Source organism: Pyxicephalus adspersus, chromosome 6 (assembly GCF_032062135.1).
Source record: "Pyxicephalus adspersus chromosome 6, UCB_Pads_2.0, whole genome shotgun sequence".
Lineage (NCBI taxonomy): Eukaryota > Metazoa > Chordata > Amphibia > Anura > Pyxicephalidae > Pyxicephalus > Pyxicephalus adspersus.
The window spans coordinates 88,672,056-88,928,322 of NC_092863.1; the positions used below are offsets into that span (position 1 = coordinate 88,672,056).

The following is a 256,267-nucleotide window of genomic DNA, read 5'->3' on the forward strand; positions in this document are numbered from 1 at the left end:
TTGTTGATTCAGAGTTATTGCTCAAGAATATGTAGGTAGCTAGTGAAGGAAGAACTAATGATCTGCATATCAGTTCTGCTACTGTGATTGAAGAAGTATTGGAACCAGAATGCATAAAAATCCTAAATAAAGCAGTAAAATATGAATGTGATGTACTGGGCCATTGATCCTTCTTGTGCCAGCTTGGGCACTGATTGGGCAATAGTACCTATGTACCTAAAGTTGACTTTTGATTGAAATCCCTTTATTGGAAATCTGTACTGTAGCCCTTGGAAAAGCTGGTAACAATACAACTGATAACATTCAGTGAGGCAGAAAACAAAGTTATCAGCTGACGAGATTTCCTGCAGTATCAATTTGCCAATTTGCACTTGCAGGTATAACAAAACAATTTCAATGGTATGTGCAAGGCTAGGTACACACGTGCAATTGTTCTCGTCTGATAATTGGCTCAGGGCTGATATCGGACGGGATACCGCGCTTGTCATCAAGTGCTTGGATGTTATGCAATGTGACTTTGTAATCCTCATTATTGTCAGTTTCATCTGTTGCTGCAATGTTTTTGTGCCTGGTCTGTAATGCCAGTTTGGGTAGTTTATGGTAATGTGTGTGCCATTAGAAAGAATGTTTGGTTAGGGGAACAGTGATTTTTAATGCAAGCTCGCCAGTGTAAAGCTGCCGGAGATGCGCGGCTCCGGCCGCGAGCTTTTTCAGTTGCTGAATAGCGCGACGGCGTACGATTTCGGATCGCGAATACGAATGCGCAAGCGATCATCCGATTCTGCTTGATGAATCAGGGGCAATATATTTACATATAAATAGACAAGGTGACAGGGACTCTTAAAAAAAATAATGAATAACCTTTATTAACCCTAATTATTTATTTAAAACTATTTAAGTCCAGTAAATAAACTGAGCCTTTGAGTTGCACATTTACATATTTGCTCATTGTTTCTTTTTGCCTTTCCTTGCAAAATCAGCTGTTAATGTATCTATAGGTTCTCAATCATAAAACTTGTATTTTATTTATTTATTTTTTTTAAGGTGGGAGAAAAATCCTCACTGAACATTAGATAATCTCCGACCCACCAGCAGGTAATACGGCTGCTTTGTAGAATGACGGTTATATAAACACAGAAACTGTGACATTTTCGAAGGTCATTCTGCCCTCTGTTTCTCCACTAATCAGCCAGGCCAGTTTGTATGGATTCCAGAACTCAGTGCTAGGCAGAGCCGGACACTAACAGATTTCATACAAGGTTTCTTTATTTCAGATTACTGGAAACTAAAGCCAACATTCTGATTTATAGTGCATTTTCATTTGCTCTTCATTTTTTAAAGTTATAAAATATGTAGTTTACTAATAATAAATTATATTGAATCATAAATTAATAACTAAATTTATAACAATTTATTAAGAATGAATAAATTATAGAAACTAAGAATTTTTTTTTAATTTCAAAAGCAATACAAAGGAGAGCAGTCTTGCAAGCACACTAGGCCCTTGCCTATATGGCCTGTTTCTACTAAATAATTGTGCCCCTATACTTTCCAAGGCGTTTTATTACTGTATGCACATTATTGTGCAGTATTTTTTATATTAGCATGCCTTGTATTAAAGCAGAACTAAATCCGAAAATTAAGAAATTGTGACCAGGCAGGTCTTTTATTGCAGGAGGGACAGACATCACTGGCACCGCCATCATTTTCCTGCATTGGCACTTTGGCCATCTTAAATGGATGAATTGCGTGTAAGAGCACAGGAATTCATTCAGTCCCAGCAGCCACAGGGGTAGTCAGAATGCACGGGGGTTTTGACAGATTAGGACAGTAATCAGACAAGTAAAAATGTTTATTGCAAAAGGGTAATCTCTATCTCTTTTTGCTTTGCTTTAAGGCATCAATACTCTAGAATGTTCAGGGGAGGGAATTGTCCCTGGGGAAATGGTCAGACCAACAAAAGTTCTATTTGTGTGACCTACAAAGAGAATGCCAATAAAATTTTATTTCACTGGTACCACACCCCTGTGGTCCTTCATAGGCTCTTTTCTGCAGTGGATTCATCGTGCTGGCGGTGTGGGGCCGACAGGGGTACCTTGGAGCACATCTTTTGGGATTGCCCACTGATACATGGAAGTACTGTTTGATTGGGCTGCCAAGTGGCAAATGATATTTAATATAAATACATGTAAAGTTTTAAAGGGCTAACAACATGCATGCTTCATACTGTCTAGGGGGAATACATTTGGGGGAGTAAGAAATGGAAAAGGATCTGGGGTTCTGGTAGATCATAGACTTAATAACAGCATGTAATGCCAAGCTGCAATATCTAAAGCTAGCAAAGTACTTTCTTGTATTAAAATAGGTATATACTGCAGAGATGGAGACATAACCCTGCCCCTGTACAAAGCATTGGTCAGACCACATCTGGAATATGCAGTCCAGTTTTAGTACCATTTCACAAAAAGGACATTGTGGAATTGGAGAGAGTGCAGAGAAGAGCAACTAAACTAATAAAAGGAATGGAGGAGCTCAGCTATGAGGAGAGATTAGCTGAACTGAATCTATTCTCCCTTGAGAAGAGATGTATAAGGGGGGATATGATCACCCTGTATAAATATATAAATGGTCCATATAGAGAACTCTCTTCCCAATTATTCACTTTGAGATCAATACGAAGAACAAGAGGGCACTCTTTGCGTTTGGAGGAAAAGAAGTTTAAGCTCCGGATAAGGAAGGGATTCTTCACTGTAAGGTCTGTGAAAATGTGGAATCGGCTCCCTCAGGAAGTGGTTTCAGCAACTAATATAGATTATCTTATATCTGGGATATGTTAACTTCCCTAGCGGTTTAACTTGATGGACTTACATCTTTTTTCAACCTAACCTACTATGTAACTATGTAACATGGTTTCTGGACACAGGTAGAGAGGCTTATTGTGCATGTTACTTCCCTGGATTTCCCTATTGAAAAAGTGATTCACCTACTGGGTTTGCCTATATCCCAAGCCCCACCTGGTCCACACAAACTAATCTCTCACATATTGTTGGCAGCTGGCTCCCTGACAGCCTTTCATTGGAAAGCCACAGTACCCCCTTCCAGAGAAGCATTATATAACAGGATTCAGGATATCCATTTAATGGAATACCTTACTGCCATGATACATAATAGATTGACCACATTTCAGAAAGTCTGGGATGATTGGGATGTTTACTATGCTACCCTTACCTCTTAACCGGTCACAAGAGTTGCCCTCCCCCTTTCACCATCTTGTTCCTTCTTCCCCCTTTATTGACTGGTAACTATATATAATGGTATTTTACAAGGGCTGCCCTTTGCTAGGGCAGCCTTGCTTGACAGATGTTTGGACATTCACTAGGATTGAACTGTGTGAGACACAAGAACCTTGCTGTTGTACCGATGTTTGTATTGATACCCCTCCATCGCTGTATTTCTGCACAATTGTTGTTTGGCAAAATGTTCCCCCCTCCCTACCCTACCCCCTACCTAAAAAATTAAAGTAAGTAGATTAGGTAGCACCTATGTTGCATTATGGGGCTAGCTGATTCTTCTCCTACAACCTCAAGCTAAGACATGACCAAGAAAATAAAGCTTTACCTCTCAGCATGCATATGTGACTTGGAGATATCATAAAATGTCATTTATTTTTCCAAGAAGTTTTTTTTTAAGACTGAAAACAGTCACTTTATCCATCCAATTTGGATCTGTAGAGTTACATATGGCAAGGAACATGCTTTCAAGAGGACAATGTGTTCTTTGGTGGGCAAAAGGATGACCTTCATCTTTTGTTGTACTATCCATCTATGTCCAATCACAGTCTGGGAGCCTAGTTTTTGTTAATTTGCTAAAGTAGAATAAAATGTTAGCTCACCAAACTAGTTCTGATGTCTGGAGGAGATATCAAAATCGCTGGATTGGATGAACAGAAATACGAACCATTTGATAGGTAAAGTTTATTTTTTTCTGCTGTATATTATTCTGTTTTCCTAAAGTACTAAAGTAATAAATGAGAAGCCAGGGATTTCCTTTATGTCACAATAGATAAAATTCCCCACATGTTCACTTCACTGGTCTATTTTTGTCCTTATGGGCCAAGGCTTGGCACGAGCTGGCACATGATGAAACATTTTGAGCTTTGGCTGAGATGTACAATGCGTACCTGGCTTTTACAAGGCAATTGTTTTTTGACAGTAACGTCCTGTTCCTGTTTCAGATATGCTCTTGAGTTGAGTGTTGTAGTCATTTTAAATTTTGAAGAGCTTCAATAGAAGACCAAACCTAGCTTGATGCAATGTTTCTAGAGTCAGCACTGTTGTTACAGAGACAGAGGAATGGGGGAGCAAAATTGTACCACAGACCTCCACATTGCTTTGTAGGTGTGTTCCTGTCCACCTTGCAGTCTCACTCCTACTGTTATAATCAGAGTGTCCCCAAATACTGCATAATTTATCATATAAATTACATTAAATATTCAGCAAGGGTTTGGACTCCCATGTATCTGGCATGACAATAATGTAAACCTGGGAACACTCAAATCATTAAAAAATGACTTTAACCCCCCTAGTGTTTCCAATTCTGTCTGTATTTTCATGCAAAAAGCGTTACTTTTTTTCGCATGAAAATTAATTTTTCATTGTAGGCTTATTTTATAATTGTTAGGCATAATTCACTGAAATATGTCCACAATTTATTCAATTTAAAAATAAACTTAAAAATAAAAATAAAAAAAACACAAAAATCTGTTAAAAAATTAAATAAAAAAATAATAATAATAAGTAATGAAACATGTACTATAACTGTACAGTAGCATGTATTATATATATATAATATAATTATAAATATAATGTAAAGATTTCTTTGTATTGGACTCAATACAGTTATTTTGTATTGAATCCAATACAAAATTATTTGAATTTCCTACTGCGCCTCTCGCACGAACCTACGCATGCACCGACATCACCGGGAAATCCCGGAGCACGTCTCTACACAGGCCGGGAGAAGAACGAAGAAGGGGGGTGCCGCCGAAGGACCTGCAGGGACGAAAAGGAAGCCAAAGAAACAAGGTAATTTTTTTTTTATTGTTTTTTAGCAACCCCGAGTGTTGCTAAAAAATGGGATTACTGCTTTTTGCATGGAAAATCCACCCCGAGTCACACTTGGGATTACCGCTTGGAGGGTTAAAAGGGTTTTGGGAGAGGTATCAGCCAACCAGCACTTCCACCGACCTGCACATCATTAGAAGGCTCTTCACAACTATGGTGTGGGATCACGCGATTTGCAGCTCCTGAGTTCACAGCAAACTACTCAAATTTAACAACCGCGCCACTAAAAGCAACATGTCTGCCGCAGCTGTGTGCAAAAAATGGTTCCCAACCTCTCTCATTGGCCCTAATTTATTAAAGCTCTCCAGCGCTGGAGAGGATACACTTTCATCAGTGAAGCTGGGCAATGCCGCAAACCTGGAAAAGATCTGGTCCAGGATTCAAAACATTTGCTAGAAAATAGCAAATTACTTTGAAGAAATCCATTTTCTGACAACCCAGCTTCACTGATGAAAGTGTATTCTCTTCAGCCTTGGAGAGCTTTAATAAATCAGGGACATTACCTTGGGAGCTCACAATAGAAGGGATTGGTCTGAAATGGTTACTTAAAAAAAGTCTGAAAAGCTCCTGAATAGTAATGATATCTTGCAAAAACAACATTTATTTGACCGTGGACTTGTGTTAAGTGTTTAATTACTGCTGGTGAACAGCTTTACCCATGGCATGTTGTTGATCACAAAAATTTGGCAGGATAAAAAATTCCAAATGTATTTTGTCATTGTTGTGAACTATTCGTCGCTGTGTGTTGAATCTGACATCGGGGATGAAACATCACCAGCAAATGTGCAGGATTGAACAGGGGACATGAAACTTGGATATGTCACTCATTGCACTATTTCACTTGGCTGTTTGTGATGTGTTGTATGAGATGATTTTATAGAAGTCTTTATGGCTTAGATGTTCATCAACTCTGTAGGGATTACTATTGTTCGTCTTCATCGTCCGCGGATCCGCCAGGACGGTCATTTGGACGATGGATGACGGGTGCTGTACACACTTCAGATTTCCGTCCGATATCGGCCCTGCACCGATTATTGGGCGAGAACCATTGGAAGTGTGTACGTAGCTTACGTCCTCTTTCATTGTTTGCTTTGCATCAGTTATTACTGCCAATCTTTGTACATTGTTGCACCTGCAGCAGAAAAACAGTGATGAGTTGATGTTGGAGCTGAGCTTGAGTGGAGAGGTTTAGTCCTCAATTTATATGTCACTGACAGCGACCTCTCACTGCAGGTGACATGAAAGTTTGAAAAATTGATAACCACAGTAACTTACATTGTATGGCTGAATATTTGTGTAGGTATCTTTTTTAGGAGTCCCAAATGGATGCAGTAGACATAAGTTCTGTAAACACAACTAATGGTGATTGTCTTTGCTTAGCTGTCTGGGTCGAAGATAAGAACAGGTTCTTTTTAAAGAGAATATTGTATATATTTATGAATATAATTAGGCACATTCAAGCCTTTAATGGCACAATCAGAGCTGTCCTGTGTCTTCTGTACACTTCCTATGGTCTTACATGGACAACAGAATGATCAGTCTTTTTTGTTGTAGAGATCTGAGAGCGGGAGTGGTTGAGGAATTTAGCAAAAGACAAAGGCTTGCAACCATTCCACAAATCTACAAAAATTGTTGTGTATTGTCAGCTCCAAAAATAGCTAAAAAGCCGAGTGTATTTCTGACAGATCAACAGGTAATTTTCTGAACTTGTGGGGTCCTGGTTGAAAAGATAAAATACAGGGAAATGTGCATGCATTGCAAAGATATCTTTTTTATTTTGCCTATTTTTTAAATGCATATGTTTATAGCACACTGTCTGTTAGAGTGGAGATATACTAAACTGGAAATGAATACTTTCCAAGCATGTTGTTATTTATGCAGAATGGAAAGCGGACGGAAGGTTAATTTGATGTGGAATGCTGTTTGCAGTAAATGAACGAATTGCATACAGTGACATATATAGTTGTGTAAATATCAGGATTTAAGTCAGTGAAAAGCAATCAGGGGGTCATTAGCAATGTCTATCAACAAATACCACTTTGAAGCAGATATAAATTCTGAGTCATGTAATTTATGTTAGCCATAATTTAACGATCTGTTTGACTGGTTCTGCCAGGCTGAGCTGTTTTTTTCTAATCTATATAGTAGATATGAATAAACAATAGTAGAAAAAGGTCATCAGGGCCAGTGCATACGTAACAGCTGCCTCAATTTAATCATACAATATGGGATTAAAAGCAGTAGAATATTCTGGTAGCCATGACTTGACTACCATTTTAATTAATTTGGTTGTCTTTAAATATCAATTTGTGTGCTGCACCTGAATAAAATTTCCATGAAGATGTAATTCCTCCAACAACAGATTAGCTACTGAACTTTACATACCTGCTGCGAAGAACTTTTGCACATTTCCAGTAGTTATCTGTGGCAAGTTTACTAAAATATATGAACTAGGGCTGGACATATTATATATATAAACTGTACACTGCACAAGGGCCCTATAAGACACAGTAGGACACATTTATACCAGACACGTTCTTGTGGTTACTTCTGGGCACTTTCAGCTGTGCAGGATTTGGGGTAGGATGAGAAGCTGAAAAACAAAGCTTACCGTTCAGGAACCATAAAGCCATTTCTATTCCCTCTACTGGTCAACATATAGCCTTTAGTATATCTTTTAAGAAGGGTTTGCCCTGTCATATCTAAATTTTTTAAGTGAAGTTTCTTCTCCAATACTTTAGTGAGGACAATTGGTCCATGAGTAGGGAGTATCAATGTGCACCGTCTTCAGTTTGGTTACATGTGTATACTAATAGACTACACGGTCTAGTAAGCATTATACCTACCGATTGTCAATCACACTCCCAGGCGGCATTCTTTTATGGTTCGAAGAATATCAGTAGGTGAGTTACACAACTGAGCAACTTGTAATTAGCAGAGCTGACGTAATGACGTAAAGTAATGCTGAACCTAGACCTGACCAACTGAAGCACCCCAAATCACAACACTGCTCCCACAAGTTTGGAGACTGTGTTTGTCCAGGCAGTATATATTTCCATCCTTCAGCATCCCAGACAAGAAGGAAACTTTCAGCTTTTATAGCAGCCTTTCCCAATGCATTTTACATAGGGGAACACTTGAAATAACTTTCAGGTCTTAGGGAACCCCTGCTATATTTACAGGTAGTCCCGAGTTAAGGACATCCGACATATGGACAACTCCTAGGTATAAATGGGGCTTTCCTGCTTGTTCGTGTGCAGAAGAAGTCCTTCGCTGTTCTGCAAGCTCTTGTAACTCTTTAATGACCAAGACAAACTCTGCAGTTGTTTGTTTTTGCATATCAAAGCACAGCTTGCTCCAGAAGTTAATCATGTGTCTAGGCACCAAATTTTTTTTTTTTTTTGCTTTGTTCGTGAATAACTCACAGTGAGGATTTTATACAGTAACTGACACCACGCTCACGCTGCCTAATAAAATGTTGAGACAAACATTTGTCCTAATTGCATTTATTAAAATAATGTACCTGTTCCGACTTACATACAAATTCAACTTAAGAACAAACCTACAGTCCCTATCTGGTATGTAACCCGGTACTACCTGTACTAAATCCACAGCTTACAGTACATTAGTATGGTGTTCAGTAGGAAGAAAGTTTCTTACATTGCTGTCCAGTAGGTAGAATGTCACCCTTACAGATAGCCAAAAAGATCACTGGTTTTATACTAACCTGGGAGGCACAAATATGCTCATTGCTCAAGGAAATCCTAGCAACCTATACCACAAAACCCTGGTTGAGAAACCCTGATCTATAAGGACATTTTAGCCTAAAACCGAACTGACATTTTTGCTATGACAGGGAGAGACTACAACTAAATAATAAACCTGAAAAGTGACACTGCCCCTGATTCATCATTTTAATGCATGATCGCCAGTAAAAAGCTGTCGGATAAGCGCGGCTCCGTGCGCGAGCTTTTCCGGTTGTTGAATAGCGCGATCGCGCGCGATTCCGCATCGCTAATACGAATGCGCGACCGATAATCCGATTTTGCTTGATGAATCAGGGGCACTGTGTTATCATAGCAACCTAATGCTGGGCCCTGGGCAGATAAAAATTGCACAAATAAATGCAGCTCTGTATATAGTAATACATCACTGATAGGCTCGCTTATAAGTAAGCAATGATCATATACCAGATTAGTGTAATTTTGTTTTCCATTTTTGGAAATCTGATCTAGCCATTAATAGTGCTAAGCAGGCCAAACCCTTTCCTTGCAGTGAAAATAGAGATCAGGGAGCTTAAAACAAACACAACTGACCTACATTGGGGCCTCTGATGTTCACCACTTCCAAATGATATCTGGTAATTTATAAAGTGGCCCCTAGCAAACACCAGCTAAGAGGAAAGCGGGCATGCACAATGATCCTGGCGAGATTCAGCCCTAAGTGAGATTTTAGTGAATGAGTTTGAATTTACTGTAATGGAGAATCTAAAGCTGCGTACACATATGCAATAATATTTAGAACGACTAACAACCATTCTTCCGATAATCGTTAACAAAAAAAGTGCACAACGACGCCAATGAATGAGGATCGTCGCTGGAAACGAATGACCTTCTCGGAGGATCTGATTGGGTGGCGATTGTTCGCAATCTATTGTGTGCACGGTCGTTCAGTGATCGTGGATGGTTTTGCAGTACACTTTCTCCTTCACATGTCACTTCCTGCATCATTCAAACAGTTGTATTTAGCGTGTGTACACTATTGGTGGATTATATTTGAACTAATAAAATATTTTAAATAATCGTGCATAATCGTTGATCTGTCGTTAGTCGTTTGTTTTCAAACAACAATTATTGCACGTGTGTACCTAGCCTAACTCATGCTGATGCCAATCCCTGATCAGTCCTCTTTGTGTAACAGTGCTTTATGTGTTCTAATGATGAAATGATTGAACCCTAATTAGGTTTGAAGGTGACATTCAGGTTTTCCAGACAGCACTTGCCCTCATTTTGGCCATCAGTTCTTCTGTGGATGAGAAGCAGATGTACTGAAGATTAAACAGCAATAAACAATGGTTAGAACATGAGGATTGCCATTGACCAAAGAAAGAATGTAAACTATAATTTCATTTTGTACATTTATCTCTTTGTCTTCAAATCTCTATTTGTTTGATCTGGAAATCATGAATACTGTGTCAAGGAACTTCGGTTTTTACACCAGTCTGGCTAAGAACAATAACTTTGGGTAATTAAACATCCCCACACTTTATAAAACAAAACTTTCTTACAGGAGGAGCTATGAATGCTACAACACAGCAGGAACTATTAATGCAACGGGACTGATTGGCTAAATATGTTAAGACTGTTCCCTTAGCAAAGGGAATTTTCACTGCAATGAAATTTTACTTAGCTTAGGGAATGAGCTCTGCAGACTTCAAACATCCAATCATATGCAAGCAAAAATCAAAGCAACATATTTACATAATTCAAAGTGTTTTATTTTCTCACATTCAATAAATAAGTGGATAATTCTTTGCAATGTTGTAATTCACTACTAGATGAACAACACCTTTGGTTAACCAACCCCATCAGCCTGAAGTGCTGGAAAACTGCCACAGCAAAGTTTTGGTGCAGAGCTTCCTGGGATGGGAGCCATGACACACCCTCATTTCTCTCTCACATTATCCCTCCCCATAACCCTAAGGCTCTGTACAAATATTAGATGATTAACGCCCAAGATGAATGGTTGTGCTAATCTTGGGTAAGAATCTGACGTGTACTGCAGTTGCCCCGACGTCTTTCATGGATTAGTGAGGATGGATCCATAGATGGGCAATCAGGAACAATCGCTATACAAGTCAAAGGAGGAGAGCACAATGGGGTGCCACTCTCTTATCCTCCCTCATCTCCTCTCCGTTAAACTGAACAGGTGCTATGTGTGTGAAAGATTGATTCCAGCAACAAAAATCTACTTTTTGTACACAGTCTGACACTAACTATAACATTCGCAATAACTCTAAAGGCCAGCCTTAAGTGGAACTACATCCGCATGGCTCACCTATCCACGTTCCATCGCTGGGCATCAGCATCTTCCGTTTCCATTTCCTTTCTCTGAATGATCTTTGGCCATCTTGATTGGACATCTTCTGGCAAGTACGTGGCAGTTCATTTATCCTGGCACATGCAAAGGAAGCTAGGATTGCTGGGTTTCCCTTGCAGCCAAAGCTGGTGCTGCGCATGTGCAGTTCAGGTTTGATGTCAGAAACCCAAAATGATCAGGCAGGTAAGACATAATATTACAGAAAGGACATCACCTGTCACATTCTGCAATAAGGACCTGCCTGGTCATGTGACCCTAAAAGTGGAACATTAGTTTCCTTATAACTCAGACTTTCACACTGAATTCTCCATCATGCAAGCCTTGTTTGTATATTCAACTACCCTGCACTGGAATGCCAACTGGGATCCTAACTAAGGCCAGGTACACATGTGCCATCAACGATTATTCATGATTATTTTGAACAGTCGTTTTGTGCACAGTTCTGTACATGCTGTAACGATACGATCGTTCAAATTTAATCCACCAATAATGTACACACTAGATACGATCGCTCGAACGATGCAGGAAGAGACATGGAAAGGAGAAAGTGTATCACAGAACCGTCCACGATCATTGAATGACCATACACACAATAGATTACGAACGATCGTCGCCCAATCAGATCCGCCAGGACAGTCTTTCGTTTCCAGCGAGATTCCACATTCGTCGGCGTCGTTGACAATTTGTTGAGCACTTTTTTTCTTAACAATTATCGAATGATCTGTCGTGGATCGTTTGTTTCCAACTACAATTATTGTACATGTGTACGCAGCCTAAGACTAATCTCTTTCACCCAAAGGTGGCTTCTTATAGTTCAAAAATTAAAATGTTTTCTATGGAAGAAAAGTCACAGTTAGTATTTGAATGAGCAAGCTATATTAATGAATTCAGTCCGTTGGGCTTTTGTCATCTTGAAGATAATGGGGAGAAAGAATAAATGCTGAAATGCTAAAAGTTATCATTTTACGTTTGAGCAAAGTTGGAAAAAATGTTTGTTTTTCTGGAAGTAGTTGGAAAGGTTTCTTTGTCAGTAATCTGGCAGTGGACAGTAACCGGTCTCACTGTATGTAGAATATCTAATCTGTAAAGGACAGCTATTTTGTGTTTTCTAGTAATCCAGGCGGTGTGGCCATGTGTTCTACAATGACAAAAAGTTCTGTATAAGCTCTGGAATTCATCCGAGGCATATTTTACAGCGTCTGTTTCTATTTTTTTTAAACATATTGTTTCTTGCATGCATATTATTTTTATAGTTTGTGCTTCAACTGTGGATTGGCCTGCCAAGTTGGTCCTCTGCACCGTTAAACTGGTGTAGCTCAGCAGCTCTATTTACGCACAATAGAAACAAGCCGCCTCAAGCTGGAGTTAATGGGCATCTGGAGATTGTAACATCTGTTGGCAAAGCTTTGGCTTAAAGTAGCTCCTTAACCGGTAACTAAAATGCATGCAAGCATTAAAGACACACGGGTACTTTGCCTTTTTAGGGCAAAATGACAGAATGGCAAGATGAGGTGCAAGCAGGATTCAGAGATGTAAATACACCTACCTGCATGATTCAATGTCAGATCTGCAGAGGGGGAAGGAGATAGTTACCTGAATCCTTCATGCTCCGGTGTGAGCCCTGCAGCGCCCCGGCATGGTCAAATGTACACTCTGCAACGGGGGTTAGGGAGATTTTGGGCATCATGGTAATCATGATTCTGGGCACATCTCTTGGGGCAAATAGCATAGCTACATCAATGCTCTACTCAAAACTAAAATAAAAACATTTTGGTAAATACTTGAAAGCTGAAAAAATCCTGAAAGTAAAATCAATTGTAAGCTGGCAGGTTGTAAAATCATGATTGCAATCATTTGTATAATGTACACTGGACCGCACATTCACAGTTTAGTGTACGATCCCAGGAAATGAGTCAACTGAGTGAATGAGTTACATCATTCCTGCCCGGCCAGTCAAGGTGACTGAAGACATCATCTGTCCCTTCTGCAAATAAAGAAGTGTCATAATGAAAATGTGTTAACACAATTCTGTGTCGCTGTGTGTTGTGGAGTACTTCAATGTATGTACACCAAAGCAATAAAATACAGGTACAGGTATAGTAACACAATACTATATATATTGATAAATCTGAATAGACTCTAATAGATTTCAATTTAATTTATTTTACTGTCTTTTCTTTTTTTTTTTATTGTTAATAAATATATTTTTGTTTTTTTAATAATAAAATACCAAGACATACAGAAATGCCAATACAACATAGAAGACAGGAGATGGGATAGGAGAGATTATGGAAAAGAAAATGTCATATAACCTACAGCAAACAAACTTAAACAAATACAATAAAACCAAAAAGTAAAAAGATAAACCTACAGAAAAATGGGGGACATAAATATTTTTCTTTCTTTTATTTACTTTTTGTATGCCAGATCCAATCGTGAATGTGGAGTTGCAGAGCACTCATGCAGAAACTGTCCCCCCCCCCTTCGCATTTAGGCTATGTACACGTGTCAAATGATTTTCGCCCAATCAAAAAATGGTGTTGTGTATACAGCATTCATTCCTTTTTTTTCAATCTTTTCATTTTTTCCAAGGACATTAGTTAAGCCGGTGTACGCAGCCTTAAGCTGCGTACACATGTGCAATAAATATCGTTGTAAAACGAACGTTTAACGACCGTTCCTCCGATAATCTTTAACAAAAAAAGTGCACAACGACGCAGAAGAACGTGGATTGTCGCTGGAAACGAACGACCGTCTCGGCCAATCTGATTGGGCGACGATTGTTCACAATCTATTGTGTGTACAATCGTTCAGTGATTGTGGATGGTTCTGCAGTATACTTTTTCCTTTACATGTCACTTCCTGCATGGTTCAAACGATCGTATCTAGCGTGTGTACACTATTGGTGGATTATATTTGAACGATCATATTGTTACAGCATGTACAGAATTGTGCACAATACGATCGTTCAAAATAATCGTTAGTCGTTCGTTTTATAACGACAAATATTGCACGTGTGTACCTAGCTTTAGACTTCTGACTGATTCATTACTGTGACTAAAGCTAAATACACATGTGTAATATGTGTCGTTGGAAAGGATCTTTCAGGACCCAGCGACTAAGGACTGCACAATGCATGAATTCTTGGACGTGTGTACGTAGCCTTAGTTTCAGCATGAGCTATTGAGCTCTATATAAACAATGGTTGGTTTTGGTTTTCTTTTTCGAAATTAGGCAGTAAATTAATGAAGTAAACATAAAAACATTACAAGAACTTGTTAAGAACTAAGAACCAATTATTACAAATATTAGAAAAAATACAAAACACAGAAATAAAAAAAATCTAATATTATCCTGACTATAATAAAGAAAATATGCATGATATACTTTACTATTTACTAGCACCATAGTCACAGAAAAAGCAACTTTTATTTGTTGTCATAGTTGCATGATGATGTTAAAAATAAGAAGCAATTAAAATGTATGTGAATCGTGACCTCAGATGTTCTCGACTGAACATGTGGGTGTTGGTTGTGGTTCTGTGTGAATCTTCCCTCCCTCGGTAGAATGCCTCCAGCACAGAATAATATAGTACATTGCTTCTCCACACCTTAGCACATGGCACAGCCAAGGTAATAGTTCTGAGAAGCATCTTGCCTTAACATGTAATTACCTATATCACATAAATTAATAACATTCCATAATAAAAACAGGAATAGCTGGAAATCATGAAATCTATTACTAGCCAGACACAGTTTACACCTCAGTCATAGCAGTAGTTAGAGATTACAGCTCTGTCACTTCTCTGCAGGCTGATTAAGCAACAAAGGTTAATCAACTCGCTGATTGAGTCATTGTTGAACTTTTCAGTGGCTTAAGTGCAGAGTCAGCCTGACAACTCAATGTGATGGAGCCTGATTATCTGTATGATGATAGGACATGCAGATCTTTATTATAAAGACAGAATTATTAGTTTAATGATCACATCCTAAATGAAGGTATATATAATAAGGTAAACTAAAAAAATTAACAAAAATGTAAGTAATTTATTATTATTATTATTATTATTAATAAACAGTATTTATATAGCTCCAACATATTACCAAGCGCTGTAAATTAAATAGGGGTTGCAAATGACCGACAGATATAGACAGTGACACAGGAGGAGGAGTGGATGCCGCCCAAAAGACCATTCCAGAGAGGGGCAGCCGTTCCATTGGGGCAGCCGTGGAAAAGTCTTGGAGCTGTGCGTGTGATGAGGTTATGAGTGAGGAAGTCATTAGTAGGTCATTGGAGGAGCAGAGAGAGCGGCTGGGGGATTATTTTTTTACCAGGTCAGAAAAGTAAGTGGGACAAGAATTGTGGAGGGATTTGAAGGCAAAGCACAGGAGCTTGAATTTGATTCTAAGGTGAAATGGAAGCCAACAGAGAGAACTGCAAAGAGATGCAGCAGAAGAGGAGCGGAGGGAAGAATGGATGAGTTTGGCTGCAGCGTTCATAATAGATTGTAGAGGAGAGAGTCGGGTTAGTGGAATACCAGAGAGGAGGAGGTTACAGTAGTCCAGACGAGAGATGATAAGAGCATGTACAAGGAGTTTGGTGGTCTCAGGGCACAGGTAGGGGCAGATTTTGGAGATGTTGCGCAGGTGAAAGTAACAGGACCTGGAAATGTTCTGAATATGGGGGGTAAATGAGAGGGCAGAGTCTAGGTGACACCAAGACAACGTGCCTGAGGGGAGGGTCGAATAACAGTGTTGTTAACAGAAATTTGTCAGGGGGAGATTTGGAATTTGAGAGGGGGGGGGGGGGGGTGATAAGTTCTGTTTTATCCAGGTTGAGATTCAGAAACTTGTTAGCCGTCCATGATGAGATTAGTTAGTATCTTCAGAGTAGAAGTAAGTAAGAATGAGGAATGAAAGTAAAACCCCAGACAAAAGTTGGATTGACTGGGGAAGGCTTAAGCCTTTTACACATCTTCAATGGATGTCAGAGGATTGTCACTGTAAATTATTTTTTGTGATCATTTCCAGTTACTGAAGAACGAACAAATGCTATGCACACAGAGCCCTTCTGTTCTATGGAGGAGGGAGAATGGGTGATCAGTACAGGCTGTTCCCGGGTTAAGGACATTCAACATACAGACACCTCCTAGATATGAATGGGGCTTCCCTGTTCACTGGTGTGCAGGATGGAGGTTTGAAGGGGGAGGGGCAGTTTGAATGACTTGCAGAAGAAATCTTTTGCTAAACACAGCGGTTGGTAGGGATCCCTTTCTGAAGCCTTTTGTAACTCTTGCATGACCAAGATTTTTTTTCAGTCCTTCTATGGACCAGGCTGACCCTGCTTGTAAATGATACTGATTTACAACAGAGAAGCTGTGTAAATCTCAAAACTAGATATTCATAAATATAAATCATTTGTCTAGTGAAAAAAAACTTTAATGTGTATTTATTATATGAAAGAATACAAAAATGGCAGCTGTTTTATGTCACATGTCTGAACAACTCAGTGATTTCCATTGTTTTCTCTGGAAACAGCCAGTGATTGGCCACCCGATATAGATAAATTGCTGCTTGGAAATTCCAAGACAGCTGCGGTTGTATTGGAATAAAGTGCACACCTCCTGGGCTTGATACAAACCCATCACATGACTGAATAGTTCGTCTTATCTCAGGAATGGGTTTGATCCCTGGACTTTGGTACCTGGTGTCAGGCTCTGGTTGGCTCAATAAGTCAAACATTACCAGCAACCCTAAAGTAAACCTGTTATGAAAGAAATATGAAGGCTGCCATTTCTGAACACCAACAGTAAGCCCTTTCAAGGTTTGGACAAATAAACATTAACAAAGGGGTATCATGCAAAGTGTGCCATTGTGCTTCTATGATTGTAAGGCATGGTGAAACCTGTATGTTTCTAAGGCACTTTTTTTTGTTTTACACAATTTAGCATGAACTTCTTCACTTTTCAGCATTCAGTTATATGATTGCAGAATTAAGGTGCGTACACACTTCCAATTTTTATCGTTCAAAACGAACGACGAACGAACGACGAACGATCGATTGGGCAAAAATCGTTCGTAAAAAAAGTAACCAACGACGCCGACGAACGAGGAAAGTCGTTGGAAACGAACGACCGGACCGGCGGATCGGATTGGACGACGATCGTAGAACATCGTTTGTGTGTACGATCGTTCGTTGATCGTCCATGGTCTGAGCAACGTTCGTTCACTTTCCTGTCGTGCACATAGTTCCTCTATCGCTCAAACGATCGTATCTATTGTGTGTACAATATCTACGAACGATCGTGTCGTTATCTCTATGTGCAGGATCGGTGCTATACGATCGTTCGTAGATATCGTGCAGGATCGTTCGCCGTTCGTTTTCCAACGATAATAATTGGAAGTGTGTACGTAGCTTTACAAAGGAAGTTGATACTGAAAGACTTGCCAGATGATGTACCATATGTACTCGAGTATAAACCAAGATTTTTGTTTCTCCTAAAATGTCATAAAAAACAAAAAAGTTTATGTTTGTTTTTTTTATTTCACACCGGTAGATTGTGTTGTATCGTTACGTATCCTTACAGTCAGAAACCTAAGTTTGTTACACACTTTACACAAGGACACTACTGTGTTACTAATGGGAGTCAACAATAATGCACAAAATATCAATTATGAGCAGGTGATTCAGCTCAAAAGTACAAAACTTTTTAACCTGTAAATAAGATTTACAGACTGAGCCCAATTTATTTTTTCCCCCTTTAAAGAAATGTTTTAAAAAATAACACAGGTTCATTGTATTAGCATTTCTGTTGATTACTGTTTTTGATTGTTAGCAATGACAAACACATTTTTTCCCCTAGGTTTAAACTTGAGTCCAAGCATTTTCTTTTATTTTCAAGTAAAATTAAGCATTGAACTGGTTTATATTCTAGTATATATGGTAAGCTGAGCTCTAAATGTAGATTGTGTCTCTCATTGTGATTGTTTGGAGCATCTCAGCTCATGGCCACCAACCCAACCCAACCCAAGCTATTTTACGTTTCAAAGAAATTTTGTGTTTTGGATTCTTTGTTTTGGCCTCTTCTGTCCATTCCATTCTAAATAAAGTGTAATTTAATAAAAAGAGCCTCTTCGTTGGAGGGGTGGAATCTAATCAACAATGTAAAATGTTTTTTTAGCCACTGTTTAGAGTAGCAATGATAAACGCCTTGCTCCCCTGGTACACCTAACACCCGGTACTTCCACCCAAAAAATACCCATTTAGGAGTGAAAGGTATAAAATTCAGTAAGTTCCTATGTATATAGTTGATCACCTGGTGCCAAAGCGTCTATTAACTGGGCGTTCCAATTAATTGTGGTAAAGTGTTGCTGGCGGGGTCCCACATTTAAAACACGTATCTCGATCTAAGAGTCCCGTGTAATGGGCTCTTTGTGGAGAAATGTAGTTTCTGTGAAAAAGGCGAAAAAATGTTTCCTGGTACTGTACCGCTGGCATAGCCTTCCATGTAAAATTTTTGTAATGGGCAACTTAGGGAACAGTTTCTGCCATTTCGCCATGCTCATCTTAGCGGCAGAATAATCCAAATCAGTTCCTAGAAAATCATGTAGTTTTGAAATCGCTTTTAAAGAGGTACGGGGAGCTAGCAACATCTTAGCCAAGGGGTTATACCAGTCTCTTGAAGCGTAGACCCATACCTGAATCAGCAAAAAAAAAATACTATCTGTCATGAAGGGAAATCTCCTCTTCAGCTCTGGAAATGAGTAGACTTTATGGTTCTTAGCATTCGCACAGAGGTAAAACCCTCGGCAGCCCAATCAATTAACAATGGAGATGAAAACCCGGGGGAAAATTCACCATTACCTGATAATGGAAGGTATAAGGAGGTATGAGCAATAAGTGATTCTTTTTATTTCAAAAAATGCCATAGTTGCCATTGCGAGAAAATCAAAGGGTTATCCTGAATCTCCTCAGATAACATTTCCTTATGGGTATGAAGAACAGCTAGGGGATTCCAGGGGGGATATAGTGAGAAGTCTATTTCTACATTTGTGTAAAATGATGTTCCATCAATCCAATCTTTAAATTTACGTATTAGTGCGGCCTGATTATACAAGGCTACATCTGGCAAATTCAACCCACCATTCTTTGTAGTTTGTTGCAGGATCAAGTGACTTTTAAAAATATTTAATATTTCTTAGCAAATGTTTTCAATCCTCGACCAGATCCATTCCAGATTTTTGGATCACTCAGGTTTACTTAAAAAAGTGTATCCTCTCCAGCCATGGAGAGCTTTATTAAATCAGGCCCATATTGTGAGTTTTTTTGGGTGTCTCTAGTTTAATTATTACTTTATTAGCTCGGTTGTAATTATCCAGCCTGAGCTTTGTTTACCTTTTTTTCTTTTCTACTAGTTTCCCCTAAACTCAGGGATTGATCACATGCCCTGTTGCTATGGAGATGTTTCCAACAAATACAGTGGCAAAAACAAATCATTATTATTACATTGTTATAGATATTAGTCTGACATAGTTGGTAAATGAGGGTGTTACTGAGTGGTGTAAGCTGTGCGGAATGATAAACCTTGTGAAAAAAATAGTCTATGGAGGGTCAGGGCCAGTCCCCTGAGTCTTGGGCCTTGTGGTCCCCCTGCCCTATTCCGGGCCCTAATATGAGATGACAACAATGGGTTGTCTGAAGGAGAGCTGGGAAGAAGCTGCTCCTGTGCATTGACTCCCGGCTTCCGGATTCAGGTGTTAGACATATTGTGATTAAGGAAGGGCTGTAAAGTTGCTGTACAGATAAAGTACTTTCAGGGGGTTGCTTTGCTCAGGGCTATTACTAATAAGCCAACTACTACAGTCACAGTCAGGCTAAAGCCATTTCAGAAGGAGTTATTATTGCAATCTTTCTGGGTATCCTGCACCGTTGATCCTTCTTTCTTCTTCTTCCTAATATTAATATTATTAATATTATTATTAATAACAATAAACAGGACTTATATAGAGCCAACATATTACGCAGTGTTGTACAATGAATAGGGGTTGCAAATGACACACGAATACAGACAGGGACACAGAAGTCTTACAGGAATAAGATTCTTTCTTACAATATTCCATTAAATCGACGACATAGGGGTTGTGATCAGACCCTGCCCACCACATGGAGAGATAAAAATATGTTTAGAAGGTGATTTTGAAAAAAAATGTTGTTAAAGGTGAATGTTAGGATAGCATTATATGTACTTTCAAACAATGCCATTGGATGACAAATCTCTTTTTTTCTTGTACAATCATCCCTGCTCAAAGTCTTTTGCTAAACTACTTAAAGAAGAACTAAACTGAAAAGTGCCTAAAACAAAAAAAAAATACATTTACCTTCAATCCTGCAGCTATGTTGATTGGTCCGGAGGTCTCTTCCATCGGGTCCCACATCGTCCCGGTATCCATCTCCGAGCTGGCATGCCGGGCGGCGCCATCTTCGCCTCTACTTCCGGGTCCATCATCCTCATTCTTAATCTGCAAGTTTTTTTCCAACCTACGTCAACCGATCTTGCGCCTGGGTTGGGTGTTGTAGCTTTGAAAAAAACTTGCTGAGATCCTCAGGGATGTGCAGAAGGAGCACCCAAGAGCTTCCCAGGATGCGTGATGTAGATATCCCGGGAGGCTTTGCGCTCCCAGTCATTCTCGATCGCTTGGGGGACGGTGCTGCACCATTTTTTTTTTTTTTTAAAGGGTGTTGCACTTTTGAATTTTTACTTACCATAAAAGGGTTTTCTACCCTTTTAGGTAAAGTGAAATTTCTGAGTTTAGGTAAGCTTCAACTACTCCAAGTCTCAGCTCTCTACAACAGACACAAATAATTATCTAGTCCCAAAGAAAGAACTAGATGAGCTAAATAGTGGAGAACGCAGGACAGCTGTGAATTATTTATTAACAGATATAATAAAACACTTCCAGATGTACACTGAACCAAGTAAAAAGAGCAAATAGTAATAGATCATTGGTCCACTTTATGTTACAACATTGTATATTTGTCTCTTCCCACTCACATCGCTAGGTGTCGCTGTTGCCCCAGCAAAGTCAATGTGCATTATTATTTTTCCCACCTAAAGGAGGAAATAGGGATTGTATTTGTTGTGTGTGTGTAGGATGTGTTTACCGAAACAACTGGATACACAATTGCAGAGTATGCATGGCTGAGTGATCTGCTTTGCTAGATTGTATCACTGATCTTCCATTGTCATCCCAGGCTGCTGCTATAGCATAGGAGAGATTGGAGAGAAGTTGGGGACCCTCCATGATCAGAGGCTGCCAAATGCTGGACAACCGAACCCTGCAGCAGCAGAAGTGGCTGCCCTGCTCATTGGGTGCAATGCATGCTCTCCACGCCTCTCCTAGGCTGGGGCAGCCTCCTGCCTGCTGATTGCAATAAGCCCTGTGCAGGGCAGGAAGGGTTCTCTGTAGTCACTCCCCTTCCATCAGGCTCAGGATTGTGTGAGAGCTGAATCACAGGCTGCTGCCCAGGCACACAGGACTTGCCACATTCATCACTTTTTTGGGGGTGCTGCTGGAGACAAATAACCCCCAGAAGACTCAGTTCTTCCATTGCTTCCTTCCTGATTCACTTCTGCTTCCTAAAGGCGCCACCACCTGATTATTGCTCCCCCTTCTTTGCACCCCTCTCTGGATCTAGGATCCCCCCACTTCTATTGATGATCAGGGGCTGCTGACCCACATTTACAGACCCCCCATGGCGACTGTGGTTGAGCCGATCTATGGACTTTCTGAAGATGAAGTAAGTACAAGTTCCTGTTTTACCTCCATCTGTTTGTGTCATGGTGAAAGTCCACTGTGTTATGAGTGCTGCTGGAGTGGAGGGAACACAATTGTGCCATGGCATGGGGGAAATGATTTTATGTCTGCTAGGTGGGGGTATTATGGAGGATGGGTACTGGCCTGTTTGATGGCAGCTGTCATTATGTTTTAGGATTGGCATCTTGCTGGTGATCAATAGGCAAGACATAGGGACAGTTCTGGTATACAGCATTCCTGTAGTTGCTGCCTAAGTTTTTATGATGATTAGAGGGAGCTGTGATATTGTCTGTGGATGTGACTTGAGATGTGTACTGACCTTCTTGATGGATTGATCTAAAGTCATCAGTACTGTGCATGCAGAATATATATATATATATATTGCCATACAACACATGTAAATTGGAAGGCTAAATAATTCAATAATTTTTGCAGGTAAAATCATATTGAGAGTGTATTTGTATGTGTTTATATAAATGTATATGTAAGCATAGCAGCCATTCTCAATTGGGGTTCTCTGGGGGTAAAAAGGGGCTCCATGATCTGTGGCGATTTACCTCCTGATGGCACATGCATAGTTCTGGGGCCAACACCACTTGGCAGAGCCAGCTCCTTGGCACTAATGATCTTTTTAGCTGTCTGTAAGGGAGGCATTGTGGCCACTGGCTACCAAAGTAAGGGGCGTGATTCTTATTTAGCACCAATGTCATGTATTTTGTTTTCACTGGTGACCAAAGTAAGGGGCATTTTCCCAGCTGGCTTCCGAAGTAATGTTTTTTTTTCCCAATGACAACCAAAGAGTTTTTTTTTTGTTGGTCAACTGCAATCAGAGTAAGGGGCATTTCCCCACTGGCTACCAGAGTTATTATTATTATTAAACAGGATTTATATAGCACCAACATATTACGCAGCGCTGTACATAAAACAGGGGTTTGCTAATGACAGACTAATACAGACAGTGATACAGGAGGAGAGGACCTGGCCCCCAAGAGCTTACAATCTAGTAGGTGGGGGAATTTACACACAATAGGAGAGTCAGGGGCGCTTCCCCACTGGCTACCCGAGTCAGGGGCGCTTCCCCACTGGCTACCCGAGTCAGGGGCGCTTCCCCACTGGCTACCCGAGTCCCCACTGGCTACCCGAGTCAGGGGCGCTTCCCCACTGGCTACCCGAGTCAGGGGCGCTTCCCCACTGGCTACCCGAGTCAGGGGCGCTTCCCCACGTACTTGTTTTAGCAAGGGTTCCTCAAGATCTGGACAACATATTCTAGCACCAGCTACTTTCTGAGAAATGAACAACCTGTGTCAATCCAAGGATTGGCTTTCCCTAAAACTATTGATATCCACAATGCTTCAGTAAAAAATTTAACCACAATCAGCAGTTGGTATCAAATACTATCAAATGCATTATCTCAACCCTTTAACTGCTGCCATGTATAATCTGATGTAGGTAGGTTACCATGATTCGTTGCATTCTTAATACAGTTGACAACTAGTTGAAATTGGCAAAATATTGCAAGGGTGATAGGTTGGTGTAAACATTGACCAATTTTTAATCTTTTACAGTGAAAGGTTTTACAACTGCCATAGATTCATGGAACTATTGTCCTCCTAAAGGGTGGATGGGTTGCGTAGATCTTAAAGCATGCATATACCAGAGCAGTGGAGTGTTTTTGGTAAACATTAGTTACTTTTCCCTATTAAGTCTAACAAATACTAATTATAACTATAATGTTCAGAAATGGTAATATAAAGCAGGGGCTGGTCCCTTCAGTTGCTGAGGAACTAAAAGTTCCAGCTTTCCCTTCCAGTGTTCCCAATCCTACTGTCTGTTTGCACCAGCAATGCATCTGGAGAATAAATAAAACATTCACAACATTCCCTGCCACATCCTAATATTCCAGCAATGACCACAAGACTATACTCGTGAGACGAGAGCTTTTGGATAGAAATCAATATGTGCGGAGAGAACATCTTTGCCAATTCCACACTCTTATTAGGAAAACATACAGAGAGTGTGGCATAAATTCACAAGCACAATGCTGGAAGACCACAGTGCACCCAGAGGATACTCATAGGGGCATGCAGGGATGTCTTTACTTACCCTTCCCTTATCATTATACATATTGGTAGCTGTATGCCATGCAGCCTTAAAAATTCATATAGGGTTACCTTGTATTCAATCTATGAGCTTTGTCAACCAGCAGCTGGCAGGGGAGGAGGAAGAGGAATTGCCTGCTATGAGCATTTTTCAGCAAGCTGAATAATTTTTTTGCACAAGCTTTCAAAAAAATTAACTCGATAGGTATTATTTGCTTTTTTATTAGTAGTAGTTGTCCTGGGATGTCCCAATCCATAATACAACTAATATATAATGCTTGCCTGGTGAGGTTTGGTGAAAAGGCTTGTTATGGCAGCACGGCAGTTTGTGGACATGATTTACGGGAGTAGGGGAGTGTCCCCTTTACCTCTTCCTGTGGTAGCAGACAGGGTGTGAGCTGTCACCTGGGGATTACACATCTATGTTCTCCACATACCTTGCTATATCACTGGGCTTAGGTTAGGTATTATATAGGTTTAACCTCTGGTCTTTGATACCAACAGAAAGGTTGCTGTGCAGTAGTATTTTCCAAAGTAGGTTCCTTGGCAAGATTCAAGAGGTGCTTCCTGAGTGTATTGGGTGGTTATTGCACAGGTTCTGATCCAAATCCCATTCCTTTCCCAGATCATGTGCACTGCCATGACTCTTCGAAGTCACATATGCCCTATGAACATGTAATTATTGCAACACATGATCATCACGTCAGTGACTGATAAAACAGGCGACTGTAACCACCCAGCACACTCCTTTGCATTGGCATGGGGAGCAGTGGGCACAAACAGTGGTATTGTAATTAGCACTATAGAGAAACTGGGTGGCCAATTTTGACCACTCTCAGGGTGCTTTGAATTGGAAAATGTGGGATTTACTGGTATACAGTTATATGAATACCAGCATTAACTTTGGTTTAGTTGAGTGGATTTCCAAAACTGAGATGTACCAGTGAACCTAATCTGTTGTTGAAAAGTTGGTGGCTTTAGAGATGCTACTGTTAATTTAGTTGACCATTGGAGGTCATGCTTCATACTCACATGTACCAATGTCCATTTCTTAAACCTCAGGCTTGTTCCAGTGCCTAGGCTGTCTGAAGAATCTTCACATTTAACACTTCTGGGAGTATCTGATGTCTGTGGCCCTTGCTGTGCTCTGTGATTTCTTCCTTTGACCCCTACCTCACCAATGTGTCCAGTGGTGACTTAGGGGTCAGTAGAAGGAATCATACCATGTAGCAGGGGACCAGGCATCCAACACATCAAAACACATGTTGGATTTGAAGAGCTTGTAGCTCATCCACATAAGGAAGACTGGTAAAGCAGATGATGGTAGACGTGTGGTTATAAAGCCTTTTTTTTTTTTTGCAGTTTTTGCTTGTTTAAATTGTTTTTAGTTCATTGAATTCTTTGGATGATTCCTTTTATGACTGGAGTATGTAGTCTGATGTTGCTGTCCTCCCTTGTTTCTGTGTTCTCCAGCACTGTTATCGGGTACAGGGTTGGGAGAACTTGGATGAGTTCAGTTCTGCAAACTAAAGAAACAAATGTTTTTATTTCAACCACGTGCCTGTATTTTTCAAATCTCATTAAACTAGCTTAGAACTTTTTTTTTAGAGGTTTTTTTTAAATTGGATCCTTGTCCTGGTGTGTTGGCTTGGAGTGCTGCTTTTATTAGTAAAGACTGTGATGTAGTTGCATTCTTTTGTCACTTAGCTGACAAGGATAGGAATACAGGCTCCTAAAACAGGGCTAAATTTACAAGGAATCAGGCTGTGATTGGATGCCATATGTTACCCAGTGCATTTTATCTACAGCTCAGGGCCAGAGAGGTAAAAGTTTCTAATAATGAGAAGAGAGTTCTCATGAAAATTAAAAAAAATCTTTCTTTAAAGAGTTTTCTGTAAAATGCAACTCTGCCGAAACATTGAAATCTATTACATGGGACACTGAACACAGGATAATTGAAAAACGAATGCAGCTGTATAAACGGAAGGAACAAAATGGTTTTAGCATAAAAAAATTACCTCTTCTAGTGACCCTCTCTCCTTGTGCCTATTTGGATACAGCCACTGTTTAGTGCCAATGCTGCACTTTGGTGCTCCAGCAATGAGAATGGCAGCTTTATTCACTAATGCCCCTTCACCAATCACAGGGCGCCTTGTATTCGGCGAACAACCAGCAACTGGCCTAGAAAGGAAAAGCTAGTACAAAGCTCAGGTCCGTTTTAGGTAAACTAGATGCTACTCACAGTGCTGAAAGTACAGCTCGGTGTACTATGTGTCAGCACTAAATGATCCAGCTTTGGTACCAGTGGCTCAGTCTTGCCCTCACATGGTGGGAGGTTATGATGGTGATGTTGCTTTTCTGGTACAAAGTATGACCCCTATGAGCTCCATGCTTGTAATAAGTTTGGTAAAAAGTCCACATTTTACCAGATATGTCAGTAAAACACCGGACAGTGACAACTCTATGTCAAATTAATAGGTAAATGCCAAGTTGCACAGCTTGAATCCTCAAGAACTTCTTGACGTGGTCATGCACACGTTACAGGTGTATAACGTAGTTCAGTGTTTCAGGTCTGTGGAATGTTCACATTATTAATAAAGTTTGGAAGTTTCTTTGGATCTGTTCTGTGCGGCTTGGCATTTTCCTGTTTTGGAGACTGGACTGGAAGATGACGTTGCCTGGAGAGATCCTGCATCCATTGCTGGATTCGTGGGCTGATGAAAGGCACAGAGGAGCGGTGTTGGGGATATCATTCTGTGGCAATGTTAGCTGAAGGACAGTGGTTGTTTTCCATTTTAAAGAAAACATTTTTCCACAACCCTTGTTTTTTTCTTTGTCATTTAAAAGATACAGTTATCATCTTTTTACCCTGTTTTCTTGTCAGTGCTGTAGATTTTGATCAGCCATTTTCTGTCCACATGTTCGTTCCAGTGTTGCACATCATTTGAGCTCTCCAATGGGTGCACATGACCGGATAACAACTTGGGTGCCCTATTTAGAGATCTTGTAACTTCATAACAGGGCTTGATTAGGCATTTCCCATCATGGGGTTTAAAACGTTTCATTACATATTAAGATGCTAATACACCTATGGTGAATGGGTTTAGATCAATTTTCAAAAACCAACATCCAGCTTATGTTCACATTTTTCGTGCTCCTAAAATGCATATATTTCCCTTCAGAACATTCCTCATCCTGCGCTTGCTGTGCCCACTCACTGCCTGACAGTATAATTGGCTTTAAGGCTATAAGGCTCATTTATACCTTGATGGATCTAATACAAGAACATTGTTAAGCTCACAGTATGGTCTTCCCGCCGTGTATAGGGTCCAAGGCTTTTTTTTTAATTTCATTAGTCAGTGTTCATAAATGAAATATGTCTGTTTGCCATATTTTTCCTTTGGATTATTAATTTGGCTTCTGGCCTAATAAATAAAACAGCACATGTTTTGCAAAATACAATAACCCCACCACAATGTATCTTATATTGATCTGATGCCTATAATTAAAATGATAGTACACACACCTAATTATTGTTGGTGGAAATGACCACTGTGATCCACCTATAGTAACAATGGAGACGCTCCATTATGTAAATAGTAGCAGTCTGCAGCACATAGCACATGCAATCACTAAATGATATCCCGGTATACCAATGCTAGATATTCACCTGAGACTATCATGAACAATCACTTTGGGTGATGACATCCAGTGTCATCCAGGTTTTAAAGAAGAGGTTCTACTAAAATGCATTGGTCGAACTTTGCTCCCCCACCTGTTTTCTTAACCACCTATTCTTAGTAGGTAAAAATGTATCCCCCCCCAGATTATTAATCACCACAATATAAGGAGCTCACAGAGACCAAACTAGGCATGTCTGGGACTTATGCTCACTAGGACAGGCTAAATATGGTTTCCAGGCTTTCCTGAGGCCTAGGAGACTAGTTCTTGGTCTCATAATGCTCACCATAACGAACCAACCACTACTTTATACAGAATGGTATATTAGAAATATAAAGATTATTAATAAATGAGTTTTAAAATACAGCTCAAAGTTCAGAGACACTGTGTCTAGCCCCATCTGAATCCTTTAAATCTTGCAGACACAAAAACCAGGCAGTCACAGCAAGTGTTATAACTAGGGGGTCAGGAAGGACCCTGGTTGTCAGATAAAGAAATACCTGATAAGGGAAAAATTTATAACCCTAGTCTGCTAGAGGGAGAATTTACAGACAAAGGCATTTAAAAAGGACATTTTTATATTTAAAGGAATTATTACTGCAAACCCAAGTAGGCAATCCTGCCCCTGCCAGCATGCTGCACTGTGTGAGGAAGCAGTGACAAAGGTCTGACATACCCCCCCGGATTCTAAGCTAGAGTTGTCTATTCAGAGGGGAGAATTAGCTTTACTAATTGTACAACTATAGGTCAAACACAGTGAGGAGGGGCCTGTGGGACCTCTGCACTGATACCCCTGCTTCCCCATAGTGTACTAGGGTTATTTTTCAGCATACTGGCAATCTACTTCGATTGTGGCTGCTTTAGAATGTAAAACATTGAACAGCTTTTTATTGTGATGCACCTAGATATTATTTTTAGCTGATTTCAAACCATCATAAAAAACAAAACAAAAAAAAGAACAATAATATCAAAACTACAGTGTCATTGAAAATGACCTCTTTATTAGTCTGCAGCCACTTAGATTTTCCGAGACTTCCCATGGGTTTAAATGTTACTTTTTGTAACTAAGGCAACTGAAGTTGTGCGCTGGTTCACGCCATGTAGAAGCATTATAATGAGGGCTTCAATATTCCAATCAGTGAGAGTAATATTTCTCCACAAGCTGGAAAATCTCTTCCAAAAATTAACTTTTTTTAAAGAAAATAGAACAAGAAGGATCACAATTGCATCAAATCCTGAAAGGTCAAGTGCTCTTTGAGTACAGCCCTGTGTCCTATTGCTTTCCTTTATTACGTAATGTGTGTACACCTGGCTCCCTGAAAGCTACATTTTAGACAATTGGTGTAATGCACAAAATAAATACATTGTAGGGATCTTTTTTTACCTTCAAAAAAGATTTTTTTTCTCCATTCGGTCCTTTCTGGCAGGGTAGGAAACCAGATTTTTGTCTCCTGTAGTTATAGCAGACCTAGCACTCATTTTAATAATCCAACGCATCCCCCCTTCCTTTCTAAAAAAATCTGTAGGGAGAGAAATAAAATATAATAGTAGTGCATGGGGTGACTTCATACTTGTGCTGATGAGATCCCAATGGAACTCCAAATCTCCATTTAAAATGCAAACCTTGCAATTTAGCTGCAAGATCCACTTTAAGTAACATGGATCTCTATCCCCTTTCCCATAGGACAGGGTACAGAGAAGCAGCAGACTGATTAGGTCATCCCTCTTATGATTTGCTTATGAGCATTTTGGTACAACTGTCTGACTGCTTCCTGGCTACTTCTGCCTCTCACAATGTAAATTCTGCTGTACCGAGAATGTAAAAGGCTAATACCAGGTTCCATTTTGAAAAAAAATACAATAAAACTCATCTTGTATCTCATTAATGCCCATATAGTTACCTGAACCATCTATGTCCCAAAGTAATGTTATCTGTGTAAAAAAACAAACAAAAGTACCCCTATGCCACAGTACAGTAGTGTTAGGAGCAGCCATTGTTAGGTCATAACCTGTACAGAGGAAGCTATCGGCTGATTGACACTTAATAAATGTCCTCCGTAGTCCACTAACATGCTGCGTTCTCATGCCACAACAGGACTTAGACTATGTACACACATGCAATAATTGTCATTGGGAATCACAATCCTTTCCATGACTGCACGATGCATGAACGAGCGATGTACATACAGCATCGTTATGCTCTACGGAGAGGGGAGGGAGAGAACGACAGAGCAACACTTTTATTACACCTTTACTTTCACTACGATCATTCGCAAGGACGGATCCATGAATGATGATGAGCGCTGTACACATGCCAGATTCTTGTCCAGTACTAGCCCTGAGGTGATTATCGGATGATGTGTGTACGTAGCCTTAGGCTGGGGAACACATGGGCAGATTTTCTGCCATTTTTGCACATAACCATCCTATCAATTTCCCAATCATTATGATGCCCCGAAATACTACACACACTGGTACAACATTCTGCCCTCTTGATCTTTCCAGTGTCAGTTGAATGAATGAGCTTTGTACACACAGCACCGTTCTGCTTAATGGAGAGGGAACACAAGTGAGGGGCACCCTGTGCATGTCTATGGAATGCCCATCGGTCGTTCATAAATCTGCTGTGTTGGATATTCTTATTGACATAAAACTTGCTGACAACTTGTCTCGTGGTTCCCATTGGAGTTTGTGTACATTTAATTTTGTACCTTCAAAGCCCAATTAAACTGGCACAGAGTGTTCTGCTATGGTGGTGTTCTAAAAAGACCAGAATCTGGAAGAACCGCTTTTAGTCCGGGGCTCCCCATCTCGGCATTGCCGGTTTTGCTTGGTTTGAAAGCCAGTAATAGAAAAATTACTGTTACTTGACACACTCGTTGTTGTTTTGTATAGTTAAGGTTGAGGGGGCCGGTGATTCACTGAGCAGGGTTCCCAGCATAAATCTGCCGGAGAAAATTGCTTGAATTCATTAGCAGGGAATCTGCGGCTCTGCAATGAATGCAGCGTACGACAAATGAAATGTTTCTCAGATGCCGAAGCTTACAAAAGGAAAAGTAAAAGTCTGACAATGCTATCGCATACAGCTTGTGAATTGCTTTTAAAAGAAACCAATTTTTTGTAAAGAGAGAAGTCAGCTTTGTTTAATGCTCTTTTCCTGGCTGTCATGCTGATCCTCTGTCTTCAGTAATTTCAGCCACCAACCCAGAACAAGAAGATGAGGATCCTGACTTTTCCATATATGCTGTCTGGCCAAAACATTTTTTAGTGGGAAAGGGTTAGAATCTTTGTGTATTTACTGTTATCTATCAGCTCCATTAGATTGCCCACGGCACAGGTAAGTATTTGAAGAAGACCCACTACAATGGAACGTTCTCTTACACTCTTTGCCTTCGTTCCCTTTCCTAATTCATTTAAGGGAGGGAGCAAGTAATCTTGCACAGTGCCCAGTGGGGCCATTGAACCACTCGCTGCCGCCGCCATTTATTTTCTATTTGGCTGATACTGGTAAACTCTACATATAACATCTCCATAGGAACATAAGTTCACTGGCATGAGGAAACAGTAACCACACCACAACCTAACCGCCAGTCTGAGCAGCCATATTCTTAGTACGTGGAAAAACCTAATATATAATGGAAATAGCACTTTTTGCCCCTGGTACCTAGGCATGGGGGACGTCACTATCCATGGAAAGATCCCTTTGGAATGCAGAGCATCAGAAATCTCAGAGAAGATGGAATGGACTTGAAACATCTTCTTTCTTTCAACTGCTCTACTGTTCCCATGAACTTAATGGAAGGACGGTGACGTCAGGCCCCATGGTTCAGAAGAAAGGGATAAAGTAGATTTGAATCCATTTTTTTTTTCCGGTGCATTTTTCACCTGGATAGGAAAGGGTGGTGGGCCAGGGGAGTGTAATCAGACCATCCTTCCCTTTAAGTGGAACAATAGGGTCACATAAAGTTCTTCTGGTGGTCATGTTTATTCAGACAGTTGATGAGTTTATGTGCTGATAGACATATCTGCTCTTTATAGCCTGGACATTACACAAGTGTTGACAGATGTTTCCAAACATCTCATCCCCATCTCTTTTGTAGAATTATTTTGCCTCCTGTGGCCATACAGATTCACTCAGATCCAACAAACTCTAGGATGCTGCACCTGCCATGTTTCGATTTATACCCATACTTTCATACTTTTATAAAGCTTTGGCATTGCTGGTGTCGGATCTTCCTCCTAGGGTCCCTTCCCAATGACATTTCTCATGACATTCCAGTAAATTAGACTAGGGTCACCTCCCAGGTGAAAAGATTAATAGCCATGAGAATGAAGAACAACTTTTGAAACTGACATTTCCTAATGAATGTGGCAAAGATCAAGACTTCTAAAAGAGGTTATATACACAACCATGCAGGGTTAGGGTAAAGCTTATGTGCTTAGTGCAAATGTATAGATTGCCTGCAGTTTCAAATTGGTTATTTTAAAAGATTCTGTAGTGCTTGATAAAAATTTTTATATATTCTATGGAAAATCAACAAGAGTAACAATGACACACTAGGTTTGAATTTACAATTCAGCTGTGTTACATGAAACTCAGGTTAGGGTAACTTAGATGAACTCCATAACTTTGGACTATTCCAGGCTTGCTGTTAACCAAACCATTGTACCGTGGCTCAACCGCAACCCTTACTGTTCCCATTTACCCAAATAGGAGGTATTGGGAACCATTTTGTGCACATGGTTGCCTTGCATTTGTGGCAGGGTTATGTTGCATTTCCTGGAACAGATTTGTCGCTTTTGGCTGTAAGGTTGCTTTTCCTACTTTGGAGGAAGAACAAATGCAGCAACAACTGATACAAACACATTGATCTTTGGTGTGGTTTGCTACTCCTGGGCATAAAGCAGCTGCTTTCTATGCGCCTTGGAGCGGCTAACTGTGCAGTTTTCCACTGAAAGATTGGATGAAGCCTTATAATGTTTCTTGCTTGGCATTAACAAATTACTTGTTGCATCTTTATTATTTCGTTTATCTACCATTTTAGATACCATGAAGACATCATAATTATTGTATGTACCTGTTGCAGCCTGTCTTACTAATTCGATTTCCTTTACCCTTTTATTTCAAATATAAAGAAGCTAGATCTAAGGAGTCTTTTCTATGTGCTGTTTCCATAACTCCTTTGCTGTAGGAGAGAGGAGCGACACATAATCAATATTACCGATGTAAAAGGCAGCACACGTTTCACAAGCATCTTGAAAATTCCTGAGGCATCAAACTGTCTGTATCAGGCACTAGTCACTTCATAGACTGAAATATAGACCTTATTTTCTGTTCTCATTCTGCACTTTTTTTTCCTGTCTGCTCTGTATTTTTTAATTACTTTGTTCTCTGAAAATCAATTCATTTCCAATGTTGTTTTAACCCTTGGCTGACTGCATTCTGTCTAATAAGATTTTAAGACATGGTTCCCAGGACAATGAGAACAATAATTAACAATATTTTAATGGACACGTTTTTAGTTCTGTCACTAAGCTTAAAACTGCAGGTCTCTGATCAACCATTGAATGTAAATTATCATGGTTCCTGATCATGTGGTCACTAAGGCCTCAATTGTGGTTATCAATAGAAGTTTGCAGTTTTGACTTCAACTAAGTATTGAGACAGTGTTATATTGTTACAATATCAGTGTTTCCAAATAATGGTGTAAAAAATTTAAATTGGGCTGGGAATCTAGGCTTGAAGTTTAACAAATCATTAGGACATTAAGATGGAGGACTCATTCTCATCGGCCTTCCATGTTGAAGTTTGTTATAGCATGTGCATTACCATGCAGTTTTCCACATACACATTTTGCAGTGGCAATCATTTTAAATGGGCTGCTAACCCACCAAAATACCTGTTTTATTTGTTCTTATAGAATATATTAGAATTGGTCCTAAGCAAAGATAAACTGAATAGATGTATGGAGCTTATTGGTGAAAGATTGGCCTATGCAGCATTGGACACAGCCATTTATCCTCCATCCTATCTCTCATATATTACACCGGGCAGTGTCCAGTTCTCCATTATTCTGCAGATTCCACCAAAGCTATAGTGGTATATAGGAGGTATATACTTATGTTTATGCATATGGAGAGGGTGCAGAACTCTCAGCGAACGAAATGGATGTCTCTGGGCAGTTGTACTTTGAAAGATTGAACTAAAGGTTTGCTTTCACAGCTTATTATTATCATTAAATTATCAGCTATTTCCTATTTAATAGACTAAAGGTTTTACAAAGGATTACTTTTACAATGGTTTAAATGTACCTTCCATACCACCTCTTCTATTATCTGATGCTGCAACCTAGAGTAAGGTCTAGTACACATGAGCAGGTTTGTTGCCAATTTTGCTCTTGAATAACTGATCAATTTGTTACTTTGATCAAGTCACAGAACACTGCACACAAAGGTTTACAAGATTATGCTATTATGATCTTTATTTCTTGAATTGAATTACTATTTCCCAAATCTTATCTATTCAAAACTTATCTGATCTGCAAAACTGTTCTCCTTTCACCAGTCAGCTGCTACATTTATTTCAGATTCGCTGTTGATCCGATCATTTTATGTTTGATTGACAGTAAAAAATCTAAACTGTACTAGAACTTAAAAAACGGTTTCCAGGTATTATGAGACAGCCTACATAGTGGCTGGAAAATGAACATCAGGCCTGGAATCTTTCTCATGAGAGCAAGGGCAAGACCTTGCATATCCTATGTAATGTTTGACTAAATTGAAACTTTAGGATTAGGTTAGGGGTGCAAGAAGATTAACAAATTCTGACATTGTCTTGTATTAAGAATAGGTATTTTTGAATAGGAGTGATGGGCTATGGATTTTAGGCAGAAATGCTTTAACAGCAATACTGTCTCCTATGGCATTAAAGAAGTGAACTTCACAGAAGGACCATACTCTAAAGTGAAAAACCTTGCAATTAAGATTGGATTATTTCAATTGCTGAATTTCTTGTTGCCAGCATCTTTGGAGATGAGGAGTTTCCTTTGGTAATCTGCTGCACACGCAGGCTGTTGTGGAGGTTGTGATTCATGGCGTTCCAAATGCAAATAATTTACTGACACCCACAGCTCAGAAAAAAAGAATTTAGAACACAATCACTGAGCAGCAACGGATAAGATTACATCATTTGTTGTATGGATTCATTGGAGCTGGATTCTTCACTTTTCAATGACTTGGTGATCATCTTTTTACACGGGTATACAGGAGATCGTATTGACTCTTGAAAATGTTATTTCAAATTGGCTTACCTTTGTGCTACTGGCCTTTCAATGTCCGGATTCAATGGCTGCCTGCCAAGAAATGTTGAATGCAGTCATCCAGCTACCTGCCTAAAGCTTAAAAATACTTTACAATTTGTTTTTAAATGCTTTTGAAATGTACAAGTGATGCTTCATGTCAAAACACCAGGGCTGTAAGGAATACCTTAAGGTGGCCATGCACCTGTCAATCAGCTCACATTTGCCCCTACTTACAGGTCAATGTAAAATTAGTGGGAAGCACTCATAACACCCAGCAGCCAATGAGGGCGCTCCCTGCTGTTTATTATAAAAATCGGCAGAGCTGTGTTGGTATTGAGAGTAAAGCACTATAGTTGGTGCTGTACACCCACTGATTTATATTAACCTGCTGAAGTGGGGATATTGCAGATTAGTGTGGCACTCAATTTGAATGGGCATTTTTGATCAAAATTCAACAGAACACCCTAGCTTTGATTAGATTTGCATTAGAATCAATGTACTTCTAACATCTAATCCAGTGTTTCTATATAATTATAATTATTTACAATATAATTACTATATCCACAACTCATAGTATGTTAGCATAGTGATTAATAGAAAGAACGGCTCTTACATTACTGGCCAGTGGGAAGAGTGCGACCCTCATGGATATTCAGCAAATAATGATAGGAATGACATAGCCTTGTATGCTCATGTGTGCAGTGTCCTGGAAATGGATCAGAATATCAAATTGTGTCAGGGGTAACCTACCTGAGAGGCACAAAATTGTCATTGCTCAAGGACCTCCTAGCAACCTCAGACAGAAACCCTGGGGTTCTTTGTCGAGAAATCAAAAGATAGCAATTGTTAGGTTTAACTTCATATGTGGGTAGATAGGAGCAGAGGATCTGAAAGCATTATTTCATATATATATATATATATATTATACATTATACATTAAAACAGCAAATCATAAACCCATAAGATAGCTGCCCGTAAGGTAGATTTGTTTTGTTTTTGTGCAATGAAAGCATAAAACGCAGGTGCAGTTACTGTCACTGTTACTAAAATGTCATCTGACAATACATCAAAAAGATTTCTTTGCTTTCATCTCAGATTTAATAATGCAGATAATTCAAGAATATTGCTTTCTGTTGGAGGTAAATTTCTTCTTCAAATTAAAGGCTTAGCAAAACAGCCAACTGCATCCATATTGCTTTTATGATGGGCCAACTTTAAATTAGTCAATGTTTTGCTTGTTTTTTTACCTCATTCAGGGGAGATTGGAAGAGATGACTTTAAGAGAAAGGGGGCAGCTATTATTCAAGTTAAAATACGTCCTAATCATTATTACACACACATCTTCCCTCTGTCCATAACAACCAGCAATTACCTGCACTGCCAAGTGTTTGTGGCTGTGGCTGGCTTTAAGGTGACAAAGGAAAGTAGAATTGTAGTTACACTTATCCTTTTTTTAGCTTTAGGCATCTTAAATGGCAGCAGATTGGGTCACATGATCCTTTCCATTCTTTCCTTCTCTGCAGATTGGCTGTCGACGATGGAGGTGAATATTACTCGCATGTTCTTTCCATGAAGCACGTCTAAAAATGGCATAATCCTCATCCACATCAATAGGGATGACAAACGTACATTTTTAATGAGACCGCTAAACCTTTATGTAAAAGATATTCTATTTCACAGGTTGTGCAGTACAGTTGTAGAACTCTAGCCAACTACAATATCTGCCCTCCCTTCTGGGGTTTAAACTTTGAGTCCCTGTAGAATTATCACCTAGGGGGAATAAGATTTGCAGTGAAACAAAAAACCTTTTGTATAATATGTATTTTTGTTCATATTTTTTAGCTTAAAAAGTAGTATAAATAACTATATCTTTTCTTATTTTTTTAAAGGTAGAAAATTTTGGTTGTAGCATTAGTTATGATGATGATACCCGATCTACAGGTCTTACCAGCAAAACCAGCAGTCTCTGTGACAGCCTGATAAATTAAAGTTCAAGCCTTAGGACTTCAGAAAACAAAGTGATGGAAGAATGTAACTCAGAGATTGTTGGCGTCATCCATTAAATTTTTTAAAGTTTTTTTCTGAGAGATCAAATGGGCTTTGGGCTATCATGAAAGACTCTTGGTCACTGCTGCTCTCTTAAAAAATTCTGTTGTCTGACACTTAACACATTCTTTGTGAATGGAGCTGGATGTAGCATCAACTGTCGTGTCACCCTTAGGTAGAAGAAGGAAAATTATAAAAATGTGCACTATAATGTTCATTGGCTCGTTATATTTTGTGGTGCAGGCTTGGTGCAAAGTGCATGGTTTCTTTGTTTTAAGAAAAGATCTTTGTATTCTGAAATAATTCCCCACAATACATATTTTGTTAGCAAAAAAAAAGATAATACATTCATTTTCATGAAGCATGCAGATTTGTAAGGTCAAGGGATCCAGCAATAAAACAAGAGGGTCAAGCTCATAGCCAGGCAGAAGACGACCATAGATCTCCTTACTCAATATTGACAAAAGTCTGTCACCACACCTGACACCTGATCTTCACACCTGTTTGTTTGTTGGTCATTCAATTCCAATGGGCATTAAAGTGCAGTTGTCCCTCTATATGTGGACAATTATCTGCAAAGGATTTCCACAAGATTTTGGAGTATGTCTGTGGTAACATATACCACAAAAAGTTTATTTCTGAGGTCAGATATTCATATTGCAGAATACTTGGTCCAAAATGCTATTCCAAGCTGAAATGTGTTTAGGACAGTTGAGTATGTACAGATCACTGAAATTCTACCACACCAAACTTATCAAGTCATGTCTTCTCGGAGATGGCTGTAAAAAGTCTTTGTATTAACAGTACCTTTCACTAGATAAACATACTCTTGGCTTTGTATATTGCAGAAGGCTTCTCAAGATTTAGGAACTAACCCTATGCAGGTCCAGGGTGACTTTTCTAATTTACATGCATGTCATAGATAAATAGCTTTAGTATACAGTGCAGAGGCTTGCCAACTTTTATTTTTGATGACATAGGCGGTGACATTGTTTGGTGAATTATCCTCTTTACAGATGTCATGAATATATTTCATATTTTACAATCCTGACTCCAGTTTGTGAGGTTCCATTCAATGTGCCCGTATGTATTTCATGTACAGATAAACATAGAAGGCCTGTCCTGTTTAAAAGACAACCAAACTTGAAATACAAGTTGATCCATTAAAATTAGTTATCTCGTAACATTCTAAACTTTAGCCCAGTTAGTAAAAGGAATTTTTTACTCTTTGCGGGAATTAGCCCCAAGGGAAATATAAAAATTAGCGGCCTGGCTTTTATTAGTGAAGACAGACATTTCAAGGCTGCTGGCTATATCTATAACTCAGTTAACTATGGTTGTGTAACAAGACAAGCAGTAGAGAAACGTGGTCTGTAACTTTATTGGTGGAAAGGATAACTTGTGACAAAAGCTACAAGTATGGCTAAGCTGATTGGTCACCGTTTTCCATTTGTGTAACTAGTTCTTGCTTTGATCAGGCTCCACCTTTCCCCATGCCATCTAACCCAAAGGACTATGACAACATTTTCTAGGCTTTTAATTATTTCTATGGGTGGTCACTTCCCTGGGCAAATCATACCTTCACGTCATACCTTCATATCACAAACAGTTTCAATTGTAATAATAGATGAAGAAAAAATGCCAAGTTTAGCTTTAAACCTCCTCATGCCAGTCAATGCTTACCTTGAAACCAGCTGGGAACTCAACTTCAGCTGGTTTGCTATGGAAGGTGAAAGTTAATGTGAATTGGTTGTTTTGGATAGAGTGTTGAAAATTTAGAACTTCTGTCAATCTTCTAAAGCTGTTGTGTCCTAATAGCTAAATTGATGTAAAACTCGTAACAACTACATCTTTGTCTTCTTTGAGGAAACTTTTTGGATGGCTGTCACCAATAATTGGATGCAGTTATTGAAGACTTTTTTTGTATTGAAGGCATTGTAATTGAAACTGAAGTAATCGTAATTCAATACATAAAAATAGTGACTTAGCCCTAACTAAAAGCAAATGTAGCATAACATAATTCTGGTGTAGGTCCTGGAGATTTATTAAACCCAAATGCACAATAGGCGTGTTTTTAGTAGTAAAGAATGGGAAGTTCAAAAATGTTCCTTTGGTTTTAGGAAAGCATGAAATTGAAACAAGTAGGATTAGAGACCTTAAAAGATCTCTGAATTAAAAAAAATATGGAGCCATGTGATGTCCCAGAATGTTGCATATTATCGTCTGTGGGGATGTGGGTTCCAATAAAGCTCCCACTAAGAAGATGGTCTTCTAGAAAGATTTTTGACATTACAGCACCTGGTATTTTCATATCTGTTGCATATGATATGCTATGTTGATATTTTTTCAAACTCCATTAATTAAATTTTCCTTTTTTTTTTGCTATCTTGTTTTATCGGTATGGGAAGGGTGGAGTAAAGGGTAATATTTTATAACAGTGTAAAAATAATTACAGATTTTTCTTACTCTTTAGTTCATTATAAACCAGTAGAGAGTGCCTTTAGTCAATTAGCAATAATTCTACTTTCCTTTTTAACAAATGTTAATATCAGACTTTGCTTACACAAGGGATGCATTTTTTTCAATGGCTCAGCCAAAACATTTGCATTTCAAAAATAGGCATTAAAGCCCAACCATTGTGTAACTGCATAACAGAAGGCAGAGTCTAGACATGTAATGTATAAATATAGGTGCCTATAACGATTAAAAAAATTGCTTTCTTTACCATGGAACCTTCAGAACTATGTTAAGAAAACAATCTCCACAACACTTTGACTAGTGCTTGAATTTTTATATGATTGTCCATTAGTACTGCAAGGTGTTGTATATTTGGCAGGTTAAAAGCTTCTCCACCTTTCCTGGCAAAACTTACTTAGCCTTGGAAGATATTAAATTGAACACTATGAACAAACACTGTTAGCATTCTTAAAATAGCTGCTTTAACTCTTGCAACATAATAGGATGTCCACATAGCAGATTGCCTAAAATTAAATGGTGCATTCTCTAAAGAAAAAAAGTAAAATCATTTCCATTTATACCTATAATATATATATATATATATATATATATATATATATATATATATATATATATATATATATAATTACTTTAGGGTCCAGTCTATTCAAAAAAATTCTTGTGTAAGTTTCAGAGTGCTATTAACTAGAAAGGTCTCCAGTTTCACCAGATGGCATTAAAGGGGAGCTTTGCTCGATTTCAAGAGATTCACAACAGTAGCTGACAAGTGTCTGGCTGTAACAAAATACCAATTCTGGATGGACTGATTCCTTAACTTTCTTCAATGAGATATATAGTTCACTAAATACAGTTAGCTATTTTTTTTTTTTTAACTATTCCAATTATTTCTGACCCTGGGTTAGCTTTGCATCGAAAGCCGCTGGCCTGCAGTATAGATAAAACTGAATGCTGTTGAGAGATTTATTCCAAACTGTATACAACTGTTTTAGACTAGTCATTGGTGCACAGAACCAAGGCTTGTATGGAATAGGGCTTGACAAACTTAAGCTGTGTACACACGGCAAATTTTTCTCGCCCGATAATCGGTATCGGCCAATTATCGGGCGAAAATCTGCCGTGTGTACAGTCGGTCGTCGTCCATCGTCCGACGACCGTCCTGGCGGATCCATGGACGATGGACGACGACCGATCCTAATGAAAGGGAAGGTGCTGTATGTACAGCACCGTTCATGCATCGTGTAGTCCTTTGTCGTTGGAAAGGATCGTGAAAGATCCTTTCCAACGACAAACATTGCACGTGTGTACGCAGCTTAACTCTATGTGGGCTATAGGACGAATGGGGTAGGTACAGAAAGTTTGTACTTATCAAGTACTAACCAAAATAATCTCTATGTTAAGACTCGGGAAATGGTTTAAAAACTGTACAGTGTTTGGTTGTTTTCTGGCTTTTCTGTGTTGAGATTTTCTTTCTGTTTGATGGACAAATAAAGAAGCCAGGGAACAGCCCCTTAATGGAGGTTCAAATAACTGTAAAAATTTTGTAGACTGGTAAATGGTTAGAACTTCTGCCATGGTTTTATTGCTTCATGTTTCTGCTCAGCTCAGAAAAATGTGACAGCTGGGTGACGATCAGGCAGGTAAGAACAGTTATTACAGAAAAGACATCACCTGTCCCTTTCTGCAATAAAAACCTGCCTGGTCGTCATTTGATCAAAGCGAGAATCCATTCTACTTTAATACTTTCAGGTCATTTATTCAGCAGTATACAAAGTATTTAGCACTTGTATGTGCTGTTTAAAAAAATATTTTTTCAGTATGCAGATTAGCTGATTAAACAACCCATTTTTTTTAATGTTCCCAGATTTAATCGGGGATATGTAAATTTTCAAAGATCTGTTTGTGTGAAAAATATTATTTTGTATGCTCAAGGTTATTCTAGGATAAGCCTGAGTTTATTTGTGGATGCATCTATTTGCATTTAGTAGGTGTATTATATTTTATGTCTAAACATGTTTAGAAGAAAGTATGTGTGGGTTCTTTCAAACTTGGGAGCTATACAGCAAAACTAAACGGTTAACTCTTGAGATTTATACAGGGAGTGAACTCTTCATGCTACATAGTGGAAGTTTGATTTAGGCATCGTTGTAATACACGCCACTCCCTATTTTCTGTAAATGATTTGGGGACTGGGAATCTGCTGGTTATGTTGGAAGAGTTTTTTTGTGCTTCTCATCTATAGCCTGAGGGTAAAACGGTGGCAATATTTAGAAGTCTCTGAGAGGTGCTGAACACATTTAAATCTGCCTGGGAAGTTCAACTACATTGAAAAAAAATATTAGCCCAAAATCAAAAAGCATGTTTTACTGCAATATTTACAACCAGCAATCTGGGCTAATTATTTAAATGACAAATTATAAGTTAAATGACAACTCACATCATTCACCCAACCAGGCTTTCATTGACCCACCCCAGAGGTCCTTGGGTATTATTAATAATAAAAAAACAGGATTTATATAGCACCAACATATTATGTAGCGCTGTACATTAAATAGGGGTTGCAAATGACCGATAGATACAGACAGTGACACAGGCGGAGAAGAGGACCCTGCCCTGAGGAGCTTACAATCTAGGAGGATTCGCAGTACTATTTTACAGAACAGAGTTCTCGTGGCAGTAACGCTCAATGCAGCGATAGGGGTCACCTGCTGCCACCTCAGAAGAAGTACATGTTACATTGTAGGACTAAACTTGCCTCCTACTTTCTTGCACAGCCATCTTTACCTGCTCTATTTCCGGGTTTGGGATCTTTGGCCCTGTTAATTCATTTCATGTTATGCCAGGAATGTACACGAAGTATGCAGAGCTTAGTCTACATCCTAGAGAAGATTGTAAAAACAGGTAAAGTTGTCTTAGTGTCTATAAGTGCAAATATTTAAAGGTTATGTTTTTGTTTTACCTGAATTTGAAAGCTTTTCCTTAGATTAGGCTGGTGGTTTTAATTCTTGTATATGGCCGAAAACGCTTTTTTATCCTTAAACACAACACAGATACAACATCGAAGAATTTATACAGTGAATTACCGTTGTACAATATTTTTACCATTTAGCCTCCTCAGAACACCTTGAAAGGTTTGTTGTGTAAGCAGTCATTGGATTTTGGGTATGACATCAACATCTTAACTTTCGCACTTTTCTGAACGATCTATATAACCCAAACTAAGCCCTGCAGATGCTAAGCTGTAGCATTCGTCTGGAAGCCTGAACTGCTGGGAGCCGCATCTCTCACCGGGGAAATTTGTAAACCTCAAAATGACGTAATGTAAGCCTGAAGACTCCTCTAGGGAATCTATGAAAAGCTTGTCACAGAAGGCCTCTGGGGAATGATGGAATTAGGGTAATCTGGATGAAGTTTATGATCTCTGCATAGTAGCAGTGTTTATACTGTAGCTGTTTCGAGTCATTCTTTAAAGTAAGTCTGTGCAAGCTTGGGCAATTCAGGATGAGCAAAGAAATACAAAATCTGAGGTTACCATCAATTAAAAACCTTGTGTTATCAGATAATCCAGAATTATAGGTAATGGATCTGTAGTAAAACATTTAGTTTCTAAAAGATAACCTTATTAATCAGAAGATTCTCTTCACATTATAAGAGTATAGAGGCTTGGAGAGCAGAATAGGTAATATGGTATGTTCCCTACCCATTGTCTTTTTAAATAAAGTAGATATGTGGGCAAAATGCAAATCTATATTATCTAATATAAAATATGAAGTATATTTTTGAACTTTTTCTGAGGCTCCTTATAAAAATTCTTTAGTGTTCTCGCCTCTCTACACCCCTAGTATGAAGCCTATGAGCAATGATAACAAATTGTCCTTCCTCATGGCACTTGGTGCTTCCTTCTCGGGAACCTGTAGCTCATCAGACTATCCGCCAGACACATTTAGATGGAAACTACCCTTCCACTTACACTGCATAGTGTGAATGTTTGAGTATCACAGCAATCCACTTAACTGCTGCTGCCATGTTGAGACAATTGCAGAAAATAATGTTGACTGCTTTGGCTAAAACCTGGCCTGCCTGTAATAGATTTTCATCCACCTGTCGTGTTTTTACATCGAGGGCTAGGTAATCAGAGATATAAGTTGCGAGAGTTGAATCTTCTATTCCCAAAGGTGAAAATAAATTCAGGGAAATTGGAAACGCTTTAAGCACAATTTGTATTCATGCATGGGAAATTGAGGAATTGGTTGGCTAATGTCACTCCAGCTATTTTAACTTTCTGCTTGAGTGGGAGCTGTAAAGATTCAAATTTTAACATAGAGTTTGCATGGGACCTAACCACTTGCATGCATAGAGAAATAAAAAAATACAAGTATAACCTTTCTTGCGTAATTAGCTTATATAGAAGTGGAGGTGCTCAAAAAAGTGCACGTTAGTTGTAATAAATCTGTCTCAACCCACTCTATGGTCTTTGGCATTTAGAGAATGCTGTACTGTGACAACAGAGTTCCGGTAGAGATCCTGGTGTGCTGGTCATGTGATGTCACCAGGGCTGCAGCACATTTTACAAGACTACAAGGGGTAGGAGGGCACAAAAGTTCACAAAGTAAATGTTCTAAATTAAAGATGACTTCATTTATATTACAATAAATAAATATGATTTTTTAATTTAAAAAATATATTTAATTGTGTAAAAGACACATAATGGTCCTTTCCATAGCTGTATAATAATTATTTGAAATGTATCATTTACATTTAGTGTTTTTTATCTTTAGATATTTTCATAATGTAAGGCCTTCTTTGGTGTGCATTTTTTTTTCTAAGGCAGTAGAAACAAACATATCTGCAGTGCTACAGCAATGAAACCCCATTTACCATGAAAAAACTGCAATATTAAGTCATCCCTAAGGTGACTGCATATGTCAGTGTGCATTTAAACCCAAGAATAAAACTAGAAGTGACAACATAGCCACAATGCGATAACATTGACTCTCTATACTATATCCATTTGGTAGCAGAAAGTCACCTACCAACAAAGACAAAGGCGTTCTCTAATCCTAACACTTCCTGATATCATTTTATCTAATGTTGCAGAGGGCAACAGACAAAACATGGCACTGGATATCTGGCACTTCCAACAATTAATAAAAACACTTTATGACAGCAAAAAAGAGAAGTGCATTGTTGAGATTTAGATATACTCTGCGGGTTGGTAGCATGCCCGTGCTTTACTCGCTTTGAGCTCTGCTTGCAGCAGGACATCATCATCATTAATCTGGCTCTGCTCATGACATTTCATAAAGTGTAAAGCCAAACTTTTCTTTTTTTATTTGCCTTGGAAGCACGTGTTCCTTCCTGTGCCTCCAAAGGTCCAATGCTGGCCATCTAGTGGTTTATATATCGGTGAGACTTAACATTCCATTCATTTTAAACATTTAATATAATGCAAATCTATTATAAAATGAGGAATTCTCAATGATGTTCGATGATCAATATTCAATTCAATGTTAATTGCGAATTCTTGTGTTTGTGCTTCTCGTTAAATGTCGATTTATTTGCCTGATATATTAAAGCTCTGCAAGACTGGGAAAGATAGACTATCATGGGGGAATTTGGGTGATCCAACAGACCTGGAATAAATTTCCTAAAATCATTTGCTATTGGTTGGCATATGTTTTTAGTTCTGGACCTGATCCATTCAAAGTTTTCTGGAGCACCCCGGTTGGAGACCTTAAATTACCCCCTGTGAGTTTACCGGCACTAAAAACAATGCACCCGTGTGAATGATATCCTCTTAAAAAAAAAAAAAAAAAAAAGTGGTAGGCAGGAAGGCTGTACTAGTTTGTAAATATTCTTAATCCCTTGTGTTTCCACTAAATTCAACTAATGAAAATATGAATGAATAAATGAAGAAAAAACAGCATATACAGAACACTAAATCCACTGATGATCCAGAGAAAGGCAAAAAGCATTAAAGTGTGCTCCAACAGAAAGAAATTCCTTCTATTAAATATGAATCACATCCAGCAGTTACAAATCCTGCGAGCAACTGTGTTTCCTAGTGATAGCTGCATGAACTTTGCCACCAATAAATAAAAAAATATGGTGGTGTATGGTGGCACTTTTTGCTGTGTAAATTGCATGTGTGGGTGGGTTACACAGCACTGACAATATATTATTCTGTTAAAACTGAATCTGTCACTTTGCCCATTTCCTACTCAATTCCCACAAGAAAATGGTTTTATATATATTTTAAATCAGAATTCCAACCAAAAATAACACGATAAAGATAAATAGCTCATAAATATACAACAAAAAAACATTTCCTGCAATATTTACCTTACTCCCACACTTCTTTTTTTTTTTTTTTGCCCTCAGTCTAAGTAAGGTTCAGCGTTATTTACCCTACCTCCTCCGAGCCCAGGTCATCCTGGACCCTTAGCTGGACCGTGTTAGTGGAGGCAGCACATTGACAGACTATTAGCATACTTTTTGACCTCACATGAACCGAGTGGCTTTTTGTGCTGTTTTCTCCTCTGCCACCCCAGCCCAGATATACAGGGTCTGCTGGAGGCTGATATCGAGTTAACTTCCAACACTACTTGCAATAAAACCTAGGGTTTATATATTATAAAGACTTTGTCATCAATTAAAAAATTGCAGGTAAATGCACAGAAAATTCAAATATTTTAAGAAATGTCTCCTCCTATGTACCTGTTGGAAGAGCCGCAAGGAGACATTCTATAGAAAGTCATTTAAGTGACAACCCTGGGTCTGCTGACATCACTTTCAGTATTGCAGGACCCAGCAACAGTCTCAGAGATTTTGGATATCTTCACAAGAAATCTTTAGAGGTAAATAACCCTCATTGCACGTTATATTTTGGGAAGAATTTTGTTGAAATAAATGGTTTGGCTGCAGGGTTTCGTTAAACACAGTGCATTTATTTCTCTATAGCTGCTGCTGACACGACGGTGACCTTGTATGGGAGACGCTCCTCAATGCTTCTATTCACTAGCTGCTTCTTTTCTATTACGATTTTTGGTGAAAGCTGTAATTTTTTTGTTGCGGCTTCATGGAAAAAAAGAATGAACTTTTCATAAACCCCCGGCAGCTTGGATGAGGAAATGTGACCATTGTTCTTCCCGAATGCTCCACCTTATCATGCTGAGAATTCTAAGTAACAGAACATTTACATTCACATACGAGTATCAGTAGAACATAGGAAACATGTCATTTCATATTGCCTTTTGCTTTTTCTTCCTCCCTACTATTTTAATATGTTTTTCTATTTTTAGTTATATTAAGAGACCTTGTCACCTATTCCAGGGGAAGTGACTGTGTTTTTTAAGGCCTTGATGTATGGCCCTGGTCCAGTGATCAAATACCAGGCCCAATGTGGCATGGTGGAGGAGTTGATGTCATCTTGGAAGCTCCTGCCAAATGAAGGAAATATAGGGTATTATTGTGAAGGTGGCAATTAGTAGTTAGCTCCTGTTGGATAAATCCTATATGTCCTAGAGTAATGTAGCAGCTGGTGGAAAGAACCACACTGCCCAACCTACCTAGAAGTGTTGGGTATCAACAATACCCAGAGCTCCTCCAAAGATTGCAAACCATCTACTGGAAAGTTTGAAGCTTTTTCTTTTACTGGGTACCAGTGGTTTGAAAATGCAACAATGGAGTAGCTTCAAGAGACATCCACAGATGAACTGAACCAAGGGTTACAGGAAATATGGTACAGTTAGGAAATGTCATAAAAAGGAACAAATGTAGTTAATAGCTGTGTAAATGTCACATTTCAGTTTACCAACTTCATTGTTTACAGAGAATTTTTATTATTTACTAGATAAACCTATCACAGTTTAATGAAAAGTGGTATGGGTTTAAAGTATTTTTTCAGTAAATACCAGCCATTCTGATTTAAACTATTCTAGATTACCCATCCACTTCAGTTCAGCTACTTGGTTATATTGGTAAGACAGTTGCAACCTGTAAGGAGCTGTGGCAGAGCTTGAATCCTCCATACTATTACATACTGCGTGGCGAGCCCATGTTGATTTGTGTAGGGCTATCTCCCAAGTGTCTCCAGACCTCTCTTGATTCATAAAACACACCACTGTAGTTTGCATTTTGTAACACAAAGGAAAAGATTCATGATACCAACCCTGAGAGATATGACACCTGCTCTCAAGAGTGGGTTGGAAGTAATACTGCAATGATTTACAAGCAGAAATAGGTTAAAATTTAATTGGAAATTCTTCTTGATGTCCCAGTTAAAGTTTAAGGATCCACAGGTGTAGATCTCACCTGGTCTTAGTCGTTATAATTATTACATATCATTTATATAGCGCTGACACGGAGCGCTTTACAAAGTCCATAGTAATGTCTCTAAAAGAGGGTCACAATCTAATGTCCCTACGATAGTCATATGTTTTTAAAACAGTCTGTCAATTTTGGGGGGAGCCAATTACCTAACTGCATGTTTTTGGAATATGGGACAGATTGAGATTCAAACCTGAGACCTAGCACTGCAAAGACCAGAGTGCTAACCTTTGAGCCAACGTGTGGCCTTAGTTGAGTCATTACTGAAACATATGATTACATTTCTACCTGCTTCTAGAAGGAGTCATCATTACATGACCAGAATGACACATTCCAAAGGGCTACGTTATCTGGCAGGATATCCTTGAGGCAGTACTGGATAAAAACCCCTCCCTTTTGTCATTTGCATTCTACTGTGAAGATTTCCATTATCTTCCTGACCTGTAGACACAACAGGAGATAAAAGGATATAATTCCAAACTTAAGCTGCGTACACACTTCCAATTTTTGTCGTTGGAAAGGATCTTTCACGATCCTTTCCAACGACAAGGGACTGCACGATGCATGAACGGTGCTGTACATACAGCACCGTTCATGCTCTATGGAGAGGGGAGGGGGAGAGCGACGGAGCGGCACCCTGCTGCGCGCTCTCCCCTTCCCTTTCATTAGGATCGGCTGTCATCCATTGTCCGTGGATCCGGCAGGTCGGTCGTCCGGACGATGGACGACACCGACACGACACCGACTGTACACACGGCAGATTTTCGCCCGATAATTGGCTGATGCCGATTATCGGGCGATAAAAAACTGACGTGTGTACGTAGCTTAAGGGAAATCCACTCTTACACAATTGTAAATTATACTTCTTTGGACGTTTACACCTCTCTTCCCTTGTTCTTTTTCCTTTCACTATCCCAGTGACAGTGATCACCAGAACCATTAAAAGTGAATCTCCCCAATAAGCCTTATTTTGGCTGTTGTGTTCTCTGTTGTGTGGAGACAATTTGATTTAATAGGATTAAAAGCATGTGCAGTATAGTAGTCCTCCTATGTGGATTTACAAAATATGAAATTCTCCTAAGAGAGGTAATCTTGATCCTGTTGTATTGTACCTACATTGTCCATTGACCGTTTTGGATCAAGTACTTTGAAAGTTCTCCATACTGCCCTCTCTTATTTCATATTCACTGACTAATTACCATTCCTAAGGAGCAGTTTAAAGATGTTGTCCCCCACTCCAACTTCCAAGTGTCATTTGGGGCTCACTTGTAGTATATCTGTAATCAGAGTAATCTGTTAAATATAAAGCCTTTCTCCTTTAATGAGGCGGCCACAAATTTCACAGGAATAATAGGAAATCATCCAACTCTTAGGTTTGTTCTGGTGACAACTAAATTGGACGGGAATTTCCCTCTTGTTGGAGTGACCTTCTCCTATTTCCTGCTCCATTTCTAGCACAGGCAGTGAGTGGGAAATCTCTCTGAAAGGACACTTTCAGACACTGTCAGAATAATAAAGAAACTGTCAGGGGTCATAACTGTTCCCCACTCTGTCCAAACTAAAAAAAAATGGCTTTGCATAAACTTAGTCTATTATGATTGTCTTTATTTTTCTCTTGGTAAAAGTAGAAGTAATCCCCTGCATGTTATCAGGTATTCTGCATCTAAAAACCAAGTTTGTAGTCTCGGTTTACAGTCTCTTCGTAAATGTAATCTCTTTTCTTAAACTGTTGGCTAAACCTATTTTTTACAAGCAGTAATTGACCTGGACAGCCATGCTGGCAGATTTGGATGACCATTGTTTCGCCATCTGGAAATGTTAAAGGGCATAATCTGTCATGGTTTGCTGGGAATATGCAGTTGGCTGTGGCATTTGGTAATTACCATATGTTTGATTGGCCATCTGAATCTAAGGTTATCTCTTTAGATTTTTTTTTAAATGTAGTGAGTTAAACTTATATTTTGTAAATCAGTTATTTGTTTTGCACATTGGTTTACAGGATCATGTGAAGCAGGACCTGGTTAAAGCCCAACTAACACAACAAAAATAGGGCTAATAGGAAATACATTTAATAGAAAAAGTGTATGGAAAAATATGCATTGCAATACACTGCATTACAGCTACATCTCTAAATTCAGCCATATAGAGAGTCAAACAGATGTTACTATGCGACACTTAAAGTGGAAGGAACAATAGATTCCAGAAAATATTTGGTAAGGATGTAATTGAGAAAGAAATCCTTATTAAGAAAGTCAGGACTTCTGGTAATTACTGAACAGTTTTATGGTAAATTATGACCTTGCTCTGTTATCTGTGGTTATCTGTGTTCCTTTGATTAAGGATTTGATACCAAGAGTACATGGGTGACATTGCAGTTGGCAAATGAATGGAAAGGGATGGGCGATGGACCATATAGTTCTGGAGGAGAAGACGACGTAAAGTGGAAGTAAACCCGCAATATTCACCTCTCCCTGTTCTCTCGCAGGTTGCCACCATCTTCCCTTTTTTTTCCTGTAGACTATCTTCGGCCTTCTTGACTGTCCTTGCTTGATCAGCAAAATTTGAAGCTGGGTGGTGATCAGGCAGGTAAGAACAGTTATTGCAAAAGGGACATTGTCTGTCCCTTTCTGCAATAACTAACTGCTTGAATCACTAACGTTCAAAGTCCCTTTAATCCCACATGTAATCCATTAGTTTTTGAAATTGAATGGGATCAGAAAAGCTGCTCTAGCCTCCATGGCTTGCTTTGTGAAATGCTATGTGGAAGGGAAAACTAAATGATTTTTGAACAGCAGAGGATTCCAAGTAAACCAAAAGTAAGGTATGACAATAGTTGTTACCAGGTGGTCGAAGGTAATTCAATGTGGTGGATCACTAAAATCAGATGTCGGGGGACATCTGTAAACACCCCATATTTTTACCAGAGACCATTATGGATGGTGTAGAATCCTTATAGCTGGAGATGAGCTTTGCCTGTATTTTCAAATGCCTCACGTGTAAATACTTCAATTTGTCTTGTAAATTGATCTTCTATGTTCCCCTGTAAAAAAGAACTCAGACTAAGGTGGGTTGCAGCATTAGAAGCTAGTTAGGCTTCTCAGTATATACATTAGGTGGAAGTAGAATTGGCAAATCGAACTAGGAAGTGGGTGACCCAACTACATTGCTTAACTACAGCAGAGAGTAGTGAGGTCACGAAACTGGCTGAGGTTTCTAAATGTCAGGACCAAATAGGCAAACTTACATATCTTATCAGAGTAAACAGTTGCAATTTGTGTATGTGAAAACATTACTTAGCTGTTCACCTGAGGTTAAGCTTTTGAAAAATGCCCTTTCATGTAAAATAAGATTTATTGAGAATATTCTTACAATCTTATACCTTCACTTGAGCTACTTCTCATTTTCTTTTAAGCACTCCTCATCTTCAGAGATTACCTGACTTTTTTAGGTCTGTTTTGCAATAATTCTTCATGCGGGCAATGTTTTTTCCTTTCTTGAATGTTTTTTTTCTTTTCTCTTCTGCTTGTTCTTTCTGGGTAAACTGATCCTGACAGCTGTACCTCTTGAGATCTTGTTATTAGTCTGTTTAGGCAGCTTCCAGTCCAAAAAGATCATAATCTGCTCAATTATAAACGTTTATTTTCTGAATTGTTAGCAATAAATAACACTTGAGGAGGATCGTTACTGATATTTCAGCTATGAGCATTTTGCTGCATATGTTGTGCTCACCGCACAGGCAGCTATTCCAAAAAGCGAGTTTATTTTAAACTTTCATGTTTATAATAACGTTTCACCATAACAGATTGAATTATTTACTTTTTTTAACCACTGAAGTCTGCTGGACACCATTATAACAGTCTGTCACTTACTTGACAGTAATGGGTAATAAAACAAAACCTGGCAATGCCATGTGTAAACATAAAGGTTTGATTGCTACCAAATGTTAATGATCATCTACTAGAAGCTCATAAATTCGGCTGATGCATTCTACCATGACTATGGTTGTCCGTAAGATCCTAGACACCTCAACAACACATGATGTATTGAAGGGCACTTGATTAGAAAAGCCGCAAGTATTGGATGGACCTGAATATATTCAGCTTGTACATTCATGCAGCTCATGAATTGGAGGCCCCAGAACGGAACACCAGATTGTTACCAGTAAGGTCAAGAAAGCAGGCAGCTGATGATGCATACTTGTTTCTGAGAGTGCAAGATTTTAATCTGTCACCCTCAGTTTAACTTTCATTATTCAGTGACCAACTGGAGTAGAATAGGTATTCAGAAAATCAAGCTTCAGAAGCTTCTTGCTTGTTCCAGGATGTCAAATAATGATTTGAGAATGGGGGTAAATGCTTACATCTTCCAAAATAAGGTCAACAATGGCAGCCCCCCTAACTTTATGGTAAGGGGTGCCTTTGTCTGCCATGCCGACCCAGAGTTCCATGGAACCCTAAAAAGTTACATAGTGAACTACACATTGATCCACAAGTCCTCTAAAGTTCATGAGGGATTCTTTTGGTAGTAGCCCAGTGATCTGAATGGCAATAACCATGAGGTTCTGGTGCAGATGTTTCTATACTGGCCACCCATGTAACCCTTTTTTTTCCCTTTAATGTATTGTTACTAATACAAGCTGAAGCCCTTTATACCAAATAAGGGTTCTGACAATCATACCTCTTACGCATCCTCCAACTTTCTCAGAACTAGATATTTCATATCAGCAAGGTTACTTAGGTTCCACTTAGTGGGGATCTTCCAAAATCCCAAATGTAATTGTTGATGGATGTCCAGTTGGGCTTTAAAGATCATACATACCTACTATGAGCTCCTATTTCAGCGGTTCCCCAAGGGTAGTAATATTATTAATGTTTATTTATAGCATGAGGAGTCTGGTGCACCAATGGTATTTGGCATTAGATGGAATATAATATAAAAGATAACAATATTAGGTAAAATGTTTGAAGAACCAAGTGTCCCATTCGGTATTCCTTAGTGGAGGTATGAGACATTGCTACTTTAATTATCAACACATGACTAGCTAAAAATGGGGTGATCATAAGTGCTGCTAGAGGGAACTCATTCTTTGTAGACTGCCTGGAATCTGGGCGAATAGTGAGCAGTGAACCAGCAGTTGCATGCAACAGTTTCCAAAATTTATGGGCAAGGTATGATAGTTGCTCTTTGACCTTCTCATCCAGGCAGAAGAGCTCAGTGCTAGTGCTTTTCACATTACACAATGCAACATTCATCTGGAGTTTTTTATGTCCTGCTGATGTGTCACAAGTTTTCGGGCCACACATTGTCAACAACTCAAAACTGTACGTTAGGTTTGGAGGATTTTCTAGGGGTTAAGGTTAGGATAGATCCAGGATGAGTATCAATCAGCTGTTTTATTTTTGCTAGGGTTTTTTTTTTTAAAAAAAGGATTCCTTTTTATTATCTTTTCATATCTGCTTATCAGCCACCTTGCTTTTCATTACGACTATTTGAGTGGCTGGAGACCTTGAATTAGGCCCTCTAACAATGACTGGAGGTGACCGGACATCCCTTATAAGGAAAAGCAGAAATTTAATTTGTGTTTATCAGCATGAAGTCACAACTGGGCTGCAATCCAAACTTTTCTGGGGATTTTTTTTACACTACAGTTAATAAATCTTGGTATTAAGTGTTTTTCCTGCATATACACTACAAGTGGTTGTGTCATTCTATATTTCATTTGTTGTGTGACGGTTTTGGCAGACTGCAAATTGTAGCAGTAAATGTATATGTTGATATTGTACAAAAGGAATGTCTGTAGGCTTTGTTGAGTTGAAAAAGATTAATATGAATTTTTCTAAAGTAAAGAAAAGCTCTCTGAAGCTGATTTCACTTTTAAAGGGGAACATAACCCTGCTTTATATACCTGTCCCCTTTCCCTTGAAGGGCGTGCCATCTACCATCTTCTTTATTTTTAGGATGATGTAACTCCTGCAGCAGCGTGTAGGAGTTCATTAATTCCCAGCATGCGCAAAGGAAGCCGGGAATGCTGGTTATCCTGGATGCTGCTTGCATGCGCATCTTAAGTTTTTCACCCGGATCTCCAAACTATCAGGCAGATAGGAAGGATTTTTGAAGAAAGAACATCACCTCTGCAATATTAACTTGCCTGATCATGGGTTCTTAAAAGTATAACTTCTGTGGAAGTTCTTCTTTAAGGGTTTGACTTCTCTGACTTTAGGACTTTATAAGGACCACTTGCCTTTCCCCTGCACGATGAGATTACCTTAGTGGTTAGTACTGGGAAATTGATAAAGAAATAGTGCAATCAATTTATATTTTTATTTTACTGTTAATACTATGGAAAACCACACGGAATGAAACAGTCTATGAAAATATAATTTGCACCTAGTTGATCATTTATATATGATGCGTTTATGTGTATATATTTATATTTTTATATATAATCTCCATATCCCTTGAGACAAGGAAACTCTTCACTGATGGAGTGAAAGTAAACATTTTCAGTAGACTTCACCTCTTTGTATAACAGATTTAATGCATGCAACAAAGGCTTCCTCCAAAGGGAGCCTCAGGCAGGAATAATCCTATTAAAAGGAGAAGAGAGGGATTTCAGAAAGCAGGGTCATGAAGTACATCTGACGGAAACTAAAAATGTTCACTGAAAACTAAAGGAAAACCCCTCTGTATACAGTTAGTGGTAAATGTGCTGAATATATTTATTACTGAAATGTGTATTCAACCATACAAACTAGTTTCCTCAGCTAACCGCTGGTCACAGATCAGAACACTGGTAAATATTTGATGCAGAATTCCAAAAATCATGGTTTATACCCTTGGTATCCCCTTGGCAGATTGCCATGCATTGTATTCTTCAACGGCAACTCTTACAGAGGGATTATTGATAAGGTTAATTGTATACCATGCTTGCATATTATATAGTGGGACACCTACTTGCTGTTGCCTTTAAAATCCTTGTGATGTAGTGACAATGAGGGAGCACAAATGGAAGACAGAAGAGGTTTAAATTAGAAGGTTCCTTAAAAACAACAGGGCATCAGGGCAGGTTTACCAGGTATTATTTTAAAGAAAGCTGCAGATTCCCTTTAATATATAAAATTTACAGTTACATGGTAAAGTTTACCATATATGAGATTTCATAATAATCTTGTTCACATTTTGATCACATTCACTTTTTTTTTTTTTTTAATAAAAAAGGACAAATCTTTAAAAAGATGTATCTAAAAAAAATAAAAATGTCTTAGAACTGGAATGACAGTGCAGGTTAATCATCGCCGCACACAGACACATCCTGCAATGAACCGGAAATAGACCTTCGCTCCAATTCACTGAACATTAATACGGATCTTCTGACACAAATCCCGGGAAAATGCTTAATGCTAGTGTCTCACTGTTTGAGATCTGTGCATTTATCTGAGCCAAGAGCAAACACAGAGGAAATTTAATCTTAAAAATGAATCTACATGTATAAAATTACATTAATTTATGCTAGGATTAGTTTTCCAAATGGTTTTCTTGCTTGAAAGTAGTCAGTGAGCGTTGGATAATATGTGCCAGAGTTACACGGGCTTTATTTATAATATTGTTAAAGTAGTTATAATCCCACAAAGTTTTTTGTTTTTTTATTACTGAGACAGCTGGGAATGTGTGGTCTTTTCAGATGTGGTAAGGTATATGAAAACCCAATAAAAATCTCATATGAGAGTTTAAGCATGTTAATAAAGTTTTAAAGTAAATTCTAATTTTATTTTAAATCCATAGCTTTTAATAAAGAACCTTCTGTTAAACAGGCTAGGCCTTTGTTCAGACACTTACTGGTATAAGGTGACAACACCATCTTGGCTTTTGTGTTGTTCTTCTGTCACATGGTCATTGTACAGAGACTATACATCATGCAAACCTGGTCCACCTTTTTCATCAGCAGGCAAACCATGGTGAGAAATGCCATGCAGACATTGCTACAGTGCATGTGGTAAAGAAAAGGCTGCAAGAGGGCTTGGATTAATCAATATTTGTGCTTTGCTGTTTCTTCTCACAATGAAAGTCTATGAGTCATCAGTCTCATTAAACTTCATGTGTGCCTTACACTTCATTTTAACGTTTGTGAAAAGAACATTTACTACTTTAATACCACCACCACCTCTCCTTCCATGATTGCAGCCTCTCTTGCTGAGTACGTACTATCTTCAAGTGGAACTAAACCTAAAAAAAGAAAAATTAGGTTACCAGGATTTTGGCAAAGGAGACATCAAAGTCTCATTTGCTAAAAAAAAAAATCCCTGGCTCCTGGTGGGTTTTTGTTATATGCTTACACTTAATGGAATATGCACCAATACTTGTAAAGCCCAGCTATATATATTGCACCACCAAGTATAGACCCAGATGATGGCACAGTGTAACTCCTGGACATGCAGAAACTATGAATGTGATTTTTTTTTTTAGTCATCCAAGAAGATGGCCTTGAACTTGGAACACACCACAGTGAGGATAGCAGCTTCAGGGGTTGCAGCAGGAGACAAGTTTCTGGACCTCTCATCACTATGGGCTGCCAACAAAAAAAAAGTCTGTGCAATAATTGTATTGCATACTTAATGATTATGGCCAAAGCATACTCACAGGAGTGCCAATTTATTTTCAGCTTTAATATGGCCCTGTTGCCACCTGAAGAATAAAGGCTTGCTTATAAAGGCCACCTACTCCTATTCTTAGTGCGCATGTGCTCCACAACCCCATTTGTTTCCGTCCGTGAGTTCTAACTGGCTTTGCTTTTATGCAAACTGAATCTTGTATGTACAAAGCCTAATTTTAGTTTCTATCAATTAAAATAAACTTAAGATAAAAAAAATTGAAAATGTGTTTGTTAGTAATGGATTACCTAGTAATGATATTTCTGCAATTTCAATGCTTAGTTATCCAGCCACTGGACTTGAGACTATCCTATGGTGGAAAGTTGAGCACTGTCTTTGTGATGTGTCTGTGAACATTTGTGTGCAGTCTGTAACTTTTTCGGGGGACGGTTTTCTCAGAATTAGTTTTGGATTGCCTACATTTTTTTTGGTTGGTTTGTACAAACAATTGTTTTGGTAGCTGAAAAATAATTAGCATGGCCTCTCAAATCCCAAGGTGCCTGCGGTCTCTATGTGAGCAGGTAAACAGTTTAAATAAAGCAGAGCTGCACACCTGCCAACTCAGGTTACATAATTATTCAATAACAATTACAGCTAATCTACCTTCAATATTCATGCTTCTCTCCAGGATGACCTTTGTCCCCAGCAAAGTGTCGGACCCGTGACTGCTCGCAGATAAATGACGGACTACCATTAGTACTAATACACAGTTGATAATTAACTCTCAAACCTATTATGTGACAGAGTTATTAAGCTGCCGCTGGCCTGGCTATTGTGGCCCAGTGTAGAGAGCAGCAGGTGATCAGCTGTCCTACAACCAGGCTACGGCATTGACAATGACACGTGGGAGTTTCTATCATATAGAAATGTACATTGGATCCTTCAGGGAGACTTTACAATTTTCGTATTATAACTGGAATAAAGTATCCGGGTTGACCGACGGACATTGGTGAATTTAGGCAACAGTTTATTTAGGGCTCCTTTCTGTGTTGGGGCATGCCATAGAGAGCAGAAATAGTCATACATTACATGCTTTTATTTCCTGCTCCACTTTGCCTAGCCACTTTCCTTTTTTATAGCAAAAATGTTAGCAATTTACAACTAAATTACATGTTTCCTGATTTACTAGTCAAGAGATTTTTAATACTGTGCTGTCAGTTTTTTGGTTTACATGCATTTTCTGAAATGGCCAGAAAGATAACACACAAAGAACCTGATTTATAAAACAAATACTACAAGAATGGAGAAGATTGACTATCATGGAAGAACCTGACTGATCCAACAAACCTTGAAAGGATTTCTTAATTATTTACTATTAGTTGGCAAATGTTTTAGTCCTGGACCAGATCGGTTCCAGGTGTGCCGGATCAGCCAGGTTCTTCCATGTTGATCTTTCTTCTCCAGTCTTTGAGAGCTTCAATAAATCAATCCCATAAAGTCATCTTCCTGGTTTAGCAGTCCAGCTCCTGTGTCACCTCTACAATGAGTTGGGACCTGGAAAGCATGTTTTTCCCTGCTAGGGACACAAGTGTACTAAAACAAATGGCTAGGTAAAATTAGATAGGCTTTAGCAGTTTTTAATACATGTGTCTGAACTGTGTATTTTGTAGTTAGTCGTAGTTAGTGTAGACTTGAGATGATTGAATCCTGTTCAGGAATCAGAAAGACAGGCAGAAATCTTGTTGTACTTTTCTGGGAGGAACGTTAATTGGAGAGGTTGGAAAACTTGTTCGACCACGTTTGTTTTCTATTAATATAAGCTGTGATGATAGTTTATATCTGCTGCTCACACCCTTCCATTCTTTATTTCCTTAAAACACAAACTTTCGGGGAACCCCCAATAATACATAGGTTGCAAAAATTAAATAAAGTTTAACTACGGATATCAAACTGCTACAAAACAAAACCTTAATATGTATTGGCATTTACAATACTTGGATTTTTTTTTAAAGTTTTGAGCACCTTTAAAGGGAACCTATAAGACTGGGATCACATGAGCGGTGGGAACAGTGGTTCATGTGTTATTCAGGTCGACGGCTCCGACCCCCATGCTCGTTCAACGTGACTGAACAGTTGTGCTGTTTGGATAGGCAGTGAGCAAGTATTAGTAAACTGGCCCTATTCATTCCTTTTGGGTGGCTGAAAACGAGATGCCACAAGGAGCGTGTTGATGTTAGGCACGGTTATCTGTGGTAAGGAAGTAGTAACCACCATTCTTCGCAATGGCCAACAACTCGAAGGTTATTTCAAGGGTTCCTCCATGTTGAAAAGGTTGGGGGAGGCTGTATTGGAGTGTATGACATATTTGTGCAGTGTATATACCAAACCATTATATATTTCCTTTGGTACTGGAATATATGGGAAGCTTGGGTTGATTGGGAAGATTAGGCGTTTTAATATTTAGACTTTAAAGTTGTCCAGGTGCAGAAGAAGACTGCTAGCAGAAGGTAACAGACACTTTGCAGTAAGGCTGTGCCCTCCAGACAATGTAAAAGAAGAATCGATGTGTTTTAATGGAGTGTCTCAGTAATATTGGAGAAATCCCTTTGAATCTTACCACCAACACTGTAAACTTGGTATATGAAAGCCTTTTTCTAGGTTCTCATGTATTCCCCTGGTACAAGCTGTTACCATAGAAACCTGCGTTCTTTCCTGTAAATGCTGGACTTATTCAGAACCAACATCCAGCAGCTTTACAACTTGTCTTCAAGAATGTAATAATGCTGGTTTATCTAATGAAGAGTGACAGTGTACAATAGGGCTTTGTTGTTGGCAGAGGAATGAAGCTTTGTTCTGGCTCTATTAGTATCCAGGAACCAACGGCATTGATAATGCCTCAAGAATGGCAGCCGATCATGAGCCTGGCACTCTCCTATTACACATAAACCCCTGCCATTCTTCGTATCCACCAAGCTTCTTTCATTCCACTAATGGGTTCAGCTTAGTAGTATTTGTAGTTGGCCCCGGTCACTTTTTTTGTTTTTTTTTACAATTTCAGAATTTATTTTAGGAAGTTTTAACAAGAGCCGCAATAAAAGCCAAATAATAGGGCGAATTCAAAGCTATATGAACAAAAAATTAGTTAGCTTCTTGAGCCCACAGTCAAACTTTGAGGGTTACAAGAGAGCCAAGTGGAAGAGTGCTGTACAAAGTATGATTTACCCTTTTAAAGTGAACCTGTCACAAGCAAAAATTGGTAAAGTTGGTTGAGGTTATATGCAAATTATAATTTTCCTATAAAAGTCAATATTAGCGTCATTATTCCATTTCCCATAATAGTCAATGTTGGTCTCCTTTGGTTCCTTATTGATCACTGATCCTCACATTAAATATCAGATTGGGTTAGACCCAATGCTAGGTTTTTTATTGCTATGTCCCTATTAGAAAGATCCAGCCCTCCCTTTCTCCCCATGATGATTGGTATACATCTGCATGTGGGAGAAGATATAAGATAAAAAGAATAAAGGAAAATCTTTTAAGGTTAACATTTGTTCTAGTGATGACTGAATGATATATTAGAAATTTTCCTCTTATGTCCTGTTGTGTCTACAGGTTAGGAATTGAAGGGACAGAATATGAGTGGTAGAATAAATACCAGACAGTGATTCTAATCTTTTGCTTATTTTTTCCAAAATGTAAAAGTTTTGTTTTTAGGTGAACTCAAATGAGAAGAAAAAACTGTTCTATGATGTAAAAAGAGCAACGGCTAACATGAGGTTCCCTGACTCATTGTTCTTGGAGTCCCTGGTTAGAGCAGATGGATGGGACGTGGTAGTCAGAGGTTTGTGGGATCTGTCTGGCATACTTGCTATTCTGGAAGGATCTTATGTATGCTGGAAGAGTCTCTGAGACAGGAAAAATATGCTGACAACATTCAGCTGACAATGAAGTTATTTCCCAACTGAACTGTATAGACAATGAATCCGGATGACTGCAGGAAAGACTTGCCTTGAATTTTGTTGAACGAAAAGTGGGCAGATAATAATTGCTAGTACAGGGTGTCTGTGCCAGAAAGAAATTGGGAAAACTTTTTCTTCTTCTAGCAAGTATAAAACTACTGCAGACAAGAAAACCCAGTCTGAAAACAACTATTTCTAATTAGGAAAGAAAGTGCTAAAGACTAAAAGTCTACTCTTGACACGGTCTAATCTGTTAAGGTATATCAAAAAATTGAAACCTTGTACACCAAAACACATTTTTTTGTATTTATTTCCCAAATTTGAGGTTTAAAATGCAGTTACACTAATATTACATGGCATAGATACTTGCAACTGTAACACATTCTACAGGTTTTCTGCTTTCTGAAAATATTTGTGTGTAGGTGGGGGCATTTAGTACTTTTCATGTTCTACTATGTGTGTCCAATGACTTCAGTCTAGTGCTTTTAGCAGGAATTCTCTTCATGCTATACCAGGTTTATTTTAACCTAAAAATCAATGAAACACTTTGCTTGAAAATAATGAATAATTTGTAGATATTGACACGTTAAAAACCTTTCCTTTTATTTTCCCTATATTCTGGTTTGTTGAAGGCCAGTTTTTAGTTGTTGATGCTAAACTCTGGAGGTAGCCGCAAGAGCACAACCATTCTATCTCACCATTGTCCTACTCTATGGAAACATGATGAGCTACGCTTAAGTGAATGGGTATGGCTATTCCTAATAATAGATCCTATTGGGTTATCGGGCAAGCTTGGAGCAATTTAAAGGCAACCATGAATACAATTTGCAGGATGTCATTGCTGAGCTTTTCTTAAAAATTTATGGTGATCTTCAGGTTTCAGTAATTTAAGTAATTGATCTAAAATAAATGCTTGTTCTGGGTACACATCTTATAAAGGGTGTCCTTTAAAGTAGTACCTAAAGAAACTCCGTGATTTTGCCCATGTAGGGCAAAATGACAATATGCCTGCCAAGGCCCCCATACTCAAATCAATCTTGAGAAACCATTGATGTCGCTTTGCCAGTCATGTATTAGTACTTAGGCCTAGTAATTGGTTAGTAGACTCCAGTAGTGTCTCAGGGAAAAGGGTCAGCCAGGTAATATGGCGGATGTAATTAAAAGAAGAATGGCTTGGGATTTAGGAAGGAGATGCTCTAATGTGCATGGGCAGGGTGAGTCCCTTTTTAAAGCTAAACTACATGCAAACCCCTAATTACATAGTACAATACACATTAAAACTGTTTGATCTTCCAAAAGATTGGCAAATGTGGCCACTATAGTCATTCATACACCATTATCAAATCCAATATGTCCACACCATTTGATATTGAAGAGCTATAAACATCCTTATGACTTCACCCCTGAGCTGTCTGTTCTCATCAGCCTGCTAGCTTGATGTACAATGCTGTAAGATCCACTCTTTCCTTTCCTAATTCTATTTCTTCTGAGCTTGAAGCTTCAATAGACCAATATAAAGGCAATCTGCAGTGCTAGTCAAACAAATACATATCTGATAAAAATAAGATAATTTTATATCTAATACTTTTTTGCTTTAGGATTAATTTATACAAAACAGCCCTATATGTCATTTTTATTTGTATCTTCCACCCATGAATCCATCTATCACTGTTCTACAGCACAATATATATTTAAAACATTTCCTGACTCATAGAGCCAGCAGGATTAAAACCCATTTATTTGGGCTGGGTTATAAAAAAAAAAAAAAATCATTGTTCAGGTATGAAAATTGTTCGAGAACTTCCTATCGATATCCTAGAAAACCCTATGAGGGGACTCGCACCAAAACTTGTGCTGCTCAGGAATTCTCTCCTTTTTATATTTTAATTAGGAAGGCGATCAGATACACATATAGGAAAAAATTGTAAAATCCATTAAACAGAAAAGAAATTTGATTTGTTTTGTATTTAAGAAAAACAAAGTGTTTTCTTTGCTTTCAACAACCATATGCTCGTCATTATTGGGCTTTCTTTCTTCCCACACTTTCTCAATGTGTTTTTAAACAAAAATTAGCCTGATTGGAGAGTAATGCAGCTAAAACAGCTTTCCTCCCGTTATTCTACATCTGTGAGTTGCCTCTCCCCTGGCATCATTCCTGATGATGATTGATGGTTTACTGCAAAATTGATATCAATATTTAAACAGACAATGTGGTTTGCCTTAAGGTTATTTAATGGCTGTTTCAACCCTGCAGTGCTTATTGGTAACCTTTAATGCCCATTTTCCCCTTCTTGATGCCTTTATTTTAACCCCTTTCTTCTTAGTGCCCAACTTAATTTCTTGTTCCCTATGAACTGCCAGCCAATGGGAATTCTCCCATTCATTTACACTGTTAACTGGCATAGCTATGTTGCTTAAACTGCAGATGGCGATCCCACTGGTAAGGGAGTTCTTCTTTCTGCCTATTTATTAAACAAAGAACAGGAATTCCTTCACTCGATACATTGATCAAGAATACCCTCACTTTAAAGAGATGAGCGTTAATCTAATGGCTAATCAATTAAAGATATCTTGAGGTGTATGGCCACCATAAGACTTCAGATGTCTTTTAGGCTCGGGGATGGAGATGGTTGCTTTGTGCCCTGCATAGTGTTGTGAAATTTGTTGGCATTTTATTAGTAAACACACAAGTAATCAGGCAAAACAATGACTACTATCTCCGTATCGGTTATTTTAAATGGCTTGAACCTGAGAAGTTTCTATGTAGATTACCTGGGCAATCGAGATAATTTTATTCAGCTGCATTTGCTGACTTTTTCCAGAACGGCTTGGCAGGGAAAAGTTAGCATCATGTGAAGAATTGAAAATTGGCCGAAAGGTTCTTCCTATGAAAATGAATTCTGATAAAAACGTCTTTCTGGCGCACTGTGCAGGATTTTCATCAGAATGCAGCTTGTATTCTGCAAGCACCATGAACATTAAAATGTATTTTATTTTGGAGTGGTTCTGGCTATTTCAAATAGAATCTACTCTAAAGGACGTTTTGTTCTGTGCATTATTGTCTGGCATAATCTGAAAAAAAAATACTCTCTCAACTCCTTATTGCCTCTGCAGGTATTCTACTTTGCCCAAAGTTATGACATCAGGGGAAAAAAAAGCTCTAGATCCAGCCATGTTGCCTGGTTAGATCATACCCTGTTCAGAGGGAAATCTGTGTATGTCAGAAGAAAAGGCATTTGTCACCTGTCACCACAGTCTTCCTGGTATGTTGGTAATTCAATTAGAGGCTTACCATCTTCTCTTACTGCATAAAAAAAAGATTTCTTCTTACAACAGTTACAATTCTTATTCATTTGCTTTTTCCCGCCAATCTAAGGAGCCCCTTTTTCCATTAAACCCTTTTTCCACTGTCTAACTATATAGGAGGTCCCTTCTCTCAATGTCCACCCATATAGGAGGACCCTTCTCCCACTGCCCACCCATCCAGGAGGACCCTTCTCCCACTGCCCACCCATCCAGGAGGACCCTTCTCCCACTGTCCACCCAATTAGGAGGACCCTTCTCCCATTGCCCACCCATATTGGAGGATCCCTCACCCACTGTGCACCCATATTGGAGGACCCTTCTCCCACTGATCACTCATTCAAGAGGACCCTTCCCCCACTGATCACTTATGTAAGGGAACTCTACCTTTACTGACCTTCTATTTAGCAGTTCTGAATTAACATGCTGCACTGCTATATACACTTTCATGCTTCTGGCAGGGCCAGCTGTGTCAAGATTACTCTATTGTGGAAATGATGAATAATTATTTACCTAAAGCGTATTTATTTGACACACACTGCCTATATTGGGTTGGCAGACACAGTTGGTTGAGAGCTACAGACACTTATAGTCACCTATTTGGATTTAGGTACAGACATCCCTCTTTTTTTTCTACTGCTTACCAACCTAATGAGACCCTTTTTTCACTGACCACCAACTTAAGGTATAAAGTGTAAATTTATGGGGAGCTGAATCTGCTGGAGACTTGGTTGAGGCTCAAGTATTGTAGAAGGAAGACCCAATCAGCATCTGCGACAAATCTGCCATGGTGGCCGTCTGACTCACGGAGGTGCTCAGTCACTTTGGATGTTATTTTTGGATTTCACATGAAAAAAAGAAAAATGTTTTCTGATTCCTGTTTCCATATTTACGTCTTCTGGCTTAGTGCATGTCTCTGTGTGAACAGGATCCTGCCGTGTACTGCATTGCTAAGGCTGAATGATGTAATTGCTATTGTCACACATTATGTGCACGAGAGGTTCTGAATAAGAGAACGTCGGGGGACAATTAAAGGAACCATCAAAATAAACACATCTTCAGGAAATAACCCCGGATCAAGGCAGTACTTGGCACTGGCATCCAAGGCGAGCCCAAACAACACATAGGAAAGCTAACATAAAGAACCCTAATGCCAACACATGCCAATGCCAACATGCATTTGGAAATGCAGTTTTCCAAGAATCCGAAGCTGTACTAATAATTGCTTTAATTTTACAGAAATGGGGCTGTTAAAATGCATTCCAAATTCATACGTTGGAGGTAACTTTCCCTGCAGTTCCTATTCATTTATCAAACGTAAAATTCCACATGTTGATGCATGGTGAACCTTATTAAAGTTTCCTACTTGCTGTAAATGAGTAGACATGTCTGTTCAGTAAAGAAAAGCCTAATTGAAAGGTTTTATTACATGACTCTTATAGGAGAATAACTACACCTCAGCATGATCTTAACACCCTCCAGTATACGGCTCTCACAGTTCAGGGATTGCACTGTGCTGTCATTATGCAATGCTGTTGACATGTTTAGTGGAATAAAAGCAGAAATACACTTTAGAGGATAACCGTTTTAGCAGAGCTCTCTTTTTAAGCTTTACATATTTCCTTTGGAAATTAAATTTTTTTTTTAATTTAAAGCAACCCAGTGTAAGTGCCTAAATTTGACTTGGCTCAAGCCCTTTGCAGACCCTGTACATTAGGAGAATGGGAAAAAAAGCTCAGCTCAAGAAGCTGCCCACAGGAGGAGCCAGCAGAGTAAGAGGAGATGAGTTCACAGTCACTGGCTGTTTGGGTCAATTACAGCATAGAATGTGTGCCTCTAGTGGTAGAAAAGAATTACTGCATGGGGCAGCCCTGATTGAAGTTCAGTTTACTTGAATTTTGCTTTAACTGACCTCCTCCAACCCAGTAGCTAAAGGCTTGTTTACTTGCATGCTAAGGATTTGTATCCTGCTCTGCAGTTGTGCTTTTGTTCTCCTCCTCACAATAAATGTCTGAGTCAGATAACTAGAAAACAGCTGAACACTTGAGACCATTGACCCAGCAAGATTTACTTCAGTAGCACAAACCTGAATCAGCATTGTGAAATTCGAATTAATAATTTAGGATAAACTCCACAATAATAGCATTGCATTCACTTTATCCTTTATTGTTATTGGCCGTTGATGGACGTTGCTTCTCTCATTCTGCCTTTCATTCTCTGTAAATGTTGGAATTATCCGCGTCTGTTCAATTTGGAAAAACTTTAGCTGTTGCTTTCCTAAATTTTCAGCATTCTACAAGTTCTGACAGCTGCTGGAAAGTGGCAATGAAAATGTTGTAATGTGAGAACAGTGCGATTAATTAATTGAATTAGAATATGTTGGTAAAGCAAAAAAAAGTACTTTTATGTAGGTCAATTAAAATATATTTTAATTCATTCACTGAAACTCAATTTATTCTTAACATGTTAATGTGATTTCAAAAGCAAACCTGTCCTAAGAAATTTAATGCGGTCATTGTCAGAGCACATGTAGGCAAAAAGTATTTTCTAAATGGCAGTTGATGCTTTTCTGCATGTTGGCCAACTCTCATGCAGTAAATCTTTGCGTTGTGTATGAAGCTACACAGCCGCAGACCATTCTGAGTGCCCATAATGTCCCCTGCCACCCGCTCACTGCTGAAAGGTCTACAATGTACATATGGGCATCAGAAATGGACTATGGTCAAGTTAAGAAGGTGACCTGGTCCTGCTGAATCTAAAAGAAGAAATGGCTGCAGGGTACTTTGTGGGAATGAAGCAGGCCAGCAGAAAAGACTATTATAGGAGAACCTGGGTGATCCAGCAAACCTAGATTTGATTGAAAAACTATTTGTTAGCAAATATTTTTAATCTTGGACCAGATCTATGCTAGGTTTGGATCACCCAAGTTCACTGATGAAAATGTATCCCCTCCAGCCTTGGAGAGCTTTAATAAATCAGGCCTCATGGAGTCAGCGCTGTATTGGTGGAGAAAATATTAGTCAGGTGGTTTTTATCATTTTGGCTCATTGGTATATAATAAAGAACAATGTGATTATATAACTATATAATATGTATTATCAACATACCAGTTATTGTACGAAGTATTACTACATAATCAGCTTTGACCCGGGCAAGTTCAGAGCATTCCAAAGAGCTGTGTGCAGAGCACTTAAAAAATGTGTATTGAACATAATGAACTATTTATTATTTAACAGTCAAACACTAAATACACACTAAAACTTTAGCGTCAAAGGTCTACCTTGGGTCTCTTTTCAACTGCATTGCACTTCCTGGGATGTGAGGGTGCCCAGGAATCCAGTACTTAGAGCCCAATAAGTGTATATATGCAGGGTGAGATCTAAGACAATGCTGCCTCTGGTAGTTGGACACCTTTAATACTTGTGGCTGCAATCTGCACGGTAAGCTGCTCCAAGGGGCAAAACAATCTACTGCTAAGTGCTCAAGAGCAGCAAAAGATAAAAAGGTTTGCATGCATTTTATTTAATTTGTAGTGGCAGTGCAGTTATTCAGCCAGAAGCTTCCAGGGACCATGCTGCAATCCACTGCAACTGCATGCGCAAAGTGGTTCCCAACCACTCCCATACAGTTCAACAGGAGTAGCTGGGAGCTTGGTGGAGAATGCGGTTCAACGCTGCAATTGACTGCAATCTTAAATGGGCCGTAGTCTCATGAAATTTGGAATAGGATTGAATGATGTCTCTACCATGCCAATTCTTGTTCTCCATGCTGGAGGCTCTGACAGGAGTAGAGGTTCTTGTAACCGAAAAATTCAATCAGAACGATTCTGGTTGAAATGGACAAGAAACTTGACAGTTAAAGTTCATATTTAAAAAAAAAAAAAAGGTTTATGTGTCCTGGATTTAGTCTTTTTTAAACCTTTTAGGACAGTGGTAATGACATATGCCCAGGGGTTATAGCACTCTGGCCTTTGCAGTGCTAGGTCCTGGGTTCCAATCATGGCCAGGACACTATCTGCATGGAGTTTGCAGGCTCTCCCCGTGTTTGTGTGGGTTTCCTCCAGGTACTCTGGTTTACTTCTACATCCCAAAAACATGTATTTAGGGTAATTGGCTTCCCCCAAAAATGTACCTTATCCTGTGATAATATATGACTATAGTGGGGCTTTGGATTGTGAGCCCCTTTAAGGGACAGCCAGTGACATTATTATGGACTTTGTAAAGCGCTGCATAATATGTCAGCACATTATAAATACTGTGTAATAATAATAATAGTCATACACTACATCTGTCAATGACAAGTATGATATAAGTCAGTGGCTGCCAGCTGGATTGCTTGAGCCATTTACTTGTCATTGGCAGATATCATTGGCCCAGCCAGACAATCCAGTTGTGATGTGGGTGGTACTGCTGGGACACAATCAGGAAACAAGGACTGAGCATTGTCCGCTATAATATGAGCTTCCTTAATAAGGACCCTTGTTGAAGGATCATCACATAATATTTTTATGACAGCTGCTGATTATAAAATATTAACAATTGCTTTTGAATTTCTAATAACGCGTTAAAGCTTATGTGAGATTTTAGTAATTGGGGTTATACAAAAAGTAGTGACTCTGCAAGTACAGAGTATTTCAGGAGGTGCATGTAAATATTCATTGATTGGTGTAATGATTGTGATAGGACAGGGCAATAGGTAGGGAAGTGGGAAAGAAAATTGACATTGTATGCATTTTAAACTTTTCTGCCTTCTCCTCCTCCTCCTGTATCGATGTTTGTATCTGTCTGTCATTTGTAACCCCTATTTATTGTACAGTGTTGTTTAAAATAAATACTGTTTATTATAATAATAATAATAATAATAACAACAACAATAAGACTGTGCAGTGTAGTTGTGTCTTTTATACAATGGAGTTGATTGCACTAAGTGTATGTTACAGTGCCACCTTGTGGTAGTTTACAGTGTTACAGAGGAATTAGCAAGTGCACTTGTAGTGCTATTGGTATTGATCTTCAATAAATATTGACTTCAACACAATCAATGGCTACATTACAAACGTTTAAGCACTCTTCAAATGGCAGTCTTCTCATGTATATTTAACCTTAAACTTGGTGTAAAAAGACAGGCACCATTCAATTTAGTGTGCTTGAAACATAAACTAGTTTATTGAACATGACAATATAACAAGGAGGGTGAGGTGCACAATCAGAAAACTTGGATGGTCTTAAAGACCAGAATTTATTATTTTCTGAATTTTTCCCAGTATTTTCTAAACAAAGAACGTGACAGTGACACTCTACAGACCCAATTCCCCAAAATTTTGGTATGATCCTTCCATTGGTACCGAAGGGTTACCAGGTGGCCTGGTCGGTAAATATGGGGCATGCTAAAAATTTTAGTAAAAGGAAAGAGATCTTGAGATCATTCTTTTAGAAGAGGAGACAACATGTAAGGCATGTGGGTGCATGCAGTGTATTTTTTTTCTTCATTGGCACAGATGGGCGTACAGTGTTTCTGGCACATAGTGGCGGATCATGTGATTATTTTTGGCATACCCTTCCTCCCTCTCAGCTATCATTTATTGTAAGCATACTGGAGCAGATTTTATAACCTATAGGAAAACAAAATGTCATGGAAATATTTCATGTTTATAGGATTGGGCACAATTGGAGCGTCTTCATAAAAGCAGGTAAAACCATGCCCCTGGCCATATTCACTGCTGTATTATCATTTTATACCCACTGTTAGGTATAATAAATGTTAAAACCGTGGATTTTTTATTTTACTCATGGACAATTCATTTTAGAATTTAGCAGTCAGTCTGCTCAATGCAGGCAGTTTTGTAGTCACGGGGAACAGGGGATTTCTTGACGGCTGCAGAGAACCATATTAGCTACCTGACATGTGACAGCATGCATTTATTTGATGGGTTATCACCTAGTCATGTCTTTATAACCCATCAACCTGGATGACTACTAGGGATGAGCGAGTGAGATTTTTAAAGTCGATCTCGTGTCGAATTCGTCCGTTCTCGCTTACCGAAATTGTAAGCGAGAACGGTCAATGTAAATTCGCTGATCGAGATCGAATTTTCCTTCAGGAAAATTTTCATTCAAGTGCCGGGAATCACACACTGACAGGAGGATTCCACTGTGATCCCCGGGCACTAGGAATTAATTAACCTCTTGTGCCCGGAGATCGCACACAGGAGGTTTCCCAGGGCTGCATGAATGAATGCAGCCCTGGGAATCCTCCTGTAATGATTTCCTGGAACTTCCGATGGGTCTGTGAAATCGGTTCGCCGAAATCTTGCAGACCCATCGGAAGTTCGATGAAATTTTAGCGAGAATGCCGGACGCATTCTCGCTCATCCCTAGTGACTACTTTCAGAATCAAACAAATGGGTCTTTAATACTCCACTGTGTGTCTGATGGGGGGTTGGATTTTCCCCAGGCAATATTTCACAGGTTATGTACATATGGCTACCAGCACATCTGAACAAAATGCCTATTGGGGGATTGGGACAGCTTTACATGCCTAATGGTAAAATATGTATTATTTTTAGTGTTCTGAAAAAGTCATGAAAGCTGTGCAATGGGAGGTGGTAAAGTCTGCAGATGACCTCTATTCAAGACTTCTTATGCCATTTTCTGCATTGTTGCTCCAAATAGATGTTGCAATCTTGCCAGAGTCAGGGCTTTGCTTTCTTTTGTCATAGTTGCCCCCCTAATGATTCGATGACTGGTGAGTATAATAATGAAGAAACAAAGCTAAAGCAAGGAAATTCGTGCACTGCAGATCTTCAGGTACAGCTTCCTTGCCAGGTAGGCAGAGACTGGGAACTGTGGAGCAGGGGATCTCCCTGCTTTCAGCAAAGAGTCACAGCAAATCCTTGGGCAATTCAGTCCACCGCTATGTGACCAAAATTGAAATCCCTAATTTATTATTATATATTCTTTAATACTCTGGCACTGTGCCCTGTTTGTTTTTAAATTTTTTATTTCAAAATGGAAAAATACTTGCAGGACTTTAAAGACGTCACAATTAATTACAAACAATACTCATAATTTATTAAAAATAATAATTTGGGGAAAAAAATATGCTTTTATGAGTATTGGATGTCATTAATTGTGGTGCCTTTAAAGTATTTTTCCATTTTAGAATAGGGAATTAAATAATAACCAGGAAGAAATGCTTCCACCATTTACAAATCATAGTTATTATTTTGTTATCTCCTTTCTTGGCCAAACAATAGTTTATAGAATATTTAGTAAAGTTAGCCCACAGAAAGAATAATGAACGGTACGTTTCAGTGGGAAGAACTAATGTGTCAATAATAAGAAGAAATGCATAATTTCTATATCTGCAAGGAAAAATTCAAGCTCTATAAAATCTAGCCAGATTGTATGCTGCATTGCATCAGCATGACATTTATTCTGCTAGAATGGTGTGTATAATATATTGCCGGAATCAATAGACGCTGACTCTGCCAGGACTGAGCCCATCTTTACCATTTTCAGGTTCTATAGTCAGATCGAAGATGCTGCATGCATTGTAGTGTGCATGGTGTACGTGTCCACCATTGCATCTTATGGGAGGCCGGTTGAATTTTGCATGGAGCTGTTCTGATTTATTAAAGAGCCTTCTGTTGTGCTTTCTAAACAAGGAGGCCTTTAATTACATGTCTCTTTAAAGTTTTGTTATAAATGGAGCATAATTATGGTTTATGCAGATTCTTGAGCTGATTAAGCTATGCTTTGCTACTAGTACTACTTCTAATTAGAGCTTCTGTGATTTTGTATGTATTTGGAATACTTGGAGACAGTAATTTGGACTCAGGCTTGTTAGTAGAAGACTCCTAAATTGTCCACACTTTTCATTGGTTTGCAAGATCAGTTAGCCATCACTTCCTATCCCAGTGGCAATATTTCACTAAGACCAAGGGCAAAAAAATTAATTGAGGTCTCACCCAAATCTCTGGGAGCAGTCTTTTAAAGTGTGCTGTCTGTGTGGCATAATTGACTTAGTGGCTAGCTATCTCACCTTCCAGCATTGGGCCCTATGGTTCGCATCTCAACCAGGACCCAATCTGCATGGAGTGAAGCTGCATACACATATGCAATTAGCACTGCATGATGCATGAACGAGTGTTGTACATACAGCACCGTTCTACTTTATGGAGAGGGGAGGGGGAGAACGATGAAGCGGCACCCTGCTGCGTGCTCTCCCCCTTCCCTTGCATTAGGATAGTTCGTCGTCCATCGTCCGTGGATCTGCCAGGACAGTCATTCGGGCGATAAACTACGGGTGCTGTACACATGCCAGATTTCCGTCCGATATCAGCCCTGAGCCGATTATCGGACGAGAACCATTGGACATGTGTACGTAGCTTTACGTATGCATTTCTCCAATCCTAAAAACAAGCTAGTAGGTATTTTAACATATCTTCCAAAATTGTTCTTGGACTGTGTTACTGACCTGACTATGATAACGACTATGGTAGGGACATTAGATTGTGAGCCCCTTTAAGGGACAGCTAGTGACATGACTATGGACTTTGTAAAGTGCTGCTAATATGTTGCTGCTATATAAATACCGTGTAATATTAATAATATCAGGCGCCAATGTGCTGCACATTTTAATCTGCAGTTTATTTTCCTAAAATAATTCACAAGAGCTTTAAAATGAGTACAGTCGGAGGAAATGGTCATCAATTTGGGGACAGTATCTTATAATTATATGGAAGATTCAGATCTGCAGACACATACGTACTGATTGAGTGTGTGAGACAGCGTAATTCTTTTCTTTTTTTTTCCTTAATGAAAATTTGACACTGTGTGCCAGTAAATACATTATATTTTCTCGCTGAGTCAGTGGTCAGCAGTTCTAATGCATATTTCTAATGATAAAATAGGACCCAAATGGTGCAGTATTGTATCTCATTCTGACACATTGTGGTCTGTTTAATGTTTTTCCTGAATATTTGCTCTTGTTTATGTTCATTCTTCCAAGGCAAAGTTCATTTGGTGTCAGGAAACATTCCTTCCTGTTATGTCATATGAGATGCGGCATGACTGGCGCTGGGCACAGAGATAAAACCTCCTCCAGGCTCACCCACTGCCCAGATAATAGGCAATGTGACACAACTACGGGAAGGTGGGGGGTGAACGTTAAAGAGACTCAGCCACTATCTTGTAGCTGAACCAAACTGAAAAACAAATACAGAAAAATACAATATAAAAAACAAATTATCTGGCTCCTGATGACTTTTTGTTTCAGCTCTAAACTGCATGCCGCATTCTTCTTGTAGCTTAGAGCTTGGCTTTGTGTGCGGCATCATATCATCCACCAAGAACTGTTCTCCCTTTTCCCTAAAAGTCCCTTTTAGCCGGGCGTACCACCCAGCACTTTTCAGTAGCCACTTTTTGGGTGGTTACTGGAAAGTTGGGTCCAAAACAGGGGGCCACCACCCACCTACAGCTTCTTCCCACCCATCTTAAAACATTTCTGGGGAGAATATTAGCCAGGGATAAAGTAACCCCTGCGAACGCACAGCGGTTACATTATCCAATGGGAGAAGAGGGTTGCCCTCTTCACAAAAGTCTGCTGTGGAGCTCATGGTGAAGATGGCGCTTTTCTAGGATGCAGCAATGGCAGGTCCTTGACCCGTCATCACGCCAGGATGACTGCACACAGGTGTGTATGTGCCATAATCGGCAGGTATGCTTTTCTCCGGAGTTTATTCTCTAGCACAGTGACCTCCTTCCTTCAAGTCATAGCCTTTTCCTCTTATGAAAGTGTCTTATTATTGTCAGTGCTGACCTAGCTGCTCTGTCCATTCCTTCATGTCTCTATGTAACGTTTAATGTAGCTACCAGGAGAAGAGTGCAAAGAAATGCTATAGAGTGTTTGTTGATTGACAGCTCTGAGCCTTCTGGGAATGCTGACATTGTATCCAACAGCAATTTCAGGGCTTTTAGATGTCTACACATGGGAGGCTTTTACAGGTAATTAATATACATAAATTCATTAAATGCACATAAAATCTTATGAGAAGACTCTTGATGAAATTAAAAATCTGGTAACAAAGTCTCTTTAAATGGACAGTATGCTCTTGTTCCTGGTTTCATTCAATAAATGTGTTAAATTCCAAATGTACAATAGTGCTTAGGAAAAAAAATGTGTCAAAAAGTATAAAAAAATTGTGACACACAGCAAGGGGCAACTGTATGCTAAGATTAGGGAAAGAGGCTAATGGTTGGGGATAGCCTGATGCTATGATGGAGAAGGGGTTGTAATACTGGGCAAGGGGAGTAATGGTAAGTGGAGCCCAATGATGAAGAGGGGATTGTAATACGGGGGAAGGGGACTTATGGTGAGTGAAGCCCAATGTTGGAGAAGGGTTGTAATACTGGGAAGGGGACTTATGGTGGGTGGAACCCAATGATGGAGGGGGGGGGGGGTGTAATACTGGGGAAGGGGACTAATATTGAGTGGAGCCCAATGATGGAGGGGGGTGTAATACTGGGGAAGGGAACTAATGGTGAGTAAAGCCCAATGATGGAGAGGGGATTATAATACTGGGAAGGGGACTTATGGTGAGTGGAATCCAATGATGGGGAGGGGATTGTATTACTGGGAAAGGGGGGTGGGTTACTGGTGGGTAGAGTCCAATGCTGGTGAAGGGTTGTAACACTGGGAGAGTGGTTTCAATCTGTACCGAGAGCTCAAAGCTGGGAAAGATATCCAGTACTAGATAAAAGGTTTTTAAAACCAGTATTAGGCCAAAGCTGATGAAGGGAGTCTAGTTTCGTTGGAGGGGTCTAACACTAGCGGGAAAACCATTGCTGGGAAAGGGGGTAATAGGGATGGGGAGGAATCCAATCCTGAAGGAGTCTAGTGCTGTGACTCAGTGCTAGGTAAGGGGTTTAAATTTAAACAGGGAGCCCAATACTAAAAAAGATGTTCAGTGCTAACTAAAGGGTCTAATGCTTGAAGGGTGCCAAAGATGCTGAGTGGAGCCTAATGTTGCCATAAGGTGTAACTTTAGGGAACTGTAGGCCATGGTGGGGAAAGGGGTATGTCCAATGCTGAAAAAGGGTGGTTATAGGGATTAGGGGAAAAATCGAATGCTGGTGAAAAAGCCTAATGCTGGGAGGATACTCCGTGCCGGAGAAGGGATTGTAATGCTGGGGAAGTAGTTTATATCTGAACAGGGAGCCCAGTACTGGAAGGTGTTGCATGCTAAGTAAAGTGTTGAATGCTAGAAGGGAGCTAAAGCTAAGTGCTAAGAACCATTGCTGTTAATGGGGGTTGCCCGAATGGAGGGGTTTAGGTATGGGGAAGGGCTCAATGCTCGGGAAACGGGTCTAATGTGGAGATGGGGCTTCCCAGTGCTGGTTTCAGGTTCAATTCTGAAGTTTTTACATTTTACACATATAGACCTAATAAATAAAGTAAAATGCTGTTTTGAAATTAAATATATCAACTCACATAATACAAGAGATTGAGCTTAACAACGTTTAGTTGGGGCTCTGCCCATCGGAAGTTTTCCCCATAATTCTTGTCTTGATGACATTTTGGGTTTTCCATTACTTACCATCCTTGTGATTGTAGTACAGGACAAAAAGTGAATTTTCCTGGCAACATCCCAGAAAAACCTGACCAGGGGCCAAAACTTTTTTCTGTATCCAAAACCCTCAATATACTTTACACACTTTTATAGATCACAGGGTTGTAATGCTACCTAATGATTATTCACCCTGGAAGAACACTTCTGAAGCTTCAATACCTGCAGTCATGAAAGGGGTTAAAGCTGTGTTTTTATCTTTTATTTCTATTTACCAAGTGTTTTTCGTCATCTAAATGCTTCAATTAGCAGATCTCTCAGAGCCTGTTCAGTGACCAGTGAAATGTATATTGTAGCTGTCAGTATCTATTACCTCCTTCTTCTGCTTGTTCCGAGGGTTTGCGGCCCGTTTGCTTGAGTTATCGATCTTGTGAAGTACAAACCTTTCTGGAATGTAAATCTTAGTTAGTCACTTTGCCAGAAAAGCCATTAGTCTAATTTATTTATTTATTGTTGAGCTTGGGGAGAAAAATCAGGTGATAGAGCTCTCAACAGGTCCGTAAAATGGACAGATCCAAATATTTGTGCAGTGTCATAAACACTTAAGTGGAGCTTTTCTCCAAACCGCTGAACTGCAGGTGCCAAAATTAAAATTTATTTTAATTTGCCTCCCTCCAGGGTCCCCTGAGGTCCTTTAGAGTAGAGAACTACTAACCAGATTTTTTTCACTCCTTTGGTAACTGGCACATTTTTTCTTGTCTAGGTTTAAGACTTGGCCATCAATGTCCTCACATACAATGTAGGACTCAATATATATATTTGAGTTCTGGTGTTTTCAGCAAAGGGCATGGTAATACTATGGAATACAAATACCTTTTGTACATTCCCAGCCTTATGACAGCAGTATGCCAAAGGTTCCAATATACACTATAAGGTTCCATTCTGTTCCAATATACACTATAAGGTTCCATTCTGTTCCAATATACACTATAAGGTTCCATTCTGTTCCAATATACACTATAAGGTTCTCATAAACAAAGGTTCCATTCTGTTCCAATATAACTGTGTCCCTCTGTATAAAGCCAACTCTATAAGGACATGGTTAGATGATCTGGTATAGAACAGACTTTCTTAACTTTCTTAACTTTTCAACATGGGGGATCTCTTTGAAAAAATCTTTAGGTTTTCAGGGTACCCCTGCTATAATTGCTAAATGTGCATTAACATGGGTGTCAGTAGGAAGCATACCTCCTAAATTCCTGGCCATTGGGAAGAATGTCACCCTTACATATAACCAAAAAGATCATTGGTGTCACTTAAAGTGACCTGAGAGGCACAAATTGCTCATGGAACCACTACCTACCTCTGGAGGAACCCTGGAGTTCCACAGAAGACTGGTTGAGAAACACTGTTGTGGAAGAACCTGTATGGCCTTTACAGAACACTGACCTTGAACCTACTTAACACTACTGGGATTAATTGGAATTCTGATTGAGAGCCGGGTCTTGTCATCCAACATTAGTACCCAAACCTACAAGTGCACTTTTAATGAATGGGTGCAGATTCCCCCAGACTCATTCCAAACTTTTTTGAAAAAGTAGGGGTTATTATAGAAAAGGAGGTGGCTCCAAAATAATGCCCATGTTTTGGAATATGTTCCCTAACAAATTTATTGTGGCGTTAAGGCCTGGTGTTAACAAGGTCATTTATTGTAATAATTTGACGAATGTACCATCATTTATAACATGACAAGGGATTTTCAAAGCACTGTGTGTCAACTAAAAGGACATTAGAAAAACTTCCATACATGCTATGAAAATTAGCACCACCAGGTGGCCCTGTACTCGCAGGATCTGTTCGTATTGTATCCTGTGTTTTCCAGTAGCAATATGGGCGCAGCTCATCTAGTAATGTGATAATGTGCTTTTCAAAAAGAATTGGTTGTGCAGTTTTACTTGGAGAAACTCTACAAAGTGATACAAATAATTTTCCTGTACTATTAAAATAATGTAGTCCATTGGTGCAATACACACACTTACCGAATTTGTATACCTTTATAAAACCTTGCAAAAGGATAGCTATACCTTCTGATCTGCCAGAAATCCCCCAACTCCTAAATGTAATATGGTCTGACAACACACAGGATTTACATGGAAAGACAGTTGTCAGCCCTGCCTAATTGTCTTTTCCTAAACAACAAACAGCCTGCTGCAATCTATAATCTCATAACAAAATTACAATGTGAATCTGATCACCGGGGGAAAGAAGACTAAAGAAATGCATCTTCTGGTCTGCAGCAAACCAATGACATCATCTCCGTCCAGTCGAAGTCTCTTGATTAGAGATTAAGAGGGGCTTTTCTGAATAATGATGGAACATTTTTAAGAAAAAAAAAATATATATTACTGTTGTGTCAGTAATGTCTATATGCAGACTTGTAAAGTTACTATAGAAGGTGCTTAATTTACTACTGTATATACATAGACAATAAATGGCCATTATGTTCTGTACAGAAGACTGGGGTGGTTTATATAGTACTGTACAAACACCATATACATTTCATCTGTGAACATCCTGTTCTGTACCAGCATATTCTACTGCTGTGTTATCTCTAGGAGTTATCTAAACATTCTGGTTATATGTTTCCTGTTTCCTCCTGTTTACATTTACTGGGGTATTATAGGTCCTAAATATATATATATGTACGTACATGTATGCAGTAGTAGCAAAACATTACCTGCTACCGGTCCCAACTGTACACAGGCTTTCTGCCCTAAAGGGAACACTTATGATTTATATCTATTTTCATGGGAAAACCAACAAAATAATTAATTATATATATATATATATATATATATATATATATATATATATATGCACTCACACACAAGCTTGTACCTTGCTCGATGCTGCATTTAGTGTCTGGCCTATAGAGGGCACACAAGAATTTTTGGGGGCATTTAATGACTTCTGCCCACAAACTACCCACAGCTTGGGAAACCTTGCTTTAGCCAATGACTACTCACCCTCATACCTACATATATTATACCTAAGTATTTACATACTGCATTTAAAAATTGTCAATTTGATTGCACGTATGGTTCCAATTTGTGAATTGTGATGTACTGAAACGCGCCATAAAATATGCATAGGGGTGCCATTCATGATGCATATTTTACTGTGAGTTATCACAGTGCATAGGTATTATTCCATTCTAAATAAATGTATAGCTGGATTAAATGGTGATTTTCTGATATCTGTCCGGAGTTATAGTACAAAAATAAACAAGTACAATCTAAACAAGTCACAAATTAAGTTACAATGTTATGCACAAGGGTCATAAAGTGAAATAAAGACTTCCTTTACCTCCTTCATTTGTGTCTCCTATGTTCCCCTCTCTGCAGACACTGTGGGAGGATTTGAGTAGTACAGTCAGTGCTGTCAATCTAAAAAGCAGTAGATGGGAGTGGGTGTGGCCAGATGATGATTGACAGGTTACAGTCTACTTGTGAGTGGCAACTCTGCTTTGAGATAAATGAGTGCAGCATTATTGCCACCCTATCAAATGTAACTGCTTTAGATGGCAGGGCAAACATAAGTGCAGATTTACCAAGGGATGGAATGAATATTCTCTCATTTTTTTTTTTTTAATGGGAGACAATAGTTCCACTACATAGAGAATATTAAAATTCATTATGTTCCCCTCATATATATCCGGATACACAAGACACTTTCTAAGACTTGTAATCTCCACACTTCCTTTTTTATTCCCGCTTTTATGAATTACATGTGTTATTATGTATTGTGGAGGATACCTAATAATAATAGCGCTTTAATTAGACTGTGATACATAAATTGATTCAGTGCTTGGCTCCATTTTCCTTCATCCTCTTTCTCTTCTTAGACACAAGACTGATTAGAATTGAAAAGGTGCGGTGTGTAATTAAAGGGATTGTCCTACAGATTCATTGCAGTAATATTATAAAAAGGATTTTGGGTTTAAGTAAAAATCTAAATACAAATAGAGCAGCTTTGTCAGGTCTGTATATATAAAAGTTATTTGTAACTGTATGACAGTATGAAAGCCTGTCTTAAAGTGGACCTGTCACTTACTAAAGGGAAAGTACAGTTATTGCACTTATGAGCTCACATATTGGGTTTTTGGGTTTAACAATTTTCATATCCTATAAATTACATTTAATAAATTAAATGTATTTATTATTTACATTTTCCATGGATTTTTGCAATTAAAACAGTTGGATGTGCATGTTTGTCACTAGAGGGAGCTCTCTGGGATTCAGTACAATTCAGCCACATAAGGACTGCATGGTTTTCTGTGAGACAGTTGACTTATTGACTTTCATTGTGAAATAAGTTGGGTTTTTGTTCCATACTTTCTCCTATCAACCGCTTTACTTGCCTAAATGCACCTAAATGCAGCTCCCTTGCTTTCTAAGATATGTGTTTTCTGTGTATACTCTTGTCCTGTGCTGTGATTTGACTTGGGAATAATTAAAATTTTGCTTGGAAGTGATTTAAAATACCTCCTGTTTTCTGCATGCTTCTCCCGTTCTCTGTACTGACATAGCTGAGTAATGGCCAAACTCCTCCCACAACTGTCCTTACATAATACAATAAAAGTGGAGGGACCAATTCGGATCCGAGAGCCCTAGGTCCAACTTTAGTGCTGTACAACAAATGTAACAGAGCAATAAAAATTGTCCTGCAGTACAATAGGCCTGATATATCAAATCTCTCGAAGACTGGAAAAGATGGACTATCATAGGTAAACCATGATGACCAACAAACTTATAATGGATCTGGTCCGGGATTGAAAACATTTGCCAAATAACAAAAAATCATTTTAAGAAAATCCCTTCCAGGTTTGCTGGATCACCCAGATTCTTCTATGATAGTGTATCTTCTCCACTCATGGAGAGCTTTAATAAATCAGGACCCTTATCTATCTTACTAAAACTTCTTTGATTTCTTTTGGGTTTTAATGTTCACCCATCACAAGCCAATTACATTGGGCTGCCATGGTGGTCATCCTTTTGGCTGGTTGCAGGCCACTTACCTTTCCAGTAATATGGTGCATTGATATCAGACTGGTAATTACACCAATGTGCTTGCAGGTTCCCGGCAAGTTCTGTGCTGTTAGTTGAATATCTAGACTGGCTTTATGTAGAAAGCGCAAAATAGTAAATAGTTTTGTTTTTGTCATAAAAGTGTGTTCTACTCCTTTACGACAAGTCATCTGTGGAATGTCATCAAGTACAGGAGCGTACAGTGAAAAGTTACCCAACTCCTCCAATATCTTTATTAACAATCACAGAATCTCTATCATCTTTATAAAACACAATGGCTTTTACCCTGGTGAGCTCAGAGAAAACCTCAAACAACATTCCAGTTAACCGTCCCCTGACCTTATTCTACACGGAGTGGAAATCTACTGATCCTACTGTATGACTTCCGTATGTCGCCTATAATCCATTTAATACAGTGACGGGGCAGCAGATATTCATCTCATAACTCGCTGAAACTGGCCGTGTACCTGTCCAAAGATCACGTATCCTCTGGATAGGGTAAGACTTTATTTTGGGATTTTTTCACCTTGCGCAAATATTCTTTCTGCATGGGGCATGTTTAAATGAAAGCTTAGAATATGGCTAAACCCCATTTATGAATACTTGCTTAGGATACCCAGGTATTGCTGTAGCTTTCAGTAAAATGCCTGTGCTAACCCCCTTCACCGTGCCGTGCATTTGACTGTAGATGGTAGGCTGCTCTTATTTCAGAGACCTGTTGTATTTCCCCAAGGCACACATGGGAAAAAGAAGGGGTGAAAGCTGTATTTAGTGTATCACCAAAAAGTTTCTTTTTGCTTTGGATAGCATAGGGAAAGGTCATATTCCCCCTGACGGTCTATTTTTTGAGTACCATTGGAAACATTTACCATTCACTCCCTATCGTAAAGCGCAACAGAAAGATCAAATTTCTCAATAGATGTCCCTATCAAGATTTCCAACTATCTATTGTTGGTGACCACTTTTGGATTCCCCTCTTATCTTTTTTGTGCCTATGGTACAATGAGTAGAAGGAGAAGGGGAAATCTTTCCAGTGGGGGCAAAGAGCAAAACTTCACAAAGTACTTCTAACCTTTTCTCACTTAATGGGGAACACGCAGATTCATTTCCATTGCAAGTCTTTAATTTTTAGCAATGGTTATTTTTTGGTCAAATTAGTGTGTCAAGACAAAAGGTTATAATGTATAATTTCACAAAGACTTGCTATAGTCTGCTGGTATATTCCAAACCCGGAAAAAACAAGCGAGACTAATATTCAAGTTCATTGTTTTGATACATACTTCATGGAAGTTTTGATAATACATCATAGAAATTAATAATTTTACTGCAATGGATAAATATCCAACAATATGTCAAAAATATGTTAAAATCAGTCAGTCAGGCATCTAAAATTTTCTTGCATAATGTAAATTGAAGGAGGGATGATGGGAACCCCCTGATAATGGTCAGAGGAGGTGTAAAAACCCCAGAAAATGTGTTATCTCTTTAGCATCTGGTTTAGTTTAGTTCAGTACGATGTACAGACTGTTTACATAGTAATTGTATTTGCCATGTTATAGAAACTATTTTTTCCAAAATTTCCAAAATTTGCCATTCTCCTGCAGTCTTAGCAGCCAAGGTAATGTTGCCTTATTTACTCAGATCTCAGTATTGCCTGATGTCACAGTGAAATTGATACTTACCCGCTCCCTTTATTCATTGGAAGAATTCCAAGTTGTAGAATTCCAGTCTACTGGACTGGATCCAAAATGATGGAAACTTTATACATATGTAATAAAAACCTTTATAAACTTTATTGCCATATTATGGTTAAGTGTTTCTTAGCTGCAGTCCTCAAGTGCCCCGTAGGTCATATTGTCAGGTCTGTCCAGTCTACAATCCATAATGAAAAATATGGAGGAAGGTAAAACCCAATTTCATTCAGGTTTGTTCACCATGTCCTGAAGAAAGTAAAATGCACAGAAGTCTGTGTGTCACAGTTCCATATTTGTATACTTTTGTTGAGTCAGTGGCTTTGAGAATATTGATGCCATTAGATTAGTATGACAGCCTGGGAAGCAGTATGTCTAAAAGGAAAGGTAATCGTCCATAATTCTCCTCTGACAGGTGTCCTTTAATGGACATCCTTAGTTTGTACAACCTTTGCTGAAAAAAGGATTTTCCAGCTCTTGCTTTACATTGCAGCATTTGGCTCTTAAACTGGCCTAAACCATTTTCCTCTGCATGGCTGTGAGCTGCTATAAATCTGCTAGGAATAAATTTCTTGAGTGGAGCTCATGGGCTGTAGGAACTGGAGGCTCCTAGAACTACTTTCTGCAAAGGCTGGGTGACCCCATATTTTGGCAAACTCAGATACAGGGCTGATGGTAAGTATATCGCAAACAGACCTTATTTGTATTATTGTATTTGTATTCCTTTACCATTAGAGAAATATTTAATCCAGAAAAGCTGGGTGGGAAAAAATTGTAGGTGGGTGGCAGCACCTGTATTGTGACTCAACTCATCAATACCCAAAAACAGCTGGGTGGTTACTGAAAAGTGCGCCCTGCTAAAAGGGGCTGGGGAGAACACTGTTTACTGTTATAGCTTCAATGTTAAGAGCAATAGTTACATTAACTGTAATGAGAATGTGCAGTGTTTGCCAGTGTGCAGCCCTGTACTAAAATAATAAGTAAGCAATTATCAAGCAGTAACAGGAGAAGTGGGAAAAGCGCAGATCAAGAATAAACAAAGCAGAAGCAGGGAGATCTTGCATGGCTTCTGCTCAGGTACAGCTTCCTCTCCAGCAAGGAAAACAATGAACAATGCACCAGTGACTTCACCTAATTTAACTCCAAAAGATGTCATACTAGCTGTTTGAGGCCTCCATGCCTTACAATCCCACATAGCAGGTATATAACTATAAAGCTGTAGGCACAGGAATCGGAGGCTGTCATCTGCAGTTAATAATGTAAGACTTTTTCCGAGGTACTACGTGGATACAATTACAAAGTTCAAAGATTTCCTCTAACGTGGTACATTTATTGAGTTCAGGTCCACTTTAAGGGATGCAGTTGCTCCTTTAAAAAGGATGTTTTGGTTGTAGTCTGCCTGAGAGTCATATAAACAGACAAACTGATTCAGCACATGTTGTTACATACGAGATAACCTCAAAATACAGTGAAGTTGTTGTAGGTAAGCAGATTATGAAATGTGCAGGAGAAGATAAAAATCTGGTGATACAAATGTCAGACGGTTCATAAAATTTTAATGTTGTTTGATTCCCATTTAGGATGAATGTCCTGTTGCCTAATAGGAGTCAGCAATTTATTTAAAAAGCACTAATCATAGTGGTCACACGGAGAGATGGGGTCTGTAATGATCATTGGTGGTTTAAAAAGGGAAAAAATGGGCAATTAGCACTTACCCAGGCATTAATAAAGTAATTTAAGTGAACTTGACATTACAATTCACTCTTCACATAAATCAATAGGACAAAGGTCTGCATTACCAAATCATATTATTATCTTTAAATAAAGAAGTGTCTTTTTTGTCTTGGATGACACCCCATATCACTTGCTTTCCGTTTACCAATCATTGTATAAAGTCTTTAATCAGCACTGAGATAAGGCATGCGCTGTGTACCAAGATTAATACGTACTAAATTAAAACATGGAATTGGTAAAATATGTGTTTTATCTCAAAATCTGTAGTGTAGAACGTTTGGAAAAAACAGAATATCTGAGTTTTGGCCAGCTATTAAAAAAAATACATTAGAATTTTGCCACTATGTCTATTCAAGGTAAAGGGACCGTGTCTGCCCATAGCCCCATTCTACATTTGTATATACCTACTTATGACTTCATCTCTCATAACCTCGTCACATGCACGACTCTTCGACTTTTCTAGAGCTGCCCGACTCTCTGGAATGATCTTCCTTATCCTATTCGGCTTGCTCCTACTTTCTGATCTTTTACAAGAGCCCTCAAAACCCATCTTTTCAAACTTGCCCACCCGTCTTCTTCTGTCTCTTAAAACCCTAACCCACCATTCCATATCTCTCCTCCTATTGTGTGATACTTCCCCCACCTCCTAGATTGTAAGCTCTTTGGGGCAGGGTCCTCTTCTCCTCCTGTGTCACTGTCTGTACTTGTCTGTGATTTGGAACCCCTATTTAATGTACAGCGCTACTTAATAGGTTGGCGCTATAAAATTACTGTTTAATTAAAAATAAAAATATGTGAGCAACTTACCAGCCTAAACATGGCAAAGGGGGTTCATTGACTTCATCTCCTCTACTTTGACACTGACGTTTACACAAACAGGTATGTAGGGGAGTTAGAAAACTTTGGATACGGTAGCTTTTTTTTTTTTATAGCAAGTGAGGCTTTAATAAGTGCATGTGACGTCTTCTAGTTTTGGGTCCTCCAGGGAAAGAGAAAAGGGTTCTGAGTGGGAAGGTCAGTCGCCGGATATAGAAACAAAACAGTGTTGCTTTGATCCTGATGGACATAATAGGATATTGTGTATATAAGCCTCTTGGTATTGCCCATACCAGGGTAAGCGAGGAAGTAATTGCCGTACAACCCCTTTCCCCCTGTGAGTTCTCAGCACTTTGGCTTAAGTTCCACATAGGAATACTCTGCAGTTTTCTAATATACCAGGAACTGCTAAAAGGTTTTGCAAGAAACATACAAAATTGTATGTTCTTCTAGTGGTTATCTGTATGTCAGACAGTGGAGTCAGCAGTAAATGAGTACCTTGGGGAAATTACGTACAGCATAACCCACATGGATAATTCATTTTATAAGTGTTCTTTTAGCACTGACCGAGATTTGTCCGTACAAATGCATTGTGATCGGTGAAGCAATAAAAATAATCACTGTGCAATGCAGTTAAGCGAAAGTCCAACTGAAATGATGTTTTTGCCAAAGTGTTACCCTCAGTATATCCAATCACAAAAATGGTCTAACAATTTTCAATTTTAGAGTGCCAGTAGCTCATGGAGGCAATCAGGATTTATAACCGAATGCTGTAAAGTGAAGTCATATAACTCATTCTAGGTTACTGCGCTTGGTAAACCACTATCGCTCTTTGTAATATATTGAACCAGCCTGTGCTTTTCAGATAACTGGAGGAAAGCGTAGTACCAAATATTATGATGAACTCTGTGTGATAAGCTGAACTGACATTACTTAGGTACAAGTAATACTTGACTTGATGATTCTATAGACTGTACACCAAGGAGATAATATAATCCACTTTTCAGCCTGACAGTCTGTGATAGCTCACTATATTACTGTCACCTTTATTGCTGATCTGCTAGCAAGCCTTACTTTGTGTTTCTGTGAGGATGTGAGGATGAAGACATGTTCTCCTAAGGCCTTGGTGTGGGCATTCTTGCCTTCTACCTTGAAGACAACGGGCCTGATTTATTAAAGCTCTCCAAGGCTGGAGAGGATACACTTTCATCAGTGAAGCTGGATGATCCAGTAAACCTGGAATGAATTTTTTCAAAGTGATTTAGTATTTGTTGGCAAACCTTTTCAATACTTGATCAGATCAATTCAAGGTTTTCTGGATCACCCAGCTTCACTGATGAAAGTGTATCCTCTCCAGCCTTGGAGAGCTTTAATAAATTAGGGCCTATGTCTTCTGAGGGTTTTTTAACCTCCCCAGCAGTTAGCCCTAGTGTGACTCAGGGGTAAAAAAAACCTGCTGAAAGTGGTAACCCCGAGCCACACTTGGGGTTTGGTAAAAAAAAAAACAAAAAAAAAAACACTTACCTGGTCCTATCAGCATCCTCCAATGTCCTGCCGTCCTCTGGCCGCATCCTCTTCGTCGATCTGTCCCCTGGCGATTGAGCTGACGGGAGTTCCCGGTAGGAGTCGGTGCGTACAGCGAGGTGTGGCGGGAATTTCAAATTATTTTGTATTGCATTTTTGTATTGTATTGAATGCAATACTCTGGATTTATATGTCTAAAAGTGGTACATTGTCTTTCATGAAAATTTGTTTTAGAGTATAATATAATAGTATGAGTATATGAAGGTTGGAAACTCAAAATCATGTCAAAGTTTATTATTAAATGTATTTTTTTTTTAATTTAATTCATTATTTTGACCTGATTTTGTGTTACAAACTTTATTATACTCATACTATTATACCGTAAAACAAATTTTCATGAAAGACAATGTACCGCTTTTAGACATATAAATCCAAACAGAAATGAACTGCCCAGGAAGGTTAATGATAACCGGGAACTTTGCCACTTTTCTTCATTCTCAAATGTTGCTTTTCAAAGAAATTAAAGCTGTACTCTGGTCTACTTTCATTTTATACAGGGTTGCATGGCAAAGAACTGTTTTCCTGATGGTGATCATGCCTGGGTAATGTGTGTTGAAATAGCCAGTTGAAGTATCCTCCCTGAGAGACTAGGAACACATCTAGGGCTAGGTTGCTCTGACTTTCTCTACGCATCCCCTGATGAAGCCCCTTGGATGAAACGCGTTGGGATAGAGATTATTGAGCTTTTCTACATCTTTTGCAATATATAGTCAGACAACCTATTGTCTCGAAAGCAAGGCATATCCCTATCAATTTGACATCTAGGGATGCCTTCATTTCATTTTGAATGTACTTTTAACCACGTGTGTCTATGTTGTGAGTCACACAAATCTTTCTGTGATTTACCTGTTGTTTGATTCACTATATAAATACATTTAGGCTTTTTGCCCAAAAAAAAAAACAAAACATCTGTTTCTTGTTTCTTTATATTTTGGTCCATAAAGGGGTTGGCAGACCTATCACTATAACTACAGGTTGGGTCACTCTCCCTATTTGTACTTTTAGCTAATTGAAGCCTTCATAGAAAACCCATGTAATAAATTTACTATACACCGAGGGATAGAGCATGGCCACCCTATACCAGGAACAAGAACCTTTATTGCAATAAAATGCAATGAGTCATTTTGGTTTAAACATTTTTTTATGGGGCTGCCTAACAAAGTGCGCCAAAAAGTACCTCAATGCTCTGACATTTGTTGTAGTGTGAGCAGGCCAAACATATCTTGTTCTGAAGTCTTTACATAAAGCAGCATTTCCAGTGCTAATCTTTCATGTCCCATGCTGTGCTCAATGGTTCACCACCCTGTACAGAATATAGCAAAGCTGAGTGATAATTCCAAAAACCCATCAAATGAACCCTTGTGCATCTTTTTGGTCCTTATCAGACTTGTGGTAAATTTAAGCTGATGTACAGGAAATAATGAAACCTGTGACTTCTAGTAATCCCATGTGTTATGATTTATTCTAGAGTTATTTCACTGTAGTAAATCAAACTTAGTCATGAATCACGTACATATTTCCTCCATCAGCGGAGTATTACAGGTCAGTTTTCATGTTCTCTGACTCATATTACCTGGAAAAGTGCATACAAATGCCAAAATTCTAATCACAATTCATTGTCTCATATGACTTAACTTCTGAGGATGTCTGGAGCTATTAGTTCACATGACAGTGTGAATCTTATCCATTTTGTGTACAGCTTCTTAGGAAATTAAGATTTTTACATCAATCCCCAAATTGTGGGGGGATCACATCCAGGTTTTATGTTCCTGGAGATGTTATTGCTTGGAAATATTTCTTCTGTACAGGGGAGATCATTTTAATATAATCATAATATATCATATTTAATTTATTCAAGACTATATATATTATATATATATATATATATATATATATATATATATATATATATATATATATATAAAACTGGGCAAAGCTATTGATTTATATACGTGCCTTTCATTCTTCAGCCTGGAGTAGAGTAAATTTCCTGGTAATTTGGGGTATGAGGGGCATGCTTTCTCTCTTTCCAGCTCTATTAATTTTAGCCACTGCTGCATCTATCTGGCTTTATCTTAATAAAATTGTTTAACTGTGTTTCCTCCAATAATTATAATGACTTTGTATGGATGTATTTGTCGATGCTCAGTCATTGATAGGTCATTCATGTGCTGCGTTGGGGCATGTAAGATGGCACATGCTCATTTTCCTCATGCCAGGGAGACTGCAATGAGCCCCAAATGGGTGTGCTTAGGAACATCTCTTCCTTATTACAAACTGCTAATCATACGTAATTCCTAGACAATTCGCACAAGGGAATGGTATGTGCTGGTACAATACAACATTGCCCAGATGAAGAGTTGAATCCCTGAGCGGTAGGCTGTGTTTCCTTTAGGATTACTTTTTAAATTTTGATTGGCGCATACTTCCAAATCCCATGAGCGATGTAAACAACAGCACATCACATATTCAAGGCATCTGCAGACTGCAATTCCATTGGGAAGTGTTCAATTTGCATCAAATCACAAATTGTTTCTGTCATTATGCACATATATAAACCAGTACCCCGGAGGTGACAACACCGGCTCTCTGTCTCTGAATGCATATATATGTATAATTTCATTATTTTTGTTTATTTTATGCTTATTCTGCACTGTTTGCAGTATTATATGTACATAGTGACTAAGGGCTTGTTTTTATACTGGAGTATACACAGGACTGAATTGGACCAGTGGAATTTTCATTGCAGGGATTGATGGGATGACATGTTGGGACAATGGATATCTGCTTCTTGCTGTCACTAACATTTACATCTTGGATTATAGTGGTGTCTCTGAGGTCACAATATTCCTTGCTGCACAGCTGGAGTAAAAGAACTGGATTGTGGACGGATGAGTCATGGCAGGGCACATGATTTGCCACTAGCTGCCTAGAGGAAAATAAAAAGGTTTTCTCAATATAAGGCCGGCTACAATTGACAGGGGCAGAGAAAGTTCAAACCGCGGCTAAAACTATTTTTGTCTTTTGGATTTTCCTGAATGAGTTGTAAATGAATTGGTGGAAAGTCTTAGCCGAATACTTCTGCGGTCCATTTCTGTTAGCAATGCTGCAGGTCGATTGCATGGGTAGTGCAAAATCAGGAAACTTCACAAAGAACATATAATAAGCTGCAGCTAAATCAATTAGTAGATAGGAGGGTATAGGCCAATGTTTCTAAGCTAGGGTTCCACTTGAGGTTTTTAGGGGTTCCTTGTGCAATGAGCAATTTGTGCTTCCCAGCTCAGTTTTGGTGACACCAGTGATCTTTAAGGATGACATTTTTTTCCCCTGGCCAGCAATGTAAGAGACATTTTTCTCACTGACCACCATGCTGATAAACTGAGCTGTGGATAAAGTAATCATAGAAGCGAATCCCTGAAGACCTGAAAGGTATTTGAAGGGTTCTCCCATTTTAAAATGGTTTTGAAAGACCGGTATAGACATTTGAAATTGTATGAAAATTTTAACTTATCATGCAAAAAGTTTGACTTTGCCCAGTGTCGCCTCCCTAACCTGCCAGAAGGCCAAGAGAAAGGTCTGAGAAGTAGACAAAGGCAGGACAAAGGTTTCCATTTGCATACTAATGTAGTTTCAGCTGTATGTCTGGATCTGGATTCCTAATTTATTCAATGGTTTTCACTAAGCTAATTTGTAACCAAAAATTATGTATTATTTTATACTATTTGTATTGCACAGCTTTGTGGCAGGTGCTCCTGAATCACATTTATATTGCACTGTACATAAAGTTTTACAATTTCTTTTTTAAATAAAATAATTATTTTACCCTGGTTTCATCCTTTGTTTTGCCGATCACCTAAAAAACCTATTGCATCCACTTGCTGCAATAATTGAAAATATCGAAGATATATTTTTAAAGTAAATTGATTGGCTTACCAAAAAAGATTTTTTAGAAACCACTACTATTTTTCTTAATTAGCAATCTGTGTTGAATTATCAACAAAAACTTTGGGTCAAAACTGACTACAAAATGAATTATTCATCCCATTCGCTGATAGTTGGTGATAATCTTGCACATTTTTTCCATCTGTTCAGAGTGGCTTTGGCTGTGAATAGGCAAGTGTTAAGAATTTCTCATACAGGGCCATTAGAATGTAAATTATAGGCACCAGCTGAAATGTTATGGCCGTTGGTGTATTACATTAATACGTTCCCCAGAGGGAAGACCTGCTCCTATTTACATCTTTTGAACCGTGAGACTCCCCATAACGAATTCTAGAAGACATTTGTCTTGTAGAGCCTTGTAACGTGGCAAATTACCCGTCATCTGAGAATTCTCTTTACGCTGATGTTCATTCTTCCTTACCAGTTCCAGGCTGGTCCATCCCCCTCCTCCATACTTCTCTGCACATGAAGCACAATAGGGGTTCAGATCAGGAACAAGAACAAGAGCAAGAACATTTCTATTCAAAAAGTCTGATTTTATAATTAAATTACAGATTCAAATTATGAGACTGTTCAGTACTTTGCTGTAGAAGATTGAACCCAATTTTTCATTTTGATTTCTGACCCTAACCACTTTTAGTGTAATGCTTGCCTTGAGAAAGAACAGAGGAACTTATTAAACTATTGCCATGCCGTATTGTTGTTTGCAGTACATATATAATAAAATAATTTTGTTTCTTTATAGTTAGATGTGCGTGTGTTAAATATGTATGATATTCAGGATTAAAAATTAAACATTTGCTACGGGGTAATTATTGGCTATTTCAGGCAAAAGATTTACCTCCAGCTTTACTTCGATGACGATAATGGCATGAAAAGCCTATATTGTGAATTGAAATAAGTTAGGCAATCAAGATTACAGGGAGTCAGAGGTTGGATACATGCCCATCTCTCTTTTAGAAGAAACTGCCCCAACTGGATTAGTAGACTCAAATTTGGCAGAGATGCATGCTTATAAAAATAAAAAAAAATAAAAATACAGGGCCCAGGATTTTTATACTTAATGCACGTTATTGGTTCACTCCCAAAAAGCACAATTCCATTTGCTTTGCTGCTACTGCTTAAAAAAATATCTTGATTCTCTAAGTATAGAGAAGCGTTGATTAGTGACAGCAATAGGCCAGTCACGATCACCCACTCTGGGCCATTGACCTATGTTAAGGACAATCTTGGTGGAACAAAATATTTGGTTGGTGTGAGTTAGCTTTTTGCCATTAGTTTCAGCTGTGCCTTTTTGCATAGCATACTTGCTGATTATGGCACACACTTACATTTGTGTAATGGGTAGCAGTGATGACAGGTCCAGGATCTTCTCACCGCTGCCATCTTTGCCACTGACTCTTCTGGGCCCATGGCAATCCTCTTCGACCATTGGACAGCACCAAATATGTAATTCCTGCATGAGTTACATTGTCTCTAGAGTCTGGATTTCTTTGCAGTGCCATGATCTACAATGCATGACGCAAACCAAAAAGGCACACGTCTGCCAAATACCTCTTCCTGCTGGAGACTTTGTATTTTTTTGGTTTTGTTTGGCTTACACTGGGTAAATTGCTTCTTCAGCCAGCTAAATGCAGTGGTGAAGTATTGAAGAATAGGTATTGCTGGGGGAAATAAACTGTACCTGGTATTTTGCAATGCATGGGGAAAATGCATGTTCACTTAAAAATGCACTGGACAAAATTACATTAAGGAGATCAATGCATATTTATTTTATGATTAGTTTCTTGTACACCTGTGCCCAAATCATGGGTGTAACCAGCATAATTTACTCCTATTTTTTTTTGGTTACATTATTCAGATTTTTTACACAAATAATCGTACAAAAAATTGGAATGCATATTGTTCTTTTTCTGGCACCCTTAGAATACATACAAAATTGCATTTGGACTTTAAATGGCATAATAAAATGTTTTTCCAAAAAAACATTTTTATTTTGTATTGGAGTATGTATTTAAACTGTAATGAACAAGTTTTTTGTATGCAGTGTGCTTCCTTTTTTTTGCAGAACATAGCATGTTCTAATAAAAAGCTTTGCTGAGTAATACAGTTAGCGTCTCAGGGTTCTGCTCCCAGGTTTCATTGTTTATTACAGTAGAACAATGAATCACATTGATGCAGATGGCTGTTCTGCAGCACCTGGGTCCTGTTCTCCCAGTTCAACCGAAAGTTTTATCTTGGTGCCCAATGAACATAACAGTGGCATTCATCTCGGCTGTCACATGGAATCTCAGCGAGGTTGCCTCGTTTCAGCCAATTATGTTCGGCCCTCCCTTGGCTTAACTTAACCTTATATTGATTAATGTCAATGAACTGTGTTTTTTAAACTTAGAGCTGACTGCCAGGTGAACAGCCAGAAGTGCTCATCAGGTCCCAGTCTGAGATCTTTCTGTAGAATACACTGCGGGAACCTTGGTCTAGGATCCACCGCAGCTTGTGACTAGGCAATAAAGGATTAACAGCCTTCTGATACAGTTACCACTCTGCTCTCCCGCCCTCTGAAAAAGCCTTGATTAGAGAACACTGTGAAATGCATTAGATCTTCAATGGCTGTACCCTTAGGCCCATGACCGCAGGTGGAAGACTGCCATGTGGTTGCTTTTCTTCCTCTGAGAATGAACCACACTGCAACCCCAAAGGCAACATGTGCAAACACATTAACCTAGGGAGCATTTTGTTGCTTCCACTCACATAGCAAGCCACTTTGTGAGGCGGCAAACTGCTCCATAGGCTAACTTGTTTGCACATGTTGCCCTTGGAGTCGCAGTGCGGTCCATTGTCTGGACTTGGAAAAGCAACCACACAGTCCAAAGCAACTTGTCGATTTCAGGAACCGCACAGCGATTTACTGCAAATGCATGCAAAAAATGCTTCTCACCTGCCCCTATTAGGCTGAATGGTAGCAGTTGGGACTGTGGTTGAGCCTGCAGCATAAAACTGTGGTCATCTGCAAGTCTGAAGTGACCCTTATTCTCCCAATTTGAGTTCTGCTGTGCAAGGGATAATAGGAGACTGATATTAAGGACGGTTTAATCAGAGGAAAGAGAAAAAGATACCTGACAGCATTGCCAACCAGTAAGCAAAAGAGGTTCATGGATTATCAAAGTGATCACCAAACTGTGTGGGGGGACATATTATTCAGTACAGTAATGGTTGGATAACACAGTGAAAAGCTTTGTAGACTTTGTTCCCTGTATTTAATTCAAGGCTTCATTCTCATTTGTGAATGCAACGTCCCTTTCATTCCGGCCATAGTACGTCATCTATCATGTGTTCACTTTCTGTATTATTATGGATGTGATTTAGGACACTCATTTCCCCGGCCATGTGATGCAGCTTTCCTGGAAAGGTCCTCGCTCTTCAGATTACACAACGAGTTTTGAACACAAGCATCACTAACAGTAATGCGCTCACTGAGCGACATAGATCAGTAATTGGCTCTTCCAATTAGGAGCTTAAAGAGCAAAAAATAGGTACAGTGATTAGAGGGCGAATCGCTGAAAACAAAGATGTCAAGGAATAAATAAAGAATCTTTAGAAAGACAATGACTTCATATTGCTTTAATCCTTAATGGAGATTATATACAAAATGGGAAGGGACAGGCTTTCACTGAATATTCTACAAACCTGATTATATGATAGACGCTTAAGGGTGTATTCCAATCAAATATGAATATGTTATATTTTAAATAAGCTCATACAGCCTGTGTACTGTGCATAAAAATATGCAGAGTGATTTCAGCTAAATTGATTCACACAAATTTTGCTGCAATGGAAACTGGCAATTCTGCTTACTGAAGGGTGAGCATTTCTTGTGAAAAAAAAAAATATATATATATATTTTTACAGGTTTACTTTATTTAATTCCATGAAAAAATTTGTGTTTTATTTTTTGTCTATATTTTTTTTATTGTCTATATTATTCTTTTTTTGTTTTTCTTTCCTAGAAAAATATAATTAAAAAAAAATTAAAATGGTGGTTGTTTGGCACAAACTGGCTCCAGTATTGAGTAAGAGACCATCAAGAGCCATATCAACTCAATGTCCACAAATTGTCTTTCTCTTAGGCAATAATGCATTTTGTCAAGTGGCAAAATGTAGAAAAATCTCATTATGTTTGAATGTTGTTCATTCATTCTTTGCACTTGGTTGGTCTGCTAGCCAAATCCATGCCAATATGCCAATAGAGAGTAGTATCTATTTTGGTTCATGTCCTTTGTTTAAGCCAAGTGCCAACTTACCCACTTGCACCAACAACCCTGTAAAAACCCTGATAAATGTAACTGCATTGGGTTTTATATTGCCGAATTTAAAGGAGTTTACTGCTATAATCTGGTGTTGCACTTCCACCTTAGCACTGGTTAACTGAATCAAACAGCAGAAAGTCCTATTGCCTATTATTATTATTATTATTATTATTATTATTATTATTCAGTGCACCATATTGTGTTTCCATTCTCTCCCAGTATGGCAGCCAGTTCCCCAATCACTGTTTTATTGTTTTTTGGGGGGAAACAACTGCAAAGGCATGAGGCTAATAGTTCTATAACATCTGTAGCATTTGGATATACTTAGAAATTCTAATTACCATATCTTACTATGAAACCCTAGTGAGAAAAAAAAAATCCATCATCCTATCCATCTTCCATCAATCACCTAAAGCTTAAATATCAGTTTTGGGGGAGTTGCTCTTTAAAGGTTTACTGAGCGGACTTGCTAACTTTAGCACAACTGCCGTGATCTCTGATTGACATTAACAGTTCCCTGATTGATTTTACTTGTTGCCTGAAGCTGCTCTTTAATTCATCTAACTGATGGATAATTTGCTGTAAGATGTATGGTCTTCCAATCTCTAATGGCACATTGTTCTATTCTTTTTTTTCTTTTAGGAAGAATCTCGCATCCTTCGAGTTAAAATTGTGTCTGGTATTGATCTGGCAAAGAAAGATATCTTTGGAGCAAGGTAATTGTCAGAATTTATTTATACTCTGTGTATCATGCTTCGTGTCTATATAATTATATCTGACGTTTTGTCTTATTAAAGCAGTGGATTGTGTAAAAGGTGTTTCTTGCAGGGTTCTCCTTGTGCACTGGGACTTTTCAACAACTGCAGTTAAGCAAGCGGTTCATGGCTTGGTTCAGGCCCTTGCACACAGATGATGGTGTACAATGAAAGCCTATTTGCAACAGCTCATTATCTCCAAAGTGGAAGTTATTTGCTTTGGAACCCTTTAGGCCTATCCGTTTTACCTGCTGTCGGTAAAGGCTAATTTCAAGTTAGTAGGGCAGTTCCTACCATCTTCTATTGCTTTGCATTTGGACATTCATTATCCATGTGGCCACACACATAGCCTGCCCTAAAGGCTTGTACTCAAAATGACTACAGGGTTTTCCCCCAGATAGCTAAACCAGGCTGAAGGTTCTCTATGGACAATCCTCACTGTTTTATCAGCAGTTTGTAGTGCACTTCATTTTCATTAGCAGCACAGTACATGCATTGCAGCTCACCGCAGTGCACAAGCACATACACACGTGCAATAATGTTTCACGATCCTTTCCAACGACAAACTACTTCACGAAGCATGAATGAGTGCTATACAAACAGCACTGTTCTGCTCTATGGAGAGCTGAGGGAGGAGAACGATGGAGCGGCACCCTGCTGTGCTCTCTCCCTCCTTCACTTGCATTATGATCGTTTGTCGTTGATCAGACAATGGACAACCAGCACTGTACACACGCAAGACTGTCGTCCGATATCAGCCCACGTGTGTATGTAGCCTAATGCATAAGCATGCATTGTTGCTTGCATGCAAAAAATGGTGTGGTTTTATTTCTAGGATGTTTGGTGCAATGCCAGCCCACTCATTAAAACCAACTACAAATGCAATGGACCCTGGACGTCAAGATGAGAATGAGCACTCAGTATCTGTAGTCAGGATACTTAGTGTAGTAGTAAAGTATATGTTGGCTTTAGTAATGAGATGCATGGATAGTTACATAGTCAGACTGACAAAAGAAATGGATTTCTTTTTTATCCTAAAAAATTAATTGTGAAAAAATAGCATCCACATAAACCTAAAACACAAAGGAAACCACAAATCCCTTAAAAAGCATGGTCTGACTTGCTCTGCCATAGTTATATTCCTTTTTGATACTCCAGAGCAATCAGATGCTCCCTGGATCTACAATACAGTAATGTCATATAAATAATAATAGCTAAACTTCAGTAAAGAAAATTTGTTGCATGTTGAGGTTACACTGCTGCTCCAGAGTTCCCCTTGCCTTTAACAACAGTTTTTAGCAGGTTTGCTACAAATATGTGAAAAGGATGTTTTTTTCATTATTATTAGTATTAATATTATTAATAATAATAAACAAAAGTTATATAGCACCAACATATTATGCAGCGCTGTACATAAAATAGCAGGAGAAAATGACAGACAGATACAGACAGTGACACAGGAGGAGGAGGGGACCCTGCCCAGAAGAGCTTACAATCTAGGAGTATTTAAACAGACTCAGATTGTATCCTAATTCCAACACTTATAGGTAAAGATGAGGTACTTGAAAAAAAAGGGCATTTTTCAAATCTGTTTAACAAAAATAGTCAATAGTTGTAAAGTAAGCACACTCTTGGTCTCATAAACAATCATTGGCCCTTTAGCATTTTAGGCATTTTAAATAATCTCCTATCAGGGTATGAAATTGACTCTCTGCCATGTCAAAATCCTTCAGTTACAAAATGTTTTGGTTTTCTTCCATGGGCTTCCTGTTTCAGATCTCTTACATGTCAATGGGATTCAAATCAAGGCTTTGATTAGGCCACTGTATTACTATTGTATAGCTAAATTTTTGACTCTCCCATACTGATCAATGGAAAGATCAAGCAAAACAATGTACAACTAAATGTAAACCAAAATTTCTTGTATATGACCTTTATTCACAATATAATATTTGTTGCCGCACAAAAACCCTAGCTCTTTTATTTCTTCTTTGTTCTAATTTCATATACTTTGACTAGGCCAGCCCATAACCCTCTATTTCTTGTTAGCAAACCATTCATTGGTGAAGTTTATAATAAGCTTTAGATGAGTATTGTGGTCGGTTTCAGCTTCAGCTTTAGCTTTTGGACAGCCTTACATTCCTATCATGCTCACTTTGATATAATGCAGAATTTATAGTTGATTAAATGCCTATAAGCTGCCCAGACTCTGAATCAGCAAAGTAATCACTTCTGCGGCGGGAAGAACAGTGACATCATTGGAGTGGTGACGTCTCATTGGAGTGGTGACGTCTCATTGGAGTGGTGACGTCTCATTGGAGTGGTGACGTCATTGGAGTGGTGACGTCATTGGAGTGATGACATTACTAAACTTCCTGAGTTTAACAGCCGTGCATTGGATGATCTCAGACTGCAGTTATGAGCCTAAAGGGACATTTCATTGCATTTTCAGGTGGAATTGGACAAAGGACAATTTTTTATTGCACTTCTTGGGCATAAATAACATTTCTGGCTGTTCATTATGACACAGCAGATCTTCAGTTTTTTAGGTTCAGGTATAGACATCTTTCATTTCAAGCTATGGAGCATATAGAGGCCACCAATACTTTGTAGGTTTTTGGATGACATGCTTAGTTGGAAGGTTTGCTTCTTGTTATCATACTGTATTTTGTGGTTGCCCCATGCCCCTGTGAGGAGAGTAGGTCTTAAAGGACCTCAACCATATTGATTCAACCTTTTGTCTTGGCCATCATCTCATTGACCGGCCTGTACAAGTGCAGAGGCTGTAATGGTACGACATTACTTTACCAGCCTTCGTGAAAGTTTCCTATGGAATAACTGACAATGTTTCTACTCCATCACTTCCTATTATGGTCAGAATATTCCCAACCATGACCTCTCTAATATAGAACCTGCCATTTCACATTTTCTGCCTCATTGTCTTTTCCTATTGGAAACACTGAGCCATCATAAATGGTTTCTACTTATTCTTTTGTAATACCTACAGGAACGTGTAATATTATATCACTGAGGATACTTTCTATTGCAATAAAAAAATAGCCCCTTTCGTTAATGGCTTCACAATCAGATTTCACTGGAAAACAAACAAAGCTTTCATTTTGAGGATGTGGTTAGGCTTATTTACTTCTGTAAGTAGCAAAAGTAATTTTCATAAATTGTTAATAACTACCCTATAATACCAATGTTCCGTATTTGTTGGAATCATGTTTTGTATGCTAAACAAAAGAATAAACCCAAACTTGGTAGCTTGTTTTAAGTTTATAAAAACCCAATCAGTAAAATTTAATTTAGGCTTTCAAGCAAATCTGCGTGGCAAATGGAAATTTACTTTTTCTTTTTTTCTGCCAACCTTCACATCACTGCGGTGTCATTTACTGAGTTTTATTGCAGGAAAACCTCTATGGCATTTTTTTTATTTTCCTGAGTCACAAAGAACACAAGGTAAGTAGATTACCCAATCAATGCCATACTCCCTTCACCTGTTCACCAATAATGTAACTCAATGTACGGAGCTTTCCCTTCTATTGGTGATCAGAGCAGACAAAGAATGGATTTGAATTGATGGGTGCACGGTGGCAACCAGGTGAAAGATTTGATATCTGGGTGTTATTGATTATTTACCTGGTCATGCAACTATTGATCTGCTAGCACAAATGTTTGATTTGAATAAAAACGTTCAGCTTCTTCCATCCAGAATGCTCAGAGCCCCATTGCCAACAGAAGAACGGTGAAGGAGAATGAGATTCAACCTCCAGTTTCTTCAATGAAGTGGTTGGTAATTGTAACTAACAGATCACATTTACCTTCCTCAAAGTGGCCACATACTAATACGCTCAATTAAATTCTTGTCTGTGTCAGTTCCACAGCCATTAAATGTAAGGTTTTGCTTTTGTTCTCTCTAAATTCTATGTTAATAACATTTTTACTGTTCAGATTTCCTATTGATATCCTGGTCTAGGACATAATTGAGGAAAACATTTAAACAGAATTCAATTTGACTGCAGATGACCTTCTGAACAAAATGATTGCACTTTCTCAAGAAAACATTGTCATTGGTCCAAATACTCCATGGGTGTACAACAGCGATTTATCATGGAGATATTATTTATTAGGAAGCAAGTGGACACAAGGACAGTAATTTGTAATAACTTATCGTTAAACCAGCACAATGCCCCAGATTAACCATTTTATTAGAATACTATTTCAAAAAAGAAAGTCTTGAAAGGAATAATGAACTCCTGTGTACAAGTGCGGGAGTTATGTCATTCTCGCCTGGCCAGAGATCCCAAACTCAGAAAAGTGCCGGATGAAGATGTCGGTGCCAGCAAAGGAGAGAGCAAAGGTGAGTTTGATAAGTAATTGCGACCAGGCAGGTAAGTTAATTTTATTGCAGAAAATACATCGCCTTTTATATTTAAAGAGCTTCCTGTTTTTATTTCTAGGTTTATTTCCACTTTAGTAAAATTAGAACATTTCCCAAACAAATGTTTTGATCTGCGTTTCACTTTAGGCACCTATAGGCCATGTTTATCTGTGTCATAGTCCAGGCCTGAGATACTACATATACAAGTAATCCCCACGCCCTTTGTTTGTAGACGATGAAGCTAAGTAGAGCGGAATTGGAGCAATCTTCCAGTGCTGCGCGTCTGTAAAAATAAACGTATGGGTAGCTGTGCTTCATTACATCTTGCTGTCCCAGCATTCTGCCATGTGTACTTACAAACACTGGGATTTCATCGCGTAAGGGAGATCACAGTGGCAAGATTTCTTTTTAAAGAATGCTCAGCAATGGATTTTCCAAGCTGTTCTCTGTACTGGTAAAAATGTGTTTGTACATTCTGTACATATGTAGCAATGGATCTTATCTTGACATTTCCTAACTGTTCTCTCTACTGGGAGAAAGGTTCTGTACATTCTGTATATCATTCTGTATATATGTGTGACTGCTAATGGAGAACTTTGCTAGGGAGACTTCCTGTCTAACATGATCATAAAAAATAGGCCCATTATAAAATGAATGTACCATTGTGTCTCATTTACTGTCAAATACAAGAGAAATGTAAATGTTTATTCTTGTGTGTAGCCATCTTTCTATATATATATATATATATATATATATATATATATATATAATGTATTTATTTTTTAAAGATAACTTACGGTATATTATTGCTAACATTAAACCCAATGAAAACTTCACATTCATTAACATACCTTGATGGGACTGTACAATACACTAGTAAAATTGTGTGCATTACTCTAGTCACATAAACACAAAATTACAAATATATACAAAAGTAAAAAGGTTTATTTTTTTATACTTCTAAGCAGGGCGGCTCAGTGGTTAGCACTCTCACCTTTGCAGCGCTAGGTCCCAGGTTTGAATCTCGGCCAGCACACTATCTGCTTAAAATTTGTATGTTCCCCCTTTGTTTGCGTGGATTTCCCCCGGGTACCCACATTCCAAAAACATGCAGTAAGGGTAATTGGCTTCCCCCAAAAATTAACCTTAGACTGTATAAATGTCCTATGACTATGGTAGGGACATTAGATTGTGAGGTTCTTTGAGGAACAGCTGATGACATGACTATGGACTTTGTACAGCACTGCGTAAGAAGTTGGTGCTACATAATATATATATATATATATATATATGAAGGTGCTCTTTCTAGTGGCCATCTGTGCAAAGGAAACTTGCCACTTACTACCTACCAGCACCAGTAATATGAATGGTAGAATCTGAACAGCCTGTGTAGTAGCATTTGTTATGCAAAGGCTCCATAATCTGAATATTTGTGTTTATATGTTTGTAGGAGGGCAGATGAGATCAGTGCTGACTGTTAATGATAATTATAACAGCAGGGAAACAATACTAATTGTGTTTCAGACCAGATTAATCACTGCTCCTAGTGCAGGCAGTCAGTGGTCATGAGCAAGACATGAGAACAGCTGGATGAGCTATATCTAAAATGATCATCCAAGACACTTTGGTTGAAACTAAACTTCAGGCAAATTGTTAATTAAAGAAATACACAGGGAGTTGTTTTATCTGGCAACAGATTTGTATTTTTTATGCGTTCTTGAGATTTACACAGCTTTGCCAAGCAGCACAGCCCCATCACACAGGGCAGAATAGCTTTTCCCGTGGCGTGGTTCAGTTTCACTCATAGATCACTTCTTCATCCCCAGCTAAAGGACAAGGAGCAATGATACAATTCTTCCTCTGCTCCCTTTATCTTATTACCAGACCTCTTTGTGATATCATTATGATACAGCTGAATTCTTTAGGATCTATGATAACCATGTCAGTAGAAAGCGTTCATATTGCCAGGGAAGCAACATGGGGTCCCCACAAAAATTGCTATAAAAAAAGTAACCCGTGTCCAAACTGTAAAAAGAAATACACGTTATGAGACATGTAAAAAGTTGTCAAAATCTACATTTTTTTAAAATTCCTGTCTTTAATAAATAAAAGAATCCTTATTGTGGTCTCACTGGTAAAACAATACAATCAGTATACAATCATCCATTCCTTGCTAACATCATTACAGTGTTGCTGGCGCCATTGTGCGTTATGAGAACGCATTTTCTTTTTGTGCTCATCATCTTGTGAGTTAGATGGATCTCTTCTGGGGATTCTTTATTGTCCTCCCTGCCAGATCAGATTCACTCCAGTTTCCTAATAAAATGCAGACAAAATCTCTGTGTATCTGTGAAAGTTATTAGAGATAAATAATCAAGGGCATCCCCTTTGGGCGTGTGCGTTCCCTGGGCTAACTCCCAAATGGAATCAGCAAGAAGAATGAAGGAAGCTGAAGACACCTTGGCTTCTCCCCTCCTCATTCCAACATGAGCTTTATGGACATCATGTCTTTAGGGGTTATTACTGGGTTTCTCAACCAGGGTTCCTGCAGAGGTTGCTAGAGGTTCCTTGAGCAATGAGCAATTTATGCCACTTGGATGACACCAAGAATGTTTTTGGATATCTATAAGGGTGACAATCTTCCCAATGGCCAGCAATGTAAGAGACATTCTTCCCACTGACCACCATGCTGATATAATGCGAGCTTTGGATATAATAATTATTGGAGGGGTTTCCTGAGGACATGAACATTATTGCAAGGGTTCCATCTTGTTAAAAAGGTTGCGAAAGGCTGGGTTATTATACTAAGAACTTGTGAGTCAGGAGAACAAACATCATTTCCATTTGCTTCTTCCTCATGCTTCCTAAACACCTATTAAATGCCTAATAAGTGCCTAGCAGGTGTTTGGGAATGTTGCATGTAATCCCATGGCATAGGATGCCAAGCATCTGCAAAAACATTTCAGCCACAATAATTTGAAAGGAGAGGACAGAAAAAAGAGAGTCTTTTTTGGCACAATCACATACAGTTTACTTATGACTTAACATGGAAATTACAAACTGATTGATTGTGTGATGTTACAATGTCATGAAAGGTTCATCATATACTTTAATATGAGTTATCCATTGTTTCAAAGAAGTAATATGCACCGTACCCGACGCGTTTCATCTTATTGACTTCCTCGGGAATGTAGAGACTTAGATAACAAAAGATTGATTTCCTGTACTCCAAAATAATATATGGATGCCAAGTTTTGATGTTGTGTATACTATGTGCTTAATAAAATGTGTTATTTATTTTGGGGAAGAGGATGATCGTGGATGAAAAGGAAAAGTCAGGAGCTCTCTCAAGGAGTGAAGAAGCTGTAGGTTGCCCTCAGGGTACATAGATTTTATTAATGTGTTTAAAAGGTACCAGTACCTGTACCTTGTTACAATGTTTAAACAAATAAACAGAGCGTCCACAGCCAGCCAGCAGATGAGTCGCGTCAGGAACGAGATGAGGGAAACGCGTCGGGAACTAGACATATTACTTATTTGAAACAATAGCTCATAAGAAAGTATATGATATGTAATATCACACAATGAATCGGTTTGTAATTTCCATGTTAAGTCATAAGTAAATTGTATGTGATTGTGCCAAAAAAGCGTCTCTTTTTTCTCTCCTCTCCTTTTAATATATATATATATATATATATATAATTCTGCACCAAACATTTGTCTCTGCATTGTTCTTTATAGTTTATTTTCAGTCTGTATGTGATTGGTTAATAGGCCCCAAATCTACCAGTATTTTTTTGGTCCCCTCCCCTGACACATAACATAAAAAGATGATCATTAAATGTAACAATATATTAATCCCTTATATAAAAGAGTGGCAACTTCTCAAAATCAATTGCACTAAACTGCAGTTCCGTTATTATTAATAAACAGGATTTATATAGCTCCAACATATTAGGCAGCGCTGTACGTTAAATAGGGGTTGCAAATGACAGACAGATACAGACAGTGACACAGGAGGAGGAGGAGAGGACCCTCCCCCGAAGAGCTTACATTCTAGGAAGTGGGGAAGGTAACACAAAATTTCAATCGATCAGTAGCAGTGATGAAAAATCCAATGGAATTTCATCAAAATGGTTTTCTTCTTTAGTTGTGTTAAACAATAGTTTACACTGTGGGATTGTTTCAGTTTAATGGCTGAGCAATCATTTCAGGCCCAGTACAATGCTTGTACACAGGTTATGTATAGTTTTATTAGTCCTAGTTAGAACCTGTGTGATGCATACAACAAAGTCCATTTTTTGGTGCATCATCTTGCATTAATAGTGCTGATTGATGGCAGCACATGAAATAATTCAATAATTAATGTTGTTTGCATGTCCAGCTTGAATGCACACATTTTCATCTAAATGCAGTACTTCATTTATTACACTAGATGGCAATATCGACTGAAAAGAACACCATGAGCTGCAAGTCATCAGTGATTTGTAGCATTGCAGCAGAGCTGGTTAAGCAGTATCATCATCCTTTGAGTCATTTAAAGAAGATATAAAAGTCACAGAACTCACATTCAGAAATGATAAATGAGTTTATATTTAAAATTCATTATTACTTTTTAAAAGTTTCCATTTATGCAGTCAAAATGTGTAGAGGCTGCTAGTGGTGCTTAGTATTTCTGGCTAAACACTAGAGGGCAGCAGAGCAGCTGCGATGTCAGCTTCAGGTCTATAGGAAGACTACATGTCCCATGATTCCTTGCATGGATGGGCGTGCTTACACTTTACAGCTCAATACAAAAGGGGGTGGCTACAAAGGAAGACATTCCGAACAAAGCATGAATTGTAGCCACAGGCATTAAGGGATATGCAGTTCTCTATAAAGGATATGAATTATTTATAACAACTAATTAAGAAATATTTTAGAGTAACAGGGGGAAATAAGATATCTTTATGACTTAAAAAGCAAACCGTATTGGTTTTATTGTAATTTTTTTTAGAACTTTAATTGTTATGAAATATGGATTTTGAGCACAAGATGGTCAATGACTTTCTGAATATTGCAAGGAATTACCATAGCTCCTAATTAAAGAGTTGGGGCTCTTTAACACCTCACACACGCATGCTGCCCCACCTCCATTCTGAAGAAATAATTAAAAATGATTGGTTAAACCAACAAGTGTTTTCTTTGACCAATATTAACCCTTCATATTTTTGAAAAGGTCCTTTGTTTCTGTGTTCCCTATATGAGAGAGGGTTGGGTTAGCTGGTCCATCTCTGGGCCAAATGTGCACTTAAAATTCCATGATCCTAAGCATAGAAGTGACCTTGGTGTATGGAATATTTTGCATCACTAATTGTTCTAGATAATACATTTTGGGATTTGTTGTGAAATAAGATATATAAATAACACCTGGCTCCTAAATTCATCATACTGGTTCAGCGTAGGTCATTTTGGTTTCTTTGGCCCTGGCTCAATGCAAGAATGGAAAATGCATCCATTGTTTGCAAGTCTTTCAGGTCAGTGTTGTACACCTTGGGGCTGAATAAATTAGGCTAATGAGCCCACCCCCTATACCACAGTTCTGATTGGACACAATAAATTCCAAAATTTAGGAATGAAACATTTAAACTTCTATAAGCATGCCTTCTATCCCCCTCTCTAGGCTCACTTTCTCCAGCCTTATTAAATAATATTTGATTTGATTTTAAGTGTTCCTTGTGTGACATTCTGTTACTTTGCTGTGCATCTCTGTAGTCACTTTAACTTCTCCCAAGACTCCCAAGTCTCTGCCTTCTCTTTTGTGTAATTGGTTCACAGACCTTTAGGGGGCACCATTCCCTGATTTTACAGAAGGGGTCAGGTTCCAGAACTATCTGGTCATTCTTTAGTGATTTTTCTATGATGATACCGATATCATTATATATATATATATATATATATATATATATATATATATATATATATATATATATGTATTTATTACAGTGTATGTGTGTATTGGTAAGATTTATATTTAGTGCTCAGCAGGTCTTTTGTATCGTAGAACTCATTTTCATTACGTTACTTGTAACACCTTTATGGGTGCAGTGAATTTCCGGTTCTAGGAGACTTTTTGTTCGTACAATTAAATTGGCAGTAATTATATTTTTCACAGTCAGTACTGTATTATACATGTCATTTTTTTCCCTCTACTGTCTAAAACTTTTACAAGTGACTCATAATATTACTCACAGATAGAATCTACCTAGCTGACTGTGCTACTAAACCGCAGAGAATTAAAATAACCAAAAGCTTTCTATGTATTTCCCAATATAAATACAAACTTATCTGTGTTGTTAACATTGAAGTATCATGTGATGGGTGACTGCAGTCCTTCCACCCAGTACTGTGAAAACCTTCACCAGTATACCAGTACAGGAATATTAAAGAAATAGCATGCTTCTACATGTATAGGTGCAAATTAGTTCTGTGAAATGAATTGAAAAGATTTTGAGCATCATGTAAATATCAGCTTGTATTTTCATTAGTTGGTGGTTGTCAGTGGCGGCTCTTTCCTTGACAACCACCAGCCCTTGTAGTCCCCAATAAATGGCACCCTTCACTCAAATAGAACAGAAGAGGCAGCTCAGCAGTACCCGAGCAGTCTGTCCGTAGAGCAAATGTTTGTTCCATCCGAAACGATTATAAATCATCGTTTTTGTGATCTGCACAAAGCATTAAATCTTCCATACCATTGAAGGACAGCTTGTGTGCAAATACTTCAGCAGGAAAAAAAAAGAAAAAGTTGACGTTGGCTACACAATGGTCAAAAGTACAGAGATGGTGGGGAGCACAAAAAGAAGTAGAAAAGATAAAGAAACCCACAGAGAGATGGAGAGAGGCCATGCTGACTAATGGGAGAGGCAAAGGATTTGGAAGCCCAATGACCTGCTGGGGTCTTATACCAGGTGAAAAATGAGAGAGGTCGTATATAGAGGTATTTACACCTAGAGATGCATCTGGAATCTGTAAAAGAATCCCCGTCCTGCTATTCTGTCTCCCTATTCTGTATGACCTTTTAATTTTTGGTTACAAGTCTATGGGGTCCATTTATGAAGCAGTGAATCTGACATTCCATGAAATATTCCCTGGTGGAGAATCTTCCAGGTTTACATGTTTCAATGCCAGTAATAATCCCCCATCAAGGACTGTCTCATTAAATTTCAGGTTCACTGCATTATTAATAGTCCCTCTATTATATAAAAGAACACTTTTTTTGTTATGACCTTAACCATGACCATAAGTACGAAGTAAATATTGTATAAAACCACCATACGTTCTAAACTCCAGACCAACATAATTATTCATTCAACAACAATAAGTGGAAATTTCAATTCATCCCTATAGGGAGGCCACCTATCCCACATTCCAATGGTGAGAACGAATGGGATTTTCCATGCATACATAAAAGTAAGAGACTGGCCAGGAGAATTGGCAGCGGCATCTATGCAGCTTACCATGGTCTCCATGCCATCAACCTGAGAGAAGCATGGACATGATCCTTGTGGAAGATAATCCTTTATTATCTCAGGTTACTTATTTTGTTCAGGTTTTTGTGCCAGAGGTCCTAATTTTCTTTTCTCTTTGGCAGCAGCTAGTGGAATTTTACAGCAATGAGCCTTTGTAGTACAGTAACTTGTATGTCCTGTTTTCCATAAATACCAGCCTTCTCTCATGGCGGTTATGTAATATGTTATATTGTTTGTTTTGCACATATCATTTATTGCAGCATACATCTTGGCCATCTTCTTTTCAGGTGGCGTCCAAAGAATGGCGGTGGTGAAAAAAGCTTTTCCCGAAATTCTCACATGCTTGCGTTTCATGCTCTTCGTTCAGCTCATATACATTTTATTCATGTCTCACATAATTACCATGTTGAAAGTTAGTTTACCACATTTAAAAAGTAATAGCTACATACTGAACTTTATTCTCAATTTTACCCTTTGATCCCCAAACCCAACTTTGTATACTCACTATCCCTAAAACTTGATATAAACTTTAAATCTGTAACTCTTCTGATACCAAGAAAGTTGCCTCGAATACAGTGCTTTTAGAAGTATTAAACAACTACTATTTTCAAAAGGAGCCCAGCAATGACCTCTTCAATAATTTCCTTGGAATCATCACACAAAGTCAACAGCACTCCAAAACATTTTATTATTAATAGTATTTTAGAGTGCTGGTGAATTTTGGTTCTTCATGGTTGTCATTTCAAGCACCCTTCCTTTATTATAAGGTCTGTTTTATGTAAGGGGAGCATTCCATATTTTCAGGTGTATTTTAACCCAAAACTTTTTTGATTAGGATAGTCAAGTGATTGGTTTGCTGGGATCGTCCTTTTAGGAAGATTGTCTATTGCTTTTGTCTTGAGTTACAACAGAAAGCCAAAGGAAACCCCCTGAAGTGGAGGAAATGAAATTCCCTATTAAGCTATTGACACAGTCTATTACATGTTCTGTGACAGTGAATGCCATACAATTTTGGTTTCGCATTAGGTCCTTTTCCAATATTCACCAGGACAAATGGAGAATGTCAATCTTTTTGGATCCATAGGCAGCAATAAAAACCTAATCAAGGTTCTAACTTTTCTGTTTCCATACCTTAAAAAATTGCATAAGCCGTATATTAAAAGTCCTATTTAAAGCACCTTGCTGTCAATTTACATTTATCTAGAGCTTGTGGTTATACTATGATAAACTCCTATGCTGATAGACCCCCATTGTTGGGTGTCTGGAAACTACCGTTCAGGTATGAGATCATTGCCTTTAGTGATATACAGTGTAGTGTCATTGACTGGAGATTCCTGTGTGAGATGCACGATGCATGCAGTTACAGGTGGTCAGAATTCATCACTGGGCGTATACATTGCAGGTGGAGCACGTTATTTATCACACACACTGTTCACACACTGATTCATCTTGTCCCATAATTATATCATCACTGTGTGCTGCATTCTTGATTTTACTGCAGCCTGTTCTGTCTCTGTATGTGCGAGCCTGAGAACTGAGTACACTGCAAACACCTTCAGTTTGTTCCTGAAGTACAACAAAAGGTAAGGAAGGAAGTCATATGTTTCAGGATCCTGAGACTTGAAGGAAATGTGATCGCGTAAAAATGTAATTGCTGAAGCTAAGCTGTGAGAAGGTCTTGGGACAATATATCTTCCATGTTATTGATTGAATGGTCCATCAACATCAATGTATAGTTTATGGATGTTTATGCTGTGGGGAGGATAAATGTTGGTTCTATCTCGTGAAGGTGAAATCTCAACAAGAACCCTACTGAGTGCATGCTTGTTAAAAAATCTACCTGTGAGAAAAACCTGATCTTTAACTCTTATGTGGAAAAGTACTGTGGAGCAGTGGATTCCATGCTAGGACCATGGCTCTGTAACATTTTAGCACAGAAGATCTCTGTGCAGGTTTATGGACTTTCAATGTGGATCTCAAGAGAACTATATCTACCCCAGGAACATTGTGCTGCGGTCCAGAGATCATACAGAACCACAAATGTTTTGCTTTGAGAATGGTGGAAAAGTGCTGAGAATTCCAATATTCTTATATTCTGAAAACAGGTACATTCCTGAATCCCCTGCAGAGCAATTTACCTTTATTGTAATGGTTCTACCAGTCATAGAAACATTTAATATAGATATTCAATATTTAGATCTTATCATATATTTCCTAAGTGATAACCAAATCTTAAATGACTTGGGGTAATGTTATCAATTTTAGTATGTTTGTTAGTATTTATGCTTTGCATGATATACAGGCACATGGTAGGAAGGCATTATTTTTTTCCTGGATGGCATAACTTGGTTTAAAGAAATTCACTGGCTTGCTTGCTAGCCATCAGCAGAAAAAAGACTTCAGAAATCTCTGGTGGTTATATGGTTATATTTGTGAACTTGATTTGCTTGGATACTTTCAAAGTGTTTAGGTTTCCTAGTTTACTTGAAATTTTACATATTTCTGTTTCTCAGACAAAATGCAGAAAGTACATTTCACACATAGTCAGGTATGGATATGGTCCCAAACTGCAGGGTGCACATGCACGCAGGATATAATTTTGTCCTGACAGATAATACATTCTCTTTTGTCTTTGTGTTGACCTGGAATAGCATAACTGGCCAAAGCAGAATCCACAATAGGAAAAAAAATCACTAATGAAATTAAGGAAATGGTCCTGACATTTGAACATTTCCTGATTTTTGAAGACTCGGAGTAATTGAATGTAATGTTCTCATACTGGCACTGATATTTACAGAACTTTGTCTTCAAGAAGAATTAAAAAAAAAATGAGTTTTAACTTTGATCTGGTCTGAATTTAAGGCAACTCTAGTTTGTGGAGACTGGGAATGTATTGAGGAAATTCCCTCTGATTTAAGGAACTTAAATTCACCTACTGTACACTCATTGCTTCTGCTGAACATTTGTTCCATAAATTCCATACTTTCTAAGGTTATTTTGAACTGTCCTCCTGGAGTCGGACCTGTGTTGGTTGTGTCCTGATGTTCTTATTATTAGATTTAAAAATTGAACCCTCCCTAACCATATTCAAACCTTTGTGTTTAAAGGTTTCAGCCATGTCCCTCTTCCTTTTCTATATATATTGTAATATACAATGAAAAAGTCCATGTAGTCTCTACTTGATGTATCCCTAAGACCATTCACCACTTTGTTGCCTATCTAAACTCTTGTTTTATCTTCTGTGTTCTCCAGAACTAGACATTGTATTCTTTATGGGTGAATCAGAGCCCCCTCTGTACCCCAACATTCTATCTATAAAGAAGAATTAGGAACCACTTCTTGCTGGTGATCTCAATAGATTTGTACCCCCAACATTCTATCTATATAGGGGATTCAGAACTAAAGCTACGTACACACGTCCAATGGTTCTCACTTAATAATCGTCTCAAGGCTGATATGCGCCCGTCTTCCACCGTCCGAACAACCGTCCTGGCAGATCCACAGACGGTGGACGACAAATGATCCTAATGCAAGGGAAGAGGGAGAGCCCACAGCGGGGTGCCGCTCCTTCGCTCTCCCCTCTCTATAGAGCAGAACGGTGCTATATGTACAGTACTCGTTCATGCATCGTGCTAAGTCGTTGGAAAGGATTGTGAAAGATTCTTTCCAACATCAGTAATTGCACGTGTGTCCCTAGCTTGTCTCCCTCTGTTGATCCCTCTAGTGATACACCTCAAAATTCTATGTATATTGGAGATTTAAGACCTCCTCCCTTCTGCTGGTGATCTGTCTAGTGAGGTACCTCAAAATTCAATTGCTATAGAATAAATTAGGTACCACTTCTTTCTGGTGGTCCTATAATTATGTGCTATATAGGGGATTCAGGACTTTCCCCCACTGTTGATCCGTCTAGTCATACACCCCAGAATTTCATGTATTTAGGACTTCCTCCCTTCTGCTGGTAATCCATCTAGTGATGTGCCCCAGGAATTCGATCTATAGACAGCAGTATTTCTCAACTAGGTTACCTTCAAAGGTTGCTGGGGGGTTCAGGTCAGTGACACCAATTATCTTTAGGGTACCCCCCCTCTTCCCAGCCTACACTGTAAGAGGCATTTTTTTCCATTGACCACCACATCATTGTAGTTTGAGCTGGCGTTATAATAATAATAATAGAAGGGGTTCCCTGAAGTCCTGAACATTATTTCAAAGGTGCCCTCATGTTGAAAAGGTCAATGAAAACTGATATAGGTAAATCATGACCTTCTCCCTCCTGTTGGTGATCCATCAAGTGATATACCCCAAAATTCTATCGATATGTTAGGAATTCCTTCCTCCTGGTAATCTTTCTATTCATATACCCCACAATTCTATCAATACAGAGGAATCAGGCCCTCTTTCATCCTGGCAGTGATCCCTGTAATGATACATCATGATATTGTAGTTGCTTTTCCTACTGCCTAGCCACACTTTCTATTCATTTTCCAATAATTTAAAATAAACAGCCCAAAATATTCTCCTTGGCCAAAATTCCACCCCCAATATTGCATCAGAGGATTATTTTCCGGTAATAATTTTGCATTAAGAATATTTGAACTGAAAAATCAACTTTTTCAAACAACCTTCCAACAGTGCCAAATCTTGTTCCTGTTACATACACTTTGAGTATTATCATCCCGATGTACAAAGGGATGACAGTAGGGGTTGTTGGTTTCACCAGGCACCATCAGAGTCAGTGGACCTGATTTATTAAAGCTCTGGAGAGGATACACTTTTATCAGTGAAACTGGGTGATCCAGCAAACTTGGAATGGTTTTCTTCAAAGTCACTTGCTATTTGTTAGCAAATGTTTTTAATGTTGGACCAGATCCATTCCAGGTTTGCTGGATAATTGGACCGAGTGACTCCAAAATGCATATCTAGTCAAACATTATTTCAAAGTTTCATATGCATGCACTGTTGTTGTTGCTCCTGGTGTTTTTAATTTTTAATAAGTATTCTGTAATAAGTATTTGTTAGTAAGCCCTTAGCAATAAGGTTTTGGGAAGTGAAGTAATAAAGCTTATCCCTGGAGAAAAAAAAGGATTTACAGCAAAGGTGCACTCCTTTTTTTGCACAGAGGAGGATGATGCTCATTCGGCAGGTGGCTGTTGGTAGAACCCTCCGCTGTCCAGAATGTAGGGGACCCTCTGTGTGCCTCCTGGGGATGTGGTGGGGTTGTGACACTAATCCTAATAATGCCACTGATTGCACACCATCAGCAAACAGACCCAACCTTTAGCTATATCCCAGCCTGACCCATCTGCCCAGTGGGTCTGCACTTCATTATCCCTCCACAGGGTGTCAGAGAAGTCCAGGGGTGGAACTGAGCTCAGGATCTTGGAAACGGAAGAACAGAGATGAAGATAAATTGCACACCCATTCCAGTGTCAATATCCAATGACTTGCCCTTTAAAGTCAACCTGTGAGAGACCTACAGCATTATTTATGTGTCACAACAAATTGCATTTTACAGCTTCTGAAGCTCCTGTCTTGGAACTCAAGTTCAGTGAGTTGTACAAGTAATGTTGGTAGTCTGCTGCAGACAGTAGTAAGCATGTCCTCAGTCCTTTCTTCCCCCAGTGATCAGACCACAGTACAGAGAGGCACGTAGCCGTAAGAATTAGGCGCAGTGACTACATGACCGGGGGCTGGGCCTAGCCCAGAGCTTTTAAGGGGTTAAGAAAAAGGGTAGTGTTGCCAGAGGGGGCTGGGCTAGTGTACAACGTGAGATAGGAGGAGATTAGGAATGGGAGATGTTAAAAGGGGCTGGACGATAGTGAGAGGCCCTCTTTTGGAAAGAAAAAGTTTCCCACCCACCCTCCCTCTTATGTTTAGGTAGAGTTGAGAGGTGGGTTCGTTTTAGAGGTTGGGGTCTTGGAAGGCAGGGATTCAGTGTATTGAAAAGGGGTGGATTTTGGCAGGGGGGATCCCCTTTGGTGGGGTCTCCCCTTTATAGTGAACGGATGATTATGGCTCCTGAAGGCAGTGCTGGGCAGCTAGGGGCCAAGGTGGAGATGTTGGAAGGGTTCAATTCTTGTTGGGTGGGATTTTGCCTTCTGAGACCTGCAGCTTGGTTGTTTGGGTGTATAATTGGGAGTTTAATAACATTATGGATACTGTTGTAATGGTTATGTATTATTAAAAGGGGAATTAAGTTGTTGTTGGTTCATTAAGCTATATTCAATGTAATATGTTAACAGTATATAATCCCGTTTAATAATAATTATATTAATAATGGAGTGTTGTGTTAATTTATGTTAATGTATGCTTATCAAAGTGTAAAATGTAATTTATTTGGCATTTATTTATTTGGATATTTGTTTGTTAATTATTTGGAAAGTTAAACTTTATTTAATGGTGTTTTAAATAAACGGCTGCTTGCCAGCCAATTTAAATCCAAGATTTTGTGTTGGGGTATTTAATTGGGGGGAGTGGCTGGTATGCAGGGGGAGGTTTGGTAGTAGAAGGCAGTTATAACAATGGTGTTTATAAGGGATGGGCTAGAAGGTCCGAGCTCCCCGGGTCATGTAATTGTGTAGCCGGTTACAAAGTTGTTGATACAGCAGGATTTGTATCAAACATTATAATCTGGTAGTAAAGTAGTATGATTTTTTTTTTATTTTTTTTTACTCCAGGGTTTCTAATCCAATTCTTGCTTGAATCCAAGGTTTCTAAGTATTGGTTGGAGTTAATTTTGTGCTTTTTTAAATGCAAAGAGCACATCGTGTTGTTAATTTTTAAACAACTATTGCATGTTTCTTGCCCTAAAGAAACATTCCTAGGTATTAATTTGTAGTAGATTACATTATTAAATTTTCCATGCAGAGAAATAATTTTACAGTACAGTTGAGTTTCCATGAAGAGTGATTTCTGAGGATAATATTCATAACCTGGGACTGTTCCTGGAAACGTTGGCATGTAAAAGAACAACTCAAGGCAGGAAGATTACTCCGTCCAGGGCTCACTGCAGCTGTGCTAAAATCACCTCCAATCCACATTCTATATAATGTCTGGCAGCAAGCGTCAAGGTGCGGACAGAAAGTGTCTGCAACTGTGGTCTTAATCAACCATTTTTTGAGATCCCTGACTAGTCAAGGTGCTTTTATTAGGTTTTGAGGTGCATGCTTTGAAAATTTACAAAGATCTCCATGCCTGCAATTTTTGGCCAGGAATGGGTGCTGATGTCACATTAGCATTCCTGTTGCTGACTGCAACACAGCAACATCGCTGAGGGCTCATTCATACATGTATGTCAACACATGTACACTGATTAGCCAGAAAAGTGTAATCTTCCACCCTCCTACTCTTCTCTAAATTATTTAATTTCTTTTAAAATACTTTTTTCACTTTTTCCCCCTCACCTGCCTACCTGAGTCTGCGATCACTCACAGTTGCTGTGTGGTGGACTGGTGATCCAGCAAGGTAGATGTGCCCATACTGGCCATTCCACTACTGCTGGCATCATCACTGCAGCTGATGGATGATAAGAGGACCCCAGATCTAAGCAGATAATAGAAAGTGGAGTCAGGGTCTTCTCATTTTCCTGTGTCACTGTCTGTATACGTCTGTCATTGCAAACCCTATTTAATGTACAGCACTGCCTATTATGTTGGCACTTTATAAATACTGTTTTTTATTAATATTATTAATAATAATAATAGTGGGCCAGCAATTAGTTTAAGGTGGTGCCTACAGAGTAGCTTTAAATTGTTATATTTCACATGTGCAGTGTGCAGTTGCAGAAAAAGGTTTGCATTTCTTATTTATGCATTAAAGCAACCCTGTTTCTAACCTAGAATGACCCATTGAAGCTGTACCTGTGAAAGTGCAAGTGAATACTTGCGTCTTTTACCACCCTTGCAGCTGAATGCCTTTCTGATACAGAGGACTCACTGGCTTGAAGCTGAAATAAATCCGGTACCCATGCTCCGGGTTTTGACATACGGTGTAAATATGCTACAGTATTAGCAGCCCCTGTATTGCGACCCAACTTTTCACTAACCACCCAGAAACAGCCAGGTGGCTACTGAAAAGAGTGCACCACCTGGCAAATAGGGGCCGTGGAGAACATTGTGCTACAAAATCACCTTTTCAATGTAGCACTAAGAGAGCAGAAAGAACACACACCTACATATGGCACCTGTGCTGTTCATTCTACTACACACAAGAGTCTGCAGGTTTTTGGGCATGAAGAGATGCCATTGGAGTGGGTAAGTGCTTCTTGTAGCTATAATTTTCCCACCCTTGACAGGGCACAGGGAAATTCTCTGTTGGGAAAAAGAAGGAACACTTATCGGGACAGTGTTGAAATGTATTCTTGGTAATATTTAGAGACTCGCTGTACAATAGTGGAAAGCATTCTGGGGTCTTGCTGTGCCATGGGACTTTTACTACTTCAATAAAAAAAAAAAATTCAGGAGTAAAACTTCTATGGAGTGAACTCATCTTCTGACTATTTCTGCATGGTTTATGTATTGTATTGCAGGGAAACAATTAACTGTTTTGACTGTAGATCTATCTAGTGGCCACTAAGTGTAAAGAATTGATACTTTATGGTCAAAGAAATATCTGCTTTTGTTTGTACAAACAAATAATTGTAGATTGTGTTTGTTCACTAAGTTATGTTCTGTCTTGCACACCTTGTCTGGGTCTTGCCAAGCCCAGGCCCGCCGGTGCTGGGAACAGCAACATTGGTGCTTGTCACCACAAGATGTAGCTGGACCACTCAGACTAATTCTCCCTAAAATTCTGTTCTATTGTCTGCTTGCAGTTGCCTGCTAGCCTTTGAGACGTGATCGGAGTGTTATTACTGAAACACTCCATTAATTGTTGGCCCCAGGAGTTGTATCTGCCAAAAACAAACACTGTGCATTCCTGCACCCTCATTCCTGTTTTAAATCTGACGTTTTATGCTAAGGCTAGGTACACACGTGCAATAGTTAGCATTTGAAAGTGAATGATCAACGATTATTCCGGATTAATTCAAATATAATCCACCAATAGTGTACACACTAGATACAGTTGTTTGAACGATCGTTTGTGAACGATTGTTGAAACGATGCAGGAAGTGACATGTACAGGAGAAAGTGTATCACAGAACAATCCACGATCACGGAATGACCGTACACGCAATAGATTATGAACGATCGTTGCCCAATCAGATCCGCCTAGATGGTCGTTCATTTCCAGCAAGATTCCTTCGTTCGTTGGCGTCCTGACCAGAAGTTGTGCACTTTTGGATCTGTGTACACAAGCTGTGTACACACGTGCAATAATTGTCATTGGAAAGGATCTTTCACGATCCTTTCCAACAACTAAGGACTGCATGATGCATGAACGAGCGCTGTACATAAAGCACCGTTCTGCTCTGTGGAGAGGGGGAGAACAATGGAGCGGCACCCTGCTGCGCACTCCCCCCTTCGCTTCTATTACGATCATTCGTTGTCCATCGTCCATAGATCCCCCCAGGACGGCCTTTCAGACGATGGATGGTGGGCTCTGTACACACACCAGATTCTCGTCTGATATCGGCCCTGAGCCGATTATCCGGCAAGAACCATTGGACGTGTTTTACGTAGCTTAGAACATATGTGAATTATCTCAAGGTTGTTGGGCATCAAGATAAGTGCCCTTGGGCGTGCAGCACTGATTTGTGAGGTTAACACGTTTGAATGTGGTCATTTTTGGATAAAAGTAAATACTGAATTCCTTGCTGGGTGTGGCAGATCTGAATACATATCTGCATTGTCCAGGTGCTGAGCTCCATCAGAAGCTGCAGATTCTGTATAGGTTTCTGGTATTCTGTCAAAAGTTTAAACACAAAGATTTGCCTTGGTGACTTTTCATGACCGTTACATACATGGAAAAGGTGTTACCTCTTTATCATTGGTTGTCACTTTACCTAAATACAGGAAATGGAAGTGCTAAGTGATTAGGTCTTGTGAGCTTGGTATCTATAACCAAGTCTTTTTGGATAGTAAGAAAGAGTTACTTCGGACAGGGAAAAATATATGTGTGTAAAACTTCTATTTTATACATTTTGAACTATACCTTCTCTAAATTTTTAGGTTCTTTTATGGTTCTGTGATAAGGTATGTCAGCCTTAAATATTTTGTTGCTGCTGCCATAGCCCATGGTGGCCGCTGCAGCTGGCTGAACTAATTATTGCTATAAGCAGCAATTCTGAACAGTCTTTGTGCTCAACTACTAAACAGAAATGGTTTCTGGATACCTGGGGCAGTTAACATACTTTATGTACATCTCTGTTGTTCTTCTCTGTTGTAACATCTTGTGTCTTCTCTTGCAGTGACCCCTACGTAAAACTGTCCCTGTATGTAGCAGATGAGAACAGAGAGCTTGCTCTAGTACAGACGAAGACCATAAAAAAGGTGAGTAAGACCCACAGCATTGATCTAAAAAAAAAACCAAGCAGATCCCCAGCTTGATGATTTCCAAAATGGGTTTCAGAAGACAACATGTAAATATATAGAAATGTAATGTCCCTACTACAATAAACTAAACTTACCTGCCTGTTTGTAATTTCCTATCTTTACTCCTTTGTGGGTGCTGCCATCTTTATTCTTCTTCCGCGTTTGTGTCTTGAACCTGGAAATCATGTAACCTAATTAATTCCCGATAACCTGGGGTATGTCGGGTTGCACCAGCATCTTTTTATGTATAGTGTTGCTTTTACTTCAAGTAGAAATCCCCTCTAAGCTATCATCAGATCAGGTGTCCTCATTGGAAGTGATTGTTATCTTGTGTTCAGGTGACAGGTGTAAAAACGAGGATCTCATATAGGTTTCTGTCCAGAAGACAAAGCGTGAATCTCTCCAGAGGGGACACAGCCATAATGACTTAATAGAAATTCTAACCCTTCCCCACCATTATCTGTTTCAAAACAAGAAATCTGTTTTGGCTGTAAATACCATTTGAATCTTTGTGATTCTGCCTATGTACAGTTTTCAGTGAATTACATGCCTTGCTGTTGTTGTGTATATATTGTGTATTGTGTAAGCAGAGCTGTTTATTGGGCAGATAAGAAGTAAACTTGACTGTGAGCTAAACAGTATATGTTGTGTATAGGCATCAATGCATTGTTTATAATACACACTCCAGAATACACCGGCACCAAGAGTCACATTCTTGTCAAAGCCAGAACCTAATCAGATAAAGAAATATATTTAGAGTTTGAGAGTTTGTAATATGCTATTATACAGAGGTTGTTTAATGAAGCCGTATAAAGACTAAGAGCATGTGGTAATGTCTTACAGTAAAACCGAGGTAAAATCAAAAGAATGAATACATTTAGATACAATGCTATGGTGTTGTAAACCATTGCAATTGTCTCCAAAAAATATACAGTATATCACAATGCTGATCTTAGCCTGAGAGTACTTTTTGCACAATGGTCTTAGAGGTAATTCTAAAAGTTATCAGGTTAATTAGTGTAATTATAATGTATTATAAGAATTACCTTTTAGAAATGAATGAATAAAAAAACCCCATTGTGTTGCTGTTCTTGGCTGTAGCTGTTCACCTATCCACCCAGCCAGGACCTCTCCAGTTGCTTACATGTGAACATTGACTTTTGTTTTGCATTTGACTGCCTGATTGGAAATGATGCTCACATGTGTGCAATATTCTGCTCTTCCAATGAGATCACTTTATAAGAGGAAGGCAGAAAGTGATGGGTCAGAAGTGCAAGATCTTTTGTATGGGTGCTCCAACATTTGCGGGGTGTGTGTAAGGTGAATACAGAAGCCATGCATGGTGTTCCTCTTGGGGCAGAGAGCTGGTAATGAACACTGTCAACTTTCACAAAGTCTTGTTGGTTCCCAAGAAAATGTAATGCATACAGGTTTGGGAGGTGCAATGTCTACCAAAACATGAGGGTCCTTGGCCAAATGAAGCCTCCACAGGGCCAAGTCAGTGCTGCACAAGGGCCCACTTTTGGTTTTGTCCAGTGTAGCTATGGAGATCATGGGGGGCTGAGCACAAGGGGAGTCCCTCTGACATTGACTATCTAAAGACTTTGAATTCTCTTGGATTTAGTCCTCTGGGCTGGTGGTATTTGCCCATAAATCAGTGAGATTTGGTGGTCATTTTTTAGCTGTCTTGTCTTCATTTGTACCTGTGGTCAGAGTGCCTGGCAGGGGGAAGTCTTACAGCACTCATTTTCTTTGCAGGTTTAGATATCATGTGTCTGAACTCTGAGAGCTGATGGATGTGGAAAGGGGTATTTACTAAAAAAAATCTAAATTTAGGGGCACAAAAATGTGTCCTCACTACAAATACAATTGAATTGAAAAAATTCCCCATTCTGGACCTACAATCTACAATTCCACAGTCTGTTGAAGTGCTTTTAATGGTTTGTAGGTGAGAAAGAGTCCCAGGGCGGAGAAATGAAACCTTTTACCTTGTGTGTCCAGTGCTGGAGGCTGGAGGGGGACCTTTAGATGCTCCAGGTTTGGAACACAACAGACGTTTTGGTGTATTTTAAGTTATTTCATTGCTGTCCAACTGAATGTGCATGAAGTGACATTTTTTAGACATACGTGGTGAAGGCTCCGTCCTAACTGATAATACTTAATTTATATTCTGTTATTAATATTAAGCCAATACAAGAGACATATGAAGAATAATGTATTGGCCATTTATTACTCATTAATTTATAAGTCAATAATTAATGTAATCCAGTTACTGTATGGATAATGGTTATATGATAACAGCAGTTTGATGCGTATGTTAATATATTGGTGCATGCAGACACAAAGCTTTCCTGTATAGCTAGCTAGCAAAGAAAAAGACTTCTTAAATAAAAAGAATTTTTATTTTATAACTCAGTCGAGTTGGCAGGCACTGCATTTTATTTTAAAGAAACTGAATTCTTAAAGCCATCCCACCCCAACCAAAAACAAAAATATATATATATATATATATTGCAAGCAGAGGACAAAGGAACACCAATGTGAGATCACAATAGCTGATTTCTCAAAATTACCAAATTGCTGTGTCTTGTTTGGCATTGTGTCTCTGTATGGAGAATTTTTATAGATGCAGGGCTTTGCTTCCCCATTTCAGAGACTCCAGCAAGAAGAACAGTGTTCGGTATGGTAATGGCATCACCAGTTCTCTATTCTCCTGAAACTAGCAGAGACAGTAGTGTCTTAGATCTTACCTTTCAGATATGGTGAGTGCCTAGGGACAGTTGCAAAAAGTGCACTGCTGTTTTTCAGGACACAAGTTGATTTTTCAGGGTACTGATGATGTTGAAGAACAAGGAAAATTTCTGATGTTCCGTTGCAAAATCTTCGCGTTTGGAATTAAAGTCTGTTTTATACTGGCATTACATTGCCCCAGACTGGTCTGCTACAGCTAGCCATATATTATTTGACATATTCTGCTAAGTTTACTGGATCTAAAATTTGATCAAGGCAGAGTAGTCCACCATGATGGGCCTAGCAGGATTTTATTCATTGCCGGGGGTACATTTTTATATGACCAGACTGATTTGTAGTCTCAGACTGGCAAGTCCGTTATCCCCACAAGGAGAAGTAATAGATCTAGACATGATTATCCCGCTTCTGGACATGGCTGATGCCTCGCCGTACATTGCTGATAGCATTCCTTCTAAAAATAAACTTTTATTGTAAACATGTGAAGGGATGCTGCTGTACAGTATGTGACTTGTCAGCTGTCCTCGTGTACTCCTGCATGTACAAAGGCTCAAAATAAAGTTACATGGGCACTTTGAGTGGCACAGGAACCCTGGACCCTAGCAGGGAACTAACTGTGTTCTAAGTGAGAGTAAACTCTATTCCCAACATCTCTGTTCTATGCCTGATCCATCATATAATAGAAGCAATTTTATTTATATATATATATATATATATATATATAATTGCAGTATAATTTACGATAAGTATATTTCTAATTAGGTATAATGTTAGTGTATCACTAATTGAACTATAATTAAAGTATATCTCAATCGCTTTTGTTTTGGAGTTACCTTTCAGCTTTTTTTGTTGTTCCTATTGGGACAGTAATAAAAATACAATTATTTTGTAGGATCAGGGGAACATTTGGTCACCCCTTCCATTTCTTATTTATCCTAGATTTAGAATTATCTCTTGTACTAAAAAATCCACACAAATAATGACATTTTGATATAATCCTGATTACTCCTGAAGTCCTGAATCTCAGAGTCTATCCCTATCATTTTCAATCTGGCGTACTTCAGTAAATCATCACAGCGTTTATCCAAACCAAGTTCTCCATCTTTCTGATTGACTTTGACCTTATCACTAATGGTACTGTATAATAGCATCAGGTGGTGGTACCTGCTGCCCACTTAGATTGCACAGGGAGTCCAGATCCACTAGGACGGTACATCTATACGTTCTGTCACAAGTAGGTCTGCTGCGTTGCCCAGCAGAGTCTCACAAGCATGAAGGAGATACCAGGAGTTAGGTCTTAAATAAAGGAGGGTTGGACAGGGTCTCAGAAGGTCAACAAGCAGCAGGACCAGTATCTGCATCTTTGTGCAAAGAGGAAAAGGAAGAACACTGCCAGAACCTTACAAGATGACCTCAGGCAGACTACTTATATGCATGTTTCTGACCAAACTGTCAGAAACCAACTCCATGGGGTTGGCATTTGGCCCCAACGTCCTATGCTGGGACCTGTGCAGAAGCATGCCCAGATGAGTTCCTACAGGCACATGAGGGCTATACAACAACTAAGTCACAATATCAATAGTTGTGATGAAATTCACACAGGTTCAAATTAGATAATTTGATTCAGTTTGATTCTCCGTGTGATTGTAAATCCTGCCCTCATTTAGTTAATGATTTTTGTTTCCATTGACCATTCCGAAGTCATTTTGTTTCTAATAAGTTTTACAGTGTTTATCAGCAAAACATTTCAACTTAAATATTTTGGTCATCAGGATAGAAGATGTGATTTCCTAGTGTTCCCAGAACTTTGAGCAGTGTATATTTCATCTAATAGCCTAAAGACCTGATCAATCTTAGAATGGGAAATCCGAGGAAAAGGTGATGAAAGGAAGATCAACACTTGAACAGTTTTTCCCAACCTCGCAGTTAAGAACTTTGGCTGTGAGTATATTTTTAATCCCAATTTTTCATGGGTTTTCTTCTCACTGCTTTATACATTGTGCCAAAATCAACAATTCTCAGTTCCATTTTTTGGCATCCGTACACAAAACAGAATATGGTGGAATCTCTGCTCACATCAAAAAATTAAGTTGTTCTGCATAACCATATATATATATAGTTTGGTATGTGCGGCTCCTATTTTTTTAACTATTAAACAATGCTGAAGTAATACTCTACCTCTTGACCAAATTTCTTAATAAAATATCTCCGATTACATAAGGAGGACCTAAACAAAAAAAGTGAAGAAATGTTGGAAATGTAATTGTGCTGCAGCAATCCCCTGGAAATTCCTCCTAAAAAATAGGATAGGATGCTCAGGCACTCCAGGCTGCCAGTTTTAGGAGATTTGGAGTGAGATTTGGCAATGTCATTATTATACTGTACTACTATTCTCCTTTCTGGGGGTTGGGTTATAAAGAAGCAAATTCCAGCCATTACCAAGATGGCCACCATACATAGTACAAAAAAGTAGCATGGTAGGTCTGTAAAAAGATCAGCTGCAACAAGACTGATGATGAACGGTGATACTTGTGTTTGCCGCTTTTCCATCTACGACCCTTTTTTTGTTTTAAGCCCTAAGATTTCAGTTCATCTTTATTATCCCCAGGGCCTTAGCAACTGCCTAACTCTCTCTTTTCTTTTTCATTGATAATGGTCATCAGTAAACTCTGGTGACACTCAAAGTTTGACTGTCTGATTCATAATTAAATAAAATGAATGTTTTAGATTTTTCTGGTAAATGTTTTATGTTAAATTAGATTTTGCATATTATTTCGGCTTAAACTGAGAGAGAGGAGCCTTGTAGTACAATACCCATACCAGAGTTTGGAACATGGGACATAAGTAATTATGACTGTCCCTGCATTCATGTATAACTGTTTTGTAGTCACCTTGATAAGTACTACATATTTCAGAATGTGATAAAACCTCCTCTATGTGTCCCAAGCTTATCTGCCCTTCCTGAGTGTCTGGAACCTTCATGGAAGTTGGCAGGAGATCAGTGATCACCCATTTGCTGTTTTTCCTTAGGTACTATGAACCAGAAAGCTCTGAGCATGCTGGACAGAGTAAAAAGTAAGCCAAGTCTATTTTTGATTGGCTTTAACTGGGTGATAGGGTGACCTTAGGGGTTTAACTCCAGGCAGATATACTCTGACCAATCAAAATGTTTAAACCAAATGCCCAGTACTGTGCATGGGCGACCCATGTGCCACTAAATCAGCTCTGACCCATAATGGTATCCTCCGGGATCAAACCACATGGACTAGTTTCCTCCTCCATCCTACAGGCATTAATGAGCCTTGGGTGCCCTAGAGCCTATCACGGATTCCTCTATTTGTGTTCTTTGGATGACTTATCCAAAGATAGGTGCTAATCAATTGCATTCTGAAAACAGGATATTTTGGAGTTACCCTGACCCAAGTCATCCAGTCAAAGTAGCTCAGATCCTTACATTTGCCCAAATGTCCTGCTTGGGACACATAATATTCAAAGACTGACTGTTCACTTACGGCTTTATTTATCTTTACCCTAAGTAGGTGTCATTATAGTGAGATAATCAATATTATTTACTTTACTAGTCACTGATATAAATGTCTGGCTAATTGGTGCAAAGACCTTATTTTGTATATTTCTTCATTAATTTAGGTGTATCTAAGGCCCTGTCTGATTAATTCTTTTTTCTATCTTGCTATCTGCATCATTGCATATTTAGCTTCCCTATTTGTCCTTATTGATACTTATGGGGCTGGAAATTAGGGGAAATTTTGGGTTTTCAAGAGAATATAGATAAAGGGTAAGCTGTCCAATGAGATGACTACTATCTAAGGGAGAATGTTGTTTCTGAGAAATTCCCACTCACATCGTGCTGTGTCTGCGATAGTTGTCTACAATATATTTTTTTGCACCTTGGATTGGTTTCATGCAAGAGAATTTTTCCATGGCATTCCACATGAATAAAGAGTGTCTATCCTCATTGTCTGCAGTGTACTCTCTCCTGTCATTTCATCCAGCCAAACACGTAAGGTAAGTAGTTAATGGTTAGAACTTCTGACATTTCCTATAGCCTCCCCAACAAAAAGCTACAGAAACAGGACGTTCACCGCATCAGGATCAATCAACCATAATATAACCAAAAAGCCAAAAAACTGTTACACTGTTATGATTGATCCTGATGCCATGAATGTCCTATTTCTGTAGCTTTTTGTTGCTATTTAATTCTATTTGGGATGTAGTATCTATTATATATATCCCTGGTAAAATGTTTTTTAGGGGTCTCCATGAATAAAAGTGGGGGTAAATCTAAAATGTTGACTTGCTGCTAGAATAGTAATAGAGGGGAAATCCCCTTACCTTCAAACAATGTCTGACTTTCAATTGAGTTAATATGATAGGATAGATCTCATTAAAGCACCCGAGGTGGTGAAAACAACAAAAAAAATGGTAAAAAAAATGACCATTCAAAATGATATAATAGTATAACTTAGTGACCACTAAAAAGAGCTGTCCTGCATAATAACTTGGTGTGCTACAAAAGTTTTATCTAAACAAGAGCGTCCCTGTTGCTGTTGTGTTTAGGTGCACACAGCAATCATTGTTCCTGCATAATAAACCTGTGTCGGAGAAAGTTACCTTCTACCTGTACAGCTGGATGACAGGTTGGAACAAGGTACTCAGAGTAGATAAACTCGTTTTGAAAACAGAAACTCCTACCTTGATTGGCTGGCTGGCTCTTTGTTTGCTGTGCATTAAAGCGTAGCCTGGCAGTCACAGAGAAGTTTGACGGCCGATTACAATACACTTTGGGAACGGCGTCTTTTTAGCTTTGTGGACACTTTTGTGGATTTTTTTGGGGGTTTCTGATTACTCATCTTTCTATACAACAAGGAATAAAAGGTAATCTTTTTGTATTATGATTTATTGATACCTAAAAAATCTGTGGTTGGTGACAACACTTTAACTTAAATCTGCATCCTAAATGTGGTCTCAGCTGGAAATTTGGGTTACTTGGACTTTGCATTGTTTTTTTTTTTTTTTCTACTGAATGTTGTGACATATTTGATCTGCTTTATCTATTGCTTTGATGGTGTAGTGTAAGCACATGTCTAGCTTAGTTATACATCTTTAATTTTACTTCTTTATATAGCTCTGTCATATCAAAAGGAGCTCACGATCTAAAGTCCCTATTATAGCCTAGGGGCAATTTTTTGGGGAAGTCAGATAACCTACCAGTAAGTTCTTGGGATGTGTAAGGAAACCCAAGCAAACTCTATGGGAACATAAAGACTTCACGCAGATAGAATCTTAGCCCAGACACTTGAGACACTAGTCCTCCAAGGCCAGTTAAAATACTCTTGTCAATACTCGACACATTGAATCTTAGAGATTTTAGTGCCAGATAACCACTGGTTGGGTGGCTGCTTGTGAGGCTCGTATAGGGACCAGATATTGGGGGGTGCCATGGCTGCACTAAACAAAACAGATATGGCTTCCAAATGACCACCATAAATAGTGTACCCGTATGAATAATGTATTACTTTTGTTGTGATTGCTTTAACAGCTGTTATGTAACCTCTTTTTTTTTTCAATTGTGATTGTAAATATTGACATGTCAGTGCACTTTGTTCTATATACACACTTGGTGTTTACTATAAAGCAGTGAAGATCACCGTGATCAGAGGCAGTTCTGTTATTTAGGGTGATGTATATGTCACTCCAGTGTTATGTGAACACACTTTATTGTCAGTTATTCCTGTCTGGATTTCAGCAGCTTCATCACGTTCAAACTGCCTCCACAGATCCCATTTTCCATTTCTTGTCACATTATGTGATAGCAAAGTATTGAAAAGATCATGAAGTATCAGGCACATTGGTAATCCAGCACAATGGAAGTGTATGTAAAGGTTTTTAGTTTTGGATAAAGTAGGTAGGGGTTATACACTTGTGTAGTGTAGTTGTGTGTGTGTAGCCCTGCGTCACGGGGCTGCGTCAGTTTTACATACATTGGACAATGGTCCACCATTGTTACCATCAAGGAGCCCACCCTAAGAAATTCAGCCTCTGCTGGGGTGCAGGTAGACAGGAACATTGTTTTATGCAAAGCACATTGTTTTGTTGTTGCTGATTGTCTTTTACAGTTTCTAGCTGCTTTTTTGAATGTAGCCCTAAATGTAATTTTTTTGAGGTTTTTTTAAGGGCCAATTCACATTTTCCCATGGCCTGTGGTGCTCTGCGATAAACCATCAGTGTTAACATACAGTGTGTTTAAAGCAGAACTAAACCCTGCTATACTCACCTCCTTTCCATTGCAAGATGCCACCATCTTCTTTCGCCTTCTCTTCCAGTGATCACTGGCGGGCCCGGAGATGATGTAACTCACACATGGTTGTTCAGTCCTGGCAAGTGCAGGAGAAACTGCTGATCAAACCATCCTAAAAACTGACCTGCAGCATTTTTACAACGCAGTCCACCACAATGCACAATAGTGCTTTACCATGCATAGTGGTACACTGCGACGCAAGTGTGTCAGAGCTGCATTGCGTTTGCGTAGTGGGATTTCATTAATAAGTGTTGCAGTAGTGCATAGATTATAACAGTCTACATCAGTGACAGATCTGTTTGGGTCCTATTACTAATCAAGCATCATATGAGGATCACAATATAAATATGGTATGTTTATGGTTAATATCTAGACATTCCTAATGCATAGGGCGCCGAGTTTACATCTGCCAGTGTCTTCACTTTCGGTTGTGCCAGCTTTGAGATAAAGTTGTCAGGTAAAACACAGATGATGAAGGAAAGGATGAACTTGTTCATAGCACAGTATCTGGTTCCTGCGTGTGTGATTAGAATGACTTAATAATCCTGTTCCCAGCTAGTCATCACTTTAATGAATCTGGTTACCGGCTAAGCTGTTTTGGTGATCTTGTGCCCACCGTAGCTTTCATGTATTGTCAATTAGAATGTCATCTTCCCTCATATTGGTGGTATTTTTCAGTGTAATAGTAGCTTATTAATGATTGTTTTACATGTTTATTATTTTCCTCATGTGTTTTGCATGGAATGTAGTACTGTATTTGCTGTCCCTCTACCTTTCGTTTTTGTGCATTTTGGTACTCAAGGTTTCACTCCAAACTCAATAAACCAATGATGGAAAAGAAGATGCTGTATACTTGCTTTTTCCAGCCATCCATGCTTTTAACATAAACCACTTTGCTGATCCCCAGCCCCTGCAGGTTTTGGGCTTTACAGGATAAATAAGGCCAGTGGGAAGAGCCAACGTTTGCAGCGGGGAGAGAAGGTATTCAACACAGTACTGAATAAAGTACTGAAAAGATCAAAATCCAGTTCAAGTGTATGTGAAAAATAAAATAAGCTCTCACTTCTCTCACTTTGATTTTTAGAGATGTCATCAGAACAGTAGGAAAATCCCCAATGGTGACATCTGTTCTGGAGAAAAACCTCTGGGATGCCAATTTTGTTCATTTTGGATTGATTCCTCTAATTTCCTGATGCTTCTATAAGATAGGGAGTGAAGGGCAATCTTCCCAGTGGTGTGCAGTCAGCTTTTACAGAACTAAAAAAAAAAATGTGGTTGGACATGGACTTGATAGTACATATGAGCTAAGGGGCACTTTAGGCAATTATTGTTAGAGGCTGACAAAATACGAGCTGTACTTGCCTTGGCATCCTGCCATGTGGGCTTTTGATAAGTTTTGAACTTTTTTGCTTTGGTGATCCACAGACCCTGCAGGTATCAGAGTCTACAGGATATTTAAGCCAATGGGAAGAATCAAAGATGGCAACAAGGGGAACAGGTATTCAACATACCCAGAAGTATTGGGAACCAGGGGAAGATTAGGAATTAGCAAAATGCTAGAGGTTTGAAGCCCAGGTTGCTGTAAAGAGAAGAAGTATAAACCATCTACCTTAAAGCCACCTTACTCTAATATGTCCAAACTAAACCAAGCCAACGCTAATTAAGTGGAAGTGTCATGGAAGGCGATTGAAGTTGAGCTAAGACAAATTCGGAGAAACATTTGTGTCAAAGTGATCAATACTTTCAGAGAAAGGTGTTAAGAGTTATATACTGCTGTTGGCCTTTCTATGGAAAAAAGCTTTGATTCCTACACTCATAAGATTCCTTATTGGTTCATTACTGTGATAGACAATCCTATTTTGCAACAAATAAGGCTGTGATGGGAGTATGGCCAAGTTCTACTTTTAGGGCCCTTTCTATTTAAACATTTATTAATATCCGTATTACTGTATATTAAACCACACCCATTTTATAATATAGCCACACCTGTTTTCTTCCGCAGTAGATACCACTTCCTTCTCTTCCTTTAAATTGTTCTCCTAAGTTGACATCTTTGAACTCATGACATATGCATGCATGACAGACAAATTATTCATTAACAGCATCTCCAAACATATGTATTTATTCTTTCAAAGGTGTGTAGCTGACTAATGGTCAGAATAATTACAGAATAATCACATGGAGAAGGTGTTCATCCTTGGAGTAACTAAATACAGTTCAGAACAGCACTGTACACTAATTAATAGCTAGAAATTTGCATGGGGTTTTAGTCTTCCCTACTCCTAAACTATTTTTACTTCTGTCCATGTTGCCATCATTTTTGAGATTTACCCTCACTTCCTGCTTGGTGAAACCTTTGTTACTGGGATATAAAATCTCTCTACCATAAATCCCGGATAGCAGCATATCCTTCCCCACGTTAAAGATACAATTTAACATGGTACTTACCAAGTGCTGTAATACACCAGGTTCAAAAATTATAACAGAATTGATTTGGCACCTCTGTACCACAAGACTCAGTTCTGTATATCTTTACATCATGAACTTCAATATGGTAGCCCTACTACCTATTGGAATATCTCATTAGTGTTTTCATTATTTTGTCAACCCTCGGTTTATTTACTTTGGTTGATACGGAAAACAGGAAACACCTTTCATAGATGAGGGCAAGTGACTTAATGTTACTTTGGATAGACCCCTTCTATCTGCACCATCTTACAGTTCTGATTCATAAAATAAATTGTCCCCGTTTTCTCATCCAGGTGGTTTCAGTGTTGTCATTGAAATGTTCTGGAGTGCTCTGGTGTGTTCGGAACCTGCGTGATCCCTGTGCTATCTATAGATCACTATATTTAGAACCAAATTACTCACAGATTTCCCCAGTCACCAGTACACTTCCATGCTGTGAGGTCACAGATGGGTTCCCGTTTCACACTCCCCACCACCACCCTCGACCCATGTCACCTAATCTCTGGGAAAGTAAAATAATCCCACAATAAAGTGGATGTATAGACTTTTCAGTTATTTTTGGATATATGTGTAAAAATGATCAGCTTGATGTATAAAATGCTATGGATGTATGGTAATGTTTTAAACCCTTTCTTCAATATATATTTGGTTCACAGAGGGCAGGTCTAATTACACTACTGGAGATAACTGTACTAATAGCACAGAAAAGTAGGGCAACCTAATATTTTTACATAAAAAAATGTTTTAGTGGTATATTCAACAGACCAAATGATGGAATATAAGAGACATTCATTGTTAGGTTTGCATACACTTTTAAGCAGAACGCAAGTCACTTGTTCAAAATTTAGGATCAGGCAGGACTTAATTGCAGAAAGAGATAGGCAATGTCTCTTCTGAAATAAGCATTCATACCTGCCTAATCGCAGTCTTTTTCTATAAAAAAATTGGTGAGCTGTGAATGCATAGCTCTGTGTAGGACGTCAGGAATGACGCCGACGCTCATTTCGGCATTCCCTGTGGTTGCCAGGACTGAATGAGCGCCTGTGCAGTAGTTCTATATCTACATCTAATTTACATCTCTCTACTGGAATTTTGGGCTACTCTTCCTTTGCCAGCTGCTCCAGGTCTCTCCAATTTAAAGGGTTTCTTCTCCCAAATGCTGTTTTTAGATCTCTTCACGGGTGCTCTATGGGATTTAGTTCTGGACTCAATGCTGCCCACTTCAGAACTCTCCAGCGCTTTGTTATAAACCATTTCTTCATGCTTTTTGAAGTTTACTTTGGGTCATTGTCCTGCTGTAAGACGCATGACCTCTGGCTGAGACAGTTTTTTTTATACACTGGGCCCTACATTGTGCCCCAGAATTCTTTAGTAGTCTTCAGATTTTATAATACCTTGCAAACAGTCCAGACTACCAGTGCCTGAAGCTGCAAAGCAAACTCCACTGTAGGGACCATGTTCTTTTCCTTGAAGGGTTCTTTTTGTTTTCTGTAAACAGTCGAATGATGTGCATTACCGGAAAGTTGTATTTTTGTCTCATCTGTCCAGTGGACAGTGGAAGCCTTCTGGGAGAATTTCATGGGTCTTTCAGCAGGACAATGACCCAAAACATACTTCAGAAAGCACCCAAATGTGGTTTAAGACAAAGCGCTGGAGAGTTCTGAAGTTAGGAGAAGGAACTCTTCAAATCTGAGAGACCTGGAGCAACTGGAAAAGGAAGTGTGGTCCAAAATTCCAGTAGAGCGATGTGACAGACTCATTGTTTGCTACAGAAAGTGATTAACATCAGTTATTTCTTCTAAAGGGTGTGCAACCAAGTATTAGGTTGAGGGTGCCAATCATTTTGTCCAGACCTTTTTTATGTTTTATGTAATGTTGCTGCTTTTTTGTGTCCTTCCAATGTCAACAAAAGAAATAAACATGACAACACCAAAGCATTTGAAATTGCGACAATTTTCTGGGAGAAGTGGTACATTTTTCTGACATAAATGCAAGGGTGCTAATATTTTTGGCCATGACTGTATATATTATATGTTTTTTTTATATCTTTTTGGTATACTTCCAATTTAAAGTTAAAAAAAGAAACAGTTTAAGAAAAATTTTAAAAATACTTGCCCCTCACCCTGGCTTCCATTATGTTTGCTTTTATGAGCAGAACTTCAGTAGGCCTACTCAATATATCCTGGGAGAGCTGAGGATCCCAAATCACCCCATTTTGGGTTTAGAGTCCTTAGCCCAAAACATAGTTAGATTTTATCTGGACCTCAAGTAAAAATAGCACAATATCCAATAGTGTTGGGAGAAGTGATTTTGCTACTGGTAAAGATTCACTAGAATCTAAGCCACCTGTATGATGAAACTCTGGGAATTTCTGAGTTTCTGCATGAATCGCATATAAAATGTGATCTGAACCTCATCAGAGGTGGGTAAACTTTTCTGTACAATGTATACTTCATTTCTTTTTACTGAGCCTACTTTCAGCTGATCAGACACAGTATTGCATTTGTTGTCACTACCCCTCATGTACCCTAATGGCTCAGCACATAGCAGGTGGAAATGCAGCCTATTTTCTACATGGCTCCGTCTGGGAGACCCTGTGCTGAGAGATTGTTTGAAAGCATGGGCCTTTCCTTCTGAGAAAGCCAAGAATCCTAAACTAATTTGCAGGGTTAAGAGTCAAATGCCCAAGCCATAGATTTTCTCTGCACCTCAAGCAGACTTTAGAAGTGATTATACTATTGGTAAATGTTGACTAGTATCTGAGCCACTTATATAGTGTATGGTTTGGGGTTTCTACATGAATCACTTCTAAATTGTGATCGCAACCTCATCACACTTCTGTACATTGTATACTCAGCTTCTTTCTATGGCATTGGAGCCACCTGTACTATGAGAGTCTGGGGATTTTCTGGGTGTCTGCATGAAACACCTCTAAAATGCAATCTCATCATAGATGGGTAAACTTTTCTCTACATTGAGCACTCTACTTCTTACTACTTTTAAGCCCCCTTTCAGCTGATCAGACATAGTTTTGGCACTTGAGGGGCTGTCTTTGCCACCCATGTGCCTTAATGGCCTGGCATATAGCAGGTGGTAATGCAGCCTATTTATTATATGGCTCCCTCTGGGAGACCCTGTGCTGAGAGATTGTTTGAACGCATGGGCCTTCCCTTCTGAGAAAGCCAAGGATCCCAAATTATTCTGTGAGGTTAGGAGTCCTCAACCCAGCTCAAAGATTTTAACTGAACCTCAAGATGATATTCAATAGTGTTGACAGAAGCAATTCAGCTAAAGGTTCACTAGTATCTGAGCCAGGTGTATAGTGAGACCTTTTGGATTTATGGGTTTCTGCATGAATCACTTCTGAAAAGTGATCTCAACCTCATCATACTTGGCCTAAATTCTTCTGAACATTCTATACACTGCTTCTTTCTATTACATTGCAGCCACTTGTATAATGAGGGGATTTTCTGGATTTCTGCATGAATCCCTTCTAAAATGGTGGTTAAACTCTTCTGTACAATATATACTCTATTTTTTATTACTACTGAGCCTTTAGCCTGACCAGACATATTATTGCATTGGTTGTCATGTGCCCTAATGGTTTAGATCATAGCAGGTGGAAATGCAGCCTATTTATTATATGGCCCAAGTTGTTGTTATTTGTAAAGATCCTTTAATTGTCACAATGTATATACTAATGATGGCCTTTCTTTGTTTTACAGACGCTGAACCCAAAATGGAATGAGGAGTTCTTTTTCAGAGTGAGTATTTTTTTTTTTAGTGTGCTTAGTTAGGGCTATCTTCTCTCTCTATTTACGCTTCCTGTAGAACGGTCTGGATGAGGGTGAGAATGGAATGAAGAGGCCAGGGTTATTTTTCCACTGTGTTTTGTCCATTAAGTCTTTTTATAGAACTTCAATTGGCTTAGCAGACAAGCTTAATCTCCTTTCTGCAAAGCGCTGGATAAGAGGCGAGTGCATTGCAGGATAAGGCTCTATGCAGAGCACGGGCCTGTAATGGTCTAAACAGGCCTGCACAATTTCGGTAGCAAGTCTTCACAAATACAATAATATGGGGGAGTATATATTTAAAAGATTCATGACCAAAGTTCAGCCCATCCCTAAAGGATATTCAGTTTCTTTTCGATGCTAAGGGACAGCATTGGTGGGTTTTCTGTACTTTCTATCCACTTCTTGAATTTCAATTCTATTTTATTTTATTGAATACCTTCTGTTTAGCCCTTCCATTAGACTTTATTTGATGAAGGCTTTTCAGAACTCATTTTTAAGGCTCCCTTCCTACACTTCCCAACATATTCCTCACTTTGCTCCACCACTTCCCTGTATGGTCCTCCTTTGAATGGCTGCCGGTTCTCCTCCAGGCTGAAAAACACCAAATATATTTGAACTCCTGTAACATCTCGTGAATACAGGTTGTCAATAATGCAACCAAGTTGTCCAAGCTGCAGACTTCAAAAACATATGGTAGAGAAGGGTTAAAAACATTGGCAGTATATTTTTTGCTGTCTGTATTCTGTTGGGTAGACTTCTTTTCACTCTACAATGGAAATTTTTAAAAATGAGAGGAATTCCCACCAGTTGTCACTGGAACATTTATCTTTATTAGAAAATTTGGTGACAAGGATTGGCCACAACTCTTAAGGATTTTGGATTTTCCAGCACTTTTGTTTCAATCACAATAGTCACCCATCATTAGTTGCATTATCTTTGGTATTACTAAAGAAATGCAAAATATTTGTTTGCTTTTTCTCACTCATTATGGGTTTATTTCATTTGAATCTAAGACCAAACAATTAATGATAGTTATCAAAGTCAAACTATTTGATGCCATTAAATGTAACAGATAAAGAAAATACACAGTTATGGACATACTTACCTAAAAGAGCATCTGAGAAATAAACAAATAAAACAATCGGATGAGAATCTGTATTCGCAGAGCGGGGTGACTGTTGTAATGGTGGAAACAATATTGAAGCGTACAGCTCGGCAGTGGTTGTCACATACAATTTAAGACTACACTGACGTCATGCTGCGCCTCCCTTGTTTTTTTGTCTCTAGAATTTTTTAGAATATTATTTTTGTTTTATTATTAATTAAACATAAAAATTGCAACTAATGTTCACATTTTCTTGGGGCAGTTGGCGACCACCGCTCTAAATATAGTTTAAGTCTCTGTAGGATGGACGTTGCTGTGGTTGACATTCTGTAATAGATATAAGAGAGCCTGAGTTCAGCTTTTGTTTCTGGCCCCAGGGCCACCAATGGTGGCAGGTGGAAGTTACAAGGGGTACTTCTGTACCGGGCTACAACCAAAGAGCTTTATTTTTGCAATGGTGGAACTTTTAGACCTGGGAGAGGGGGGATCCAGGAAGTTTATCTAGTATGGGGCCCAGAAGTTTCTGATGGAAGCCTTGCTTGGTTTTCATTTCTTTCCCAGTCGAGATCTAGACCAAAGGTTAGTCAAGGATAAGCAAATATGCTTCCCATTTAAGCAGCATTTGAAGAAACAAAAAGTTTACAGCAGGCTTACAATCAGGGTGGTGATACTGTATCAGACATTAAGGCCTTGTAGTTTATTAGCTCACCTTTTGTTTAATCTTCACACTGCTGTTTGTGTGTCCTACCAAGGTTTTACCGTATGTGTATTGTGGGGGGAGGGAGACATGGCTCTCTCGCTCTCCACGTCACCCCTGCCCAGTAAATATGAGACTTTGCTTTAATGAGGGGCAGCTGCTGGAACAGCCTTCTGTTCCTGGCTGCAAACTTACTCTAAATTCACTGTAAAGCTTCCCAAACGTTGGCCGTTTCCATCCTCATTTAAGTCCAGGGAGAAGTATGTGAAAATGACATTTCATTCCAGCTTGGAGGAAAGTTGCTCTGTCCCACCACATCAAGCATAACTTGTGGTTGAGCTCTTGACATTCCATAACTGAAGTATTCACACTATCTCAGGGTATCAATCAAATGAACTAAATCCATATGTTGCAAATTGTTGCCACATAATATAAGCAAAGCACCGTCAGATGCCACAAGAGTTCACCTATCTGGCCGCAGTCTCAACTGGTGCTGGGCAGCGAAGAGCAAATTGATGATCCACTTCGCTGCCCGTGCATTTCACCTGTTCCTTTCTATACCTTTTTTTTCTCTCCCATCTCCGAGCCTCATATTTCTTCTTTCGGGTCTTTTATGTCTAGTTGTCTACATGCACTGACTGTAACATGGGCTGCATATCATGACTCAGGACTGGATTACTGATAGTGACAACAGCAGCCCATGTCTGAGCAATGTCCTCTTGTAGTCCTCACCCAGGGAGTGTGTGACCTTTATGGTATTATCAACAGGAATTATTGCAATGAAAGTCGATGAGGAAAAATCTGCAACAGTAGCACATACAAAAATAAAGATGATTTCTTCCAGTAACATAGGGTCAGGCTCCAGTTTGTCAAAATTTATTGCTGTCTGTATCACAGTTGTAGACTCTCCCTCACTTCCTGGCTGGTAACATTAAAATTAGTATAGGAAACAAGGGTAAATGTCTCTTACAGAACCCTGGAAAGAAATATTAAAGCTCAGAATCTTAAACCTTCACCATGCTGTATAAATTGTAATAAAAAAAAACGTTTTCAGTCTTTATAAGTCCAGAGCTGGTTAACTTCTAGAGATCTCCTTCTATAGTCACATGATGAGACCCAGCTCTGTAATTAGAAATATTCAAGGCTTCCAGCAACTCTTTAGATATGCACATCCATGATACTTGGCCTCTATTTCCTAACTCAGATTTATTCTTGTTCAGCTCCAATTAAAACCTTTTGTGCTATTTAACATATGAGCTCTCTTTAAAAGTAAACCTGTCATCAGCAATATATGGGGTTGCCATTTATGACCGTTTTGCCATTCCTAAAAAGTCAGGGTTAATTTTTAGTGTTGAAAGTATGAATAGGCTAAATACAGTCCAGGGGCTAAAAATTAAAGATTTGAAATGTCTTACAGTTTTTTTTTCCTTTGGAAAGCATCTGAGAAAAATCTGTGCCCTGGCAGCATGCAGGATCTTTGCTCTTTGTGTCCCCTGTTATTATTATTAATATTATCATTATTAATAATAATAAACAGTATTTATATAATGCCAACATATTAAGAAGCGCTGTGCAATAAATAGGGGTTGCAAATGACAGACAGATACAGACAGTGACACAGGATGAGGAGAGGACCCTGCCCTGAAGAACTTACAATCTAATAAATTGGAATTAAAGTTCTCAAATCAAGAGCACAAACTTTGCTGATTGTGAACTTATAGCTCTTAAGCTGCGTACACACGTCCCACGGTTCTCGCCTGATAATCAGCGTCCCGATAATCAAGAATATGGCGTGTGTTGTCCATCGTCTGAACGACCGTTCTGACAGATCCATGGACGATGCACAACTATTGATCCTGATGCAGGGGAAGAGGGAGAGCGCGCAGCAGGGTGCAGCTCCATCGTTCTCCCCTTTCCATAGAGCAGAACGGTGCTGTGTGTATAGCACTCGTTCATGCATCGTGCAATGTTAGTCGTTGGGAAGCATGGTGAAAGATCGTTTCCAATGACTATTATTGCATGTGTGTATGCGGCTTTACTCAGTATGGTCATGCTCTGCTTTCACACAGTGAGTCGGAACTGTAATGTCACCGGGATGATATGCTTCCCATTGGGACATAGTCATAAAAAAGTGCAGGGTTGTAACAAAGTCTGGTAACCCTTTCCTACTCTACTTTTGGATATATATATATATATATATATATATATATATATATATATATATAGCATTTTTAGAGTGAAATATTATTACATTCACCCTTTTTATTTTTCCTGAAGACAGGTTTACTTAGGGCACTAAAATGTTATTTTGCTTCTAACAAGTGTTTGATGTTTTCCCATGCAGGTCCATCCTACTAATCACAGGCTACTGTTTGAAGTGTTTGATGAGAATCGATTGGTAAGTGCATTGCTGCCTGCCCTTTGCTGAGCAGTTCAATATTGTGTTATATGATTTACTGTATTGAGTGCGCTCCTTCACAGCTGAGTAAATCATTCAGGAACTGGACAATATGATCTGTTTGAAAGGCCAGGAAAAAATATTTTCAGTCCAAATCTGAACTGTTGGAGAGAAATAGTTTTTTAAATGTATTCCATAACTTTATTGTACGCTTTGTAATCTTAAAGTGTAAGCTTTTAACACACTTCAGTTTTTGTAAACTATCTTTCAGAATGTTTATGGCTCTTTGCTGCATGCAATTTTTTTTCTTTTTCATGTCAGTAGCTCCATCTGCATTTTAAAAATGGCGCTTAGTGACATCACAGATAAAGGTAATTTCTGCAAGGAGTCAGATTTTTTCTCCACTGACATACTAGAGCAGTGTTTCTTCACACAGGATAACGGTTGAAATAATTTCCAGGGGACCCCTTCTATAATTACTATATCCACAGCTCAGAGTACATTAGTGTGGTGGTCAGTGGGAAGAATGCCTCTTACATTGCTGCCCAGTGGAAAGAATGTCATTTTTACAGATAACCAAAATGATCATTGGTATCAGATAAACTGATCTTAGATCCACAAAGTGCTCATTGCTCAAAGAACCCCTAGCAACCTCTTGAGGAATCATGGGGTTCCAATGAACCCTGGTTGAGTAACACTGTGCTAGAGAGTGTTGGTGCTGGATAAATGACAGTGATCACCAGTTGGAGATCAGTGTATTCCAGCTTCTGCACCTGTTTGTATCAGAATCTATAGTTTGCAGTGCACATGGCTGACTTTCTGAACACTTGCATTCTAATAAATATCTGCTTTAAAATCTGTCCTCACTGACCCCCATAGCTGCAGGCACCATACATTTATTCATCAACATCATAAAAAATTTATTTTCAGCAGTTCTGCTCCCCCTGTTCTTTACCTTTGCAGAAGTGACTTGACAGGCTACCCGAGGACATGCACAGTAAAGCCTCTTTCAGAGTTGCAGTCAAAAACTGTGCAGTTAGCCGCTTCCAATTGCATAGCAAGCTTCTGCTATGTGGCCAGGGCAGCAAATGCTTTTGTGGTTGTGGTACGGTTCTTCCTACAGAGAATGAAATGTAATCAAACAGCCAGAAGAAACATGTGGCTTCCAGGAGCATTGCCACAACGCAATCACAAAAATGTTCCCAACCACTTTCATTTGGTTTAATCGGGAAATATGATTGAGCATGTAGTATACTTCTCTGGTTTACCGCAATTCTGAAATGAGCCCAAGGAAGGGAAAGAAGAGTGCCAAAACTGAAAAAAAAGACTTTTCTTTTTGCTTTTCTTGTGGTCTTTGAAGACAAATTGCTGTACAGTACCTGCAGTTACTGAGATCAGTTAGCGTATGTGACATGCACTGTAGGCAACAAAAAAAAAAAAAAATACACCAGGAGCCAGGATTCTTTTTTTTGGCCAAAGAGGCCTTTTATTTTCTTTTGACATTTAGCTCTCCCTTCTGGGGAATTTTAGGTTTATTTTAATGATCCCCTCCCATCCCCACCAGGTCATGTACTCCTTATCTCTCCTGCTACCCCATTCATTGATAGTGAAGAAGAGATAGATTTTGTAAGCTTTAGTTTCTTCTGAGCCAAGAACCCTTTCTTTCCTATTAGTTTGTTGAATTCTCACAAATGAGAGCGCCTTACACTTTCCTGCTATGATGAAAAAGTAAAGGAGCCAATATATATCAATCTTATTATTTATTTTGCTATTCTTTGTATCTATCCATGACTACTGCAACCTATGTGAGCATATTTTAATCAGTATCCATCAATTTTGTGAGGGGTGATTAAAAAGAAGCATATATACTGAATATGTAGCTGTTGCTATTCCTAGGATGAGTTTGGTGTCTTCAAAGTGACTTTGATAATGCAGAACACATAGAATGTCTGTAAGTTGCTCCCATAAGGTACAGGCTATCAGTGTAGAAATGTTTCCGGGCCAGAGGTTATCTCACGCAGCTGTCATCTGTTTAGCGCTGTGACATGGAGAAGATAAATGAAAGTGAGATAATCTATATGTAGACATTGTTTCTCCCCATATAAGGGATGCTGGAACACCAAGGCTCAGGGGGCCCGAGGGACAGCAGGTATATTTTCCCTTGGGAATGATATTGTCTTAGATTGTAAGCTCTTCTGGGCAGGGTCTTCTCCTCCTCCTGTGTCATTGTTTGTATCAGTCTGTCATTTGCAACCCCTATTCAATGTACAGTGCTGTGTAATATGTTGGAACTCATAAAGTTTAATAATATTATTATATTAATAATAATAGTAAATATATCAGTTATCCTGTCAATAAAAAAACAACGGACCAGAAAGAACAGTGTCTGATACAATAAAGTCTTTGGATTTTTTGCTCATAAAAGTAGAGTTCTCTGTCGAAGCTATAATTGCTGTCCCAATGATAGCCAATGGTTTTACCATCTGATCACCACAACTGCTATATGGCTAAATGTATCTGCTTACCTCTCCAAATAATAAGTCCTAGGTTTCCAGTGCAGAGTAGAGCCACAGAATGCAAAGACATTTAGGCAATTTTGCATTTTAAACCTTGCGGGAGAAGTTGTAGAAGGCCCTTTTATGTTCAGAACTTCAGCTCCTGTGCACAAAGCCAGCTCCATAAAGACAATGCTTGACCAGTTTGTTGCAGGGGAAGTTGAATGGCTTGCATAGAGCCTTGACCTCAACCCTACCTTTAGGATGAACCAAATGCATGCCAAGGTCTCCTCATCCAACATTAGTAACTTTTCTGATTTTTCTGGTTCTTCTGAATACTCTATGCTTCTTACAACTCAAATGCTGTAAAAATCTTTGTGGAGAAGTTGTATCCTTTCCATGCTAAAAAGGTCGGCAATATAAGCATATGAGTAAAATCATAAGAAGAGCAATACTTATATCCTTACAAACTACACATCTAGATCTGATAAAACTAATGCAGCTACCAAATGTTTTTGTATTGGAATTGTAAGAATATATAAAATGTTTTGAGTTGTTTTACATTTAGCAAACAAAAATAATATTTGAAATTACTAGAAACATTCTGGCTCCCTGTGTGTAGTTGGTAACTAAGCTATTAAATCTTTACCACTTTTTTATATTATAAAAATTCAAAAGTGTTTTTAAAGGAAAAGGTAATTAATACGGCATTGTATTGTATGTAATAATGTACTGTAAAAGAAGCCCTATGTATTATCCAAAGCGTGCAAAAATATTTGTGATTGAATGCTGCAGTACTCCATATTTATCTCATAGTTTTTGCTATGTTTGTAGGATCAAAAGACAGCTCAGGTGCTGCAAAAGACGCCAAGTGTCTGGAGCTTTGTAGGTCTGTCATTTGTCCATCCATCAGAATAGCTGGGTCTTTGTAGTGTGTCCTTCAGCTTGGGTGGTCAAACATCCCACTGATCTGAGATGCCGACCAGAGTGATATACGGTACAGTGTAGGATGTCCTCTTTAGGTCAGAGTATGCTAAAGCTACATGCAAGGTGATATATACATAGTGGCCAGGAGGACGAAGTGTTTAGAAATCCTGTCTTACTACTCTGAGTTCTGAATTTAGATTTTACTGGTGACACTGCTTGCATGGGGTCTGAATCTTTTCCCTTCAAGTTGTTCTCCAGTTTCTTTCTAGCAAACAAAATTTTATATTAGCTTTTCAGATTTTTCAGATCCTTTGAACTGCGCTAAGCTAAATAGGCTGATTGCAGCCCATGGAAGAACATTTTCCTGGGCCGCCTTCTTAAAGGCCACGTACAGGAGCCCTTATGCTTCTTCTGGATCATATTTTACATACATGTAGGTATTTGCAAACCTTTTCCCAGTTATCACTACAACATAGATTTTCCACATTTTCCAGGAATTGGCACTGCTCTAATTAAATAGGATTTCCAGTGAATGGAAAGGGAGATATCAGACATGACGCATGGGAACCAAATCATCACACATCCAACCATCTGGAAGATAGCAGATTATGTTACAGAATCACATCTGTAGAAGCTGGGATAGAAGCAGTGTTACTTTTCAGAAGAAAAGTGTTTTGTGTTGATGCAGAACAGGCTTGAGTGATCTTAGACTGGAGGGCTTGCTCATCTAGAGGAGGAATCCACTGGCCATGCACAGTGGCAATTTATTAGACATTTTATGTAATTAATTAACTTTTTATAAAATGCAAAAGCTTGGCCAAGCTGGACAAGGCTACCCAACATCAACAGTTTCCATTGAAACCATGAGGAATGAAAAGGTACCTTTACACCAAACTGAATCTATTTGGTGTATGGTGCAATAGTGTTTCTGAAAGCCTGTACATCTACAATCTATTCAGTTAGCCACACAAGGTCAGGTTTCCTGACTTTTTTAATTTCCTACTGTAACAGCAACTACTTTCCTACTGTAACACCAATTGCAACAGTTGGTGATTGACTTGGTCTAGAGTCAATAGTCAGTTAAAATTATCTAAAACTGTCCCATACACAGTGGAATGAAAAATATATGTAAAATGATATAGTGTTTTTTTTTTATTTCTTACATTTTTCTTGATTTTTTTTTTGCATTTCATAGCCTTCTCCTCTTCTGGGAGTAGCTACTGTCTGTGCTGGCCCAGATATTCTGCCTCTCCCCCTACCTACCTTCATAACATTTTATGTAACTGCCCAGGAAATAGAGAATGGGGGCACTTTAGTGCCTTTTGATAGGTCTTCTGGGGCTGCTGAAATCTCTTAGGCTTTTACAGGTAAAAATATGAATAAAATGCATTCTATGTTAAAAACTTCTTATAATAAGACTGTTGTGGAAATGAATGGTCTTGTAGCAGAGTCTTTCTTAAGGAAGGTAACTTTTTTTTCAGTAGTTTTGTAGAATGCTTTGTATCTCCATTTGGTAATAACGGTTGTGGTTTGTACTTGTAGACACTTGTGTAAGTTTGTGGTTGTACTTGTAGAGTATAGCTACTTAAAAACTATTTTATTTCCACTCTTTAGTTTGGAACTGGAATTTTGCATTAAATGTTTCTGCAGTACTAGATCTTGCACCTGCCGGTCTCCGTTCACAGGGCTGTTGCTGGGCGTCCTTTACTAAGTGCTGATGTCTTTGCTGGCTCTGTATCCAGCAAGAACAATGACTGATTGTGCTGAGCCTTGGCACTTGTCTCGTAAACTAAACCGAGCTTACATATCTGCTATGGTTCTGTGTTTGAAACTTGGATCCTGGTAGTGTTTAACATAAATAAATAAATCGGACAAAATGGCAAGGTTATTACTTCAGATTTTTAAAGTTGATCTGAAGAATAAGCAATAGGCTTGGAAAATTATTCAAAATTACAAATTTGTTATGTTAATAAGGGTTTTCCTTTTTTTTAATTTCTTGGCAAATAGACATAGAATTATAAGAAGGTTTCAGCGTTTTCAAGAAGTTATATAAAAAATCTGTAGGAGGGTGGGATTTTTATTTGATTTTGAATTAATGGAAAGCAGCCCACAAATCAGTCTATTGGAAAGGTTACTTTCAATACTTATATTTTGTATTTGTACTTTTTTCTGTTTACTTTGGTTTTAGCTGTGGCTTGAATTGTTGTATTGATCTCCTCAATGCAGTACAGTCCACTCAGCAGCCAATGAAAAGAAACCCAAAATTTGAATCATGGAGAGTATTTTATGGGCTTTGAGTCAGGCTTGAAGGAAAATTGTATTATTCAAGTGTTATAATTAATATGTTATGTTAATGTTAACCTATTTCAATATTTTAAAATTTACCATAAGTCTGCGTAAATTACCTTGTTCAGGCAGTTCTCATTATGGGGTGACAGTGTTCAGTAACTGTTTTGTCATACTGTTATTTGGGCTTCCACAAGAGACCCCAAGTGACCAGTTCAATAAATAATATTTAGACATGGTCCACCATTGTCACCAAGAGAAAACCAGCACTGGAAAATAATGTGCAATAATTGCATGAGACAGTGCATTTAGACAGAAGTGGCTGCAGGGAGGTTACTGGAGACCAGCAGTGCGATCACGATGCAAAAAGTAAAATAAAAGGCTAAAAACAATACTTAACATGACAATGGTGTATGATTTACAATTTTTAACTTGAGTCTTTTATTTAGAAACTCACTTTTCAGAATTGTTGCAACAGCAGTCAGTGTACATAACTTTCTACAATTTCTACTCTTCTACATATCTGGTTAAAAACCTACTTTTCCAGAAGTCTGCACCGATTGTGAAGTCAAACTAATGACATTTCCTGTAGTATGCTTTTTGGCTAAGGTAAAATTCATGCAGAAACTTTTGCACACATAAGGAGATGCAGCTTTTGTGATTAACCTGATGGCAGGACCTCCAATTTAGAACTCTAGTTCTAGAAAACCCAGCCACAGCCTGTAGTATCCTATGGCCATAGACAGGCAGGTTTGTAAAATCCTTATAGGGTATATTATACATTTTTTAGTTTATCAAACGTCCTGTAGTTTATAGTTTACTTGACAAGGATTTTCTTTTACTAAAACTGAATTTTCATACCGTAATAACCCAGAACTGTCCAGTTCAGGTGGAGGCTCACACAAACATGGGGAGAACATCATTTTGGTGCCTCTTGTGGTCATCTCTTTGGCCATTTTTGTCTTCCTGAATACTGCAATAGTAAACCTGAATTACTACCAACCAGGTAATTCTAACATATAAATGTATAATATATAAAGTGCCTTTTTTGCCAATGGCATCCAAACTCTTCCACTCATTTTCTAACTCCAAGCAAAAGTAAAAAAATACCATCTGAATTTGGTTGCTAGAAACTTTTTTTCCTGAAGCCAGAAAACGTAAGCCCATGTTAACTGCTTTAATCCGGATAGCAGGTCACTTGTTCCTCAGAAAAGAAACAGACGGTCTTGTTCTGCGCAGCTGTATTTCATTTTTAGTTTATTTTACTGTGCAAGTGATCTTCAGATCATATAGGGAAGAGGGGCCTTGTCCTAGTTCTAGAAAGCAATTCACAAAGTTTATTGTAGCAGTGAAGTGGCTCTGTGTTTTCTCTCTCCCCCTTCCCTCTTTCTCTCACTTTTTTTTTTTCTTTCCTTTTTTCCCTGCCAAGAGAGAAGTGCCCAATGAATACGATGCGGTTTAGGTTTACAGCAGCTCCCAAAGTGTTTGCTGCTTTAGTCAACTGTGAAAGCTCTCCCGTTGATTCTGCTCTTCCATTCTGATGGAAAAGGAGCAGCTGGGAAGGTGCTGTTTCAGGCTTGCTGGCTCTTGGACACACAAGGGGGAAAAAACGAGGACCTAAAACAGAAAAAAAAACCTTTGACTGCCCTGAAGAGAGAAGGGGGAAGAGAGTCACATGACTTGGGCCACCCTACCCTATGTCACAGTATGTGGAAGCTGTGATAGCTCTTATCCAGTCACGCCTGGAATGCTGCCTGTCACTTAGGCTATTTCGGCTATCTGTCGCTATCAGGGCTGCAGTGCTAACAGTTTGGCAGATGGGATGCTTTTTCTCGGAGTTTATGTTTTTGATTTTTAACTCCAGGCAAAACTTGCAGCATCAATTTTTGTTTCTTGTTGCTGCCGGTTGTTAACAGACCATGGCCCACCGGCTACGATTTCATTTTGGCTCGGGCAGAAGCAACACGGCCCCTGAGTCCGATGTCCTAGAACAGGAGAGAGAAGATGACTTTTTCATGGCATTCCACACACTGCCGAGGAGGAACGGCTCTCACCCCAGGCACTGTGAAGATGGGACCCTCCAAGAAGACAGCGCCTTAAAAAGGAGCACCTCCATGTTTATCCCCCAGCTGCTGCAGAACATTGATGTGCGTCCTACCCGAAGTTCTTCCATGCAGATCTCATTGCAGCGCAAAAGTCCAGATGAATGCGAAAGTTCTGATTTCTCCGATGAGGTTTTTTCTTGTGGTTTTGCAGACTTCAACGAACGCTACATTTCAGCCGTCAGGAAAAATTCCTCTTGTTTAAGCAGTCCACAGGATACACCTGGTAATTCTCCTCCTCGATTGCATGAATCCGTGGGGCAGCCTATTAATGGGGCAACCCCCTTTCTTCCTAGACCTCCCGTACGACATTTTGGGGAGCAGAATGGCAATATTAATTATGCGACAGATGGAGAGGAGGAGATTACAGTGTCAACATGCAGCAAAAACGTTGGCGGATTGAGAGTGAAAAGCCAGAATCATGGCACAGACATCCGGCAGGTAAGGTTGCTGTCGCCGTGTCACGAAGGACAAAACAGTTCCACTGCAGAACCAAGGCGCTGGTCTTTGCAGCATCTTCCAGACACATCAGGAAGTCCTGGAAAAAGATGTTTTGTATTCCAGCTCCAGCAGTCACAAACGACTAACTGCAACTTGACGGGAGAATATAATTTTGGGTTTACAGGCACCAAAGGAGACCGACTGGTTCGCTATCCTCGCATAAGACTGGAAAGGAGTACCTCCTATCCACTGCAGCCACGAGCTGAGAGCATCAGCCCAGTAGAGAATGAAACCACTCAAGATGGCAGGCCTTGCGGTAAAGACTCAAGAGAAGATTTTCCGAATGATTCCAGAGACCTCCCCTCGCAAGGACAGGGATGCTCCTTTGAAATAAGGCAAGAGCAAAACGGCAGACAGCCCCATTTTAGGATTCTTTTGACACGAGGTACCGAAGAACAGAATGGAGACCAAGGGCACATGGGTAGAAATTCTGTATCTGCATCTGGAAATGATACGGTAAGATTTTGGTACTCTATATTTATTGTAAACTGATATATAGATTTTTATTGTATCGACCTATGTATGTAGTTGGTCAAACATGGGTAGACGCTTTTAATGAGAAAAACAATTTTAAATACCCTATTTTTGGTTGGCCAAACAGATGCCATGTCTCCTTCACATGTACACTATGCATGGAAAAAAAGCAGTTAAATAATTGAGTAAAACTGGACATTTTCAAAAATATTAGCCATTGTCCCTGTGCAGTAACGAGTACCTTTATACTTGCTTCCCCTGTTCCTTTGGGTTTAACCCACAAGATGACCTCAGAATTTTAAGTTGTGCTTAAAATTGCTTTCATTATTAATAGTAGGTTATGTGTGTGGTAGAAAGTTTGTCTAATGTCCAAATCTGTTAAACCTTTAAAAAGGAAAACATAAAAAAGGATAAAAATTGCTCTTGTCTAATGTGTTAGGAAATGGTTCGAACCCACATCAGGTTAATTTAGTGTTTTATTACCTGCTTTGTCCCATTGGAGAGCACCATCTTTATTTCCTGTTTTGTAGACCCATTTAAAAGTAAAAGGTCTCCTGCTACATAACGAGACACTGGGGTCTGCATTCATGTTTCTATTAATCTGAACAAATTTAACATAAAGTTTTCAATATTTGATGTGATTTGAACTGAGCAAAATTTGCAGAGGAGCAGAATACCTCTGTGCCTACAGCATTTTCCTGGTCAGTATGTCAGTAGATATAGCCATCTTAAACGAGTATATTTTTCTATGGGTATATTATTCTAAGTCAAATTAGAAACCAGAGTTCAAGAAAGTGTTCTTTGTAAAAGAGGTGATCATGGCGGGGGGACACACACATGGAGGTGGTTATGTAGGTAAATCCTGGTGCTGGCCTTCTTTTGGGAAAGCATAAATAAGTAGACAAAAAAACTTGGATGACCTACACAAATTCAGACATAATCATCATGTCTACAAGTACATTTGTTTTTTAAATTAAAAGTATTTTGGATGACAGTCGGATCATGTGGGATGATATTTCCATGTACACATGTGACTTCCTGTAAGGAAACCCAGCATAGAACATTGCACAACCCATACCCTAAAATGGCTGATACTAAATAATAGAAGGTGGTACTAGGAATAGCCTATACAATATCCAATGTCTGCGTGGGAATCTGTGAATGTCAGTGAAATGGTTTAGGACCCCCTTCATTTAGATTTGTTTTACAAAAATGCTTTGTCACTTGTTTCCATCATCTACATGCTTCGTGGTTCCAGTGTCTTTAAAGTCCCCTGTATTGTGTTGGCTTTAGCACCCAGCCATCAGGAAGAACCACACCTCTTGAATAAATGATGATATGGCACCTTTAGTAGTTAAAGCAATTCTGACTTTTTACTGGTATAGGTAATCGCAAAATCAAAAATCACAATTTATAAAAAAGTGAAGGCAAACAAGACACTGGATAAGAGCTGTAAAGCCTGTCTTTTAATTGCCAAGATAATCGAATAACGTACTCCTCTAAATACAATTTTCTGTCTATGATTATTGGGGGATCCCTGACCTCTGGCTTATGCTCTCATGTTGGAATTGGATGTTCCTATTGATAAATAGCCCTCAGTGCTGATATTTGGACATGCTGCTTGTTGTGTTTACTTTCTGCCCATCTGCTGCGGTGTAAAACTAAAGAAGGAGCTTTCCATTGAACAAGTGTTTATGCTCGGCATGTCTGGAGGAGCAGAGAGCAGATCCTTGAAAAGCCTCTTATATAGGCAAGAGATGGAGAGATGAAACGTAAGAATGTTGTAAGAAATTCATGTTACTTTTCAAAGCCTTTATAGGTGCACTGCAGAATGAAATAAACACAGCTGAATCTCGGGCTACTGGCTGCTGCACGCCTTCTGTAAAGCGATATCTCCACCATTGTATAGTCTACCATGGCCTGTGCTGTCGTATTTCTGTCTATAAAGGGGAGAAAATGGAAACGTATAGGGAAATTTCTCATTTAAAGTAGATGTAAAGGAAACCGTAATTGGATGACGTTTAGTTTGTATAAACATTGGGTGTTATACAAAAACAAATTGGCATAATTTTTGGAAACTACAGCTTTCACCATCTTCCATTCTTTGTTGCATTTGCTGAGCCAATGTTTTTCAACCAGGGTTCCTCCAGAGTTTGCAAGGGGTTGCTTGAGCAATGAGGAGTTTGTGCCTCTCCATGTCAGTTTAATGACACCAATGATTTTTTGGCTATCTGTGATATTCTTACCAATAGCCAGCAATGTAAGAGTCATTCTCCCTATTGACCACCACATTTATATATTATATATTAAAATAATAATTATAGAAGGGGTTTCCTGAAGACCTGAAAGTTTTTTCAGTGATTCCCCCATGTTAACACTGTGCTGAGCTTGTATAGCCTCTTTTCAACCAATGTCTGTGTACATGCACTCTGGCAATGGCTTCATGGCATTTCTGAGGTTTGGCTTTCTAAAGGTGACATAGACCAAATGTGTTTAGGCACAAAGTATTGCTACAGCCAGTTTTAGGCTGCACCCATGGGGTGTCAGCCTGTTGCAGCCTTTGTGTCTGTCCAAGTGACTGTGGTTTTTCATGTGGTGAAATAGTTTTCGCTTCTTCAGAATTAATTGACCGGTGCATTTGACCTGCAGTTAAGCAGCTTCAAGATTAGAATGAGAATGTAAAACCAGATAAAATGCCACTGCCAGACACTTATGCTGTTTTTTTCTCCTATGAATGATCTATGCTCTGAAACTTTCTGCTTGCAATGTTTTGCATTGCAGCAGACGACATGATGTGTGAGCTGTCTTTGTAGCAGAACCAATGCCATTCTTCTGCTTCACCTGACACGGCAGTCTGACCGTAATGTTCCTTACTAACATCTTGATTAAACAGGGTAAATGCCAGAGAAAAAATGTTTTTGTACCTGGCAAGATGTGATTACAGATAATTCCAAAGTGAAAGCAGACTGTAAAAAAATTACTCAACAATATAGAAGAAAGTGTAGGCAGTAAAATTTTTCTTCTACCACGCGTTTTCTGTAGGTTTACATAAGAAGGTGGTTGTTATTTTTGTTTATTAAAAAAAAATAAAGCTATAGGCAGCCTTTTCTTCCTACTCCAACTTTTCAAAACTGTAAAAGAGAAACTTTTCTTCAGAATGTGCCTGTTGGGTGTATATTTTGTTCTGGCAATACCATTCAGCTAAGAAAAAGGGGTGCTATTTGGGGTAAGTGATAGACCCCTGCAGCACTCCAACTCAGGTGAGCTAAAGAGATGTCATGGGCAAGTATAAAAAGTAAACCCACTGGTGTCTTTTCTACCCCTGCTTTTCTTTTATACAGTATCATTCCTCCAAAAGGCTATGGGTTCCTTAAGCAATTTTCTGATAGATTCCGAACCACATATGCTTTGCCGTTTACATCCAATTTTCCACTGATCACCCATAAAAAAGGGCCCATCTCCGCCGACCACAAGAGTCAAAGATTGGTACAATTTGCACTGTCTGTGTTTCTTTTCTGGTAACTATCATTATTACGTCATTAACATAAATATTATTGAAAAATATTTCGTTGTAGAGAGCTGGTAAAATGTACAGAGCAAACTGAAAATTAACCGCACCCTGCCTTAGTATTCTTATTAAGCCCCCCCAACCCCTAATGCAAGCAGTTTACTGGATCAAGTGAGTGGATGGTCAGTCTGTAAAAGTGTTCATTCTTGGGCAGGATGGCCAAATAAACCCCATATGTAAATAATAAATATTAATTAAAGTCCATGAAAAATGGGAAGGGCTGATCACATTTGCTTCAGCTTTTGATACACATAGGGCCTGATATATTTAAACCATCAAAGACTGGTGAAGATAGCTTACATATTCCAGAAAACCTGAAATTAGTTTTCTAAAATGATTTGAGACCAGTTGGCAAATGTTTTTAATCCTGGACGAGATCCATTCTAGGTTTGTTGGTTGACCTGGATTCTCCCATGATAGTCTATCTGCTCCAGTCTTGGAAAACTTTAATAAATCAGGCCCACAGTGTATAGTTTCGAGTGTTCAGCAAAATCATAGAAAGCAAATTTGGCAGAGGAGTTGAGACTTTACAGCTGTGCATTACTGAAGGTAAGTCTGAAATTTACCTTCGAGAAACCCCTATAACAACCTTTGGAGGATCCCTAGGGTTCCAAAGAACCCTGTTTGAGAAAGGCTGGGTCATACATACCCCAACTATACATTCTGCCTCTAGAAATCTAGAATAAGCAAAGATTAAAGCTACGTACACACTTCCAATTATTATCGTTGGTAAACGAACGACGAACGATCCTGCACGATATCTGCGAACGATCGTATAGCACGATTTTTGCCCAATCGATCGTTCGTCGTTCGTTCATCGTTCATTTCCAACGATAAAAATTGGAAGTGTGTACGCAGCTTAATACAGACAAAGCCCCTAAACCTTCCCCAATCTACGCAAAGCAATGTTTGTAATTACACTTCAAGAGTTTTTGTACTGTGTAAGTACTAATAAGCAGAAATAATGAAGGTTTTTTTGTTTCTTTGATGTCCACTGAAGTGTATAGAAGCCATGACTAGTCATGTGCATGACACCTTGACCACAGAAGTGATCAGGCTATCCTGCACACATCAGAGCACCAGCCATCAAGCCTAATGTCTTCTTCACTTGTGCCTCTTCTCCCTTGTGTCTGAACTGTAAGCTTCGGAGATGGAGTTGGCTCGCTGAGCTTGTCCTGTTCACAGCGTGACGTTCCTGGGCTCACTCAATACACTGGCCAACAGCTGCTTCAGTAAAAAATCCACAGGGGCGTCTCGAGTCCTGCAACTTCCAACTATTTATGACCTTTCAGATACCTTCTGTTTAGCAGAGGTGAAACAAACGTGCAGGATACGTAATAACTTATTGAAACCGAGAAAGTAATACTAGGTTTATATTGCTTGTCTTAAGGAAAGGGGCCCAGCAAATAGTGTCTGACAGTGAAGTGTTTGCGTCTTCTAACCAGTTAGAAAATTCTAACACCAGAGGTAAAGGTGACCCAGTACAGAAATTCAGGAACTCCCTTGGTTTTCTGCCATATGAACAGGTATACAAATTAATATTTTTCTGTACCTATACTGTTAGTACCAAAATACGGTGATATGTGGAATTAGGTGGCCTTGAAGAGGAGTGGCTGCAGCACCTTTAGCATTAGCAACTGTGCGGCACCACATTTGTGTTGCGCTCCATTATGTAAGACCAAGCTAGATCCATCCGCTAGGTCAGTGCACCTCAACTTTGTGAAAACGCCTCGATCCATCCACAAGCTGACCTCGGTAATTACTCCATTATCTCGGCCCCCACTCTTCTTGCAGGTGCAAGATTGGGTGACGTGTCTTCTTTCAAATGTAAGAATAAAAACTGTGCAGGCATGAGATTGATGACTTTTTTGTTACTTTAGAAGAAAACCCCTGTTGATGCATGTTCAATATCGGGCATGCGTAGAAAGAGCAGCCCATAGCCTCCTGGGATATGTAATGCAAGTATCCCAAGAGGCCGTGGCTTTCCTCTTCAGTCCTTACTGCCCTAGTAAAGACAGGGTCTCTTTAACAATTTTTAAAGTCAAAGCTTGCTGTAACACACATAATGTTTCCTGGACCAGTCTGCTATTTTGGTAAACTAATGCCAGCTAACTGCCTTAAAGGGGAGCCCACAACAAGGTTTTATGGTTGAGGATCATGACTGTACTATGACAAGTAATTTGGGTATATGGCTTTATTATATATTGGATTTTGGTGGAGGTGGTGGACACAAATATAAAAGCAGCTGCTTGACCCGTTATATATTACACAGGGCACACAGTTTGGAGTCTGACGGATTCTACTTTGTGTCATTGATAACCAGGGAGAAGGCAGCAGCTGCTGAAACCAGAGAGCCCAATCAATATGACAACATATCATACATTCCTGCCTTTCACTGACACGCTTCACTTCTCTGCCTCTTACACCTCACTTCTGTGCCTTTCCATAACCTTCCTGACACCGACAGTCATTTCCAGGAGGTGTCATGCTATGATGTATTGGCTGTACGTTACATAAAGATGGAGGATTGGTAGCCTTGGCATGAGATATACATTAAGTACGTGCATGCTAAGTAGAGTGTAAGTGTAACACTTACATAGGTATTCATCCTGAGATGACCGTACTCCTCAAACTACGCCTTCATCTTTCTTTCTTTATAGACAAAATCTTTGTCAAGGAATAATCCAGGCTCAGCATCTACTTCTTGGACTGAGATTCGGATTTAGAGATTGCACAGTCATATACCTAGAGTTACCTACTAATAGGACATAATGAAAGTGCATACATAGACAGCAGACCATCACTGTTTCACAGTTGCAAAGTCACAATGAAAAAATGAATTGAGTCCACCTTTGTTCCATTGGAATTTAGCTTCCACTTGCACTGTACATATCTAAATTAGAAAGTGTGCACATGCGCAAATTTTGTCACTGTAACTAAAAAGTGCCAGTTATGGAGCCTAGCATAGTCTGATAGTGTGGACTCCCATTGCTTGATGCTTTTTCTTGGAAGAATGACCATTTTTGTTTTTGCTACCATACCTAAAATATTCCAGCTATGTAGAGAAGCACAATGTGATGATTTAACTTGTCTTTTTTCAAAGCTTCTCTTACAAATTAGCCTTCGAAAAGTTATACTGTCTTTCCCCAAAAGTAGCAGAAAGTGGCTTATTAAATTAGGTTATTAATTTAGATTATTTAAGGACATGTGGAACATTAATAAAAAATCATTATTAAAATATAATATTGGACAGAATATTATTTAAAGACATTCGGTCTGTCTATCATTATTTGCTGCCATAAGGCTAGGCTAGCAAAATCTGAGTAGCATTCTCAGACAGAACACCGGCGCTGAGGGGCAGCATTAATTCTTCTAACATATGGACCCAGCTGTACTGAAGAATACCCATACGGCATTGCAGGGAGAGGTTGTGTTACAGCTGTAGCTAGAATACCAGGAAAGGTAAAGGAGATCTCTGCTCTCTGCTCTGGAATAGCTTTAATTATATTTTTTTCATTTAATTTAAAAACTTCATGGCTCCACAAGCCCATTTCTGGGTCTCTCTACTGATAGACCGGGTGCCAGACAAATGGAAACTCACCCGTGCCCCAAAGCACTTTAGTCTTGAGAAGATGAACCAGCAGCACACAGATACCAAAGACAGAGGCTCCATTCACGGCTCTGTCTGGCATATTAAAGTCATTTTAAATCTATGCTAGAGCTTGTTGCTGCCAGCTCATCATCCTAGGACTGGACTATAATTATTAATGGCATTTAGACCATAATATAAATCATATTGATTATTTTATCTTACGTTCTGATGATGAAATGGCTCCTAATCTGCAAATAATTTATTACTAGGGACATAGTATGGGTCTATATTATTTTAGTAAATCCTTTTTGCACCAAATCATAAGTCCATTGCATTGTGCTGGTAAGTCAATATTATTATTTATGGCAGCGCACTGTAGTTCATGTGTTATTGTGCGTTGGATATTACCACACATTTCTGTGCTATCATTACATTTGTATTCTAGGGTTCAGATACACTAATAAGTCACCACTGAGCAAATATGAATGCTGTAATTGGAAATCTATCCTCCTGGAAATTCTTGCTGCCTGGCTGTCATGCTGATCCAATTACTTGAATGCTTAGCATGCTGTCTGAGACTGAGAGTTCTGACTCAATGTAACTTTACATGCATCTTGATCCAGGTCAGTAAATCAAAATCTTGATTTCAGTAGCAAAAGATCTTCAATTTACAGTGGAAGGTCAGAAATGACAGCCCCAATGTTCCTGTAACTGTATGGTGTGGTTGACCATCCTGAGGCTGCAAATTATTAGTTGACCACTGCCTGGCGCATAGAAAACTGCTGCAGTTTCCACCATAGTGCGGTTCCTCCACAAGCAACTGTTACCAAAAGCCACTTTTCATGGATCTTTTATGCCCACAGATAACTAGACCTACACGTGGTTGTGGCCATGGCCATGGCCCAAATCTTCAAACAACAACCAGGTGTTGTTTTTGGGTACTGTGAAGTGAACAGCTACATGCAAAAATGGTTCTCAAACTCTCCATTTACTATAAAGAGAGACCATGGTAGCCTGCAGCAGAACAAAGGTGTGAAACGGCCCTTAGGCGCAGCCAGCCCTTATAAAATCTAGTCCTTAATGGAAGGAAAACACAGATTAATTGGCTTCTCTTGCATTGCAACTCCTCCACAAATATGTACAACATTTGAAACAAAGGGGTGCATATGGATAATAAACTTAAATTGCTACACTGAGCTACAAAATCCTACAGAATTTTTTAAAGTACTGCAAGGAGCATTCCTATTACAAGTCTTCCATTAATAAATACAACTAGAATAGGCTCTGCATTAGATAGAGCTCTATTATTATTTATTCATGCTGATTTTCTTGTTATATGCGTGCTGGGGCCACTGGAGCAAGCGACTCCTTGGCGATGATCAGAATCAACAGAAATATATCAGAAAGCAGAAAGTACATTCCATCTGCTGGCTGTTTGTTGTTTGTTTTGCTGTTGCTGTTGCTCTAACCATAGTACACAGCAGAGCTTCACTGAACTGTCAGGATGATAATGTCAGATGCCATCCAGAACAGATGCAGGGACACAGGGATTTGTCTCCTTATTCCAATGCTGCTGGATCGCTGCAGCCTTAAAGAAGACCGGTCATAATGTGTCTGAAATGGGAACTCCAAGATTTTCACACACTGTAGACAGGTAGCAAGGTGGAAAGCATCATTTTTCTGAGATTACAGTTCATTCTCTAAAAACTCTCAACTTAATATTCTTCTTGAAATGTGCTTGAATCATCCACTTTGAGGATGCTCAAGCACCTCTTGCATAAAATCCAAGTGCACAAAGTGTGACTGATTTGGTATTGTGGTTTACTCAGTAGAGATGTTTAGTGATTTTTGCAGCTCGGACACATGCACAGTCATGTCTGGTAAAGGGACCAGATTTTTCTCTGCTGCTGTTTAGTAATGATTACAGGTCTTGTTCCTCCCCAGCTTGTGATTGGACAGGGAAAGGATAATCAGTAGAATGATGAGCTTGTCACTCTGCTCTCTCATTCTGTTCTTTCTCATGCCTTGTTATCACAGAACCTCAGAAAAGCTGATTTTCTCTATGTGCGGCTTTATTTCAGGTTCTGGTATGTGGGGATTTCAACTGGAAGAAATTAAGTCAATATCGTTCATTTAACACTAGACAAAGTCAAAGACACATTTAATGCTTTTTGAATATATATACAGTATAATTGTTTTTTGGGGGTATTTGCCCTTAGTTCAGCTATAAATGTCAAAGCAAAAGTTCGAAACTAGTGCCGTTGCATGGAAATATTTCAGCAAGTTCAAACATCTTCTTTCACAGTTATGCTGTCAGTGATAAGAAACTTGTTTACTCTCACAGGGAAAAGGAAACGCTGCTTTTTGAAGGTGACTTTTGCTGAAAAGAAATGCTATAAGGATACATAGCATGTTTACTTTTTCATTATCTCTATCTATCTAGACCAAGTGGTGGGCATTGTCACACCAGGACCACATGTGTGGAATAACAAATGTCTCCTATGTCTGGAATAGGTCATTATGCAGGGATTTCTATTGTGTGCTGCTTCTCCTACCTCTTAGATTGTAAGCTCTTTTGGGCAGGGTCTGCTTCTCCTCCTGTTTCATTGTTTGTTTCTGTCTGGCATTTGCAACCCCTATTTAATGTACAGCGCTGTGTAATATGTTGATGCTATTTATATTCCATATTATTGTAATTCTGCATATGATCAAGCACTCATGCCCTTTTCTGCACAGAAATATTTTGTATTTAATTTAATTGTCTAAATCAATAAGAATTTTGAAAAATTTGCAGCTCCTCGTAAATTACACTTGTGTCTTAACACCGGCCATTCTCAGAGAGACATTTGCCAATCTGTGGTCAGTGCTGGCCCCAAGGGACGCTCCCCCTCATTCTTCGGCCTCTGGTTAATTCTTTTCACTTAGTTCGCCCAGAGGTCGGATAAACATTTAGTTTGCTGTATAACTTGGCACTTCTCATTTGGCTAATTATGGGACATGGTCGTATTACAGAGTATTTAAAACCTGTTGGGGTTTACCGATGATTCAGCTCACTGTACACCATGGCTTGTGCCCAACAGCTGGCTAGATTTAGATGGCATTTAACAAATATGCTGCATCAATAACTATGCACCCACGTTTGAGGTTTTCGGTGTGTACACCACCAACCTTCTATCCATATGTTTGTTTCCCCATCTAGGTTCTTTGGTTACCTTCCAGTATGCTGACAAACCAACGACTTTGATGGGAACACTTTCAGATCTATAACACTGCCATCTTTGTCTCATTAGGAAGATTTCCGTTCACAGACAGTATTGTAGAATCAACAGAAAGTTATAGAATAATGTTCCAATATGAGTAAAATCCCATTAGAAAGTTTTCACAAGAACCAAGTCCCTTAGAATTGTCCTGGTAGCAATAATTTGGGAATTAAACCTTACTTTAATTCCTGGTGACTTTGGTGATCAGGATGCATTTGTTGTACAGTAACACAGACCGATATAGGTTTATTAGGATGGGGAGGAAAGGTGTCAGGGTTTACTCAATATGTTTTGTAGCTTTTGCAAGGTGAATAAAAACTACCATTTACTAAGGTAATGATACTTCTTCTCTGTCTTACAAGCTTTAACTGACAAAGGCAGGCCTGGGTCTGTGTCAGGTGCAGGAGAGCCGGCTGGCCTCTGCTCGCCGTTGGGAACACTTTATGTTCATAACTTAGAAGTTTCCACTTCAATTTACATAGCTGGTGGAACATAGCGGTGTGAGAAATGACAGACGCTCTGCATAGTAGACACCGCTGACCTTTCAGCAATGCAGGAGCAGCACTACCGCCAGTCTCAAACCAAAACAATGAGCCAGTGCAATAGGAATGTTTGTTTATCAGGTTTCAATAGAACAGCAGTTGATGGTGCCTGTTTAAAAGACCAGCAAGACAGGTTCAATATCAGCTTGTAAGTAAAATATGGAAAGCTGAAATATGGTGATGTTCATTCAGGGAGCAAAAGACTTCGTACCAGTAGAGAAATGTATATAAGAATATGGGGACTATATCTGAGAATAAAGCTTTAGGCCTAGTGATGGAGGTGCTGGGAGACTATATGGCCACCTTTTTTCTTTTGAATCCTTCCTTCCTGTTTCTTCACTTACTACCCTGTATGCATAACAGGTATTGAGATGCCCTTTAAGTCTATCGTGACTATGAAAAGCTGACCTCAGTGGTAGAATTACTTAAATTTGCCCCTTTGTTCGGTTGAAGGTGTGGTAAAGCTAAACTGAGCTAAATGAGTGATGTACACACAGTGCTGTGTTGTTCTTTGGACAGGGGATGGGAAAGTATAAGCAAATGGCACCCTGCTGGGCTCTACTCAATAGAAGTGAACACCAGTCCTTCCCAGCTAATTGTTCAGTTTGTTGTGGCAGAGTATCTCAGGTGACAATCAACTAACGTGTGTACATAGCCTTAGGCTGCGTACACATGTGCAATAATTTTCACTGGAAACGAACGATCCATATAATTATCGTTCGATAATTGTTAACCAAAAAAAGGGCACAACGACTGGTCAAGGACGTCTACTGCTATCAACTGCCTGATGCCTTAGATCTTGGTTTCTGTGGTTGATATCCATTTTTTTATATATCAGTGCAGCCATCTTGTTGTTTCTCTTGGTGAGGGGGGAGGCAACACAGGGGATTGAGGCAATTTTTGGATGTACTCTGGCTTGTGATTTATGTTACCCTAACTTCTGCACTTCCCACTCCTGGCCCTTGCTCTTAGTATGTTAAATACTCATGACACCTGTGCTCTGTGTGTTAAGTTCACTCTGTGTCCTACACACTTCTGAGCCTCGTGCTCTGTGTTATGCACTTCTGACCCCTGCACATGTTCACATTGTTGTACATTTCATAGTTCTGACCACTGTACTTTATACTCTGGGCTGGAGTATGACGTGGTTTGCATGCAAAGCCAACATAAAAATTTTTCTTTAGGTTAGGTTGTGTTAAAAAAAAAAAAACAACAAATGAGAGTTTCTTTTTAAAAATAATGGTGCTGAGGTTTGAATGCCGCAGTTAGACCCTTGCTTTTGACGTAGTAATTAAAACAGATTTTGTATGAATGATTACTGTTGGTATATGTGTACCACATATACAATAAGCAGGCTCATGTTTTATACAACCAGGCCACTCCTATTGTTAAGTATGGCCATACCCAGTATCTGGCGGATTACAAATGGTTGCCTCATTCTTCACCTCCAGGTGCTCGAGGATACCCCATCTTTTTGGCAATCCTGACAACACCCCAGCAATAGATTCAGATGGTTGCCCATGTGACCTTCTTGAGGCCACATGAACTAGAAATAAAGACTCAATTAAGTGCCACTCTAGTCATAGGCTGTGGCTAAAGAAGGTATTTTAATAATAGATGCAGAGAAACACATTTGTCACAACACATAATGATACACACATACATAGGGTGGTGAATTACTCATATTGTGTAATAGTAATAAATTATTAGATCCATGTGCAAAGTTAATGCATAACTTTGCAGGACTGTGTGCCCTGTAAAATGCCATCCCATTACCCATCATACAACCATAAAGCACAACAGAGGTGGGTTGATTCCAAAAATAAGTGCATTACAAATCTTTGGGCAATGGAAACGGTTCCTAAATAACGTGTGAGAGTTTCCCTTAAATACATTTCAACCTTGGCCTCTCAGGAGTTTTGGTTTCCTCAACCTTTTTCACATGGGGGAACCTTTAAAATAACTTTCAGGTCTTCAAGGAACCCCTACGATAATATGTTATATCAACCACTCACAGTACATTAGTGTGGTGGTCAGTGGGAAGAATGCCACCCTTATAGACCCCTCTCTCACTCATAAATCATTGGAATCAGCCTTAGATGCCTGAAATTGCTCATTGCCCAAGGAACCCTGGTTGAGAAGCACTGACATAAAGGGAAACCTAACGGAGCGTTTGGAAATACCAGTATAATCAGGTATAGGGAAATATATCACTTTCTCCCCTTTGTATTCAGGATAAATTGTTTGGACCTTATTGGTCAATCACTAGGTCACAGTGCCCGCTGGGGAGGGCAGTAAGTCTTTAGCCATGTGTAAGCCGTGACACAGGGTGAGACTCGGGGCCAAAGCTAAAGCAAAGGATCCATGTTAGTTAAGGTTTTAAATTGTGATTGACAAATTGACGAGCCTTGAATTAAAGCCAACCTATTAATTTAATTATAGTGTTTGCTGGAGCAGCTCGTACATCTACAGCTAAAAAAAAACTGCATGCCTAATGAATGGGAGATTGCACAGTAACAACGTCTGATATGTAGGTGGTTCCTATTTTTTTCTCATTTTCTTGTCATGGTTGTCATGGCACTGCACAGCTATGCTTTTCCTGACAAGCTGCAACTATTTTGGGACACTTGTTCCCTTGCCGTTGTAACTTTAACATTGTGTGTGCCTTGGTCTGCCAAGGCCCTGTTGTCTGCACGCTGCAGAGCTCGCCATCAGCCGACCACAGAACAGGAGTTCGGGAGCGTACACTGTGTCCTAGCAGCCGCCTTGTTGGCACACTCCATTATCTTCTTTGTTATCTGAAAAAGAGGGGGGAATGAGCCAAGCTGCCTTTTTCACAATGAGGACCTCTTCTACGTTTGGTTGCGGCCAGGGGAGGCTAGAGTTAAATCGCTAGAATCCACTCAGGTTGCGTACAAGGTAAATGAAATCATGTACAGGGCTAGACCTGACTCGTTCACCGTTCATCTGGGGGATTGTCAAGGTCGCAGTGCACAGGTGAGTCTCCCGTCTGTTAATATTTAATACGTGTTGTACTTGTGCTCATTTGCTGCCTGGTACGTCTCAGCGGCAGCTTTATTCGGCAAACTTAGGCTTGTAAATGTTATGCTTATTAAAAACCTCCATGTCTGTGATTCACTTATTTCTTTAGAATCCTATAGTGACAGCCGCTCCTCCGGGATCCTCAGAGCCCTTAAATGCACTTTGCTATATACCATCTGCGTGACAGCTCCATCCCCATATATTGTGTGCTTGCTTCTCTATGGGCGAAACCTCCCATGTCTTTTATTATATGCCTTTTCTCATTTCTTTTTATTATCTTTTGTTTCTAGGTACATTTTCTATTGTTGCTGTTCTGCTTTGTTAAAAATGCATGCACGTCTGTCTGCACGCAGTGCATATTTGTCAATGTTAAACATTAAAAAATATGAATGCTTCATGTAAATGAGTCAGATTAGCTAACAAGAGTTTAAAAATGTTGCAGCTTGCAAATTATAATTAGTTTTATTTAAGGCTTTAACTGGAAAGGTGATTTTTCTTTCCATGTGCAAAAATGGTCAGCTGTTGATATTTTAATAATATTGGTTGTATTTATTTATTCTACTTAATTTATTTAGCACCAGTTTATTCTTCAAAGCTTTGCAGAGGACAGAAAAAATCAATGACAAGTGCCCCGTAGTAGCTGACAATCTAATGTAACAGTCACGAAGAGGTGCAGATATAAAATATGGCCAATTTAGATTGCTGCTAATGCCTGCGTGTTTTTGTTCTGGGAGGAAAAAGCAGTATCTGGATGAAGCCAATGCAAACACATGGAGAGCATATAAAGCTCCTGCCTTGGTAGGAACATAGAGTTCCAGAGCTAACCACTGAGACCAATGATTGTGAAAAATAAATTGTATGTTTGCTGTATTACTGTATTGATTGATTGGGCACAGATTACCATAGACACACTCCAAGATCTTGTGGAAAGCTTTTCCAGAAAAGTAAGGGCCGATTTAGGGAACAAAGGGCAGGCCAATTCCATATTAATGCTTATGGTTTTGTAAAGGGATTCCAACAAGTTAATTAAGAAATGAAAATCAGGTGGCCACAGATGTTAATCCATAATGAGTATATACTTTCATCTAACTGTAAATGGTGCTCACACTGTGATTAAATGATAGACCTCCTTTCATGTACTTGCTACTCGGTTATCAAGATGTCTTTGAAGTATACTTTAAATCTGTGAAAATCTGTGAAAGTGCCATAATCTGGATTATGGCAGTTTGTCTTTCCTTATCTTTTCCTCCAGGACACATTTCCCCCACTATTGACCTTTTCTGAAAGCTGGCCACTAATGAAAGGTTAATGCTGTGATGTTGGTTCTCTTCTCCTTTTCTTCCCCTTTTTCTTGTAATATTTAGTTTCCTCTCTCCTCGGGGGTGTGACTGAAAAAAGCTAACTTCTTTATTGGCTGCAACTTCAATCCAATCAGAAGCAGATATTTAGCAGCCTCATGCTCCAGAAAGTACTCACTAATTTCCTATATTGGCAAAGAAAACCACAGATCTGTGAGAATGTTTGTAAGCATGTCTGTCATGTCCAATGATTAATGGCATTACTCAGCAGAACCCAAAACCTTTTTAAATACTTTGCAGATGAATCCATATTGCTCTGCTTTGTTATCAATCTAACTTGGGTGATCAGTTTATAATTATTTCACAGTTTCTAAGTGAAGGCCTTTGTATCCAAGTGTAGCTAAATTTCACACAGTCCATAACATTTGGAATAGGTTGGTCTGCTTCCAGAAGTCTGTTTTGTGCAAACTCCTTTCTCTTGGCTTTAATGGGGATTTGGCAGCACCTTGCTCAGCCTTGTGTGCAATCAATCAGTTGGGAGAAGTTCATTAGTAGGGAATACTGTGTGTCTGTAAAGGAGTAGCAAGGTTAGGCTTACATGGGTTTCAAGGGTGGAGTTGGGAATCCATGACCTGACAGCCGTAGCTTGGAACTGTGTTCAAAGAAAATTTGATTAAAAATATTTGGCATATCAGAGTGGTCCGGTATACCTAAATATAACCAGGACGAAAACCCATAGTTGGGAGAATGTTTACCCTATATGAAGTTCTATATTAAATATTGTTACTATTCCCCGTTTGCTGTCCGGTAGATTTGGGAATTCTACGACTTGTGTGTAAATGATGAGGCACAGGTTTACTAAGGTTGTTTTTACTGGCAGTATTTATATGTATTTCAAAACATCCTGAATCAGGTTGTTATGCTGGTCTTCTTACATAATCACTGCAGGGCAATCAATCACTCAGTTTTTAATGCGTCATTCACTTGCTAGTTTCACAATAAGTGTCAGAGCTGCGTACAACCTACCTATTGCTTGCCTTGTAAGAGGAAAAATTTTACTAGTTGTTCCAATATGGAAACTCTTCTTACTTACAGGAGCCTCCTAATGGTGCATTGGTCCTTTGTTCCTTTTTTTCTGATCTACACTGTAGGAATTGGAGTGATAGAGCCTCCCTCAAGGAAAACTCTGCTTTTTCCCTCTTAATTTAAAGTATATTTAATTTAATTTAAAGCCAAACCTGTTCAGTAATTTTGGATAGAGTACATGAGGTATATTCTTGTTCTTAGATGGGCGAGCAAAGTTTTAAATGCTACCATATTTACTTCCCTCACATCATTACAATGTTCCAGGAGAGGTGTGACCTGATTTTTCTAATAATATTTTGTGTTCTATGAGCTCTCTTATAAATAATTAATACACTACCGGTATATGTTTTCAACTGTTTTTCCTCTGTGTTCTCAAAATTCTGCATATACAGAGCAAATAGGATGTCTTCACCAAAAAAGTCCAAAACATAGCTTAATTTTAGCCCATTTAAAGGTATAAGAGGTACCTTGTACATGGCAAAATTTACCATAATGCTCTTTGGCTTTACCAGAACTCCACATTTATTTATCATGATAACCTTTCCCCATTCTCTCCACCGATTGAAATTGGTAGCTACATGAAGCAAGTTAACTGCAGAAGGAAGAGAGTACTAGGGATAATAAGAGGAGTCTGAAGCCTCCACATAGAACCTGAATTATATATCAATCATTTAGGATACTTCGTAGAATCTGCAGGTGCCTGCTCTGTGTCAGTAAAGTGTATTCAGTGCCTAAATTTATTAATTTCATAGGGTGACTTTATAGTCATGGTATCACGTTATGTAGCAAGTAGGGCTTTAAATTGTTTTTAGAAATAAAATTGAAAACTTTGTATAGGTGTTTTGTATGTGCTGCCTGTCTGTGCATGGTCCATTCTACATAGAGATGAGTTAGCAAACATATCATATTTGTATTTATTCCACTACCACCAAATTTCGCTAAGCTCCTCACGTGGATTTGCTTACTGAAAGAAAATGTGTTGAGGAAGTATGGAGGGTGCCATTTTTATTACTACTTCCAAATACTAATTCTTGCATTGTTGTGGTGACTCATTGGCTTTATTATGTTTTGAGTTGCTGATTTGTGCAGTTTAGTACAGATCTTAATTGGCCCTTCCTGATTTCCATGTTTGAATTAGACCATAGCATATTGTAGGATGGAAAGTAAAACAGCATTTCTAGAAAAGGGTTAACATGCCTGCCTCCATTTGTTTTCTTGGTGTGGCTTTTTTGGTACTGGCAGTAATAAAATTAGGCTTTTTCATTGTAAAAGACAGCCAGTAAAATTAGGCTTTTTCATTGTAAAAGACAGTTTGGGTATTCCTGTCCTGTATTGCAAAGGGTGAGCAAATACTATTCTCAAATTGGCAAAAGGAAATGTAATGTACTGGTGCACTGCAGCAATTACTGAACAAGAACCTTACCCATAGGTTTTATTTTCCATTTTGATTGTAGCACACCTTAAAGCCAGTGTGGTACTACACAGAGATGAACCTGCCCTAAAGAAATGTACCCCAATATAACTGCATGTGTGGCAGCCCACCACAATAGAAGGTAACACTGCCCAGAGTTGTGGTTCACTACATTGCATGAATGTTATTTTTTTGGACATTTTAGTTTGTTAGCCACTCGTTCATTTAGCTCACCAGGATGCCTATGGGCCCTAAATTGTATCTAAACCAAAAAACAACAAAATAACAAATGTGAAAAGCAAAATCGGCTTACCAATTAAAGGCATTCTGAAATCCTTAGGTGTACTTAAACTTTGAACTTTGACAGCACAGCTCTATAAAATATTCACTTTCGTAGGGAAACCTGTATTTCATTGGTTCTTGTTTGCCCAGTCTGGGAGTGGCATTATTCTTGTTACTCTACCTAGTATTACAGAACAAAGCAAGTATACCTTATGTTCTAATGCATTACCCGCAGGATCAGACATGCCATGTTGCTTCTCTATACCAGCCGTCATGTAGATTAGTTACATTGTGTTTGTTTCAATAGTGCAAATTGCATTCTGCTCTCCTTTTTGTGTTGCTAAAGTATATTTGTACGTGCAGTTCTACATACGAATTTTTATGATGTAAATTGCATATATTTTATGTCTGTGAATCACTCTGTGATTAAGAACTGGAACCTGTGTAGAGCAATTATTTGCTTAGTGTTATGACTGGAGGACAAACTAAGGGGATTCCGTCCCAATACCAGTTTGTAAAGAGATACGGAGTGCCAGAAGTACCCTTTTGTGATATAAGTCACTACTATACTGCGTTCCTTGTTTTGCAGATCAAAAAATGTAAAATCCAAAGGTCATAACATTGAGTTTAGGTGTTTTCCAGTGAATGGTAATGACACAACGTACAAAGACAATTTGGTCAACAGTGTGCTTTCAGCTTTGTGACTACATTTTCATGAAGGCCTTTTTCTGTTCAAGTATGACTGCTGCAATACTCAAAGCCAGCTTCATAAAGACATAATTAGGTTTGGTTTTGAGGAATACAAAGTGCAGGAACAGAGCCCTGGCATCAATACTTTTCAGTAATTCTGTGTTTAATTTGAAAACCAATCGTGAACTAAGTCATCTCAACCTAAATAGGGACAAATTCCTACCGAGACAGTCAAAAAATTTAAAAATGCCTATGCAGAACAGTGGGGGCCATCAAAGCCTTGGATGTGGATGGGAGGGGGCTGACATTCAGCATCATATTAATGCCCATTATTATAGAATGGTAGGGCCAACAAGCTCATACAGGTGTGATGATGTGCTGTCCCTAAATTTTGGCCATATAAAATGATCTCTTATAGCTGTAGTTATGATCAAACTCTAAGTATTCTAAATAAATCAGTTCTCCAAAAGTTACTTTCAGTCATAGATATGGGGCTCCATCACTACTTAAATTCATATTTCTATTAAAGACACCAGTCATAAGATCTTCCCGCTTTAATTTCCAGGTGTTTTCACATTGCATTAAAATTCTGGGTGTTGTCACACGTGTTGTGTTGGTTTGTTTTACCTGTATGAAATGATTGATCATGGGTGTGGATGGGTCAAAAAAATCTTAACATGTAAAAATTACTCTCTGATCAATCCCAGAAAATATGGAAGTATGAATATCTTTGTGTTTGTAGTATGATAAAGCTGTATTCACTTCTTTACACATTTGTATTACCAGATATAAACTTTTCTTGTGAATTCATGCAGTATTTGTATTCTAAATTACTTTATTCATAAAGATTTTGGCACAGCAGTCTAATCAATCTTTTTCATTAAAATGCATGCGTAACAAAACTGTTATGCACAATCCAGACGCATACTGACAGATGGCTTGACACCCACACATGGTTTTAAATCTCGTATGTATGAGGGAGGTCACAGATTTGCCTTCTGCTGCTTTCCTCGAAACAGTTCATTGGTTTTTAAGAGAAGAGTGCTTTGGGGGGAAATGTCATGATTGAGATTTGAGGGGTAACATCTAGATTTGTTTTGAAGGTGCATGCTACAAGGCTTAGTGAAAAACTGGAACTAGCATGTAGATGTTGGGACCAGTAGGTGTATGTTTTTAACTTATTGGTGGCCAATGGTCATATGGGCAGATTGGAGCCATGATGGTAAGATGGGACTTCACTTTAGAAGATACAGACGAAGAGGAAAGATTCTTCTTCCCACCTGCAGCCTGAAACAAAATTTTGGAAGTTGGGGTGTGCCAAACTTGGCAGCTTGGTGGGTATCAAGTCACTGGAATTGTTTGGATTGTTACAGAATAGGTAAAATTGGGTAGTATGGATCATTCCCTTGGCCAGTTGGTTGGTTCTTTCTAAAGTTGTTCTTCTGAGGAACTATAAAAGTGTACAATTCCTGTAATGCTTTTGTTTAATCCTTTGTTTATGAATGCCCGAAGCTCCGCTTCTCATAATCCTTTCCGGTAATTGTTTCTTACTTATTATTTATGAAGTTGTTTACCGATTTGTGAATAAAAGGTAGCTGTGTCCCTTTGTTTGACAACCACATTGTCACTGTAAACAAGCTTTATATACAGGCAGCACTTTTCTGCTCTATGGAGGAGGGAAGGCAAATGGGAGGTGCCCCTCTGCATCCCTCCCATTAGAAAAAATAGCGGTTGGTTGTTTAGTGATCCAGCAAGATGTATGTAAGTCATAGGACAGCTATAGAGGCGTTAGATGAAAGTCTGACATTTGTAAGTAGCTTTAAGTCATAAAGGCTTATTTCAACACTACCACCATGTCTAAAGACTAAAAACAAATGTTCTATGTGAAAGAGGTGATACTGCCAAAAGGGGATTACTTTGGGCATCAATGTTTGTATGCCTGCAGGCTTTACACAACTTGCAAAAAATGGTATGTTCGTCCATGGATTAGGTTTAGGTTGTAATAGCAAATCCAGTAAATTGGAGTTTGGTATAAGTTCAGACTCCTATCACAGTCACTTGTAGAAAATATGTTAAATATAATATTAATTAAAGGAACTTAGTTCATCTCTGCTCACTCCAAGAGCAAGGGTACCGCAGTACAAGCAATGCTTCCTGTTCATTTAGAAGACACTTGTTTTAACCTCTGCAATTTGTTCACCTTCAATAAGCCTGCATTTCCCTATTTACTATGCTGCAAACGAAACTACACCCCAAAACTTTTTCCTTTTTTTTTTCCTTGAAAATATGCCTTAGTGACAGAGCCTGTGATGACATAGACAAGCATTACAAGATTCCCTCCCCTTCCGTAATTCTTGTATAAAAAGACGTAACTTGTGATAACCTCCTCCACGTCCTCCGCATATACAAACATATCGAGAGCATGTTGCTAGGTGACGTGAAGGCCTCCTCTTCATCGAGCTTTTATAGAAAGAAAGGCCTTTATGGACACAAATAGGGCTGATGTATGTGATCCTTTTATCTATTTATTTTTAAAGGCTCAAAAAATTGTTTGTTCCTATTAGTGACAAAGAAACTGACGTTATTTATGCGACACAATTATTGTTTCCGAGGGGGCTCTGGCTCTTTATAGAGACCCACTGGGGGGACAGTTGCAGGTATAAATTGCAAGGTCCACCTCAAGGTGCACAATTCGGAGGCAGCCTTCCTGATTTTTTCTACGTTTGCTTCTGTACTTGGTCACGACCATTGTTGATTGATTCTCTACAAGCTGGATGCTTTGTTCTGTAAATGCTTGTTCAGTTTTTAACCCAGAAATTTTTTTAAAGCTGGGTGGGAAAAAATTGTAGGTGGGGGGCAGCTCCTCAGTAATCTCCCAAAACCAGCTGGGTGGTACCTGAAAATTGCTGAGTGGTGCCCGGCTAAAAGGGGCTGGGGAAACCACTGTTGTAAATTATGTATTGTTGTTGTAAATTTGTATTGTGCTTGGTTCTGTACATGCTGTGTAATATGGGTGCTTGGTTTTGTACCTGCTAATTTCCAGAACAGCATGGTTCTGGACATGTCCAATATTATGAAGATTTGGTTCTGGACATGCCCATTATTATAGAGGTTTAGTTATCCAAATGTTCATTATTATGTGTACTTGGATCCGCACATGCTCATTACCAAAGGTATTTGATTCTGTACATGTCCTTTACCCATAGTTGTTTGGTTCTGTACATATACATTATTATGTATATTGGATCTGTACATGCTAATTGCCACATTTTGGAGCGTCAAACAGCAGAGATGAGAGCTCCGGCTGCCAAGGGAGTGAAGAATAAGGTAAGCATATCTCCATATTCATCACTTGGCCACAATAAACAGTTATTTTTGTCTCTTTAGTTAGTGGACCTACACTGATAAATCATATAAACTGTCCTTGTTGACCTGGTTCTAATAAAAACAGTTTGCCTGGTTGATTTTATGATCCTCTGTCTTTAGCACCTTGTATATCCCTGATCCAGAATGAGTATACAGCTCAGATGTTTAGATTATTGTCACAAAACTTGTCACAGTTATCTGCATGCTTGCTCAAGGTGTGATTAAAACTACAATAAAAAACAGAAGTTGTAAAAAACAGTTGTACTTTCAGGTAATCGACACTCTAAGTTCAACAATAGTGGCTTTTAAATTTGGACAGTACCGGTCACATTGCACTTTGTACAATCCCTTCCTGCCTCCATTTTAGTGTTTTTGTTTGATGAATGGCCCAGCTGACCAGTAGAAGGTTTGGAAGGTAAGAGGAGCAGAGGCCATGTCCAACAATAAAACAAGTTTCTTTTGCATACTTTACCTATAATTCAGCTGCCTATATCTCTGGATCCAATAGAATTTCCAGTTCCCACTACTTCTATATTTTTGTTTTCTATGAGCTCAGTTTGAAGTGCATGGCTTTTTTTTTAAGGTAAACTTACATTTTACAGAAAAATGTTTAAAGAACAAAGCCTGAGGTTCTCTGTAATATCAGTGTACAGAAATGCATTATTTCCATTTTTTGACCTTGTTTGCTTTTTTATTGTTCAGTTTGAACATGCTTACATGGGAGACTCTAGAGATGGGGAGACGTAAGACACATCGCCAGATAAAACATGCCGTTACCTTCATTCTGTATTACATTCATGTTGGAACCTCTCATTGTTGGAGTTTCCTGGAGAACTTGTCTGTACAAAACATGACCAGATTTGTAGTTTTGCACATTGACTGTCTGAATAATATGAATGTTGAATAGTTTTCTGGGAAGTTCGCTCACATTTGTGGGCTGATTTTTATCACCAATTTCCATGTTGATGCCTGGAGACATTTCGACACTCCACTGGTTTTCAGGTGGTTTAAGGTCACCACGAATAATTGCCAGGGTGTAGATTGTAAAGCTTCTGTGCAGGTATTGTTTGGGTTTTCTAGACAAAAACTGAAAGTTTATTGACTCATATTTGTCCTGAAGATCTGTGGCTGCATTTGTAGCTATTACAAATCAAGAAAGGAAAGTTTATTTGCATTGCAGAACTTTCAGGGGAAACCCCTTCACAATTTTACTGTAACTTCCCATCCCATTATTAACATTTACACAGGGATTGGAAATGAGGGAAAATCTTCAGAATGCCTCCCCATCCAAAAATAAACCAATGTGTAAATAATCTTTGTGGTCCCTCATTTTATACCATTCTTTACTGTGCTTCAGAATGAAGAGGGTTGCAAGAAGCTTAAACAAACGCTGATACTTCTATATGGACATAATGGTCATTAATCATTTTGCAATATGTTTGTTGTATATATTTTATCTGCAAGAAATTAAGCAGCACAGAAGATAATGCTAGTATAGTAAAAATAGTATATTCACACACATATATATATATATATATATATATATATATATATATATTTATATATTATTGCAATTATAAAACATTTTATTCTTCCTATGCATCATGAATCTATTAGGAGTCTTTGGAAAAATGATAAAAAAGCATGCTACTAAAAGCAAGCAAAGGAAAAATGTGATGTAAAAAATATATGCACCCCTTCCGGTCCTTTTTTTTTTTAATTCACTTTTTATTAATGCTGTGCAGTTTTATTCAGCATACCACACACACGATCATGCTGCAATATAAATAATCTATGTGTAAAGGTATGCATTCCCTCCCATGTAGCTGAAAGACACAAATAATTGGAGGACCAGTTACCATGGTAACCGTCACATAAAATGATGTGTAGGTGAATATGAAGGTATAGAGGGATAAAAACATGCACAGTCAGAGTAGAAAATTGATTGGTAAATTAAGTGGCACATGAGGTTTGTTTGAGCTGCTAAAACAAAAAGAGGAGGGAGAAAGAGAGAAAAAAGGAAGGGGGGGTGTTGTGAATGGTAAGTTTGTGGTGGCGGTCGGCTTTGTCTGCTGCAAAACGGAACATTGGACGTTAGAGAGTGGAGCTGGGAGATTCCCCTTGGAGTGCATTGTGAGTCGGTCTTTCTTTGTCTTTTCCATAGAGTTCAGTCTTGTATGGGCACTGCGTGCTGTTATTTAGCTACAGCACTTTCACCTAATAGTTCTCTCTCTGTGCCAAGGACACTGTGGTGCCTTCATAGCTACCAGCGTGCTTTGTAGACATCTCCATTGTAGAGACAAATGTTCTGTAGGAGGTAGGGCAGGCTGGTTTGACTCGTGTTGTCTGGGCCAAAGTCAGACATATTGTTCTTTCTTTACAGCCCATTAGATAAAGGAAGTCCTAACGCTATAAGCCTAATATTGGAAGCCATAGTGTTTAAAAAATGTATTTAAAGTGACCTTTTCAGGTTAAAATATCCTAGAGGGAGGATCCGGTGCTTATACTTACCTCTCCAGCTGCCAGTATCTCGTCTTTTCCTCCTGCAACCTCCATCAGTCTCTTTAACACTACCAGAAATATTGTATGACCATGTCTCCCACTGTATGCTATGGTTCCATCTTCTTAACCTTTCTTGAGCTTTTCGACATGGAGGAACTCTTGAAATACTTTCAGGTATTCAGAGAACCCCTGCTAGAAAGAATATATCCACAGATTACAGTACATTAGTGTGATGGATTGGAAAAATGCCTCTTGCATTGCTGACCAGCAGGAAGAACAACCTCTTACAGATAGCCAAAAAGATCCTTGCCCATTTCTCAAGGAACCCCTAGAACCTAGTTGAGAAACACCAGTATGTTCCCTCCAATCTCAAAATAGGTTTAACTGATGTTTTTTCATTATATGTTCTTTTTGAATATCCCTCGAGGATCCCAGTTTCAGAAACGCTTCTCTAAGGGGTCAGCAAGTGATGAAAGGGGTAACCGGAAACATAGCAAGCAGTGGGGTCTAGGCATCTGACCCATGTGAAAGTGTTGAGTAATGAAAAGACTGATAATGGCTGCAGCGTTGGTATGGTAAAGTAGGTGTCATAGGCACTGGGGAGTTATATTCTTCTTTTACAGGATGTTTGTTGGGTCATCATAAAAATACATATGAAATGAATAGTACGGTTGTTTCTTTGCCATTGCTGTTGAAGATTCTCTATAATGCCTGTATCTACAGAATTGTATGGGGAATTGCATAAAAATGCTTTCAATGGCTATTTTAGGATATGTCCACTCTATTTGTTTTAGTCTTCAAAAAAAAAAAAAAACCTTGAAGGAAATAATCTCATCAGTGTGGGTTTGTGATTTTGTTCATAGACACAGTCAGTTTTTTCAAATTTGCTAAATTTCCAAGCAGTGTTGTCATCCCTGCTTGAGTTTTCCCCTGAACTCCTTAACATAAAGAGGTTCCAATAGGACTCATGGAGGGATGGCAATACTTGTTGGCATTTCAGTGCAACAAAAGGCCAGGTGTTGTCAGCACACAACAGAAAGTTACACAATTTTCTGTATATGTATGAGACCTAGGAAATATTGCATTTTGCCCCAGCATACATTTTATTTATATTTTTCAAAAGTGTATCATGAATGAATGTTTTTCACTGTTTGCACCTTTATCTTATAGTCATCCCATCACATAGGGTTGCCTTTTCAGATCAGTACTTCTCCCGTGTGGGCTGCCGAAGCTGGGGTCAGCTTTGTTTTCTGCACTCACCTTTTGATGAGAAATGCAGATTGTATTCGTCACAGTAAAAATGACTGCGATAGATCGTGTGCATTAGTCAAAAAAAAAAAAACCCTCAGGAAACATTCCATGTGAGCTATTCACTGGCAGGAACTGCTACTTATGTGTAATTCAGAGGAACTCTGTACTTTGTGGAGAGTCTCTGAACTGACTGGTCTTGTATGGTGGGGTTATTCTGCATGTGTCCTTAACAAATATACTATTTACAATGTAAATGTCGTATTCAGACAAAAAGCATTTAGGGGAAAGTATATTAGTTTTTATATTTGTGAAATATAAATGCTTTTAGCTGTAAATAAAAAAAAATCTAATGTAACAATTACCAAGTTTGGAAAGTGTGCAGAGCCTGTTTAGAAAGTCCAGAATGCTGGCAGCCTATGTGAACAAATTATTAGGATAGGTCAACTTTTGTTTGATGTAGTAAGAAAAGCTTGCTCCATCTGCCTGCAATAGATATAACCCTTTCATTTTTTGGATCTCAGTTCTTTGAATCATGGAGGCTCGGAATCACTTGGGGGCATTACTACAACTTCCTGCTTTTAGGAAGTATTTTACAGCACCCTATCGGCCCATCCCACCAGCCATGACCCTCTAGTCCAGTGTTTCCAATGTTCAACCAGGGTTCCTCTTCCAGAGGTTGCAAACTGGTACCTTGAGCCATTAGTAATTTGTGCCTCTCATGTCAGTTACCTCTGACACCAATGACCTTTTTAGCTATTTTTAAGTACCACCATACTAATGTACTGTGAGCTGTAGATATATTAATAATTGCATAGGATCCCTAAGATCTGAAAGTTATTTCAAGGGTTCCCTCTATTTAATGCCTGCTTTATGTAGAGAAGCAAAAGACTTAAAAATTATGTCACTGGTAGAAAAAGGTTTTAATGAGAACAATTTTTTTTAGCATGGAGGAGGAGGAGGAACAATGTAAGTAATTTAAAGTTCAGGTTAACTTTCTTTTTTTAACGCAATTTTTTTAAAAAGTTGACTTGTTGCTTTAAAGCAGAACTAAACCCCTAAATTTACAAATTGTGACTAGACCAGTCCCTTATAGCAGAAGATACACTCAATGTCCCTCCTGCAATAAAAAAATACCATTACATGCCTGATTGCAATTTTTATTGCACTCACCTGACATACTTCAACACGGGCCACCATCTTCGCCCAATCATGTTCCTGGATTCGGGTCTTTCGCCATCTTGATTGGCCATGCCATGATAATATAACATGCCATGCACAGAGAAGTTAATGCAGTCCCAGCAGCCCCGAGAATGCCAGGATATCGCAGCATGACATTCTTTTTCTTTAAGAAGACAGCAATGAGGCAGGTATGTATATTTTATTGCAGAACAGACATCACCTGGCCTTTCTGCAACAATGAACTATAGTTCTGCTTTAAAGTTGATCTGACTTTCATCCATTGAATAAAGTAATTGCTGGTAAAGGAGCTTATTTATTAACGTATAATGTACATCCTAAAGCTTACAGATTCATGACCAAGTTTTTGGACTGCTCAGTTAAAGACATGGCAGACAACTGTTAAGGAAAAAGATGTTTCACAATCAAATGACAGGGTTCAGTTGCCGTGGACCTTTTTAGAGTTCTTGGCCTTAATACAGACTTGAAGGGAGATTGCATTGTCAGAGCAGTGTTCCACATTGAGCAATGGTCTCTTTACAGGAATACATTCGAGAACGTGCTGCAGATGTAATGACTCAGGACAGTATGTACCGATCACTATTGTGTCTGCCGAACTGTCAGGAAGATTCTGTATTTCTCTGACACATCTCTGTTCGTTCTGTGCCTTCTCCAGATGTGTGTGTGTGTGTGTGTGTGAAATTAACACTTTCCTCACAACTTTGCTAGTACTGCATAGCAGCTAATACTTATTTTAAAATTCAGTTTATTTTTTTTAGCTGGGAGATTTTTTTGTTACGTTATATTCAAAATGACACAGCAGGAAGTTAGTAGTAATCTCTCCAAATTTAAAATAAATTACCCTTTTAACCACTGTTATTAGATCTTTTGCCCCCACTGGAAGACCTTTCTTGCCCCTCTCATCTGATTTTGATGACAATGTTCATGAGGACATGAAGGTGAATCTTCCCAACAGGAACACATACAACAATAAGAACCAGGCATGGGATCTAACTATGCTCAGCTTTATCCAAAACAAAAATGTATGTACAACAAACCCTTTTTTTAGGTTTCTAAACAGGCTTCTTTGAAGGAAGAAAATCACAATTATGTGCTTGCATTTTGTAAAATTTGCAGCATATTCAACTTGTGCTGCCAATATTTAGCTCAAAATGGTGAGCTTGTTAAAGGTTTCATCCACTCACATTTGAGTTTGGATGCAAGTCTTGAGATAAGTTAAAACATCTGCACAATGTTGACCATGTGTGTGGCAAGTGTAGACCATATGTGTGCCAATCCAAGTGCAAAAATCAGACAGATATCTTACAGCCATCTGCATTTGGTCCATGATCTACCAGTCTATTTCCAGCTGTAGTTAAATAAACATTGAGGTCCATTTACACACATTCACTGCTAAAGTGCACATGAGTGCAAGGTTTTTCACATTTTGAATAAGTTGCCTAATATACCAGCGGTCGCCAACCCCAAGGTGTCAGAAGAAAGACCCCGCTGAGGGGTGCATTGGCCAGAGCCGTGGACCATGTCCCCCATATGGACACAAGCTGTCCACTCCCATCACAAGCTCAGACCTGCGATGGGAGAGTGGGTGGGTTTTGACATCATGATATCACTATAGGGGAACACATGGCTCCCTGCGCATGTGTGGTCCGAATTCCGTGTATTTTGTGGTCCCTAGGCCTGAAAAGATCGGCGACCGCTGTAATATACCACAGAGGTCCAAAAATCAATGCAGGGAAGATTTCGGGCACATAATATTGCTGAACCTAGGCCTGATCAACTGGAACAACCCTAAATTATAACACTGTCCCCACAGGCCTGTTTTTGGCCTAGTAGTGTGTGTGTACAAATTAACATATATAGCCAATAATTCAAGGAGTGCTGTGAGTTAGCTAAGAAGCCAACAGTAGTAGTTTTTTTCTTGCTTCACTGATAAGACTAGACTAAGCCCATCCAGTAGGGATGTCACTCCAGTGATGGCCTATTTAATTCAGTGGATTGAGCTCTTGGACTCTGTAAACAGACTTTTTGCAGATTTTTTAGTTACTAGGAAGAGCTTCACCTTCTGGCTGAATTGATGAATAAATACCCATGTTTTCCTGACTTTAAAAGAAAAAGTGATCTAAAAATGACTAGATCTTTATGACTTTCTGTGAAATAGGTTCCTTTTTTCTCCCCTGGACAGTATTACACAGATCTGCTGAACGAATGGTCAGAGCTACTATGTTGCTCATGGGGAAAAAAAGTAGCAAAATACTTATTTGTACCTTTTATAGCTCTACCTCTTTTTATGTGTCATACTGATATGTGCTGTCTGCCTCAGACATAGATCCAGACTGTATTTACTGATTCCCATCAGTGGAGCAATTACTCGATGAGCATAGCTTAAATTAGCACAGCAATATCTCATCGCCGCCCTTTCAGCGAGTCTCACGGAGCAGAACGTTCTCTTACTTTCATGGTAAAAGCCTTTAAAATCTGACGTCGTCTTCTTCCGTGTAATCACTCATCTTAATTATTCAGGTACACTTTACTACACAGATTGACCTCTCTAGGTAGAGATTCCAGAGTGCCAACAGGTGCAGGAGAGACATCTCTACCTTTCTTACCGTATCTGACTCCCCCATTGTAGCAAAATTCAACAAATGTCAAATACATAATATTTTTCCTGTTTTGTCTCCTGAAATATTTGTAACACTCCATAGCCAGGGCAGTGAAACTAATGTGTTTTACTGCAGCTATGCAGCTTTGGTTGCCTTCAGTCTTCCTATAGAACAATGATAGAGGACCATCAAAGCTGTAATGTCTTCCTCCGTTGTGAACATCCTGCAAGATGCTTCTCTTCCAGCACCCATGGCTTCAGATTTTTACTGTAGATTTACTCGAAATGCAGTGTTGTATTTTACAGCCTGTAAATATCTTGGGGCAGAGTCTACTAATTGCTATTTGAAAGATTGAAGGGAGATAATACAAAGCGGATTGTAAATTTTGCTGTGGAGAGAGTAGTTAAGAATTACAACATTTGATAGTTTTCTATTCCTGCCAGTGTTGCCAGTAAGTAGTTTTTCCCTTTTCTTGGTGACCACAAAAAATAACAGGCAAACCAAAAACTTACTGTTATCACAATTGCAATTGAGGGTAAATCTGAAATTCAAGCAAATGGCTAAATGCAGTCATTGCATTAGGAAGCTGTTTTACCTTCCAGAAGATTTGTATTTTTGGCCATACAGTTCTGAGATTTACCCAGCTGTTCCGAAAAAACTTTTTTTAATTATATACTGGAGAAGGAATACAGTGGTGTCCTTTCTTTGCCCCAGCGTGATAACTGGACAGAAAAAGAGCAGCAACAAGCAGATTAGGTCACCTTTCCTCTTAATCAGTTCTCTATGAGCATATTGTGTGTCGGTACATTTTCATGCGGCACCTTGTGTGTGTTGCCACTCCCTTCCATAGTCTGAGTAGCATTTTTATTCATAAAAAGGTATATCATTCTTTCTTTTTTTTATCTGAAGGGAAATGCATAAATTTTGGTAGTCCTTGCTTTTACCTACAGTGAATAACATTGGTAAACTAATAGATGGAAGTGGGCCATGAGCCTCCTAGTGACAGACCTTTTAAAAACTGAAGATAAAGTAGAGCTATGGTCTATGGTACTATAAACAGGATTTTGTGTTCAATCTGATTGGTTGATACAGGACGTCCGCCTTGTTTTTCGCTTGCTCTAGTTTCAGAAGTCAGCTGCTTGGGTTGGAGGTTTGGTAAAGTGCTATTTGCTGGGCACCGATAGGACGTTTTGTGTGTCTCTTCCCATCTCCCTTGTCATCTGGCACGGTGAACACAAGGCACCCAGCCAGGAATAACTTTTCACTTGGGCTGACATCAGGAGCCAGCTGCACATCCTATAGGCTGTCTCAGGGAAATAAACAGGTTTTCTCACATCCCCCTTGAGAGCCCAATGTCTCTTCTGTTAACCCTGCAGGTGACTGACACCAACAGTTGTAGACTCCTATTAAGAAAGATCTGTCACTTAGTGAGGGTGAGGATGAACTGACACCTTGTGTTTTTATTTTTTAAAGCCCCACCCTATCTTTTTTTAACATGACCCATCACTGCTCATCACCATGGTAGTTCTAGGCATTAGGGTTATAAAAGAATTGGGTAAAATAGTTAGGAGAACCTGATGTTTTGCTTATGAACTAACAAGAAGATGGCTAAAACTCAACTGATCTTTTACAAAAGTTTTAATGAAAAGTTTAAACAAAACAACACAACAGGTGCAGTCGAAGGCAGTGAAAGTCCCAGAGGAAACCAGTTGATCTTGAAATATCGTAACATCTTTGGGATGTGTCCAGGCCAATGGCCATGAGTAAACTGGTACCAAGAAAATAGATAAGAAAGAGGGGGTAGAAAAAAAGAAACTCAACTGTTTTTACGTTTAATTTTGTGAAATACATTCCAGATGTTAGAACGATTTTTAAAGTCTTAGGCTAAGTTCAGACTAGCAATGAGGTTGCGGTGTATTACCATTGCCTTGGGGGAGATGCTACAAGTAAGTTCCACCTGTAACAGCCCCAAAAAAATAAATGAGGGTAGCAGTGAACAGTATTGAGCTGCCAGCTATCAAATCTGGTTCTGCCACCATGCTGCAAAAGAGGACCCTTGTGCTCTTTCTGGAATTCGTGGTCTTTCTGCAGATGGCTGACCTATGCTCCTTACTGATTGGAGAACTCTAACCTAAGCAGGGAATGTGTTGGACCACTGAGAAAGACTACTGCTTCCAGGCATGGGCAAAACTACTTTTCTACAGCATGCTGACAGGATTATGAACACACTTTAAGACTTTGAACACCTTTTGCATTGGTAATAATTGATCTTAATTAAGCTGAAAGTTAGCTGTAAAGAGGAAAGATTGAAGAAAATAAATTTATTTTTATTTTTTTTCTTTGTCTATGCGCCATTCTTCCCAGCAGCTCTTCAGAACTCTGTTGCCTGTCAAGTTTTATTCTGTTATATCCCAACATCCTAAGGTTGATTGTACATGGGCGTGAAGCCAAGGCAGTTTCATCTCCATTATGTTTGCTGTTTGATGACAGTCTGCAGTGCAGCAAAGCCCTCCTTCACCTCCTAACCTCCTCCTCCTACATATTTACTGTAGTAGGCTGATAACTTGCTGGGATGGCTTCTGTCAAGCCTTTTAGATAGTATTATACATGTAGTTTAATATTTCGGAGCTCATCACACACACATACACACATATTTATTCTGTTTAAAGGTGGCCATGTTCAATTTATTCCACTTGTGCAAATGTTGTACATTAGAGCTTTGTATTATGTTGGTCTAACTTAACTATCCATTTGGGTGTTATTCACTCAGATGAGTCCCTGTTCCATGCACTTGTTGGTAAATACAAATATTTACAATTAGGTTGTATGTGGTCTACAGATGCTTAAAAAGGTGGGAAGGTATTTGTGTATCCCCTATATATACAATGCAGTAATGTCATAAAAAATGTACAGTGCTTTTTATCACAATGGGGATTAAACTTAAACTTCACTTTTAAAAACAATACTTTATGTAGTTTTAAATAGACTGGAAAAGAACTACAGTGTCTCCCAGGCTTTTTTGTATGTGACTCCATTGGCATCATAAAATAAGAAATTTCTGCATCCCACAAAGCATCTTTAATAGAGACGGCAATAAAAACCAGAAGGAGACCCTGACCCTTCCTAATTCTCCCCAAGACTTTTAACAGATCATTCAGGTATAACTCAGTTTCCCGCATGCTTGAAATATTTTAAAGCCAAAGTATACGTTTTAGCATGGTTCATGGGCCGTGTAGTGCAGAGCTTAGCTCTGTATGCAGTGGTGCCACATTCAGAGCCAGCTGCCAGCGCCAATGCACAGGAGATAAATCTTCAGTGGCCATCCAATGGCCAAAGAATATCTCTATGCACTGGAAGTCTGTTGTGGAGTATGTGGTGAAGATAGTGGCTTCCGAGAACGTAGCAATGACAGGGTCCTGGACTTGTCATGCTGAAGGATGGCTGCACACATTTAAGTCTGTTCCACAGCTGGCAATTATGGCTGATGTTGATTATTGCAAAAGCTTACCACCCACCAATGGGTACAGTTCCACTTTAATTTATAGGTAGCCTAAAAACCTTCAGGAAGGTACATAAATCTTATCCTTGGCAGCGTATCTGTGAAATGAAAGGTACTCTTTGAGGTGCCTTACGTTTGATGAGTCTTAGGCATGTGGCCTCCATGTATGTCTTCTCCTGTTCTTGTAAAGACGGATTTCCATCCCTCTCTCTAACTAGGTTTATCTGCCCTAACAGGATATGTTCTTCCTTGCTTTTTTTTCTACCAAACTTATAATTTTATCTCCTACTGATGTTCTTTTGGCTGGTAAAAAACAGATGACGGCACAAAGTAGCTATCAGGGTGTATGCATAATTGTATACATTATGTGTCATGTTCCATGCAGTAACGGGTGCAGTTACATAACTGTTCTGTAGCTGGTCCTTATGGTAAGTGTGGGCTCTGCCTATGTAGGGTTAGGGAAGTTGCAGCAATTAGAATAATGGGGAAGCAGTGAAAAGTGCTATAATTTAGGGAAAGTGCTGCACATTTTTAGAATTTTATATGGAGCATTTTAGGTAATTATATAAAACTTTATTTTTTCCATTAGTATTGAGTTCTCAGATGAAAGAAACTCAGTTGTGAAAAATAAAAATTGAATACCTTGCAGAAGAATTGAACGTTCATCTAAAGGCTCCTGGATGATGGCCATAACAAGTACTAAATCCAGTGATGCAGAATCAAAAAAACTTCATTTGCCTTCCATTAACTGAGTCATATCCTCCTTAATTTGTGTCTCACATGCTCCTCTTCCCAGGCACTGCAGATTACAATGGGAAGGGTCCAGAAACAGTGTCTGATAGCCATGTCCCTTCCAACATTTTGTGTGCAAAGCAGCCTGTATAAGAAAGGCAATACTGCTTTGAGTTTAGGTGAAGTACAACTTCATTTACAAGGAGCTGGATTAGTTGGAGTTCACTGCCATGGTCAACCAGGATTTGTGGGTCTTTTAAAGGGGACTCCCTGCCAGCACCTTTTATCTTAAACTCCTTTGGAAAAAAAAAGCTGGTGGCTTAATATTAACGTCCGACAACTTCTGGGATGTTTCATACCTCATTGTTTTCTGTGCTTGGCATTTGTGTCACTACAGGACAGGGTAGGAAGGAAAATGCAGATGGATCCACACCAAAGGTGGAAGTGTCAGACCACTGTGTAAAGTTTTCCTCAGCACATCTTAAAGATTCTCAATGGGGTTATAGTCTACGGTGGTCAATGCATGTGTGAAAATGCCCTTACCCCCCTCTTTCAAAACTCAATGAATCTTGTGATTGGCATTTTGGAATATGTCAGTGTCATCAAGGTGATCTACTTTTTGTGCACATAAAGTTCTGAACCCAAACCTGACCACTTGAAGCAACCCCAGATCATAAACCTCCCCCACAAAGGCTTGTAAATTTTTTTTTTTGTCCAGGCGTTGTATAAGTATTTTTTCTAACATTTTGACATTTTCAGGAAATAAGAGATAGAATGCAATTTCCTCATCCTTTTATTCTAGCCCTGCTTTCTTAAATTCTGGATCTTATATAAAAATAATGTACTTTTAATTCTGCACTTGTTCCTCCATGTAATGTTTAATTTCTCTGCAGTCACCATAGTACAAGCCCTGAGATTTTCATGAAAGGTCCATTAGCCCGCTGAGTCTAGCTGTATGCATACAGCGTATCCAATTAATTTGGCTTAAATATAGAATATCCATTACAATCCTCAGTTTGCTTTGTCACCATGTGAAGGCTTGATTAAAGGGTACTGTCAGCTTGTGTTACAGTGAATGGGGTTTAGGCAGTTGAGAATATTGTACAGTTAATAAAGTTATTTATATAAGAGCAATATACTGTGGACTTTTTAGTTTTTTCTTTTTAAACCGACGTTGGTTTTTCCAATTCTCCGCCTCTTTAGTCTGGTAATGTCTACTCTATTCATCTAGCCATCTATTCAAAACTGAAATGTTACTTTGCAATAAGCTTTAGTATGTAAGTTCCATGTTTTTAAACACTTGTGTTCTTTTTTTTGTTGCAGACTAGAGATGACTTCTTGGGTCAAGTTGATGTGCCTCTAAACCACCTACCTGTAAGTGGCATTTTATTATCCTGGCATGGACTTTAAAGCAGAACTGGAGTTATTGTGGCCCCTGGAGCTTTTGTTAAAATGTACATACAGCATACATTCTCATTATGGCACACTGATCTGATCCATTTCTGCTGTTGCTATCTTTTCACAATCCAGTTTCGTTGGTCTTCAATTTTAGGCCAGTGTTTAAAATGATATAACTCGAACTTGTGCACAGTTGTTTTGTCTTGCCACCCAGCTCCTATTCTATGCTGAGATGACCATGTGCCAAAAAATAAATAAATATGACAATTATGGACATAAATATTGGCACCCTTGCATTTATGTCAGAAAATCCACCCAAAAAATTGTTGCAATTACAAATTCTTTGGTGTTGCCATACTCGTTTTGTTTCTTGGCACTTGAAGTACACAAAAAAAGCAGTGAAAGAAAAAATCTGAGACATTCCACAATGATTGGCACTTTATCAGAATTGTAATATATAATCGTATTTCAAGCATATGATGCTCGTTTAATTTGTAATTTAACTCACCTTTAGTAATTAACAGATGCTGGCAATATGGAAATTCCTACGTGCAACCAGTTAAAATGGAGAAATGTTGACTCTTGTTTTTGATTGTCTGTGTGAAACACACTAAGCGTGGAGAAAAGAAAGAAAATAATTGTCCGAGGATTTGAGAACCAATATTATAGAAAAGCATGGACAATCCCAAGGCTATAAGTCCATCTCTAGAAATCTTAATGTTCCTGTGTCCACTGTGTTCAACATTGGAGAGAAGTTTACAGCCCATGGCACTGTAGCTAATCTCTCTGGAAGTGGACGAAAGAGAAAGATTGATGATATGTTACAATGAAGAATTGTTCGAATAATGGAACCTCAACCCACTTTCAAACAAATTCAAGCTGAGCTGCAGGCACTGGGTACAACAGGTTTATCAGCTTGCACTATCCATTACCATCTGAATGAAAGGGACACTATGGCAGGAGACCCAGGAGGACCCCACTACTGACACAGAAACATAAACAAGCCAGATTAAAGTTTGCTGAAACTCACCTGTGAAAACCGCAATACTTCTGGGAGACTGTCCTCTGGACAGATGAGACAAAAATACAGCTTTTCGGTAACGCACATCATTTAATTGTTTACAGAAAACAAAAGAAAACTCTCAATAAAAAGAACATGGTCCCTGCAGTGGTGGGGTTTGCGTTGCTGCTTCAGGCACTGGTAGTCTGGACTGTTTGCAAGGTATTATAAAATCTGAAGACTACTGAAGAATTCTGGGGCTCAATGTGTAGGGCCCAGTGTCAAACTGTGTCTCAGCCAGAGATAATGGGTCTTACAGCAGGACAATGACCCAAAGCATATGTCAAAAAGCACCCAGAAATAGTTTAAGACAAAGCGCTGGAGAGGTCTGAAGTGGCCAGCAATGAGTCCAGAACTAAATCCCATAGAGCACCTGTGGATAGTTGAAAAAACAGCAGTTGGTAGAAAGAACCCTTCAAATCTGAGAGACCTGGAGCAGCTGGCAAAAGAAAGGGTGGTCCAAAATTCTAGCAGGAGGATGTAAAAGACTCATTGTTACAGAAAGCTACATTAATAGCTACATTAATTGTTACATAAAGAGTGTGCTACCAAGTATTAGGTTGAGGGTGCCAATAATTTTGTCCAGACCAGGGGTCAGCAACCTTTACTATAAAAAGAGACATTTTGCCTCCTCTTCCACTAAAGAAAAATAGTCTGGAACCGCAAAACATAACACAGTTTATAAACTTTTAAAAGTAAAAAAATTTTTTTAATTTTACAACAAGTGTGCATGTGTGGGCCTACTTTGAAATAAATTAAACACTGAACTATGCCCCTAGAAGCCTCCAGCTTCTAACGTATCATCCTGTTACATTAGAAGCTGGAGGCTTCTAACGTAACAGGGTAGATTATTTTGATGGGCAGAGTTCTTTATGTTCTGATGATAGCCTAACAATTAAATTTTAGGGGGTGTTAGTCACAGGTGTCCCCCACTTGCACCTACATTTTTGGTTTTGTACATCTCCCCATTCCAGAGGAATTGGGGTTCAAAGGAGGGGGATGTCGATGTACACGCCCCGTGGTAGATTTATTTCACTGGTAGATTTTTTTCATTAGAACACCGGATAGGGAATCCCCCTCCTCCGCAGTGTCTTGGGAGGAAGGGGATCCCCCATCAGAGATCTCCCCGCGGCAGCCGAAGGGAGCCACAACAAGGAGGCTGAAGAGCCGCATGCGGCTCCGGAGCCGCAGGTTGCAGACCCCTGGTCCAGACCATTTTTAAGGTTTTGTGTGGAATGTCTCAGATTTTTTTCTCTCTGCTTTTCTCTGTTCTTCTATTGCAAACAAAAGAAAAAAAAGGCAATACCCGAACATTTGTAATTACAACAATTTTCTGGGAGAAGAGGTGCATTTTCAGACACAAATGCAATATTGCAAGAGTGACAATATCTCTGGCAATGACTGTATATTAGCAGGTCAGGAAAAAAAAGGTTTAATGGCATTCCAACTATAAGCTACGAACATTTGAAACATTAGGTATAGTTATACTTACTACCCTACAGTACTTCTACACTATCAGGATGTATTAGCAGACAGCTTTGGGCTGTAATAGGAGCAATCGCTTCTACATGTTCTGTTAGGTGCCTACCCCTCAGCACCATGCTCATATGAAAGTAAATGTGGGTTGCCCTGGTGAAAACCACTATTGCACAAATATATTGTCTATGTGCAGCCATTTATGGGAGCACTAGGGCCATCATTCACTGTTAAATGTATATTGATGATATGTAATACCTTTTTAAATGGTCATTTGCTGACAGTTTTGGATTTTGAAATTAGTGCTGTCTGTGACCCTGTTGTACAGAGTGTTCTCTCAATATGCCCTACTGACCATTTTTTGTGGAAACTGAAAATTAGGGAAAACACAAAAATTCAAATTGTTACAAGTATAGGAAAAGAGGGTGTGATTGTCAATAGGGATACTCAGGTGACTACTGTAACTTTATAGAGAGAGATTTTCTATAATTTCCTTTTGTGTTTGTCCAGTTGTGGGCACAGGAAACACAGTTCATATTCTATACAAAATGGGAAAGAAAAGTTTAGAATAAAGGCAGAGTTTGCTTCTTAATGTCAGGGTTGCTGCCCCCAATGGCTGGTGGGGGTGAAGGAACAGAGATCTACAAAGAATGAAGCAGAGAGATCCTTGCACTACAGTTCCCCAGGTGCAACTTACTTTTCATCAATGAGGACATTGACTTAGAAATGTAGCGACATTTCCAAATCTCTCAAAACTAGCAGGCAGTGCCTACGATGCACTCACACCACAGATATGTCATACAAGTGCACAGGAATTACATGGATAATTTTACACTTGACATTTCTAGATAATTCCTATAAGAGTCACATGATAGTTTTCCTCCTGTTTCTAACATTTGTTTTCCCCCCATTCATTGTACAGCAGCAGTATGGCTGCAGTAGGTGGTCTTGTAAAGGGCCTTTTTGGTTAGCCATGAGCTTCTTGATCCCACATCTGATACCTTACATTAAGGCCCTGATTTATTAGGGCTCTCCAAGGCTGGAGATGATACACTTTCATCTGTGATCCAGCAAACCTGGAATGGATTTCTATTTGATACCAAAAGTTTTCAATCCTAGACCAGATACATTCCAGTTTTTTTTTTGGATCACCCAGGTTTACTGATGAGTGTGACATGTATCCTGTCCAATCTTGGAGAGCTTTTATAAATCAGGCCCTAAGGGTTTGGAAATTGAGCTGCTTAAAGCTACATGGCTGCTGTCAAATGACTAGCCAGACAGTGACCAAGGACTGGCAATCATCCACTGGTGGTCATTCGCTCGCTCTGTTACTATAATCAGAGTACAACCATGGAGGGCAGAGAGTAGGGCTGCTTGTTGTAATGTCTGCAGTCAGATCAAGTTCTTTGATAGCAAAGCCTGTAAAATAATGCACTTCCTGTGAGAACAATGCCTACACCTTGTCAAAGTTAAATCCCTAGAGAGAATAATGGTGTTAAAAATTAACTTTGCTTACAGACTGAAGATCCCACAATGGAGAGACCGTACACATTCAAAGACTTCTTACTCCGACCAAGAAGGTGAGTTTTCCTTTCTGTCTGCTTATAAGGTATGGGACATTGCTTTAATTTTTCTCATATGTGACATTTCTGGTGCCTGTATTGGCCTCAGGGTGTTCTTGTTCATACTAGGTAGATTGTATCAAGCAGAAGTCTTGTATTTTTATAACTTTTCAGCAGTAAACACTCAGTACAGTTTACTTTTTACAGAGCTGCTGTTTTCCTTCACTGTGCGGCATGTCTCTGATATTTCTTTTCTTTCCTTTTGCCTGATAAAACCAAACTTTTTTTTTTCGTTTGGTAACCCACCTTTGATTCTGTAAATAATCTGAAGACAATTGTGTTCACCAGAGCCCTGTCTGGTATGCATGCCATGTGACTCAGCCTTGTCTAATTCAAAGTTTATTTATTAAGTCCAGTTTGACGTTTCACTGTTGCTTTCACTGTGAGCTTTTTAATATGCATATATGGCCCTTTGCTTTTGGAATAAACATGAAAGGGTTAAAGCTAACCTGTATATCTGCGACTCTCTCTTGCTATTGGTCCTGGTGCCTATTATCTCGGGTAACAGCTTTGAGCTGTCACAAACACAAAAAAGTGAGCAAAATTCTTCCTCTTACTTTCTGCTGGTATTCTGGGGACAGAAAGTAAAGAGAAATGTTTCTAACTGGATACAGATGGCAGCAAAAGAACTGACAGCAATTTATACCAATATAATATATAACCACCCTAGTCTATAATAAATTAATAAAAATAATAAAGTTTGTACTTCACTGAAAATAAAAATATTTTTATCTAATTTCATAGCTTGTCAGATCACAAGCTATACCAAGGACAGGAGCACAAAATGAAAAACAAAGGATACACAAATTCAAAGAATAAGTCATTTATATCCTAAACTGAACCTTGTACTTTAGACAAGGTCTGCATATTCAATGTGACTTCCCTTCCCCCTCCTAAACCAAGCAAAAAAATAGAAAAAATTATTTGGTGGGTGGGTAGTTAGATTCTATACTGCTCTTTCATTGATGTCATCAAGATCGCTAGTAAATAAGTGCATAAACTCTCATTAGGAGACACTGCAGCATAGGCAGTGAAATTTGGGCTATATAGCATTGGCTCACTTTCTTTTCCTCGGACCAGATCCCTTCCAGGTTTGCTGGATCACCCAGGTTCGCCCATGATAGACTATCTTCTCCAGTCTTGGAGAGCTTTAATAAATTAGTCCCATTGTGTCAAGAGAAACCCAATACAAATAGGGTGTATGGCAACCTCTGAACTGTCATCCAGAATTTACCATTGAGGTGTATGGGAATCTGCAGACCAGTGTGCGTTGTGCATTTCAAACACAAATATAACTCTGGTATACAAAGTCCCTGTAAAGTCCCAAGTATACAAAGTTCCTGTACACTAGCCTGAAATATTTCCTCTCTTCGCTTTACTGAAAGTTCCCTTGAACCAAATTGGTTGGTTCATACTAAAGAGAATACACTTTGTACATAGATTATTGATTTTAGCTTTACAGTTTCTCTGCAGTTATAATGATCTATTTTGCTAATAATGTTACCAAAGTGAAAAATGTAGCCCTAAAAATATAGAGAAGTAGGCACATAAAAATGTGAAAGACACTGAAAATGATTTCAGATAAAAGCTGAAATAACGCATAATATGTGTATAGGAAAATAAATTCTTGGATATTGCCAATGTTTATATTCCACCAGTTTAACAGATCAGATACCAGGTTTTATTATTCAACTTATATATGTTAAACCTTCTGCGATTTTATTTCCAGCCATAAGTCTCGGGTGAAGGGTTTCCTGAGATTAAAGATGGCGTACTTGCCAAAGAATGGTGGACAAGAAGAAGAAACCAACGAGCAGAGAGAAGAAGCAGAGGTAAGAAAGTGTGAAGGGTACAGCATTTTATATTATTTTCTTTATTTAAAGTGCATCTACACACCAATAGCCGCATTTACTATATTGCAATTTACAAGTCCTTATATGTGGTAGCTGCACTTGTTTTCTTTTTCAGTATTCTTTCCCCATAAATTTCACCTGGTAATTGTGCCAGTAGCACACTTCTTGTTCCTGGCTGACTAAGGTTATTTACACACGTGCAGTAATTGTAGTTGGAAAGTATCTTTCATGATCCTTTCCAATAACTGCATGATGCATGAACGAGTGCTGTACATGGAGAGAGGAGGGGGAGAATGACGGTGCGGCACCCCGCTGCGCTGTCTTCTCCTTCACTTGCAGTACGATCGTTTCTTCGTTCATCATCCAGCGTCCGTGGACCTGCCATTACGACTGTTCGTTCGGACGATGGACGACGAAAGCTGTACACACGCAAGATTCTCGTCCAATATTGTCTAGGAATTATTGCACCTGTGTACCTAGCCTAAGTCTACCCTGTATCTATGGATAGAGCTATAGTTATCACACATAATAATCAACTTTGTTACATTTTTGTGTTTGGGTTTAGATACACCCAAACCTATAATTTATCAGCAAGCTGGAATATACTTTTGTTTTGACCATAATTCATTCAAAATAAAAAGTTTATCTGGTTTTAACATGGACAAGGATAGAATGGATGTATTGGTATATTTTGATAGAAAAGACACATATCATAAAGTCACCCAAATTCATATTGTGTGTACAAACAATTCATTGGATACTGTTAGGTTTCTGAATTGAATTGAAATCACTTTCTATTCAAGAAAAATTATGAGAAGAACAGAATATGGTAAAAAGTTGTTAAATGTTTTGGACTCGGGATCAATCAATTACTAATTTTCTGACTGGATCAGTCAGTTAAGCGCCATCTTGGTAGCGGGTCCGCCCATGTGTTAGAGGTCTTTATGCTGACTTGCCCTCTCATCTCCTACTGTTGCCCCATTGCTTTGTAGTGTGCATAAAATGTTCAAAGAACTGACCATCACATCTGTATACGCTTGTTGGATATCCGATTCCAAAAAACATTTGAATTATTATGGAGTATGTAGCTCTAACAATCTTCACTCTTCTGGGAAGGCTTTGCAGAATGCTTTGGAGTGTGTTGGTGGAAATCTCTACCCGCTCAGCCATAAGAGCATTTGTGAAGTTGGGCACTGATATTTACTGTGAATGCCTGGCTTGTATTTGGCATTCCAACGCATCCCAATGTTGTTCAGTAGGGTTGAGATCAGGGCTATGTGCACACCTCTTCATTTCCCCCACACCAAATTCATCAAACCATGGCTATGTAGGGCTGATTTTGTGCACCTCAATTAGTGTGTAGGTGTGTACACATATCCTTAGCCATTAGGTTAGATGTAATATTATGGTGTACACAAACATTTGATTTTTTCCTGTATATATTTCACTTTGTGAGGATTGTTAATATTTTTTCAATGACTCTATCACTTCTAAAATTGCAGATAAGAAAGTGCACAAAAAATGAATAAATGCCTAACTGCACTGTTTTTCCTTCGCAAAAATTACATTTTATTACCTTATAATGTACCTGTCAACTTGCTAAAAAATTTGAGTAATAAATTCTATAGTATAGTCTCCTGTTTTCTTGAACATCATTAGCCCTCTATTCTTCTAGGAGTGTCTAATTACTGTCTGTGCTGGCCAAGCTCTTCAGCCCCTCCCTTTACCCCCTCCCCACATAAATTGTTTTGCTTCTTTCAGTAGGGCACAATGTGCAGTATTGTGAAATGTAATTTCTGAGTCCGCTGAAATCTTAGGCAAAATGCCTGCACCCAGCAGCAGTCTTAAAGTGGATTTATAGTCCTACTATACAAAATAAAGTTGGTGGTTATTGCAGAAATGGACAGGAGATGCCCCTTCTGCAATAACATATCTTACCTTTCCTGATATCGCCGGTAATATGCGAAAAAGCTGAGCTGTGCATGCTTAGCACCAGCTTTGATTGCCAGGAAAATCTGCCAATCCTGGCTTCCCCTGCATGTGCCAGAGATGGATACGTCACCCCACCATGGCCAATAAAGATGGCTAAAGATCATCATTGGGCAGAAGAAGAAAGGCACTTTGTTTGGGAACACCGGTAGGTAAGTGGTATTGTGACTTTAAATCCACATTAAGACATTTGAATGTCTATATAAGAAAGGCTTTTACAACTAAATTTTTGCATTGAATAATTAAATGTTAACATAATCATTTGGGGAGATTTTTGTTGAAATAAATGGTCCAGTAACAGGGTCTCTTTAAACTAAGCAATTTTTGTGCAGATGCAGGTTTATTTTCAACTACCCGAGAGTCATAATTTGTTAAATGTCTCTGGTCTTTATCGGTCTCTGGACTCTTTCTAAACACTAAGATTAATCTAGTGATGTTAGTTCCTACAGCTGCTGAGCAGTCCCAGTGTATGCATATCACTGAAAGAAAACAGGCATAAAATCAACCAACATTGCCCTTGTTTTAAACACTTGAATGATTTGATCTAGGAAGGAAAACATCATAAAATAATAATTGTAAAAGCTTGTTTGCCATTTCAGAGATGACAATGGGAGGTTCAGGTCCCTCTAATCTGTATTTATTCCGGAGACCGAAAACTCATAATACAGGTTGGACTGGAAGTTGGGGAAACACACAGGGAGGAATTTTAATGGAAGATGTTTTGAAATTTAGTTCTAAATCTATCTACAGTCATATTATGATGGTTCAGTCAGATGACCTCCTCTTGTGTACTGTATATGAGGTCCGTGACTCAGCTATCCAATCACCCATTGTCAGAGGGAATGAATAATATAACTTTTGTTACATTGTCCAAGGTGCTTCCTCTGGCTCCCTGCCCCACTGTGTGTGAGCTGCACATCTGGATCAGGCAAACCACCTATCAACGTGTTAGGTGCAGGTAATTTGGCAAATATCACTTTGCCACCCGTTGATTTTGCCAAGGAGTTACATCTGCATTTTTCTTATTATTAATATTTATTTAGTCCATGTAAACTGGAGGACAGCTTAAGGTTAAAAAAACATTAGTAATATTTATCTGGTTCATGATTTGGCTTTTGGGTCTGTAAGTGGCTTTTCTTGATAAATATATTGCTTTCTAATCCTCCCCTTGTTCTCCAGCAGGCTTGGAATGCTGTAGATTCCAATGACTCTTCCTCTTCACACCAGCAAGAAATGCCAGTCCCTCCCTTACCCCCAGGATGGGAGGAAAAAGTTGACAATCTTGGGCGTACATACTACGTGAATCACAATAACAGGACCACCCAGTGGCACCGGCCAAGCCTAATGTATGTATAATGAATGTATTAGCTTTGTCTTATGTAACTTTTACCCATTTATACCATCGTTAGACTTTTTTCATTAATGTGAAAAAACCTTTACACATTTACTGTGCAGTGCTAATTAGTCATGGTGGTGCCACTAGTAAAACTGATGGTCAAATGCTTCAAACTGTTTTTCTATTAAAAGTCAGCTGCAATGTGATATAAATGGCCTTTCGTTGAGCAATTGTATCCTCGCAGTTCTTGGATTCTCTGATCGGTAAACACACTAGTGGCATTACTCCTAGAAGTCATTGCTATAGGATAGAAGGGGTTTTTGCAATTAAAAGACAAGGATGAAAACCCCTATTAGCACACATACCTCATTCTCAGCAGGACTTAATAACACAGATTTGTTCATAAATACTAAGATCAAAATGTAAAAAAAAATGGTGGGTAAATATGAAACACTGTATATAACTAATACCTGCTTTCCAATATATAGTCAGCAGATGAAGCCCATCGCTCCTTTTAACATTTGTTTTCCTACCTCCTGTTGAGGTGTTTTCCTACCTCCTTGTTGCTTATAAAGCTCAATAACTCAAGCTAATATTTATTTATACACAAAGGTCAAAATCAGAGCAGAATCTCCTCTTCCTTGTTGTCTTTTTAAAAGAAAGAAAGAGAGACATCTGTTCTTATTAAAAAAACAGTAGTTCAATTGGAACTTGCTGTCATCTATTTATTGTTTATATCTTAAACAAAGACTGTGTGTATTTATGTGTAAACATAAAATATTTATATATTCTATACATTTTAAAATCCAGACAAACAGGTACACACACAGTTGAAATAAACTTATGTGAACTCATCTGCCAAAGGATTTGTAATTCTGTCCATCCACTTTGGTGATTCATACCCCCTTTCTATATAGTACATCCAAGAGGGTGATATTACTTTCTCTGTTAACATTAAGGATTTCAGAGGTGTCACCTACCCACCCAAGGTGTGCAGGTTGCACAGCAGAGGAGCATTAACACACTAATAGTTCATTACCTATCTCCTCCTGTCAGCACATGTACATGCACCATAGCCTGATTGGCTCATTTTGCTGCTCCTCTCTCTCCCAGTTTATGGGTTGCTGTGCAGTGGATGAAAAAAGGTTGACATAAAGACATATATAGGTACTTATACTATTTATGTTTTTAATATGAAACACTTTAATGGAATACCTAGTCGCAAGTAGAGTTTTCATTCATGCCCAGTGTTCAGCTTTAACGTGAATTTTTCATAGGATCAGCATTACAACCCTGACCTATTTCCACTGTTTGCAGGTGTTACAAACAAGCAGTCTGGTGAAGTGCAGATGTAAACAGTAAAATGTGTCAACTCTCACATAATGCATTACAATAGGTCTGCACCATCCTGGCTGTCAGAACACTTATGTGAATAAGGGGGGAATTTATTCTTTAAAAAGGAATCATTATACCTGTGCATAAGGTTAAAATATGTAAAGTTATGACTCCCATGAGAGCCCATTTCATTGTGTGTTACAAGCTAAATATTTACCACCCCAGGCTTCAAGTCATTTTCATTCTTTTGAACAGCATGTAGTCCCAGCAGTAGAACTGCACATTATTAAGTTTTCCTAACTCTTTCTCTGCCGATCATTACCTCCAATTTTCCACTGGACATTTTAGCTGGACATTTTCAAAGACTCTGACTTTCCTTTTTGTTGGGTTTGAATAGAGTAAGGGAATACTGAAATTTTCAGTAATAAAAATTACAAAATAGAGAAAAAGTACAGAATTTAATCAATAATAACAAAAGAGACAAACAAAACTTAACAACAAAGTGATATAACAACAACATTAAGATGCACAATCATGAAATACCAGAACCAAATCCAAAAAATACTAAAAGATTCTGCAGCCTGTCTGAATGTAATTTCCCCCTCCCCCCCCCCACATCCCACATCCCACATCCCACATCCTATATCTTATATAGAGGTTGACCCACCAATAATGAGAATGGAACATGTGAAGCTTTTCAATTGGTGGTTCTAAATATCTGAGAAATAGATATTCTATTTAATAAATTGCGTGGCATGTTTATCATCAATAGGTTTCACAAAGTATTTCTCTTGGTCTTTAATAACAATGTTCAGATTTGGTGGAAGATGGTTCAGCCAAGCATGTAAAGAAGTGACTTTTGTTGCTGTCTGTGTCCCTGGTGGGTGGATTTACCTTCTCCATTAGTCCAGGGACCATTGTCAACCACCTACAAAGTAATGGAAAGTCTAACATTTTACAAATCATATTAGCAAGAAAACTTTCCGTTGGAAACACCTGTGATGGTGACAACCTGCTCCTTACTTGTGAGAGTCTTCCTACAAGACTGAGATTGACAAGAAATATCCATAGTGAAACACAAGACTGCAAACCCTGGCAGGTGCTTTACCAATTCCTGGTTTGGGATTTAGTTTTAGATTTTTGCAATGCCATATTTATACAAATAAAATGTATTTGGAGAATGGGCAATGTGCATGGTATACAAAAAAGTCATAAATTATGAATGGATTTCCTGTTCAACTGCTACTGGCCATACATTGAATCTCCAAACAGTCACAGTATAAACTGTGTAAATTTAGATTTTACTTATAAACAGTTGATTACGTATTCTAAAGAAGATTGAACAGAAATATGGTGTGAATGGTCAGCTTTAGGTCATCACAGACTCTGAGGACCATTAATTTGTGTTTTCCATGCGTAAATAATCTTTTTGTTTTTGCTCCAAGAACTTGATTAGATTTCTAAGGTTCTACTGTCTTTTCTTGACAATTTCCAGAGATGTTGCATCTGAATCAGATAGCAATATCAGGCACATACAGCAAGAGGCCCACCGAGTATTCAGATCGAGGAGGCACATCAGTGAAGACCTAGAGCCTGACCATTTGGATAGTGGAGATATACCTGAGGTGAGCGGAGTAATATATTTGGCTATTGTTTAATTACATCATCTGCAGAATCTGCTTTGGTCTGAACTCTGTACAGTGTAACTATGAAACAAGACTTACCCAGGGTCCAGTGTTTCTATGATCTGGCAGGTCTTCAAGCATTATTCAGCATCCAGGTATCAAGGTTTAATCAGCTAATGACTTATTGCTAGGCTGAACAGAAAAACAGTCTAAAAAGATAGAAGGGAGCATGCATGGGCTCATGTTATATTTTCAATCAGGCCACTGACTGATCAGGCCAAAGTTAGGAGGCAAAACACTTGCCGGATAACATGTGCCAGTCTCTCGCCAGGATGGTTGATGGTAAGTGCAGATGGTAGGTGCAGAGACTGAAAACTCCCTTCCAAAGTCAATAGAGGACATGCACTGGTTATGTATTGTTACTAGGCCTGGCAATACTGTGGCAACACTGTGCTTCACCAGCCTATAATCCCACTGTAGTAGCAAGCAAGGCAATAAGTGTTGTCATTCTTGTAGGGATGTAAGGGTGGAAAATTGGCATCTAATTTTTTTGTGTATAAATGTATTTACTTAAACTTTACTAATGTCAGTGCTAGCTTTTTTGTCATATAGGCAAAGCTTAGCATCACCCTTCATAAATACCGTAAAACATTAATATTTAAAAAAAGGAAAGTCCGAAAAATCCATACCTGCCTTTTTACAGTTTTGTATTATGTCTACAAACAAATAAATTTATTTGTTTTCTGGTGTATTTTCTCATATGCCATTTGTTGTTAACAAATTCCCTTGGACTTCTGTTAGTGGAATTTAGGTCATTTCAGGGACACATTGGTAGGCTTGTCATTGGCCCTGTTGTTCACTAGGGAGACTGTGTTTTGATCTGCACACCAACGTATCAAGTACCAAACTGGCATGTATGAAATCCATTTAGAGACTCCGAGTCCTGGCTGATTCCTTGTTTACAGCCTGCAATATCACTTGGAGGTTATTACAGAGCAGGGCAGCGGACACGACAGCGCACAGCTCGCTAACATGCTCAGTCTCTTGAATACAAAACACCTCCTCTGCCTTTGTAATACACAGAGGGGTGTGCAGGGAACCTGGTGGTGGGGGTAGCGCAGGAACTACAATGACAATTAACAGGTTACCTTCTTTATCTAGTTCACCAAAGATAATCCCACAAATATACAAAACACTGCTTGCCAGGTTATCAGAAACTATCCTTATCCAGTACTTTGCTCAATATTTGCAAGTATTGTGACTAAAATACTAAATTAGGCTCATCCTACCTGTAGCAGACAAGAGCACATAGATGATTTTACCAAAATTCTTTTGAATATCAGAGGATTGTCATGTATATGGGTATACTACTCTTGTCGATTAATGTCTTTCCTGGTAGCCTTTCCTAATGTTTTTAACATGGGGTAACCCTTAAAAACCACTTATGTCTTTAGAAAACCCCTACCACCCCTGCTATAACTACTATATCCAGTACTCTTTATTTATTGGTGTAGTGCTCAATAAGAAGAATGCCTTTTACAGTGCTGACCATTGTGTCACCATTACAGATAGCTAAAAAGATTATTGGTGTCGCTGGGAGTACCCAAAAATTGCTCATTGCTCAACCCGGAACCCTGATTAAGAAACACTGGCATCAATATTAACATGGGGCTCTTAGGAGTCCAGCCTTTTTTATTTGGCCCATTGGGAAAGGGAGAGATTGTACAAACCTGCTGCCAGGTTATTTTGGAAAAAAGTATATTAATTAATCAAGAATAGTAACCTGTACAGTTCTAGCTACCTGCAATGTCTGTAGGCACTTACATAATTTAGATCTATAAGGTGCAAAAAAAAGAAGAAGCAATGTGCAGGCACATCATGGCCATTTTTGAATTTTATTGAAGTATTACCAACCACAATATGACTGTGCCTTTGCACTGGGTGTCTTGGTAGAAATCCAAAAATCCACTGCTTCTCTGTAAGTTTTTTTAAATTGTAAAATATAGCAACTATAGACTCCTGGGGTTTTCACAGCATCTGAAACACTTTAATAGACATGCATTGCCCTGTAAGAGCTTTGACACTTCCTGTAACTTGAACATCCTAGTTAACTCATTTATATCCACAGAAAGGACAACTACAAGTTCTGATGGTTGTTTAAGAAATACGAGGTGGTGCTTCTTTGTCATGTGCTTTACTGAGTTGCTGTCAATCATCTTACCACTTAGACAAGGAAGCACACATACTAAATCTATCATGTTGCAGAAAAGCTAATTTGCATATTATTAGCCCTTCCAGTGCCAGGAAAGCCACTAGTATTAGTATACAATTATGTTTAGAGGTTTTAACACATCTCTGTCATTGCTGGGGACCAGACTTAAGTGGTGCAGGTGATGACATCATAGTATGTATGTGCCCATGTTTTCTGACCAGCCAAGCAGTCTCTTCAGTGGAGCGAGCCAAGGAATGCCATTAAGCAGCGCATTGCAACGATGCCTTCATAGGGGAGACAGGGCAAGTGGGGAACGTCTCGCCCTTTGAAGATAAATGTGTCCAACGGCAGAGATTGGCATTCAAGCCGTTTAATCCCTCAAAATGTTAAAACACAAGTAACCGCGGGCTACATATAAATAGGCCAACTAGCAAAGTAGCTGACACCTTCGAGTGGGCTGATGTCACTTAAACTATAAAACTCCACCGTCATGCTTTTGGGGGGCTCTGTAGCTAAAAGCACTTGCTGCCTAACAATGACACAGTGAGACACATTATAAAGCTTAATTTAGAATTCTAGTGTTGTCTCCTTGTGACCTTGGACACGTTAGTCAAGTGTCCATGGCCTGTTCTCCAAAAATAGACAGTAAGCTTGACTGGACAGAGATAGAGAGCACTGGTCAGATTTTGTATATAGCACCATGTAAAACGAAGTAGTATAATACACCCAGCCATGAAGGATGTGTCATTTGTATATGTTGTGCATACACATTGCCCATCCTGGTATTTGACTGTGTGTTTTTTTTTTGTTTCTTTTTTTATGGGCAGTATATGTATCCTTGCTTACATTATGCTCCACCAAATATGACATATCCTTACATCTCTTCTGCATTTTAGCTGGTTTTAAGGGGCACCTACTTGCACAACTAATTCGGTAAAATTTGGTGACTTTGTGTTTTTACATGCGGGTTGCACTTTGTTCTATGAATATAGCTGGGCATAGACTTGAGAAGGCTGATGTTTGTGCAGGTAAAGGATGGTAGGGTAAGGAACAGTAGCAATTGGGATAGATTATCTGACCTGTCACAGTGATGATTCTCCTCAACAATAGTTGGCTGCCTTAAACTTAAATCAATAGAATATATATATATATATATATATATATATATATATATATATATATATACTGTATGATAAAATATTTACCTTTTAAAGTTAGAGGAAGCTTGTAATTCATTCTGAATATTACAGCACCATTTTCTGTGGTTCATATGGGTTTGTGTTACCAGCTTGAAGGTCTTTGAGCTACATATAGCAATCACTGTGTAATATTATATTTTTTATGGCCACAGACTTCCTCTTTGACTTTTCCATGTCTTTTTAAAACTCATCTAGGGTGCTCGCTGTTCTATAAATACTCTTCTATACATTGCATAAATTGGGAAGCCGGTATAGAACCTTGTTGTGATGTTGTAAATAGGGCACTAAATATCATATTTCCTACAGCTTATTTAGGCAGCTCTGCACCTCGATTCTAAGAGTTTAGCAACAGAAACTTCTCACTTATCAATTATCATTTATACCTCAGTGGTAACCCTTCATTGCTGGTCTGAGTGACATTCTAGTGTATAGAAAAGCTCCTAATGATGGCAGATGATGGACTCATTGCTACTGATAAAAGTAACAAACAAGTTCCGTGTGGCTATTTCCCATGAAATCTCTTTTGTTCTGTATATTTTCTGTAGCCCTGTACTGAAAACAAAATGGTACTAGCAGGAATTCCTCTTTAAACACACTTTTTCTCTCTTTCTAGCCATGGGAGACTATTTCAGAAGAAATGAGTTTAAGTAGTGACACTTTGAATGCATCTCTGCCACCACCTGCGTCCCCCGTCTCTCGGGCAAGTGCTCTGGAACTGTCGGAGGAGCTCAACCGGAGGCTACAAACCAGTTCTGAGTCCAATGGGGAACAGTTCAGCTCACTTATTGTAAGTATTGAAACTGCAGTTGGCATACGTCCTCCTATGTACCAAGACATGCCCAGCCTGCAATTAGCTCTGTGTCAACAAATTACCAGTAATTAGACTTTTGGAACTTAATCTAACGAGATCCCAGCTGAGTGTCAGATGCAACTTCCTTGATTCATGAAAGCCTGTGCACAGCAAAAATAAGGCCTTTGCATGCATCCAAACCTTGACAAATACCAAGTAGGGTGCTCTTATCCATGGTTTAAATCCACCCAACCCTGTCCCTGTTTTACTAAATTTGTCCCACATTTTGACAGACCTGTAAGACTTCTAATCTTGACATTCCCACTAGATTTGGATTCCTCTGGGTGCTCACAATTATTTCCACAACCCAGAATCCTATATTAAACTATTTCACTTTGAACTCAATTGCCCTATAAGCTTGTTCACTATATGGGCAAAGGTTTGTGAACCCCTGTTCATCTCATCTTTATGAGTTTGTCAGGCATTAGTCCCACATCCTCTAAGTTAAGCAATAAAAAGAGAGAAAACCTTCCCAACAAATTGCTTATTCGTGACCTAGAATGAAAGTTACTACTTCAAGGATTTTTCTCAGAGTGGAATCAGTTTTGAGGAAATCACTCTGCTTAATTGTATTCCCTACTGCACTTACACATAGACACAAACTAACTTACTAATAGGTTATTTACTAAACTTACAGCAAGAATCTTGTACGTACGTGCAGAAAATAAACTAAGCATGAATGAAAAACAGTATGGCTGTTGGTCAAACCCAGACATGCAGGGCAAGAGTGTCAACGAGTTACCCACCACTCTATCTGAATGACAGTATACCCCCTTCCTTACAATTAAACTGTAGTCACAGAAACCCTTTACATAGATGTTTCAATCTAAAAAGAAAGGAAAAATAATAAACTTGCTTAGCTCTACCTTTGCCATAATACTTGATATTTTAAACCTATTAACCATTCTGGTTCTTACTGGTTGTCACTGCTGAAAAATAAAAATTGTTATAGCTTGTTGAATTGAAGCTAAAGTGTCATAAGGCATAGTATCACAGGACACACCTAAATACTACAGCACAATCATAAGTATGTGTAAATACAGAAAAGCATTGATTTTCTGTATTTGATTGCAACTTGCACAGGTAACCTGTTAAAGTTAAAAGAATGAAATATTTTCTGGACTGCAGAGCCATACAAGAAAGTATGACCTATCGAAAGTCTTTCCAATTTCTATTCTTGTGTGTTGCCAGACTGGAAATAGTCTTATATTAAGTGAATAGCTTTAATAAATTGCTGTGTTGAGAAAATTTCTAGAGATTGAATACATTCTCAAATACTCCTAACAGCGGGTATAGAATGTCATACATACGATTTTTTAGCGGGCAATAATTTCATTTGGAACTACTTTCATCTTGATTTACTTCTATTGTAAAGTTAAGGCAGGACTTAACTGAAATCTGAAATTAACATAAAATTATCAATGACAATGTTTCCAATTTACATTTTGTTTCCCACACAATGCTATTTACCTCTTTCAACCTACCCACTAATTTACAATTATTATAGGCATGTGAATCTCATTCCTTTTCATCCACCCCATGCCCCTTTCCAGTCTTGCACATATGTATTTATGATTGTGCCATTAGATACTCTGATGCCTTCAGATTGCAGCCATTTGACACATTTCCATAGACTAGTGAGTGTCTGTGTGGGTATCTCAAGACTTCAGAGGAGGAAATACTATGAAAAAGGATGTCGGTTAGATGAAGCACCCTGGAACGATGGATTGACCAGAAGTCAGTGTAGCATCTGAGCTTCAATTTTTTTATTTTACATACAGAATACCAAAAGTTAGGCATTAGATTAAGCACAACATAGGAGTTCAATTGAACTTCAAATTGAGCCGGAGACATTTATGTTCTAACAAAGTGCAATATCCAGTGGCAAACAATCCAATATAAATAACTTCAGGTCATGCCAGAGAGAACTTCTGATTTCTGTAATTTGCATATCCACAATGCCTCATTGTATAAACCCCAATGTATGCCATCTGAAAGGAAAGTGTTTGGCTTGAACAACAAATCAGAATCTTTCTTTTGTTTCCAACCTATACCCTGAACAGGACCTGATTTCTGATTGGTTGCAATGGGTAATGCCTTCCTTTCATCCTTCAGACTCTTTTAATCAATAAGGGTCCCTTAGTGTTCCATTGCTTTCAATCACTCTGCTAATTTAGGGATAATATACTAACCACGCGCACCACATTTTTTTCTTCACTGCAGCAAGCAGCTTGGGAAAGGCGTAAGGTAACAACTATTCCGACTCTCTCCCATGTGGTGAATTTTTGAAAATGTATTCTTTATTTATGTTTATTTTATTTTTCTTTAACGTTAGGGGTTGAATGGTGTGTTTCTTTAAACTAACACAACTGTGGTGTCAATATTAGATGTTGCCAGTGACTTGAGTCTTGATATATTGACCATTTTTTTTATAAATCATGTCTTTTCAGCAGCGGGAGCCATCGTCCAGATTACGGTCTTGTAGCGTGACCGACGGCGTCGCTGAGCAGGCTCAACTGTCCATGGTAAATTCCCCCCTTTCCTCTGTTTTTCTTAGTAACCATCAGACACGGCTGTTCTTTTTCCTGTGGTGTAATAGACATTACAATGGCAAACCTTGTGAAAAAAAAAGATGTTACAGAAAAATACCAAAAAACAGGAAAAAGGCCATTTCGTGTTCCTCTTTACTTTTTATGGTTTGGGGTCTTTCTATGTCAGTTTTTGATTTATGTGATTACTAACTTTTAGTTATTGTAAATTACATTAACTCATCATGCTTCATAAACTATTGGTATATTTGAAGGGGAAATTTAATCAACTGAAGACATTTACTTACCATGCGTTTTATGATTGTGCTTCCAAGACCACCTAAGTACAATATGCAACGCAGCACGATAAACTTCAAGAACTGTGCCACTTGTATTATAGAAATATTTAGATCCAAGGAACTGGATGCACATAAGGCTTTTCTAGTTATATTTTTTTAGAGTCAGCTGTTCTGCATAGGAAATCTGTCTTCATTGCAAGTTGGCACGGGCCATTTTCAGGTTTGGTTTCCTGCAAAAGGATGACAAAGCAGTTAAGCAGCTGTAGAAATGTGTTGACTATCTCTTCTCCTTACCATAAGACAATAAGTGAATGTCTTCACAAATGCCCAACTTTGTTACCACTGAGAAGGCAGTAGTTGCTTCCAAAGTTGCTTCATCATTAGCCAGTGTTGCCCATCTCCATTGCACAGCACCTTCCTAGGCCTGGACAGTATAGAACGTGTTGACGGTAATGGAAGTTTTGGACACTGAAAATGACATTCCCAGCACAAATGAATACTATGCAGCAGTAGTTGAATAAAGAAGAAAGGTAGTGGTTATGTGACTGCTGATGAACATGTAAAAGGAGGCACTTAGGATAATAATGTATTCCTACGTATATATTGCTTTAAATATACCTATAGCCAGAATTTTTGATGGATGACAACTGCTCTAACCCTGTCTAAGCTCCAACACCATCCAACATATGATTGGGCTAGCAGTGTGGTAGCAGAGTAAAGGTAGATGGGCAGTTGTTCTTTCAAGAGCACCTGTCAGTTTTTTTTATTTAGGGTCTATAGTAATTCTGTGTGGTTAGCCTCTAATACTCTCCAATATTACAATAAAAAGTGCCAAAACTGCTAACTCTACTCTGTCAAAAACTAAAAACATTTTAGATGGGTCTAAATAATAATTTCAGCCGCCTTGGTACGAAGCCTTCCACAATGTTTTCCAAATGTGTTTACAATTCAGATCCCAGACTCTCGGGTATATCGGCCAGAATACCGAGCCCTTGGTACACACACTTGAGGAATGTTGCTAACCAAGCATCAGCCGCTTATCCCTGATGCCTGAAGGTGTTATCTCATCACCTCTCTGACATTTACAGACTTGCCTTATTTGTCACTTGTCTACATGATCGCTCAACATGTCAAACATCTTGCAGTATTTCCCATGATATATTTATCAAACTTGGAAAGAAAATGGCTGCTCTGTGGAATGTGCTCATCTCCTATAACGCATTCCTTTAGAGGTTTATTATACAGATGTTGTCATAGCAACCAGAAATATTGACTTTTGGCCCAAATGATCAGGTTTACAGGAGCCGTAGACACTTCCTTTCCCTGCAATGGGAGAGCAGCTGATATGCAGTCCAGAGACTTCTGTGTGATGCTGATTGACAGCACAACTTACACATGGCAGGATTGAGGGGGCTGCCGGGCATTTGGGGAGCTGATACAGGGCAGTGCAATGAAAGAACCAATGTGGTATTAAAGGCTGACAATATAGGTTATATTTTACATTTAACCTCCCTAGTGGTATTCCCAAACGTGGCTCTGGGTGGATTTTCCATACCAAAAACGATAACCCCGAGCCACATCCGGGGTGGAATTGCTAGGGAGTCCTACCTGGTTCCCACGTTCCAGTGGCATCCTCCAGCACTGCCTGCGGCGTACTCCAGCGCTGCCTGGCATCTGCGTCCGAGGTGTGTGAATGTTGGGGAACGCAAGGCCAGGGGAACCAGATGCCGGCTGGGCATCAGCTCGCAAGTCTTAGGCTGGAGGGTGGGACTGTTGGGCAGGTAGGTGGGACCGGGCAGGAAATTTAAAATAATGACGATTTTTTTAATGTACCCCTTTTACATCTAAAAATCCTCATTATTCATACTGCCAGAGAGGTTAATATATTGTAGGAAGCAGCAAGAATCTGCAATACATTGTTGGAGGCAGTGAAAGCACACATTACGTTGTGCTAAGCAGACAGAGCTTACATTGCATTATATGAGTCAGAGGAGTCTGCACTGAGAGGCAGTGACCACGTATATTACTTTATGGAAGACAATGGGAGCCCGCACTATATTGTAGGATATGCTGGGAGCATATATTGTGTTGTGTCAGACAGGGACACATTTTGGAGGCCATGAGAGGCCTATATTGCAGTGATAGCCCACACTGCATTATGGAAGGCACTAACAAGTTGTACTACAATTTGGGAAGTGCAAATGCCCAATTCTACTGTAGGGGCCAGTGGGAATCCACTTTGTGGAGCAGGAGCCAGTAGGAATACAAATTCCAGTAGAGGTTGTCAGCGGAAGTCCATATTGCACTTTTACAGAGCTAACATTGCACCGTGGGAAGCAGTGAGAACCCTAGGAGTGGAGGAGGCATTAAGATACCACATTCCAGTAGGGGAAGGCAGCAAAAGTCAATATTGCGCTTCCTGAGATCAGACTTCACTGTGGGAGGCAGTGATATCTTACATAGTTTGGGTACTTGATGCATTGTGGGCGGCAGTGAGAGCTTGCAACGCGCTATGCATGCGTAATATGACATATATAGTAATTTATAAATAATCATAATTAGACTCTTGGCCACTCCCAATGCACCATGTGTAAGCACACAGCCAATGTGTTCACTGCAACAATCACTAGTAATTTCATGTCAAAGCTGGACGTTTTAAATATGTTACGCTGTGCAATTACGCTGTCACTAGTCAGTCTTTAGCAGATGCCATCACTCAAGTCTCACTCGCTCATATTTCACCACAACATGATGGAAGTCACCTACGCTTTCCAGGAACGCTTATGGAAAAATGTTTTGGGTCGTACTGTTTTCAGAGCCTAGTTTCAGAACGCATCCAGCGCTGTGAATTGGATTCTGCATAAAAATGAAAGAAATGACAAATTTCTATATAGCTTCATAATTTTGTAAATGTAAAATTTAAAAAATAAATGCAGAGATAATTTATAAAGGATCACTCCTAAACTTAAACACAAGTACTGTACATGAGATTTGCAAGATTAGTAAAGTTTGAATGTGATCAGCTATGCTATGCTGTATAAATATAAACACTAAGGAGGAGGATAACTCTTTCATTCTACATATGTTTCAAATCCCTATCTTCTGCCTACTAGCAACTGTCAGGAAACTAGTGATGCCCACCTTGAGTGCTCTTTTCTATCACCTTTTAGACCAGGAACTTCTAACCTATTTTCTATCACCTTTTAGATTAGACTCTTCCAATGCAAGCTTGATTTCAGTTTTTACTTGGCAAGAGGCAGCTGAATATAGGCTTGACTTTCTCTAAATATTTTTGAGTCATTATATGTAATCCCTCCTCCTAAAAAAAGATTACCCTCCGTATACCAACTGGAATACTTGCGCAGGCTGACAATGACAGTGCCATACGGCTTTGCTGCTAAGCGAGGATGCAGAAAATAGAAGTGTTTTGAGGAACAGGAGGTCCCTGGTTGCAAATTTTATGTTTCCAGTACGGCAAAGGGTGGCAGAATTGGGGCAGATTTAAAAGCTACAGGCTTGTTTGGGGAAAAACTGTAACATCGACTTTTCATCTCTATGGAGATGCCCACAGAGACTGGCAAATAAATTACAGGATTTACATCAAATAGTATACCTAAATTTTCAATGATTTTTGTTAATTCTTTTCATTTGTACCTATTGGAAAATCAATTAACCAATGATACCAGTAATCAAATTACTTAATTATGTAATATAACCTAATTTATTAATTTAATTATCTGTAATTCCTGGTGGCCAGTTACACAAAAAACTGATATTTCAGTTTACAATAGAGTCAGTGGTTGATTATACCCCCTGCATCTTTAAAGGATTTCTATGCTTAGATTTGCATTGTCCCAAATTATAGTTCATGTTTGTCTTAGCAGAAAATCAAATGTTGGCCCAGTGTTCCCAAAAAGTGATATATGGACCCTGTGTGCCAGATGGCCAAAATATGGACCTCCAACAACTAATGACTGCTATGGTTGAGTATTTGGAGGCTGTATTGGAGTGCCTCCTGCTTGCCATCCTCTTCCCCTAAAACAGCATTGACTGTACAGCTCACATTTATTCTTCTGTCTCAGCAAAAGAACTTTAAGAATTATTTTCTCTGACAATTGCTGAGCATGGGTACCTGGTGCTTGGTTGAAGTGAGAAACTGACAGACTAACATCTTCATTTGACTCAAGTCCAAAACGTTGCATAGATCTGGTCAGGATTTCTAGCCACTGATGTCTCAGTGGCTAGAAACGGCTAGAAAAACTTTTGCCACTGAAGAAGCTGACATGTAATTTATTTTTTCATCAACCACACAAAACCGAAATATCAATTTTTAATTATTGTTGGCCTTTAGCCCCCTTGTAACTTATTCACTTTTCTGAGCTAACCTGAGCACTGAACTACAACCGAGCCTGTAACGCCTAATGCTCACATTGTCATTCAACAGCCAAGTGCCCCAACAGGACGAGCGCGGTCCTCAACTGTCACAGGTGGAGAGGATTCCACGGTAATATCCATACAGGTTTTTTTCAATAGTGTTAGCAATGACAACAAAATAAATCATTAATTGACTGTGTGCAATAATTTATTAATTGATGTTTAACCAGTGTTTTTTTTTTATTTTTCGTTGGCCTCTTGTAAATTGCTTGTTTACTCACTACTGAATTCCTAACAGCCATGGATCTTCTCTTTAAAATATTCATACCTCCATGAGTAAAGTTTTTTATTATAAGAAAAGTTTTTTATTATAAGAAAATTGAAGAAGACCTCTCATTTTGAAGCAGACACTGTGCTTTGGTGGAGGAAGGGAATGGTAGACTTCAGAGACCTAAGCCTCATATAGAAAAATCTGGCAACAAGCCTGGCATAATTTGTGTATTCCCTTACATGCCATTTTCTGTTCCTAATCTGAAAGATGTACCATATGTTTACACAGTTACACATTGTAGTGTCACAACCATGAGAGTGGATCTTCTTCAAAAAATGTGTCCACTTTTATCATCAAAAAGCTGTACTTTTCTCCAAACAATGTCTAATATTGGATTATGTCAATAACCTGTTGCAGACTTGAGGATGCCTTTTTTTTGTAGCAAGTCTTAAAAAGCCTCCTTCCAGGAAATAGTGGATGACCTTGAATAGTGCCTGACCAAAGATGGCTTTTTCTTTTTTTTCTTTTGGGAATGGAGACTTGGCACAGTGTATAGGGTGATCTCTGTGAGAGGTAATAAATACCTTGGGGTAATAGACACTGTGTGAATGTACACATTACATAGCATGCTTCCAAGAAAATGTTTTTTTATGCTACTTTAAATAGAAACTCAACATGCCTTAAGGTTCATACTTTACAAATACACCGACCCTTTATTTCCAAAATAAGCAGCACATTGTCTACCTTCCCTCATATCCTCTACTGACATCATCAGGTCAGTCACAATGCAATAGGTGTGTGGTTATAAAATGGTATTGCCTCAAACTTTCCACCATGGTCACTGCACCTGGTAAAGCCTGCATTAAACCCTTGCAAAATACTTACTGTAAAAGTAAATGATTTTCCTAACCTTTTTGTTTATGATGTTTGTAGGCTTAAGAAAAATTATTGGGGAAATGTGTCTGGGAAAACGTTCAGCCTCTATGTTATGTTTATGTTATGACAATCTGATTGTTTTATCATTGTTTTAATCTTTTTAACAAATTGCTGTATGTGTCAATGTTTTGATGTATATACAAGGCAGCCACTATATTTATGCTTTTTGTGTGTCAGGTCTGCTTGGTAATGTAGTGCAGTGATTGTACATTACACGCTCTCGGTCTGCAATCAGGTGGCTATACTCTATAAATGGCCACCTGATGAGCATACTCTAAATGGTAAATTTCATAAAAAATCATTGATTATAGCAGAAGTCCTTTAAGATTAGGGCATCCTCAAGCAGTACTTGCTATATATAACTTGACCATTTAATAATATATTGATAAACATTTACCAGCAAATAGAAGTGTTTTCTGCCATTTATCTGATGCCAATTGGTGAAAACGTTTGAGATCATTCCAATTGGTGGTCAGTTGTTTGGGAACACCCCTAGCTAAATGTCTAAATTGATATTCAGGTCAATGGATGCATGGCAGTAATCACATTATTAAGTAGATCAAGTATCAAGTAGATATCAATCATTTACACCAATCATCTAGTGTATGACGATGTTTGGACTGACAGCAAACCTGGAAACTCTGGTCCCATTCCTGGGGATGCAGAGAACCACTAGAGATGTGATCTCAAATCTGCATATTACCTTGAAGTGTAGAATAACTAACTAATGAATGTGAAAGCCATGCAAGGATACCTATACCAATAACTTAATGTACTCTGAAAATGCACTGAAGTGTTCCTTTAGGATATACCATGATATGTGGTATCTTCTTAAAGATTTCTAAATACATTTTATTGGTGAATTTCATACTTTTGGGGGTTTCTTTTTACATGTTCTTTTTACATGTTTTTATAAAAAAAATGTCTTGATCTACATCCTTAATTGCAGAAAAATGTAAAACTTGTAAATACTTGTATCAGGACTCTGCACAGGTGACTCAAGTTCCTCCATACCAGACTCATCTGGCATTGTGTAAAAAGACACAGTGGGCCTGATTTATGAAAGCTCTCCAAGACTGGAGAGGATACACTTTCATCAGTGAACCTGGGTGATCTAGCAAACCTGGAATGGGGCTGGTCCAATATCGTAAACAATTGCTAAAAAATAGCAATCCATTCCAGGTTTTCTGGATAACCAAGCTTCACCGATGAAAGTGTATCTTCTCCAACCTTGGAGAGCTTCAATAAATCAGGCCCACTGTGTTATTTTACACAATGCCAAATGAGTTTGGTGTGGAGGAACTTGAGCCACCTGTGCAGAGTCCTGATCTCAACCCTGCAGATTACATTGTGGCTGTGTGCTTAATTTTATGCACCAAGTTTTAAATGGGACATCCAGACACTTGGCAGGGGGCTGGTTATCTTGCATAAATTTTTGGCTTTAGTACTTTGAGTCACTGACCCAGAACAGGTATAGAGTTAGGACAATTCTGTAACATTTCTGTGGCTTTTATTAACTATATGTCTTACGTGACTTAGAAGTTCTGAAGCCATGATCAGAAAATCAATTAGAGTTGTCAAAAGGAGACCTGCAATTGCACCTTATAATCTCTTTTGGATTGTCCAACTATTATGTAATGCTGAACTGTTTTGCTGTTGTTTCTAAAGGATCTAAAGGATATTGTATAAAGAATCTAAAGGATATTGTATAAAGTTTGTACAGTCATATGGTACTATCTGTGATTAGCTGAACACTCAGTCCATACTGTCATTATGAATCTCTGATAAGATCTTGAACTTTAAATAGCCCCTAGCTCTCCATTGAAACTAAAGCGTGTCTTTTGGTAAGATTGTCCTCCCATAAATTGAAACTATACTTCAGTAGTAGTATACAATAATTGTATACAATAGAAGGTGGCTAATTCTTTCAATTTCTTCTGATGTAGAAGCAGTATTGATTTCTGAAATTTTGGCAGACCCTAGTAGGAGGAAGACCACCCACAATGAAAAAGAATAAAAAACAATTTGCTGCTTTCTTCATTCATTCATACTTTAGAGGGTGTCAGCTGTATGCACAGACATACTGGGCCCTACATGAAAAAAAACAACTTCTATCTAATATATATGAGTGACTTACATTTAAGATTTGTTATTCCTGGCATTATTTGTAAAATATTTCAGAATGACAATAGTTTCTTGCATACAAACAGCCATCGGTGGCCTATGTACATACCACTCCGGGGTTACCATCAGGCTGGGAAGAAAGAAAAGACGCTAAAGGACGCACTTATTATGTTAATCATAACAATCGTACCACAACTTGGACCCGTCCCATCATGCAGGTATGGAGATCATGTTCCCAGCATACACTGTGTTGGGTTGGAAACCATGGAGGCCAACTCTTTTCTAAAACTTTTTTTTCTGGGTGGACGCGGGTTAAATGAATTTTCAGACTTGCTCTGCTAGTTTGTGCCACTTCCAGGTGGACATAACATATTTTGGGTATCTCTGAGTGGTAAAAGGAGTTCATGTACCATTGGTACAAAGAACATCTTTACATAAAAATGTCTCAGAGGGAGCCTTTTATTTGCCAAAGCAACGTGTAAGATAATCTTCTTATTTCTTCAGTGATGTCCTACTGAACTTTTCTTATTTTGAAAAATTCCTTCCTTAATAATTGACTTGGAATCTTACGGTGGTCTTCTATACATAGGAAGCACAGCACATCATTTGCATGCAGTCAATACGCATTCATTTAATCTCAATTTGTGCTCATTGGCTATATTTAGGTATGTGCTGTGCCATCTTAAATCTTTAAATATTCAAAATGAACACACATTTTTACTGTGGTATAGAAACATTGTGTACTTCAGCTGTTTTTTGTTAGTTGTAAGCAGGATGTCTTTTAGGTTGCTAACTTTGTTTTGCCTCTAAACCAGCATGCCGAAGATGGTGCAGTGGGATCCAACTCAAGCAGTAGCAATCATCTGAGCGAGCCTCAGATTAGGCGACCTCGTAGCCTCAGTTCCCCCACAGTCACTTTGTCCGCACCACTGGAGGTGAGAGTGCTCTGCCTCTTTTAACGCAAACTTCTTTTTCTTCTACTTCTTGCTTGCCAAGCCACCAGTTTTCAAGTTCATCGTCTAATCTTCTCAGCGGCTTTTGATATCTAAAATATCTTTTCTCTTTCTTGTTCATACTTCAGTATATCAAATCTACTTCCATCTGGTCTGGTTCATGAATGCTTTTAAGCTTTATAACAATTCTTGAGTTTATTCTACCTCTTTCTTCTTGGTTTCTTTCAACATTTTTACTCTTATATTCTACTTCAGCTGGGTCTATTTCTTTTCATGCATGTATGTTGCTGGTTTCTGCTTATCTGGGGTTTGTGTTTTGTATTTGTTTTGTTTGATCTTGGTTGGTTATGTAGTTCTTTTGTACTTTTTGTACTTTATGCACTGGTATGTTGTCTACTTAAAGTAGAATCATCTATAGCCATGCTATTGTCTTCTACTTTATAATAAAATGTAATTACAAAAAGTGAAACATTTTTTAAGAGGCTGTACTTTAGATTTCTGAATATTATGTTTTCATTTATTATGTTACATGTAATATCTGTGTAAAGGTATTCTTACCGTTTCTTTTACATTGTGAATGTCTAATTGTGTGAATAAGTATAGATAATTACAGACTTGTGTTTCTTTTGTGTGATAGTTCAATGTAACCTGCAGTATTTTACAAGTTTTAATTAGAACTTGACTACAAACTAGTTAGAACAAAATTTAAAAAAAATATATATTGTGCCAACATTTTAATCTAAAATGAAACCCTTCATTTTTATTTGATCCTAGTCTCCCTTTTCTGATGTGTTCGAGTGAAGGGGGGGGGGGGGGGGGGGGGGGGTTCTCCAGACATAACAGGTGTATTTCTTTTTCTAAAGAAAATCTGAACCTTAAGAGGGTATGGGTACCTGCTTTGGTTTTTGCCATTACATATTTTTGCTCTGTGCCTTGGGAAGGTCCTTGGTCCAGACTGTATACTAGGACTTCTGCTTTGGAAGTCTCCATATTGAGGTCGAGTCTAATCCCTTACTGGCACATTCTATTGCTTGTGATTTTACTGCCTAATATCAGTGAATTTATTACCATTGAGGATCCAACATTGGATTGGTTAATTAAAGGCAATAAGCCTTAGTTCTGGAGAGTGTGGCTTAATTTTACCTTGGAGAAAAAACAAGGCTCTTTATTAGAACCTAGTATTTAGTATTCTCCCCTGACCCAAAGAAAATGTTTATTACATAATACTGTCACTTGAAAAAACATTCTGATCAAAGCTCTTTGCAAAAAAAAAAAAAAAAAAACCCCAGTGGGATACAAGTCCTTACTTCGGTCTGTTGATAAACTATAATTTTAGTTCTGTAAGTGTTGAATTCTTAGTCCCCTGCTTTGCATTGTAGGTCTTTTTGCCAGACCCACTGCTGAGTCAAAGGGGCGGCATGAGTAATGGTGGGGGATACAAGCTTAACATACCTCTGGAAGTGTTAGATGTTGGACATAATTTTTTGCAACACAGCGAAGCGAGGACTTGGCCTACTGGAGAAGAATGTAGGCAGAGCCTTCCTTTTAGAAGAATTTTTATTCATTTTTAATTTTTTTCTTTACTTGTAATGCAAGTTTATACTCTTGAATATGCATACCTGGTTTACTATAAAGGAAACCTGCCATGAGAGAAAATACTGTAACTGTCATTGTTGATATTCTGAGCAATTGACCTTCACCAAGTATGCAGGTCAGAACTTATTTGGTGCATGTTTACTTCATCAAATCAAATAGCCAGGTACCTAAGGTTTTGTTGCAGGAAATCATGGCAGGTCCTGTAGCTCTAACATGACAGGTTTCCTTTATCCCAGCTACATACCTAACTATTCAGGGCTTAAATTTCTTTAAACCATACTGCTGTGCTTGTCCCATGTTATTAGGCATGGTTGTCGCAGCCTAAACAAGCAAAGAAAGGGATTGTTGCACAAAATAAAAAATAACACATTGAGATTAAAGTATGGCATGTATAACAGCTGGAGCTGCAGCTAATTAATACATAGAAAATGTTAGCAATGCAGATTAGCGAGGCCGTTCTTGTATTTTGATGAATCTGTGTGGATGTTCAGCCTGTGTTCTGCATGACTCTCTCACAATACTAATTGACATTAATACCTGTTACGTCTGCATTGTGTTTGACCGTGCAGGGTGCTAAAGACTTTCCCGTGCGCCGGGCTGTGAAGGATACATTGTCCAACCCTCAGTCTCCACAACCATCTCCTTATAACTCTCCTAAACCACAACACAAAGGGGCACAGAGTTTCTTACCGCCAGGCTGGGAGATGAGAATAGCGCCAAATGGCAGGCCTTTCTTTATTGACCATAATACCAAAACTACCACTTGGGTAAGCAATGCTGTACTTTTTGTAAGCTAACGGGCAAAAATTACTGACTTGTTCAATGTATAACTTCTTGTTTTAAACTGTGATTCTTATCAGGCTTTGTAAAATAAAGACCAGATAAGCCTCAACCTAAAAAGAACTGCTAAAACGTTTGTTTTGTATAGAACCGTGAAAGAGTTAGAGCCTCTGTCCGTGTTTAAATGCTGTATGTGTCCTTAGTTTCCAACACTTCCTGGCCTTTTGAAGGTAGAGACAGGGGATTTCGGGATTCTCACCTTCCAACACCCCTGAAAGAGTTGGCAGCTCTAGATTTAGGCAGAAGACAAGTTAGCCTTTCTGAGAGCCATACAACCTGACTCTTGGTTGGCTTTTCTCTCTGGCAAGTAGAAAATACAACTAAGCAACAGCACACGTGGCTATCTCTGAGAGGCAAGAATTCAATGTTATATCAAATGAAGACTCAACCAAAGATTCAAATTCTTATACATGACCATTCATGGCTGATTTTTAAAAACCACATTTTGGATGGACTGGGCATAAATTAAGCACCTATACCTTCATTTTTAAGTATTGTTTTAAAAGCACAAGAACCTCCCTAGTGGGGTCACAGGTTAGAGGCCCACACAAAAATGTTACTTCCCCTTCCCACTAAACAATGGCCTGTGCTGAGGCCTATGGCTTATGTGACACATTGACTTTTACGGACTTGCTATGAAATATGTTCTGGATTTTATTGGACTGTATTTATGTTATTTGTTCTGCACAACTGCACAATAGGAATGAACAATCAACCCTACCACTCACCCTTCTGCACTCCCCCCGATATTTAGTTGATGTGCGCACTGTGAGTGGTTCTTGGAGATTCGCAGCCTGTCAGAAAACCTCTCGTTTGGCAGTAGTAATGTTAAAATATGTTGTATTGCTTTTTGCTATTCCCCTAAATATGGCCCTCCTTAGATCCCTGTTGAAGAACAATAGATAAAAAAAGACCTTTCCATCTTCTTTTCAATAGCTAGCCTTATGGTCTTACAACACTAGGGTCCCAGGTTCAAATCTCAGCCAGGACATTATCAGCATGGAATGTATGTTCTCCCCATATTTGCATGGGTTTCCCCTCATATACTAATTTCATATTGATAGATGAATAGCTTTACTTCCAAAATAAGACTATGTTAGAGATCTTAGACTAATACAATGGTAAGGACATTAGATTGTAAGCTCCTCTGTGGGACATGATTAGGTGTAAAGCTCTGCTTAAGATGCCAATGCTAAATAAATACATAACAACCCCCAACCTATTTCCCAAGAACACAAATGCCCCAATATATCATTGGAAGGCATAGTCACCCAGGACCTGGATTAAGGTACTCAAAGGAGCCCAGTTTGGGCACTGCTAATATATAGGATTACTATTCATTCAAAAATCCTACATTTTTCAAGCTTTCAAAATGATGAGCTGCATATGACCTCTCTGCAAGACAGAAGTGATAAGGACATGATTTCAGCATGGCTACAGCATGGCTTCAACTGACAAAAGCAAAATGTCCTTGGAAATTAACTTGTGGGAAACCAGTCACAAGAAAAACAGATACAGCCGTCCCTGACTGTTCCTGAAAAATGCCATTTTCCAGTCATACTGACCCTCCTGTCCAAACCTTTTAGGACCCTGACCCAAAACAAATATGCAGATCATGAGTTCTGATTGTTCAAAGTTATTTTCTGAAGCTCTACCTCAGCATAAACTGTCCGGTATTTAAAAAGTTTTTATATCAAAGGGTCAGAATGATAGTAAAGCAGATAGGATTTTTAGAAGGATGTCAGTGATGAGTCCCATGTTTTACCACATTTTACAAATGTTCTATTGTTACAAAAATATTTTTTATTATGTACCATTTTATTTTGCAGGAGGACCCGAGGTTAAAATTCCCAGTTCACATGCGAACAAAAGCTTCATTAAATCCAAACGACTTGGGTCCCCTACCAGTAAGTATCAGTGTGAGCTGCAGGTTTTTGCTTGATGAGTGTATACTAATCAATAAGTAATAATCAATAACACAAGGGGTGACATATTTAGAAAGTTTCCAGATTTTATTGTAACAGCTGCATTTCTATTTCAAATCAGTCAGCAAATCAGGTTTTGTGTGTATTTACAACCCAGGCGAAGGGGACAGTCCGGTGCATCTGAGACATGAGACACACAGAATTATATATATATATATATATATATATATATATATATATATATATACAATTTTTTCAATGACTGAAAATTAATATAAACATCAGGTAATAATTACCCAGCAGTTAGGCAGGTAAGGTATTTTACATTCCATGTCCCTTCTGCATTCAAGAACCTGTCTGTGAAGTTCCACTTTACAATGTCCAGTAATAGTTTGGGACAGGGAAGTGACCAGCCTGTTATGCCTTTACTGCAGTAGAGAGAAGTCAGTTCACTTGGAAGTGCATACACCCAATAAACTGGAATTTTCCTTTTTTCTGGCATTATTTTCTATATACGTTGAGTCGGCACAAGACATATCTTCTTTGTTATGTTCCTAATATATTATATTTTATTATTTTGCAGCCTGGCTGGGAAGAGAGAATACATATAGATGGTAGGACATTCTACATAGACCACAGTAAGTACTTCAGCAACTTATCAGACTTCTTCTGCATTCACAGGTACCAGCATTATGAAAGTCTTGTGATCTTACTCTTTATTTAGGAACTCAAGTGTTGATGTGCACAGACCGCGAAAATGCACAGTCCTTACCCCCCTACGGTACTGTACATTCTGCACCACAATGCTTGCGGTTTCCCCCATATTTGTGTCAATGAAGGATTGTGGAGAGATTAACAACTTCTTTGTTTTTTTTTGTTAATAAAGTGTTGGTGGATTTTGTATGTTTACTGCAGGATGACTTGCCTCAGTGATCCTGCCTTGACATCCACCATTGCAAAGGGAAAATAAGTCCAGCAGCATTTTGTTATCAGAAGGCCGAAACATACATTTTGGAGTCATTTGGCTTAAGTAGTATAGTGCTGTAACCCATACCAACCAATTGGGTATTTGCATTCACTTTTTATAAATGTTTAGGTTGCATAACAGCTAATTTGTGGTTGTCTGTGTTATTCCTACCATTTTTTCACAGGATTCTACCTGGTTATTCCACCTTTCTGTTAAATTTATTTTTTTTTATTTATTTTCATTTGAGACCTGGCATTGGTCTCAGCCATAAAAGTAATTTTAGAAGAAATGTTCCCAGTTGGCACATACAACAAACCCCAACAGACACTCTACCCATTCTCCATGCAAAAAAAGTTTTATCCTAGTCAAGTTTTGTCCTAATTCTAACAAATTCTAGTTTAGAATTTAAAAGGTATATAGAAAAGTGAAATTCAGTGCAACCAATAACGCAGTCTCTAGCTCCAAATAAAGCTATTTACTGTCCTCGAGTCTACCTATTGGCCCTTTATTATGTTGGGTAGCCAGACTGCTTAATGAGTAATTTGTGACATGGCAGGGCTGGACCTACCCCAATCTGTTCATTGAAATTTGAGATTTGTACATAATATCTTAGGTTTGAAGTTTTATTGGACGAATTCAACATGAGGTCAAAATAATATACCACAATAGTAGGTTAACAACCAGAAATAAAAAAAATACAGAAGAAAAGGAACAACAGTACCAAGGAGTGCAGTTAACAAAGAATGGAACTAACATTTAACACACAACCGTTACTGTTAACAACAGTTAACAGAGTTTCGGAGATTCTTGGGGTTAAATCTCTCATATCGGCTCCTGTCGTTTAAGGACCAATATAATATATAAACATTTCAGTTACCCTTTAAAAAAAAACAGAAAAAAACAGATTTGCCAGAAAGGTGGAATCATCCTGTGATGTAACCTAAACCAAATAATTTTGTAGCAAGGCCTCGGTAGTTAAACTGCTATTCTGACTTAATTTTCTGGTTGTGGCATGTTTAATTTGTCTGTACACATTAATACACTCCAAACTGTTTTCTTTATACACCCTGAAGTAACACTTTGTGTTCATGCACTGTAGTGTAACAAGTTTTATCTAATCCTCGCTGTTTGTGAATGTGAAATAAAGTAGCATAAATAGACAGTGGACTTTTAGGCGGCCATATTGAATATTCAGGTAGGCTCTTCTTCAGTCTTAATTTAAGCTTTAATGAATCAGGCCCAATGAAAAAATGTATTGTGGTTGATTGCTGTGCACAATGAAACTTGTTTTAGTTAGTTTAGTTAGTGGCATTGTAAGTTTTTTTTTTTTACCACATAATACATTCTGTCATTGTCACTGTTTGGTGAAGAGGTTGTTTTTGGATTAGAAAAAGAAACCAAGGCAGATGCTACTAGAAATTAATGTCTTGATGGATTCCACATGGTTAAGGGGTTGGTCAGAACATGTGATATTCCTATTTCCATTTTTTAAGGAACAGTGTTTGGTGCTTGAATGGTCAGTTGCCAGGCCCAAGTGCTGTCATTTGGTAACAAAGCAGCAAATACTAGTTTTTAGTAAGTCCAAACTTGCAGCGCAATTATTAAGGACTAGAGTAGCAGGTCAGGGAGGTTGGACAGATGGCCATGGTTATCTAGAAAAGTTGTATTTGCCTCATCCTATTTTAGAGCCTACTGCTGTTATGGCAGAACTTGCAGATTTTTTTTTTTTTCTCGAACTGGTATGTCAATTAGCATCTGGGAACATCTTAACAATACAATCATTTAATGTGAGGATTCTTTTAATTAAGCCAATAATTACTTTTTTTTCAAATACAAAAGGAACAATTGGTCCCACATCTGATGGAATTTGACTAATTCTGTCTTTTTTCTGTGTCAAAGATCTTCTGCGACCAAAGGATTATTGTATATGAATAAAACTTGAATAAATGTTCATATGTATGGCCAGCATTATTGGAGTTGGCTGCTGATATGAGATAAATATCCCATTTTAAAACTTACATTACAGCAGTTCTGGGCTCCAGTGATGGAACACCAATGTGGAGGGGTTAGGGATATATATGCAGACTTCTGCTATTTGGCTACCCAATGGAAAAGTACTGGTGGGTTATAAACTATATGATGATGTTATGAAAAAAATGTTGCATCTACACAAATAAAATGTATCAATGTAGTTGACGTATCTAGGTAATAGCCACAACATGGTCAAACTATTTCTTGATACTTGCCTGTTTTTGCAGCTTAACATTTTATCTCAAACCCTTCTCCACCAACTGTTAGGGAAGTGGACAATGGTTCTGCACAGATTGATAGCTGGGAACTTGCTTGGTTTGGTTATGTGATAAACCACATTTTTGGTTTGTGTTGGAAGAGAAGCTTATTTTATCTATGTTTGATTTGCAGCAGTTCCTGAATGTTTATCGGTCTATAATGCAAAAATGTACATTTAATTTCAGATAATAAAATAACCCAATGGGAAGACCCTCGACTACAAAATCCAGCCATCACTGGGCCAGTAAGTTAAAATAAAACCCAACTAATTATGTTTTTGTCTGAAATGGATGAAGATATGTAAGATTACTTGATTAAATGTGTAAAGCCTAAACATGAACAGTGTATTTGCCATGAGTTTGGTATTTTAAAGCAGATAGGTTGAGGTTATGATTTATTTTTGGTTTGACAACTTTTGCAAACTCTTGTCAGGGGAAAAAAAAAGTTTCTTGTGGTTTCTGCTGTTACTTTTGGTAACCAGAAAAGAGTGTCCTGTGTGCTCAGTTGATCTATGCTGTATTGTCACCAAGAGCCTCTACTTCATAAACTTAAAAGATTTTCCTTAACCCTAGAGCTAAACTCTGCCCACCTGTTATTCAACTAACCAACACAAGCCTTTCAGAAGCCCATAAAGTACAAGTGTGTTTGCTTACTCAAAGTTGAGGTCCCTGGGGAGTGCACCAGTTTTAGTAAGATACACTGAAGGTTTTTCATTCTAGAGGTTATAATGTGAGCCACAAGATGCTGTTAGGCAAACCTTTTTTTAAATTTTTATTTATTTTTTTTTTTAAATTCACAAAGATTCCACAGGTCCCAAGCTAACCAAGTTAACTCGATATATAAATATTTTCATTTTTTAGTTTAAAACCTAAGAAACAAGTTCAGTGAGTAATTCAACTTGTCAGCACTTAGCTGGAATGTAATTTCTGTGTGTGCTGACCTCTTTAGAGTAGTTAATGTAAAGGAGTTCTTCAATTTGAAGATGGACCCGATTGTCTTTGTATGGCTATAATATAGTTTAAATGTTGGAAAAATGGAAATGTTTAAATAAAATCAGATTTTTAAGAGATGTCTCTGTTAAAGCACATAATGAGTGTGACTTTATTTTAATGTAATCAACATTCTCTCTTTATCTTCCAGGCTGTTCCCTATTCCAGAGAATTTAAGCAGAAATATGATTATTTCAGGAAAAAATTAAAGAAACCTGTAAGTATTACAATTACATTACATAATTTATTATAGTTGTGTACACGGCCACTTGCTATTGGACTATTATCTGCTTACATATTACATAATATTACATAGGAGCTCTTAAAACTTTTTTTTTTACACACTTGTTGCTGAGAACCCCACTGTGGTCTGCAGCCGGTGCCTGCAGCGTATCAGCTGTGGTAAAAAAAAAAAAGTACCAGCCATTTGGACACCAAATGAGGAAACATGCACCACAAAGCTCAATGGAACCACAGCCTAATAAGATAAATTGACAGCATTGAGTCTTGGTAGTAATGGTCACCAGGGCAAAGAGAAAGGTATATCCACCCAGTGAGGTCAAAGACAACAATAAAACTTTCCTGACCACTAAAAACTAAAATGTTTTAAAAACTAATTAAGTTTTGTTTAACATAAATTTTAACAATAACTCCTCAAAGTGAAATCTAAAAATATTATGAATACTCAATACCAATTGCCTGAATTGAGTCTTTAAGTGCTTTATATAGGCTGGAGAAAGAACTGGTTGTTGGTCATTGTAGTGAAGGATCTTATACTGTACCATGGATTGGCAGACCAGTGTGTAGGGATCCTTTATTTAAGGAATTGTCCCACAATCAGTGCTAAAAGCAGAATCTTTCAGAGGCGCCCATATTTAAGGATTGTAATGGGTGCGGCTACCCCAATTAAGTGGGATGGTCAGCCAGGAAGTTTGAGATTAGATACCTGTGGAGGTGAATTAGGATACGGATTAGTTTTCTGCAAAGAAGAATGACTAGAAAGAGTGTGACCAAGACTGGGTCTGAGATACTTACCCCTCCAGATCATGATTTCAGCTAACGAACCATGGCAATCTGCACCCCGAACTTTCCCCCTTATATGCTTTGCTATTCAATAAACCCTTAGATTAAACCCTTCAATAAACCCACCAGAATATAGAACTCTGCAGAATTCATCTACTGACTTACCCACTTTGATCATTAGAATAAAGTGCAAAAAAATTAAGATATTGGTTTTCAAGCTGTGCTTGCAGTTCAGTAATAGTATTCTAGAAGGACCCCTGCCACTATGTAAAGCACACCCTGTCTGATGTCTGCTAGTTTGGGTTTGATTCCTCACAGCATGTAATTGCAGATAATCAAAGCAAACTGCTAGGTATACCGGCACAGAACTGTACATTGGTTCATGTGCCATGTGTAAGTATGGTAGACCACAGTTCTAATATGTGAAATAGACCCAATTATTTTTGGTTCACTTTAAACGTACATATAAGAGATTTCTTCTTCAGTTAAAGACAGTGGGTTTACTTATTTGAACATTGTTAAAATGGATTTTTAGATAACATGGTAAAAAGTAGTAAATAAAAACATGTAAACACCAAGGTAATTACATAGGCTCATCTCTTTATAAACCTGAAATAAAAGGCCCTCTAATTACATGGTCATCATCCTAACAAAAGTTTCATTCCCTCCCCAGGCTGACATACCAAACAGATTTGAAATGAAGCTTCACAGAAACAACATCTTTGAGGAATCATACAGAAGAATAATGTCGGTAAAGAGGCCGGATGTGCTGAAGGCACGGCTTTGGATAGAGTTTGAATCTGAGAAAGGCTTGGATTATGGTGGAGTGGCCAGAGAGTGGTTCTTCCTTTTATCCAAAGAGATGTTTAATCCATATTATGGACTGTTTGAGTATTCCGCCACGTGAGTTTCTTTTGTGCCTCACCTCGTAACTGCACCTTATCTATGTTGGGACTTTTTATTATTTATAATGTATGTGGCAGTTTATCATTCCAGATTGATTCTGGTTTGTCTATTTAAGACTGATTTCAACTTTAATCATTGACTTGACCTAAGACTATAGAGTTAGGTGTATATAAATATGAGCATTGCTTTCTATAATAAGCTACCTAAATAATTTTCTGTGTACTACTGATTGAAGTTTAAACTGACCCCACTGATTGACCAGCATGGCTTGTATTATTGGAGTCATATGCTTGTACATAGTTTAGCTGGTTTGGAGACATAGTACATTTGATATTGTTCAAAAGATAAAATGTAAGAAGTAATACAAGTGGCCACTGCCTACTTATATACATGATCAATGAAAGGGGTTTGGTTGTAGTGAGATATCAAGAATAACATTCTGAATTATTATGTTTCTCTAAATCTTTAGTCTACATGTAGCTCATCACCCTTTAATCTTTGCCACAGGGACAATTACACCCTCCAAATAAATCCCAACTCTGGTCTTTGCAATGAAGATCACCTCTCGTATTTCACATTCATCGGGCGAATTGCTGGCCTTGCAGTATTCCATGGGAAATTATTAGATGGTGAGTGCTATTCTTTTCCTCCAAATGGCTAACTATAACCAGACAAGTGAATGTGTGACAAGCAGGGCTCCAGGGGACAGAGGCTGGGGTTAAAAGTATCTAGCTGAATATATATATATATATATATATATATATATATATATATATATATATAGTCTTCCCTGGTGAGTTATTACTGCTAACCAAATGTTCATTTAGCTTTACATTGAATGGAATTTTCTGAGTTTTCATGGTTTTAAAATGTATATATTGCAAATTACAAGTTTTTACAAGAGCTGGATTTCTTGAATTGATACAGAAATATCTGTTTACTTGACCATAAATGCTGTGTCTATATCACTTCATGCCGGCTAAAAAGACAGCAAAAACAATCCTATATTTCTCTGGTAAACAACTAATGTTACCATGTTGGAGATGAACAGAGACATACATGTTGTCATGCTTGTGTGACATTTATGGTGTCCTTCATAGATAGAGGAAAACGAATCCAATTCCCAATATATTACATTAAGGTTGTGGGGTTTTGATATGCTTTAACGCTGTAGCTTGAAGTGAACCATCCGGGTATTAAATATGGGCTAAACTGATCGTACTGATGAATAAGAGCCACACCGTGATGCCTGCAATTACCAGTGTTTATGCTCATAGCAGACCCCATGAAGCCTTAGGCTGGGTACACAGGTGCAATAATTGTTCATGCATCGTGCAGTCTTTTGTCGTTGAAAAGGATCGTGAAAGATCTAACGACAAAAGACTGTACAATGCATGAACGAGCCCTGTACGTACATTGCTGTTCTGCTCTTTAAAGAGGGCGGGAAACAAAGGCAAAGAGTGCTGTACACACACCAGATTCTTTTCTGATATCAGCCCTGATGCGATTATCTGACATGTGTACCTAGTCTTAGGATCTGGGTACAAATACTGCAAGATTCTTGCCTGCTTTCTGTAACTAAATAAGCCAATTTTTACATACACTAAATTAGCTGCAGAATGGAAATGATGGCAAATTTGCAGAATTTCTTCCAAACACACATTTTTTAATCTCAAATAGATCAATATCTCTGTACCAACTACTTTATATAAATGGGAATAGCCCTGAGCTCTGCTTCCAGTTCATTATGTTCACAGCAGATTATAGCAGCAGTCATTGCCGGTCAGAGTGCAGTTTATTATACAATATAAGAGGTAGCGAAGCAGTGCTGCGCGTTCAGTGCCTGGCGGCACTGCTGGGAAATGTTATGTGGATGGACAGCAGGAGCACAAAGCTAATCAGTACTTTGTTGATCTTATTACTGTAATGGAAGCTGTGGTGCATTATATGAAGAAAGTGCCATGTGTCCTTTTACTTGTATCTATCAGATTTCGTGTCGCTTTCTATTTCTGCTTGAAATTGGGCTCAGGAGTTTTTCCTTTGGAGTCACATTTACTGTCAGCTCCCAGGAAAAAAAACTCATAAATGTGCCACATTCACCATCAGTTGGATCGTTTCATAAAAAACTATGTTTAATGCTTTCTTGCAGGCTTTTTTATTCGACCTTTTTACAAAATGATGCTGGGGAAGCAGATAACACTAAAGGATATGGAGTCTGTGGTAAGTTTTGAAATTTCCTCAAACCTTGCTTATTGGGAAATAAACTCAACACCGCCAAGTTTATTGTTTAGCTTAGGGGTACTTTACCTTTTTACAATTACAGACCCCCCCCCCCCTAATGAATTGCCCAGTATTGGCCCCTTTGGCCAAATTATCAGCAGTCCTATTTATTAGGTACCACTTTAACTTCAGTGAATGCTACCAGCTTGGTTTAAAGTGGAATTAAAGTTAAAAATAAAATACAAGCAGGCTTTAGTAGAGAGGGGGCCAGGTTTTGTCTATTCTGCAGTAAAATAAACATACCTTCCTCTTCACAATTCTGTAATACACCCCTCCTAACACCTTTGCTAGCATCAACATCTTCACCCTCAACTCTTCTGGGTTTGGTATCTTTGGCCATCTTGGTTGGCCAGGCTGGAATGTGGTACATCCTGCACATGTGTACAGTAGATTATGTATTCCTGGCAGCCAGCTCAGTGTACATTATAGAAAATATTGTGCACAGGCAGGTAAGTTTGGTTTATTGCAGAAGAGACACAGGCTGTCCATACTGAAATAAAGAACCTGCCTGCTTTTTTCATTTTTAAGATTAGTTCCCCTTTCATTTGTGTAATCTGACACATCAAGTGTACTTCTTCACTTTGATTTAGGGTTAAATAATTCAGGGAATCTTGTTTCAGTTTTTTTTTGTTCTTTTCAGAGTCAGCCACATACCATAATATTTTGTTTCTGTGCCCCCAAGAGGTATGGATGCCACACATAGGCCTCCTCTCTCTCAAATGTATCTGCTGTGCAGTCCAAAGCCAACCTCTTGTGGGATTAATGGGACTTCTCCTTATTGATCTCACTTTCTGGAGTCATCTTGCATCTAGCTGGAATAAATGCTGCTGTGGCAATCATTCTACCTGCTGGTCAAGGCTCATTAAACCCATAGATAGTATAAACAGGAGTTTGACATTTTTTCTGAATCCAATTGAATATATACTTCTTTTCCCTGAACCCCACTGTATTCCTAAAGATCATTACTACTGTGTAATCTGGGGGTGAATATATCTGAAATTTGTCTAGCTGACCATCACTGGTCATCTGGTGAGCACCAGCTATATATCAGCCTCCATGTACCTAAACATCACATGTAAAACTGTTTAATTATGTGACAAGTCTCAGACCTAATGCAATTTCTTTTTTCTCTCTAGGATAGTGAATACTATAATTCTTTAAAATGGATCTTAGAAAATGATCCAACTGAGCTGGATCTCAGGTTCTGTATAGATGAAGAGAATTTTGGCCAGGTATGTACACACATTATATGCATTTAGAAATATATTTGTTGATTTTATTCTGTGCAGACTAGCTCAGTGGTCACCAACCTTTTCAGACCTATGGACCACTAAATGCATGGACTCTAGACCGCGCATGCGTGGGGAGCCGTGTGCCACCCAAAGGGGAGGGAACTTCCCCCAGAGTGATGTCATAATGCCAGAACCCCGCCCACTGGAATGTGTCTGTGGGAATTTATACCCATTCAGCCATAAAAGCATAATGTTTACAGTTTCCTTCCTGAACTCAGGTATTTGGAGGGGGTTCCATACACTTGCGCTTGTAGTAGGTGTGAAGTTCAGGTGTCCACACACCCTTTCTATAAAAGTAAATCTGTGGGAAACATTGAACTGGTTATAAAAATCTATAACCCATTTCTTAGTGAACATTAAGGACGCCCCCATCGTTATGCCACAATTTTAAGTGCCAACTATCAGCATGCCAGGGCACTGCCATGTGGGAGGTAAGGGTCTTGCCTAGGGCAATAGTAATAATAATATTTAGAAAGTGCATTGCCACTTCAAGGGTCTCTATGTTGTATAGGAACCATAGATTTTAAAATTAATATCCTTTATACACACTGGGCTTTTTAAGGTATGCAGAAAGTAATCAATGGAAGAGCGGTTCAATCACATATCTAGGAATCCAACTATCCCCCAAAGTGAAGAATTTATATAATCTAAACTATACCCTTTTAATTCACCGAATTGCATCAGATCTTCGTAACTGGGACAAATCAGCTTTTTCATTGTTCGGAAGGGCAGCAATTTTGAAAATGAACATAACCCCTCTCATTCTAAATTTACTGCAGACTATTACCATTAACTTGCCGGTTTCATTTTTTAAAACGTTACTGTCATCTTTTCAATCCTTTTTATGGGGCAGAAAGACTCCTAGAGTGGCCTTCCACCTACTGGCAGCACTCAACTCAAACAACATGGAGGCATTGGGCTCCCTGACATTCAAAAATATTACTGGGCCTGTCACCTTTCTAGAATAATAGATTGGAAAGTACACAAACTATCTAAGGATTGGGTTAATGTTGAACAGTGCTTTTCACTTACCATAGATAGAGTACAAGCAACTGACTCCTAGTCTCAAAGAACATCCTTTTATTGGGACCTCACTACAAGTTTTTGAGCAGGCTTGTCGTAGTCATAAAATATCCTCAATACCAGGACCACTGTCCCCCATTTGGCACAATCCAGCTTTCCCTCCAGGCCAGTCTTCAGGGTTTCTCAAACAATGGCAAGCTAATAGACACCATAACAGCAGCACATTTCTTTGTTAAAGACAAATTCAGAAAGCGACAGGCCCTAAGCTCTGAAACAGAAAATACTCCATTTCCATGGTGTGCATACTTTCAATTGCGACACTTTCTCACTGCCCCTACTTCCCACCCACACTTGTGTAGACGTCCCACTCCATTCGAGAAATATTATTTATAATCTACCCCAATTAGATACGTAATTTCAACAATCCACAAGGAACTGGCCGACCCTCCAGGGGCAGGTCAGTCTCTCCTTCAGACTAAATGGGAAAAAGATTTAGGGATTTAACTGTCAGAACAGGAATAGGAGAATATTGACTTACTAACGGTTAAAGGTTGTAAACATTCAATTTCAAACTACGCACAAAACGGTACAGAGTACCCCCAACAATCAACAAACTTTACCCAGAATTGCACAGTAAGTGCTGGCGCTGTGGTGCCGAGGAAGGTACATTTTTACATATATGGTGACACTGTTCTAGTTTTCAAAAATTCTGGAAAGATGTCCAGGACCTTATCCCGGTCATCACGGGCGAAACACACCAATTGACTCCTGCACAGATTCTTCTGCACAATAGTGACTCTCAGCCACACAAATTCAAAAAGACATTACTATTCCACCTCCTGAATGCAGCCAAGTTATTGATATCACTACGATGGTAATCGAACCAAATACCTACAATTAAAGAATGGTTTGCTGATAAATAAGATGAATTGGAGCAATGGAGGAACTTATCCATTCATTCATGACATTCATTCATTCATTCATGATGGCATGACACATTTTTACTCTACATAGGCGTGCTGTCTACATTTCCCTAGCACGAATGTATTCCAAACTTACCTCTCCGACACTCCAACTGCATAAACTTACAACTACTTATGTTCTGGTTCTCTACTCAAAGTCCCTTACCCCCTTTCCTATTCTTCCTCCCTTCCCAATCCCCCCATCATCAACAAACAGTACCCTGATTTTAAATGTTTTTTTGTTTATCAATGTTTCTCTGCAGTCTAAAATATATCTTGAAAAGAACAATATATTGTATCTGTTATGTAACTTCAAAGATTTTGTCATTTTTCAAATGTTATACTTTTAATGTATACCTAATTGTTTATTTAAATTTTTCAAAAAAGCTTCTTTTGGAAAAGAAAGTTAACATTAGGGGAAATATCTGGATAGAAGATGGTTATTCTAGAAAAAGCTGGTCCTGTTATTTTATCTTTTCTTAGCTATTCCGGTTTGTTATTTTTGGCTGGAGCTGTGTTTTAAATAATTTAGGGAGAAATTGTTGAAACACAAAAGTTGAAACCTCATGACATTATACCTGATAAGTGAGCAGAACTCTTTGTTAGGTTTTCTGTGTTTCACATAATCTAAAATAATGAATCATTTATACACTCTTGCTAATATGTGCAAAAATCTGATGTATTTCCTACTCAGTCATCTCTGCCTCCCCCTCAAGAGGACATTGTATATTCAGTACATGAATGGATTTCCTTTTTTTTATATTTCAGACTTACCAAGTTGACTTGAAGCCAAATGGTTCAGAAATGGTTGTAACAAATGAAAATAAGAGGGAGTATATTGAGTATGTGATACTTTTTTATTATTATACAATGTTGATAGCACATTAATGTTTTATTGACCATACATTCATAGAGCCGGATCCTTTAAAGAAGTTAATTCCTTTTATTACTTTTGATGTTTACAATATTCTGCATGCACTTCATGGCTGCAGAATCTGGGTACTGTCGATCCTTGCATATGCCCGTGCACATCATCAAGACTACGGGTCCTAGGATCCTGCCAGTTACAATGCAGCAATGCTGGACAATGATCCTGACAATCAGTGCAGAGGGGCTAAGATAGCAGCTGAGGCTGAACATGCAGCACCCTGTGGGTTGGCACATCACATGGAGGGAGTAGATGTTTATACCTAAAGATGGCAATGCTTTCTTTCTTGTTGACCATGTAAAGGCATCATTGTCACCCTCTTACAGAAATTGCCCAGGGCTAACTTTTTTAAATCAATTAGTTATATAAATGGAAGCCTGCATAAGAAAAAAAAAATGTGCGCATAAAACATGGAAATATTAGTTGGAAGCCACCTAGTTCAATTCTAGTTAGCAAAATGATCAGAAATGATTTGCACTTCACAACTAGGAGGCAGAGCCCCTAAAGTGTATCTATAACTAAACAACTTTTTTAATTTTTTGGGAGGCGGAGTAAACCCACGTCAGGTTTTACTGCTATCTTGGGTTCCATTAGAAAGATTCTTCTCACTTGCTGGTCTGGCGTTATAACACCAAACCAAAAATGCGGGAAATTCAGAGATTTAATAAATTTTTTCTCCTGTTTCAACCCTTTTACCAGACAGGAAGTGAAAGAAGCTCTCTAAGCGAGTGCCAAAGCAGTAAAATTTGACAGTTATGTACTCCTTTACAGCTCTACCTGATGTTTTGGATATAGATATATCTAAAAAAGCCTATATATATATATATATATATATATATATTGATACAACATTGAAATATTGGTTGATAATAAGGCTGATCCATTTAAGAAACAGGTATAATAGTTACAGGTCACACACAGGTTTACACTGTCTATATTCTTTGTGAAAAGATGAAAATGTCTCAATATATTGCTAATAATGTAATCTACTGTTACTATATCTTGCCCAGTTAAAAGAGATCTTCCCAAGCTTGATAAGAGATACAATAATATAACTGCAGCAGCACCACTTTGCAGAATTATGTATTGTGCTGTTATGTTTCATTGCCATCGTCACATTGTACACCTTATTTTCTGCTCCACACAAAAACGTCATAGCTGTGCAACTGACAATCTAATGAATCAGCCAGAATATAAAAATGGATTATTCTTTTTGAACTGTTATGACTAATCACCAGGACATCCTGAAAAATCAAAGGTAGAATTCATAGATAATATATATGGGGCTAGGTATTAAGTTATACATGCACCCTAAGGGGGGTGGAGGTCAGTGCATGTCAATACTAAAAGTGCCTGGACCTCATTATATATTAGAATAAGATTCTGTGAATTTTCTTCAGCTGTGCATATCTGTAATTTCTTTTTCTTTTTTTTTTTCTTTTTTTTTTAGTCTCGTCATTCAGTGGAGATTTGTTAACAGGGTACAGAAACAGATGAATGCATTTTTAGAGGTACGTTTTGTTTATTTTTTCCTTTTTCAGTGTGTGCTGTTTTTATGGGGATTTGTATTTTGTGTATCTGTAGTCAGAGTACAACACTGACAGCTGTTAACCCCAACCAATGTATCCAAGCGACATTTTGCATGGCAAATGCTGCGCGATCCTTTTGTGCCTGGACATCATTGATGTCTAGTAAACTTGACCCTACTTCTAAGGGATCCATTACCACAAACAAGATTTATTATATGTATCCCCTTCCTTATATGTTAACAGTATAAAAAATAGTCAGATCGCATTATCACCACTCCTAGACGTCTCAGGTTCAGAACGTAGCATCATCCCTTTGCCCACAAGATTCCTGGGAATGATGAGTATCCCAAAATGGTCAAAAAGATGGTGCAGTACAGTGCAGGTTCATCCTATTAGATTTCGACTGTTCAAACTTCTCTTAGATTGGGCCTAAAGCATAATGATGTCATGATGACATTGAAGGAAGCACGGAAAGGTCTAACTTTTTTCTCTCTGCACTTCCATCCAGTGTTTCTGGAAAAGGTGGGACACCTCAAATAAGCAGACCTTACCACAAAGGTGCAAAGTCTGCTTCAAATTATTTTTATTTTGTTTTTCACCCAACCCCTTGAGTACTTTGTGTCACTGACTTTAAACAAGAATGCAGATAAGGAATACTGATTCACTTTGATAACATTGACCGGCATGTTTGTTCTGAACCAATGACTCAGTTCTGAGCCAGGGAGCTTTTTTAGAAAGGTCAGCAGTGGTAGACTTTTTTTTAATAAATTAATTTGTATGAGCACTGCCAGAGCTGTGACATTTCCTTCAAAATGTTAGAAAACCTCAGATGTGCAATTTGGTCCTCACATTTGAGGAAAACTGGAGAACAACATGTGGGCAGCCATTGTTGACCTTTCTACTAGATTGTAAGCTCTTCGGGGCAGGGTCCTCTCCTCCTGTATCACTGTCTGTATTAGTCTGTCATTTGCAATCCCTATTTAATGTACAGCGCTGCGTAATATGTTGGCGCTATATAAATCCTGTTTATTAATAATATTAATAATAATAAATTCCTCCTAAAAATGTCAGTGGCTTGGCAGACATGTTACCCCCTGAACTATTCAGTCACAATTTTGCAGTTTTATCTCTAACTGTCCTGATATACCTGTTTAGAGTTAGTAGGCCTGATTTATTAAAGCTCTTTAAGACTGGAGAGGAACATGGTTCCTCCATGTTAAAAAGCATTTGCAAACCATTGCAATATTAGCTTCCTTGCATTGGGCCTGATTTATTAAAGCTCTCCAAGGCTGGAGGGGATAATCTTTAATCTTTGAAGCTGAGTGATCCAGCAAACCTGGAATAGATCTGGTCCAGGATTGAAAACATTTGCTAATAAATAGCAAATGACTTTTAAGAAATTCATTCCAAGTTCGCTGGATCGCCCAGGTTCACTAATAAAAGTGTATCCTCTCCAGCCTTGGAGAGCTTCAATAATTCAGGCCCAGTAATTAGGCTCAGCATTATAGCCACACATCTACAATGTTCAAAATGTGATCATCAGTGGTATTCTCCATCACTCAGAGAGACTGTTTGATTGCCATAAGCAATAATGCCATTTGTTTTTTTGACAATATCTACTATTAACATATGATTGTGTTGTTTTTTTTTTTTTTTAGGGATTTACTGAACTCATTCCTATTGATTTGATAAAGATTTTTGATGAAAATGAACTTGAGGTATGTATATACATTACATTAAATATAGTGTATAGTGTCTACCACTATATTAAAAAAAAAAAACATTTAATTTAGCTCTAGATATATGATTTAAGATGACTTATTATGTAAGGAATTTAGGGAATACACATTTTTGCATGATCCATGTGTGTCTGCAAAGGGTTCTGTCTGTAGCACCACCTACTGGCAAAAAACAGCAATACAGCCAGGAATGATAATTGCTTATTTAAGCAATATTATTTCTGTGGTCAATCTTGGAGCAGCGGTCGTCAACCTTTCGGACCTCACGGACCACTAAATTCATAATTTTTAATCTCAGGCATGATGCCGGAATCTGCCCACTCTCCCATCCCAGGCTCAGACCTTATTGCTAAACATCATGGGGGGAATGTAGTGCAGGAGTTTGACTACGGGGGACATGATCAGCAGGACCAGGACAAAAGGTAGTTTTTCTGCTGACTACCAAAATTTTCTCCGGTTGGCGACCGCTGACTTAGAGGATATTATTTTTTCTTGGATATACATATCCAGGGAGGTAATGGCAGGGACAGCACACAATAATTACACATTCCTACCACAACAATATTTGCAAGGTGGTCTCTTCATAAAGTAGTAAAATTTTCTAGCAATTTTAAGAGCACCTTTGTAGTAAATTAAAAATAATATATATTTTTTTTTAATTTAACAGTGCATTTAAAATACTTGACTTTGTTGTCCATCGTTGGGTATACAATAAATGCATCTTTATTTGTCTTCTTTACTATGTGTCACCAGTCCTGTTTTTCCTACCTGACTAATAGAGTTACCAGAAAAGGATTTTCAAGTTTCAGAATGCAGATATCAACTATTGTTGATAAAAGTTTAGCTTTAATTAATTTTAAAAAGTTACTTATTTTAAACATACCAGTTAATGTATTTGAGTCAAACTCCATACATTTTGTTTTCTTATAATATATTTATATATTAAATATATATATTATATATATATATATATATTATATATAAAAAACATTACTCTAATCGCACTTAACCAGCATTGCCAGATTGTCCTGGTCAAACAAGAATAGTTATTATAAACTAGTATTTAGGTAAACAAGCTAAAACATTCCAGTGTTAGGAGCAGATAAGGTAGGATGTGATTGTTTTAGAGATCTCTTGCTGAAACTCCTGGTATGCTATGTTAACAAGTGACTGTAAAGAATCGTCTATGTTGATTTTCTAGTTACTAATGTGTGGTCTGGGAGATGTGGATGTGAATGACTGGAGACAACACACACTGTACAAAAATGGATATTGTGCAAACCACCCAGCAATCCAGTGGTACTGGAAGGTAAGAATACCTCAATATCTGTTATCAGAATGACACATTTATTTAAAAGCAATCACAGAATGACTGCCAGCTCACAGTTGTACCTCATTCCCTGCCCATATTATCCATCAGAAAACTCTCCAGCTGATATTTTTCAGGATAATCAGGTTTACTTTATTTTTCTTTAGCCAGAAGAAAATGGGAAAAAGATAAAAACTAAGTACCATGAAGGAAATCCTGCTACTCAATGTTATTGGTGTGTCAGGAGTGCTTTAAAGAATTGCTAAAGAGAATTACCAACATTCCTTCAGATATTTGTAATCATTAAGATGAGTTGTAAACGTTTCAAGTCTTATCATTTTCTTCTTTCACATTCACATTGGAGATACTGTATTCCCAAAGTAATGTACTGTGTGAGAGAAGTAAATATACATCTTCCTGAATCCTATTAGGTTTATACCAGGCAAGAAATATATTATGATTCCTCATTCCTGTTCTTTAATCTACGTATGAAATGAGCATGTATAGCATAGAACTGTCTCATAAACCATAGAATCATCTTCTAGGAGAGGTTGCATTCTCTGAAGATAATATATATTACAAGAAAGTTATTATTATGTAACATAATCCAACAATATCTTATACAATGTTTTATCAGAACGCACATCCACAGGGTAAAAGATATGTTATAGTGTATGGGTATAAATTCGATATATACAGCACCTCTACGAATACTTAAATGAGTATTTAAATGAACAACATTCTCAGCTTTTTGTCTAATACACTGTGCAACAATACCATTAAAGAGTTTCAGGTAACAATGGTGTTAATGTTGGTCTATAGAGATAACTGTAGACAGTTAAAATCCATATGTTTTATATTTAATGAACAGGTTAGTTTGTTCCCATTGTTGTATACCGTATTCAAACAACAGAAGTTGTCATTCCTGTCTGTCTAATGCTGGGCTATACCTTTAATAGGCTGTGCTGTTGATGGACGCTGAGAAACGGATCCGATTGCTGCAGTTTGTAACCGGGACTTCTCGTGTGCCTATGAATGGATTTGCTGAACTCTACGGTAAGTAAAATGTCTTGTGTATTTCAGGTGAAAGTAAAACTATTGCTATTTTTATTATCACATGACAAACCTATATTTTGAAAAACACATTGGGAAAGACTGGTATTTTCATGATTTTTTTCCATGACACATGAATAAAGCAGCGCTGTACCCACAGAGACATTCTGTTTTATGATGAGATGAGGATGAGTGAGCGGTTCCCCACTGTGTGCCCCTACATAGAAAATGAAAGTAGTAATCCCTGTTCACTCCTCGCCAGGACAGATCAATAAATGATGTTGGGGGACTACTGTACACACTCTAGATTTTCACCCACAATCCTTCATCCTGAGTGAAAGTTACCTAGTGTCTGTAAGTAGCATTAGCCAGCCATTTTTGGTCTATGTGGGTAAAAGTGGAATCCTAGGTAAATACTGGGCAGCACGGTGTCTCAGATGCTAGCACATTGGCCTTTGCAGTTTTCCCTAGGTCCCAGTTTTGAATCTTGGTCAGGACACTATCTGCATGGAGTTTGTAGGTTCTCCTAGCATTTGTGTGGGTTTCCTCCAGGTACCTCCTTTGTCTCCCACATTCCAAAAACATGAAGTTAGATTAACTCTACGCTCTACGCCGGGTTTTGTTGTGTTTTACTTGCAGAGAATTACCCTCTTGCCTAGCAAGAAGTGAGTAGAGATCCCACAGAACAAATACCTGTTGTACTCTGACTATGATAAATATTATCAGTTTCGTAAGACTGTATCATCTGTTATAAGGCAGGAAAGCTATTCCCCTGTAGAGGGGGGTGGTGGCGATGAAAAGTTTTTGTTAATTTGATGAATCATGCAGGTCAGGACTCGGTAAGCCTTGAGAATGAGATTATTATTCCGTCTAGTGTCTAGTAGATGTAGAGGTTGTAGAGTTTAATAACACGAATGTATAGAAATCTCACAGGGAGACAGAAGTGATATTTATGCTGCTTTGCAGCTGGTGTCCACCAGGCATAGGATAGATATTCCACTATGTGAGATGAAAGAAAAGACAATTTTGCAAACAAAACAATATTATGTCATCCTAATTAGTTTTTTTTAAAACTCTTAAAAGAAAACCAATCTACATCTGTGCTTTATTAATTTATCATGCAGGGAAAAAAGTAAAAGGTTCACAATAGCTTGGGTTTACAATGCTTCTAATCTGAATGCTGAAATGTAAATGACATCACTGTAATCCCAGACCTAATGACCCACCTCAAAGGAGTGTGACCATGACGTCCTTTCAGAAGTAGGGAGAGTGAGGCTGGCTATCATTCAGTATAAGAGAAAACCAACCCTTCATTCTCTTTATGAGCAGCATCAATTACATTTTTTTTAACTGTGTTAAACTGATTTTTTTTTTTTAAATTACTGTCCATGAAATTTATTACTATAGAATATTTATTCCTATATTGCAATTTATATGCTTAGCAACTCTTGTCAAACATCCCAATGGAAGTTGCCCATAAACACATTCTAAACACTCCTAAAGCATTTCACAGCATTTTTTAGCAAAGCGTTTGGACTAGCGTTTCACTGAGGAAACATCATACTGTTAAAAGCAAAAAGAACCAGCATCCTGAGGACTCTCAAAGTTTGTTTGAACTTTCTCTAATTATTATGCTGTGTTGTTTAAATGACATGAGTGTTCATATTGTTTTCTCAATATTCTAGGTTCTAACGGTCCTCAACTGTTTACAATAGAGCAGTGGGGAAGCCCAGACAAATTACCCAGAGCTCATACATGGTAAGTCATACAACCGCTATGAATTTTCTATGTAGATTTAGTGAACTCTAGCTCTTCCTGTGATGTTCGGCAGCAGCACCCCAACAGCCAATCTTTAAAATGAGTTGTTGGGCTTATCGTACTCCTTTAGATTGGTTAAGATCAGATCTGCCAACAAAGCTTCCCCTGCTGTGTAGCAAATCATTGTGGCCTTCTGATTGAAAAGTTCAGATAAAAAATAAGGACAAAAATGGCTTCAGTGTAATACCACATACAGTCTGCAGATGTTGCTGTTTAGAAGGGGAATCTAACAACCAAAGCACCAAGGAACTAATACCCCTTCTTTTGCCAGTTTTTTACATTTCTTTTTTTACTTTAAATATATAAACAGATATAAAAAACTCATTTTTTAGTCTATGCCAAAAACGTTTTCTTTGTCTCAGGACAAAACTAGCTTCTTTTTTTACCGATTAGTAATATTACAGCTAGAATTTTTTATAGAAATATGTTAAAACGTAAGTATACCTTTGTAATTTGTAACCAAAAACTAATAGAAAAAACAAAATTATTAGAAAAAATGAACAGTACAACAGGGATTTTGGTAGTTTAGAACCAAGTAGTGTTACTGTCCGCATGTCTGGAACATTTTTGTAGTTTATCTCGTTTTAGTTTTAGTAGGGAAGAAAAAAAACATTTTTTTTTCTGCTGTCTTCATTTTCACTGACATAGAAAGTAATGAGAAGTCCAAAATCTCAGAATTGTTGGCACAAACTCCCACAGACAGATGGGTGGGGAACCTGTAAGTGGGAGGAGCACTTTTTCCAGTGACAAATTTCTAAGGGATTGTTCACATGAATGCATTGTGTTAACGTGTGGCAACACTCAGCACAGACATAGGTGCTCCTGGTTGTCTTTGATTGTTATTGGAATCTTAAGCTGCAACACAATGCTTAAAAAAAACATTGGCATTAATATGGCGTTGCCCCCCTTACCATTTCTTTGCAGCTATATCAGTTTTTTTCAATATGGGAAGGGCTTCTGAAAGAGTGAGCCTGTGGGAATTCATGGTTTCCTTTTGTTAGGTCAGGTACTGTTGTTGGATGAGAAGACTCACAATTGGTTTTTTACAATCGGTGTTCCTTCATCCTACATGTGTTGGGTAGGGTTAAGATAAGGGTTATGTGAAGTTGGCACATGTTCCTGTACACCAAACTCCTCAGCTGTGCACTTTAGTCATAAGTCATACAGGACCTGAGAAGGGCCTTCCCCAAACTGTTCAAAGAAGTAAAATTGTGCAAATGTCTTGGTATGCTATTACAGCTATCCTATGGAAACACCTGAACTGAAAAACCACATAATTTTTTTGCAAGGGATTCTTCTATCTCTTATAACATTTCTTCTTCTTTTCTCAACTTTTCTCCTTCAGCTTTAACCGTCTAGATTTACCTCCTTACGACTCCTTTGAAGAGTTACGGGAGAAACTTCTCATGGCGGTAGAGAACGCTCAGGGATTCGAAGGCGTTGATTAAGAAGCATCCTTTTCTTCTCCATTAAAACGCATCTTACTTTTTGAAAATTTGAATGAAATGGACACTACCAGTGATGACCGAAAGATGCTTAACAAAATTAAAAACACACTATCAAGAAAAAAAAATCAACATCCAATATGACAAAGGACTATGGTGACTCTCTTTGGGCTGTTGATGTTGTGTCAGTTTACGTAGCAAAATCGGATAATTTCTCATGATTGCTACAAAATTTACTTATGGGGGCAGAAAAAAAGTTGCTGGTAAAATGGTACAATTTTTAAAAAATCGGAAGTGGTGTAAACTGTGCCAATCAGGAACCTTTTCTTTTCGGGTGTTCGATCAACAGCTCCTCACGCTGGGTCTGCAGAGCACTTTCCTCGGTTTGGACCTCTGGCGCAAAAGACTGCAAATGAAACTTTTGAGGATCCAAACAGCGATTGTACGCCCATCATTGTATGCTTAAATTACATTTCAGGAGGACTTTATGTATGTGGTGCCAGCCCTTAATTCATTCTTTTACCCATTTTCTAATGACAGTGAATGGAACCAATCACATGGAAGGTATAGTATTAAAAAAAATGACGTTTACTTTTTAAATGATTTCGACCTACTTTCAGATTTTAACTTCGTTATAATTAATGCCGTCGACTCTCAATAGTTGACATTAGCTACTTCTGTTTTAAATCCAAAGATATTAAGATATTAATGCAGTGCCAAAACATTATCTTTGCATACAAGATGATTAGATAACAGAAGCCCATTGTTATTATAGAAAAATGGCCCATTTTTTGTAAAGACAAACTACGGTATGTTGCCACCCTTTCTCAGTGTTGTAACTGAGCTGGTTTAATTCATGTAATTCAGGGGAAGCATCCATTGCCCGGCCGTGCCACAGTGTAGCCATCAGCTTGCAAGACAGTGTGAGACTGAACACAAATCACAGAAGTGCTCATGTGTGAAAGTGCTTTGACATACCCATTTCTTGTTTCCCACATCAACCAATCAGCTTCCAACTGTCATTTTGTTATTGGAGAACTGAATAGGAAACAATGATTCTGGTTGGGTGCTGTGAAATGTTCTTATTGCACACTTTTCCTGTACAAGCCCCATAGTGTGGTTCTATTACGGAAGAGATATTTGCTAAAGTGGTGTATATTTATTTTTATTTTTGTAAATTAAATTCTTATTATTACCACTTTCTAATCTGCATCCAGATTTATATATCTCATACACAATGAGGTATATATCAACGCAGTCATGATGGTGCGATACCTCCTCAGTTGCCTGTAAACAGATATGGGACTTGCCCAGTTGAGAAGTGTTTCTAAAACTTGTGTTCAGGATTGATGTAACTTTAAATGAACCTGTATTGTAACAATTGCTATATAATGAAGCAAATCTTGTTGTAGTGTGCCAACAAATTAATCCACCCCTAGCTGATAACATTTCCATGCAGATATTGTGTTACAATGATTATTGTTCTTCTGATATCAATGTACGGAGTTTTGTTGGTTATTCCTGGCAGTTACAGTTGTAAGTCTCTTTGATTCCTTGGAGCTATATAAAGAGAGTACAGACAGCAAATTCCAGATTATTTCCCCTAGAGGACAGGCTATCATTAAGTAAAAGTTCAGTTGCTTCTGTAATAGTTGTTAAAAGGGGTAATGCCTTAATTCACAGCTTAATACATATTTGTGGGATATCTGCCTGACCTGTCATTCTGTTCAGATGGTCATGTGAGTCACAATTCTCTACCACATTTTCTTCATCTTGGGCTTTTACACTGGACAGTGGATAAACATCATCACATTACTCATGAACAGACTAATGAAGTGATAACCTGAACCAGTCATCTTTCTGAAAGTGTGGTGTGGCAGACGTCTAATTGTCTGAACAGAATTACAAATATGTTAGCAATTACAACTATTCACTTGCAGAATTTGTATTCAACTGCTTTTCTGCTGCTCCAACTTAAAGGTTTGGTTCACCCGAAACTGGCCAGTAACAACAAGTACCTCTTTTAATCTTCACACCTTCATATGTCCACCTTGTAAAACCTCTGAGGCTGAAAAATTCAGATTTTTAGATTTCCATGGCCCTACGCCTTACACCATTCCCCAAACTAATGGGAGCGTCTCACACATCCATATCGACAGTAGTAAATGTTAGTTTTTCATTCTACGTTTTTGTTTTTACATTAAAAACTGCCAATTTCTTCACTTCCTTCTATGACATTGGTGCAGGAAGTGATAGGAATCTCACCAGGGAGGACACTTTTTTTGTAACCTCTGTACATTTTGTTTTGCTGCCCGTAGGCCCTGTATTTACTTTGTGGTTTGCCACTGATACAGCAAGTAGTATGTCCCCCCTCCCAACTGAGACACAAACAGCAATTAAAACCTGAAAGGAAAGCTTTCTAATAGAACCTTGAATGAAAATCAAACTGAATATTTTACCCCTTCCACTCTGTCCAAAACGAGACTGCGTTCCCATTACATTTAGAAAGTGTCATTTTCTTTAGACCATTGAACTATGAAAAAGATGGGCAGGATATTCACCAAAGTAACTTCTAGTGGCTGAAAAATAAAAGTAAAGTCTTTATAATTTTAAATCCACCTTAAAAAGCCATCCTATTATATTCACGAATAGAAATTGTAATGTTTCAGTTTGTTCCTCATGTTTGTGTTTGGTTAGGATAGCATTTTAGGATCCCAGCACAGCACATTACAGTGTATGCATTTTTTAGAATACCACACACTGAATTGCCATGTTTGTGGCGCATCAAACCATGACTTTATGGAGCTGGCTCTGTATATAGGGGCACAGTCATGCTGGAAGAGAAAAGGGCCTTCCCCAAACTGTTTAATATCATATGGCAAAATTATCTAAATTATCTTTATATACTGTAGCATTATCGGTACCCTTCACTGTAAAGACCTGAACTCAATGGTTTGAAGGAGGTTTCCACAAACATATAGCTGTTTACTACTCTTTCTTTGTGATCACAATCGGCACAGACATTTTTTTTTCTGTCTGTTTACTTCCAAAAATGTCATTATCACTGCATGTTTATCAGCAGTAACAACTAATATATTTATTAACTCCAGCCCCCAAGTTTCTATTTTACTTTTTTTAGATTTTCACCTTTATTTTATGTTGTTTTTTAATGATACAAACTTTGGATGCATTCCTAGAACCAAAAATGTGTCCCAGCAACAGGAAACAATGCTGCACCAATTTACTGCCAAGTAATGGTTAGTAACAATGTAATTCTTAATTCCTTTTTTTTTTAAATTCAACATTAAATGTATGTCAGTCTTCTTTACAGCAACCAGGTGGAATGTTAGTCTTTTTACCTTATGAAAAGAAGACCCGCTATATTATAAGCCAGCTTGAAAGTGACCCTTGCCTTACTGATCAGAGAAGGCTGCAAAGAAAGCTGTTCTGCTATGCTCTACCTGGAGAACCCCCCCCCCCCCCCCCAATAAAAAGACCTAAACCATAGAAAATGAGATTGTTAAAACATTGTTGATCCCGATATGTCTGAATGTAGAGACTTTTGTTCTTACTAAATAAGATCGCTAAAAGATGAACTCAAGCCACATTTTCATAGTTTTGAATAGAGTGGGGAAGGTTTAGAATATGTTTAGGTACTCTTTGTAGCATGTCGCCTTATCTCAATGATTTACATTATTTTGCACCCGGAATCATTATATTATTTCAGCCTGAAAGTTTTCTAGACAAAAAAAAAGCAAGCCAACACTCTTGTATCTCACTATGCTAATTCACTGATATGATTGTCGGTATTCCCTTGCTGCAGAGATAAGGCATCAAATCCATTCTTCATATTTTGCATAAAAGCTAATAGTGCTGAGATGCACTTTATGCCTTTCTACTGACAATTTTTAAACTTCGATTTTGTAAAAACCATACACCAAAAATCAAATATCATATAAATGTATTTAAAATAAAACGTTTTACTACAAAGCCCTGTTTTGGCAATCTGACTTGTTTAGGGTTCCACTTCCTTTAGGTACTAGAGTTGAGGAATATTCTCATTCTCCCTAGCGTAATATAATTGTGTAGGGCTTAAAGGAAGCCTTTTCAGAGAGGGAAGAACATGTAGGCTGCTATTTGTTCCCTATTGTGGTTTTCTGTAACATTCTGACCAACTTACTTTGATACTTGGAGTCACTAACCCATGACAGTCATGGTGATAGAAACTTCTAACAATGGCACCTTCTGTGTTTTACGAAAGGTGTACCTACCTCTTCTATATTACAGTGGCAGTTTTTCCTGGTCTGTAGGTTTTTACAAGGTGTCAAGTTTCCTTGTTATTAGTTTTCTGTCTAATTTACTCTTTATCCATGTGGCACCATCCTTTCCAAGTCTTTGGTCCCTGTCTACAGTCCTCCTTTAAAGTTTTCCACCGTTTTCCAATCTGCACCAGTGGTCTGTATCAAGAAATATATTTATGTAGAAGGTCACTTAAGTACCACCTCCGATCCTCTGCACTGTTTAGTGTTTTCTAGGTAGTATAGAGGGTTAAACTGTGAAAGACAATGGCTCCCTTATCATTAGAGGAAGCTTATGCTTACAGGGATATGAAGGGCACTATGGTTGACTTTATCCTGAAGAATGGAATTACCAATGGCTTTATTATTTGTAGTCACTGATAGGGCTTAAAGTGTATGCAAATCCTGCCAATGAACTTCTCTTATCTTCACCACTTTTGTCTATTTTTGATTATATCACAAATTTAGTGCTGTTCTGTGTACACTTCCCATGTTATCTCAAGGATTCTGTATAGTTCTTTTAATGGACTACAAATCATTATTCACTATGTTGTAGAGATGTGAACAGTTAGGGATTCAGTAGTTAAACAGACAACTAAGCAGGACTGACACTGTTCCATATGATTTCAAACACAGGGTAATGTGGATGTATTAAAAAGATGTACCACATATGTTTTTATTTGTTTTTTCCCTGACATTCACAATAAATCAGGACACCAAAAATACATGCTTTTTGCCGATGACTAAAAATTAGTAACATGACAGCCAGGCAATTACCATTTTAGGAAGGTCAACCTATATATTTTACACACATATTTCCTAAATACCACTTATCTAATCTTTATAACACATTTCCTTTGCTTTTTGGACCTCTAGTAGGCTGTAAAGGATCAAAAAGTGTGAAATTTTACCACAGTGTATTAAAATAATTGAATATTTTTGTATGAAATATGTGGAATTCCCATTTTTTTGCACCAAAGCCCTGTGGCTTTTATTTAGTCTCTTAGCTTTCATTATAAATGATGTAGATATATTGACAACGTTTTTCTTTTTTGTTTTCGGGTGCCACACTGTGTACAAAGTATGTACTGAAAATCAAAAGGGTTTAAAATGTAAAATATTGCATAACAACACTGGATACATCTTGTGTTAAATATACAGCTTTACAGGACAGGAAATCTGTACAATTTATATATACTTTTTAAAATATCAGACTAGTATTTAACAATCGTTTTTCTCTCTCTGTCCTCATTTGCTCTGTATTTTTGTATTCTTTTTATATTAGGAATCTTGTAAAAATAACAAAATGTATTAATATAGTATCCATCAGGTAGGGCGGGGTGTTTTTTTATGGTTGGTCATCAAACCTACAGCTTTCTATGTAAGTGACCATCAGTCCTGACCTCCTATTATTCCTATATCTCAATAATGGGAATTTAAAGGGATAGGGCCTATTTAGTGGGTGTGTCTTCTAAAATAAAAAAAGGATATCATGATGCCCCAGGGTGGGCTTCTGAGCACCCAAAATGTTCCTAGCTTTGCGCTTTTAACAAGCTAGAAGGTATGAATTTCAAAATGAATCAAATGGTAGTTTTTTTTACTATATGGCCAAAAATGTTGTGGACCCCTGACTATCACACATATATGATATTACTGGACCTCCCATTCCCAAACCATGGACATCATTATGAAGATGGCTCATAAGTTGCATTTATATTTGGGAATTTGTTCCTATTTACCCAAATGAGCATCTATAAGTACAGCTATTGGATGAATTGACCTGGTTTGCTAAAAGTGTTGCAATTTATCCCAAATGTGTTCAGTGGGGTTAATTTTAAGCCCTTTTCAGGCCATTGAATTTCTTCAATTCAAACAATATCTATATGAAGCCAACTTTGTCAGGAGCGCAGCCATATGGTATAACAGTAAGGCCCTTTTCAGACTTTGGACTTCTCCCATCTCTTGAACTACTATGCTGTTAACTGAAGAGCTTGGCACTGTTTTGTCATGACGTTGTGATGTGGTTCACCCTCCAGAAGAGGAACCAGAAGCAACTTTTTGCTTTCAGTAACTGCACTGTAATCCACTCCCAACTGAGCGGTTGACAGCTTGGTTGAGCCTGTGATAGAGTGCTGGGGTTAGCCGAAAGTCTGAAATGGCCCTAAAACACCTTTCCCAAACTGTTGTCACAAGGCTGTAAGCCCCAAAACATCCAAAAAGTATTTTCATGCTTTGTCTTTTTACAGTCCCTTTATTGCAAACACATGTACACAGTATTTGTGAGGGGTGTCCACATACTTCTGACCATATAGTGCAAGTCCCTGGTAGATATTTTATTTCTTTTTGCTGTTGTCATAAATCCATTAATGGTGCAGAAAATATAAAAAGAGAAGATTTATTATATGAAGGAGTTACAAGTAACACAGAAAAAGTATCTAGAAAATGTGTAAAAATTGAAATGTCAACATTTAAGCGAGTACAAAGCCTCGTATTCTGTATTTGCAGCCATTTTTGGTCAGGACGGTTGCTAGTGTTCTTCTCTGAAATGGCTGGACATGGAGGATCAGTCAGCATGTATTAGGAAATGTCATCCCCTATTACAGTACCCGTGTCTTTTTTTCTGTTCTGTAATTCTCCTGAAAATGTTCTATATCTATCTATGAATGCTATCAAAGCGTCTTTAATGTAAACCAGCTTGTTACCTGTTTAATGGCCCTTTAAGATGGAATGTATATTGCCAAATGTAATTTTTAGCCTCCGGAAGCTTCAATTGTTAGCGTATTCCTTCCAAATGTATTGGATTTCAGACATTCCAAATACAAGACGATGCCTTTAATGGAACCGCGACGTTTCTCCTATTCTATACTGTTTCATAACTATTTATTACAAGGAAAACAATCTTATAGCGAAGATGAATTGTGTGTCTGAGAGACACTCATTACCTTACGATTGTATAGCCTATGAAATGTATTGCTTATGTACAATGCTTGTTTAACAGTCATAATAGCTTTATAAATGGATATAAATAACTGAGAATGAGGACTTTGGATGCTTTCCGCATTGGAAAGAGACTTATGTGACAAAACAATGAAGGTGTTGTAATGAAATCATGCCTATTGCTGAATATTTAATAAAATAATTCTGAAACACGTCCCTGGGTTATATTCTTAAGTCTCAGACTCAGGTGCATGCGGCTATGTGAAGTACATTATATAATAATAATAATGGTTTATCCCTGAATCCATCTCTCCTGGAGGTAAGTGTAGCCATGGTAACATTCAGCGTGACGAGGAAGAAATTCTAGTCTGGTGTTACGACTGGGGAAATTATGGCTTTAAAGAGAAACTGCAGGCAGCGATATTGGTATCTAAAATGATATCCTTTGATGCAAAAAAAAAAAAAAAAACATATGTTCATTAAAAAAAGGCATTTTAACTTTATGGTTATAGATGTTTTTTTCGAAATATTAGAGGAAGGCTTACAGGGGTTACACAAGGCTACTGTAGCTACATGAAGGTGTTCCAGTAACACAATTACACTCTGTGGTGTTCCCAGGCTTTGTACCTGGCCAGGTTGTAACCTCAGTCACATGATTCTTCTGCCGCAGCACATCTCACACATCGGCTTCAGACTTGGTAGACACTGTTTCTTCTACCTGCAGAATTGTCCAGGCATACCTACACCTACCTTTCACTGTCCATAGGGCAGTAAGAACAACACAGATGAACAAGGAGGTGGGGGTAAGATGCCCAATAACCTGTTCCCCCCCATATGTTTTCTTATATTTGTCAAACTGTAAAGGACTTTTGGACTGGAGCCTGCCTTGCTTTGATAAGTAGAGAATGCTTTTAGCCTAAACTTGAGGGTCAGAATGACCTGCTCTATGAACAATTTCAACTTCCACAACTAAAAAAATTTATAGGACGCATAAACTGGTGTAGGGTCTGTATGTGTACAGTAAACAGACCAGTTCTGTAAGAACTTTGACTGATCAACGCCACTAAGCAAGCAACGTGAAGGCCAAGGAGCACACTAAACAGATTCAGAGACAACGTTGTGGACAAGTGAAGTTCAGAAGGATGTTTATCAGAGATGTAACAAGGAAACCATGGATAAAACTGAAAGTCCACAGCAAAGAAGGGAAGATCAGTCTAAAGTGCAACTTTGAGCTGTACAAGCCACAAAATTGGGCTTTATAAAAGTGTGGCCAAAAAAAAAAAAAAATCCATTGCATTAAGATTAAAAATTAAAAAACACATTTGCAGTTTGCCAATAAGTGGTGGATTCCCCAAACACATGAAAGAAAGTCATGATCAGATGAGAATGTACCGACTCCATGTGTGGTGCAAACCCAACACTTTCCATCACCCCGAAAACAAGATTGACACATTGAAAACTGGTCACCATTGACAGAAAGATGGATGACACGCAATATAGGGCACTTCTTTATGAAAACCTCTTTCAATATGCCAGATATTTAGGACTGGCACATTTAAGGACAATGACCCTTGAAGATTGTTGCACACCAGTTAAACCTATCTAACAAGAAGTTGGACCAGTTTTGCTTTGGGAATTGGTGAACATCCCAATGGCTTGATTTGCTAATATAGACTTACTTCAATATTTTTTTGTAAAAGTTATGGGGTTCTCCATTGTACACCAAGGGTACTCTATTGGATCAAGATCTGGTGACTATAGAGGCCATTTGATTACAATGAACACATTGTCATGTTCAAGAAACCAATTTAAGATAATTTAGTTATATAATTTGCAGTTTGTGATAGTAGTCATTATGCTGCTGGAAGTAACCATTCGAAGATGGATGCATTTTTTCTATGGCCAGATAGTCCACCCCTGTATAAAACGACTCCTGGCTTATCAGGACATTCAACAGAAATTTGAAGCTACAGGTATCTCATTTTACAACTATTTACAAATTTGGCACTATGCGCAGATGTTAACGAAAGATCTAATATTTCCCTCTCCCACCTCTGTTAAGAGAAGGTGTATGGGTGGAGAGGCCTGATTTCAGGAATTTATCAGGTCCTTCAAACGGAATCTATTCTCCAGAACTGAAATATACTTATATGCAAAAATGGGAAATTCTAGGTAGAACATTTCCAGAGGATATCTGGAAAAATATTTGGCAACAAGTTCAGAAAAGCTCCTTATGTGTATCTATAAAGAAAACATACATTATACTAATGCAGTAATACCTCACCCAGATGGGCTTCAGAAAATATTTACTACCACTAGTAATATTTGTTGAAGGTGTGGCTCTGAAATAGGCACCCTACATCATTTTTTTTTGGTTTTGCCTGCGCATAGTCACTTACTGGCAAATGGTGAATGAATTACTAAAGGAACTGTTTGATGTGCCCATTCACTTAGATATACTAACTCACCTACTTGGGCTTCTGATACATGAGTTACCCAAACCCAACAAATGCCTAATGAATAATGTCCTAACGGCAGCCAGATGTCACATTGCTAAAAATTGGAAGTCTGAATGTTCCGCCACATGTACAGTGCTTCTTAATCGTATTAAGGAAGTACAACTGATGGATCAGCTCACAGCAAGTGTGTACAATAGGCTTGGTAAATTTTACGTAATCTGGGCACCATGGGAAGCCTATCATTCTACTCACTCAGGGTCATTACTCATGTGACGACTCTTGGGTACACCTTCCTCTTAGTGACTGGGGAAAGTACAAGGGGCAATGGATAGAAACTAGTTCACAGATTAGTACACTTAAGCTGCGTACACACTTGCAATTTTTGTCGTTGGAAAGGATCTTTCGCGATCCTTTCCAACGACAAGGGGCTGCAAGATGCATGAACGATGCTGTACATACAGCACCGTTCATGCTCTATGGAGAGGGGAGGGGGGAGAGCGACGGAGCGGCACCCTGCTGCGCGCTCTCCCCTTCCCTTTCATTACGATCGGCTGTCGTCCATCGTCCGTGGATCCGGCAGGTCGGTCGTCCGGACGATGGACGACACCGACTGTACACACGGAAGATTTTCGCCCAATAATTGGCCGATGCCGATTATCGGGCGATAAAAATCTGCCGTGTGTACGTAGCTTTACCCTGGGTTGTTTTTTTTTGTTATATCCTATAGGTTTGGCTAAAGTATTATATAGTAGTTTGTCACTAGAACAACACCTAATATCAGATGATGTCTCAGTCTGATTTCAGATTTGGCAATATTCTGTCCAGCCTGCTATCGCTGATAGATTAGCAGGAAAACTTGCCCTGAAAGGGAAATCTTTCTCTAAACAAAAGATAGAACTTTACACTGTGTACAAATGTTAATCAGTAGCCATAACACAAATCAATAACCAGACATTTAAATCTGCCATTTGGATCCTAAAAATGACCAGTAAATGGTATACATACTATATTAGTAATTTAAATAACAATAATATAATTCTTGTATTTTTATTATAGTTCAGAATACATTATGCATTTCTGATTCTCCTAATAAAGTCCCTTTATAAAGTCCCTTTATAATACCGAATTATCTTGCATCTCTTCTGTTACTTTCCTCTGCCAGAACCTCAGATCTGCTGACGACCCAAATATCTCCCACTCTTTGTTATTTAACTATTTGATATCTGTGGTACACCGGTTCTTCACAATCCGTCAGCCTAAACATTTCATAGATCCTGTAACCTTGTAACTATGGCCATTATAAACACAAGAATCTGTGCTCATTAGGTACAGTTCTCATGGTCAGACATAGTATAGAGCACCCTGGGACTCCTGATTCTTGGGATGCTCGGTTATTCAAAGGTGAAAAACCCTAAAAACTTTAAAAACTAAAATTAGCTATCAGGTAGGGTCTTTTAAGTTTCATGTTTCTTTTTTTTTAATATATTATTATTTGTACACTGAAGGCAGTGCTTTTGCAGAACAGTGTACAGTCTCAGCAATGAAGTCAGGTACTAAGGTAATGTGATTCCAATACACAAGCAGACTAGTTACATCACCAGCAACTTCCCATTGGGCAAGGAAAGAAGATGCCAGACCAGGAAGAAAAGGAAAAAAACATGGTGGTGGCAGGGATCAAGTGTATGTGGGAGTGGAAAAAAAACGTAAAAATCTCACATAGCTGAGAGCACAACTTGAGGTAGGTGTATCATATTAAGCCAGTATGGTATGAATACTGGACTCATGGCAAATGATGGCCAGTCTAATGCAGTTTTATTCAATTTTAAAGGTAAAAAAAGAACCTTAGTGTGAAAGCTGTGCTTAAAAAGACAAAGACTGGTCCAAATTGTCTGTGGGCTTTCTGCTGCCTACATTTTCCCTTTCCATTTCCTTACTCACTTTGTTGTGCACTGTGGGTGGAGGTTTTCTTTTTCTTTTAAGCTTTCTCATACCAATGCTGCTGCTCAAAGACTGATTAGAATAATTTTGTTTACCTGTAGGCAAAATGCTAATCCCTAAAGAAGCTTATCACAACCTATTAAACACAAGAGAACCCTTGAAATAACTTTCAAGTCTTCAATAATTACTATATACAAAACCCTCCGACATTGCTGGCCAGGGGTAAGAACGTCACTCTTACTGATAGCTGAAAAGATCATTGGTGTCACTTAAACTGACCTGAGAGTCACAAAGTGCTCATTGCTCAAGGAACATCTAGAAACCTCTGGAAGAACCCTGGTTGTGAAATATTGTCTTAAAGGCTATGTCCAGCCCCCCAAAAAAATTCATTGGAACAAGAAAGGGTTCAAACCCCTATCAGGTTATTTTTTGCTGTTTGACTCCACTGGTGAGATTTTCCTTCACTTTTTTAAAAGATGTCCTAAAGAAAAAGAAAATGAGAGTGAAACTTTCATTCAAGAGAAATTTGTCCCCGGAACAAGAGTTCCATATGGAGTTTTCCCCTCTCCTATTGCTCTGAAGACACCTCAAAATGTTTGGTTTCCCGAACTTTCTGTCCTAGTGACAATGGTCATTATGACAAATCGGCATTACCAAAGCATGGTCTCAGGCTGTTCAATAAAAATGGCATAGTTGTAAAGCTACATACACACTTGCAATGGAATAGAATCTGGCATGTGTACATCGCTTTTCGACCATCGTCCGAACGACCGTCCTGGTGGATCCACGGACGATGGACGACGAGCGATCGTAATGCAAGTGAAGGAGGAGGGAGCGCAGTGGGGTGCCGCTCTGTGGTTCTCCTCCTCCTCTTTGCATTGAGCAAAATGATGTTGTATGTACGGTGTTCGTTCATGCATCATGCAGTCGTTTGTCATTGGAAAGGATCGTGAAAAATCCTTTCCAACGACAATTATTGCACGTGTGTATGTAGCCAAAGCCTGTAACTTACAAGATTAGTGGTATTACCATGTCTCCGATTATGCTTGCTGCTTTGGAGCTGGTACCTTTCCCTCATGAGGGTGCCCAGCTTTCTAGGCTTTTTCTTTTTTTTTTTACAATAGCTTATCTACAATTACTAAGCCTGCACATTGCACTAATATAAAAATATTCATGATAATAAAATGGTATTGCAAAGTATACAATACCTAAGGATTGTGTATTAAGATCACACTGCATTGCAGGTGTAAAACTCAGCTGTGATGACTGATAATATCAAACTTGTTTAACAAAAGATTTTAAGTTTTGCTTGTGCATTAAAGTAAAAAAAACAATAGTTTTAGAGTCCTTTACCTGCTTGTTCTTTTGTGTGTGCACTACCTATATCACAGGTCAGACAATACTCTTAGATGATTCCCAGTAAATGAGATTAATTTAGTTGGTTGTTGGAATAATGGAAAATCATCTGTGGCCAGTGAACTTAGAGGTACGTGTGCCATATTGTGCAGGTATTCTGTTCACACAAAAGGATTTTTGGTCTTCCCCTTAATGCTTTGCTGGGAAATCAGGATTACTGATAATTGTGCATGCCATGTCTTGTAAATTTGGTAGAATGTGAAAAAGTGGCCATAGTGTGAGCCACCATTACAAGAACTTTAGATGGGAAAATACTTGGCTATTGAAAGCACAATGACACACAATTTTTAATACTTACCCAACATTGCAGAACAGAAACTACTTAGATGTATATGTATGCTGCACATATGGAAGAAGCACCCAGCATCCAGAAGCCTTTATCTCATTCATGCATGTCATTGTGCTGGTTTCACAAACGACAACAGTGGACTAAGCCTGCATCATGCGTGTCTGCTATGTATGCACCAATGAATAAACAACAGAAACAGCAAACAATTAATTATAATAAAATGCATAAAAATCCATTTAATTTGATTTTAAAACAATTACCCACTGGAGCAACATTGCAGTCCATAATTCTGTAACTTTTCCAATACAAATGCATAATAAGTATTATTTAGCCTTTGTTGGAAAATTTTGCAAAGCTGCTATCTGTGAGTGGAGGGGTAAGGTGCACTGCACACAGCTATCTCTGGTGTCATGTTATCTGTGCTTTGCTGCCTCTGTTTAAATAGTTTGTTTAAGGAAGGGCATCCAAAGAACGTTAGGTTACAATCTGATGAACTCCTGGCCACTTTCCCCCCTCAAAGCATTGCGGATGCAGCTTTGACCTTCATACTCGGTGGAGGTCCAATCATAAAACAAATAAAAGACTTTTTATCTGCTAAAATAAGGAATCAGCAGGATTGCATACAGTGGTGTCATGACATTGTCCTAAGTCTTCTAAGGTCAACACATTTTTATGAAATTTATTAAAGGGAACCTGACACCCAGAAAAGACAAAACATATCAATGGGCTTTTAAAGAAGCAGGAAGGAATTTCTAGGTTGTACAGAGTGCTGTAGAACCAAGAAGCTGCTATCTAGTCAGTGCTACCATAGACAAGATCCACTTACTTTTACCTACTTTACGTATACCCAGTAGTGATAAGCTAGCCATAGACCTTGGGAAAGGGTCAGAATTTCGGGCATTGTCTCTATGGTCTGATTTATTAAAGTTCGCCAAGGCTGGAGGAAATACATGCTCAGTGATCCAGGAAACCTGGAATAAATTTTGTCAAAGTCCTTTGCTATTTGCTACCAAAAGTTTTGAATCCGGGACCAAATCCATTCCAGGTTTGCTTGATCACCATCGACACTCATGAAAGTGTATCCTCTCCGGCCTTGAAAAGCTTTAATAAATCAGGGCCTATGTCTTTTAGCACACTTCAACCCTAAACATGGACTTTTGCAGTCATGTGAAGAAGTAAAAGAAGGTACAACAATGCCATAAACAATAGTGGGTGGACTGGGTTTATCAGCTAGGACAGGTTGGCAGTTGCCCATATACACTGAGCTATTTCCTTGTCCAGACAAAAACAGCTTATTCATGGGAGAGGTAACTTAAGTCCACAGCATTGCCCAGTTCTATGGTTTTACATATGTGGACCTAGACACATGTGTGGTCTAAGACAGGGAGATATCTACATGATAATAATAACACATAAGTATTGGGACTAGCCAGACAGTATTTGTTTGCTCATTATCTCTCAGTATCTGTACAATATTTTATCCCTTTTAATGTAAAACAGCGATTTAGTACATATAGAGATCTCTCTGTGCAAAAAAACAAAAATAGCATTCCAACAAATGATATGCCTTCTGTAAGAAAATAACTTTTCCTGTCTGATACACTCACCTGACCCCATAACATTGCAGGCTTCTCTTCCTGGTTCTGATCTTGGCCACCTTGATCGGTTTGACCTGGATAACAAGGTAGGTAAGTTTTTTTGCAGAAGGGACATTGCCTGTCTGTAATAAAGCCTCCTACTGATTGCTTATTTTCCAAGTGGCAATATATATACCTTGTTTGAAATGCCTGATGGAATATAGGAGTGCACTGGTATGTGAGTGTGTTTGATATGTGAGACTTGTTGGAGTCATTAATGTGTTGCTATTTATTGTCCTTCTTCCCCACTGTCTGCAGTAAGCAGCAATGGGTGCAAAGACATGTGGAGGCAAACCAATGATCCTCCACCAAGATGGTGACCTCCACAAAAAGCCCCATTGCAGAGCCAGGCACGGTAGGTCAGCAATGGGAAAAGGTCATGTGCATGGAGACCTCAGGTAATACCAGTGACATGTTTTTTTACCTCTGATTGCTATTTTGTCCAGATTTTACAGTATAGGTCCTTTTTAAGACTCATTAGGACAGAACTAAACATGTCTGTATGTCACAAGATTACGTTTCTAAAATACAAAATTGCATTGGTAAGAATGACGTGCATGGGGTGCATAAGTGACAGAGTTACAAATGAATCACAAAGTTGGAAAATTGTTGAGGCATTTGGTAAGCACATGCTTGTTTCAGGTCAGTGATTCATCATGTGGTGATACAAGGATGGGAATAACAACATTGTAAAGCTACACAAACTAAACTTTCTGTGTGCTGCTCAGTTCCTTAGAGAGAAGAGGACAAGTGGGAGAAGCCCTGTTTTGTCCTCCACCCACCAAGAAGACAAAGCCTGTTACATGGTTTACAAGTATGAGAGGCCAATAGCCAAGACCCAGCATGGGGAGGTCAATCAATCCCCCCACCCTATTCCTGGAAGTGCAGGTTTTTTTTTTAGCTCCCAGTAGTTGATGGAGTGATAGGGTAGAAAAGGGAAAACAAGTTTGTGCTGCTCGTTGGTCCCATTTTATTTTAGGTTTGGGAAGGCTTTATTTTAGGTTTGGGAAGGGATAAAAACAAATTGGTTTTAAAGTAAATATGTGCATAGTCTGGCAGACGCTCATGTTCTAAATCTGCAATATTCAAGCAAAGTTGTGCAACTGAAGTCCTCCACAGTGGTGCCAGGCCTCCCCCTGAACCAAGGGAACTGACTAAAGCCCCATACAGACGTCAATGGATACAGCTGGAAACGATCTTTGGTGATAATTTAAGCTGTGTCCTTTGCCATAGGAAATGTCTGTAGTTGACTCCGATTAGTTGTTTAGTGATCAACCTGGCAGCTTGGTAAATGATTTGGGGGCCTGCAGGCTTTGTAAATAAAACTTCCCCTGATCTACAATGAATGTTCTGGTGATGCCCACACGGTATAGAATGTGAATGTTGGTGGCATTATTTTCAGCATTTATAGCTAATGAAAGCTGGCTGGGCTTTGAGTAAAGGTGCAATGTTTAGCCTGAACAGCACAATATGTTCTTCTTCTCTCTCCTTCACTACCAATGCTGTTGATAGAAATTGTGGCCAAGTCGATGTACCAGTCTGGGAACAGAAAACACGCAGATGGATCATCACATTAAACCGTCCATAAAGTAATTACAAATGCATGCTATGCAACACACATACACCATAGTTCAATATGGGAATACAGACAATTTTTTTTAGTTTTTAGTGGAGGAAACAGACACACAACTAAACGTTTCTTTTATTGTCAACATGAAGGGTCTGATTTAATAAATCTCTCCAAGATTGGAGAAGATAGACTATCATAGGAGGACATGGGTGATCCAGCAAAACTGGAATGAATTTCATAAAAATAATTTAATATTAGTTGGCAAATGTATTCAATCCTGGACCAGATCAATTTATGTTTGTTGGATTATCTCCCATAATAGCACAGGTGAATGCATTTTTTGTTAAATTAGATCTTACAGTTATTTTTTACTAATTTTTGGGTGGTGAATCCAGAAATGACCCCAGTTTTTTGCTATCACATCCAGTTTTTACGATACAGGGTACCCTCCTTTTTTGTCAAAAAACATACAAATTTTACATACAATGAAAAAATAATGAAATAATAACTTTAATGTACTGTTTATTTAAATTTATTTTGTTCATACAAAGGATTTATTGTTACTCTCAGGCATTTTTTTTACAGTAAAAGATTTGAAAAAAAAATCGGGTAAGTGGTTAAGGCAAAAAAATTTATGCTTATAGCTTTTCTTGGAGTGTTCAGTGTTAGGACAATCCCACCAGATGCTACAATAGTCAGCCATCATATGTACATCCCATCTAACCTGATACCGTCCATCCATGACTTTCAAATATTGGTGGAATCATTCACCTTGCTCATCACTGACTGCACTAAGGTTTTCCGGGAAGTTAGAAAGATGGCTATGCAGAAAATGAAACCTTGATGCTCGTATTGCAACCAAGCATTTTGTAGCTCTCCAAAAGTTTCTGGACATTTTCTGTGTAATTATTTGCTCGTGTGTTTTCAAGAAAGTCCTTGACAATGTCTTTGAATGATAACCAAGCATTCTTTTCGACTTCTGACATTGTCCTGATGAAATGTTCATCTTTTATTTTTATTTATTCAAATGACAGGCAAGGAAATGCCAAAATGAGGTACTTGAAACAATGTCATTCAGTTGGCAAAGCTTTAACGAACTGCTTCATCAGACCCAGTTTCATGTGCAGAGGCGGGAATATAATATTCTTTCTATCAACAAGTGGCTCATGTAGAATGTTTGGATCACCTGGTTTTAGGGCAGATCTTGGAGGCCAATTCCTTTCCATCCAATGCCTCTCACAAGGTCTGCTGTCCCACATGCAAAGATTACAGGGATACTTGGTGTATCCGTGTTGCTGACCAAGAAGGAAGCATACCATTTTAATGTCAACACAGATGACCCAATTGTATTGGTGATATTGCAACAACTCAAAAACTCTCTTTATGTCAGCATATTCTTCACAAAGAGAAACTGAATGGCCAATTGGGACTGACCCAAATATATTGCCATTGTGAAGGAGGACACACTTTAACCTCCGCTTTGCGCTATCTATGAATAGTCACCATTCAGTTGAGTTATGGATTGGAACTCCCAATTCTTCCATCAAACCAGGTATGTTATGGCAATACACAAGGTCACTGTCAGTTCCAAAGTACTGCAGAAATGCAATTTCTCTGGTTGGAAAGTACAATGCCTTCGTTTCTTTTTTCAAGTAAGTTTTTCTCAAGGAGTCTTGATGCTAGGAGTTCTGAAGCCTTCTTGGATAGTCCCAAATCACTCAACTCATGCTGATCAAATCCCTTATGAACAGAGTCCTCTTCAATTTCAAACTCTTCATCATTGTTGTCACCTAGTTCATCACCATAATCATGTTCCTCAAGAGAGGGTAGTGTAACAAAAACTGGCACTGGGATTTCATCTGAATGAGCCACTGGGCAATTAGCCGATGGTAGACTAGGATACTCTATGTTACATTTATTTTTCTTGTTATATCCTGAAGTTTTCACTATACAAAAGTAACAGTCACTGAAATGATTTCTTGGCTCTCGGCAAACAATAGGTATACCAAATGGCATCATATCACGTGTTCCCTTTGTCCACATCTGTAAACCCTCGACACACTGTTTGTACACCTTATGAGGGGCCCAAGACTTATCTTGATCACCAAGTTTAACTTTAATATATGCCAAAAAGGCTTGCTGTACAAATGTGCTGATGTTCGCCCTTTGACTGGGAATGGCTGCCACAGATATAACAAAAATGAATCAGGGTTGTTTAGGCACTTACAATGAGAAACAGCAGCGCCAGACAATCTGAAAGAAAGGAAATATGTGTGTAGGTAGAAAAATAAATTTTGCTTATTCAATATGTATAGCAGCGCACAACCTCTGACCACACTGCCTAATGTTTAAATGAATAGCCTATACAAATCCACACTACAGTAATCCCATTAATATAAGCGGTAGAGAAAAACCTGATGTGATAGAAGAAAACACTTTCAGAATCAGCATACCTATTTAAGTCAACATAAAATATGTTCAAAATTGTTCCCCAGTGTAGTCTATCTTCTCCAGTCTTAGGGAGCTTTATTAAATCTGGCCCAAAGTGTATTTGCATGAAAGTGTGATACATGTCAAGGTCGTCGTACTATGTGTGTACTACGTGTGTTCATAAAGAAATCTGTTTCCTTTATGGCATTTGTAGACTTTGTTCTCCACTATGGTTAACATAAATGGCTGCCCCACCACCCAAGAAGAATACAAAGCCTATGCTCCAGGTTGTAATTGACCTACAAGGATGAGAAGTACAAAAGGCCAATAGCCAGGTTGGGATTCACTCACACGCTCACCCATTCCTGGAAGTGCTGGGATTTCCAGGTATGGTTGGAGCGATAGGTTAGGGAAAACAGGTTGGTCCCACTATTTAAGAATACCTAAAACCAAAGGTTTTTTGTTTTTTTTTAGGTTTGGGTATAGATAAACCAAAATTGGTTTTAGATAAGCTATAAAGTAAATATGTGCATAGCCAGGTAGACTTTGAAGTTCTAAATTTGCAATATTCAAGTAAAGTTGAATTGTGCAAGTGCATTCCTCCACAGTGGTGTCAGGACTTCTCTGGAACCAACAGAACAGTCAAGTCTGATTTAAGCCTCATATAGACATCAGATGATTGACTCTGGAAATGACCTTTTGTGATTGTTTCCAGTGACAGGTGAATGAGCATGTGCTGTATACATTTCACTGTTCTGTTCTATGGAGAGGGAAGGGGGAGGATGAGTGAGTGCACCCTACCGTGGTCTCCTCTATAGGAGTGAATAGTGACTAATCTGATCGATTGTTCATATATTCGCAATGCTGATACCAGCACAAACGTCCTTCTTGGGCAACAATCATTTGACATGTGTACAAAGCCTAAGTTTTCCAAGCTAATGAAAAGTCAATTGAGTATTTAGCATGGTAAAAGAACTTGAATAAATAAGTACCAAAATGCCATCCAATTAGCATTTCTATCAATTTTTTTTCTTTCATTATTTATTTAGAGACAACATATTACACAGAGCTTTACAAAGTCCATAGTCATGTTACTAACTGTCCCTCAAACAGGCTCACAACCAAATGACCCTACCTCAGTCATATGTCATTACTACAGTCTAAGGTCAATTTGGGGGAAGCCAATAAACCTAATGGAATGTTTTTTTGCAATACTTTTATATGCTTTGGTTGCTGTAATGTACATCATCTTGTAACATATTTTAAACACGGAGCCTGTAAAACCAAGACTCTCCTGAGTGTTACATAGTCATTGTGATTTCTTTCTGCAACATTACACACCCCAGTGCCTTATCTAATGCAACTTTACCATGAAAAACATAGTCAGGTTTTCAATACTGTATGTGATCATAACCAGTAACAAAAATGAATACTAATAGCCAAGAAAAATGATTGGTGAATGTGACACAAGTAGAATTTATATATAAAATTGAAAAAATGCCTTATGGGTAAATATTGGCAATATTACAATGTGAATCTCTTGCCCACCCGATATGTATTAGTATATTTATTATACACCAAACAACCCTCTTAATATTGTATAGGACCACCTTGTGCCACCAAAACATCTCTAACCCACTAAAGCTGGAAAATCTGATGCTGATGAGTATAGAGGTCTCCCGATCTCATCCATTGATCTGTCCTGGCCTATCAAGGAATGACCAATCAGGAACGACCACTGTGCTGTTCAACAGAGGAGAGCATAGTCGGGTGCTGCTCTCTCATTCTCCCCTCTCCATTGAACGGAACAGAGCTATCTGTCTCTGGAAACAAACACCAGCGATTATTATCCTACCTATATACAAAATCACACTGTCTCTGTTGGCCTGTATTAAATCTGCAAAAATTTTTGTTAAAAATTCACAATTTGCAAATTGTAAATTCCAGGAATTTGCTCCAAAATCATGATAGCACCAAATCCTAACCTTATTCCTAATAGGCACCCATATACTGAAGAACACTGCTATATTTCTGGAGGAGTT

The 256,267-nt window shown here is 38.6% G+C and overlaps 1 protein-coding gene across 12 annotated transcripts; it reads left to right on the forward strand.

The window, feature by feature from the left end:
- The first annotated feature begins 21,520 nt into the window (after nucleotides 1–21,520).
- Nucleotides 21,521–242,700, forward strand: NEDD4L (NEDD4 like E3 ubiquitin protein ligase). Of its 12 annotated transcripts, XM_072416533.1 has the most exons (32): nucleotides 21,521–22,019; nucleotides 95,189–95,262; nucleotides 117,542–117,623; nucleotides 132,927–132,965; nucleotides 137,142–137,195; nucleotides 181,222–181,272; nucleotides 185,351–185,412; nucleotides 187,184–187,286; nucleotides 190,476–190,642; nucleotides 193,463–193,592; nucleotides 197,617–197,790; nucleotides 200,304–200,378; nucleotides 205,125–205,184; nucleotides 208,472–208,603; nucleotides 209,201–209,320; nucleotides 211,504–211,701; nucleotides 213,604–213,681; nucleotides 214,283–214,337; nucleotides 214,424–214,480; nucleotides 217,141–217,199; nucleotides 218,096–218,161; nucleotides 219,641–219,870; nucleotides 220,381–220,502; nucleotides 222,023–222,093; nucleotides 223,290–223,385; nucleotides 226,199–226,272; nucleotides 227,809–227,869; nucleotides 229,546–229,605; nucleotides 230,828–230,935; nucleotides 231,895–231,991; nucleotides 233,674–233,746; nucleotides 235,152–242,700. In XM_072416533.1, the coding sequence occupies exons 1-32, from the start codon at nucleotides 21,975–21,977 to the stop codon at nucleotides 235,252–235,254; spliced, it is 2,976 nt and encodes a 991-aa protein (XP_072272634.1). In that variant the 5' UTR covers nucleotides 21,521–21,974; the 3' UTR covers nucleotides 235,255–242,700. The 12 variants fall into 12 exon arrangements, with proteins under 12 accessions (XP_072272634.1, XP_072272635.1, XP_072272636.1 ...); XM_072416534.1 differs by lacking the exon at nucleotides 214,424–214,480 and having other exon boundaries at nucleotides 21,522–22,019; XM_072416535.1 differs by lacking the exons at nucleotides 205,125–205,184; nucleotides 214,424–214,480 and having other exon boundaries at nucleotides 21,524–22,019.
- Nucleotides 242,701–256,267: the final 13,567 nt, after the last annotated feature.

Excerpts from the sequence above, each read along its gene's own strand:
- NEDD4L (XM_072416525.1), top strand. The coding sequence starts at position 144,823 with ATGGCCCACCGGCTACGATTTCATTTTGGCTCGGGCAGAAGCAACACG. Across the intron at positions 197,791-200,303 it reads AACAGTTCAGCTCACTTATT|CAGCGGGAGCCATCGTCCAG; the intron begins GTAAGTATTGAA and ends ATGTCTTTTCAG. Across the intron at positions 230,936-231,894 it reads CAATCCAGTGGTACTGGAAG|GCTGTGCTGTTGATGGACGC; the intron begins GTAAGAATACCT and ends TACCTTTAATAG.